General features: G+C 39.0%; 20 protein-coding genes, 3 long non-coding RNA genes and 2 pseudogenes across 40 annotated transcripts; 11 read left to right on the forward strand and 14 right to left on the reverse strand.

Moving 5' to 3' along the window:
- Positions 1 to 238: 238 nt before the first annotated feature.
- On the reverse strand, positions 239 to 2,277 carry LOC148725720 (uncharacterized). Its single transcript, XR_015990682.1, has 2 exons — positions 1,958 to 2,277; positions 239 to 1,136 (listed from the first exon to the last, which is right to left on the reverse strand). It is a non-coding gene; the product is annotated as an uncharacterized LOC148725720 (long non-coding RNA).
- Positions 2,278 to 2,350: 73 nt separating this feature from the next.
- LOC111323788 (D(1)-like dopamine receptor) lies at positions 2,351 to 14,981 on the forward strand. Of its 6 annotated transcripts, XM_022927220.2 has the most exons (3): positions 2,351 to 2,547; positions 4,805 to 5,050; positions 13,861 to 14,981. In XM_022927220.2, exons 2-3 carry the CDS (start codon positions 5,044 to 5,046, stop codon positions 14,919 to 14,921), a joined length of 1,068 nt encoding a protein of 355 aa, XP_022782955.1. In that variant the 5' UTR covers positions 2,351 to 2,547; positions 4,805 to 5,043; the 3' UTR covers positions 14,922 to 14,981. The 6 variants fall into 6 exon arrangements, with proteins under 6 accessions (XP_022782955.1, XP_088585946.1, XP_088585944.1 ...); XM_088729820.1 differs by lacking the exon at positions 4,805 to 5,050; XM_088729818.1 differs by lacking the exons at positions 2,351 to 2,547; positions 4,805 to 5,050 and adding an exon at positions 3,858 to 4,179.
- On the reverse strand, positions 10,680 to 13,865 carry LOC148725721 (uncharacterized). The gene is made up of 2 exons (XR_015990474.1): positions 13,030 to 13,865; positions 10,680 to 11,375 (listed from the first exon to the last, which is right to left on the reverse strand). It is a non-coding gene; the product is annotated as an uncharacterized LOC148725721 (long non-coding RNA).
- Positions 14,982 to 15,718: 737 nt separating the features above from the next.
- Positions 15,719 to 20,103, reverse strand: LOC111322327 (PEST proteolytic signal-containing nuclear protein). Of its 2 annotated transcripts, none has more exons than XM_088729824.1 (5): positions 19,998 to 20,103; positions 19,764 to 19,912; positions 19,223 to 19,303; positions 17,428 to 17,524; positions 15,719 to 16,181 (listed from the first exon to the last, which is right to left on the reverse strand). In XM_088729824.1, the coding sequence occupies exons 1-5, from the start codon at positions 20,059 to 20,061 to the stop codon at positions 16,087 to 16,089; spliced, it is 486 nt and encodes a 161-aa protein (XP_088585950.1). In that variant the 5' UTR covers positions 20,062 to 20,103; the 3' UTR covers positions 15,719 to 16,086. The 2 variants fall into 2 exon arrangements, with proteins under 2 accessions (XP_088585950.1, XP_022781144.1); XM_022925409.2 differs by having other exon boundaries at positions 17,463 to 17,524; positions 19,998 to 20,102.
- Positions 20,104 to 20,170: 67 nt separating this feature from the next.
- Positions 20,171 to 34,805, forward strand: LOC111322319 (uncharacterized). Its single transcript, XM_022925401.2, has 14 exons — positions 20,171 to 20,668; positions 21,946 to 22,092; positions 22,843 to 22,998; positions 24,335 to 24,464; positions 24,866 to 25,139; positions 25,522 to 25,564; positions 26,428 to 26,645; positions 28,222 to 28,273; positions 29,363 to 29,504; positions 29,895 to 30,037; positions 31,277 to 31,442; positions 31,739 to 32,778; positions 33,438 to 33,569; positions 34,128 to 34,805. Exons 1-14 carry the CDS (start codon positions 20,315 to 20,317, stop codon positions 34,365 to 34,367), a joined length of 3,237 nt encoding a protein of 1,078 aa, XP_022781136.1. The 5' UTR covers positions 20,171 to 20,314; the 3' UTR covers positions 34,368 to 34,805.
- A 782-nt stretch (positions 34,806 to 35,587) lies between these two features.
- Positions 35,588 to 37,773, forward strand: LOC111322706 (uncharacterized). Of its 3 annotated transcripts, none has more exons than XR_015990473.1 (3): positions 35,588 to 36,427; positions 36,664 to 36,733; positions 37,412 to 37,773. It is a non-coding gene; the product is annotated as an uncharacterized LOC111322706 (long non-coding RNA). The 3 variants fall into 3 exon arrangements; XR_015990472.1 differs by having other exon boundaries at positions 35,589 to 36,506; XR_015990471.1 differs by having other exon boundaries at positions 36,323 to 36,506; positions 36,596 to 36,733.
- Positions 37,566 to 57,076, reverse strand: LOC111322309 (uncharacterized). Of its 2 annotated transcripts, none has more exons than XM_088729817.1 (18): positions 56,844 to 57,076; positions 54,152 to 54,355; positions 52,783 to 52,906; positions 51,870 to 51,924; positions 51,564 to 51,604; positions 51,247 to 51,457; positions 50,558 to 50,622; positions 49,185 to 49,342; positions 48,409 to 48,448; positions 47,626 to 47,733; positions 46,163 to 46,324; positions 44,480 to 45,477; positions 43,573 to 44,082; positions 42,861 to 43,029; positions 41,859 to 42,125; positions 41,038 to 41,306; positions 39,780 to 40,793; positions 37,566 to 38,884 (listed from the first exon to the last, which is right to left on the reverse strand). In XM_088729817.1, exons 1-18 carry the CDS (start codon positions 56,928 to 56,930, stop codon positions 38,525 to 38,527), a joined length of 4,842 nt encoding a protein of 1,613 aa, XP_088585943.1. In that variant the 5' UTR covers positions 56,931 to 57,076; the 3' UTR covers positions 37,566 to 38,524. The 2 variants fall into 2 exon arrangements, with proteins under 2 accessions (XP_088585943.1, XP_088585942.1); XM_088729816.1 differs by having other exon boundaries at positions 51,870 to 51,927.
- Positions 57,077 to 60,901: 3,825 nt separating this feature from the next.
- Positions 60,902 to 62,630, forward strand: LOC111322713 (melatonin receptor type 1A). Its single transcript, XM_022925874.2, has one exon. The coding sequence runs from the start codon at positions 61,167 to 61,169 to the stop codon at positions 62,247 to 62,249; it is 1,083 nt and encodes a 360-aa protein (XP_022781609.2). The 5' UTR covers positions 60,902 to 61,166; the 3' UTR covers positions 62,250 to 62,630.
- A 3,652-nt stretch (positions 62,631 to 66,282) lies between these two features.
- On the forward strand, positions 66,283 to 75,431 carry LOC111323877 (QRFP-like peptide receptor). The gene is made up of 2 exons (XM_022927321.2): positions 66,283 to 66,600; positions 72,885 to 75,431. Exon 2 carries the CDS (start codon positions 72,977 to 72,979, stop codon positions 73,997 to 73,999), a length of 1,023 nt encoding a protein of 340 aa, XP_022783056.2. The 5' UTR covers positions 66,283 to 66,600; positions 72,885 to 72,976; the 3' UTR covers positions 74,000 to 75,431.
- An 8,638-nt stretch (positions 75,432 to 84,069) lies between these two features.
- LOC111322722 (uncharacterized) lies at positions 84,070 to 85,647 on the forward strand. Its single transcript, XM_022925885.2, has one exon. The coding sequence runs from the start codon at positions 84,070 to 84,072 to the stop codon at positions 85,645 to 85,647; it is 1,578 nt and encodes a 525-aa protein (XP_022781620.2).
- Positions 85,648 to 96,419: 10,772 nt separating this feature from the next.
- On the reverse strand, positions 96,420 to 108,684 carry LOC111323085 (uncharacterized). Its single transcript, XM_022926375.2, has 13 exons — positions 108,606 to 108,684; positions 108,354 to 108,470; positions 108,046 to 108,138; positions 106,482 to 106,544; positions 105,677 to 105,741; positions 104,422 to 104,512; positions 101,819 to 101,977; positions 101,061 to 101,719; positions 99,836 to 99,998; positions 99,651 to 99,712; positions 98,690 to 99,470; positions 98,017 to 98,153; positions 96,420 to 97,212 (listed from the first exon to the last, which is right to left on the reverse strand). The coding sequence occupies exons 1-13, from the start codon at positions 108,631 to 108,633 to the stop codon at positions 97,012 to 97,014; spliced, it is 2,619 nt and encodes an 872-aa protein (XP_022782110.2). The 5' UTR covers positions 108,634 to 108,684; the 3' UTR covers positions 96,420 to 97,011.
- Positions 108,685 to 108,731: 47 nt separating this feature from the next.
- LOC111323095 (ornithine transcarbamylase, mitochondrial) lies at positions 108,732 to 117,017 on the forward strand. 2 transcript variants are annotated; one of them, XM_022926387.2, is made up of 11 exons: positions 108,733 to 108,911; positions 109,620 to 109,743; positions 110,124 to 110,205; positions 110,296 to 110,383; positions 111,072 to 111,167; positions 112,673 to 112,730; positions 112,947 to 113,069; positions 113,866 to 113,919; positions 114,433 to 114,582; positions 114,724 to 114,861; positions 115,997 to 117,017. In XM_022926387.2, the coding sequence occupies exons 1-11, from the start codon at positions 108,775 to 108,777 to the stop codon at positions 116,075 to 116,077; spliced, it is 1,131 nt and encodes a 376-aa protein (XP_022782122.2). In that variant the 5' UTR covers positions 108,733 to 108,774; the 3' UTR covers positions 116,078 to 117,017. The 2 variants fall into 2 exon arrangements, with proteins under 2 accessions (XP_088585664.1, XP_022782122.2); XM_088729538.1 differs by lacking the exon at positions 113,866 to 113,919 and having other exon boundaries at positions 108,732 to 108,911.
- A 627-nt stretch (positions 117,018 to 117,644) lies between these two features.
- LOC111322427 (palmitoyltransferase ZDHHC14) lies at positions 117,645 to 131,819 on the reverse strand. Its single transcript, XM_022925519.2, has 10 exons — positions 131,443 to 131,819; positions 128,670 to 128,830; positions 128,030 to 128,185; positions 123,787 to 123,812; positions 123,242 to 123,353; positions 122,148 to 122,202; positions 121,136 to 121,238; positions 120,742 to 120,851; positions 119,740 to 119,827; positions 117,645 to 118,877 (listed from the first exon to the last, which is right to left on the reverse strand). The coding sequence occupies exons 1-10, from the start codon at positions 131,610 to 131,612 to the stop codon at positions 118,728 to 118,730; spliced, it is 1,131 nt and encodes a 376-aa protein (XP_022781254.1). The 5' UTR covers positions 131,613 to 131,819; the 3' UTR covers positions 117,645 to 118,727.
- Positions 131,820 to 131,847: 28 nt separating this feature from the next.
- LOC111322435 (transmembrane protein 242) lies at positions 131,848 to 135,201 on the forward strand. Its single transcript, XM_022925534.2, has 2 exons — positions 131,848 to 132,154; positions 133,845 to 135,201. Exons 1-2 carry the CDS (start codon positions 131,861 to 131,863, stop codon positions 134,004 to 134,006), a joined length of 456 nt encoding a protein of 151 aa, XP_022781269.1. The 5' UTR covers positions 131,848 to 131,860; the 3' UTR covers positions 134,007 to 135,201.
- On the reverse strand, positions 134,991 to 142,123 carry LOC111322442 (mitochondrial pyruvate carrier 2). The gene is made up of 5 exons (XM_022925544.2): positions 141,970 to 142,123; positions 140,481 to 140,521; positions 138,329 to 138,413; positions 136,345 to 136,456; positions 134,991 to 135,776 (listed from the first exon to the last, which is right to left on the reverse strand). Exons 1-5 carry the CDS (start codon positions 142,070 to 142,072, stop codon positions 135,704 to 135,706), a joined length of 414 nt encoding a protein of 137 aa, XP_022781279.1. The 5' UTR covers positions 142,073 to 142,123; the 3' UTR covers positions 134,991 to 135,703.
- On the reverse strand, positions 137,156 to 138,309 carry LOC148725722 (uncharacterized). The gene has a single exon (XM_088729539.1). The coding sequence runs from the start codon at positions 137,742 to 137,744 to the stop codon at positions 137,313 to 137,315; it is 432 nt and encodes a 143-aa protein (XP_088585665.1). The 5' UTR covers positions 137,745 to 138,309; the 3' UTR covers positions 137,156 to 137,312.
- A 12,088-nt stretch (positions 142,124 to 154,211) lies between the features above and the next one.
- On the forward strand, positions 154,212 to 179,535 carry LOC111323124 (sperm-associated antigen 17). 3 transcript variants are annotated; one of them, XM_088731892.1, is made up of 27 exons: positions 154,212 to 154,400; positions 154,563 to 154,703; positions 154,855 to 155,067; positions 155,180 to 155,372; positions 156,743 to 156,930; positions 157,554 to 157,778; positions 158,199 to 158,397; positions 159,030 to 159,151; positions 160,532 to 160,666; positions 161,121 to 161,681; positions 162,059 to 162,271; positions 162,649 to 162,898; positions 163,205 to 164,020; positions 164,100 to 164,335; positions 165,164 to 165,505; positions 166,547 to 166,886; positions 168,324 to 168,788; positions 169,161 to 169,295; positions 169,422 to 169,672; positions 169,851 to 169,902; positions 172,003 to 172,200; positions 172,292 to 172,456; positions 172,646 to 173,056; positions 177,685 to 177,809; positions 178,108 to 178,359; positions 178,805 to 178,949; positions 179,184 to 179,535. In XM_088731892.1, the coding sequence occupies exons 1-27, from the start codon at positions 154,314 to 154,316 to the stop codon at positions 179,336 to 179,338; spliced, it is 6,615 nt and encodes a 2,204-aa protein (XP_088588018.1). In that variant the 5' UTR covers positions 154,212 to 154,313; the 3' UTR covers positions 179,339 to 179,535. The 3 variants fall into 3 exon arrangements, with proteins under 3 accessions (XP_088588018.1, XP_088588017.1, XP_088588019.1); XM_088731891.1 differs by having other exon boundaries at positions 154,220 to 154,400; positions 159,024 to 159,151; XM_088731893.1 differs by lacking the exons at positions 172,292 to 172,456; positions 172,646 to 173,056 and having other exon boundaries at positions 154,220 to 154,400; positions 159,024 to 159,151.
- Positions 179,536 to 180,412: 877 nt separating this feature from the next.
- Positions 180,413 to 197,378, reverse strand: LOC111322980 (KH domain-containing RNA-binding protein QKI). 4 transcript variants are annotated; one of them, XM_022926232.2, is made up of 9 exons: positions 197,151 to 197,378; positions 193,955 to 194,103; positions 190,556 to 190,672; positions 189,930 to 190,073; positions 189,768 to 189,846; positions 186,179 to 186,298; positions 185,642 to 185,743; positions 185,317 to 185,367; positions 180,413 to 181,654 (listed from the first exon to the last, which is right to left on the reverse strand). In XM_022926232.2, exons 1-8 carry the CDS (start codon positions 197,260 to 197,262, stop codon positions 185,318 to 185,320), a joined length of 873 nt encoding a protein of 290 aa, XP_022781967.1. In that variant the 5' UTR covers positions 197,263 to 197,378; the 3' UTR covers positions 180,413 to 181,654; position 185,317. The 4 variants fall into 4 exon arrangements, with proteins under 4 accessions (XP_022781967.1, XP_022781983.1, XP_022781975.1 ...); XM_022926248.2 differs by having other exon boundaries at positions 186,179 to 186,262; positions 197,151 to 197,377; XM_022926240.2 differs by lacking the exon at positions 180,413 to 181,654 and adding an exon at positions 182,851 to 184,804.
- Positions 197,379 to 197,423: 45 nt separating this feature from the next.
- LOC111322524 (dnaJ homolog subfamily C member 8) lies at positions 197,424 to 205,358 on the forward strand. The gene is made up of 9 exons (XM_022925636.2): positions 197,424 to 197,553; positions 198,213 to 198,314; positions 198,724 to 198,780; positions 199,129 to 199,195; positions 201,183 to 201,277; positions 201,839 to 201,910; positions 203,849 to 203,940; positions 204,151 to 204,226; positions 205,073 to 205,358. Exons 1-9 carry the CDS (start codon positions 197,455 to 197,457, stop codon positions 205,190 to 205,192), a joined length of 780 nt encoding a protein of 259 aa, XP_022781371.2. The 5' UTR covers positions 197,424 to 197,454; the 3' UTR covers positions 205,193 to 205,358.
- Positions 205,359 to 209,612: 4,254 nt separating this feature from the next.
- Positions 209,613 to 219,814, forward strand: LOC111322491 (WD and tetratricopeptide repeats protein 1). 2 transcript variants are annotated; one of them, XM_088731894.1, is made up of 9 exons: positions 209,613 to 209,770; positions 209,916 to 209,985; positions 210,079 to 210,162; positions 210,846 to 210,892; positions 211,101 to 211,212; positions 211,810 to 211,997; positions 215,631 to 216,479; positions 217,526 to 217,758; positions 218,177 to 219,814. In XM_088731894.1, coding segments are annotated over exons 1-9 (2,145 nt in total). In that variant the 5' UTR covers positions 209,613 to 209,768; the 3' UTR covers positions 218,737 to 219,814. The 2 variants fall into 2 exon arrangements, with proteins under 2 accessions (XP_088588020.1, XP_088588021.1); XM_088731895.1 differs by having other exon boundaries at positions 209,619 to 209,985.
- On the reverse strand, positions 213,026 to 214,074 carry LOC148725723 (uncharacterized; annotated as a pseudogene).
- Positions 219,815 to 220,321: 507 nt separating the features above from the next.
- Positions 220,322 to 226,957, reverse strand: LOC111322504 (2-oxoisovalerate dehydrogenase subunit beta, mitochondrial). Its single transcript, XM_088731896.1, has 9 exons — positions 226,770 to 226,957; positions 225,138 to 225,215; positions 224,763 to 224,831; positions 224,435 to 224,568; positions 223,849 to 224,004; positions 223,506 to 223,677; positions 223,285 to 223,430; positions 222,003 to 222,089; positions 220,322 to 220,980 (listed from the first exon to the last, which is right to left on the reverse strand). Exons 1-9 carry the CDS (start codon positions 226,942 to 226,944, stop codon positions 220,840 to 220,842), a joined length of 1,158 nt encoding a protein of 385 aa, XP_088588022.1. The 5' UTR covers positions 226,945 to 226,957; the 3' UTR covers positions 220,322 to 220,839.
- A 529-nt stretch (positions 226,958 to 227,486) lies between these two features.
- LOC148725724 (uncharacterized) lies at positions 227,487 to 235,505 on the reverse strand (annotated as a pseudogene). The gene is made up of 2 exons (XR_015990881.1): positions 234,740 to 235,505; positions 227,487 to 231,663 (listed from the first exon to the last, which is right to left on the reverse strand). The product of XR_015990881.1 is annotated as an uncharacterized LOC148725724 (transcript).
- A 136-nt stretch (positions 235,506 to 235,641) lies between these two features.
- LOC111323074 (terminal nucleotidyltransferase 5C) lies at positions 235,642 to 237,504 on the reverse strand. Its single transcript, XM_022926366.2, has one exon. The coding sequence runs from the start codon at positions 237,346 to 237,348 to the stop codon at positions 236,197 to 236,199; it is 1,152 nt and encodes a 383-aa protein (XP_022782101.2). The 5' UTR covers positions 237,349 to 237,504; the 3' UTR covers positions 235,642 to 236,196.
- Positions 237,505 to 238,779: 1,275 nt separating this feature from the next.
- On the reverse strand, positions 238,780 to 249,926 carry LOC111323068 (protein GDAP2 homolog). Its single transcript, XM_022926354.2, has 14 exons — positions 249,418 to 249,926; positions 246,646 to 246,788; positions 246,346 to 246,397; positions 245,718 to 245,819; positions 243,298 to 243,386; positions 242,900 to 242,973; positions 242,733 to 242,820; positions 242,404 to 242,487; positions 242,075 to 242,246; positions 241,729 to 241,805; positions 241,165 to 241,241; positions 240,371 to 240,510; positions 239,984 to 240,182; positions 238,780 to 239,827 (listed from the first exon to the last, which is right to left on the reverse strand). The coding sequence occupies exons 1-14, from the start codon at positions 249,582 to 249,584 to the stop codon at positions 239,771 to 239,773; spliced, it is 1,521 nt and encodes a 506-aa protein (XP_022782089.1). The 5' UTR covers positions 249,585 to 249,926; the 3' UTR covers positions 238,780 to 239,770.
- Positions 249,927 to 253,023: the final 3,097 nt, after the last annotated feature.

Genomic DNA, 253,023 nt, shown 5'->3' on the forward strand with positions numbered 1-253,023 from the left:
ATCAAACCACGCAGTACTAAGAGTGCAGTTGCTGTTGCACGTGATATCGATGAGAACCAATCAGGTTCATATCTTTAGGATTTCTCCGTACTGAAAACCATCTGGTTTAACTAAACCTAGTTGGCAAAAAAGCTACTACGCCGAACTTTAATGGCTGAGCTCGGTGAGATAAAAGCATGGGATGAGGTAGAGCAGTTTGGTGTTTCTTTGTGTCTCAAAGGGAATGAGGTGGATTAAAGAATTTATAGAAAGGATTTATTTAAACTGCACTTCTCCGCAAGGAGTGACGGGAGTAAAAGGCGAACTAGTTACGCAAACTTGAACGCGGCTTGACATTTACAGAATTATTTGATGATGAAGCAGGTTTCTAACTTCCTTGCGCGCTTATTTGAGAGTTTGTTGATTGCGTTCCTTCGAGTTGTTGAGCAATTTTGTCAGATCTTGGTTTGGAAAGCTCCGTTTTTGTGACACATCAAGAACACTTGCAGGAGACAAGCTGTTGATAGCGTTTTCCTGGTTTTTGATCGAGGGGATCCGATTTACCTTCGAGATTGAGTGACGCTGAAAAAATGTTCATCTGCTTAAGCGTGTTTGATACAGGTTGGACTTAACTGTTTTTCTCTTTAGAAGGAACTATGATCCTTCCCATAAACATTTTTATTCTCCTTGCATGAATGTTCTAATCGCAAGTCAAAAGGAATTGACTGCAAAACTTTAAGAGTGCACTGCTTCTGCAATATTGGTGTTTGGAAAGTACTGGTAGCTGAGTTTGGGGACGAGTCAGTCAAGGTCCTCTCTTCTGACGGTACAGGATTGGTACAAACCTTCAAAGCATCAGACTGGTATACGGGCCTGAGAAAGGTATGTTGTTTATCACGAAGACAAGTTTTTTTGTGTGTCATATGCCTTGGATAACTATGTGAAAGTATTCAACAAACGAGGAGAACCTCAGTATAATATTGGTAGGGAGGGATCTGGTGACAGACAGCTAAAATGTCCTCCAGGACTCGCCACTGACAGGTTTAATAACTTGATCGTGTGTGACTCTGATAACAGCAGACTTCAAGCATTTTCTTTAGACAGAAAGTTTATGAACTCGTTTACTGGTGGGATGAAATGTCCGTGGTTTGCGGTTGCTGTTATTAAAGACAAAAAGATGCTGGTTTCTTATACTGATTACTATGTTATCCATATCATTCCCCAAAATGTGAACATTACTCAGTAGTTAAGGTGTACTGAAGCTCACTGAATCTGAACCGGGTTGCTTCCTTGCTGCAATTGTTAATACACGTATTTTCAACCATGAAATACCTCATCCCATGTTTTCATCTGCAACGGCTTCGAAACAAAAATGGAAGAGATTGGCAAGAAAATACAATTTTTTTTAACCCTAACCCTAAGACAGGTGTTTGGTGGTCTTTTATGTTCATATGCATTACTATTACTTGTATTCTATCATCATTCCAAAAATGTGTAGTAAGTTTCACTGAATATTCTTATACATCAACAAGTCTAATCAACGTTTAGCCATCAAAATAAACAGAAGAATGAATAAAAATTTTTTTCTAGAACTTACTATGGGTAAACTTACTATGGGTAAACATTGTGCAGTAGGTTATTTTCATATAAATCGTTTTGCTTCTTGAGTTTTTTGCGGGTTCAGCTATTTATAAATTAATGTCGCTATTATGTAGTTCATTATTGCCTCTATTTCAAAGTCGTTTAGATTTTTCTCTGAGGTTTGAGTCTATAAGGGTACGTCTAAGGATTCTCATAAAGAGAGAAAACATGGAAATCAAAAATAGCGCCAGATCCCTTCTGAAAGTATTTCTACACATTATACTTATCATTGTCGATCAAACCAGGGATGCTTAAAAGGGGGAATTCTCTAGTTTTCCGACAAAGGTAGCCGATGACAAGAGGATATAAACTTCCAGATACTCTCCTGATTACTTACCAATGGGTGGCACAATTCCTGTTCGTATTACTCGGAATTTTTCGGCTAATCTTTGCAACATTTACGGGGTCCTGTCAATTTTCCTATCCAACAAAATGGTCTTAGTCATCTTTCTTTGCTTAACACCACGAGATATGGGTAAATTACATGCTTATTTTCGTGGTTGGGGAAAAAGAAATATTCGTGATCCGTGATGGTTTTCCCTTGTCGGCGTGAATCGTGCTTGTACGTAACCCCTGCACGACCCTCTAAGATATACCTAGGATAGGCTTTTGAAAAAGCGGAAGACATCTTTCCTTGCACTCGAGCGATTTTCCACAGTTTTATTGGCCAGTGAAAAAAACTTCCATATTCCCTGATGGGTTTTCATCACAACATTTTGAGGATGTCACTCACATTTTCATTAATGGTTCTTTGCGGTTAAGGTTTCAAGCTGTTCACAAACAACTTAAACAGTGTGTACTCCCGCACGTGAAGAAAAGCACCAGAAAACTTCGAATAGTGTAAGGAATGCACGTAATGATCATGTTTTCTGTGGATAAATGAATGGAAGACTGCTTATGGAACCGATTCGTGTACAATTAAGAAAGGTGAGAATAAGCTTTTTGTATCTTCTAATGAAATAAGCTCAGCCAAACTCGCTAAGCTAGCGGTTGGAAGTTTTGAACTGCGTTTGTGCGGCAAAAATGGCACCAGATCAAACTTATGTACTTCCTTCATTCTCTGTTCCAGCGCTTCTTTGATAAACGATTCCCTTCGTCGCAGTTGCTAGCATTTAATAATATTTTTTTTTTTTGTTTGGTGCTACCTCCTTCGCCAATCGTTCCAAGAACCGGTTGAGAAAACAGGCTCAATTGTTGAGAGCAAATAGCGAGCCTAATAAAGGAACAACATTATTTCAGTTAGATCGGTAGTTTTGAGATAAAGCTATGGAAGAAATCGAATTCAATGTATCATTAAAAAAAAAACCACTCAATCGAAGCGATTCACGGGAAACAATTTATGCTCTTGCGACTCTCAACTCAATATTTTGCAATGCCTATTTGCAATTTGTAAAAGTCAGGCCGTTGGTAGTCATGGTTATAATTATTTCAGTTTAAATCAGCTTTCCTGTTCGGAAAAGCTCTACCGGTTTTAAGGGCTAAATCAAGAACGTGGCTGTTGGTCTCAAGAAAATTATTGTAATAATAAATTCTGTCATAAGGTCTTTATTTGTTTTCTTCCATTATTAACGTTAAGCCACATTTTGAAGGAAATAACTCAACTTACAAAGAACTTCCATCTCTCAGTTCAATTGGATGGCCGATAATTTTCGTGCACCCAGCACATTGAAAATTACAATTTTTTAAACATGTTATCTTGATGATATCTATCCTTCCGTTTAGTGTTTGTCCCCTGACCGGTAGTAATTTCCTCGAAAAGTCTTTTCTTCAGAATGGCAATATAATATTATGCAAATTCTACTTTAAATGCTGTGTGCGGCATATGATGGCATTGTATTCATTTGTACAGGATGTTATTTTCAACCTCCAACAGTTCTCCTTTTTGTTAAACGCGTACCGAAGACCCGATTGGCTAATAAAACTGGTGTGAAAGAGATAAGAAACCTCATTTGAGTGACGAAATCATAAGACCCTTGGTGGTATCTTAAGGAAACTTAGTCAAAACCACTCACAAAGGATTGTTAACTAAGGAATATTTAGCATCTAAGTATATTTTGTCTTCCCATTTGGAGATTTCAGTCGCTGAAAAGTTGTTAACGCAAACTGAAGAATACACTCATTATGATGAACATTTGGGTTTAGGTTGCATACGGAAGTAATATCGTTTTTTCGAGGGATATTTCGGGTACGGCCATATCCAGGATCTCAATTTAGCGGATTGGAAGGCTTCTTTACGGGCAGAAAATGGCGAAACTGTCTGTTTGGTATAGCCAAAACATTTTCTCTCGTCTTAGAAGAAATTTATTACTTTAAGAGCCTATTACATTCGGTGAGAGGTTAATACAAAACAAACATTTCCTCATCGTTGAAAGACCATGATAACTCCATTGACTTTTACTCACAAATTGAATAAGGGGGCTTAATCAGCCTTGTGTGGAATTTGCGCATGGAAATAAAAAGCAACAACTTCTAAAACAATGCTGAAATCAAGGAAATCACCAGCAACGATCCTACGACAATACACACAAAATATAAACAGTGATCAACATGTCAAGCAAGGTAAGACTCAATCATGGAAATTAGCAGAAACAAAAAGAATATTTCGATTGGGGAGTGTTATTTTTTTTTCCTTAAGTTTTTATCGTGACGCAAATGAAATGATTTCACACTTTATGTCTCTTGGATAATGTTTCAGTTATCGTTTCACAGTATTCCGTTGAAGTGAGCTGTAGTGTAGCGCACGAGAGAAGTACTTCCTTTAACTTCACACAAGGAAGTTATCAGGAACAATGAGTAGATTTCCAAATAATTTTTCCTTCGCGCGGTGGTGACATTGACTCAAATAAAATGATTTCACATCCTTCATTAAAATTTCAGTTTTTGCTACAAAATGCTTTGTTGAAGTAAGCTGTATTTCAGCGCATTACAAGAGCAAAAACTGAAATTTCTTTTTTCAGCTACATTCATTAGGGGTATCGAATGGTCTTTGCGAGCATTTGCAAGCATGCGAGCAATGTGTTTATTTTTGCGAGCACGAGCAGTTGTCAAATCTTTCTTGCGAGCAGCGAGCCCTTTAGGAAACACAGATAGCGAGCACTTTAGAGAAAAATACAGATGGCGAGCAGCGAGCACGTCGAGTACTTCGTAAATTTTCCGCTAGCCGGAATCTCTCTCTTATCAATAGGATACGTCGTTTTGCGCCAAGTAATAGCTAATAGTCTGGCTGACACCTCCAAAACAGAGCTAGGGCGGTTCAACCAGTCCCAGCATCTTACAGCCAATTGTGCCCTGCTTGATGCCAAATCACGTCACGAAGCTTCACGTGAGTCAGACGCTCAATAACTTCCAGAGTTCTCAAGGAGATGTACTAGATCCAAAGCTCACTATCTAAAGTTTTCCATCTCTTTCTAACCCGACACTAAAATGGAAGGTATGTTTTTTCGGTTACCTTACATAGTTCTTATGAAATGTAGATAACGTCACATTCGGTCTAACAAACATTTCGAGCTTCGATTTCGATGATCGGCAAACTGGTTTCTCACTGATTGACTGAAAAAGATTCAACGCAATGAAGTTTTATCTATTTGGAGGCTTCTAGAATCTAACCAATTACAGCCGTACAGATCTGACAAGCTCTAGTAGTAGCTCTGAAGGTCAAATGAGGGCCCGCAGAGCGGATTTTCAAGTGGGGGGGCTAATGCGAACGCGTTAGCGTGAGCCAACTAGGGGGGTCCGGGGCATTGCTCCGCCGGGAAATGTTTCAAATTAAAGTCTTCTGAATGGCTAGAAATGGGTCTAAAACGGCCAGAAGTGAAGTTAATTTTTCATTCTTGTAAAAAAAGACTAACAAACTGGCCTTCACGTTTGACCAAATTTAAATGAATAGACTAACTTCTAAGTAAAAAAAAATATTGATTAAATCAGCCAAAAAAGTGGGGGGGCTAAGGCCTCCCTTGCCCCACCCCCTGCGCGGTCCCTGCAAATAGTACTGGTAATAATAGTATTTCTCTAGATTACTTTCTACCTTTGCGGGTGCCGTCAAAAAAAAAAAAACAGAAAATTTAAAACCGCAACCGGAAAGCAAAACTCGCGTCAAACTGAGTAAGGTCGCACTGGGGTAGAAAAGTGCCAGCGAGGACAACTGAAGTAGACCAGATACGTGTTTATTCACGTGTTTTCAGAAGACTGGAGCTCGGCTTTAAAAAAGAAAACCTCCAAGGAAAAACTCAACAAGAATGCGACCCGCTGTAGCATTGCTGATAACTACCTATTGAAAGTGAAACTTCTACTTTTCATTCATTTAAATCAGCAGTGAATTCAGCAACGAATAATTCTGCAAAGCGCTCACCGCCCTCACCTGGGTTTCAATCGTTGCCTTCCTGGGAGGATATAGATATTGGGAACATTTGACGCTTCCAACGAAAAAGCAGGGAACTGCGACAGATTGTATCCCAAGAGCAATCGCGCGCTGCCTATACGTCATAAGACGGATTGCCAGTAATGGTTGTAAAATCCACGTCCACCCAAGGCAAATAGAGAACGCGAGCTGAGCAATATCGCGGTTTTTTTTTTTTTTTTTTAATTTTGTCACAATTTTTCGGTAGTTTGGAAAAGAAGGAATGCCAGAATTCGGAACTGGAACCGGAATACTTGGAATACCCGGAATAATCGGAATTCAAGGAATTCCCGGAGTGACCGAAAAATAATAAATTTTAAAAAGATAAAAGTAAATTAATAAATAAATAAGAATATTGATGATTAAAAATTAATGGTAAATTCACAACTTAATATAAATAATTTAATACGAAATTTTTCTCTGAGGATCCCCCCCAAAAACACTTACCGGCACTGTTCATGGAGATACACGTATTAGAATTTAAAAAAGTCTGCGTCAGGCCAGTAGCCCATACAGCCTAAGCGACGAAATATTTCTACTCTCCCTTCCCCCTGGATGGGATGCTAATCCATCACATGGTTTCTCCCTGTTTTAAATTCGCCTCCACACATTTACACACCTGTAGGATGTCTAGGGCGCCATGACCATTGGGCCGCCACGCTTTTCCAGCCGGAACCATTGCAGAAGATTAAACAAATGCAATATTTCCAATTAGTTTAATAGTTCAATTGTAAAAAGCTCCGAGCTATTACAAATTAATACTCTACCTTAAATAATTATTAACCACACATTGGGAGCTATCAAAGCAGTTACCATTAAGACCAGCCGTCTACAGTTAGAATTGAGAGATCGTCAGTTACTGGACACCTTTTCGCGTTTATTATATATACCTTGAATTATATACCTTTGAATATAAACCTTGTACTGATGGATTCTTCTAAACAGAAGTTATCATTAGTCGGTTTTCTAACTTTCCCTTACAAATGCCGAAAACTGAAAGCGCCCATCATAAGGCAGGCAGTATTCATGGTATATATTAACATTTAAAACTTATCATTCGACACGTTTTACAAGTATGTAGTAAAAGTCATGTCAGAGGATTGTATTTAAGTATCAGATGGGTCAAATTCTTATTATATGTTGCATTTTAGGTCAGTTAGAGTTTTTCAAAGTTTTAATGATTTCACGGGGAGTTACCAATTAGTAGAGGGATTTGCCGTAAGGTTTGAGATACTTCGATGAAACTTTTTTTCTATCATTATTCTTTTATTATTAAAATATCTGTTGTAATAGACATGCGACGGAGCAATTAGCCAGTGGCAATGGGGAGCCGGTGATACAATGGTTCGCTAATCAATGGATTGCGAATTCATAGCTTCGAAAAGTAATGAAGATCACCGAACAGTCGAAAGTTTCTGGCCCGTCTTTACTCTGGTTTTGTCGCTTGACCTTCGAAGTGCACATTGCATCTTTTGTCTTTCGGTCGGCCTTAATTGATGTTCTATTTAGTATTTGCAGATTTGGGCATTGGTAAGGGAAAGTTAGAAAGCATTTTGTGACTTCTACACTCTAATGGTTTGACAAGGTACCTCTTCCTACCCCTTGGTAGAGTTGAAAAGCTGCAACTGCAAACCAGCTTACTATATCGAGCAGAATAAATTAAAGGAGCTCTACAAACTGACACTGCTTCCATGAACACGATTGATTATTGCAGTTATACACACCACTTATTAAGTAGTTATGAAATTACAGCCTGAAAAAAAATTCAGGCCTGAACGGGATCAGAACCCATGGACTCTGCGATACCGCTGCAGTACTCTACTAACTAAGCTATCAAGCCAACTGGGGCTGGTCACGTCGTGAGTTCGTAATATACCCGTAGATGGTGAAAAAACAAGTGGATAGATGAAGGATCACATATTTGAACTGCGGAACTGTACCCCTCTCAAGCAGAAAGCTTGCAACGATGACTAATGATAACTTCTTAATATTAAAATGTCTAACGAATAACGCAAAAAAGCGAAATTGCAAAGAAAGCACTCACTACATCCGACTTTGCTTAATGAGATCGCTGAATAATATGTTAGCTTTCAACCAATCAAGTGTCCGGCAGCACTATCATCCATGACTTTGTTCCTTGTACATATGAGAGTTGGTTTCCATAGGCAGGGTAATCAACAGTATATATTTAATAACTTTCACCAGAGCGTGGTGAGGGTCGCACAACAGAGCGAGGCTCCAAATTAAGTGCGCTCAATATCCCACCCATCCCACCCCAGGGGAGGACATCCATCACACAGTAATCTCGTGTGTGGGAAATTAATGTCTCCTACCCCTAACCCTGCAGGAGCTGGGACCTCCATTTATTCGTCCCTATCCAAGACTAGAATATCTAACCATTTCTTGATGTTATAGCAAGGTAGCAAATTCTTCTCAATCATTTTAAGACCCGAGTGTTGGTCCGGCCGGGGCTCGAACCCTCGACCTCCCGCACAACAGTCCAGCGCTCTATCCATTGAGCTAACCGGGAGGCGGTTAACTCAATGTGTCATTTCCTTCGGAGTATGCCTGTGCGTCTCGACTGAAAAACTTCATCTCAAAATTCAGTAATCATGGCTGATTTATGGCGCGGATTGTTAGGGTTTATTTGTATTTGAAGTATTGGGTACTAGCACAGAGTAGCACCGCCATAAAACTCTCGTCGGAGCAGAACATCTATCGTAACTCGTTGATCAGAAGATGAACTATTCAAAAGACTTAAAATTCCAGGTGAGAAATCACAATTGAAGCGAGGAGGGTCTATTCTTGTGCTCGAAAAGGTTAAAAGCTTCCTTGGACTTTGCTGCAAATAGGCCGGCTGAAGTAATTTTTCGCGGCTTAAAAGGCGTCCTCAAAAGTCTTATATGCAATTTCGAAGTCGCCCTAACTGTAATTAGTTAAAGCTATAAAGTATGTTTTTCAGTAGAAGTGTAAAAAGCTGTGCTATACAGCCACGCGACTGCGGTCGATACAAGCTTCAGCTTACGAAAGGATATTTTTTGCGACGGCTGGTTCTGAGTTTTTATGGCCATGATCAGTTTCTTAGCTTGGAAACGAGCTACTTTCCCAAGGTAAGTTTATTTCGTGCGCGAGATATTCAGTCAGGCTTCAGATCGAGTGCGTCAAATGAAGACACCTTTGCTTGGTGACAGAAAAACATTTCATCGTACCATCAAGAAATTATTGCGGGCCATTAAAGCAAAGACGGAAAGAGGTTCGAGGATCCATTGAAAAGTATTGCAAAGTCTCATTTGTTTTTCAATGGGTCTTTGCTGCTACGTAAGCGACCGAGTTTGATACGCTTGACTTGGACACCAGCTGTCGCGCTATTCTCCTGGTGAATTTAAAAACTTTTATTTTTCCCATGCCTTTAACTTCCCGAGAGGCTTTTCTGACTGTTTTTCCGTCCAACGTCAAAGCCAGCTAAAAAGTCTTTGACGATTGCAATGTTATTCAGTGAGGCATTGCAGGGTTCGAAATCGTATCTAGCGAAAGGTATAAACCTTAGAATTGACGCAGTCTTACCTACTTTCACTTTGTTATAGAGGTGATCACATTCAAAACAGGTAAGCACAGAAATGATCAAAAATTTTCTCGGTTTTTTCCCCGTTGTTAAAAATGTTACTGTAAGTTATTCTTTTTAATTATGTAATCATTTTGCTTAGCTGACTAAGTTTTGAACGGCGCTTTTAACCTTCACAGTAAATTGGAAAAATTTCCAACGCCGTATCAACTTCTTCTTCGGCGCGGAAATTCGAAAAATATTTCTTCAATTTTGTATTATGCTATTGAATTTCTAAATCCTGAATTCTCCAAAATTGGTCACGTTGTGGAATGAGTTGAGTTGATAAATATTCAGTTTACTTTTCAATCGGTTCATGTTTCGTCTTTGTACTAAACTGCAATCTCGCAAATCTTCAGACAGACGTTCGTGTTTATCGAGCCATCAAAAGCTACGCACTGTAATTCAAAATCACAATTCAAATCAGTTTTTACTCAAAGCTGTGTCCCGCCTGTGCAGAACACATTTTCAGCTGCGCCGTTTTGATACAGATCTGCTCAAGAAATCCGGCGCCAATTTTTTTACTTCATATTCTTAAATTTATATTTTTCCATTGTCCTTCCGATAAAATTTTGATTAGTCAAAGGCTAAAATCAATGTTCCGGTAGTCAATCGCTCAAACCGCAAATGTATATATGTCATGTTTTGTACTTGAACAACACGACATGGCCCATTTCACGGACGATTTACGCAGTTTGCACACGTAATTGCCGTATCTTTTTTCAGGGGCGGAATATTTTGAACAGTACAAACCAACGCGGAATCACTGTAAATTAAAGAGAATTTAGCCCGTAAATATACGGCATTTAGAAAGTTAAATGCTGTGGTGTAATCAGTGTACAGATGGCAACAAAAGAAATCTGAAAACCAGTAACCGTATTCGAAGATAGGTAAACACACGAACAGTGGGTTCCAGAAAGCAATTATGACAATAAAATACTTTATGTTTGCTTTAACTACGTCTTGTGCTGGCTTGCCTACAATGTTGGCGTCGCTGAGATTCGCTTGCGTTTTCGAGGACATAGTTCTCAAAGATACACATCGTTTATCATGACAATGACAGACAGGAATTATGAACCAGTTTATTAAATCACGCATTTCAAAGTCCCATTTTCCAGAATACAGTTTGGGAAAATCAAAAAACTAATTCGTTACCTTAAGTACTTCTCAAGAAGATAAATTTTAATTTTTGGCGTTAACCAGCTTCTAATTACAAATTTCGAGATCAAAGCCACGGCGGTTAGATAAATATCAATAGTTGGACTAGTAGCCGCCTTTTCTGGACGTCAACTTCAAGTCATTATTATCGCTACTTTACAAAATTATTATTATTGAATACAAAGATGAATTGTGAAGCCGGATCTAAAGAATATGAATGCGCACCTTTCCTCTCAGCGAAATAAGAGCGTTTGATTCAGAATCGTTCCAACAAAATTGTTGCAGAGGAAAAAACTTAGAAGAAGGTCGAGATTGTATCTAAGACACGTCGATCGCTTGTCCAATTCGATTAACCGATACACGCAAGGTTCACGATCGTCAAAATAACTTTAAATTGGAGATAATTCATGGTTGGAACTTTCTGGCGTGATAATGAACCATGCACCTCGGCCATATTGATTTACTGCGATTTTTCAGAAACGCTCTCGTCATTAGCGACTCGGAACCGGTGATTCCTTCTTTCATTCTCCTCTCGCGCTTAACACCTGTCTTCTTCAACGCGGCACTGTTTTTCTTGCAAATGAAAATTTGCATCTCTCACTGCGTGATTAAACAAAACATGTAACATTACGAGTGAGAAAAAAAGAAGAAATAAAATAATTTGCGGGTTAATTTTAGCTCTCCTAGCAATATTCGAATGAGTAGGCGCGCCGATCGTTTCATTCCTCTTCCGGTCAGTTGTAGAGCTAAGCACGCCAAACAAAAAAATATGCATTCTGCTTTACACTTTGCCTCTGCAGGTGAGTTTTTTGTTTTTCGCCGTGAAGGATCCATTAAGCTGGGTTGATGAAACGTGGATGATTGTCCAGCGGGAAACAAAAACATTCTAGGGTATCATTAGCGTGATAACCTAGTCTTACGTTATCTCGAAATAGTTTGGATATATCAACAAAGTTGAAATGGTAAATTCGCCACCGTAACGATTTCAAAAGCTGACGTTTCGAGCGTTAGCCCTTCGTCGGAGCGAATGAACGAATTATCTCGTTATCACTACGTGTTGGTTTTTGCAGATTGCGCTTTCATTGCCGTCCCCGGTTTAATGCTTTCTCTTAATAATCAACAACTATCCAATGAAATCAAATTCTCGCCTTTTGCTGAAATGTTAGTGGAGAGCTTGATTCAGCTTTAGTTTCAACCGTTAGTTTTTGATACCCAGTTTCTTTTTCTTGCCATTACACCAGTTAGGTAAGACCAAATAAACATCACCGCTGACCGAGACAATTATTTAGAAAGTCAGTGGCTGATTGTGAAAGGAACTGTCAGTAAAATTCTATAGGTTTCGTAGCGAGTTATGGGTAATTATGCGGCACTGTTGTGCAAGGCAATTACATTACTCTTTCAGTGCCTCTTCGGCTTTCCTCGGACACTAGGTGCGCAGTGAAGATATGCGCAATACTTCTCAAATTCCGGGGGAGGGGGTTCTAATGTCGACTATCGTTTCATATTCTCGGTAGTTACTGGCTACAGAAACTGAAATTTAATTTGTGATTATTCAGTTAACACTAACCTGACTAAGCCATGATTATCATTATTGATGTTTGTTTTTAATTTCACAGCTTGTATGTAAAATCAGTGTCACATATTCTGCTTTTCTTCTAAGACTTCTTCCCTGTTAAGTTAATCTCTTTCCTCTTTTAAATAATTTTCAGAGACGTAAGGTTTTAGGGGTTTTGTTTAAATTTTGGCACCTGTAAATGTGTACGGATTTGTGATCCTCGAATGACGGCCGCCCGAGTTAAGTTTTTAAATCCTTTCTTTGTTTTAGATTATTATGACGTATTCTATTTTGACGAAAGAAGACAAAAAGACCATCTTTATTAATTTTCTTTTATGGAATTGGTTCCCTTTTTCATCTTTTTTTTTTTTTAATAAAGTAACCTCTCTTGAAACTTGTTTTAATTTTCTGATCACATTTTAGACGACATCTAATTTTCATGTGTATGCCGTTACGTTTCAAAATGAAAAGGAGAGTGTTTGTAGGAAAAATGAGTAACTTGTAAATGAAATCCCGAGAGATTTGCGGCCGATTTGTTAATCAGTCTGTCTTAAGACCAGCAAACAAATGGTTTTTATCTTGTTGCACTAATCGACGCTTTCATATCTGGAAAAGGAATTTTAAACGTTTCTCGGACATCTTAAGAGAGGGTGAGTTTCTTTTAGGCTAAGACAAAAACTGTTAAGACAGCAGGCGTACCTCGTGCTAAATATCTTTCTCCAGGTTTCAAAACTTGACGGTAGAGCTGAGAAAAGCCTTGGTTTGACTTCTTAGTGTCACTTAGGTCCTGACAAAGAAAGAAATTGTTAAATGAGGCTTACTGCTTGATGAGGCTTTTTTTTTCTGCGCGTAGTTCATAGTTCTAAACTTTCACATCGATTGGACGAAATTCGCTTGCGATTCCGTTCCACAAACACCAACAGAAAACGAAAGGTCGCAAATCTAGCTACAAGTGCAGAGTCCTCGACTTAACCATAGCACTTAAAGGTCACGCAAGTCGTTCGAGCGAAAAAATTGTGTCGTACATTTTTTATAACTGCATAAAAGTTTGAATTTTTTTATATACGATTAACCTTTTCGGCGATAGCTGAGCTGCTTCAGCACATTTCGCCGTCTGCTTAGTTTTAATTAGGATTACGCTTTTGTGCGAGGTTACCACAACAGACAGGAAGGTGTTAAGAACCTGCTCAAAATAATATAATTCGTACAGTTTGTCCCATGAGGTTTTTTTTTAAGTATTAGTTCACAATAGGAGTTATGAAAAATAACTCTGCAACCGAGCACAAAGGCTGAGAAAAGAAGAAGGCATTGGTAAGCGGGTTAAAAATAGGTGCCGAGAGCAATAACCTGTTTTTATTTTTGAAGGTTTCCTTAGTTGTTATACTCTATCGTCGGAATCAGCTTTTCGGATTCACTCGCACGTTTTTCTTCATCAACTGGATCCGATTTTGCTCATGTGAAGTCTCTGCTTTCGAAAGAAATTGGTTGGGTATCTTATAGCCAAACTGACACCTACGTTTCTCTTTTCAGGAATGAGGAGACTCAATTCTTCATTCACTTTGAACTATTCAACAACACAGCCGAATTCGTCAGATTGGAACCCAAATGAGCAGAACATCTCATCAGGGATCATTACTCAGTCGGTCTTCCTTGCCCTGGTGATATTTGTTGGTGTGGTCGCTAACTCCTTGGTTTGTCTTGTGATTTACAAGCGAAGAAATCTTCACACGGTCCTCTACAGTTTCCTGGTGAGTCTTTCCATCTCTGATCTTCTTCACGCTGCACTCAAGATGCCAACAACCTTGCTATCCACGCTACACGTCCGCTGGTATCCTCATCCGTCTTTCTGTTACATCACCACTCCATTTGGCGTCCTTTTTGGTGCCGCCACGGTCTTCAACTTGTGCGCAGTCGCATTAAATCAGTATTTCATCATCGTCAAACCCCTTCACTACCCCATGGTCATGACCGCTGCGCATGCGCGTTACGTCATTGCCGGCTTGTGGGCGGGAAGCATTGTGATCTCTCTTCCGCCAATATTCTGGCGCACAGCTAACACCATTTGCAAAAGCGGGGCAGTCTCCAGTGACAACTATCTTTCTGAAGTGCTTTATCTATCGGCCTTGTGGACATTTGTGGTCATTATCCCAACCGTCGTCATGGGTACAAGCTACACCAAGATTTTTCTGGAGGCGCGTCGCCAAATTTTCAAAATGAGAGAAGGCAATCAACTCAACGGCGAGTTACGAGCGTCGCACACGCGTAGAAGGGAATTTCGTGCGGCAGCGCTGCTTGCTTTAGTCGGCGGAATTTTCATCTTATGCTGGCTACCGTTTTTCGTTGTTCAAACTGTACACAAATTCTCGGCTGCGAACATTTCGCCATTTTATTTTCGCTTTTTCCTTTGTGTCATGTTCTCTAAGTCGGCAATCAATCCGCTGCTGTATACTGCTCTGAACAAAGAATTAAGGAAAGCGTTAACTCAGTTCTTAGGTCTTCAGAAGAAAACCTCTCAGGACAGTAAAGTTCGGGTACCGAGTGCTCGAATGAACAATCTGAAAAATGGTTCAAATCGCGAAAGCTTGTTGTAAATAGGTGGCGATGTAAATAGCACAGGAATTTTAAACTTACAATAAACGTATTTCGTATAAGTCAGTGTTCTCTGGGAAGAAAATGTAAGTGTTAACGAAGTGGAAAAAAGGGAAAGTCCAAACACCCCGTGAGGACTGAGTTGATGGATGGGCCTTCTTTCCGCCTTAGGCTGTTACGCGAGTCGAAGTACCATCGAAAATACATCGTCACTGCGAAAGCGATTGTCGCTCGCGTTGAAAACGCACCAAGAGAGAAGAAGTTTATGCAAGTGTGAAGCGCGATCCGAAGTTTTCAGAAACTCGGCCTGCGCTCATCTAGCACGTAGATAGAGTTCGCTTTGCGACGAACAAGTTTTTGAGCCAATAACTTTTGACTTGCGCAAAGCAATCAGCTGGAAAATAATTCTTATGCTGGGCTATCCCTTCAGATGCAGAAAAGCTAAAATAACAAACGGCACTCAAATGTAGTACCTGCTGTCCGCTTGAAATTTCACACACTTTTTAGAGCAGTTTTCCTCTCTTTTAAGATAAACAAAAGCGTCCATTATTACGGATTTTTGGGAAACCAACATATTTTTCATATTTTCCCTTGAAATAACAGTGGCCTGAGACCCTATCTTCAACGTTAAGGCATGGTTAATTACACGACTTCTGAAGGGGAAAGTTTCTGATTTGTTAGTTGATCGAATGACGATTTATAATGGCAAATAATAACCAATCTGTCAACAACAATTTTTTCGGGGGGGGGGGAGTAGTACTTTAAGATGAGTAAGCATATCACCAACGTCTATAAAACGTTTCTTTTTCAACTTTTTAATTACAAACTGTTTCTGTTGTTGTGTTTTTCTTTCCAACAAACATAGTTGAGTGTTAAGTCTTGTCTCATTTTAAGACGTGATACAGTCAAAGCATTATCCCTCAGCTCTAACGACGAAAGTTATTCTACATGCCCATGTTTTCTGCTTAAAAAAAAAAAAATGAACAATTGGATGAACCCAACCTTGCACCAGCAACTGAAGGTGGTTCACTAGTGAAAGTAAACTGTCACAAGAAAGAAATACAAAGGCAAACCTCCTATTGGCCAATGCAAGTTGTATGGAAAGAAGTTCAAAGTAGTATATCATTGCCTTTCACTCTTTTGCATCCCTTGACCTTGATGGGTGTTCTAGTTTAAAACTCTTTTCGCCTGCTTTCCGATGATCTGTAAATCCTTTATTTCCTTTGTTATAAGAATTAGGCCCTGCTGATGTGGGAGTGTTTCTGAAAAATACAGAGAAAAAATTAATTGATATTATTTCCAGGTGCAATCTCTATATTTTTGGAGAGAACAACAACCTTTCAGCTGGAAAATAAGGATAATGTCTGTACGTGAGAGCTTATTCTGTCTCCATAACACAGCAGCCAGAAGTATTACAGTACTCCCCCCCCCCCCCTGGATGGAATGCCAGTCCATTGTACAGTAACCTTCCAGCATTTCATCTGGCTGTCTTGACAATTTTCTGGCACCCAGGTGGAGAGAGTCACTGTGAAGGTAACATGTTTTATCCAAGAACACAAAATTATGACTTAACCAGGTTTTGAACCCGAATCTCTCAACCCAGAGCTCAGCACATTGATGATTAGAACACCCCATCTCCCACAGTGGGAAATAAGGCTAAGTATTATCTTACCTCCTTGAACAGAATTAGGTGAGCCAGTCACACAAGCCTCCAAACAGAGGTAAGTTGTGTGATGCAATAAATGGACATCTACAGAGTATGCTGAGGACCCATTTTACCATGATTACTCTGTATTTGAGAGCTACAAGTGCACTTGACCTATGCATTGGATTACCTTAATGTATTTCAAACATAAATAAAGTTTGCTGCAAAGTTAGGGTTGTGCTGCATTATAAGTTAAGTTAGTAACATCAGGGTTGTCTTTCAACTGGGATGAAAGGCAAAACATCAGTCACATAACCAGTCACTCCACCTTTCACTTACAGAGGTAAAATCTGTTGAGCACCTGTAAGCAGGGAACATGCCGGTACAAATGAAGAAATTTCTTGCTTGTTTTTATTTGCATAATTTGGCCCTTATTGTCACATAACAAGATGACAACTGTTCACAGCACCAGATGCGATTCCCTTTGTTTTTTCGTTTTTTCGTTTTTCCTAATGATTGGTAAGATCAGCCAGCCTACCCAAGTAGATCAGTGTCTTGGATGTTTTCCTCAAGTTTTGATCTTTTTGAAAAATGTGATAGTTGAGTCACAATGGAAGAGACGTGTGTGGACAGATTTGAATCCCGAGAGTAAACAGTTCTTAACAGAATTGGTAGCACACTGTACCCTGGAGGCAATCCCGCTTTTACTTTGAACTAAGTTTAAAATGAACAAAACCAACAAAAAAATGGATGAAAGTCTAAAGCTGATGGTGCTCTTGAAAATTAAGATAACTAAGTCACTAGAAGGGACTTATTTGTGGACAAAAGCCCAAGAAAAATTTAAACTCAAGTAACAAGTCTACCCTCAGTTTCACAAGATGTGACTCTGATTCTGTACCTCCCTATATTTCTCATTCTCATCTTGGCTTCCGCTGGCATCTCTTCTTCTTCATCATCACTCTGTAAAACAATAAAATCCAAGTAGTATCACATTACAAAATAAAAAGTGCTTCATCCAACAAGGACTTTTCAGCTCTTAATAGCATGAATCAGGTAACAAAGGCAGGGGTTTGAATAAAAGCCAGTTATTGGCAGTCTACCATCTATAGTACATTTATCTTATTAACCAAGCGCAAGGGCCATACTGGGAAAATATCGACCTAAGGTCTTGACAGTGCGGACCAAGCGCAGCAAGGTCTGTACAAAAAAGACAGAGGGCTGATATTCTTCCAGTACGGTCCTGAGCAAGATTGGTTAAAAAGAGATTTATTATACCACTGAAGTTCAAAGGGACACAAGTGCGGTATTATTTGAGACCATTCGGGACAGTGCCCGGCTCAATACTGAGGGAATGTTGACTGGCAATAGAACATTTTAACTGGTTGATTTTAGTTATTGGCCCTCTGACTGCCCCGAGTCGTGTAACAAGCCCTCTTAATACCAGCTGCCTTCCAGCACTGGCTCTAGTGCTTGGGTTTTGCCTTACAGCCCCTTCTCTAGTCACAACCACTTATCATACCATTGGCAGCTTCTTATGAAAAGGTGTGTAGATAAGTTTAGAAGCCCGCCAAAGTTTATTCTAGGTTTACAACCTCTGTAACATTAATTCTAGAGTTTGACCCAGTTTTACTAATGGTCTGTTGGGATCCATTTATACTTCATGAATTGAAATAATCACTGTGAGAGCACGAAAGGTATTGCAGCTAGACAACACGAGATACATGTAGACCTTTTCACCATGATAATCTAAGACCAACAACAATACTTTGAAAATTTCAAACCAAAAAAATATTTGAACCACAACATCTGTTTCATCTTTTACCAAATTTCAAGGGCTTGAACAAAGTCCTAAGAAATCAAAATACTTGCGAATAACCTTAAGATTGAGAACAACTATGAAATAATAAACAGGATGAAAATATCTGTGGAATTCGAAGGTAATTTCATAATTTCCATGTTGTAAAATTAACCATTAATAATTGAAAATACAGTAACTGCAAGACTCCGTGGAAAAATCCACCTTACTTTTAGTTAAACTGAACCCCTATTGGCCCTTTGAGGTTTCATGTTATGTCTATTCTTTAACCATTTAACTCCCTAGGTGACCAAGACAAATTTCTCCCCATTATACCAAAACATTACAGGGTTCAACACTAACGGTAGACCACTAGCCACAGACTAGTAGAAATTCAGTTTTGGCTAGTGGTTTTCAATTTCCACTAGCCAGTTTGGCTAGTAAACAGACTGAAATTGTCGTAACATCTAAAAACATCTAAGATGTCACTAGCCACTTGGCTAGTAAGTTGAAAAGTTAGTGTCGAGCCCTGCAATAGCAGGCAAGTGATGAGAGTAAAGAAAAAATATCAATTAGTTGATTATCAATTAGTTGATTATTAATACCAATTAGTTGATTAATACCAAATTTAGAAATGAATAAATTATCAAATTTTCCAAAATAACATCATAAGAACTGTATGGCAGACACTAAAAAGAATTGCAAATGAGATCTTGGAAGTAAAAAGGTTAATGAATTTACAGGATCAAACTAGGGCTATCCTAGGTGACATTTGGTCAAAAAAAATATTAATATGCCAGTTAATCAGGTTTACTGCTAAGTTAAACCTGTTAAGGTCAATCCAATCCATAAATTAGAAATACCTCTTCATCAAATGCAGATGCAACAGACCCTTTCTTTTCGACCAGTGTTGGTTCTGTCTTTTGTTTTTTTGGATCGGCTCCCTGAAGATCAAAGCATAATACAGGTTGACCAAGGGTAATAGAATACTGATGAGAAATAATTATAAATTGTCTCCACTGATTGCAAGTGTTTTATTTCCAGCCAGAAACGCGTAAAGCTACGTTAGAAGTTGGTAGACTGACTGATAAATTAAAAACAAAACAAAAAAAAGACTCGCAAAACGCAATTTCTTAAATTTTGTTGATATATAAAGTCAAGCTCCTGAAACAAACAGATTTAACCGTAAGCAGACAATAACAATTAAGTATCGCCTCGTAGTTCCTAAAACATAACATTTAAACCGATTATGGAATATTCCTTTTTTTACCACTTCGCGTGGCGTGCCCTCTTTCATAATCCTGGAGGATATGAGATTGTTGCTATTTTTTGACAAAAATACCCATTGTTGTAAGTGTCAGACAAACTTCCGAGTAAAATATTTTCATAAAAGCATACACTTACCAGTTTTAAGCTGACTCCAATTGTCTTCTTCTGCTGAGATCCGGAAATATTCATCGAGATTTTTGGTTTAATGGTGAATTTGGGTGTTGCACAAGTCTCAGAAAGTTTTCTTTTCTCGCCCGCAGAAGGGACCTTTAGCGTGGTGTTGCCTGCACATTAGACACAGATACTGTACAATTTCAGTAAAACTGAATAATTTAATCATCTCTCCAAGACTAAATTTGAGATTTGGACCTTCACTTTCATCCTTCTTTCCCAAATGCTTGGAATCACCAGTCTTCACGACTTCTTCCTCCATCTTGCTTGGTGGCCTCGCAGTTGTGTATGCCAGGCTGCTAAGCTATTGTCCGCTGACAAGGAGCCAAAATGACGCTGGGCTCGAGATTGGCATCGGAAGTTCTGAGTTGTTTTCACAGCGACGCAAAAGCTGACGATTTGGGAAATGCCGCCTTTGTGATCGATTTCTGTGGTCTTCCGTGTGTCACTTAAAACCCTCGGATTATCCAATTCGTGTTCCTCGAGATGTTCATAACTTTCAAGCGGGATAAGAGATGAGTAGCTCCGTAGAAGACTGGCTTCGATCGCTCGGCTTCATCCACTACACACAAGCATTTCTGGATAATGGCTACGATGAACTCGAAATTTGTAAAGAGATTGGAAAGGAGGATTTGGATGCGATTGGTGTTAGGAACTTCAAGGACAGGACAGATATTCTGAATGCTGTTGAACGCTTAAAACAGAGTGGTACCGCTGTGTACTTCGTCCTTGAAGGAGGTACTGACAGCGAGCCCTTACAAGCGCAGCCTGAACGTGATACATACCTCCCCGTTTCGTTGAAGATGATGTTGCACGATAAACTTGAAGAAGACAAAATCGATTTAACCACACATCCGTACTCTAAACAGGTTAGTACTTTTAATAATTAGTCTTGAGTGTCGAAAATGAAATTTTTGTTTAATGGTAGGGTTTTATCTCGATGTGTTGGAAGAATGTTTTGTTCAAGCAAACTGACAACTGAAGACTCTCTGCCATCTATGTGTAACACCCACGTTTAAAAAGATTGAACATCATATTGGCTAATATACACGGTAGATGTCGATCAAACTCGCACGCAATCGGCTTTATAACAAAAAAAAATAAACACTACAATTTCTCAGAATCATGAAAAGTATCCTTGTTTTCTGATTGATTCGCATGTGACGAAATTTCAAATCTTCGCTATTTGCGTGTCAGACTCGAAACTGTACGTTTAGACAGCTTCATCGGGAAAATAACCTCTAATTTTCCACAGGAAACCACAAATCAGGTCTCGATAATTGTTCTTCGTCGTATGAAATTTGTTTTTCTTTTCTTATTACTAGAAAATTGCTTGAATGATCAGTAATGATTTTTTAGGTCGCAAAATGATTTATTTTGAACAATTACTTTTTCCTTGTTGTGAGATTAAGGCATGGCTCAATAATCGGATAAAAAGTGTCAATTTGCCGCTAGCTGTCAACACAAACATAAATTTACAACCTCGGGTTATCGTTATTGATGCCAAGAACACTTCGTAGAGGGCGACAGTAATTAGAATCAACTTGACTTTCCTCGTTCGAAAATAAACATGCTGTGCCTCTCTCAGTGACGATAAACCATGATAAGTGTTTGCTGTAAAAACTCCTTTAATTATTGTTGTTAAAAATTATTTTGATCTTAAGTTTATTGTTTAAATGCTTTTTTATGATCTTGATATTCTTGTTATTTTAAGGATTTTCATTTCCTCACAAAGACCTTAAATAATTACTGGCGATATTGTGTCGTAGATATTTTAACTTAATGATTTTGATATGGTAGTATGACTTTTGGCATTATTGATATTTATTTGAGATCAAGTGCTGAAAATATCTCAGATATCTGCTTTTGTCTTTTGTAGTTTAAATTAATAGTAACATATTGACAAGTTAATCTGAAACCTTGATTCATAAAGAGTTTACAAAATAGAATTCTGTGAAACAGAAAGGCAAATAAACTGCACTCCACTCAGCTCAATTACCTTTGATTCTCATAATCAAACTGCCAAAGATGGTATTGGTATGGTAGGGAGAAACTACTCCTCTGTCATTCCTTGGAATGAAAGTGTTTTTAAGCATCCCTTGAAATTCAGATCATGAATAATTATGAATACATATTTTTCTCATAGGATGGCTCTGAGGGATGTCTAGATACACTGGTAACCCTGTATGCTGATAAGTTTTACACATATGAGGAACACGTGCTGAGAGCTTTAAGAATTCTACGACAGAACAAAGTAGAAAAGGAAGGAGCTTATGATAGTTCCTCTTCACAGGTGTGTATGCAATATTGTTTTTCTTACGTATGATGCACGATCCTCGCAGTAGAGCGTGCTATTTATGCAATAGCGAAAATCAGGCCTGTACGGGATTCGAACCCCTGACCTCTGCGATACTAGTGCAGCGTTTTACCAATTGAGCTAAGTACAGTACAGGCCCGTACAGGCCTGATTTTTTTCAGGTCTGATTTTCGCTATTTCATAAATAGCGTGCTCTACTGTGAGGATCGTGCATCATACGTATCTAATACCCCAGTTCAAATATATGAACTTCATATATTCATTATAATTGTTTTTCTTGTTGTTGAAGCAAAATTAATGACACAACTTGGACACTACTTTGATATAGAAATCGTGTTGCCCAATTTACTCAGGAATTTAATTACATAAAAATTCAAATTTTGTGTCTCTACAAAGCAATTTCCATTACATTGTTCATTTACACCTCAGATTATTCTCTTATAATATCTCTCAGTGAATATTTTTAAGAAGTACAGTTTTGATAGAGCTGAACAGTGTAAATAATTTAGAAAATCTGAAAATCATGTGCTGTCACTCATCATTAGTTTGCATGAGAAAATTGGGAGGGAACTTGTCAATTTTTTATAACCCTAAAATTTTTACTAGTGTTACTTATTTAACAAAATGCTATTATAAAACTACGTATCAGCTCTGAACATTTTAATTATCAGCATTTTCACATATTATTAATATTGTTTGAAATTAACCAACCTTGTGTATTACTAGTTTTCAGCTCCTCCTCATTCTCATGAAAGACACAGTTCAACAAGGCATTCTTCAAAATCCAGGTATTCAGATGATCACAATGAAGAACCCACATCTGAGGATGATGTTCATCATAGATCTGTCTCTTCTGAAGACCCAAGTAGTCCAGCTGGGAGAGTGAGTACCCTTCCAATAACCTTAGGATTTTGTTTTATCATACAACAGCTTTACATTGAGTTTCCAAAGAGAGAATTTTCAGTTTACATGACTGACAGCTGCACATATGTTTTCTCATGTTACAAAAGAGAGCTTCACTTGGTGTAAACTTCAGTAAAATGTAAACAAAGATCATGTAGCATGTTGTTATTGAGAGGCCAGTTTGCAGTTATAATGAGAAAGACTTGTACACTGTAAGTTTTGTTGACCCATTTCAGGTCTAAAGAGAATTCCCAGATTTATCTTTTGTAAAGTATGCATATATGTGGATGGGAATAAGAGGAAATTTGGAAGAACAGTTCTCTAGAGTATTGTAATGGTTAAACAAAACATACAAGCTAAAGAGGTCTATTGTGTGGTGTGATCGTCCAGTTGAAGTTGAAAGCACATGTAGTCTTGACAAGGACTGTTATTTGAAAGGGTAACTCAGGTTTTAACAACCGGAGTAGATGTTATCATCACGGTGAAGTGAAGAGTTGTTTGTGAGTCAAGTACTGTACATGTACATTTAGGTTTCGTATGGGAATAGTGATTGGTTGGCTTTGGTTAGTTGTTATGGCTGTGAGAACCCAGTCTTGTAAATCAGCTGTGATTGGTTAGTTTTGGTCCACTGGTGGTTGTAGGCATTAGTGCAACAAGTCTGATCATTGGTAGAGAGTAGTGAATGTTATGCCTGCTAGAGGTAATTGTTGTTTTGGTGATGGTGAAGCTCTCAGTTTCGATTCTGTTTTTGAGTAAGCACTAATAAGTGTTTTTCAGAATTCGAAATGTCTTGTGCATTAAAATTGGAACAAAAAGATGCAATTTCTCTTCTTGCTTCTGGAAAGGATTTGCTGGCCTTGTTGCCAACAGGTTTAAGAAAAGCCTAATTTTCCAGCTGTCTGTTTTCAAGTGTAGTTGTCCTTTGTCAGCTTCAAAGTATTGTTTATGATCAAATGAGAAAAGCATCTTTGATGGGATTAACAGCAGTTAAGCTCACAGCTTGCCACAGCCTCACTGTTTCACTCATCTGCTCTACCTGAGTGTGTCAGGGGGTGTTTTGCTTTTCAACGGCCTCTTCAAGCAGGGGTCCTTTTGCCTTTCCCCACCCCCCTCCCCCCACCATCGTCCCCATCTCCAAATCAAACAAGGCCAGTTGAGTGAATGATCACAAGTTTATTATTATTACCTCACCCTAATAAGATGCCTGCACTGCAGGCAAAAATTTTGCCAGTATTACATGGCTTTCCCAGTTATTTCAAAGTTTGCTATCAACTGTACATTGCACTATTATTAGCTGCTGTGTTTTGTGTTTTAGGGTTGGATCCCAGCTGACTACTTGGATGTTGACAGCCCAGCCCAGCGTGGTAAGAAGGAAAAGAAACGAAGGAAGGTAGAAAGAAATACTAAGCTTTCAAGGAGTTTAGACTCTTTGAAAGAGTTACATGGTAAGAAACTGGTACAGTGTAGCTGCAAATTGACTCACAGTATCTCCAACTCATTTAATTGCAATGATTAATTATGTTTGTAAATGAAAACTGGAGTACTGAGAAATTAAGGAACACTTTGCTCCCAGAGGGAAGTGAGATGCAACTTTCTTCATCTCTTAGGTGAGATTGTTTTGTTACCAGTTCACCAAAACTGGTGGGTAGATTGAGAAGCAATTTTTTTAGTTTGTGTTTGACTCAGGAACACATGGGAATAATCCTGGACCTTAAGATCTTGAATTTGGCTGGCTTGTTATGTGTTCAGGTCCCTAAACTACTAACCTTTCTGTGGTGGCAATCATTTGTTGGTCATGTTTGACCTTTACGGCTTGTACATGGCATCTTTGTGTCTTACTTTCCAGTCAATGTGGAGCCAAAACCAAGGGACAGAGAAGCATCCTCTTTAAAATCAAAACCATTTAGATTCAGACTGTTTCATGGTGGCAGCAAGAAGAAGAACCATGGAAATGAGATAAAGAAGCAGCCTTTGGAGAAAAAGCTGTCAAATCAAAAGAAAGAGGATTATAATGTGCTGGCATCAGCCATTAAAATGGGAGAGGAAGATCGCATGGCACTCATGATCATGGTCAAACAAGGGGAACTCACAGTAGAAGAAGCTGTAGAACAGTTGAAGAGGTAAGGTCAAATGAAAAATATTTAAAGTTTTCTCTTGACCTGCCAGGCTTTAACTGAGGAAATTTGGTGAAGAGAAAACTTACTGAACCTTTGCACCTTAATATCAGTATGCATATTCTCCATACTGTTCTCTATACATTTTCTTAGACGCTGACAAAAAAAAGTTTGTTTAACAATCAAGCGCTTCTTTTGTTGGTGATCATTTCCTTTATTCTCATGACTTTAATATTTGATTCAGAACTGATATTGTGAGGAGAAATTAGGTGCTGGTCACTCTCAGAAGTCAAAGGGTTTACACAACCATTACCATGACAGTTATAAATTAAATGACTTTCCCTTTTCCTCCGAAGAAAAAACCTGAATGCAATGTATGCTCTTACAGATATGAAGAAGACAGCAGAAATGATGATTATTTAAAACCTAAGGTTTGTGTCTTCCTGTTTTGTTGTTGTTGTTGTGGTTGTTGTTCACTTGTTTTTTTTGTTTTTTTTTCTTGCTTCTTGCTAAATAAGGAGGTTAATGCAATTCTATTTTACCTTACACAATGTTGTTTTGAGGGGTTAGTGTAAAAACTAGAACACTCCTTGGCATAGATGACTTTCTGGATCGGATACCAACATTCATCACCCACTATGGTGATTCCTCAGAGCAAAAAGTGTATTTACTGACTTCATCACATAGCCATGAAGAAACTTAGTGCAAAAAACCAAAAGCTGCCCCCCTTTCCCTGATTCAGTGTTGTCAATAAAAGCTTTGTGCATGGCGCTGCTTACAGTTTAGCCATTAACATTGCAAAGGGGAGAGTGGGGGAACACAATATGTTGGAACACAGGACACAGGGGAGAGTAGGGGAACACAACATGTTGGAACACAGGACACAGGGGAGAGTGGGGGAACACAACATGTTGGAACACAGGACAAACAATTATCTCTTGTCATGGTAAATGTCTCAACTACTTCAAATGGCAAATGGATGTACTGTAGAAGCAAGTTTTTAAAGTAAAAAATGTCCAAAACACTAGTTAGATAGAAAGTCTTGAGCATCTGGAACAATGCAATACATAATTTATAGAAAAACTACTAAGTAATATTATTTTAAACAACATTATGTGATATTATGCACAGTAAATAATGGTGTGTAGTGCAATACGGGAGGTACCTCCTCAATAGTAGGCTGACTTTCAGTTGCTAAATTGATCATTCATTGAGTTTCATGGCAATTTTGTTTTGTTTTGTTGTTGTTTTTTTTTTATTTAAGCTTTACATTGTTTTCTTTTGTTTCCTCCAGAATGACTTTTCTTGTGAAGATGAAAAGATGGGCAATAAACCCAAATTAAAACGTGGTATTTTCGGAAAGAGCACAAAGAGAAAATCAAGTAGCAGACCCTCATCTGAGTTTATTGCAAGTGAAATGACGACCATGAGTGAGGAAGATAGAATTAACTTGATGAGGAGTGTCAAGAATGGAGAGATGAGTGTTGAGCAGGCACTCAAACGATTCGTCAGGTACAGAGCAATTTTTTTTTTTTTTTTTTTAAGAACATTAAGAGGCTCAATTCACTTGATATCTTTGAAAGGGGCTTGAGAGTTTTTACCCTACAGTATTCACTGTGCGTAACTATCTATTTTCATGAAATATCACATGTGGACTAAGCATTAAGAGTGGCTTTTTTATGCAAACTGATGTGAACATGGAAAATACTGGCCGACAGTTTAAAAATTAACCAAATATGTCAGACCTTTTTTTAACCCTCTGCACCCTGGCATTAGTATGCGAATTTCCACACTGTTCTTTGTACATGCAGTTGTATCCAATGGCACTGACAAGGAGAAATTGTGTAACAATATAGAGCTTCATTATTTTGGGGCTTATTTCCTTACATGTGTATGATTTAGCAGTGATGCTGAAGGAAGATTTTAGATGTAGTCGTCCTCAGGGTTTAAAAGGCTAATATTTTCCCTTTTGTCCTGTCTGTACCTTGACTTACATGTAGCTCTTGTTTCTCATAAGCTGTTTGAAAATTAACAAATGGTAAACACCACAGCGTACACTATTGAGTTATGGATGCACGCGGGAGGTTGCTAAGCACGAAAGAAGCGTAAGAGTCGCTCGAGGCGATAGCCGAGAGCGACTCTAGCTTCTTGAGTGCTTAGCAAACCTCCCAAGTGCATCCATAACTCAATAGTGTACGCTGTGGTGTTTACCATTTGTTTTATAACATAACATTGATACATTGTAGCTAAAGAGTTCTCTTTTAATTAACAAATCTTACGCGACCAGAAAAAACAAGCGCGCGCGGAAAAATAGTTTTTGCATTTGCTCACGTCAGCAGCGTACACCCATGGGCAAATGGGGGACGCTAAATTGACCAATCAGAGCGCGCGCTTTACTTTGGTTATGTTATAATTTTGGTTAGTACTCTCAAACCTTGATTCTGCAGACTTGTTGGGACTATACAAAGTAATCTGCATGATTGAGGGTCCGAATATCAAGAATATGATTATTGAGGGACAAAAACTGATTAATTGAAGAAAGCGACATTCAAATAATAAAACATTTAATATTAATATACAAATTGTGAAATCTCACTAAGGAACAAAGCAACTCTAAGCCAGTCAGACCTCTCTTTATAATGTTCTCCTTTAGTTATGACATGTGCAAGCACTGCTTTTGCTTTTTGAAAGGGAAACAAACTTGCCTTTACTTCACTTTTCAACACTGTAGTTTTAAAAGAATATGGCTACGCATCTTGATCATGACTAATAAATATTCATGACAAAATTGGGACCAGAGAAAAAGTCAGGATTGAGAAATCTGGATAATCAAGGTTTGACTGTGTGGAGATTTTAAGCAGATTAGTCAGCTGTAGCACTGAAAGTGCCTGTAATGCATTCCCCTTCCCTCTTTAGTGTCCAAATTTACAGCCATATAATTTGGAACTCATAATTATTAGCTGTAAAATATAGAAGGATTTTTGAACATTTGTTTTGTGTGAGGTTGTATTTTATACATTTTGTTACAATTTATTCAGTGTACAACTGGTGTCTGTTAAAAAATTCTAATGTGTTTTTATTTCCTTAGCTATGAAGAGAAACATAAAAGATGTGATTCAGATGATGCTTCTTCTTCGAGGGTGATCAGATTTTTTTTTTTAATAAGAAATATTTATATTAATACACCACTGTAAGTTGCTGTCTGTGTGCTGTTGCTGAGGCTCTACCTGTACCACAGCTGTCATTGTTGTTTTGTAAACTGAATGTATGTCTCTTCAAACAGACATTACAGCTGTAGCTACATTTTAGATGTTATTGATTTTGTTGGATGTCTATTTGGGCTATAGTATCAGGTACATCTCTACCAGGATTGTGACAGAATCATTGTAAAAATGAAAAGTATTGAGGAATGTAAAATAATTAATGTAGCAATGAGTAGAAAGAAGATTAAAACACATAAAGAGAGTAAAAACGTTTGGGGGAATGAAACTCACTCAAGGAGAATTAAAGAATATAATTTTGGACTTACTGTGTTCCTCCTGAAAGCAAATTTCTTTAGGTCCAACATCTGTGATATGTTTGTTATAATTTTGCGAGACCGAATGGAATGATTTATCAAGATGACACCTCTAAGCTGTTAAGTGCATAAAATCTCATTAGCTCTTTGCTGGATATCAAATTGAAATGTAAAGACAAGTTGCATGTTTTATCTTCTATGAGAACTCAAGAGAAGGGATACTAATTTTTGCTCCTGGATTCTTTACCTCTTACTAACTGAGATTGAAGTCTGTACTGTAAGTTAGATTTATGACCCAAAGCGTGTGAGCCATATCTCCAAGCGGAAAAAACAAGGTTCCATAACTTACAGTATGGACCGAGGAAATTCAGGAGATAAGATACTCATTTTTGCTCCTGGATTTCTTTACCTCTTACTAACCGATTTCGAGGTTTGTACTGTAAGTCAGATTTATTTATGGCCCAAGGCGTGTGAGCCATAAATGTGAGCAGTATGGACCGAGAAACGTGATAAGAAAGATTTTTATTACATCTCTGGGTTCAAGTAGAGGAAAAAGATTTCAATTCAAATAAACTTTTGAATTTAGTGGGCCGCAAAGTGAACTACGGCGCGCTAAAAAAAGAAAAATATTGACCAATCATGCGCGCGTATTAACTGAGAGATTTCATGATTGTCCTTACCGTTATTTATTATTATTTTTTTACATAACCAGCCCGCTAGGGAATCGCCCAGATTACCTAAAAGTTCTGGATTTTCACGGATCAGTATCAAGAGAGTGTCTGGTGCCCTGTCGTCAGCTTCATTTAGATTGTCTGGTAATCCTGCTCTAGAACCAAATAGTGTATTTTACACTGGTATGTCTGCAGTGGGTTTTGTTTGCTTTACTTTTATGTACCTTCTTGTAATACATGTATCTTTGTCACTCTGCACACTACATGTACATTCAGTGTGAGACCCATTCTTACTCTATATAGACTGAATATTTTTGTTTGTGGATTGTCCTTTCGCTAGTTGGAAAGGTCCTGAATGTCAACCATGCAACATTGAACAACAACAGATGTTACATGTATATACGGTTAAAGTAAATGATTCTAGAATGATACTTTTGATATCGCTACTTACGCTTGAGGAACTGTCTAATTTAAACCCATCCTTTTCATGCGTGCATTGTAAATTGAAAAGCAAACGCTCAATGCGCAAAAGGAATAGAAAAGTTACCATGCATTATTTTATGCCATTAACAGGAGTGGAGGGTGCAAACGCAGGGGGAGACGGTGGTAGTGTCGACAGCAGTATGAGCTCAGGAGATGAGGTCCTGGGAACTAACGACTCCTCCCCAGCCCCATCTCCAAAAAGGTTGCTGGCGAACGTTCAGGGCGTAAATAAGGTAAACACTAAGATAGCTCATAGCTTTCCACAAACCAAACACGCTCTCTCCCTATTTCTTCGTGAGCATCATTTTCAACCCTCTGGTTCCTGCACCGAAACTCACTTCCGTCAAACATTATGATCAGACATGTTGAGCTCAGAGGGGTGTCTTCTACACCCCTCTGAGTACCCTCTTGAGTACCCCTACATGGTACTCAAGAGGAAGAGATCTTTCAAATTATTTTCAGACAAAACCAATCAGTTCAATTGAGCTGAATGAAATATCACTGATGAAAAAAGAAAGGTCGAAGACCAAAATAAATATCGGTTACAAAAAAACTTCCATCTCAATTGTTTACCACTCCTTGTCAAATTTCCCACTGAGGTTTTAAGGACCATGTAAGGTGGAAGGCTAGCTAACGTCAGAGGAAAGAGATGGAAATACGCCGAGAGGGCAAAAGCGAAAATTGAAAAAAGAGACTTGGGTGGATGCCTGTTCTAAACCAGCGTGTCTTCTTTCAAGTCATTCCTGACGAAAGAATCGAATATCAAAAAGCTTTCCATATCTTATAGAGGTTCAATTTTGTGGAATTACCTGCCAATCGAGTGCCGTAACGCGCATAGTGTCAAAAGTTTCTCCAGGATAATTAAGAAGCTTCCTTTGGTCAGGGACATTGACTTCTCTAATTTATTCTGTAAAAGATAGCTCCTCCCAAAAGGAAGTATTTTTAGGTCTATAATTTTATTGGTTAGGTAATACTAGCAATTATTAATATAAACACTATCTTATCTTTATACGTGAATCTTATTTTATACTATATTACAACTATTGTTTATGTATCTTTTTATTTTATACACGACCCCACAAGCTGCACAGCTTCAATACTTATCGTGTCTAAATAAAGGTTTTACTTACTTACTTACTTACTTAAAGATAGTCCTCGATCCCTGTTATTTAAAAGAAAAATTTTAACGTCAACGTAGTAGAATCGTGCCGAGCAAAATGTGAAAGGATTTGTCGCTTGACTTATTTAATTTAGTGTGAAGAACTACATGTAAACTGGTGCGACAACCTCTCGGTTAAGTGGCGCGCAAACATAATGCTAACGAAGTTACTACCACGGAATCCCTCATACATTTCTCAAATTTTCAACTTACACTGCAGTCAGTGCCTTTACCTTCAATGTTTTATCGAAATTCAGTGGAATTTCAGCTTTGTATACTGTTTTAATGCTTTAGTAACGGATGTTCATTTCAGTCACCGCACAGCTCATCCAGCAGTGTGGAGAGCATGGGGAGAGCGGATGAGAAACCGGTCACTTGCGCCTCTCCACACAGGCAGCCCAACTTCTTGTCTGAGATGAAAGCGGTGCTGGGAAAGCAAGCTCAGTCTGTTGACAATATTGCTACAGAGGGAGTAGATGGTACGCACGTACAATAGAAACATTTATCTTCCTTGTAGAAGTACCAATGTAAACAGTTAGAGAATAGATTTGAGAAAAAGAACATTTTCTTTTGGGTTTTGATGATACACTCTGGCTCAGCAAAGAAGCAAAATAGTGGTCTCCAATTTGCGATGGGCAAGTTGGTTAAGCTAATTCTTGTACTCGTGGAGATTCAGAGTTTTGATAGAGACCTCAGTCTTATTCACGATAATTATTACCCTTTTCATGGCATGGGTTTCATATTAATTTTTCTGTTTTGTTTTTTTTTTATTTAGTTAAATTACAGCAAGAGCAGAAGTCTCGACAACCTCTCCCTGGCAGGCAAGCATCGCTTCCTGTGAAAGAGACTCAAAGGATCACTCCTTTATCTAATCCTACGGATTCCCTGAAAATGGAACCTGATGTGCCAGCCAGACCAGGGTCCACAGTGTCGGTACCTCATAGGGCACCTCCTCCCGTACCTACACGGCCAAGTTCCAAGAATTTTGAGGACCGAAGGAAGTCCGGTGATGCTCAAACAGATGAAACGCCCCTATCAAATGATTTAGGGAAGGAGATCAAATCGAATGACCCTTTACTAGAAACGAAAACTCTTGAATCTGCAAAGCTTAAAAATAATCAAAATCGGAAACCAGTATTAGGAAAAACGAAAGGAGACGAGCTATCGGAGGGTCAGGGTTACCTTAAACCTGTCTCAGTGGAACAAAAAGGCGACGGCATTATTGGCGAAGGGGTGAAAAAGCCTAGACACAGACCCCCTCCCCTGCCACCTCGACCCAAGAACTCAACAACTGCTCGGGAAGACACGGTGGCTCGCAGTGTGGAGACTCAAACCAGTCCTCCGCCTGCTAATGCGTCACAGCGCCATAAGGACTCAAAATTAGCTGCTTCAACTGAGGAGGTTTATAAAGTGCCTGTCGTTCACAACGCCAGCGAGAAACCACAGCTTAAACCCAAACCCAAACCAAAGCCAAGACCGCGCGCAAAAATGACTGAAACACAGGACACAGAAGATGAGCTGTATACAGCAGTACCCCCACCACGCCCTGTGGAGGGGGCGACATCAGAAGTTATGCGAACCCATGGGGAATCTAGTAGCAGCAGTATGGAAACAAACATGGATAGAGCAGAAAGTAAACCGTCAATTACGAAAAGAACTGAGTTAGGGGTTTCGAAAAACGAAGCAGGGGATGACTCTTCTCCGCCAGTCCCGGCGCCACGAGTTAAACGACCCTCGCACTCATTAGGGGAGATGATTGAAAGAAAACTGCATATAGAACGCATCGATCTAACTCAGAAACCCTACACAGATGCGGTAAGTATTATCTAACGTGCACTATGCGTCTGTTTTGTTTTAATCATTGATCCTTTCACTCTCAGATCTCGTTAGGATGTCTTTTTACTGCTAAACATACAATTCTTATCATGCTGGCCGGGAGAATTTGGTATTGGATCAACTGTTGATCCCTAATTCATATTTTTCTGCATTCTCAATAGTTGTCTTTTTGATATCGCATCGATATTAGAAGGAGAAATTCTGTCTTGGTCAGTCATGGGAGATGAATTGGCAGGGTCCTTAGAAGCTCAAATTTTGTTAAAATCTTTTTAGTTTGAATGGCCTCATACTTAAATTCGGGAAAGTGCGCTGTTCTGGCTCATAAAAACCTTCGTAACCAAAACTAAATCTTGAAATTTCACTTTCCGAGATTTTCAAAATGTTCGTTTCCAGTCCGTTCTCTATTAATGGCCGTCCCTTGTACTTTTATTCCTATACGATGGTATGTTAATCTATCCTAGAAAATTGATTTTTTTTCTTGGTTTCCCGCACGAGAAATCGACTCACAATTTTGTGAAGTATTACTTTTAACACCAGACTAATGTTTTCGTTGTTTATAAACCTCACACTCTGCAATTCATTAGGGTAAGTGTAATCTATTGTATAATTAACCGATTATATATATATTTTTATTCCAGAATGGTTGTTGGGGTGTACCAGTGAACCTTGTGGACCGATACGCTGAAGAACTCCGCCGATCACACGAAGAACTCGCTAATATTTTGGAGAGATTGAGGATCCGGAAGCTAAAGAAAGCTGGTAGAACAGCTGTACGTACACGGATTGAATCTTGCCCTTTTATATGGTCGATTTTGTCCTGAAACGTATAGAAGTCGATATGAGTTAAAAAATAAAAAGGGTGACGCATCTACTTACAAGTGATGCTTAGAAATAAAGTTTGCGATAAGATTCTCAAGGATCTACTTTTATACATTAAGTGGTCTTTACACTGATGACCAATTTCCAGGGAATCGGTAGACTACATCGTACTAGCAGTCCAGCCTTTTCGGCGAAATCCCACGAGCGAGGAAAAAAAACAGCAAAAAATAAAAGAAAAGAATCTTGATGTTAGTGCACCGCGCGGAAATCTGCGCGGAAATTCGCGCGGAATTTCTTCGCCAAAAAGGAGTGACTGCTCGTACTCTAAGGAATCAAATAGTGAAAGATAAAAAAAAATCTGTCGTTAATTGGCTATTTTTTTTGTTTCCGGTATTCATGTAGGGAAAAAATGTATCTAAACACGGGATAAGCCGTTGTTATTGAAAAAGAATGGTGTTTCTTTTTTTCTTTTTTTTTCGTTGAACATTCGTTTGTTTCGATTCCTACAGGTTCCTTGTAACGTATCGGAATTAGAATTTACAAGAGATCCTCTCGGAAGCCTGGAAAGTATGGAAGAGTGGCTGATTTCATTAGGCCTGCCCATGTACATCACAAGTCTTGCTGAAGTGGAATATGACGACATGGCGGCCATGCCTGGTATGGAGGAGAGACATTTCCAATTTGCGGGTATATCGGACCCCAGGCACATGAGTCGGCTATTGACCTCAGTGGCAGAGATGTCTAGTTGACAAGAAATAAGGGACCCCAAAAATGAGCTTCACCATAGAGTTCCCTGAAAGGCCTGAGATATTTGGAGCCTTTTCGAACCAAGTATGTCAAAGGAATCATCGTCAGCCTTGACAAAATAGTTACTTGTCACCCAAAGAAGTTAAATTGACAAAATTGTTGTGAAGAGTGCGTTTCAAGGACGTTACAATTGAGAAATATGAAACATTAAGATATCAACGAATAACCAGAAATTCTAATAAATTCATACATAGGTGAATTGTAAATTACATTGCAGGAAGGATCTGCTTGTGGAGTTAACAAAATGAGCGAAACCGGCTTTATTAAGAGTCGAGCAAGCGAAACGTAATACTAATTGTCCGTTGTGCAATTGTAAACCGGCTGCACTGTACGTACGGTGCTTCTGTGTATTATTTGAAATAAATCAACGTGGAAAAAGCCCTCTGCCTGATCAAAAGCTATGTTTTTATTCGTTCCTTGGCTAGAAAATTCGGTCCCAATTATAAGGACAAGTTTCTGCTTTAATCCGTGAGTTGTCATGGAAATTGTAGGCTCGCGAACACATTTTAAAAAGCCTTGGTATACTTTGAATAAAGGCTGATAGTTTCGAAAGAAACTGTTTGGGGCTGCGTCGGTAGGGGTAACGAAGTAATTTCGATATATCAACAAAGTTGAAATGGTAAATTGGCCACCGTAACGATTACAAAAGCTGACGTTTCGGGCGTTAGCCCTTCATTCTAAGCAACATAGCAATCTGCGGTCTTTCCTTACACTTAGGTAGCACGGAAGGCCGTAAAAATCTTGAACGAAAGCTCATCTTTCAAACCGGCAGTCTAAATCCCACAGGGATCAACGAACGCATTTCATTCCACTAATTTACTCTTGTTTTTCTCGTTGCCATGTTCCCACCAATAACGTAGCTCCATTTTCTGTCTTTAAAAGCGCACACAACCCACAATTCCTCTATTCGCTCCAAGGAAGAGCGAACGCTCGAAACGTCAGCTTTTGTAATCGTTACGGTGGCCAGTTTACCATTTCAACTTTGTTGATATATACAAATTATTTTGTACACTTTGAATCGCCTGGGCGATTCCCACACAGCCCCACACAGCCCCACACTTCATTATGTATACAAAGAAAACAAGAGATTGCCTTCGGTTGTTTTAGAATAGCACGGGGCTATTGAGAAATCCTACCTTCTTGGTAAACAAGATAGAAATACTTCCACTGTGAATTTAAAATCCTATAAATTTCATGAAGCTACTAGGCTACAAAGACGCGCAAACAAAACATTCATTCTCATTTTTGGTGAGTTATCAGTCCATGTCCAGTTATAAAAGTACAAACAACCCCTTCCATGCTTTTGCCAAGCTTCGGAACTGGACTAGTTGGTTTAATTGTTTTTCGGTTGTTTATGGTTTTCGTCGGACGGAAATAGGCGAGAGACCGAAATGGCAAATTAATTCTAAGATTTGCACGTGCTAAGTGAGCCTCGACTCCCTTGAGGATAAAAGACGTGGGGACGAGGTTGATGCTGAGTTTAGATTGAGTTTTATGTTTTTATAGAAAATAGTTGTTTTTAGCAACAACGAAAAGCTGGTTTCCATGAAGGCGAGAGACGGAGAAAATACTTTTTGAAAAAGGCAATCGCTTATATTCATAGACAGAACTGAGAAATCTAAAATGAGAGAGAAAATATTCTAAAGGTCTTAGAGCGGCTTCACGATGCTAAGCGGTTTCATCGTATCAGTGTTGAGAGAGGAGTAAGCGAAGAGTTTTGGCTTACTAAGCTCAAAGTTAATGTACGTAGTGGTGCTCATGAATGACTGAAGAAAAAAAAAACAAAATAAATGTGTCATTGAGAGACATGATAATATAAATTTTCAGTGCTTATGCAAATGATGGAGTTGAAGCATGGGCGTTAATCATTGCGCTCGCTCTTCAGCGCGCGCTCCTTGTTTCAAATTCGTTTGTAACGTCAGATTTTTCGTTGAAAGACAAAGACAAGAGTGACGCTCCTTTCAACTCTGCCGTGCGGTCAGTTTCTGAAAAACTTGCCAAGGTAGCTGTTTTTGGAATTTTCTTTCTTTATCAGTGGACTCCACAAGATACTATTTCGTTGTTCTTGCTCTTCGTTTCACGTAAGTACGCTCTCAGTTCGTGCGAGTAAATTCATGCATTCAGGATTCAGGGCACAAAAGTTATAGTCACAGTCTTATTCAATTTTCAGGTGAAATTACCTGCTAACAGCACCTCTGGACATGATGGATTTGTTTTCCTTTTTCTTTTGCTCCTTAGCTGTCTATGTTTGCTCGTATTCAATCTGTGGGGCTTACCGTTTAATCATGGCTTACTTACAACGAAAAAGGTAAGCTGTAAGGTAAAAAAGAAAAGAAAGGGCTTTAAGCAAGGAAATTTGAGAAGTGCCCATGATCAGAGCGAGAGCTTTCCATTTTTATCAAATTTGAGAACTAACGGACCCTTCTTTACGAAAATTTACACCGGAAATCTCTGTCTTGTGGGAATGAGAAAGATGGTGATCGCTGGGAACGGCGATGTTACCAATATATTTCGGTCTTTGCAATATCACACTGTCAGAATTTGGCATACTTCTCAAGAAAGGGATAACTTAACATATCCCTAATACGATGGCGAGAGGAGCGGAACGGTAATCTACTACCAGGTAATCGACTTATTAGAAAGAATGTTTGATTCCCTCCAGATTTGAGACTTGTCTATTGTGTCCCCCACCCCACCCCCCCTGCTTCTATCAGTATTTACTTAGGCTTACTTTAGAACCATCCACACGCCCCTAAGGTGAGAGGTTGAGTGACAGAGTGAGGAGTACAAAACATAAGTAACCCAGCCACGGACCTTTCGATTCATCACAACATTGTGTCTCCTCGATGGGAAACCGCAAATGGACGAATTTCATTTCCTTTGAGGGAGCCATGTATTACCAACACTTTTTCATGAGTGCTTTGTCCTAAGCATGAAAAACCACAATAAAATCACTTAGAGGCTCATGTGTTTGTTTCTCAAAAAGAAAACCCTTAGAAGTTCCCAAAGAACCATCAACAGATGTAGAACAAGATGAAATGAGACCAGCGGACGAGACCAAACCCGAGGAAGGTGACGATCTTATTGAACCAGCCTGGAGACCAAAACTTAAGAAAAAGCGCAAGCGAAAGGCACAGGGATGGTAAAGAACTACCGGGCTTGAAATACAAAAACAAACCTTAAATTTTGTAACTTTAAATAGAACTGGAAATTTGCTTATCCTTATTTTCATTCTTTTCTTCATGATTCAATCTAAAATATACATTAATTTAGTCTTGGAATGAACACAAAACGAAGTACACTATTTCGTTTACCAATTCAAAATATCGTCCTTTTTTGTTGCAGTGATTTGCTTGTTTTTTGTTGTTGTTGTTTTTTTTTGAGGGAAGCACTGGTAATTTGTAGTGCAAGCACATGGTCTTTTTGATAGACTAACGGCGCGAAGTTACAACATGGTGTTGAAAAGGAAAGTTCCATACAATAGCCGTTTCCATCTGGATAAATCTCTATCAGGATAAATAATTCTCTAACTGGATAAATCCCTATCTACACTTTGTTGCTTCCTTAAACTTCTCCTTAACTTCGTATAAGTCGACAGAGAAGATCGAGTTCTTCCGTACAAAGGGAGATGTATCCATGAACATGGAAGGGCAACGGCCGCTGTATTGTTGCTTACACATCCATCTGGGCCCAGTATTATAAAGGGCGGATAACTCTTAGCCAACGTATAAATCGCTATTCAGCGGATAGGTGATAGAAAAATACACTGCGTTGTCCACCTGATGGAGATTTATCCAGTGGCTGGTGTTATCTAACCTCCGAACAACCACGGCCTCTACAAAAAGGCGCGCTAAGGTGCTAGTCAGCCACACAAGCATCCTGCCTTTCGCCCGTACTAGTAAGTGACGAAATGAACCCGCATTCCTTCCTTGTTCCGCCGCAAAGCTGTTAAAAAGCTTTACAAACACTTAGTGTTCTTCAGCTTGTGCCGTACAGTGGAACTACAACTACACTGGCGGATGTTTCGTATGAATAGCTTGCACCATGGCCCAGAGAGGCCCAGACTACCCCGGCGTCTTGGAAACAGGCAAGCCTTCCTTCAAGGCGCAAACCCTTCTCCATTTCTGAACGGTATGACCACTCCCTGGCGTTTCAGTTCACTAAGCACTTCTAGAATACCGTCAAGTTCAAATCTAAATTTCTCGATTTCCCGATTTTTCTGTCGCACAACCTGTCTCCATTTCGCCTCCGTTTCTTCTTTCTCGATCTTTGCCGTAAGGTGGGTTTTTTCTATAACCCTCTGTAAGTCCACTTCTCTTTGAGAATGCTTTTGTTCAAGAGCAGCAATTTTAGCCTCTAGTGAGTCGAAGTGGTTCATTTCCGGTGTAAACATCTGCTTAGCACGCTTCAGATCTGTCTGAAGTTGAGTAACCTGCTTTTGAAGAGATTCCTCACGAACCTAACATAAAGAAGAAATCTATTACGCTTTACGGTAAGGTTTTCCTTGGAAAAAAATGTAAATATTACGGATAACTGTCAGTATCTGCAAACACACCCTTCCCTAACCCAGCATTAACCCTAACTTGTTATAAATTGATCGTTGTTGGTTTAGGGAGGAGAGGGGTAGGTGCGCAGTTGCTCACTCATCGACATTGATCCGATATTACTCAATGAGACAAAAAAAGTTCGAAGGAAAGACAGTGTGAGGTTGAAATATCGTCGAGCTGGCTTCGAAATTTACACCAGCAACCAACGACCAACCATACGAAATTCCAGCCATTCACCTTTCCGTTACAGTTAGAAACACTACAAAAGCTGAGCCATGAACATCACGTTTGGGAAGCTAGTATAATGAGTTGATACTTAATTCAAGCTTTCTTGCAAGGATCACCAAGTCAAAGAATGGATAAGAATGGATGGGAATGGATGAGAAATCGGGAAGATAGCTGTTTAGAGTGTATTTATCTAACCCTAAATTCTTAAATAACGCTTTTGCACGGATTCTACACAGGCATGTTTCTTTCCAGATAAAGGACGATGAACGACCAAATGATTCCTCCCCCCACTTTAATATCCTTCACCACCCATCCAGTCATTGACCAGACACCTTCATAAAACCTTGTTAATGCACCCCTCTCCTCCCCCTACCAGTAACTTCTGGAAAGGTTTGAGTGCAGGTAGGATCTACCCCAAGGATATACGAGTAAATCGGCTCAAATAAACATCCACTGCAAGTTAACCAACCTAGGAAGAGAGGGAAAGGTTGTATCTTCCAGTCTAATAGTAATTCACAAAGGAATTATGCACGTGGAATGCATTTATCTTCAATACTCTACACATTATTTTATCCTCACCCTTGCTGCCGCTATTGTCTCAGTGTTGACAGTCGTATCAGTCATCTTCGCCTTGAGTCGCTGAATAACAACCTCCTGACCTGCTAGCTGACTTTTGAGCTCGGCTATTTTAGAAGACCCGTGTTCTGCAGCAAAACTAGCTTTTAACTGATCTATCTCACGCTTGTGTTGAGCCTGCACACTTGCCAGCTGGTCAGTTGTCTCTTCGCGAGCTAGCCGGGTACTTCGCTCGCTCTCCGCTAGAGAAGCCTGGTAACGAACCCGTTGTTGATCCATATCCAGAGACAAGTGCGAGACCTGCTCTTTAAGTCGCTTATTCTCAAGTGTCAAGTCATCAACAAGAGGGTCTGGTTTAGGGCTCGTATACCTGTCCACTAAGTGACCTTCTGTGGCGAGCATCTGTTCTCTCTCTCGCTGCAATCTATTACATGTTTGCCTCAAATCCTCCAACTCCGCCTCCTTCTTTTCGAGTTTTTCCTGAAGAGGCTGATTCACGAGACTTGCATCATCAGTCGCTCGCTTCTCGAACTCCAATCTCTTCTTACGACTGCCTTTTGCACCCTCAGCCGCTGATGCTTTAGACAGAGCGTCCTGAAGGACTTCGATTTCAGTCTGAAGCAGCTTAACTTTCTCGTCATTCGCCTCACGCGCTCTTTGAAGTTCCTCTTCGAGAATTTTAGTGCGCGTTTTTGATCTAAAACTTTTTTCATTGTCTTCATTTGCGCGTAGTAAATCTTTTTCCAGGTCGTTAACTCTCTCTTCATACTCTAATCTCAGCGCATTGTACTTTTGTTCGACGCATCGAATTCTTTTACTTGCTTCCTCATCTTTATCCTCCAGTTCAGCCTCAAGCTTTTTCACTCGACTCTCGAGGAACGCATAAGTCGGTGAATGTTTGCGAGGTGACTCGGTCGTCACAGCTTGCGCTTGGCCTGGTGCTGAGGCAGCGGCGTAAATAAGAGCCGGAAGTGAGTTTGGATATCGGCGTTTGATGATCTCTTCCATCTCACGGACCTTAAAAAAAAGTTTATAACAGATAGCTACGTGTTAGTAAACTGCTAAAAATTTTCTATGAAACACACCCACCTCTATAATTTTTTTTAGTAAAACTCGTTACTTCAAACATTGCCATTGTTACTCAGTGCTCCAGAAATAGAGAAAAACCCTCATTTCAATCTCAATTTCATATAATCTCAATCTATAAGTTAGAAACTGAGAAATTGCGTAATCAGTTAGTGCGACGTCACCACTACTTCACCTGCCGCTCAAGATCTTGTATCCTCTTTGCATCATTAATCCTCTCCACTCCCCTCTGTTTCTTCTCTGCCACTGTTTGGCCGTGTTGGGCCTGCAACCGGACAACTGTTTCTTTAAGCTCGCTGATTTCTTCGTCTTTCTTCTTCAGCGTGATAGCATCACGGTCGAGAAGGGCCTGGGTCTCTGCATACCATTTGAGCTTGGTGCGCAAGCGTTCAACCTCCGCCGCGTGTCGACTTTCAAGTTCGGCGACTTCTCTGGTGTTTGAGCCTGCAAACGATTTAAGGCATCATTTAAATTGTAAGTTTTTAAACTGGTTTTTGAAAAGAATTTGACCAGCAATGGCTAACTTCAGTGACATGATAAATTGAAATTTCTGCAACTACGCTTGAAGCAAAATAAGGATAAAAAGGTTCTGAAAGTTTTTGAGATTTTAAATCACTATTTCTCAAGCGAAAATGACAAGCCTTTGTCTTTGATCAACAACTTATAGATTTCTTGTAAATACTTCCGCACTGTTTGTTCGTGGATTAATTCATTAATGACTGTTCCTCGACAAAGAAGGACACTGGGCTATTCAGCGTGCACTAGTTCGAAAAATACTAGCATGTCGTTTTCCACCATTCCTATGAAGACTGGTTTATCTGTCATGAAAAATAACGCTACTCTATGTCATCTTTTCTCGTTTCCAATTAGCAACATCTCACTCACACAATGAAGCATGCCGAGAAAAATATTGTTTTAAAAATTACCAACTTACTTAGACAAAGAGGGGGATCACACCCCTCCTAAGACCTCCCTAGCCTTGCCCTTGATACAAACCTAAAACTTGACTGCTCTGCTTCACTGCAGCATCCCTCTCAATTTCAATCCCTCTAATTCGTGTTTCTAGGTCTTGCTTGGCTCGTCTCAGCTCATCTGCCTCGTCCTGTACCTCACTCACTCGCCTCCTTAATGACCTCACCTCCACTGTCAATTGGGAGATTTTATCCGCGCCTAATGTGGCGGAGCCTGGAGCTGGAAAGTCTGAACCAGGTTCCCCACTTTCACGTCGTTCTACTTTCTCTTTCAGGATGGCGAGTTCCGATGCTACAACGAAAAAAAACATATAGTACTACTATCGAGACCAGTGGTTGAAGTTATCAAGGAATATTTTTTTTTTTCGGTCAATACTCAACTGTCTGGCAGTTGATCTAAGTGTATGTCCGTCTATAGTAGGTCCGTCTGCAGCTTAGTACGATTTTGTCAATAACGGGGGTAAGTTTCTAAAGAAACTGTGATGCTGCGTCGGTGGAGGGTTTTATCAACTGTGTGTTAATAATGTAAATTTGCCATCGTAAAGAGTTTTTAAAGCTGACGTTTCGCGCGTTAGCCCTTCGTCGGAGCGAACAGAGGGCTTAAGCTCGAAACCTCGAGTTAAGGAGCTCTTTGCAGTGGCCAAATCATGTAATCAACTCAGCTGATAAAGCAAAATAAACTTTCTCGTCTCTCCATGTTTCCATTCAGTTTATTAGTTCAGGCAAGGGTGTAGTCAAAGTACCTACACCTAGTTGCCCAATTTGGATGCCCCGCTTGTCAGTCTGTCTGTCCGACCATCCCTCCCCCCTCGACCCCCCCTTCCCTCCTTCCCCCCACAACCCACAAACTCGAATGCAAGACCTAGATGCCCCGCTTGTCAGTCTGTCTGTCTGTCCGACCGTCTGTCCCCCCCCTCCCCCCTCCTTCCCCCCACAACCCACAAACTCGAATGCAAGACAGAAGAAACAAACCTTTAACAACTCAACTAAAAAAGCAGGCGCATCGACAATCTTAAATTCTTCATACCCAGCTTTTGGTTTTCACTGAACATCCTAGCCTCGCTTGCCTTCTCTTTGGCCTGTATTTGTTTGAGTTCTTTATAAAGCCGTTCATTTTCTTGTTGATATCCTGTTAAAAGTTGATCTTGTTCCCTAACCTCCTTCTCCAACCTTTTCATATCCTCCTCGGAAGCAACCTGGTGAGATAGAATAAGACAGACGCGGTCTTCTTAACCTAACATTACATTAATGGGGAGACAAAAAATAAGAAAAATGAGAACGTATCAACTTCAAGGTGCGAAACAGTACTGCTAAGGACAAGGACTCTAACGCGCAAACGAGCAGCGTCTTTTTTCGGCAGGAAAATTCATGCGATCTTCGTCCTAGAAAGCATAAGTTTTTCTATAAAAGGAGCGTTGGAAAGTAATTTCATGACGCTTTTCAAACATTAACGATTGGGTGTCGTAAAGCCCACTTCAGACTTACCAGACAAATATCAGGAAAAGCCTTTAAGGAATGAAGTACGCTAAAGGAATCGAACGCGTATAACTAAGTTATAAACGGGATAGGATTAGCATCTGATTGGTTGAGTTAGTAAGTGGCGTGGGTTTCGCCTGACCAATCAAGGAGGGTATTTAGAAGCTAACCAAAGCAAATTTTTCCTTTGTAAGAACGGCAAACTTCAAGCAGTTAAAATCAATAATGCATGGTACTTTGTGAAGAAGTTCTGCATAACTAACCTCGAGCTTCCCCCCAGCCGCTACTCTTTTCCTCACGTTAGCTTCTTTCTCGGTCTCGTTAAGCTTTGACTGCATAACGAACAGCTCTTGTTTGAGCTCGTGAATCTGACTTTCATATTCAAGACGACACCTTTCCTCTGTTCGTGACCACTCCTTCTCACGCGAAGCCATATCCGCAATCAGTTTGTCGTTTCTCTTCTTCTCGTCCTTCCATGCAAGTTGCCAATTCTCCACCTCCGCATGCAATGCCCTTTCGCGGGACAGTCGGTGTTCGTCGGACAGTCTCCGGAAGGATGTTCGCGAGACCGATTTGGCGGGCTCGTCGTCCGACCACCTTGCCGGTGGTGCCTGAGTGTCGTCATTTCCGGGTCGGACAATATGTTTCAAGTAGTTTGCAAATGATTCGACGGAAGCAGCCAGTTGTTTGGCGGAAGGACTTGTGTTAGTCGGTTTGGAAGCAGCAGGGCTTTCAACAGGCAGCTTTTTACTCGCATCATACGATTTCTTGGTCTGGAGAATATAACGAAAGAGAGTGACGCACAAGTAATGCAAGCCAATTTAAAGAGTTTTTTGTGGGAAATCTGATTTAGAGCATTTTAGTGAAAAACGAAGATCTGCTTGTGTCAAGTGCGACATTATACAATAAGACAGCGAAATATTTATATGATCGAGATCTGTAACAGCAAAATGTCAGAGCTCCCGGTTCGGAGTAAGTTTACAGTAACGATATATATCACGATACCTTACAAACCTTTTAATTAATCAGTCTTCGATGCATAGGGGGTCCTATTAAGTCAATGCTTTGTGAAACAACGCTTGTATCGCGGAAGACGCGTTTATACGATCAAAATTTACACTACAATTTTCGTTGTAAGTTTAGTATCTTTAGTACCTTTGCAAGACTCACCTTCGTTTTAGTGCTTCTCATGGTGGGCGTAGGCGACCAGGATGGACCAGACGAAGGCGAGGGCTTAAAAAGATTGCTCTTGTCTGCATGACCGCCGGACGCCTTTCCCTTTTCCTTCTTCTGCTGGGATTTTTCAACAGGTGTTGTTTTCTTGCCTGGCTTCTTTTTAGCGGTCTTTGACGCTTTTTTATCCGAGACACTCATCTCTGCGCTCTTCTTGAGACTATTCCCTCCTGCGCTTTTCCTAGCTCGTGCTATACTCTTAATACTCTGTAAGCTTTCCGGGGGAGGAGTGTCATCATCATCATCGTCGTCCTCCTGTGTTTCCTTTTCCGCTTGCATTAAGTTCACGACAGGCTGTAAGCTGAAGCCACTCCTTTCATCTGCCGGTTGCAGGTCATATCCACGCCCATCCTGAGTAATTCCGTACGAGTTGCTGACCGCAGGGCTAAGGTCTAGACCCCTTGACTCTGATGCTGGCTGTACATCATACTCTTGACCCCCTACCATTACCCCGGGCGAAGCAGCAACTGCAGATAATAAGTCGAAGCCTCTCACCTGGGGTGATGGCTGCAGACTGAAGCCAGCTGCCTCGCCAACGGGCTGTAAATCAAATCCCCGCCCTTCTTCGGTATACCCGCCAAGCGCTGGAGCCAAATCCAGACTACGTTGATCCACTGTGCCTGACACAGTGCCTGCCACAGTTCCTGCATCGGATGACTCGAAACTAGACTCAAAGCTTGCTTTACGATCGCCTTCTGCCCGCACGGGCTTCAATCCAAAACTTCTTTCTTCGTTTATAGAACTGAGTTTTTCTTGGCTAGGTATGATTCCATTGTATTTGGCAGAAACCCAGTCATCTGTCACCACAACCGGTTGTAGGTCGAAACCCCGAGAACGTGTTGCCCCTTGTTCGTTTTTTTCGATGATGATCTGCCGTTCATCCGGCTGGTCCACACTCTGTGTCGCTGCACCAGAGGGTGGAAGATCGAAATTACCTGTAAATGGTTTGATAGTTACGCTGTTTAACACGTATCACCCGATTCTGTTGCAACCCAAGTGGATAAAACAAAGAAACAAGTACTACAACTAAAGCGTCATACGGGGGAAAAATGCGCCACTTTAGTCAGCTTATTCCAGGCAGTAAGTTTGCGGGAACGAGCGAAAGAAAATCGCTTCACCTCGGCCAATTTTTTCCAGACCCCCGCCGGAATTCACTTACTGCTATTTCGTTCGTCTCTAATGATCGAAAGCCTGGAAACAGCTAGACTCGCATAAGTTAAAATGACAATTTCTCAAAATAAATCTACAGAATACTTGGCACTGTTAGGGCGAAAGAAACCCGATAAAACGTTGTGTTCAAGCCTTCAAAGGTTCATAACTGATAAAATACACTCAATAACACATTTAAAAATGGACATTCTCGGAGATAAAAGTTAACAGCATTATTAATACACACATTGACGAACTACGCAAAAGCTTTTAATTGCAAAATGTTTTTGTGCATAGACATCCGGGGCTCTTCCACAAAAGGAAGAAAAGTGCAAAGAAAAACCAAAGTAAAGGCGAGAGATATGTACTCCCGAGACTACTACACCAGAAACAACACAAGCTTGTAATCTAGGTGGTATGCTCTGTCCCAGTCTGTTAAGTAGGCTTCTATTTGACTATCTTGCTGAGTACCTGAGTATTTGGAGCCTGTACCAGTCGCAGTTAGCTGGGCAGCTTGTAGCGCAGCTTGCAATTCATGAATGTCTGTTGTGCTTCCACTCGCCTCGTAATCAGGTCCGGTCTTCAACAAAGATGTTTGTCTATCATTTTTAGATGTCGGGCTCTGCTTAAATCCTGAAGAAAAAAAGCAAATCGAATCAAATTTTAAATTTAATTTCCAGGCCTGCAGAAGCCTCTACATATGAAATTAAAGGTGAGTTGTGAAGAAGTCCATCATCAATTTAAAACGATTAAGGATATTGCTACTGTCACGGTTATTGCTACGATATTGCTACGATTGTTATTGCTACGATATTGCTACGACATCCCGGTTAGCTCAATTGGTTAGAGCGCCGGATTGTGTTGTGCGGGAGGTCGAGGGTTCGAGCCCCGGCCGGACCGATACTCATGGTCTTAAAATAAGTGAGGAGAATTTGCTACCTTTCTATAATCAAGAAATGGATAGATATTCTAGTCTTCTCGGATAAGGACGAATAAACCGTAGGCCCCGTCTCCTGCAGGGTTAGGGGTAGGAGACGTTAATTTCCCACGCACGAGAATACTGTGTTGTGGATGTCCTCCCTTGGGGTGGGATGGGTGGGAATTGGCCCTGAAAAGCCCCCATGGGGAGTGTCTCATCTACGGAGGAAGCCAAACAAGGAAAAGGGAAATCAAACGAAAGTTGCTGATAAATGACTGGCTGACATCAGTATCCATATTCCACGCTGTTTTCTTTACATTTCCTATGGTAATGTCAAGGAGAATTTGTTTGACAATCACAAACTTCTTTAGTTTGTGATCATCTTCGTTATTCTCGTGACCTTAATGCTTGACGCGGCAGTGATGCTGTAAGGAGAAACTCTTACGGCATAGAGGGTTAAATGCGATGGCGCGCTATAAAAGGAGCCTTAGGTCCCACTGGACCATTTGTCAATCAACCGTCGTGTGACGTAGAACTCTTAGAGTCAAGTCAGCTTGAGCTACAGCAACTCCAAAGCAGTGAACAGCGGGCGCATTCCTCAAAATTGTTTTATGTCTTCATCACAATACAAGAATTTTTGAGATTTGTATTTCCTTTCTCCAATGGAAACTGTCTTTATTTGTGGCGGTAAATTTGAGATCGAAGTCGGTGGTTCGCACGTTATCTCATAGCCACCATGCTGGTGGAAGTAAACAATAGATATCTCAGTAGCTCCTTTTGTTTGTCAACCAGCATTTGAATTTGACCCGCACACGTCAACGCTGAGTGACAAATGAGCCAAGGTCTTCCCAGGGAAGACTTCCTTATATAGCGCGCCTTCGTGTTTAAGCGTTTCATTGGTTCAGAGGGTAACAGGAAGTTTCCAGACCAAGCACAAAGCCAAGTAAAGCAAACCAATACAATCCTGAATGACCTTAGAAATTCAATTCAAGATTTCTCAGTATCTTATACGAACCTTCAGAAGAGAAGCCAACTTGACGTTGTTTTTGTTGTGATAGAAGATTAAGCGCTGCAGCGGGTCTCTTGGTTTCCAACGTAGAATCTAAAGATTCCATCAACGACACTAAGCAAAAAAAAAAAACTTTTTTATAAGAGTGTGGTGAATAATTTCGGCAGGGGTCAATAGGTGATATTTTTCAAATTCAAAACTCACAAGGGGAATATGAAATGATCAAATGATAAATTATTATTAATATCGACAGACATGCTAGGAATTCAATAACTGATCATATCCTTAACCTTCGTTATTACACCATTACTCGACCAAATTTATTCCAGCAGCCAATCAAAACAAAGGAAAAGAACACAAGCAGCCAATCAGAACTTGAAGTAAATCAACCACACTGCTTAAATCGCGGGGAAAACGCGAGTGACCAAGTAGCCATTGGTTTTAGTCTTGCATCTGATTGGGCGAGATGGTGGCACGAATTCTCCTATCCAATCAAAAAACGCAGTGAGCATTAACCAGTAAGATCCTAGATCACATTAGATAACCCACCGAAAACTGCTTTTCGCTTCAGATTTGTTTTAAAACAAAATGTTGATTATATTAAATGACGAACGTCTCGGCTTGTACAAGTTAAAAATGTTGTCCAAAAATCGTCTTTTTGGTGTTTACCCAGACTAACAAATGATTTCTTCATGGTTTTAGTCTGTTTAACAGCTGTCCTCTCCAACCCTGACAATGACTCGCAAAATCGAAAGGACTAGTTTGTTTGAATTTTGAAAGTGCACAAACCTTTAGACAGCATACTCGGTTTCGCTTCTTCGGCAGGCTCCTTAAAGGTAAGGAAAAACAAAAATAATAAATCATGTTCACTATCAATCATGTTCATGTTGCATATCAATAAAATTGTAAGAGTTAACGAAAAGAATTCCTCGTCCATGCAGCCATGAAAGCAAACCTATTCTCGAAGAAAAAAATAGCCTAGCTTTTTCAAGTTCATAATTTGCAATCCAGATCAATCTTTTTCATCCTTCACCATCCCCGTTCGTTTTTTAGTCTCTATGCCTTTTAAATATTTGATTGCACTGACAAACTATTATTTAGGGTTTTCCTTACGATTAAAGCACTTTTCTACTGACTTTCGTAAAACTAAAACCAAAGTAATCACAACGGCCAATCAGAGAAGAGAAAAATAATCTTAAGAGCCAATAAGAACTTACAGTAAAACCGACCAAACTACCCAAAGCGCGGGAAAACGCGGCCGATCAGTTTTAGTTCTGCCGCTTCTGATTGGCCGAGATGAGTGCGTGAGTTTTCTGAACCAATCAAAGAGCGAAGTAAAGCAAAGCCAATGCAATCTACGATTACTTTCGACAATCCACTGAATATTGTTCGGAAGACACTTAATATTCAACCACCTTAAAAAGGAAGTTAAAATATTACGCATGTTTAACGATTGAGGATCTTCTGTCCTTAGGGCACCACTGCTAATGCAGCAAACGCTACACCTTCCCGAACAAGCTCTTCATTCATTGAATGGAAATTTTATATTTTACTTTGCATCATACCAGGGCTGAAGGCCTAGCTGGTTGTTCAGTATTTTCATCATCAGGATGTTCATCGTCTACTTCTTCGTGTCCTTCTTCAAAGTTATCACTGTAATCTCCGCCATTCTCTTCATCCTTCTCTTCCTCTTCAACAGCTTTGTCTCTTTTGTCAGCAGTTCCTAGGGGAATGGATGAAAAATTGTCTTTCTTACAGACCGTTTGACTCTACAGACAAAACCGCTTCTTCATTAAGTTACGGTCATTATCAAATCCAAAGAACTTTTTTCATATTCTCAATAATATCATTACAATTTTCTTTTAAGAAGAAACTACACAGCAGTCGTTTTGAAAATTAAAGCTTGAGAATTAAAACCACAAAGAGTGAGGCGATTATGCAGTGATCATGCCTTATTTGACCAGTCAGAGTGTGCACCTCCCCACAATGTAATTGTTAAGTAATGAAATCACATAGGTTGTTAAGTGTCAGGCGTTGCGCGAAAAGGCCTGGTTACCGAGAGGGAGTGATTTTGTGAGGTGCGAAAAAGAAGTTACGTAGGTTTTGTGAACCGAGCGAGAAAATCGTTGAAAGAATAATACACGTGGAAAACCAAGAACCGTCTGCATTTTCTGTGTAACATAATCACATGAGCAATGATTTTCACACTATTAAAACTATCAAAAAACCTTTCAAATGGGATTGGTCATTGAAAGCCTGTTTTGAACACTGATTGGACAGTGAATGTATCTTCTTTGTAACTTGATAGTGCAATAGGACAGTTAACAAATCATTTGTCATTGGATGGTAATAGTGATTCTTAAACGCTGTTATCTAGACTATTACATTCAACCTCTTGTTTTAATTCATTAAATTAGTCTAACCAACGGGAGCTTTGTTTCTCAAATTTTTAAAGTTTGATAAATTGGCCACAGCACTACCTACGTATTGTCCAATTCTGGTAAGAGCGCCAGATTGTGATGTGCGGGAGGTCGAGGGTTCGAGCCCCGGCCAGACCAATACTCATGGTCTTAAAATAAGTGAGGAGAATTTGCTACCTTTCTATAATCAAGAAATGGATAGATATTCTAGTCTTCTCGGATAGGGACGAATAAACCGTAGGCCCTGTCTCCTGGCAGGGTTGGGGTAGGAGACGTTAATTTCCCACGCACGAGATTACTGTGTGGTGGATGTCCTCCCCTGGGTGGGATGGGTGGGTGTTGGCCCTGAAAAGCCCCTATGGGGAGTGTTCAATTAACCTATGTATGGATGTATGTAATCATACTTATCTCTCACAAAGCAGTCTCATTTTTGTTTACCACTTATAAGATTAAGAACCAAATTGGAATCCACTCAATCCTATACCATTATTAGTGCACACAGTAAGTGGTATTCCAACCTGTTATATTGAATATAGAGTCACCAAGTTCAGCTCCTGTTGCTTGCAGATGTTCGTTGTCCAATCTTGAGATTCAAAAAATAAAATTGAAAAACTCTCATGAAAAAAAAAATGCACCTTTCCTTTTTGTTTTCTCATTTGAATCAGTTATAAATAACTCCTCCTTTGGAGAGCTTAAACCTTGTAATAATGGTCTTTGACAATCCTAGAGGATCAAGTGACCCTCTTTGATAAGTGTATGGAATTCAAGTCTTTAACAGCAGCGCTAAGTGGCAATTTTTTTTTTGTTTTTGATTTTTAATCCCCAGATAGCACAATTTGGTCACCAAAAAGTCCAAAACAAACAAAAAATATATTTCACATCTTGTGTCTTGAGGACTGGTCTACATAAAGAATGTTACCAAGACTTATATTTAGTTGCCTTCTTATAACAAGCATTTAAAATAAACTCTGGTTGCCAAACAGTCACATTTCCCTAGCTTTGGAAATCAGCTGGTTATAATGTCAGGTCTTGTTGATGTGATGTCTTTGGACAGAGACTTTGTGGCAGCAATTGGACAAGCAAAAGCCCAGGACTAAAACGGAACCCAATTGTTGTGTTCTTAAGGTGAGGGGATATGTAGAAGCGACCTTGCAAATCAGTAATGCTGAGATCTAAATAATCTCAATGATGAGTTAAAATTACTTACTGATTCTGTGTATCAACTGACTCAGAAGTTGATATCTCTTTGAGTTTCTTGTTGTAGTCTACAGAAGATGTACCACCTTCTATACCTTCAAAGAATCTTTCCTTATCAGCTAACTCATTCATGGTGTCCAGTCCCATGCTGGTAGGTTTAGCAGAAAATGATTGGGGAACTGGAGAGGATGGACCAACAGTTACTCCTGTTTTTGGTTCACCTACAAAAGACAAAATCACATGAAAGTTATGAATAAATATGAAAAATTACCATGAAGTATTGACACGAGTTTTAGATGAGTGTATCAAAAGTATTTATAAACATACCACTGTTAGTTAAAGTATCCTCAACGTCTCCTGATCCAAGCCTACAACAGTTCAAAATGTTAGAAGATACTTTTTCAGTAAATTGATGAAATATATAAACAGAAATATCCCCTCTCCCCTTCCCCCACCAATTTAGAAGCTATTCCATTACCTTTTGTTCCTCAGCAGTTCACTTATAGTTTATGACTTTAAGTACAGTGCCAAAGAACACAGCATTCAGAATAAGGAGCAGGGGATTGCAACAAAGCTTTAAATAAATATCTGACATCATGAGAAGAAATAGAAGATCAGACAATAACAACAAACCTCTCGAGTATTTCCTCGTGTGAAGGCTTTCTCTTTTCCATGGACTTTGCTAGACCTGCTATCAGAGACAAGAATGCTTAAAATTAATTATGAGTCAGACAATGCACTCATACATCACACCTTTCTTGGTAAGAGCTCTCCACCTTTGAGGGAGCTTATGGATGGATTTACTGTTCATAGCATAAGGGTGGTTATCAGTATTTAAATTTAACAGTTTTGTACTGTAAGAGGGGTAAGTTATTAATTTAAAAGAAACTGTGGTAGTATGTGGTAGTGCAAGATCACTCAGTTTCATCAAATGAGTTGTCTACAGCTTCAGAAACTCTTCACAGTAGCCAGTTTACACCATAAACTCAGAACTGTGCTGTGACAATGGGCAAAGGAAGACTTAATTGATTTAACAAATGGTAAACACCACAGCGTACACTATTGAGTTATGGATGCACGCGGGAGGTTGCTAAGCACGAAAGAAGCGTAAGAGTCGCTCGAGGCGATAGCCGAGAGCGACTCTAGCTTCTTGAGTGCTTAGCAAACCTCCCAAGTGCATCCATAACTCAATAGTGTACGCTGTGGTGTTTACCATTTGTTTTATAACATAACATTAACAAATTGTAGCTAAAGAGTTCCCTTTTGTTTGACAAATCTTACGTGACCAGAAAAAAACAAGCGCGCGCGGAAAAATAGTCTTTGCATTTGCTCACGTCAGCAGCATACACCCATGGGCAAATGGGGGACGCTAAATTGACCAATCAGAGCGCGCGCTTTACTTTGGTTATGTTATAACATCAATTAAAAGTTAATAAGGATAAATAAATCACTTAGAAAGCACGCACTTCAAGTGTGAGCCTCCTCTAAGCAAAGCATTTTTCCTGAACTACAATATATGTACTTGACTGTATAATAATATTACAACCTTCTTCTAAGCTGTCTTTACTCATGGACAGAGCAGAGCTTTCAACATGACTTCCAAAAGACATTGCTGTAACACCACTTCTGTCAGGATGTGCTTGAGGTATAGCAACCGTGGTATTTGTATCCTGAAAGTATATGATAAATATGATCCATGATATAAAACTACTAATGAAGTTTGTTTAGTCTAAAAATATCAATTACTATTGCTGCTCACATTTTGCCTTGATTACAATCAAATGAAATTTAATATCTTGTGGCTAAAAATGTGGTACATTTGTTTACTGTGCAAAATTTTCAGAGACAAATTTATAAATCAGGTTTTAAGGAAATGAACATGAGATAGTTTAAGTGGCTGGTGGATTGAGCATTTTTTTAATGCTCCTGGAAACATTCAAAATCTTTTTTGAGATGTCTCTGATAATCATTCTTATAATACTCGATCCTTTGCCTCTACTAATTTTTACGTACAAAGTTCCAGACTCTCAATTCAAGTTAATTCATATTCTAGAATCGAAACAAAAATATGGAATGAAATGCCTCTATCTTTTAGAAAACTTTCAAAAAATGCCTTCAAGAGGAAAATAAAACAAACACTTTTTGAGATCCTAGCTTCAGAAGAATGTTATATTGATCTTCCAGAAATCATTCAAAAAGTTAAGTTGAATTTATCTTCCTCTTGATCAGTTGATATGTATTCAATTATATCATTTAATGTATCAGTAATCTCCCGTCAAGACTGTTGTCATTTATTATTAGTAATATCATTAGTTTATCAGCACTCTCTAATCATTGTTGTCAATTCTAGCTTTTTAAGTTCTGTTACTTTTAGCTGTATTTAGTTGTATCTATTTCCTGTAAACATGACCCGCCTAGATTAGCTTAGCTACCCCGCGGGCATGTTACTGTACTTTTATCCCAAAACACAATAAAAAGTATGTATGTATGTATGTATGTATGTTTTAAACAACAACAACAAAAAACAGCCCAAAACAGGATGTTTCACTCTCATCCTCAGTTGGTAGAGTTAGGGCTTGACAGTAACAGTAGCCCACTAGCCACAGACTAGTAGAAATTCAGTTTTGGCTAGTGGTTTTCAATTTCCACCAGCCAGTTTGGCAAGTAAACAAACTGAAATTGTCATAACATCTAAATACATCAAAGATGTCACTAGCCACTTGGCTAGTAAGTTGAAAAGTTAGTGTAGAGCCCTGAGAGTATTGCACCAGTATTGCAGAAGTAATGGGTTCAAGCCTTAATGAACCTAAATTTTTTTCAAGCTTTATTTTCACTACTGCTTCAGTGGAGTTGACTACTGCAAAGATCACTGGTATCTTGAGATATGATATTCATATTTTCACTGCCATTCATACATTATTTGTTGCCTCTAGTTCAGGCTTTCTTCCCTCCAATTTGGAAGTTTTAGGCTTGAGCCAACTTTGTCGAGCAGCTTCAGTCTTTTTCCTGTCATCTTCATCTTCTTCCTCTGCCCACCATGGCATCTGTCCACGAGGTTTAGCCTTCAAATCAGGAGTCTTCATGCGAGGAGAGCCAAGAGAGGATTCATCAGACAGGGACTGAAAAAAACAAAAACAAAAACAAAAACAAAATTGTGAACATTTTGCTGTTCTTCATTGGGTTGAAGAATGTTGACTTCTTATTAACTAAGTATGAAGGGACATCAAGGGAATATTGGCCCAAGGTTGTGGCAATACAGATATGACAGCACAGCATGATCCATATTAAAATGACCAAGGGCCAATATTCCCCATTATTATATGGCTGTGTCTCACAAGGACTGGGAACTACCGAATTCACGAATTTGATTGGCTGAAATCAATATTGAAAGCGGTCTAGATTTTCCCATCTAGACTGGCATCTAGACTGGTCTAGAAAAAAAAGTTACAAAGAATATAATCAGATACAATGAATATAATGAAGTTCATTTACTTTGAACTGCGGTTGTAGATACGTATGATGCACGATCCTTGCAGTAGAGAGCGCTATTTATGCAAAAGTGAAAATCAGACCTGAAAAAAATCAGGCCTGTACGGGATTCAAACTACTGACCTCTGCGATACTAGTGCAGTGCTCTACCAATTGAGCTAACAAGCCAACTAGGAGCAGGCCGTTAAGTTGATTCGTAATAAACCGGTGATGATAAATCAGATACGATGAATATATGAAGTTCATATATTTTGAACTGCGGTTGTAGAGAGATATGATGCACGATCCTCGCAGCAGAGAATGCTATTTATGCAATAGCGAAAATCAGACCTGAAAAAATCAGGCCTGTACGGGATTCGAACCACTGACCTCTGTGATACTAATGCAGCACTCTGCCAGTTGAGCTAACAAGCCAACTAGGAGCAGGCTGTTAAGTTGAATCGTGCATCATATGTATCTACAACCGCAGTTCAAAATATATGAACTTCATATATTCATTGTATCTGATTTATCATCACGGGCTTATTACGAATCAACTTAACGGCCTGCTCCTAGTTGGCTTGTTAGCTCAATTGGTAGAGCACTGCACTAGTATCGCAGAGGTCAGTGGTTTGAATCCTGTACAGGCCTGATTTTCTTCAGGTCTGATTTTCGCTATTGCATAAATAGCGCTCTCTACTGTGAGGATTGTGCATCATACGTAAAGAATATAATGTTCTGTTGCTTTCTACACACAGCCATATAATAAACAGACTTATTAACCAAGCTAGGTCAGTCTGTATGGGAGAATCTTGACCTCGGTTGCTGGTACAGACCTCACTGCATTCAGTCTGCACTGGCGACCTCGGTCAAGATTCTCCCATACAGACCTCCCCCTTGGTTAAAAAGAACTAATTATTATCCAACTACACTCCATAGAGTAGAAATAACACCCAAGATGAGTACAAATATCACGTGCTGAAATAGCAATTTGATATGCTGGATAATAAATAACTTATTAGACATTTTGGTGTGTAGTATATATTGCTGAGTATTTTTACTTGTTATTTGTATTTTGACTCGCCTTTACAAGCTCGTCAAAATACTCGCCTTTACTCGTCAAAATACTCGCCTTTACAGGCTCATCAAAATACAGCACAACTCATAAAAAATACTCAGCAACACTACACAACAAAAGTGTCTAATAAGTTATATTTATTACACAACTCGGGCAGTCAGAGGGCCAATAACTAAAATCAACCAATCAAAATGCTCCATGGAGGTCCATTGTTCTCTAAGTATTGGACAGGGCACTGTCCTGAATGGTCCCAAATGATACCACACTTGTCCCTTTGAACTTCAGTCGTATAATAAATCTCTTATTAACCAAGCTTGCTTGGGACCGTACTGGAAGAATATCGGCCCTCGGTCTTTTTTGTACAGACCTCACTGCGCTCGGTCCATACTGTCAAGACCCCGGGCCGATATTTTCCCAGTACGGCCCTCACGCTTGGTTATTAAGATATATGTACCACTCAAGCAAGCAAAATAAGTGAACAGTTTATTATTGGCACTTGGACCAAACTTGTTAATTTTGATTTGTCAGCTTTTCGAACAAAGGTACGTGGCTGATGACCGTATCCATGGAAGCGGTTCTTATGGCAAAATACCAACCATGGCAAGCCAGAAACAAATAGAATGCTCATACTAACCTCAGGACTGCCTTGGCACATGATAATATTGTGATAATAAAACGTTAATCACCCATCTACGATAAGCAAACAAAATGTTTTTCCCAGACAGAGAGTTCGTCTTCAGAGCACATTACACAGTGAATATCACTCTCATAATATCACCAGATTTGTCCTCATAGAGTGAGCAAGTACTTTTAGAAGATTAAAAACGACCAAGTACTAGCAAGTGGTAAGCTTGCATGAGAAATTAGTTTGTAAGAGTACTTATCATCAATGAGTCGAAAAATCATGATTAGTTCCTCTTATTTAGATTTACTTTCACACGGCGCTTGTGGAGAAATAGATCACCACGCACTGGTAATGCTGCTTTCTGAAAACACATATCCCATTAAGAATCTCTCAATGTCACTCTTATGAGGCTTAAATACAAATTTGTTTAGCTTACCTCATTTAAGAACTTCTCAAACTCGGCGTCTAAATCAATATTCTTTGTCTTGAATTGATCTCGCAATTTATTCCAGCGGTCTGACATCTTTCCTTACTATATTTATTTGTCTTTCCGTTGTCTGATGTGGAAGTGTATTAGATAAGATTTGGCTCTAAAAGATAGGAAAAGCCAGGAGTTGAAAGGCAAAAGATTCTGCCGCCATATTTTTAAAGTTTCAAGTCAACACAGCTTTGTAACCGAGCTTAAGTGGCCGTGGAAAGACTAGGTGTACGTGTTGTGGTGATTCAAAAGAGCCTGGCAGTAGGCCTTGTAAGAGCTGGGAGGAGCTCAAGTGCAAACATTTGGGCAATTTTACTTCTGTGGTTTGGGAGAACCTCTGGGCCTCGCGGAGTCAGCATATCTCCTTCCTGTAAAAACTAACCTCTTTCTTTCAGGACAGAACCTACCGTAAACTGTTGCTTATATGCCTTTTCATTACCTTGGAAGTTAAGAAATAGAAAACCTTAACTAAGGAGGAGAAAAAGAAAAAAAGAAACTCATGCCTTTACAAAATTGACCAAATCATAAAAAAGGCTAAAGTTTATGTTGTTATGCAGTAATGTCCATTACCGGCAAACAAAAGATGCAGATATTCGTCAATTTACCTTGTTTAATGTCTGTCACATGAAAGTCGTTTAAACTCAAAATAATCCTGTGTGATGACATCCCCAAATTGTCCTTCCCATAGCTCTTTCTGTTGATCACGAAGCCACACATGTATAGAAAATTGCTTTCGTAACTTATATAGCAGATGAATAAATGAAATTCTGTCAACGAGAAAGAAGACGAAAATTATATTTTTCACTTATTTAAAGAAATAAATAAAAAAACCAATCCACTGGACATGTACCAAAACCATATCAGAAAAATACAAGAGTAGCCAAAAAGGATAAATGCTCAGAAAAAAAGAAAGGAAAAGGAAAAAAGAAAATAAAAATTACGATAATGAGGGGACAGCAAAAAAAGACAGCAAAAAACAAAATTTTATTGGGAGGAAGTACTCAGTGCGCAACCATTGACTACCAAACAGACCCTAGGAATTTATGCTTTCATGGCGAATAAAAGACGAAGTGCTTTTTTTTTATTTGTTTGTTTTATTTTCAAGGACAAATGTGGTTCACCTGAACGTCTTTTAAAGTCAAACTAAGCCTGACGCACAATAGAGTTTCTATAATGAAGGAACCATACTTCAGTCACAGAATTTTGTTAAACTTGAGTTTTACGTTTTTATCTTGTACTGAAATATCAGTGACTTGATGACCATCTAGCATAATCCACCATGGACAGACCAGAACCAAAATAAACCTTGCGATCATCGTGCTATCAGTCTACAAAGTATTCAACAAATTGAAGATAACTGAACCCCCACTTTCACCAACACTGGGGTGAATAATTGCTTTCACATATACCACAGCAACCAAAATATTAGTTTATTTAAGCCAGTGTATCGATTAACTGAGAAGCACGATTTTGTCTCTCCCGTTGCTCGGAGGTTATCCGAATTAGTCAATCAGCGCGAGCGAAAAGCACTATTCACCGGTGTCAGGCTAAGAGAAAATAAACTACAGCCGTTTATAATCTCTTACCTGTGTGGCACATACTAAGAAGCGATATTCGGTAGAAAGTTGCTCTAATCTACTTCCGTGGTCTCTATGGCTCAGTGTATGTGCCTAGCGAAGCTTACCGTGTGCACCTGTGACCCATTAAAGACATTGAATAGAAATGCTGAATTGTGCATGAAAACTAAGTAATGTCGCAAACAGTCCATTAGTTTCAGAGGGATTATTAGTTGAAAGGTACCGGTAATTTCAGCTTTTTTTTCATTTCTGACGCAATTAATGGCGGTTGGGTCCAAATGGAGAAATTTTTGATTGCAGTTCAAAATTTAGTTAATCCCTGTTTAAAGTCGTGTTGATTTACATTAGTCTGTGACTGGTCTAGTTAATCCGAACAACTTAAGACAAGAAAACAACATAAAAACAATCGTGTCTTTGCTTTTCTTCGCTTTGACTTCTGAAAAGCTCCTTTGCTAATAGTTTTCTTTCTTCGATTGGAGCACTGAGAATATTTTCATTAAATTTTTGAGAGACTAATAGAGATGTGCTCTTTTAATAAATTCGAAATCGGAAATCATTAAAAGTATTGTTATAGATATTCCTTAAAGTCGCAAGCTTTAGAAATAACATATTAGAATATTAGTCACATTTCTGTCGCATAGTCTTATCAACTGCTCTTCAGAAAAATTTTGATATACAAGACACTTCTTGCTGGACGATCAATCTTTCAGATATGTCGTAGTCAGATTGGCGATAAAAGCCTAGTTTGTCTCCGATTTCCACTGAATCGTTTATGGCCAGAAAAAGCCATGACGTTTCGGTTGGTGATTTCTTGTTTAATCAAATGTTAGTAATGTCACCATGAACGATATTCAGCCTTTTCTTTCACTGAAAATTTTCTTAAAAAACAGGATGCAACAAATCCCTTACAAATTAGAAGTTATGAATTTCGTGCAACCTCTTTACATAACGATAATGGCGATTTTAAAACCAGCCGGCTCCCAACTGCGTTCATATGTTCGTTGTGAGGTTCACAGAGGTGTAGACACAAACGAATAACAAAAGGAAAAAATGATTCTATAAAATTGCGTTTTATTTTCCTCGGAAAAATTTCATTTAATCTTTCCAATGAATCGTCGAAAGGTTTTATTCAATTATGCAGAGTTTTTCAAAACTATGTGAAAATTTTGCAAATGCAAAGGTACATATAGAGAACTTTATTAAAAACAAGAATTAGTGCAGTCCTTCAGATAGTACTGCATTTAGTGCATTGTTGAATATTAAAGATTAGCACAAACTATTGAATCACTTGTTAATTGCTACATCGAAAAAACAAAGGATTGCTCTTTCTGGTTTCACAAATCAGAGCGGCGAATCAAAGCACAGTTGCTTTCCAAATCTGGCCTTGTATACAGTAAAAACGGCAAGTGAAAAACCATACCACTGCACTTGCGGGTTAGAACTCATCCAATGTCGTGAAACTTTGGTGAGCAACATTGCTGGTGAGTGCAAAATGAAGAAAGCCGGAGCAACTGTCGGTTCAAAATTCAGGGAGTATTTACCATAACTGGTGGGGAGGTTTTAAGTCAGCAGTGGTAAAATAAAATAACAACTAAACAAGTTAAGTTGATTTAAAATATTTATAGCTTAGAGAATGATATTGCCAAGTAAAAAGTGGTAGTATATTGATCTCAGTTTCTGGTAAATGATTTAACGAAAAGTAGAGCATCGTTTTGTTATTGACTCTTGGGCCAGTTCATTTTAGATTTCAAATTTCTCATAGTCAGTCAAGTTTAAACAATTCCATTACGCTTCATATCTTTGTCGCTAAAAATCCAAGAGTTATTCCAGCAAAGTGTAGATTACAGTAACATATTGATTCGAGAAGAAACTAGCTACAGACATGTTATTCAGTGAAATATTTCGAAAAATTCAAAGATTAATGCTATCAATAATAAAATTGGAGCCAACATTTGAAATTAACGTTAACTTTTCCTCTAATTTTCAAAAGCACTTTATTATCACACTGTGAACTTGAATACAACGAGATTAATTTCCAGTTTGGGAGGAGATTTGGCTATTTCTTTGCTTTGTAGAACTCTCGAAGAAGAGCGAAATCTCCTGCATACTTTTAAAAAAATCTTTTAAAAAGTAAGATCTAAAGATATCTATTTCACTCAGGAAATTGGGGCAGTTAGCTAAAATATAACAACTTAATTATGGCCTAAGTTTAGTTGTCCCTTGCTAGCAACCCGATCCTAGTCTTTTGGCTCTTTTTTTGTCCGGAATTTTCCGCCATTTTCGATTCAGAATGTCGCACCTTCGTCAGGTAACACGTATATGGAGTCTTTTCATCGTGATGTGTGTATTTTCGTTCTGTCTTCAATTATAATCCCCGTAATCATTATTAAAAAATTCCTTCTTTCCATCTTTTCAATGTTGATAACGGAAAATTTGGACCCCCTAAATATAAGTCCACAGGGCAGAGAACAGGAGTGTTTCGATAAAACTTGAAGTGGTTTGCAATATCTTAAGCTTCTCTAGCGCTGAACGACTGGGCCTGTTGCAGTTGGCAACTTTGGACAGGTGCGAAGTGAACGCTGGCATTAATGCTTTCATATTTATTCCTACACAGGTTTTCGGAATACTCCACGTTAGCATCCGAGAACAGTTAAATTGAAGAAATCAGCTACTGAAAATACATCATCCACGCGCTGATATCCACATGAAAATTATGAACGTCTCCAACGAATCAACACCTTCATTTAGCCCTCAACCCCCACCTGGAATAACCACGTTCACACGGACAACATACTCTATTTTGTCTGTCGTCGCTATGATAGGAAACATCTTGGTTATTCTCGTCTTTGTCGGGAACAAGGATCTACTCAAAAAATCGTACAACATATTAATTCTGTCCTTAGCCATATCTGATATTCTCACCGCTCTGCTGCTTATCACAAACCCAGCTTTTGTCCTTGGTGACGCGTTTCCTTATCCAACTAATCACGTCATTGGCGACATCTTCTGCCGTGTACTGTGGAGTCGTGCGATTCTGTTCCAGCTGGTAGTCTTCTCCGCGTACATATGTTTGGCTTTGGCGACAGAGCGGTGGTATGCAGTGGTCAAGCCCTACAAGTACAACGAGGTCTTTAGCAAGAAGCGAACGCTCGTTTACATCTCTCTTGTGTGGCTCTGGTCATTTCTCCTCTGTGGCACATCTCTGTTCGAAGTTGCGTACGTTCCCACAGAGCCACTGAATCGCCGCTGCAAATGGGAATTGTTCTTGGGTGAACAGCCAGTACGCACTATTGGTGCAATCATTCAAGTCCTGTTCAAAATGGTGCTTCCAAGCCTGACTATGTTGTGCTTGTTTTTCCACATGGTTTACAAGGCAGGCAGGTCTTCGGTCGTCTCAGCTGAGAGCAAGGCTCAATTGCGCGGAAAAATGACGCGAATGGTCGGCGCCGCCTGCCTGATGCTCATTATTTGTTACGCGCCAAACCAGATCAACTACGCTCTGGCAATGGCGGGAAAAACGCGACTTGATAGCGAGCTGCACCATGGTCTGTCTATTTTGGTATTTGTCAACAGCTGTGTGAACCCATTCATTTATGGGTTTAGCAACAGGAATTACCGCAACGGCTACCTCAGAATCGTGTTCTCAGCCTGCTTTAAAATCAGTGGTAGAAGAATCAGTAACAGAGTAACAGATGGAAGCGACTGTGTTGTCATCACAGTAGAGTCTGTGGTGGAAAGTGCTCGGGAAAATTCAGCTCAAAGAGAAGAACACTCATCTAGAGAGTAAAGTCAAATAAATTCAAGTTATCAAATTGAGAATCAAATTCCTCGCATGCGTAGCGACCGGTATCGTTTTTCAAGCTTAGTTGTCTTCTATCAAAGTCTGAACGCGGGGTCTGCTCATGATTATTCCCAGTGGTAACTGGTTTGAACCAAAATTGTTAGGAAAGTGTTCTATAGGGACACTTAAAGCGCTTTAAATAAATGACCGGTTGTGGTTGAGACAGTTGATCCCAGTAGATCACGACCTTGATTACGTTACCGCCATGTTTTTCAAGCTTTACCGTTCCTACGTGAGAGCAAGCCGTTTCACGTTTGCCATATACGTAATTGCATGGCTTGGTTTAGTCTAATGAAGACTTAACCATAAAAACTTGCTTGAGGGAAATAAAATGAAAATTATCAAATATGTGTAGTCGTGATTTCTAAAGAAACATGTTTCCTTTGAACTTTTCTTGGACCAATGAAAGAGCGGGAATCAGTTTTCTGCCCCGCCATCCCTGCTTAAACCTATCTTATCATTCAAAACGTTTCTACATCCCGCCAGAGAAAATTTCTTCAGTTTGGTGGAACAAATTTCAAGCGATTATTTTCTTGCTGCACTGTATTGTAGTCACGGCGCCTCACCTTCGTTTGCCTTCACGCCTTTTGTACATTGTTTTCCGTTTTCAGTTGTTCCGTGTATATTTGTTATTTTTGGTTACGTCACATTTCATATTTTCGTGTTCATTTTTTATACATTGTTTCTATTGTTCGGTATTGCTTCTTATGCCGTAGTTTTCTTGTCGCCGTCGTAGTCGCCACATAATCTTGTAAGTTTCGCTATTTTGTCTGTTATTTTGCTTGTTTTATTTGTATTTCGTTTTGCTTTCCTGTTCTGTATATTTAGCTCGTTTATGTACATTTACCTATAGCGAATCGTTAGTAAAAGTGCGAATCTCTTTGGTTTGTGGATTTCGACTACATGTATCTCGGCTGTGATGAATACCGTTGCAAAAAGTTAAGTTGATAACTGAGGCATTATTTCCAATGATGTTTACTTTAAAGGAATGCAAAACGCAGTTATTTTCTGCAGCATTTGCGCGAGCTGAGCTCGCTGTACAGCTTCCAGGTTTTTATGTACATTATTTTGTTTAATTCTGAGTTATGTAAAAGATGTTATCGTTTGGCTGATTTGATGGCATTATTTACTTTATTCCGCGCCTGCTTCTATTGTTCCCACGCAGCAATATTATTCATTTTCGCCGACAGCTTTCTTTTTCAAATAATTTCGTATGTGAATTTTACGCATCAGCTCTTGTGTAATCCATGGGGAGGGTCTTTTTGAAATCTGCTTTGTTTTAAGTGGGGCGTGTTTATCAACAGCTTCCATGAACAAGATCTTCCATGCATCCCACATAGCAGTTGGACCTTACTCTAAGCCAATTAAATTGGTCCAATGTTAAATTCTTAAAACTGCAAGTGTCAATAGAGCAATGCGAATCAACACGTCCATAGTGTATTTTTATCGTCATAGACACAAGTGAATGATCGCTGAAGCTAAGATGTGAACGACACCAGAATTATAGTTTTTTTCGGGAGAATTAATATACAATAATCAATCAATGTTAGCGATATCAGTGTAATCCTGGTTGGTTCAGAAATCATTTGACTCCATCCCTAAACATCAAATATATTCATTAAATGCGACGATGTATGGTTGTTTGACCGATCATGGAACATGTCACAATTTAGGTCTCCGAGTAGAGTTCTGTATCGATTTTATCTACCAAGCTTTTAAATCAATTAAAAATTTCTTGTTGGGTACTTGGCGGTCCATACCATGTACTTATTAAAAAAGGCTTGGAATGCGGTCTGGTGATTTCGATAACAAGACATTCAAGTTAGTCATCACTGAAGTCCTCCCTGACATGGTAATTTATGTTGTTTCGTAAATAAATACTTATACCGCCACCGCATCTTCCAGTCACGCTACGATCGCTTCTGACGACGTCAAGTCCCGGTAGGTATATTTCTGAATCATCGATAGAACTATCAAGCTTGGTCTCGTTGATCGCTTAGACAGTGGAACCTTGATTTTACTGACGAGGTGCCGAGGGACTAGGGAAATTGTTTCGTTATATCGAAAGCGTCGATTTAACGAATTTGCGGAAAAACAACCAAAATGTCTGTTAAATCGAGGTATGGTTAATAATTGTTGTTATTGTTTTTGTGTTTCAAATGTTTTGAAATTGTGCCGACAAACACAAAAATTGTGATGTCACAATTGTTTTTACATACCCTCATCTGAACTCGCCAGTAGACTAATGAAACCGTACCTACAATTCTAAGCAGTGTCCATGCGAAAGGATAAATTTTTGCTTAGAAGTATAGCGACCTGGACGGCGAAGAAGTCCACAAAATTTTATGTTCCTCTTGAGAAAGACAAGGATGACTGATCAAAATATATAGAAATGAGCTTGAAGGCGCCTTTGATATGGTTTTTAACTCCCTTTTCTTCTAGTCTTCCTCCTGTCTCACCAGTTATAACTTGTTTTGCAAGGTGCAAGCATGGTGAGTTATGTAGTGAAGGTAAAAGAAACGAGATCAGTGGTTTTAATTAAGCGTTTATTACTTGAAACTTTTACAGCCTTTTCACTGAATGGAAAAGGTGTCATAATCATCCACGCAAGCCCTTAAAAGAAACGTCTGGTTGTAGGTTAATCATTTTCAGGATGACTTTTGACAGAAAAATAACCAATATCCTTGTTTCGTTTGAAGGTAACAATTGGTAGTTTTAAAACAAACTATAGCATAATGAGATGTAATTTGCACGACGAAAATTGGTTTCAGGACTTCCCTGGCGAAAATGAAACTTGCAATGACTAAGTTCGAGAAACCACAAGCAAAAGCTATGAGGAGGTCTGGAAAGTTGGCTTTTCAATTGCCTCACTCATGGGACTCCATGGACTGAATTGTTTCCCAGCATTGGTAATTTCCATGTTTGAAATGAAGTTTACTGTGCGTAGGTTGAAAATTAGGCGTTTAAATAGACGTTGCTAAAGTATTGCAGAAAATTTTCTCTTGATGAATTTGATCCAGCTTAACAGTTCCATGTATATGAGAACGATCCTTCGCAGTAAAGCACTATTTGAGCAATAGTGAAAATCAGAGTCCCGTACAGGCCTGAAATTTTTTTCAGGTCTGATTTTCACTATTGCTCAAATAGTGCTTTACTGCGAAGGATCGTTCTCATATACGTCTCATAACCGCAGTTCACACATATGTTTCATATGTTTGTTGTTGTTTGATTTATCATCTACGGGTTTATATCGAATTAATTTGATGGCCTGCTCCCAGTTGGCTTGTTAGCTCAATTGGTAGAGCGCTGCACTAGTATCGCAGAGGTCAGTGGTTCGAGTCCCGTACAGGCCTGAAATTTTTTTCAGGTCTGATTTTCACTATTGCTCAAATAGTGCTTTACTGCGAAGGATCGTTCTCATATACGTCTCATAACCGCAGTTCACACATATGTTTCATATGTTTGTTGTTGTTTAACAGTTCCATTCACCCATGTTTTGAACGCTTCAGCCGCACATTGTAGCCTGCGGTAATGACATATGGCAATCTGCGGTCTTTCCTTGCGCTTAGGTGGCACGGAAAGCCGTAAAAATCTTGAACAAAAGCTCATCTTTCAAACCGGCAGTCTAAATCCAACAGGGATCAACGAAGGCTTTTCATTCCACTAATTTATTCATGTTTTTCTCGTTGCCATGCTCCCACCAATAACGTAGCTCCATTTTCTGCCTTTAAAAGCACACACAACCCACAATTCCTCTATTCGCTCCGACGAAGGGCTAACGCTCGAAACGTCAGCTTTTGTAATCATTACGGTGGTCAATTTACCATTTCAACTTTGTTGATATATCCAAATTATGCGTTAATGATAGGCGCTGCAAACACACTTTCATTTCGCTATTAGTTGACACGCTTCGTACAAAAGAAGACAAATAAAATGATATGATTGGCTATGAGAGACCTTTGATCGTTTGCCTGAGAATTTTTTTCATAAAGACACATGCTGATCTACAGGACTAATAATACTACGGAAACCCAATACCACGGCTTATATGCAATACCACAACGTATATAATCAGCGGCTCATAATGAACCTTCAAACATGCATACTGATCTTTTTACCGTAGAAGCCAAGAGAGGAAAAGGAATGAAGAATTCGCTCTAACGAAGGGCTAACGCTCGGAACGTCATGCTTTGAAACTCTTTGCGGTGGCCAATTTACATCTCATCAACTCAGTTGATAAAAACAAAATTACCTTGAAGAATTTTTTGGCTTTGGGAAGAGCTGCTTCGGGATTAAGGTCAGATTTGAATGTATTTTAGATGCTTGAACTACCCCTTTAGGGAGCAAAATTTGAATTCAATATGAAAAAAATATGTCAAGTTCACGCTCTTTCTTTCTTAAATAATAAAGAGCAAAAGCACATTTTACGCGGAAATGAGCCAGGGCAATCTTGCGAAGAAAAGTCTTGAAATCTTTATAAAATGTTGTTGTGGAAAGAGACCGCTGCTTCGGGGTAAGGCGAGATTTGTATTTATTTTTGATGCTTGAACCACACCTTCAAGGAGCAAAATCTAAATTTAATATGAAAAAATATGTCAAGTTTATGCTTCTTCTCTCCTAAATATTAAGGGCAAAGGCACACTTCACTCGGAAATGAGGGCGATCTCGCGCGGAGACAAAGCCTTGAAATCTTTTTAAAATATTGTACAAATGTTTTACTCCCATTCGTTAACTGAATTTACGTTATGATCAAAGTGTTAGCGGTGATCATCATTATGGGATCTAAATTGATGATTAATTCTGACAAGGTCTTGTCCTGTCACATTGGCAGACATAAGGAGTTGAAAAAAGATTATTATTTGATCTTACGCTTTGTTCAATTATGGCGAGAGTTATGTCATACTAAATGTAAACATCGTTTGTTAAAAAAAAAAAAAAATAGAAGGCCTCTTCTAAACTATCATGTTGGGATCTAAATTGATGATTAATTCTGACAAGGTCTTGTCCTGTCACATTGGCCGACATAAGGAGTTAAAAGAAAATTATTATTTGATCTTAATATCCGCTTCGTTGAATTATGGTGACAAAAAAAAAAAATAGAAGGCCTCTTCTAAACAGGCATCTAATTGTAATGAAATCTCTAACTATCATGTTTTCCCCTGAAATCAAATATTTTCTCCAATTTCCCATGATATACTTTCGAAATTAATTCTTCTCTTTGCGTTCTCAAACTGCTGATTTTTGCCTTTTATGATTTGCGTTCAAGCAAAAACTGCTATTTAATTGGAATAGAAAATTAACACACATCAAACATTAAGCAAATGAATAAAGGCTGAAAGTTTTTAAGCGCCCTTGTTGAATCCTTCAAAACTAGAGGATATATTACATGGCCGCGCGGGGATACGAATTGCAATCTTCGAGAGTTGTAAGTATCTCTCACGAGTGAACGAAGCGAACGAGTTATAGATACTTTCAGCTAATGATCAGAAATAACTGGTTTAGATCATACCTTGAAAACCGTCGTCAATCAATAATTATTAGAGATCAAGTGTCCACTCCTCGCACTCTTTGTGATTGCGTCCCACAAGGTTCCATACTTGAATCCCTACTTTTCACCCTGTATATTGCCCCTCTGCAAGATGTCATTGCTCGCTACAATCTCGACTTTTTGTTTTACGCCGACGACACTCAATTGTATATAACTATCGATCCCACAAATCAGGCCCCGTCTATGACTGCCCTCCAAACCTGTATTGAGGACGTAATGCGATGGAATACCCAAAATATGCTAAGAAGTAATGCTGAAAAGACTGAAGTTACTTTATTTACCTCCCGATTTACCAAGACACCTAACATTGAGAAGCTTTTTTTTTTGACAGTACCGTCATTGAACTAACTGAGAAAGTCCGTGATCTTGGTGTTATTTTCGATAAAAATCTAACACTAACATACCATATTGATGAGACATGCAGGAAGGCAACTAATGCCATCAGATTCATAGGGCGCATTCGTAAATACCTCACTAATGAAAACCTTAAACTATTAGTCAATCCTCTCGTTATATCACGACCGGAATACTGTAACAGTATCCTCTATACTTCAGAGAGTTCAAAACACTGCAGCACGTCTTATTACTGTATCTAAACAACATGATCACATCAAACCTGCTCTTTAAAAACTAAACTGGCTGCCAGTTGAATCACGAATAATGTTTAAAGTTATTCTTATTACTTTTAAGATTCTTCATGGACTTTCTCCGGTCTATTTTCATCCACCACGTACTCTACGTTCATCTTCCAAATCACTTCTTAATGTCCTCACCCACTATGAATACCCTGACATACGGTGAACGTGCGTTCTCCTTCTGTGCACCTACATTATGGAATATTCTTCCTGATTATCTTGAATCTTCAGCTTCTCTTTCGTCTTTTAGATCTGCCCTTAAAAATTCCTATTCCGGAAATTTTATTTTTAGTATTGTGAAACACTACATAGGTTTTTATCCCATTTAACTTTATTTTTTCTTAGTAAAGGTACGACCGACTGTTAGTATCATTGTTGTATTTTATGTGCTATGTAAGCGCATTAAGATTCTTAAATGCGCTCATAAAAACCTTAATACTATTATTATTATTATTATATTTATAAACTATGTATTTTTTGAAAATATATTTACTGAAAAGTAAATTCCCTAGTCATAGTGCATGAATTATTTCCCTGTAAACAGAACGCTAGGTCTAAGTTATGCTATTGCCTTCATATTCCACGTCACCACCGACATGAAGTGATTTTTCTAGAATACTGTCTAACTGTAGTCAAATATTTATGATTTAGTCTGCTTTCCCACTGCCAAGAAAATTAAATGAAGTAACTTAATTTGAATTTATCAGGAGGAAACTTACTCCTGACAGTTTCTGAATTGATAGAACGTTTAGCTATTCAATTAATCTAGCATTATAGTATATTGTGTGTTTTCAATTTGGTATTTAGGGGGTCATTAAGGGTGACTATATAGTCTTTGGCTGTAACTTTGCCCCCATTCAAATGAAGTATACTACACCTGTGGCCGAGTTGATGTTTTGTAACAGTATTCATAAATGAATGATGCATTTGTACCGGATCCATCTGATTTTCCGGCGATCAAAACAGAAAATTTTTTTTCCAGTTGCTGCGTTTATTTGTTCGGTTGAGGATTGGTGACTAATTAAACTTTAATTGACGAGAACTGATGATAAATAAGAACGACAATCAAGAAAAAGAAATCTACCCTTTGTAGTAAATACGATCTGCGTTGTGGCATTAGAGGCTTTCAGTAATTAGAATTAAAATTTATGTGTCATTAGCTCTTTAAAACAACTTTTTTTCGTTATTCAGGCCAAAAGGAAATTTCAGCAATTCCGTTTTCAGTTCTCACTGATAAGGTGCATGGTTACCTATCTGGTTATTTGGTTGTTAGTACTTTCCCCTGTATCCAGGCGTTGTTCATATTTGATTGTTTGTTTCGCTGATGCACGTGCCAAATGTTCACTGATTGGTTGATTTCACTGACGAATAATGGTTCGCTTTTCTCTTATTGAAACCACGTTTCAGTTCGGCCAAATAGTTTCATTGTATATCAAACCCGCTACAAGTACTTGACAAAGTAAAAAATCATGAAGAAAAAATCAATTGTATCTCAACGACAAAAGCAGACAGCATTTGGTTGGAGACGAGTCGCGTATTTTTTTAGTAAAAAAGAAAGATTGCAAGTTTTCAAACACCAGAAAAGCAGGAATTTAAAAGTCGAGATTGAGGGCAATGGAAAATCGCTATGTTCGGTTAAAAAGAACCGTTTCTATCTGGCTTTTTAAAACAGTGTTTATTAGTCTCTTTTTGAAACTTTTTGTGTCCTTAGAGTTTCTGAGCGTTTTCTCTAAATTATTCCAGTCTTTGATGGATCTATCCACATCATTTTCTGGCCCAATTCGTCTTTTACCCGATATCATGGTGGTTCAATTTCGGATCCGAGTTACTTTAAGGCTTTTCGTGGGGTAAATTTACAGCAAGTGATTGAATATGTGTTTTTTTTCTTCTCTATTTAATCCGACCAGGGAACGCTTTTGATGTTAGAGTCAAAAACTGTACTCAACCATCAATTCAAGGTCTTTTGGTCACGAATCAACCAAAGGGTATCATAGCTAGAGTAGGGGAGACCACTGGCATATAATAGGTTAAATCATAGTGGTAGTTACGATTGTCTCTAAGTGTGTAGACCTCTACATATAGAACGTCTCTTGATTGGGTGTTGTAAAACCTAAGCCACAGTAAACACAACGCCTTATTTAAAGAATGGAAAAGACCAATAAGAACTCAAAGGGAAAAAAAATCTGCTTAAAGCGCAGGAAAACGCGGGAGACCAAGTCGTCTGTGATTTGTTTTAGTTTTGCATCTGATTGGTTGAAAGAGTGGCACGAGTTTTGTGGACCAATCACAGGGCGAAGTAAATCAAAACCAATGCAATCCTGCATTACTTTCGACTCTCAATAGAAAATCGCTCTGAAGTAAAGATGATTTAGCACCAGAAAATTTGAATTCGGTTCGAAATGATTTAAGATTTTTTGTCCCCCCTGTCAAATAAGCAGCGATGGAGAGATTTTGTACTTGCGTATCCTTTAAATACAAAAATGGAAAGTAGTGACTTTCAAGTCGTTATTCGTTTATGTCCTATCGGGGATCATATTCTACATCAGGTTATTAGTTCAATTCAACACAGTAATATCGCAGAAAATAAACTGATACTGAAGAAGAATATTGATAAAAATTCCTGCTTTTGCAGATTTGAGCCATTACGGTAATCCGTAATATAATTTTCGTATATAATTTTCAAGACCCCATTTAAAAAATATATTTAAAATTCATCTGGTTAGTCGCTTTGTGAAACTATATTAAAACCCTAAATCGTATAAAAAATTCTAAGAAACGTTAACTCTTCTTACAGACTACAAATAGTTCGCACTAGATTGGACAGAATCTCTGACTTGGAGGACGGAATTCTTCTAGGCCTCTGCAAATAACGACAGTGACACTTGAATAGTGATTGAAATGTGTCTTTCCACTCTGGTAAAAAATTTTGAAGAGCTTTATGATTTCGTGTTGAAGATCGGTTGTTGAAAGCAACAATCATCGTGCAAGCTTTCCTTAATCGTCGCGAATTCAAAAGTGCAACGACTAACACTTTTCAAAAATTGGTGCTAAAGCTTCTATGAATTATGTTGAGATTTTCATGACGTATTCAGAATTAACAAATTTCCATTAAGATCATTATCAAGAATATCAAAATTGCAGCGTGAAGATTTTATGTCGATAGATTTTCGAAGTACTCTTGTACTCAGCGAAGAAAAACAATGTAGGCATTTACAGAAATGTAAAAGATATGAAATCCATTAAGAACTAACAAACTACTCAGAAATTGCTTCTGAACACAGATTTATTTTTCTTTTTTCGCCAACATCAATGTCACTTAGTATTTTAAATTGCCAACGCAAATCAGCGGCTTTAGATCTGTTCTGGTCAGCAATAAAAGTCGTGTGAAAAATAGCGACAAAATAGCAATTGATAGACTTCTGCTATCGGGATATCATGCCAAAACCCAGAGTTAATTGAAGAAATTTTCAAACAGCATTTCCAGTGAGTATAAACGAGTTGTCTATAGGGAAAGAAAGGCAGTTTCAGCTTACCTCGTTGGTTTAACTTACCAATTTTTGATGGCTCCAGATGGGGTTCATCCGGCTCCCTTTCCGAGCGTGCCTCTTTCGAGTATAACATTGCTTACAGGTCCTTTATTTGTATTTTCTGATCCTGGCCTGCGTCGTCCCGCTTCGTCACGGAGGTCAGTGTAATCGAGCGTTCTTTACCCTCTGTCACTCGTTGACCAGTTCTCGAACGATTTGTATTTAAGGGCAATTAAAAGTTCGATGGGAACCGAGCCAAAAGATGTCCTGGTGAGGATAGAAACATAATCATTCGAGAATAAACGAAACATGTTGCTTGAATGCAAGCAGACGATAAGTAATACTTTCTTGCTTCATCGAGATCCCGAAGCAGTTTGGAATTAATTGCATGTAGAAGAGATATTTAAATTAATGTTAGTATGGATATATACACCTAACGAAGCTTAGCTTGAAGTATCCAAGCGGAACATTTGAATAGGCCACTGAACGCACCCCGCAAGCGAGCACGATCTTATGTTTTTCCTTGTACCGCTTTTGGGGACTTAAAAAAGGAAATTATTTTCGAACACGATTGTTCCAAGGCATTTTTCCTTCCTTGTGAGTAACAGGTTAAACCTAGATCTGTGTGGATGTTGGTCGTAGCTTGTCTCATGGCACAATGTACACCCACAACCAAAGGCCCTTTGCTTTGGCGCATCCCCTGACTTTTTAGATTCATCTTACCACAGGGCCTGAATTCCTTTTTGCGTCCACCCCTAGCATCCCAAATTATCTCTGAAAACTACCCCTGTTGCAACAGACCAGCAAATGCCAACGACTTATGTTGTAATTGATCGAATTAAGACCTTCTTATGTTCCTTTTTATCCTCAGATTATCCAAACACTTTGAACTTGAAGTACGACTGGATTGAACTTGCCAAAACTAAAATAGAGGAGTGGGGTACCCTCATTCAGAAGTCAAACATGAGTACCTCTAACTCATCAACGGCATCATCAAGCCAGCCTTTCCCTGGAATAACCAACTTCACACGTATAACATACTCCATTCTCTCTATCGTCGCTATGATAGGAAACACTCTGGTTATTTTCGTCTTTGTCGAGAACAAGGAACTGCTCAGAAAATCGTACAACATATTGATTCTGTCCCTGGCCATATCCGACGTTATGACCGCCTTACTTCTCATCTCTAACCCAGCTTTTGTCCTTGGTAACGCGTTTCCTTATCCAACCAATCACGTCATTGGCGACATCTTCTGTCGATTTATATGGAGTCGTGTGATTCTATTCCAGTTGGTGGTTTTCTCCGCGTACATCTGTATGGCTTTGGCGACAGAGCGCTGGTATGCAGTAGTCAGGCCTTTGAGATACAACGAGGCTTTCAGTAAGAAGCGGACCCTCGTTTACATCTTCCTGGTGTGGCTATGGTCGCTTCTCCTGCTAAGTACAACCCCATTCGAAATCGCTTACGTTCCTTCGAATCCACCCAACCGCCGATGCAAATGGGAGTTTCTCTGGGGCCAAAACACAGCCCGTGTTGTTGTTGGAATAATCCAAATCCTGTTTAAAATGGTGCTTCCAAGTATGTCCATGTCGTGCCTGTTTATTCACATGGTTTACAAGGCAAGCAGGTCCAAAGTCGCCTCAGCTGAGAGCAAGGCCAAATTACGCGGGAAAATAACGCGCATGGTAGGCGCCGCCTGCTTCATGCTAATCATTTGTTTCGCGCCAAGTCAAACCAACTACGCTTTGGCAATAATTGGAAAAGTACGAATGGATACCAAATTACATCATTTCCTTTCGCTTCTGGTATTTGTCAGCAGCTGTGTGAATCCGTTCATTTATGGGATAAGCAACAAGAATTATCGCAGAGGCTACCTCAAAATCCTGTTCTCAGTGTGTCCCAAAGCGATTGCCAAGAAAAGGTTTCAAAACGGCATAGAAGATGAAAGAGGCGCTTCACGACAAACTTTCGAGTCCAGACTTTAAAGCTTCAGAAAGAAATATAACTCTATTGAGGAAAGACTAAAACAATGAAGAGTAAGCTGTAAGAGAATAATGTTAAGGAAATTCCAGCTATATATCGAAGACCGAAAAAAGAAGTCATGCCTTAACAAATTTGACTGTTTTTTTTTCTGACTATCTACTGAATGCCTATGCTGCCGGCGGAAAATTTGACTGCGATCGAGTTAGTTTTAGGTTACATCAAGGTTTCTTAGAAGCACGTAAACATCTATAAAAACTGATTTTTTTATTCATGTCATTTTCGTACTTTTAAATAATTTAGTATTAGTCAGTCAGTCAGTCAGTATGTCAGTCAACAAGTCATTAGTTGGCCAGTTAGTTAGTCGGCTAGGATTGAGGCTAAGCTACGTGGGAAATGACGTGGATTTTCAATGCAGCTCTCTCTTTGGTCACTGGGTGCTTCGCGTCAAATCAGATCGACCAAGAGATTCGCCATAAGCAGCTTACGGTCTTTGGGATCAACTTAGTATCGGCCAGGCTGGGAAACACGACTGAAAAGCGAGCTGCACCATAGATTCTCTACTTCTGAGTTTGCTCACAGCTTCTGTCAAACTTGTTTATGGGCTGAGAAACAGGATGCGCAGAAACAGTTTGCTTCGAACCCTGATTTAAACCTACTGCAAAGTCAGTGGAATTATTTGAATTAAAATGATCGAAAATAGTTGAAAAATTCCTCCAAAGTCTATCATTGTTTATCACAGGCTATAGTATGCATGGACAGTTTGAAAAGGTTACACCTACCAATGTACAAGAATTAACTTGAATAAGGGTGCACTTCGTAATTTACGGGCAACTTTTGGGTGAAAATTTAAGTGTTTCGGTCGTTTGACCAGCAGAAATAGGTGCAGTTTAGAAATCTGCCAAAACATTACGAATAACTATAATAAAATAATCCACGAGCAGTTCCTGGGGTTGTGTATTCTCAAAGAAACCACGTAACGCTTCTTTGTGTGTCTATGGTGCAGATTCCTTAAAACACTTTTTCCAAAGTATTGGAAAAAGTTCTTGTCCCCTTTTAATCATTCATTTGAATACAATTATCGTGGCAGACTGATTTCGTGAGAATGTGAAATACAGGAATCAAGTATTTGGCGTATTTATACATTTGTCACTGTCCAATCAGGAGCGAAAAAAAATTGTTGAGTTTATGATAAATACGAAAGCAATGAATTTTTTAAGGATTGCTAAATATGGTAATGAAAGTTAAAGCTGAACAGTTCGACGACAAGTGTGGGATATCTTATGTAATTTAATGGGTACAACTTAATGTGATGGTCAAGTTCTTCCGCATTGTCATCTGTTTGAGTTGTTTTTCTTCTTCAATAAAGTTGTTGTAAATAGATAAGTAAAAGAACAGATAAATGACTGTTTAAATAAATAAGAAATATGACGATCATGCTATGACAAATTTCTGTTTACAAAGTTAGTTCAGCTTCCACATACCCTATCTGACCACTATCCCTCCAATTGTTGCCGAAACTGTCGAGAAACCGCCTTAATTTTCCAAAGACCTCTCCCTTTCCATTCTTACTCTTCCCCTACCTTCCCTAATCAAAACTACTTTCTCTCTTCTACCGTAAAAGCCCTGCAAATCGATCTCGAAGCTACGAAATGGGACGCTCTCCGCTACTTTAAAAACGTTGTTCCATATAAGGAATATTCATCCCAGGCCATTTGAGACGCTGTTGTTGAATGCATACTAAACATGTGACTTGAGTTAACAGAAAAAAGATATTTGCCGGTCTTAAAAAACAAACCTGGACGTCATGTACAAATTCTACGTTTTACAGAGGTATGAACCTGGTCAGGGCGTTATGTTTAGGCAAACCTGGGTTTTGCAAGGTTCCCGAAGTTTTCAGTAAATTCTAAAACGAAATTTCCAACAAACCTGGGTCGTGTCCTAGTTTATATCAAACTTTTGTAAACATTTTAAAAGTCCTTTGTTAAGAGTTAAAGAGACGATTTTTTGTTTACAATTGAAGTAATTAACATACCTAAATATGAAAGAGGATCATTTATACGTTCAATCGTCTCTCTTCAAATATTAATGATCGTCAGCTGCAGATGATCATTAAGTTTTCTGGGCCGATATAAATTTTTATTGAGTATACTAGTCGTTTGCGTCGATCGGAAACGTTTGTGTTGGAACTGGAAAATTTTACATTGGTAATAACGAATGTGGCTGTAGAACATTCAACTGCCCTGTAAAGACAGATGAAAGATGAACGTACCTATCGCTATAGGATTAACGGTTGTTTCAATCTTTCTCCTTGCTGCTTCGTGTTTGTACTGTTTTAAAATATGGCGTGTGGCGCCGCTTCACACCTTACAAAACGAAGAGGAACTCTAAAGGAACAAATTCAATGAAATATCAAAACAAGTCTTGCAGACGTCTTCAAACGTACGGATGGCGATGGCTATATGTATTTCAATGAAACATATTAAACGACGGACTGAGTTTTTCGTGTACTTAGAAAGACCAGCCAAGGTACGATGATTGGAACTTAGCAACCTTGTGTTTTATATGGTATTCAAGCAAGATTGTTCTTTTATTTTCAATGCTGCTCAAAAATCCATGAAAGCAACGTTGAAACCATGGCTACATCATCTCACATGTTCCCCGTAGAACTCGCATCATTAGGGACCTTAAGCAACCACGAGGGCGACGGCAACGAGGACGTGGAAAAACGAGAGATCTAATTGGCAGAAAAATAGTTCAGCACGTGCGTTTTGAAAGTTTGTACATTTCTTAGCCGTCCTATACAAAAGAACAACGTAAAATCGCCAAAATTTGTGTCGTCTGCGAACCGAAACCGCGACGGCAAATTATTTTAATTTTCATTTGGAACTCAACGCTACTTTTATACGTCATGCTGAAGTTGAGCTGTGGCGCCATATGAGACAGTAAGCTCCTGCAGCCATGTTTGAAATTCTAACTAAGAGTAGAGATTCATTTTTTAATCGGAGTCTTCCTTAGCGTTGCCCGTCCTGACTGCTTAAGGTCCCTAATAGGGACTTTAAGCAGTCAGGACGGCAACGCCACGGAAGATGTCGATTAAAAAACGAGTTTCTACTTTTAGTTAGAATTTCGAAAATGGCTGCATGTGTTTACCGTCTCATAGGGCGCCAGACCTCAAACTCAACATAACGCGTAAAAGTAGCGTTGAGTTCCAAATGTAAATTAAAATAATTTGCCGCCGCGGCTTCGCTTCGGAGACGACGTAAATTTTGGTGATTTCACGTTGTTGTTTTGTAAAGGACGGCTAAGAAATGTACAAAGTTTTAAAACGCACGTGCTGGGCTATTGTTCTGCCAATTAGATCTATTGTTTTTCTACGTTCTCGTTGCCGTCGCCGTCGCCGTCGTGGTTTGCTTAAAGTCCCTATAAAGGTTAAGTGGGGGATTTGGCAATGACGTGATTCCCTGTGCAAGTGCAATTGTTTACGCTGGTACCTCTTGCTCGTGTCTGAAAGTTTGTTATTGAAAGAGAGTCTCGAATAGTAACAGAATATGAGTATTTATATTTGAGTGTGTGATAAATATGCGAAAGAGGGCCATCTACATAGATTTCTATTTTTTAATCATATAAAACGTTGTAATTGAGCAGACAGCATGTCTGGCTGCGTTTATTGGCAGATGCTTATATTAATTCTCGACGCGAATATGTGTTTTTTTTTTTTTTTTCATCGTTAAGCCTGAATTCTGGTATAGGAACTGTTCTCATAATAAGGCTTGAGTCCGGAGAAAAATTCTACTATTGTATTGTATACTTCCGAGGCAGGACAAAGCCTTGTTCCTTGAAATTGAGGGCACAAGGCTCCGGTTCCACTGCAGATCCCCATCAGACCAACCAGTGGTTGGATGGGGGTGAAGCTTACTTAGAAGCTTATATGGGTTCCATGCTAAAGCCATTGTAACCAGAACTTTTACCTCAGATCAAGCAAGGCTACCCGCTGAATTTTGGAGGGGAGAAGGGGAAACATGGGGCTCCCAGATCCGAATAGACATACATACATACATACATACATACATACATACATACATACATACATACATACCTACCTACATACATACATACATACATACGTTAATTAACCACTCCCCACCGGGGCTTTTCAGGGCCAATTTCCATCCATCCCACCCCAGGGGAGGACATCCACTACACAGTAATCTCGTGCGTGGGAAATTAACGTATACTACCCCTAACCCTGCAAAAGACGGGGCCTACGGTTTTTTCGTCCTTATCCGAGAAGACTAGAATAACTATCCATTTATTGATTATAGAAAGGTAGCAACCTCAATATGTCCATCAGACCACGGTCTCGTGCGCACTGCCCACCGCTTTCGCACTTTCCTTCCTTTTGACCGGATTCTTTGAATATGGCCGATCTCCCTGTAGATCGTCTGACCCCTTGCAATCCACTCTTCACATCCTTTGTTACTGATTCCTTTTGTCCCTTTTAAGTGCGCCGTGGACGACATCTTGTAATAGTAATGGTAATAGTAATCAAAGTTTAATGTCTTTACGTGGGGCATGGTTACCCATATTGCCCGAGCCAGAGGCTCACGTATGAAACGCAAGACAACAACCCACCCATCCCACCCCAGGGTAGGACATCCATCACACACTAATATCGTGCGTGGGAAATAAACGTCTCCTACTCCTAACCCTGCAGGAGACGGGACCTCCATTTATTCGTCCCTATCCGAGAAGACTAGAATATCTAAACCATTTCTTGATGTTAGAGAAAGGCAGCATATTCTTCTCAATTATTTTAAGACCTTGAGTGTTGGTCCGGCCGGGGCTCGAACCCTCGACCTCCCGCACATCAGTCCAGCGCTCTATCCATTGAGCTAACCGGGAGGCGCTATTTTTACGTATATGACCATCCACGATGGACATATTGAGGTTGCACAAAGCGCGTTGAGAAAAACAGCCGTACCTTGAGAGCGTGGACCCCATTCTGGTCGATAGTATTTCACGTGTTGGCAAGAGATAGTTTTCGGGTCTTCTTGAGTCAAAACATCAGATAACTCTGCTTAAATGTCATCACTTGACCGATTTCTCTCTCTCTCTCTTTCTCTCTCTCTCTCTCTCTCTCTCTCTCTCTCTTTCTCTCTCTCTCTCTCTCTCTTCTTCTCTCTGTCTCATATGCCTTTTTTCCTTTCAAACGCCACCCGTTACTTACAATATCAACATTCGTTATTTTTTATGTATGCTATTACATCTTTTCTCATAAATAAATGCACCCTCGGCACAAACAAAAAGACTGTTTTCCGTCGAGGGGGGAAGCCAATAAGTAGTAACATTTCAGGAAGTGATAAATTTCTAAACTGTTAATATTGAAACGATTGAAACAAAACAACAAAGAACACATAGTGAATCGACTCCAATACAAAAGAAGGATGTATAAAAAAAAGTGAATAAATATGCGTTTCTTTTAAATATTAATGTAATAATGAATTTAAAAAACTCAAGTTATAAATCTAGATAAGAGGGCTTCACTATTTTTTCTTTCAATTAACACCCATCACTTAAAACACTTATATTTGTTTTTTAAAATTCTTTTATCATTCGTCTTAAAGAAGACTACCATTCGTTCAAATCCAATTACTCCACCCCCGAACGAGTTAACTCTTTGGTGGACACCTTTGATGATATCATTAGTAATTGAAAGCTAATTTCAAAGCCGTTCATACATGTATTGTAACGTTTGGCAAACAGGAGTACATTCAAATGAGGTAATGAAAGTACTAGATCATCTGCTACCAAAGTTTTTTTTTAGGTTTACAACCAACTTTGGATTTGTCTTCAAAATAAACAAAGGGAAATAAAAAGGAATGATGCCGACAGATTTGAGAAGATGATCCGTTCTGGGCCTTTCTAAAGGGTTTTTGCGGACAAAGGCTATTTCTTTTTTTTTTTCTTCAGTTTATACTGACGAACCGGACTTAGAACATTCGACCGACAACAACTATTCACTTGATTCTGATGACAACTTCCGCTCAGGTTGTCGAAACGTCAGTCACCATTACTGATAACAGGACCACACTCACCCGGACGATCAGACTACACTATCACATGTGACACACGGGTTCAAGCTATTTCCTGAAAGACCATTGACCAGGTAACTCTAGCACAAAAGGGAGCTTTAAGATTATTGCTATGTCTCGTCCTGCAGTTGTGAAAATACACATAACTTAACTTTCCTTGCAATATCTAGAGCGCAAGCTAAATGAACTGTTAAGTAATAATAGTACAACAAGTAATATTTGCGCAATATCAGCTCGTCTCGCTCTTCAAGTGGATACTACCAAAGTTTGATTGGAGGGATTTTTTAAATCAAAATCTCGATTGTCAGAAAATTTCTCAAAGTCCACCACCTGCGCGGGTTAAAAGGCGAGAATACTTATAAGAGGACACGATCCCTTTTGAAAATATTTTGGGTAAGCAATCCGGTCGTGTTCTGGTGAGTGTGGGGAAAATTCTATCCAGTGGAGGAGAAAGAAAGTGATGGACTGTTTTGCGGGATGGGCTTTGGCCAGAAATAAAAGACCAATATTTAGAAGTCGAGAATTCTTTCGCTAACGTGATTTCTTGCATCCCGTGGACTTTCAAGTTCGAATAGTACACTTGAAGTCGACCAGATTAGCAGAAAGAAGTTATCAACCATCTTTTTTGAGAGAGGCATGCTCTCCGCCAGACTCCTTCGGCCGTGCTCATGCCACGAAAATGGCGTATCTAATCCCTACTCCCCGCTCGTTCCTATGCTTTGCATATCTACGAGTAAAAATTGTGTCGTGTTCTAACGAAGTATTTTGAAGGACAGAGAAAGGAATTTATCCACTCGGCAGATTTTGATATTATGCATCGTTGATATGATACCATGCACATACTCAAAACATCTTGGATTCTTTCGTTCCCTTTCCACGTTAGCTTCCTCTTACCGATGCCTCCTCGATGACGTATTATTCTTTTTAAGGCAAAAGAGGCGGAAGACGAAAAAGGGACGAAATCAGTCACGAACATAGGTATGGCGCCACACTTTGGTTTAAATGCCTACGAGAAAGAAAGAGACATTCAATTTTTCTTGCCAGGATTTATCGCAATTGTGATCAAACTTGCTTCCATGGTTGCCATTCCATGACAGTGATCCACAGTAAGTAATTATTCAGGGAAATCTCGCGCTCACGTTTCCAATCGCACATGTTTTCCCAACCACGTTCTCTTAAGTCATGTGTTAATTAAGTGTTGAAACGGCACTTACCACGTAATAGCTTAGAAGCTGATGTAAAATATGACGAAAGTAACCTGGCCGGAATACTTGCATAAAAAGCAAGTCTGCCGATCACGAAACATCGCGATCCCTTCGGTGAATCAAACTTGAGGAAAGTACAGAGCTACACCATGGTAAAAGATCAGATGAGACGGAAAAGCGGTGATAACTTCTTGGTAAAGGCACTTTTCTCATCCGCGAGCGAAAGAAAATTGGAAATGAGAGTCTGTAAGGTGACAGAATTGCGTTTTGCTGAAGAAGTAAATTACTTTCTGCTACCATCCAAGTTCGGAGCAACCAGACGGATGGCGATTTGTTCTGCTATTGAAGAGGAAGACAGAAGCAATGGGAGAACTCTTGCAGAGCTGCGAAGAAATTTAATTGTATGTCACACTTTGGAAAAAGTAGGTCTGTTGTAAAGGATATTTATTGAAAATTAACTGAATTCGGTCTGAATTTTCTTCCCACCTGCTTGTCGTCCCATGGTCTTGCTTTTAATACTTCAACTACCATGATCGGTTTTTTAGTAATTCTGTCTGCTAGCTGTTACAGATTCCCTTGTAAATAGTCAAGATGATTTCATGCTTCATAAAAAAGATCCCAACTGATATTTTTTATCACTATTTCCCGCCACGTTTTTGTTGAATAATAAACTGAAAATGTGCTAAGAATTAAATGTTTCTTTGCAACCGAAGATCAGCCCTCAGAAGTGTATAAATATGATATAACCAGCGTCAAAAGCTGTTCGGATCCTGTTTTCCCCAAACAATTCGTATCTTGATCAGAATTTATACCTTTCATCTTTCGGAAATTATTGCCATATAAGTCTGTCGTATTCCCTTGAGCAAAAGGTCACCCTTCCCCATCCTTTCTTCACTTCGCCAGCAGTTACAAACTACAGGAGCATATCTTCAGCTCACCAGTTCGTAGAACTTTTTGGATAGGTTTTTAAAGGTGACGGAATGAATATCATCGCGGATTCTCGACGTGACCCCAGAGAACACATCATTCTTTTTACGCTCCGAAGCTATAGATGGAACGAGGCAGTTTTGTTTTGTTTTGTTTTTTTCGGCTAAGCGAATTTCAGACCGATTAGAACAAAAATTATCTTTTTTGAATTTACTTTTTCATCATGTAATCAAAGTATGGCCCTGAAAAGCGAAGTTCTCCTCAAAAGGAAACCTTTGGAGTTAAGAAGGTACCGCCAAGAACTTGCCACCGGCCACTTCGATTTCAATTCCACAGACATCTCCCGTTAATTTTTCTGCTAAGGGAATCTCAGCACAGAAAAAAAAAACACTTTTTCTTGAAGACTTGTTATTAACATATATTTTTAAAAGTTCATATACATGCAATTTGGCCAGAATGAACAGTTCTATTTATCAAGACCCTCATCATGTTAGACTGTAATTACCGCCACCTGGCGTAACGTCCAAAAGAATTCGGTCCCAGTCTCAGAAAGAAGAGGGGCAGTCTTGTCCATCCCTTCAATTGCAATCAATTGACTACCGAGACTGCAATAGAATATAGTTCCTGGGAACGAGCGAGCAGCAGGCCCGAGTCATCTCCAGTCCCTACAAGTCATGCAACTCGTCTAAATTTTCGTTCAGGGAAAATAACAATGTTCTTTGAAATTCTTTACGCCGGACTTTGGTACTATAACACTAAATGTTGTAATGATTTAAACGCGGGGAGAAGGTGCCTCAAACGTGGCAATAATCTCCGAATGTGTCTTCCCGGCCTTCCTCCCCTCCCCTCCCCCACTTATCAATATTGTCACCATCGTCTGCTTCCATTTTGGGAGTATTGTTGCGCACGTAAGGTAGAGAATGATGCGGATGAGTGTGGATTAAGTCGGTAAGAGATAATAGGAAATTCAGAGTGCCATAAAAGGTTTTATCCGCAGTTAGGGTTCAAAATTACCTCAAATGATATAAAATTGTGGTTTAAATGCTGTCAAGTTACTCACATCACGACGTTATTTCATGAGAATTCCGTGTTCACGCTTTTCCGCTGCTCGTGGTTTTATGACCACGTTTTATAAGGTCATGTTTTGCATGAAGAACCGGTGCGGTTGTTGCGTAATCTCTTATTCACCGGATTACAGATGCTTGTTTCCCTTGCACAGTTCGTGTCTTTTCCTCAAACCGAAGCGAAGAAACCTACAGAGCCGCAGTAGGGAGAAAAACCAAACGAAAAGGTATAGCATCGAAATCTGTCCGTTAAAGGAGTTCAGTTTGCCTTCAAGGCAGAAAGTGGAGTCAGTAAGGTTGCAGATTCGCATTCAGATGAAGGAGAAAGTTGCAGTCACCCACCAGAATCTAATGTTAGAGTAACGAGACGGATGGGGATTTGTTCTGTGATTGAGGAAGAAGACAGACACTGTGGGATGGCACTTGCAGAATTAAGAAGTAAACTTATCTTGTGTCACACTTTAGAAAAATTCGGACTATTCTAAATGGACTCAACTTGGAAGATCTCAAATGTACTTTGATTGAATTAAATGCTTGTAGCGAGATATGTATAGCTGTATGTTGTACTTAGAAGAATTTCAAACCATCAGATGGTCGATGCGAGCTCCGATGGCAGCAAACTTGACTTATTAATGTGGGACCCTATGCATTAAGAGAAGTACTGGGCCGAATTTAACATTAAAACGAGGTCCTTATTAAAGGCCAGCGTCTCACCTGGTGAACTCTTTGTCACCAACTTCTATTCGATTCTGTCCAAAAAATATCCGAGTTTTTATAATTTTCCATGCCGACACATTGCTGTGTCCCTCTTTGTCATCAGAGAGGCTATTTGTCGACCTCTGGAGAGAAGATTTCATATTTCACTTTCCCCAAAGACAAAGTTTTGAAGCGTCAGTGGATTCACGCCATCCGTCGTGAAGAAGGACCAGAGTTCAAAATATTGTCGTCAACAAAAGTTTGCTCGCTACATTTTAAGACTACTGATTTAAAGAAGTCCTTGAATGGTATAATAACTCTAAAATCTAAGGGTGTAGTGCCTTCCAAGTTCTCCTGGACTTCCGAAAAGAGTAAAAGAAAGTCACCAAGAAAAATACAGACGACTGAATCAACAAAGCCGGCTACAAATATTTTGCAACCTGAAGCTACCACTTCTGACTGTGCAGATGATATCACTGAAACGATTTTGGAGAATTCGGAAGAAGATATTAATAGTCTCAAAGAAAAGATCTTGTCTCTGGAGAGAAATCTAAATACTGCTCAAGAACGTGTGAATGATCTCGAGAAGGAAAACAAGGCCCTGCGAGCAGAAGTGAAACGTTTAGAAGGACAAAAGAAATCTTCCGAGTCTAGAGTCTTTACAGTGGAACATTTTAAATCCAAAGAAGATATTTGTTACTATACTGGCTTTCCAAGCTATGAGACATTTCTTGCTGTTTATTCGTTCTTGGACCCAGGAGAAAATGGTGAAAACATCCGATACTGTACCGCTTCGACCCGGGATAGAAGTGTGCCTGATAATTTCTCTTATGTTGATGACAGTGCAAGCGGAAGCAGTGAAACTACATACAGTGAAGATGAGCCAGAGGAAAATCGTCGCCTAAGGGGAAGGCCTCGAGCACTGAAGGCGATTGAGGAATTTTTTCTTGTTTTATGCAGACTAAGATTGGGCTTTGGAGAGAAACATTTAGGCCATTTGTATGGTGTCTCTGAATCAACTGTGAGTAGAATCCTAATCCCTTGGATTAACTTTATGTACTTAAAATTTGGTCAGATCTGTATTTGGCCTTCAAGAGAAAAGGTTGATGAATGCATGCCAGAGAGCTTCCGCCAGAAATACAAAAGTACTCGTGTAATTATTGATTGCAAAGAAGTTAGGTGCCAGATACCTAGCAGTCTGCTTTTAAACAATGAGCTTTCTAGTTCATATAAGAACCATGTAACCCTTAAAGGCCTAATAGGCATCGCACCAAGTGGAACTGTGACATTCATTAGCCAACTTTATACAGGAAATATCTCAGACAGAGAAATTGTCACCAGGAGTGGACTGTTATCGCTTGATTTTACTAGTGGTGACTCTGTTATGGCAGACAAGGACTTTACAATTGAGGACATATTGCCTTTGGGAGTTTCTCTTAATATTCCTCCATTCCTGGGAGGAGACTCTCAGATGTCTCCAGACAAAGTAGTGGAAACACAACAGATTGCAAGTATGCGCATTCATGTGGAGCAGGCCATTAATAAAATAAAAGACTTTCATGTTTGGGATGCTGTTGTGCCACTAAGTTTGTTTGGTGTGGTGAACCAGATGTGGTGTATCTGTGCATTTCTATGTAATGTGCAGGACCCTATCATTTCTGACTGAGGAAATGAATCTTGGCAAATAATTTCTTTTAACAATTTATAAAATTATTACATAAAAATACTTAACAATGATTGACTTGGCAATTGATTAAACATGGCAGGGTATTCCTTTTGCATGAGAATGTACATTGTTACATTTACCTTTCCACATCACCTGCATAGTCAAACTCATAGAAAACAAGATGAGAAATGTCTTAGAAAAATTAAAATTAAAGATTTGTTAATGTATTATTCATGATGAAAGAGTGCAAACACTCTAACAGTGAAACAGCACCATAAAAATAAAACTAATAGACCTCTTTACATTCATATGCAAATTGCCCACTTCAGATCACATGTCATTTTCACAAGAAAGAATCGACTCCCAAGAGTACCATCACATGGTCTGAAATGGGCACAACAAACAATGAAGGTAAAAAGGTCTATTTGAAGTAAATAGCACTAATGAAACAGTAGAAGTCAATAGACATTCATTGATTTAGTGCTATTCAGTAGCACTATGTAATTAGTTTAGTTGTTTCATGCTTTTAGTATTTGTATTCTAAAATATACATCTTACTTACTCTTACTCTGTATATTTTGAGTTGGTGATATTGTTTCGCCTGTGAAAACATTGGCAAGCTACTAGGTAGTAGTAGTAGTAGTAGGCTCAGGCCACCATTTCTCTTGTTTTTTTGTTCTGAACAAGTACTAAATTCATAACTGTAAGATGGTGTAGTGTGTATACTGCATAAGGGTCCACTAGCAGGGATTGGCAAAACCTGCTTTATGGGCATTTTAGTTTTACTTCACTCTAAGCTGGTTAAGCTTAATGAAATATACTGTATCTATTATGTAGATATATGAAGATTAAAATAAAAATGATCAAAATTCCAGCAACTTAGTTCAAACAGTTTGTCTAATCTTGCCTAATTGATGAAAATTGAACTGAAGCAGGACCAATGTAGTGTTCAAAGTACCCCTCTAGACTTGGAGAACTCGTTATCCTTAAGAATGTTAATCAGACTTCCTTTTTCATTCAAGAAGCGTTGAAAACTTTGCTGGAAGCCACTTAAAGAACCCGGCTCGTACTCAGTGCCATTTTGTTTACGAACGGAGATGAAAAATTTTGACAAAAGAAGGTTGAGCTCATTGGCAGGTATGTTTTCCATTACTCTAGACTCTTTTAGTGACTCACAAAATTTCTTTCATGCGTTCAAATCGCTCTTAGTCTTGTATTGAGTGTTTTTCTATTTCTGCTCTTGTAAAAATATCTCAATTTCGACTTCATCTTTGCTCGTAGATGCTTACTCTTTCCCTTTTCCTGCTTCCTCTTGAAGGTCTAATAAATCTTCCATTGCCGAGTATTACGAGCAGGAACAAGCAAATTTTTCTATTCTTTGTAACTTTTTTTCTAGACCGGTCTAGATGCCGGTCTAGATGGGAAAATCTAGACCGCTTTCAATATTGATTTCAGCCAATCAAATTCGTGAATTCGGTAGTTCCCAGTCTTTGTGAGACACAGCCATATAATTAACAATTATTCCACGAGCGCGCGTTGGATATGAGATGATAGATAGCCAACGAGGCGCGTAGCGCCGAGTTGGCTATAATCATCTCATATCCAACAAGCGAGAGTGGAATAATTGTTTTATTAAAAAAAACGCCCCCAAGATATTAGACAAATCTTCTCGACTTTATTTTGTGAAAAGAAACCGGATTTAACAATGTACAGAAATTGGATTATGGTATATTGGCTGATATACCATAATCTACAAATATGGTAAGCGTACGCATCAGCTTAAAATCAAAAGGGAGCTAAAAAATCCAGTTTCTTCTTACAAAATAATAATTTCTTGGGGGCGTTTTTAATAAAACAATTATTCCACGAGCGCGCGTTGGATATGAGATGATTATAGCCAACTCGGCGCTACGCGCCTCGTTGGCTATCTATCATCTCATATCCAACGCGCGCTCGTGGAATAATTGTTAAATAATACTAAGCTTTTTCAATCCATCAAGTGGAATTTCTGGTAAACATTGGTCGCAGCACAATGACTTACTGCCTTCCCCAAAAAGGGACCGTCCAAATTAAGTTGTACAAGTGATTTATCCATTTAGTGCCTTTTGCCTCTCTTCATTAATTGAGTCGGTGTACGAATAAAAGAATAAAGCGAGTCAGTTCAATTGTAGTCATTGTATTTGTTTTCGAATATTGAGACTTTAGCTTGCTTCAAACGGCTGGATCAGACTAAGACCAAGGCAACATATTTTTACCGCTCGCCTTTGAATTCATGTCCTGGTCTGGGTTAGAATACTTGGACTCCCAACATCTGTTGAGTAGAAATTGTCCATGCTTGGAATCGCTTCAGATTCCCTTGTTGTTAGTCAAGATAATTTAAACCTATATCAAAAACCCACCCTCTAATTATAATGTTGGACGATTCCCACCGTATACGTGGCTTTTTCGACAGATATCATACTCAGATTGTGAGGAAAAGTTACTTGAACTGCTAGGATAAACCATTAGAGATAAACTGAGCAGACAGACCGATAGAACCAGCGGGCGTCAAAAATCATTTGGACGAATTTCCGCCAAACAGTTCAAAGTCCAATTTAATTTTTCCCATCAATTTTAGTCAGTAGTTTGTTTTGAGTTTTGTTATATTTCCTTGACGAAAAAAAATGCACGTGTTACTGCAAACAAGAGGTGACCTTATAGAGACTTCCCGCCCTCATTTTTCAATGAGGCGTGTTTGAAACTGTACAACACTTAGGCCTAATCAATTACGTTGACCGATGACAGATTACATCTTAAGCAAGGCACGTACTGGGACTTTGGTCCGCTTTGAAGTATGTTTTATTTCTTTGACGACAAACGTTCAATTGTAACCACAAACAAGAGGCAGGAGGTCACCTTCTCCCCCCCTCCCCCCCCCCCCACCATTTTTAAACCTAAGCGCTGACACTGCCGTCCGTAAAATGTGGGAAGGCTGTGTATCTTATTTATGTATCAATTAGATGTATTAATTAGATCATAGTATAGTGTTAATCAATCTCTTGCCCTTTTCCTATTCATTTACCACCTCTGCAATCTATTGTTTGCTTATAAATAAAAAAAAAATGAGTCAATAAAAAAAGGGGAAGTTGCTTGTTTAGTCACTACGCAGAATTTCTTTTTCAAAGTTTCCTCGATCCGTGGATCCGAGGAGTTTGCCAAGGAAAAGCCCTGGAAGCGAGCTTAGCAGTTCAGTTATTTCGCAGGACGTCGTACAGGGCTTGTCCTAACCTCCTGTAGAAGCCTATCTCATCAAAATCTTTGTATACTCATTAACTTTTAAAAAACTGTTTGCTTATCCATTTCTTTATTAACTGGTTGGTGCCATTTATTACTAGGGAGTGGAGATAAGAAAGACACGGGCTCCCATCAACTCGGATAGTGATAAGGAAGAGCTCGATGGTCGTTGGATACTTCTGTTTTAGGTTCGAAATTCGCTATGTACATTCTATTATTTAATGTTAAAAAAAAGATCAGGCCTCTCATCTTGTCTCGTGCGCGGTACAAATCTAAGAATCACATTCGGTTACTGATGAAATGAACGCAGACTTGCGCACTAAACGCTCTGATCTTCTACCCCTGAGCCACAGAGTGAGATAAAACCTTTATCAAACTTTACCATCTTTCTCATTGGTTGGATTGCAAGTCGAAACGTCATCAAATAGGGATTTCTCTTCGCGGATGAGTACCTCCTCGGAATCACAAAGGAAGATACACCTCTGGGTATCTAATAATATGACGCACCTTGATTGTTATAACCCTATTTCAACAATTAGCGTAGGAAAGATTTCCTCAAAAGTGACCAACACTGTTCAAACAACCGCCTGAAATTCCTATTTTTCCTCCCTCTTCCTCTCCCCTGTCCGTCCCCGCTACTTGCCACTCGCATTTACTTTCTTTTCAGGAGAAAAGCAACCTCTTTGAATAAAGGAGAGAAAAAGGTGAAAATAATGAAATTAGTCATCAAGATAGCATGGACGTCACCGCCGCCATTGAGTAGAGAAGTTACTGCGCAATTTTTAATTCTTCACCCATTTCATCGGGTTTCAGGTGTTTGCAATTGTTTAAAAGGCAAGTTCGCTGAGCAAACCAAAGGGAACTCGAGGAACCACTGATAATTACATCATGGAGAAAGGTCAGATGGTAAGGACTAATGTACAATTATGTAAATCAAAAAGCGAAAGAAAGGCGGAAAGTGGAGTCAATAAGGTTATACAATTGAGTTCTGCTGAAGATGGAAACAACATCAAACTACCTTCCATGGCCAGTACAACCCCAACCAGAAGGGTGGCGATTTGTTCTGTGTTTGAAGAGGAAGACAGACGTTGGGGAATGGCTCTTGCAGACTATAGAAGAGATCTTGCCTTGAGAGATATTAGACTTATGTAATGCGCCTATAAAGTCGGATTCGTGCTTTTTTTTTAATGCAGGGCTTAATTCAATGAGCTCTTTAAGTTTATACTCTTGTGCACCACTCAGCTTTCTTCTTTCTTCTCTGAACTATCTTTTCCGGCAAACATTGGAACTGAACATATAACTAGCGTCAAACGCTATCGGGATTCGATCTCGTTTTTTCCAAACAAGACGCATTTTGACCTGAATTTACCCAACACCGTTTGACAACTATTTCCGTGAAAGTCTGTCGTGTTCCCTTTAACAAAAGATCACCCTTCCCCCGTCCTTTCTTCTAAATCATTGGTGATTTTCGAGGTCCTAAGAGCACAAAATTTTTTCGCTCTTCGAAACTATAAATGGCACGAAGCAGTTTTGTTTTGTTTTGCTTTTTTATTAGCGAAGCAACTTTCAGACCGGTTAAAACCAAAAAAATTTCTCTTTTGAATTTGCTTCTTTTACTTTGCCGCCAGTAAGAAGTGAAAGTAGCATATTTTAGCTCACCAAGCAGTAGACGTTTTTGTAAAGATTTTTTTAAAGGCAGCAATGGTTAAAGAGATAACCTCCGGTCTAAATCATCGGTGATTTTCGAACCTCAGGGAGCACAAGGTTTTTTAACTTTTCGAAACTAGGAATGGTAGGAGGTGAGTTTTTTTTTTCGGCAAAGTGACTTTGAGACCGGTTAGAACCCAATTTTTTTTTTTTTTAATTTACTTTTTCAATATGTAATCAAAGTATGGCCCTGAAAAAGCGAAGCTCTCTTCAATGGAAAACCTTTGGAGTAAAACGGTACCGCCAATAACTTACCGCCAGCCCATTAAGCTATTCAGTTTTACAGACATCTTCGGATTTGTTTATGTGTTTTTCTAAGCGAACTTCAGCACAGAAAAAAGAAACACCCTTTCTTGAAGGCTTGATAAAGAAATACATTTCTAAAACTTCATAAACACGTAATTTGGCCAAAACGTAAAGTCCTCTTTAATAAGATCGTGTGAAACAAGGATTTGCAGTCGTCCAGCGAAACTCCCTAAATAATGGAACATTGAATTGTCAAAAAAAAAACCTCTGTTCGGTCCCAGTCTCAGAACGAGGAGGGGAGACTTTACAACAGAAAAGTCCTAGGAACGAACAAAGCAGTTCAGTCAGTCTAGGCCCCAATCCATACAAGTCGAGTAACTCGTCTAAGACTTACTGGCAAAGGAGGGAAAGGCGCAAATCTAATCACTGAATCTTTTCGTCCAGGGAAAATAACAATGCTCTTTGAAATTCTTTACGCTAAACTCTGATAATAGAAAACTGTGAGTGTCGTAATGATTCAAACGCGGGGAGAAGGCGCCTCAAACGTGGTAAACACTATTGAGTCAAAACAAGAGTCATAATTGGGACAGTCAAAACGTGTCTGCCCCTCTCTCCCCTCCCCACTTATCAGTAGTCATTATCGCTTGCTTTTTTGGGGGGGAGTATTTCGCGTGGAAATTAGAGAACGATGAGGAAATTAGAATGGATCAAGTTCTGTCGGTCAGGACAGCGACTACGCTATATGAGTTCTGTAACCGGTTTTACCCATAGATAGGGTTCAAAATTACCTCAAATAATCTAAAAGTCTTGTTTAAATGTTGGCAAGTTACCCACATCAGGATGTTATTTATGGGGATTCTCTGTTCACGGTTTTCCATTGCTTCTGTTTTTTCTGATCACGTTTTGTAAGGTCATGTTTTGCAAGCAGAACTGGAACAGTTGGGCCCACTGCAATTGGCTATGCTGTTGCGATGTCCCTGCCATTTTTTATTTTGATTGTTGTTGCATGGCGAAGTTAATAAATAAATAAATAAATAAATAAATAATCTCTTATTCACCGGATTACAGATGCTCGCTTTAAAAGCCAGTTTGCCCGGCACAGTTCGTGTCTTTTCCCCAAATCGAACCGAAGGAACCTACAGAGCCACAGTATGGAGAAAAATCAAATGAAAAGGAATAGCATAAAAATCTTTCTGTCAAAGCAGTTTTTTGCCTTTAAAAGAAACAGAGAGACAGAAAGTGGAGTCAGTAAGGTCGCAGATTCGCATTCAGATGAAGAAGGAAGTTCAGTCACCCACCAGCATTTAATTTTAGAGCAACGAGACGGATGGATGGGGATTTGTTCTGTGATGGAGGAAGAAGACAGACGCTATGGGATGGCCCTTGCAGAGTTTAGAAGTGAACTGATTCTGTGTCTCGCTCTAGAAAAATTCGGATTGTTGTAAATGGACTCAATTTGGAAGATCTCGGTCAAATGTACTTTGATCAAATTCAACGCTTAGAGTGGGATCTACAGTAGGGCGTTTCTGACTTTAATTGTTGAGGCGAGCTCTGATGGAAACGGACTCGACTTAAAGACCTCAATTTTCCTTTTTCTCAAATGCATAGGCTCATAAGCCGTTTGTATGCCAGCACAAAATTTGTAATATAATATAATTATTAGCTTAACTAATGACTTACTGCTTACCCAAACCAGGAACCGTTCTAAAGAGTTGTACAAGTGTTTACCCGTTCATTTTTTACATGCCTTATCTTTTTCTTCATTAATTGAGTTTATGTATTAATAAAATTGTATTTGTTGTCGAATATATACTGAGACTTGCTGCTTACAACTGGATAAGAATAGGACCAAGGAGAAATACCCAAACTGAGTAATCCCTAACCCAGTATCGCTTAACTTTCACCGCTCGTCTTTGAATTCATGTCCTGGTCATGATTATACCCTTCACTTCCCAAGATCTTTTAATTAGTAATTCTCCTTGCTTAGCATTGCTTCGGATTCCCTCATGATTTGTCAAGATAATTTAATGCTATATCAAAGAAAACCGCCGTTCGATAACTACAATGCTTGACGGTTCCCATCATGTACTGTATGCAGCTTTTTGGACGCATATCATACTGAGATTGTGAAGTTGCATTTTAACTACCAAAGATAAATCATCAGAGATAAATTAGCAAACAGACGAAGAACCAGCGAGCTTAAAAAAACTCTGACATTTTCTACAGTTCAACGTTATTTTTCACATCAAATTTTAATCGATTGTCTGTTTTGAAGTTTGCTTTATTTCCTTGACGACAAACGTTCTATTATTACCACAAACAAGAGGTCACCTTGTAGAGCCTTCCCACCCTCATTTTTCATTGAGCCGTGTTGGAAACTATACGACACTTTAATTAGGCCTAATCATTTACGTTGATCAATGCCTGATTACATTTTAAACACAGCACGTTTTGGAACGAGTCCGCAGAACTCATATGGCATGGACTTTTAATAGCGAGTAGGAGTTCATCGTAAAATCAAGTGAATAAGCCGTGATGAGGAAATGTGGTAGGGCGTTTTCACGTTTTCGACAGCCGCACTGACTCCAACATAAGACACTGCCGACCGCAATTTCGTATTCACATCACGATCTCGAAAACACAGGAAGACTGTGCGTCTTATTTATGTTAATTTTGTTTTTCATCCTATTTTTTAAAATTATCATCATATATGTACTCCCAACTACTTTCATATTTATCATACATAGAATGTATCGGTCATGGCATGGTATAATGTTATCGATCTCTTGCCCATTTCCTATTCACCTATCAGTTCTTCAAATGTGCTCCTATTGTTTACATATGTAATAAAGGAACTAAAGTAAAAGCAGAAATTGCTGTTTGGTGACCACGTGTAACCTCTTTTTTAAGAGTTTTCTCGCTCAGGAGGGAGTTTGCCGACCGGGGAAAATCCATTTAACGAGCTTAGCAATTTAGGTTCAAACGCTTTTTTAGGGCTAGCATTACTAGGAAAAGAACCCTGTCCTGACCTGTTGTGAAAGCTCATCATATCAAATACTTGTTTAATCACTTTATTTTAAAAATATTTGTTTACTCATTGATAATTTTTTTTTTACACCACTTTTTACTATGAGAAGGTTGGGATAGAGATGTGTTCCTATCGTTTGGGATATCAATTAGGAAACTTTAGCGAAGTGAAAAAGAAAAAAACCCCTCAGTGTTGATTGCATTCTTCTGCTTCAGGTTAGAAATTTGCTCTACACATCCTATGATCTAATAGTGAAATAAAAAACGAGTCATTCATCTTGTCTCAAGCGTGAGAAAATTTAGGAACAAATTGAACCCACTTTTGCGCACTCGGCACCCCCATCCTCTGCCATTGGGACAGAGACGAGTGAAACTTTTATTCATGCCGGTGCTCAAAATTCGCCATCGATCTCATTTTCTTTTTAGTCGAGTTTCAAGTCGAAAATTTAGAAATTTCTAACGTCATTAACTGGGGAATTCTCTTTACGGATATTTACCTCCCCGAAAACAAAAAGAAAAATAAACATACGGTTATCTAATGATGTAATGCTCCTTCGCTATGTTAACACACATTTCAACAATTAGCATAACATGGATTTCCTCAAACGAGACTAACACTGTTCAAACAACCACCTTAAATTTCTATTGATCCTCTCCTTCCTCTCCCCAGGCCCCCCACAACTTATCACTCACATTTACTTTCTTTTCAGGAAAATTTAATTTACTCCATTTTCACTGCATTAATTTTTGCAGTGGGGAAGGACTAGAAAGGAACATAGAAAGCATTCGTGCTAGTCCACCCTCCCACCCATCCCACCCCAGGGGAGGACATCCATCACACAGTAATCTCGTGTGTGGGAAATTAGCGTCTCCTACCCCAACCCTGCAGGAGACGGGATCTCCATTTATTCGTCCCTATCCGAGAATACTAGAATATCTAATCATTTCTTGATGTTATAGAAAGGTAGCAAATTCTTCTCAATTAGCAACCAATGAGAATAAAGTACAGAAGGAAGTTAAATTAATGGAATTGGTCATGAAGATAGCATGGACGCCGACGCTGCCGTTGAGTTGAGAAGGAAATCAAGTTTGTTGGGTAATGAATGGTTGGAGGTTAGAATTGGGTCTACAGCCTGATGTAAACGTTTTACATTATTTCCTGAGAATCATAGTAACCCATACCGTAATATGAGAATTCAACGTGCACGTTTTCTCGTTCCTCGTGTTTTTCTAAACACGTTTTGCAAGGTCATGTTATGGATACAGAACCGGAACAGGCGCGAGGCAATTTCTTACTTTTTACTACTGAAGCCATGAAGTTATTGCGCAATATTTCGCCCTTTAGCAGGTTAAAAGTGTTTGAGGTTCGCTGAGCAAATCAGTTCTTTTCGCCGAACCGAAGAGAACTCGAGGAACCATTGAGAAATACATCATGGAGAAAGGTCTGATGGCAAGAACTAACGTTCTGATTTTTTTGGTTTAAGGCTTTATGTAGATCAAAAAGCAAAGAGAGGCGGAAGGCGAAGTCAGTAACGTTACAGAATTGCGTTCAGCTGAAGAAGGAAACAACATCATGATCAACCCACCATCCAGTACAACTCCAACCAGAAGGATGGTAATTTGTTCTGTGTTTGAAGAGGAAGATGGACGTTGTGAAGAGGCTCTTGCGGAGTGTAGAAGAGATCTTATTGTGTGGCACACTTTGAGAGATGTTGGGCTGATGTAATACGACCATTAATTTGACGTTAAATTCCGATTGTTGCTATCTTTAACCGAACGTGGGTAGCTGTTCAGTGATAAATTGCCGCCTTAAAACGGGTCATCTTGTGTTAAGAGAGAGTTAAATATGCAGTGTACAATTTCTTCTCCCAATTTAGTATTTTTTTTTTTTCAATTCTTCGCTGAGGCATTTACTGTCAATTAAAGCATGGCGAGTTAGTTCCAATGCATTCAGTTTATGCCTCCTAGGTTACAGCAGTAGATGCTACCCTGACAAACCTCGCTCATTCTAAGGGAGAGCGGGAAATGTTCAGGCATCTTAAGCCTCTAAAAACGCTGTATCGTTTTCATCACTATTTTCTTAAACTCTCTGTTTGCGCATATCCGTTTCTTGCCTCTAACATATTCAGCCCACAACATCTGCGCTATTGTTGAACTCTCAACTAGCCTCTCAGAGTTCTGAATCTAATTATCAGTTAACAGAGGCACCTCTTCTCCGTACCCGTTTTTATCCGTTATCCTAATTACATTTGCGATTCAAATACCTTTCGTCACAGCATAATTAGTTCGTTAAATTATTCGAATCACGTTCGTTTCGTAGCTGAACACAACATCGCGTTCAGGCTTTTCTCGTCCCAGCGAGGACGAGAGGAAAAGTCCTGGGAACAAGTCCAAAAAGGAAAGAAGCAATATTCGTTAATTCCAGCCGCTATGGAGACGTTTATGTAATAGAACTAGGTCTGCATGAATCAGGAGTTATGTCATCAATTTCTGCATCAGATGAGGACTAGGCATAACAGTAAGACAGAAAAATAATTTATTTACCGAACTCTTCATTTCATTACTCTAACTAAAGTCGAGATCCGAAAAAAAAAAAAAAAAAAAAGAAAGTAAAGAAAAAAGAAAGAAAAAAGTATCAAGTACTTTTTACAATTAAGGAGTCTTCTTCACTTTGACATCGTTTGGTCGCATAACATAATCGGCATTAGAGACAATTTCAGAACACTTACTGGCAATAAGAGAAAGCTTGCGAAGCAATTGCAAACATTTAATAGTCCGAATATGCTTTAAAACAAGACTAAAGACGACAGGTTTTACCTCGCCTCTCATGAATCACCTAATAAAAACGTCTAAAAATAATATAGCGTCTCAATAATATGCACTCGTAGATCCCTAATTTGAGAAATTGCACATTTACTTAAAGGACCATTCAAAACCGAGGGCTTTTCTTTTTAATTTCATAATTTAGAACTTGTCGCGTGTGTCACGACGTTAAAAGCATTTTAATCCAGGACAAAAGGTTTACCATGGAAATGGTTTGGTAAATGCGAATACCAAGAAAGCTAGATTACAAATTGGAGAGTTAATAAATTAGTCTTTTTCCTTCTTCCTTCACAAAAGAATACAAATGCCAGACTTTTTCTCCTTCTTTCCTGCCTCGGCTTTGTTGGCTCTATTTTCTTTCTTGTGCTTCTTATCTTTAGCATTTTTCTCATCTATATCCTTTTCATCCTTGCCTTCTTCTTCGTCTTCTTCATTTTCATTTTCTTCATCCTGGTCTTCATCTTCACCTTCGTCATCTTTATCTTTACCCTAAAAGTATGGACAATGATAGGGTTATCAGTGCTCGTGCCGTTGAAAACAAAAATAAGCAACAGCTAGTTTCATCTTAAAAATTGATGGATTAAACATTTTTTGACCACCAAACTAATTGTCTCTGATCCATTACGACCTACCCCTTCCTAAAGGACCTACGTGAATGTTTCTATATCCTAAAAAGTTCAATTCTTCAGGTTCATCATCTGCTGCATTTCATTTGATCGCCGCCATTTTTATCGCAACTTTATCGTTCTCAGTTCATTATTGCCTCAAGATTTGTCCCTCTCAGATTGACGGTAGCTTTTCGTTTCGTTGTTGTTGTTGTTATTGTTGTTGTTTATCTCACTAAGATTTTATGACGGCTTTTGAATGGATAGTTTTCCCGTTGACAAAACTGACTCGAACTTCGTGAAATAGCCACCTCATACGCTTAATGAAAAAACTAAAAGCAATTAGAAGTCAAAACCCAATTGGGCTCGAAAATTCTGTGATAGATAAGTTTGCAATTTGCTCAAAAGACAATCGTGTTTAAACGCTATTATCCTCTCAAACTTCACTCTACATAGGAAGATGTTGAGTAGCTTAGCATCTGACTGTTCTTCGTCTTTGTCGCGTGAAATGACGCAATCCATTCAACTTTACGCCACTCGTGATTCAGACTTCTTGTTGTTCCCAAGGTAACTAAATACTATCATCAGAAAGCCACTCAATTAATCCCTTCTACCGGACTAGATTAGACATAGCAAATACTACTCTTGAGAAAAAAAAGCCAAAGAAAGGCGAAACCAGCGGCCTTACCTTTGCTTTTTTCTCCTTTTTTTTCTTGTCTTTCTTATCTTCGGGTTTCTTTTTATCAGCGTCATCTTCACCTCCTTTCTTTCCTTCTTTACCTTTTTTTTTCTTCTTGTCATCCGTTTTTTCCTTTACTGTTTTATCTGGTAAACGCAAAACAAAACAGCGAGTTTTGTGGTCTATTGGACTGAGGTTGGAAAAAAACTTCAAAAAATACCTCATTTTTCAAAGGAGAGCCGACTTGAAAGGGTGAGACAATATCTAAGTCTACGAATATTCTTCAGCATATATTTAATAAGGCGCACAAGACAGCAATAGCGCCAAGACTGAAAAGATACGAAGAACATATAGACAAGATAACTTTCCCATAATCCCCTTCACCTGGCTGTTTTCAAGTGGGAGACGATAGTTTTTAAACATTCCTTGCTCTAAACATGTACATCACGAAGACTTGCGTTTTTTTTTTCAAAATTTGTCATTAGCAATCTTCTCTATCTCCACCCTCGTTTCGTTTTGGATTTTTCTTTCTGTTTTGGTGTTTTCTATGTCGACGAATATTTTGTGGTTTCCCTCATATAAAAGGAAACTTCAAACATAGCAAAAGCTGACGTTTTTTAAAATCGTGACGAAGTTCCAGTAAGAGTATTATAGCACACCATGACCAAGACAATATTCTTACCTTTCTTAGTAACTTTATCTTCATCCTGCTCCGTTTCTTCCTCACCTCCTCCTTCCTCATCATCCTCATCTTCTTCTTCATCATCCTCATCTTCTTCTTCATCATCCTCTTCTTCACTTTCCTCGTCAGTCTCTGTTTTTTTCTTATAATCGGCCTTCTTCTTTTTCTCTTTAGAGTCTACTTTCTGGTCAGACTCTTTCTCGTGTTTCTTATTTTTACTCGGTCCCTCTTGCTCGTCGTCCTTCTCATCATCATCGTCATCTTCATCGTCATCCTCTTCTTCATCGCTTTCGTCTTCTTCTTCGTCTTCTTCTTCCTCCTCCTCTTCTTCTTCTTCATCGTCTTCCTTCTTCTTTTCAACTATTCCAACTTCAACTTTCTTTCCAACAACTTTAAGTTGTTCACTCTTATCGGGCTTTTTAGCCTCATCTGTCCTCTCCTCGCCTTCTTCGTCACTCTCTTCGTCTTCTTCATCTGATTCCTCGTCTTCATCATCTTCCTTGGAAGAAGGTACTTTCTCTTTTTTGTCATCGTTAGCAGCCGTTTCTACTTGCGTCTTTGTTTCTGTCGCTTTCTTTCTGTCGGAGGAGTCTTCCTCCTCGCTGTCGCTCTCTTCTTCCTCTAGGTCCTCAGATTTCTTTTTATCGTCCCCTTTCTTTTCCTGCTTATGACTCGTAGTTTTGTTAGCCTTTTTCTTATTTTGTTGTTCATCTTCATCTTCGCTTCCAGAAATACCAGACGAGCTTTCTGCGTCCCTTGTCTTTTTAGCTGCTTTACTCGCCTGCATCCAAGAAACACCATTAATTAACTGCCTACAATAAATTCATCCTTCTGAAAATATTTACTTCCGCAAGAAACAATTACACATGTATAATAATATCAATAGGGAAAAATGAAAAAATAAATAAATAAATAAAGGAAACCGTAATATCCTTCCGTACTGATAAGAATAACCAAATACCTTTGACTCCTTGTTTCCAGATATCCCTTGAATTTTGTCTTCATCTTTTCTCTTCTTTTTTACTGTTAACGGTTGAAAGAAAGTCCACGTGATCAGGTTTGATTTAAACAACGACATCTCATGGCAAAGCATGATGACTTAAAGCTTTTGATGTTCAGTTACGTTTCTGATAAACAAAAACCCACCTTCGTTTGATATTTGAGGTAACATTGACATATCAAGAGGGTTGACAGGCATTTTTTCATCTTTAGAAACCTCCTTCTTTAAAGCTGGTAACGTCCGAGAGAGAGGAGGTAGCGCGGACTTGTTAATTGGAGGCAAAGAGCCTCCCATTGAGTTACCAAGGCTCTAAACATTTAAAAAAAGGTTAGTAAGGCCTGTACAACACACAACAATGGATGCGTAAGATCATGATCTTACATTAATATTAACTGCTAACCTTGAGCCTGTGCGAGACTCTCGATCAGTGGGATGGAAAAAAAAAGCGTGCAAGAAACTCAACCGTTTCCTGGCAACCACAACTGCGGATTGTCGTTCGCCCCACTCTTCAGCTGACCCTCTGAATCAAAATTATATGCTAAAAAGATTAGCGCTGGTTAAAGATTTATGGTGGTATTACATTTGCGTTAAGAATGGATTTCTTCATCCCTTTCAATGAAAAACGTTCTACAGTAACAACGTTCAACAAAGTATTCGTATGTCGGAAATATTTTGATCACATACATGTATTAATAAAAACGATAACAAAATCATCGAACTTGATTGGTCGAAAGAAGCCCGATTTAAACTCTAATAGAACACTGTGGACGTCATATTTGTATTTAAATTTTAGCAATAGACCACATTTTCCGTGCTATATGACGTGATAAAGCCACACAGGACGTTGTGAGAACACGAGGAAAGCTTATAAATCACGAGCCGATGGCGAGCGATTCATAAGCTCTCCGAGATATACTAGTTACATGCGGGCTCCGTAACCCGATAAAGAATCCGCTTGGAAACTGAGTTGACCGGTCAGACGATGTGTACCACGTTCATTATGTCATAAAGTGTAATAGAGCAGATCACGTTTCGTCAGCCTCAGAAACTGGACAGCACGCGTCATTTGCGCGCCCTATTATGGACTATTTGGTTCCTTTTCTTGTGTAAAAGTCAACTGTTTTAATTCTATTAACAGCACGTTCAAGTATAACGTCCTAACATTTTGCTGGAGTTTTGACAAATTGAATACAAAACTTCATGCCGTCCAGTTATTTCTGTAATCGCACTCTCGCTTTGCAATCGTCCGAATCAGTTTGCTACTCACTCGTATGACTACGGTCCGAATCAGCTTTCTCAAGTCCCTGTTACCATAATGTACATAGATCTGATGTTACCGCAGCTTCTCCAATTACATGAAACACACTTTACCTCTAAGTTCTTCTGCCGACGCTTATTTCTCGCTGTACCTCCTGCAGGGAAAGTGGCAGCCAGTGACGGTCCATCCACAACATCTTGAAGACTTTTGGTTAGAGAAACTGAAGATGCAAGAATGTCCTTCTCAGCCTCTGCCTCACTGTCTGTACCATCACTGTTTTCAGTTGTTTTCACTGCCGCAACAAGAGTATGACATCCTCCACACGCAACAGTTTTAACCGTAAATTTATCAAATCTAGTTACTTTTTCAAGTTTGAACTGATTGGAGAATGATTCCTCCCCCATGCCAAGTTTTCCATGTCGTCCATCTCCACAAGTGTAGAGGTTTCCGTGTTTAGTGACGATTGCCGTATGCGATTCACCACAGGAAACAAATCGTACATATATATTTCTAAGAGAAGTCACTTGTTTAGGAGTACTGCATTCTAACAGTGAAGATCCATGACCAAGTTGACCATGGTCTCCTTGTCCAAAGGAATATAATTTTCCACTTTTTGTGACTGCAACAGTGTGGTTTCCACCACATGCCACAGAGACAACCTCTTCATTTATACTAAAAAGTTTTTGTACTTTTGATGTATCGCCGGTTTGTGACTCATCCAGTCCAAGCTTACCACTTTCATTTTCCCCACAAGTGAACAAAGAACCATCATCTGCAGTTGGAGTAAATCAAATGTTGCAGTTATGCATGAGACAGGGTGATCTGTAGTGACATGTAGATCAATGCTTTACAACTGCTTTGAATAACTGACCTGTCACAACAGCCATGTGATAATAGCCACAGGCCACTGACACCACTTTTCCTCTTAGCTTCACTTTTCTGGGTATTATACAACTGTCATCATCAATCTCATCACGGTGCCCTATTTGTCCTTCACTGTTAGACCCCCAAGTGTACAGTTGCCCTTCTTCTGTGAGAAGAAAACAGTTTAATATGTACAGTATATACAAAATAGAAGGTATTTCCTCTATTTCTTAGTCATATCAGGCAAATTGTATCACAAGTTAAAAGACTACACATGTCTGAAAACACATGCCAGCAATTAAAAATCCAAGAGTCATATACAGAAATTTATCATGTGACCCAGCTGGCCCCGTGCCAAAGTGAAAGCTGACATGTGTAGGGCTGGATGGGTTGATGTGAGCCAATCCAGAAAAAGCTGTCAAGCCCTGTTTCAATCTCACAGCTTTTCTGCAAAAACTCAAAGGAAAAGAGCAATGAGGAAAAAGTCCTGTTTTTTTCTGAATTGTGACTTTCTTGTTCTAATTAAAAAAAAAAAAAAAAAGGAAATAGCATTGTTTTTATGGATGTTCCAAGTGCACCATCTATCACTTCCCATCCGGGTTGAAACAAAGTGTTTGAGAAATTTTCAACACTAATTATATAATTAGTCATATGTATGGTGGCCGAGAACTGCCATTAAAAATATTCAAATCTATAGGAACTATTTTTGTTATTTTTTTTAATTTCGATTTATTTCTCATTTTTCTTTTTAAAATAAAAGCAAGTGAAAGTAAAATGTAAAGTAGAAATAAAATGAAACCAAAGATAAATTAAATCAAATCAAAATTAAATACAACCCGGCCGAGCACTGCCACTAGTTTCCCTTTTTTTTTTTTTTTTTCGAGGTCAGAAAAAAAAATTTGTTTGTGGCCGAATGCTGCCACATGGCTGAGGGCTGCCAAACAAACCCAGAATTCTTTGCAGGATAACTTTCAAGATTCTAGTATGGTGGATGCCACGTGGATAAAGTTAAAAGAGAAAGTGACTGCGAAAAGAGGGAAGAAGAGTGATGCAGGAGATACAACGCATAAATTAATTAAAGGAAAAGAGCTGTATAATAATAACTGTTGAATTCAATGAAGAAAAAGAGCCGTTTGCTCATGGTGGGTTTCACAATGCATACAAAGCAACCACAAAGCACCCACAGTACAAGGGGACTACCTGGGTCATTAAAAGATACCTTCCTGATGCTGTGAAGGGAATAAATGACATTGGGCAAACTGTCCAACAACACACCCAAAAGGCGGTTCAGATGCATCTTCTTGCAAGGAATTTTGCTCACCAGTTGGAACAAAAAATCATTGAAAAACATGCTATTGATGCATTCGGGAGAGGTCCTAACTGCCTCCCGGTTAGCTCAATGGATAGAGTGCTGGACTGTAGTGTGGGAGGTCAAGGGTTCGAGCCCCGGACCAACACTCAAGGTCTTAAAATAATTGAGAAGAATTTGCCACCTTTCTATAACATCAAGAAATGGTTAGATATTCTAGTCTTCTCGGATAGGGACGAATAAATGGAGGTCCCGTCTCCTGCAGGGTTGGGGCAGGAGACGTTAATTTCCCACACACGAGATTACTGTGTGATGGATGTCCTCCCCTGGGGTGGGATGGGTGGGTTAGGAAAGCAGGTCCACATCAGCTATTACAGCTGCCAAATAAATCAACCTGCTTAAACAAATAAATGAACTTCAACTAGAAAGATCTACTACGGTGAAGACGATAAAGGAGAATTTGTGACTGTGGAGGAGTTTATTGATGGACAGTTTACCAAGTACTTAAACAATACTGGTGATTGTTGTGTCGAGGAAACAGATGTTATGGATCAGAAGGCTCAATGTCCAACCCATTTTTCTTATGAAAAGTCAGACAAAAACTCATGCTGCTAGACATATAAGGACATGGGTATGAATTATTCAGCCCAGAAATTGCTTCTAGCTCATGAACTTTTTGATGGTAGTGCATTCTGGGTTTGTTTGGCAGCCCTCGGCCATGTGGCAGTGTTCAGCCACGAACAAATTTTTTTTTCCCAACCGGGAAAAAAAAAAAAAATAGTGGCAGCGCTTGGCCGGGTAGTATTTAATTTTGATTTGATTTCATCTATCTTTGGTTTCATTTTATTTCTATTTTACATTTTACTTTCGCTTGCTTTTATTTTAAAAAGAAAAATGAGAAATAAATCGAAATTAAAAAAAAATTACAAAAATAATTCCTATAAATTTGAATATTTTTTATGGCAGTTCTCGGCCACCATACATATGGTAAAAAGCTCATTGATTGAGTTTAGTTGGGCCCAACAGGAAGATAATTGGCTCTCATCCATGGCACGTGGACCTAATGCCAGCCAAATATTTGTGTCTGCCCCTCCATCTCAGACAATAAGCACACATTAATGAAGAATTTTATTACAAAATAATTTTTTCCTTTCTATGGCAGTCAATGATATTAATCTTTATTTGGGTCACTTTGAAATAATGGCATGACAAATGAATTCTTTCTTTATGACTGAGTTACAGAAAGACTTTTACAATGACTTAGTGGGTGGTGTAGTGAGGAATTTAGAAAAAAATCTTACCAGTAACAGCTGCAGTAAAATCTGACCCACAGGAAAGCAATGCATACTGCTGGTCAGGTAAAGACTCAATGGCTTTAGGAACTAGAGAACTCTACAAAACAAATGAAACAAACCCCAAATGGTGAATTTGCCTTTCCTAATAACATCTATCTCTGAAAATAATGATGTACCTGTATTTCACAATTGTGCTTCATGGTGCAATTTTATCGTTGATAACAGGTTTGAAAGTAGCTTTGTTTTTGTTTTGATGTTTCAGGTTACAAGAAAAACTAGTTAAAAATAATGCACCAACCAAAAGGCACAAAATTATAAAAAGTGTGCAAAATTTTCCTTCTAATAACAGTTACTGTAATTGCCCCTCTAATCAAGTAATGATCGTGGTAACTTTTGATCCCATCACAAGTTTATTTCTATTGCCTTGACTAACATTGAATGGTCATTTGATATGAAAAGGTACTCTTACCCATAAAATTATGAAAAATCCCTCAAGCATAATTTATTCAAAGCTGACATTGTCAAATCAAGAATTTTCAGGAAAACAATGTCAGTGATATAAGCTCAAATATTTTCCTACATATTGTGCACTAATAATCAGTAGCCAGTCATATGTGGAGCTTTTGCTACACCTCCAGGCCATAACTGCCATCTTGACTTAATGTTTCCCTTTTATGGCAATCTTTTGAGAATGTGGATGCCTCTCTAACAATGGTTTAGTCCTTTCTTTGAGCCAGTTTTAGAAAACCTATCTAATTATAAAGTGATCAATTATGGCATAAAATGGCCAGTTTATCCAATGTCAACTCCATTCTATGCAAACTGTTTTAACTCTTTCACCCCTAAGAGTCAGACTACCATCAAATTTCTGCTTACAGCACCTCTATTGAATTATACATTATGGTCATGAGGATAACAGAAATCATTGCCAAACAAAGAAGCTATTGATTCTCCTCATCAATGCCATAAGAAAAATATAGGAAACAGTATGGAGAATAAGGATGTTTGGGGTTTAAAGGGTAAAGAAACAACAACAGCCAGAAACAAGTATGTGCTACATTCAGGTTCTCCTATACAGGGCTTGACACCAATCTCAACTTACTAACCAAGTGGTTGGTGACGACTTAGATGTTACAACAATTTCAGTTTGTTTATTAGCCAAACTGGCTTGTGGAAATAAAAAAGCACTAGCCAAAACTGAATTTTTACTAGCCTGTGCTAGTTGGCCACCGTTAATGTCAAGCCCTGGCTGTAAATTTACCTCACAGTTCCCATGACCAAGTTGTCCATCACTACCACAACCAAAACTGTAAAGTTTTCCAGATTCTGTGTGAAAAAGGACATTATTTTAAGGTTAAATGAATATTACTCGCCCTTTACAAGGGAATATGCAGCAACTAGAAAAGAGAATTAAAGTCAGATTATAAGAGTTGAGAGGAAGAATTTATGAATCCAAACATCTATTTCAATTATGTCACTCAAATATTACTTCTGTTTTACATGTAACTGTTTGACAGACACAGACTGTCCTTAGATATGTCATAGTTAATAATGAATCCCAGATCAAAATGGTCTCAAACTAGTTTTATTTGTAATCCCCTTTACTCCAGGTAATTGACCACTTTGCTTAAAGAAAAACCACATCCACAGCTGCAATAACTATATTTACAACAAAGAAACATACCAATCAACTAGTTTTAATTCATTTACACTTGAAATCACTTTTAAGTACAGCAGGATTCAGTTGTTGAAAGGATTAAAAATACGTACTGTCTAGTGGATAAATTGCTATCCAACAGACAAATGTACAAAACAAAACATACTGCACTGTCCACCAGATATTTCTCACGTGGATAACCTTATCCAGCCTTCGAACATGCATATTTGACCTACACTAATACAAACCAGGAAAATTTGCATTTGATTAGCAAGTGCATATTTAGAGGGCTCTAAGAAGGAGAACACTCCTGGAATGAAGCAGTTAAAGATCAAGAAAAATAAGGTTAACACCCATAGAGAAATAAAAAATTTGCACTGCACATTACAAGGAAAATGTCTCTTCTTACCAGTCGATACAATTGTGTGATTCCTTCCAGCAGCAACAAGCCTAACTTTTTCTGGTTTCAAGCCTGTAGAAGAAACAAAAAAGGTGGATGGTTATGATAATACTGCAGCTTCACAATTTGTTTTAGTTTCCATAAGGAAGATGAGCTAGGTTATAAGAGTGACCGTTTATGTAAGGATAGATACCCGTTGGAGCCTTGTCAGGGTTTCTTCTTATCAGTTTCATTACAGTTATTCAGAAGAACACTTAAACAACACTGTGGATCTCAAATCAAAGAAGTTTAAGTAGATAACTACAAACTTTCAGAGAACTGAGAAATTACTAAGGGGCTGGCTATGGTCAACCAACATCTCATCCTAGTGGGATTGCAATACTCCTGATCCCTTCGAATTATTAAAGGCAGTGTTGCGCCAATTACTGCTTGCCCAGTAAACCCACCCACCCCCCCCCCTATGGGAGCCCATCCACCACACAGTAATCTCCAGCGTGGGAAATTAACGTCTCCTACCCCTAGCCCTGCAGGAGACGGGGCCTATGGTTTATTCGTCCTTATCCAAGAGGACTAGAATATTTATCCATTTCTTGATATTATATTCTCCTCAGTTATTTTAAGAACCTGATTGTTGGTCTGGTCGGGGTTTGAACCCTTGACCTCCCACACAACAGTCCGGCGCTCTACCAATTGAGCTAACCAGGAGGCGGTTAGCTCAGTTGGTATATACAACCTACCTAGAGCTGCAGTTTAATTCTGCTATACCAATAGCACAGCAATCTCTCTTTTTATCTTATCTCCACATCCAGTACACAGCAAAAATGAATGAAAAATGGCCACAATAAAAATGAACGAGACAAACAAATCCAGCCCCCAATTTTCAAAGCCACTTTTCCCTCTCTAGATTCTTTATTTAGCTTTGCTCTAGACCGACTATATTCTAATGGCAACTGCAAAAATATTATCTTTGATGCCAGAATCATAAAAAGAAGTGTACAGATGAAACATGATGATATTGATAGGTGAGGATTAGATAATACAAAATTAAAAGTATGAAACACAAAAGTACAAGATTTGGCAATTTTTTCCCTTAGGATACTGAAATAAGGGGATGATCTTACAAGCATAATTCATCAAATATAAGAAAATATTAAAAATAAAAATAATGGCTCGTAAGTTCAGACAATTATTCTATTATCAGTATAAAAAATAACAAGAAAAAAAGAATATTGAATTTGTTGCTGATCAAGGATATTACCTTCATCATAAATGGAAGAAAAACGTTAATTATTCATGTCAGAAGTAACAGTAATTAGTTTAACCCTAATTAAGACTAGTTACTTTTAAGAGGCACAATACACAAAGATACAAATTTAAATAAAAATTGCACGCCACCCTTCAATAACCCGCATCTCTGACGAGAGTCGGGTGGTTTTCTCAATAAAAATTTCAAGTGTAAAATCTAATAATCCCTCCTTGACTTCCGCAATGAGATCAACTTGATTACTTCGACTGTTCTGCAACTGACTCACTTCAGAATTTATCATTCTTAGTGTAATATAATGTTACTTACGTTTGACAAGCTTTGGATTCGGAAACTGCACTGTGCTGCCATGACCCAGCTGTCCCCAATCATTACTTCCAAACGTGTAGAGTTTTCCATTTTCTGTGCAATAAAAGACATTGTTACCTTGAAATCTGTGTTTTCCAGTGTTTTCAATGTAAGATTTCTACAGTGATTAAATTAAAGTACATTTACTTTTATCACACAGATTGATTTTAAAGCTTGTCCAGCTTTAAAAACAAAAAAAATTAATCCATTTTAAAAAGGGAAAGGAGATAAGGAAGCTTAAAAAAGAAAAATACTTTGGTTAAGGCTACCTGTAACTACGGCGGAATGCTCGTCTCCACAAGCGAGGTGGACTACTGCATCATCGCGAATCCAAAATTTGTTGTCCAAGAAACGGCTTTTGCCAAACGTAAACACCGCGCCAGAATCTGCAGCAGAGCAAAGCAAAATCAGAAATTAAAAAAAATATATGACACCCACTTACAGAATTCTTTCTCTGCTGTGGGACAGTTAAGGAAAAGTTTTAAAATAACAACAAAAAGAAACTAACAAGATAAACAAACCTGGCACATCCTCGTCGTCCGACGCCATCTTGGTTTCTACGAAAGAGAATTATTGACCAATCAATGCGTTTCATGCGTTTCATGCGTTACTCCCGCCAAAAAAAATTCGTGTAGTTCGTGAATTATCGTGAATTTTCGTGACACGTCGGTTCTGAACAGTTTAATCAAAATGGCTTCCAATCGTTTGCTTCGAAGCTGCTTTCGAATTTGTTCTTCTATTTCGGGAGCTATCAGTGGAAAAGAATCTTTTAATGGTCATTCCAGAATAACAGGAGCTCTTTCTTCAAAGAGACATTGTGGCACAAGGTATTTAAAAGATCAATCAAGGATATTTCTATTGCCCTGCCGGCCCTCTCGTGGTCGATAATTTGTTCTGAGCACACCTTGATAGGGTTGAAGACATTAATAAATTACAATATCAAGAATTGTCGGTTTTCGTGGTCGATGAAAAAGAACATGATTTCCCAGCACCTGAAGTTCCTATTCTTTTACACTTTCAATCTCTTAGTGTATAAAATTGTGCTTTACAAGTTCTTTTCAATTAATTAATTAATTAATTATATTAGCTTCTTATAGTTCATTGATATATTTGCCCTCCTCATTAATTGAAAAAACTGATTTTAGAATCTCTTTTTAAAAAAAAATTCATCAAAAAAACTGGTTAGTTTTAGAGAACTTTTTCCATTCTTTTTTTTTCGATAATGGCTGAAATAAGATAAAGCAAAAATTTTTTGGAGATTTCAGGAATTAATAACCCTTTGACTCTCAGGATCTCATTTGTAATTCTCCTTAGTGTCTGCCATATAATTCTTGTGACTTAAGTGTGGAGAATTTGATACTTGATCAACATTAAATCCCCCTATTGTTATTTTTCTATATTCTCATCACATGTCTGCTTGATATTGTATTGATAATTATTGTAAGGAGAAATTCTGTCTTGGTCACTTATGGGAGTTTAAGGGTAAATAAAATGAATTGTCAAAGAAAAACATTGAAGCTTTCAACTCTCCATAGTCATGGATTTCCATCTGTTGTGGGGAAGGATCTCCTTACTCTGAGAGACTTCACTAGTGATGAGATTGGATATCTACTCTGGACTGCAGCTGATCTAAAGCAAAGAATTAAATATGGGAATGAGGTAGGTTTTACTTAGATTCAATTAAGATTGAATTAGATGTACTTAAATAGATTCTGTAAAATAGATTCTGGATAATTTGTGGAATCAGAGTCCACTTGATTTTTCTTTTTAAATGTTGTTGTATTTTTATAGTTTTCCTTCATAACATTCCCGACATATTTGTTTTTAACCTTTTCCAAACATGGTGAATCTTGACGAACTGATGCATTTCAACAATGGTCGATAATTGGGTTACAGTGTACGCTTATATATGACCAAAATCAAGATGCTTTGGTGTTTCTTTAGTAAACTTTACATTTGACAAGCAGCAATGAAAACATGTAGAGCACAAATAATTTCGGTTCATAGTAAGCTCTTCTTTTTTCATTTTTTTTTTTCAGACAGTGCGTCTGTTAGAAGGCAAATCAGCTGCTCTTATTTTCCAGAAGCGTAGCACAAGGACAAGAGTTTCGACAGAAACTGGTAAGGTATTGATGGATTTTTCAGCAAAGGCTGAAATATAGGTTGCAAAAATCTTCAGTTCGCCTTATTTTACTTTTCCAAAAATTTCAGGTCTTGCCCTTCTTGGAGGACATTCTGTTGTTCTCACAGAGAGTGATATTCATCTTGGAGTCAATGAATCAACAATAGACACAGCCAAGTATGTGTACAAAATCTCTGAAGGTCATGTTTAAATTTAATTAACTTATATTTCTGAAGTCCATTGATAAAGCTGTTTTTTGGTCATCTATAAATAACACACTCAGATTTTCACAATATACCATTCCTCTTCTAACTCTTTCACTCATGGAGTGACCAGAAATGAAATTCTCCTAACATTGTAGCTATATTTTCAAATAGACAAGTAAGAAGAAGATAGAAAAATATCAACTAAAATTCTCAAAGTTAAAATTATAAGAAATGTATGGGAGACAGTGCAAATAATTGATTTGATTTCTATTTGAATGGATGTTGGAAATAAGAAACCAGCCTTGGAATGAATACCTCAGTACATTAATACCATTCCTTTTCTTATGAAACATAGTCATTGTGATACTGGTTGTCTGTAAGGAAAAACATGCGAGGGTATCAAATTCTTCAGGATTTGCACCAGCTATGGAAATCTTTGAAGGCTGTGGAAAACTAATCTCATAATTTCTCATTTTCAACTACAATCCTGGAAAGTTATGGAAGTTGAGTGAGGGTGAAGGGAGCCATGGAAAATGGCTGAACATGATTTTCAAATAAGTTTGTTATCTCATCATTATTAAATTAATATAATCATTATTTTTATTATGTTTTGTTATCAATATTCTATTTCTTACTTTTTTATCATTGGTCTTTTACAGGGTTCTTTCAGGATTCTGTGATTTTATCTTGGCAAGGGTATATGAACAAAATGATCTTGAAGTAATGGCAGAACATGCCACTATTCCAGTCATCAGGTACCTTGATTCAGGGTCTAATGCCAATGAACATGGTACATTTGGCTTAGAATTGCATCTTTGAATAAAATCTTGCTTTCTGATTGGTTAACGAAGCAAGGTATTTAGCAAGGAATTGCGAGTTGAAAACAAGGCTAAGTAATAATGTTTGACATCTATGTATACATGTATAACAACTATAAGTAATGTTGTTTTGTTTATTTTCTTATTTCTATTCAATTATGCAATTCAAGGAAAATCCATACTTGACTTGTGAATTCAGCGTTAAATTGCATTTGAAAACTAATATCGCACTTATCGCTTTGTGATTCGTGCGATATCAATTTCGCATACTATCTAATGTGGAATTCCCTCGTCAAGTAATAAATTTTCCTATAAAAGTCATTCTCCTAACCCTTTAACTCTTTATACCCAAACATCAGTATACATATATTCTCCATACTATTGTCCAAACATTTCCTAAGGTGCTGACAAGGAGAATTTGTTTAACAATCAATAGCTTGTTTAGTTGGTGATCATTTCCTTAATTCTCATGACATTAATGTTTGATTCAGCGGTGATAATATTTTTAAGGAGAAATTAGTCAATCTTAGTGCCTGTTCAAAGGGTCAACTTCCACAAGTGACCAAGCTAGAATTTCTCATTACAATACAAGAATAACATCAAGCTGGAAAGTGATGAGTCAGAATAATGTTAAAATATCAATTAGGGGATTATTAGCTGATCCTATATAAAATTCTCAGAACTAGCTTCACAAGAATTGTATGGCAGACAGTAAGGAGAATTACTGAAAAAATGATATTTTTAGAGCAAAAGGGTTCATTCAATAATGTACCCAATATATTTCTTTTTCTGAGGCATCTCATTGGGTGGTAGTCTCCTTCGCAGCCGCTTGGGCCGGAGTCACGCAACGCTCCCCGGGAGCATTGCGTGACTCTGGCCCGAGCGGCTGCGAAGGAGACTAATTGGGTGGGGAACTTAAATTCTCAAATCTGATTGGCTAGCTATTTAACAATTATTCCACGAGCGCGCGTTGGATATGAGATGATAGATAGCCAACGAGGTGCGTAGTGCCGAGTTGGTTATAATCATCTCATATCCATCAAGCGCGAGTGGAATAATTCTTTTGTTAAAAAAAATGCCCCCAAGAGATTAGTAAAATCTTCTCTACTTTATTTTGTAAGAAGAAACCGGATGTTACAATGTGCAGATATTAGATTATGGTATATTGGCTCATATACCATAATGGCTAAGCCAATAAAAAGTCTTGAATTGCATTATCCAATGCTCCAGTTTTTAATAATTAAGATATAGACCACAGTCTGGAATTTTTTTCCATACCAATACTATGTGGTTTCTCTGCTCATCGTGTATGATACCTCCTAGCTCTTGCCTTCTCGTTTCCCACACAACTTTTTACTGTTAATTGTCCTGTTTTTTCCTCCTTAAATTACCTCTGTCTGTGATTCTAGGTATGTAAATTTGTTTTTTGTTTTTTTTTGCAGTGGTTTATCAGACATGTTCCACCCTATACAGATACTTGCAGACCTTTTGACCCTACAGGTAACTTTTAGTAATGAACTGCTATATTTTTATGATGACTCTTTCTCAGAGACACACTCCCATCTTACAACACCTGTGATTGATTAACTTAATGTTTCAGGTTCATCAAACCAAAATAGGCTGTTCACATTTGGTGGAAACAGTCATGTTTATTGATTTTTTTTTTCTTTGAAGAGATTACTGTATTGTCTATATCCCATTCTTTTAATGTTCCAGGAACATTTTGATAGCCTACAGGGCCGCACCATTGCCTGGGTTGGAGATGGAAACAACATCATTCATTCATTTATGATGGCAGCCCCCAAATTTGGAATGCACCTGAATATTGCAACTCCAAAGGTCTGGTCAGCCTCTATAGAGATGTTTATTTAATCAATAATTTTCCAGCAGTAAATCAATCCTTGCCATTCTGCTGGGAGCAATGGGCCACTTACAAACATAATCCTTAGCAAGTTGGAGTGAATCCTTCGATCTCTGAGAGGGACTAATAACTGATTTCTCCTCACAATAACACCCCTGATACACATCAAGGTCACAATAAAGGAAATACTGAAAGAAGCTCTTGTTTATTAAACATACTTATATTACCATTAACTTAGGAAATCTATAGAGAAAGGTATGGAGAATATGGAAACTGATGTTAGAATTTAGAAAACTGTAATAGTAAAAGCCTCAGAAATACTCTCTTAATGGTTATTTGAAGTATGAACTACAATATTCTAGGAGAAGTGCTAAATATTTGAAAGTTTTTTAGAGGAGATTACAAAACTTAATCAGAAATTTTGGTTGAGGTGGACAGGATTGAAGATGCTTCACCCTTCCCTTTCCTCCCAGTAGAACAAAACCAGAAGAACTTCCCGGCAATGTTGGGCACTGAGAACAAAAGAACTGTGCAGCCTGGTTTCATGGAGCCTTCTACGCAGACGTTCTTTGGGCTTGTCACGCAATCTTCCTCCCCCACGAATGGGGAGGAAGATTGCGTGACGAGCCCAAAGAACATCTGCGTAGGAGGCTAGGTTTCATGTCAAGATCAGAATAATGAGCAGCATCATTGTTTCGCACAGTCAAGAGATATCTAAGATGCCTAGTTTACCATATCGATATTGAATAGATACTGTTTTCTTTTGTGTATTAGGGTTATGAGCCAGACAATGAAATCTCAAAAGTTTCCCAAGGCTTTGCCCAGGAGGTAGGGTTCTGAGGTCTCTCCACGCTTGTTGACTATAAAAAATAGGCAGTAATCTGTGAGGCATGAGTATTCCAGTGGTCAGTGCGCTGGACTCTGGGTCAGACAGCCTGGGTTCAAGTCCTGGCTGGGGCTTGACGTTGTGTCCTTAAGCAAGACACTTCACTCACATTGCTTTGTCTTCTTGGATAGGACGTAAAGCCGGAGGTCCTGTCTCCTGCATCTGTCAATTAGTTAATTTGGTTAGGCAGGGGACGTTAAAGAACCCACATCATGAGATTACTGTGAGGTGGTCTGGCCTGCTTACTGGGAATTAGGGGAGGGGGCATCTGTAAAATTTCCTCCTCATGAATTGTAAACTGCTGCTGGCAGTCTGGAAAAGTCCCCCACACAGTGTTGTAAAGCACATTAGAACACTACATGGAAATGCGCTATAGAAATTGATATTATTATTTTATTATTACTGTTATTATTATTATTAATCTCTAATGATGTAGTGCCAATCCTTCTTCTTAGCATAAGACAACTGTGAACCTCACGACAGATCCCAGGGAGGCATGTTCCAAAGCAGATGTGATTGTCACCGACACATGGATCAGTATGGGCCAGGAAGAAGAGAAAGCTGCCAGATTAAAATCTTTTGCAGGCTTCCAAGTTGATGCCAAGGTGGGATCTTGTTGTAGTAAATTAGGTCAATGTGAAAATCTTCCATAAGTCCTATTTCACACTCAAGGAATTGTATTTTTGGGAAATAATTTTTACAGCTTAAGATAACTTATTCCTTATTTAATATCATTCTTTGGTCAGTTGATGTCTCTTGCCAAAGAAGAAGCTGTTTTTCTCCATTGCCTGCCACGGAAACCTGAAGAGGTGAGCGATGAAGTGTTTCTTTCTGACAAGTCCTTGGTTTGGCTGGAGGCAGAAAACAGGAAATGGACTATAATGGTAAGTTGTATCCGTAACATGGGCCCTTGCTATAATACACCTTCAAAGTCATTCTCCATTGTGAATGATGAAGTGAAAGATGGCCTATATTGAACATAATATATGGCCACATGTGACATTCCCACATGTGACATACCCAAAGCCTCTGATTTGAAGCAGGGGTTAGTGCAGAGCCTTTTGTGCAACACTGTTTTTAATATTCCCACATAAATGGACAGTGGGTGATACAGTAGTCTAGTGGTTAGTGCACTGGACTCTGCAGGAGGAGCTTGGGGTTCAAGACTTGAATGGGTCAATGTGTTGTGTTCTTGGGCAAAGTACACTATCCTGCTAGTGCCTCTCTCCTCCCTGAAATGTAAATGAATGCTGGCAAATTATCAGGGAATCCTGATGAAATCTCAGGGGTAACCTTGCAAAGGACTACCTTCCTGTCCAGAGTGGGGGGGGGGGGGGGTAGTGATACATTTCATGCTTAGGAAACTGGGATAAGCTTGGGCTGGGTGGGCCACTTGGCTTGAGTTTAGACTTAACCCTTTCACTCACATGCGTGACCAAGACAGAATTTCTCCTTACAATTAACAAATGGTAAACAACACAGCGTACACTATTGAGTTATGCATGCACGCGGGAGGTTGCTAAGCATGAAAGAAGCGTAAGAGTCGCGTGAGGCGATAGCCGAGAGTGACTCTAGCTTCTTGAGTGCTTAGCAAACCTCCCAAGTGCATCCAAAACTCAATAGTGTACGCTGTGGTGTTTACCATTTGTTTTATAACACAACACTGATACATTGTAGCAAAAGAGTTCCCTTTTATCTAACGAATCTTACGTGACCAGAAAAAACAAGGGTGCGCGGAAAAATAGTCTTAGCATTTGCTCACGTCAGCAGCGTACACTCATGGGAAAATGGAGGATGCTGAATTGACCAATCAGATTGTGCAGTTTGCTTTGGTTATGTTATAATATCAATTTAATATCAATTCAATATCAAGAAGACAAGTGATGAGAATAAAGAAAAATATCAACTAGGGAATTACGAGTTGATCTGATACCAAATTCTCCAAAGTTACATCATGAGAATGGTATGATAGACAGCAGGGATCGTGAATTAATGACTCTTTTTGTATCTCTTCTGTAGGCTGTGATGACATGTTTGATGAATGATTACACCCCTATTTCTCCAATGCCAACTTTTGGAGGCAGTGATGGTGGCATCTAAGGAATATTTATCTGTGATGATAATTAATACCACTGTTAGGGATAATGAGAGTAATGTTTTTATTATTATTATTTTTAGTCCCTGTTGGAGTGTTTTAGATATTTGCCTTCAGTTTTCCTAACCTCCAACAACTATCAGTAAAAGGAATTCATATAATAAGTTAACCCTTTAACTCCCATAAGTGACCAAGACATAATTTCTCCTTGCAATTTACCAATACAACATCAAACACACTAGTGATGAGAATAAAGAAATAAATCAATTTTGAGATTGTCAGTTGATCCAATACCAAATTCTCAGAATTAACATCATAAGAGCTGTAGGGCAGACAGTAAGGAGAATTAGTTATGAGTTCTTTGAAGTGAAATTGATTATTAATATAATTGTGAGCTAAATGGTAAAAAGTACTTCAAACTGGGTACACTGTAGTGGCCTGTAAAAGTAGGATGTTTTGGTAGTGCTGGTAAACATTTCCATTTGTGTCAAAGGAATATTAACATATTGAATGTACTCCAATCAGGTGAATGGAAATGCTATTAAATTATTGGTTATAACTTGCATCTCAAGTTATGATTAGTTTGGATATTTTGGATGATACTCAGTTTGTCAGTAAATAAATCCCTTGTATGTGAATTTTGAGTGAATACACGGAATGAGGATATGCCATTCCAAAAATTGTCTCAGTTCCTTTTAAGTGCAGTAATATGCGAGTTTGACAATGCACCTCAATTGATTTTTGGGGAAAGAATCTCTTATTTTCATTTTCTCGCAGTGTGAAGAGGAAGTGTGAATAATTAAAAAAATGTTGTGAGATAGACATGTGACAACTATTTGTAGTTGAAATAGATTTAAGACCAACACTAGTATTTGTGTTAAACAAAAATGTGACTTGTAATTAATACAAGTGTTTAAATAAATAAAACATGAGTTGTGAGGTAAACATCTGTATTTATGTGGCATAATTTTGATTTTTATCTGATATCAATTTATGACCAGTATAAATAATTCAATACTATAAAACAATACAAGTGGCCATGGTGCTTTGTAAATTTGTACTCCCCATTCCATGCTTCATAATGGTTTTAAGGATCACATACAAACTTGTCCCCTTCCATCACTACATTTCTCTCCTAGGTTGCGAGCATGTTTAAAGACCTGCAAATGGCATAGCCAGTAACCCAACAAAGGATTGTACATGTCAAATGACCTCTGGACTGGACAAAAAAAAAAGCCAGTTCAAATTAAAGTTGACGATTAAAAGATAATCTGCACCCTACAGTGCCCAGTAAGGGACATCAGATGAAAAACACTTTTTTGTAACAAGCAGTGCTACTTATTTATCTAGCACTGCCACTCACTTATCTGGCACTGCTGTTTTTCATCTGATGTCCCTTACTGGGCACCGTAGCACCCAATTATTAGAATTTGAGCTGAAAATTTTTTTTTATGAACTTCAATTGAAGAGAGTCTCAAAAACAGTTCAGATTGAGGTATTCAAGTAACTATTTTAATCAGGAACTTACAATAACACACTACTTTAATTTAAAAAATTAGAAAACTTTGACTGTTGAGTACATTTTCAAATTTATTTGTCACTTCTTACAATAACTGGAGACCTCTATAAATCAACAGGCCACAATGACACTAAAAAAGGTCACAATTTCCCACAAATGTGCAACAACCTCTGAGGATGTATTTCCTTAAGACGGATGTCCTAATGACATTCCTACTGATTTGAAAATCCTAAAATAATTGTCAATGATTGCCTGAAATATTCTCAAGTGAACATAAACCACAGCTGTTCAGAGCATAAACTTCTCTGTGAACCAAGATGTTCTTCACTGGCACTTGAAGTAGTGTGACATTTACTACTCAAGACCAGTATTGCATTTCAGTTTCCCCAACAATAAAATGCTCAAGATGAAATTCAGAGAAATCGCACTCCCTGCTGTAAAACAACATAAAAATAATTAGGGTTGGGTAAAATTATTATAAATAGACCACTGTCAATACATGTTATTGTCAGTGTTGATACTCTTCAGTTTTGACTTACATATTGAGATGTTGATGTCAGACTCTATGTTTGATAATCTGGGACTAAAACATAAAGCAGGGTTGCATATGAGGGCCAGAGGCAGATGAGCACTGCCAATTTCTACATGCATTGCTTTGCTGGCTACTCCAGATGTCCCTTTTCATTCTGACTTGAGGATGTTATGAATCAGTTACTACTAATCTTCACTACTGTCTACTTGTCAGCAACAATAGTTCACCTCAGAGATCAGAAGAAAAACCCTGACTTAGCTCTTGTCATACATGTAGGGTATCATGGCTTCATACATGCAAAGGACTCTTACATGAACAACTGGAGCTAATGATTTAGCTGATCATTGCTTGAAGTTCATAACAGGTGTATTGCTTTAACTGAATGTAGTGTCCATTCCTCTTCCTTTGCATAAATGCCCCGTCTTGTACTGTCCCCTTATAGCTACAAAATGATACATTATATGGGACCCACAAACAACACCCTCCACTTTCAGACAGAAGCAGATGGAGCTCTCAATACTGAAACTTCATTCCATGTTTTAACAGTTGTTCCACTGAACAAACAATAAAACAGTACTGTAGATCCATAGGTACAGGTAATTGTTCACACACTGCTAAGTTTGACAAGTCCCTTTTCACTATCAGCTTGGAGACTGTCTTGTTCTTGTGCCCTGGGCAATAACTTGTTTTGTTCATCCTCTCCTCTACTGGCATCATGTCTGACACCATTTGTTGAGCCTAACTGTGTGGGGGACTAAAAAAAAAAGAAACAGATATATCACAGATTATATAATGTATGTACTTGAACACCATGCACTTAGGTATTTGGATGGAATAGACAACTTTTTTGAGAGACATGTTTCGGCATGCTTATGCCATCTTCAATCAAGGAGTAACTGAGTGTGAGTAACAACGTGACTTGCGTATTTGTAAGCATTTCAACTCATCTCCTTCTTGTAAGAATAAATATTCCCTTTCTTGCTTTAGTATTCTGGATTCTGCTAACAACTCAGTTGATTTAAAACTCAAAGAAGCTTTTGATATAAATAAGATCAAACCTGAACTTAACAAACAATTACAGCATTATAACACTTTTCTAGCATTTTAGTTCACACCTTCGATGTTTGGTGTCGCGTTGTAATTACTACCCGCTCTTGTATTACATCATACTGTAAGTATTTTATTCATCTACTTGTATGTTATATAATTACTCACGTTCAGTTACTCATTGATTGAAGACGGCATAAGCATGCCAAAACATGTCTCTCAAAAAAGTTGTCTATTTCTTACAATAATTATTTATCATACTTGCTACTACTACGACCATATTTGGATGGTATATAACCCTGTTCAGTTGGCCAAAAGGTAGGGCAATTCTAGCAGATAAGTAAAAACTGAAAAAAATTATGTAAACAAAAAGAAAAGTTAAAGTATCCTTCTGCACAAATTGAAGATCAACTCTTTGAAGTTAGTTAGGCCTTGCCATGGTAAAGAAGATTAAGCTACTTAGAAATGCACCACGAAGTGACCCTTGATAATCCAACTAATTAAGTGTATTAAAGCATCTCCCATCTCGGTCACAAAGAGGTAAAATAAACTTTATCAATATCACTCACCATGGGTGCTGTGGTTGTTGTCCTTACTGCCCCATACTTGTCTGATTCAGGAGGTTCAGGGATAATAACACCTCTTCTGTTGATTAAACTAACAAACAAAAGCAGCTGGGAGACAATAACAACAACAATAATCCCAACAAAGATGTACAATTACCATTTCAGTAAATGGTTTGAACCCGGGGGTAACATGTGAAGGTGTAGTCTGATCGTCCGGGTGAGTGTAGTCCTGAGAAGGACTGTTGTCGGTGGTAGTGACTGACGTTTCGACAACCTGTGCGGAAGTCATCATCAGAGTCAACTCACAACTACACTCACCCGAACGATCAGACTACACCTTCACAATTACCATTTCACTAAAAGAGAAAACAATCAACTAGCTCCTATAATACTAATTAAGCATAAGTGTATACTGTTAGATGCATCTAGTTTGTCTAATCAGACCACTCTGGGTATTGGCTGATAGTTTCTAAAGAAACTGTTTCGGGCTGTGTTGTTGCCATGTTCCCACCAATAACGTAGCTCCATTTTCTGCCTTTAAAAGCACACACAACCCACAATTCCCCTATTTGCTCCAACGAAGGGCTAATGCTCAAAACGTCAGCTTTTGTAATCGTTACAGTGGTCAATTTACCATTTCAACTTTGTTGATATAAATTATCCACTCTCGGTATTGTCAAAGACTAGTCTTACAGTCTAGTTTTGGGACATATTTTGGTCCCTTTATCTTTGAGCTGCACTGTAAATGATGGCATTTTGCCTGCAAACTACTACTATGTGACGTTTTGCTGAGATTTGGTGGTTTGGAACAGTTGCCCCCTGGCAGTGAGGATAAAAATACCATTTGAAAACCAGCCCATCACAACAGACATCATGCTCATCATCATCATCATCATCATCATCATCATCATCATCATCATCGTCATTAAGAATTTCATTATCAGAATCACAATTATTACCAATATTATTGCTGTGTGAAAGTTGCTACAATGTAAATGAATGTACCTGGGCTGAAGTGGTCCGCAAAGAACTTCTGCACAGTTTTTCAATACTGAGCCCCGACTATAAGGATTGACATTTCCTTGGCCACTTCGTGAGGAAAATGATCCTTTAATCTGCCAAATCAAGGAGCTAAATATCATTACCAACATAACACAAGAAAAATTAAAAATTTCAATGTAGGATCTCGATTGTGCCCTAGCAGAGCCTGAATGCCACAGGCAACACTCTTTTGTATTTTTTTAATAAATAGGCAACCTGTCACTATTTTGCTACAAGAAACTTTTAAAAACTGGGCAACTAAGAGTTTTAAGACAAAAGCCTTCAGGTATTCAGTGATAGTTCTAAAAGGACAGGGTTTAACTTTCCTGACATTTGATAATACTAAGGGAGAACTTACATCCTCATTTGTAGTTTGATTTGAGCCAACTAAATATGAGTGAAAACCAGTCAATCCAACTATTGACCAGATTGAAAAAAAACAAATAATGGCTTCTAGGATAGTACAAAAAGTTAAGGACATCATCAGAAATCATGAAAAATGAAATCATGCAAGTACTGTGTGTCAAGATCAAATTACATCCTCAGTCATTTTTATCTTTTCCTACTCCTTCTTCAAAGGTATTGCTTGCTTGAACACTTTCCCCCTTCACCTTAAAATTGAGTTTCCTGAAAATTTGCTTCAACCCTCTCTTGTCAAGTGTGCAGGTTAGGAAGTCATTTGAATTCAATTGCGCTGACAAGTTTACTTGCTTGATGGGCAACTAGATACATAACAGACTTTCAAGGAAAAATCAGTTAGCAGCCAGTCTTCAGCAAGCATGAAGAGACAAGAGTTAGAAGAATTGTCAAAACTCCTCCTTCAGGGCCCAGTTGTTCGAAGACCGATTAGCGCTAACCCAGGGTTAAATTTTAATCCAGGTTTCTATATTTCTCTGTTCAAAAGCCATTTTAAGATAATTTTCCCAATTCTTCTTAGAGCATTCAATCACCAAATTGTAAACAAATGGAATTAAAGTGAAATTAATTTAAAAGCTTTCAGATCTTCAATTAAATTTCACGGTAACCCTGGGTTATCTTAACCCACCTTTGAACAACCCGGCCCAGGTTTTCTTGACAGGTCACATTCATTGCAATCCATTAAAACTCTTTGGTGCAGAAAGGGACAATGAAACAGTCACACAGTTGTCACTTTACACTACACAAAATAAATACAATTCACTAAAACTACCCTTCCCCAACATAGTGACTCGGCTAGCTATAAGGCCACCCCTTTTTCCTCTAATCCACAATGTCAATAACAAAGCAAATACATTTCACGTATAGTTTACATAACTTAAAAATCATTCGTGAAGATAGTTTCACTTCACTAGGACACAGTCTGTGTGTCTGATATTGTATTCAAAGGATATCTAGCAGGTGACTGTTTCATTGCAGAAATAAATGAATTGTCCTCCCCTTGGGATACTGTAAAAGAGATACAAATATTATTTGAATATGATTCCAATGGATTTACTGGTCTATAACAACTGTCACTAATAACTTTTGCTGTTAACCAGCAGCTCCCTAAAAAAGATCATTGGGATTTCTGGATTCTTCTACACAGTGGGAGCCTTAGGAAGACTACAACTGCTTTGGCAAAGAGAAGCTGGCATTAAAAAGGGTTTCTGAGTTACATCATAGCTCTGCATTTTGAATACTGTAAAAGCCCGCATATAAGCCCCACTTTTTTTTCCAAAAACTGTCCCCAGAAATTGGGGGTGCAACTTATCTGCAGGAACATTTGAAAAAGGTGCTGTGAATATTGACGCCTGTGTCTAGTTTTTCATTTTTGCCTCCGATCTAATGGCTGGTTACTAAGCTTTGAATGTTCTGCTCATGTTCTTGTTGTAATGCAAAATCTATGGAAAAACTGTGTTGAATGAAAAAATTCCTGTCAACAAATACCAGAAAAAGACCAATCATATGTCAAAGTTGGTAGAAACGATGTTCATTATATTACAGTGCAAAAATTGTGGGTAAGACTTTGAAGTATTTTACATTGCAGTGTTAATATTGAGTTTATGTTCGATGAAAAGTGGATGAAGAAGACTTCTCAAGACTCAACTTTGGATTTCTTTTGATTTCTTTTAAAAAACGTTTTTTTTCCAAAATTTGAGCTGCTTAATTCAGGGTGCAGCTTATCTGTGGGTGCGGCTTATCTCCAGGCTTTTACAGTAATACATTTCCTATCAGTCCCATTCAAACTCACAAAATGAAATCACTCTATTTTGCCTAGCCTAGAGAAAGGAACATCCCTGGCAATTATTACGATCCTTTTTTTTTTGTAATCAAGACAGTCCTCACATGTTATGCTGAAACAAAGGTCTGGTGCCATTAGAGACCTAAAATGCATTTGATCCTTTCATGAAAATCTAGAAAACATTGACCTGTCTACTGGGACAATCAAATATAATACTATTTGAAGAATAGGAACAAGGGTGTAAATGACAACATTTCAACTTACACATTACAAGATGAGTTACAACAAAAGCAAAGAGATAGCAACAGTATATAGAGAGAGAAACTAGAAACATGAAGAAAAACTTGTAGTTCCTCTTCCCTACACAGTTCCCAACCTAGAAGAAAATAGTGAAAAGTAATCTAATCAAAACCTACTAGTGGTTAAATTATAACAAGGTCTAAAAGTTTCCTAATCATAAAATTAATGTGATTTAAAAGCTTTCAATCGGTATTTCCACAGGAAATTGGATGCACATCCATAGCTTGAAACCCCCCATCCCACGCCCTCAATAACTTGCTGGTACCCAATTCTTCCACCTAGTGAAGAGAGCCTCTATCAGCCAATTATAGTATGCAGAAGGCCATAACATACATTCCACAGCCACAAAAACCATGCAAACAAACATGCAAACACAATCTCTCTCCAAATAATTCTGGAAAATGGGTTTTCATGCTTAGAAGGTTAGTGGCCAAACTGTGGAATAAAAAAAAAGGCAGAAAAATAACTTTGTATTAATGTAATATGTAAAATCACATCAAACTACTCACCCATGGACAGTGGTGGTCAAATCTCTCTAAAAATAAGAAAACATAGAATTTTGAGTTAGGCAGCTTAAAAATGCCTATGAATCTGAGAAATAGTCAACCAAAGCTTTGGTGTATTTATTGACCCATAGAAATTTCAGAAAACTTAATAGCTGGATATTAGTTGCATATAATATGTTAAAAAATACCTTCCTGGCTCCGGTTGTTCAAAGGGCGGATAATGCTATCCTACGGATAAATCACTATCCAGCGGATAAGTCTTACCAAAACGTACTGCGCTATCCACCGGATAGAGATTTATCTAGTGGATAGCGTTATCCACCCTTCGAACAACCAGGGCCTGGTGGATAAGTGCTAGTAAAACGTATAGCATTATCCACCGGATAGAGTGTTATCCAGTGGATAGTAGAGAGCTTAAGCACCAGATGTTCTTGAGGTCACGAACGCCTACCAGAAGTCATTAGATGAACTATGTACATACTGCGCATGTCATGACATTCGCGTGGTCACGTCGCAGACGCCAGAATGCCACTTTTCAGGTTGAAGGTAGGACGCCACAAAAATATGCTGTTATTTTGTTTATAGGAGATAAATTATTTACTCAAAACCATAAAAAGCTCTTCTGCTTTTATTAAGTGATTAAAAAACGTTTTCATAGCCCGTAAAGTGGTTTTTGCTTAATTGATAGATTAAACGAGATTCGACAATGGCAGACAATTTTCTCGCCAAGTCTGGGTGAGTTAAGTCAGTTGATTTCATGTCCATTTGAATCATCAAATGCAGAACTAAGATTTTTTTAAACCGGTTTTAAGCTTATCACAAATTACTTTGAGTGATAATTTAGAATTAAGACACTTAAGCAACATTTAGATACAATAACAAAGTGCAAAATGAGATAGATGATTGTCTTTCTGCATCGGTTGTATTTTGTAACTGCACATTGTATATCATATGCATCTATGCTAGGTTTTGAGCAACCGACTACAATCATAAGAATAACAAATCTCGCTGTGGTTGACGAATTTAGAAAAAGAGAAATGGTCCTCTAGGCATCCAGATCATGCACTGAAAACTTCATGCTCACTCGTTTGTTCGCTTTGTTTACACAGCTATGAAGTGGTAAATTTCAAGTCGCCTAATAAATTGACGGATTATTCATTCTGTCAAGAGAGTGGGGTAAAGAAACTTATTTCGTTGCTCATTAAGGTCATATCTCAAGCATCTTTTAGCAAAGACATGTTAACACGGGTAGAAGTCTGTGTCTGAAAAACGTTGACTGCTTAACCTTCCTATTTCGCACCAAGAACGAAGGCCTCAATCCAGTCTTACGCGGCTTCTCTGCCGTTCGTGTTGTCAAGAACGTCTTAAGCTCTCTAGTGTTATCCATCCTTTGAACAACCGGGGCCAGGACGGCACACTTCTACATAATGATGCAAGAGAATATTCTCCACATCTGCAATACAAACATCTTACTGGACAATCCCAAAATTTCCATAATATTCCTCCTTGTTAGCTCAATGGATAGAGTGCTGGACTGTTGTGTGGGAGGTCGAGGGTTCAAGCCCCAGCCGGACCAACAGTCAGGGTCTTAAAATAATTGAGAAGAATATACTACCTTTCTATAACAACAAGAAATGGTTAGATATTCCAGTCTTCCAGATAGGGACAAACAAATGGAGGTCCCGTCTCCTGCAGGGTTAGGGGCAGGAGACGTTAATTTCCCACGTACGAGATTATTGTGTTATGGATGTCCTCCCCTGGGTGGGATGGGTGGGTAACAGGACCCTGTTGATACCAGTGTTTATTACACTGAAGGGGCTATCCTGTATAAATAAAGATGTCTGTCTGTCTGTCTAAAGGCTGATAGTTTCGAAAGAAACTGTTTGGGGCTGCGTCGGTGGGAGTAACGAAATAATTAGGATATATCAACAAAGTTGAAATGGTAAATTGGCCACCGTAACGATTACAAAAGCTGACATTTCGAGCGTTAGCCCTTCATCGGAGCGAATAGAGGAATTGTGGGTTGTGTGTGCTTTTAAAGGCAGAAAATGGAGCTACGTTATTGGTGGGAACATGGCAACGAGAAAAACACGAATAAATTAGTGGAATGAAAAGTGTTCGTTGATCCCTGTGGGATTTAGACTGCTGGTTTGAAAGATGAGCTTTTGTTCGAGAGTTTTATGGCTTTCCGTGCTACCTAAGTGTAAGGAAAGACCGCAGATTGCCATATGTTGCTTAGAATGATTAGGTAAATTAAAATGTCTAGCGACTGGTTTCGATGTGTCCTTGTCATTCTTTTCCACGTCTCGAAGGTGTTCTCGGGATCGGTCACCTAGTCTTCTACCTGTTTCGCTGATGTATATCTTTTTGCAATAAGTACAAGTTATGCAATAGATTACATTGGTGGAGGTGCACGTAAAGTGATCGGTGACCTTAATGGATCGTTTAGGTCCCGATATTTTATCAGTGTTGTGAATGAAAGGACACATTTTGCATCGTGCACGAGCGCATTTAAAAGTGCCTGGTTGGTCATTAGTCTGAAAAGAACTTCTAACCAAAAAATTGCCTATGTTTTTGTCGCATTTGAATGAAACGAGCGGAGGCTGCAAAAAGATAGTGCTTGTCTCTGGATCATTTTGAAGTAATTTAAAGTTTTTAAGAATGATGGATTTAACTGAGTGGTTGTGAGGGTGAAACGTGAGAGTAAATGGAAGGCGGTTGGAATCTTCCTTATGCGACGTTTGTAGTGCTGAATGTCGATCAATAAGTTGGACGCGGTGGTAACCCGCTTGAACAACAAAAACAGGGTAACCACGTTTATCGAAAAACTGGCACATTGACTCTGATTTGTGGTGGAAATCAGAGTCATCACTACATAAACAACAAAGGCTTAGAAACTGAGAAAAAGGAATGGAATTCTTAACGTGAGATGGATGCGAAGACCAATATAACAAGTAATTATGCGAGTCTGTAGGTTTGTAATACACACTAGTGCATAAACCGTTACCTTCAATTGAAACTTTGATGTCTAAAAAGGATAAAGAATTGTCAGAAATTTCCCAGGTATATTTCAGGGCCAGGTGAGAAGAATTGACTGTGGTTATGAATTGAGTGAGCTCCTCTCTGGTAGAGGAGGTAGCGCTGATACAGTCGTCGATGTAGCAACCGTAGAGTTCAGGTTTGGACCCATTGTATTGGCTGAAAAATTGATGTTCGACAAAACCTACAAAAAGATTGGCATAGCTAGGTCCCATTTTGGTGCCCATGGCTACACCATTGGTTTATTTGAAGAAGTTGTTTCCGAATGAAAAACAATTGAGTGTGAGCACTAGTTCGGCTAAGCGTAGTAGTGTTTCAGATTTAGGTTCCTTATCAGTACATTGATCTAAAAAATGTTTAAGGGCCAGAAGGCCTTCACTATTAGGAATGACAGTGTAAAGAGACGTAATATCCATGGTGAAAAGAAGTTTGTTTTGGCCAAGGAAATTAAAGTCTCGAAAAATTTGAAGAGCGTGTTGGCTGTCTTTAATATATGATGGTAAAGTTTTGATGATGGGAGCCATAATTTTGTCTAGATAGCTGGAGATAAGTTCGGTAGGGCAACTGCAAGCTGAAACAATTAATGGGCCGACCCGGGTTGTTAGGTTTGTGAATTTTAGGTAAAAAGTAAATACGAGAAGTTCTAGGAGTGGTTATGATGAGATTTTTTGCTGTGGCCAGCAATTCTTGTCTAGTTATGAGTTGGTTGATCAAATTCTTGACGGAGTTTTGATTGCTGGCAGTGAGGTCTTTGTCGACCTTTTGATAAAAAGAGGTGTCAGAAAGTTGCTGCAAAGCTTTGTCTCTGTCTGTCTGTCTGTCTGTCTTGTACATGTACCAAAAGAATTCCTCAATTTCTGAAGCCAAATGAAAACCCTGGAGACCACATGAAGATTATAACAACCAAACTACTAATGAAACCAATGAATAAAGGCTGATAGTTTCTAAAGAAACTGTTTGGGGCTGCCTCGGTGGGGGTAACGAAATAACTTGAATATATCAACAAAGTTGAAATGGTAAATTGGCCACCGTTACAATTATAAAAGCTGACATTTTGAGCGTTAGCCCTTCGTCGGAGCAAATGACGAAGGGCTAACGCTCGAAATGTCAGCTTTTATAATCGTAACGGTAGCCAGTTTACCATTTCAACTTCTGTTGATATATTCAAATTACTAATAAAACCTCCACTCGTTTTTTGTCTACTCACCCACACAGTTGTCACACATACTGCAATGAGAAGCTCGAGGAGGTCTGAATATCTTGCAGGTAAAACAAAATTTAAGTTTAACAGTTTGTCCATTTATTGAGATCTCCTTTACTCTGGGAGGAGGTCTATATGTTTGTGAATCTTGATTAGGAGTTTCTGGAGGAAGAAAGGACAGGGAAAACTAAGTCAGACTGGTTGCAATAAGATTCCAGCCATGTTAAGCCAAAATGACTTGAAATCATCCCAAATCTGAGATGTTACATACTTTTCTGAACAAGATCTCAGTACCGGATCTGGATTTTTTTCTTTAAAAGCATCCTAGTCTTGTAACTCAAATGAAAAAGGAAAGACTGAGTCTTTATCTGGGTACATGTAACTGAGCTGAAGTTTCTGATAACAACACCCAGGTGGAAATCTCATCAACACAGCATGACAAAAGATTCCAAAATGATTCCAAGATAGCAAAATTTGTTCTACTAACCAGGAAAACTAGGTTACCCAGCACACAAGATGAAAAACTAAACAAGAGTAAATGGAAGTATCCTGATACCTTTCTCTTTCTCAAAACTTTGGCTAATTGTGACTCATGCTGACTCTACTCAGTATAATAGTACTATAGTGACTATGCTTCTTTTCTCACCTAATGTTTTTTCAATATAAGCTGCCTCTTCAGCTGACGCTCGAGGTACTATACCAGGATCACTGAAAGCTGTGCGAAGTAATGTTGACATGACAAATATAAATAACCATGCTCCAATTAATGGGACTGCTGGGGAAACTTTCTCATACAAGTAGGGAGAACTGCAAAAGAAAACAAGAGAGGAAGATTCATAAAAATTAATTCAATTCTATTCAACTCTACAGACTGACTTCTGTAAATTGAACTGACAAACCATGCTGCCAACTATTGACAGAAAACATTATTTTACTAACCCTTACAATCCCAGAAGTGACCAAGACATAATTTCTCATAACATTATTGATAGAGTATCAAGTAGATAGTTGATGAGAAGAAAGAAAAATATCAGCAGAGGAATGTTATTTCATTTAACACCCCTGATATCATACTGCAGAAAATATGTGACTGACAGTAAAAGAGTTGCCATAAGATCTGGGAAGTGAAAAACTTTGAGTCCTAAGTAATTAGCATTATTAAGTGTTGAAATAAACTGTTGTGAAAATAGCTGAACTGGCAAGGTGACAAAAAGCAGGAAAGAGCAGAATTCACAGACCCTAAAATAATTTTCTGACATAAAACTTACTCAGATAAGACAGTATTTACAATGAGAAAGGGAACTGTTACTCCTAAAGAAACTATGCAGGCCTACATGTATATACCTGAAACTGCTTTAAGTTAATAGTTTCTTTCCAAAAACAAAGTACCAAATCTGGACTTAAAATTGAAATAAGTTTGAGATCCAAACATCTGTAAAATGTATTGAATCATTGTATAGACCACTTTCATAAATGGCTGCCGGATTAATATTCTTTTGTTTAAATTTAAATTAGCCCTTCTGGCCTCGCTTGAGAAAATGTATTCTAGCTTTTGAATTTTGTACTGGAGAACGAGGCCAGATGGGCTAATTTAAATTTAAACAAAAGAATATTAATTCAGCAGCCATTTATGAAAGTGGTCTATATAGAAATTAAATGAAAATATTACAAAAAAAACATTTTTAAATATTTAACATATTCAGATCTATCTGTACATTACACATTACACAGAAAAAATACTTCATTCATCTGTGTAAATGAGAATTACAAAAGTAAGCAAGAGCTGCCCTTATTTCTTCGTAATTGTATTATTTTTTAACAAATCTTACTCACTAGGAGAAAAAAACTGGTTCAAAACTTCTGTAGCCACAAATATAGCAATAGTGCTAAACATAGTGTAGATGAATGTATTTACCGGTACTTTTGACAAATCCAAGTAAATCTTTATCCAAACAATCACTTGATTAACAAAATCACCTTTTTGGAATGTGTTCTCTTACAAAATCCTTATGAGCTATTCCCATTTTGATCTTAAAAGGAGTGCATCTGTAATATTTAAATTGTTTCAATTACAAATTAAAGCGCGCACACGCACACACACACACACACACACACACACACACACACACACACAAAAAAATTACCATTCTCTAATACACACAAGCACAACTCTGACTTCCACCTCAGAGTACTACTGGATAGAAGAAGTCCCATGTGGAATACCTCCCCACCAATAAAGCCCCCTTCAACAAAGTCTATGCACTACATAAGCTGCAGGCATTCCCCTTTCATGTGTTGTGTGGCATAGAAAATTGGCGATTTTTCTATTCTTTGCAGTTTTACCAAAATGTATTTTGAACATCACAAGATTAACAAACAAGGAAATGCAATTTCCTCCACTCTCAAAATTGTTTAGTAACAGTGTACTTAACCTCTTAAGGACATTTCACAGAATTTGAATAAATCCTAGAGGATACACATGATAAGGTCTGACACAAAAAGACCAATATCAGACAGCACCCATACCTCTCCATGTTTCCCATGAGTTTTTAATGGACCAAAGGTCAGAACAAACATGTGATAAATTTGCCCTTCATTTATTTTAAAAGGCTTTTTACCCTATGCAAATATGTTTCTGTGGACTAATTCATCAAAAACCACAAAATGTTCAAATGCCATTCAATGCTACCATAAGTATGAGCAGATTGCAAAAGGTTCTATTAAAATTAATTGTTGCCAGCAAATTTTGGCTGTAACAATGTTAGCCCTCTGTCAATGTAGAAATTTAAGTATTTCATAAATCCATCGCCTGATAAAAAATTATTTCTACACAAATTGATGTGACCATAAGTTATCTTTTTCAAATAAACTATGGCAGCCACAAAGTAACTCAGTGGACCTTTGTTTGGTCACAGGGTAATCAGTATGATTTATTTATTGTTCTAAAAATTATGCTCAGAAAATCGCATGCATGTCATGAAGATGATCAGGCTTACGTCCGGAATAGTCTATAACTTTCAAGTACGCATCACAACTCAAACGAGAAAACAATTTGATACGGGAAATCCTTAACGGAAGAAGGAATAAAATCTTAAGCGATACTTGAACAAAAACAAAGCTAAGAAGTAGGCAGGGATGCGTTATTTACTTTAAAAAGCAAATTACAAAACAAGTTTAATAACTTGAATTCGGGAAATATTTTGCAAAATAGCTGAGAAAATTAAATTTGTTTGTATACTATTTTAATACGCAGGTGGAAAAAATTGTATACAACTGAAACAACGATCGCTGACTTGGTTAAGCCGCTGTCTTGCGAGAAGATTAATCGTTGTGTTTATATAATTTCCAACTTTTCGTTACATATGTACAAGTTATGATCTCATGATCAAAGTGAAGGAACGACTGGGCTCAATACTTACTCGAATGCAAAGAAAAGTCCACTTGTTACTACAATGAGCACCACTGTAAAATAAAATACGCCATTATTTCTCGCCATTATGATCCTTCCATCGCAGTAAAACTTGTTTCTCCCTGGAAACACTTCCCAATTCCGATTTGACATAATGGGTGTGTATTGCTTTACAGTCATGGAGGTTTTTGTCGTTCAGAACCGGCGAGGACAAAAGCAACTTCTCCGCAGGGCAAAATCAGTCATTACCAGCACTGGTTCCCGTGTGCCGAAGTAAAAGAAGGAGCTCAACTGGTAAAATTCCACCAGAAACAACCCATTATTTGCTTGTCTTCATATCCAAGCGGAACGAAGTGTCTTCGAGCATCAGGCGCCACACCGAGGATTTGGAGCGCATGCTTACGTGAGCCCGCGATGTAACATTCAAAATGGCGGACGAATATGCCGAGAAAATTCATGAGAACGATGCATCTCAAAACGTGAAATCAACTGATGTTTTGGCAGGAGCTTTGTTGTTAAGTGGTGTAACTTTTGCGTCAATGGCTGGTGGTTTTGGATATGCTATCGGACAAGCGCGAAGGAGAAGTCCAAGTTCTTTTGATCAACGTCAACAAGAAGGGGCGAAACTAGCCATGAGGGCTCTTGGATGGGGCACTGTTATTGCCGTTAGTGGGGTTGGTCTTCTGATATTTGGAGTGAAGACTGCTCTTGGAGTCAAAGATGTAAGAAAACGTGTAACTACCTCGTTTGCGCTTTTGTGAAGTAGGTTTTTAGTGGCGAGCGTGTGGTATATGTCCTTAGCTAGCTACGGGTAAACGAGAAAATTACCAATTGAAAATATAATCATCACTTTATTTTCTGTTTTCAACCCTTCCTTTGAGTCATTGTTTCGTGTCATGTTTTATTATATCGTAATTTTTGTCAGGTGCGGTGATTCGGTGGGCAACGACTGACCTTTCTCGTGACTCATTAAAGAAAATTTCACTTGTTTATAACGTATCATCACACATGCATGTGATTTTGGTGTATGTCGTTGACAACATGAAGAGGAAGCGGGGTTACTTAGGAAAGGATTTCACTGAAGAGACTGACTGGAAAGTGAATTATTTTGAATACTAACATTTTATTCTTCAAAATATTTAAAGCTTTTTTTCAAGATTCACCCTATATCTAGATTAAGAGAAAAATTTCGGCCTAACCACCCTCAGGCATTAAAATTATTATTTTGAGGTGGTATATTTGATTACCCTTGGTTGGTTGAAGGCAAGTCATTAAACGAAAACATACCATGGCCCCGCATAGGCAAGAAAACAGCAGATATTTTATTTTGATGTGACTATTAGCCAGGAGTCAGCTGTGGTTAAAAACCCTTTTTTAGGGTTCCCACGCTCCTTGAGAGTCCTTAAAAGTCCTTGAATTTAATTTTTTGTTTTCAAGAACTTGAAAACCCTTGAATTTAGACTCAGGTCCTTGAAAAATTCTGAAAAGTCCTTGAAAATAAGTACAGATGAATCAAAGTCAAAGGTTTCTTTTGTTTTCAGTGTTGAAAGTGTAAGTTTCTAGCACAAATCGCAAAAACGAGTTTTCCTTTGACATGTGATTTTTTATGTATTTTGTACCTGATTGGTGCATTGAAAATAACCTTTGTCACCTAGCAGGTGATCACTCTGATGTGCACGCTTGAAGTCACGCTCGTTGGACTTTTCAGCCGGTCCTGCACGCACTTTCATGTTATTGAAATTTATCAAATGAATAAAGAGCAATTTTTTTTTATTTCTATTAGCTCCTATTTAATGCAAAAGGTCCTTGAATTTGAGAGCCAAGGTCCTTGAAAATGACCTAAAAGTCCTTGAAAGTCATTGAATTGGGTTCCTGAAAAAGTGCAAGAACCCTGCTTTTTGTCTCCTGTTGATTTTCATCCATAATCTCCTGTAAATGTCACCATTGCATTTCAGTTTTTGTGTGTGGGTTGTTTATTAAATAAAGGCATAGCTAGGGAGGGTGATTCCTGAGGATCATGTAACCCACCTCTTTGTAAAAGAAAAAGTGATGAAAGTTCTCCTACATTTGCTAAAAATTCACTGGTATGCCTTGTTTCCAATACATCAGTGTCCAATTTTTGCCACTTTTCATTGTTTTCATGTGGATATAGTTAGTTTCTGACCCTTTTCCACTACTACGATGATAATTCTTTTTCCCTCAGTGTTTTGAGAATACCTTCAAACTAAATTTCACCAATCCAGTAGACCTTGATAAGGAAGCTTGGGTGAGGTGATAATTGGGTGTTCCCTAATGAACATGTGTGCCCTTTGTGCTAGTGAGATACTGGTGTAAAACTTTCCCCTGTTGAAAAATTCCCCTAACCTCTTGTAAAAGAATCTCTCTCAAACTTTAATGTGATTTGTGTTATAGACAAAAGAATTTGGTCTCAAAATGAAGAGCATCTTTCCCACTAAGGATGGAAAGTTGGTTTCATACTTTGAGCCCTGGAGAATTCCAAGAAACAAGGGTAAAGGGAACAGTGAGGAGTGGTGGTCTTCAGAGACCCATAATGCTACAGAAGAAAGAAGATAATTACGCTTGTTATACATTGTACCCTCTGAAATGAACAACATACCCCTTTAGAAGGATGACAGGCTGGCACAGCAATTTTGTTATTTGGGCAAAAAAGAATATGACCAGAAATGACCCTAGAAGAAACCAAAACACTCCCTAGAGAAAAAATGATGCCCAAAACAAGTACAAAATTACAGTATTTGTATTCAGGAGAACCGGTTGGTCAGGTTTTCTTGCATCACACAAGCAATGAATGGGATTGAAGTGGCAAACAGTTTAAATCATTTTTCTGACAACGAAGAGTCAGAATGGCTGGCAAATGTTGATCCAAGTTTATTTGATAAATTGAGTGAAGAAAAGTACTTAGGCAACAATGAAATTTCATAATTTATTAAAAGAAATAGAAACAGCAACACGACAACAGGGCAATTCCATTCCTCTTCGCATACTCCTGTCACACTCAGTAAATATCTGCGAAATTCACCTGCACTGAAATAACAGTTTGGCATGTTGAATAATAAATAACTTAGTAGACATTTTGGTGTGTTGTATTGCTGAGTATTTTTACTCATTATTTGTATTTTGACTTGCCCCACAGGCTTGTTAAAATACAACACAACTCATCAATATACTCAGCGATACTAAACAACAAAACATCCAACAAGATATATGTAATTCCAGTCAGAAGTTAACAATGAAGTTTTTCTGGTTTAATTGGCCTAGTTCATTCTAGGTTTGCATAATGAAAGAACTTGGAGTACTGAAATACAGGAAAATAATTCTGACTGGATTCCCTGGTAAAAAGAGTCAATTGAATCTTGAATGTTTAAAACTACAAATACTGTGCCTGGATATTTATTCACATGATCTATGAAAATAGCTTATACTCTATAAACTAAGATAATATAATTATAGTAAGCACAGTAAAACAATGCTCACAAGCACATTGTATCTTAGATTTGTCCCACTTTCCAAGCTGTGCAAGTCATCAAAACACAGAAATGTATAAACAAAACCTTTATTTTTATACACAATTTACTTTTAATTCATGATCATGACTCCTGCTTGTAATCTTCTATGACTTGTATGATACTAAGACTATATGAATAAATATGCCCTTCTTAAAAAAATACATGCTAATTTAAATACTAATAATACCAATGAGAAGCATTATTATTTCAAAACCTATTACTTGTCTAAAGGCTGATAGTTTCGCAAAAAAACTGTTTGGGGCTGCGTCGGTGGGAGTAATGAAATAATTTGGATATATCAACAAAGTTGAAATGATAAATTGGCCACCGTAACGATTACAAAAGCTGACGTTTCGAGCATTAGCCCCCTATTACTTGTCTCACTAGGATGAATTCACAGTTGCTGGCCAATTCTCTGTTTCTGTCATTCAAACACAGCAACTCCATTGTAACTACTCTGACCTACACAAAATTTGAATTATGAAAAATGCTAAATATTTTAATTGAATAGTTTAATTACAGGTTACTCTAGCATAGCACCTCTTGAAACATAATTATACTAGATAACACCTGATTTTCCCCACCAGTTAATACCAGTTGGATTAAAAATAACTTACACAAAAAATCAATGATTGAAAAAGTGTTCTGATGCATAGACTGACAATAATATTCACCAATCAACTTTACTCCCACAAAAAGACTCATTATTCATTATTTATAATGTCCTTCCAATTTCCCATGACCTCAGTTTGCTGTCTGTTCTATTTTTGCTTGGTTTTCATTTGATTCTTTTGATTTCTCAAGGGTATACCTGTAACTGAAGATATAAGTGAAATTTTAATGATTACTGTCATGCATTCTACTTGATGATTTGGCCTCTTGAGCCGGACATGAGGTTTTGCTACTAAACAGGGCTCTAGTAATGCAAAATTCATTCAGTGTAACATAAATACTCATGGCCAGCTATTTCCCCAAGATCTAACCCAAACCACTGTTTTATACAAACAGTGGGCCTTAGGGATTCTCTAAAATAGGGTTGACATAATTCAATACAAGTCACGTCCTAAACCTAATGTTTAGGTTTGGCTACATTGAAGATGGCTTAGAACATGGTTTTGTTAATCCACAGCTTAACTTTGTTTAAATAACTGGCCCTCAGGTTTGGGAAAAATTAAAGCACTTTATGTGGCAAAGGTTTGAAAAAAAACTTGAAACAGTTGTCCCAGCTGGCCAATTTTTCAGGTGAAGCTGTGAAAACTTGAGTCTTCTCTTGCTTTTGGACTACTTCTCAAAATGCACCTTAAGTCAAAAATGTCACATCTGTGTTTTCACACCATAAGAAAACAGAAAAGACTGATGGAAATGCACAATAATGCTTCACATACTATGCTATTCTGCAGAGTTGATTTATTCCCGTAATTCCAAGACCAATGTTGACACTAAAGAGCAACCAGTTTTTGGGGATGATTACCAATGAATACCGTGCCCATATCAATCCTACAGTAATGTAATAATAACAATAACATTAGTAGCATTAGAAAAAATTTACAGACAATTTAAAATAAAGTACTACAAAACAGAGCTGTACAGTTGCCTGATTATCTCCCTGCTCTACAGAAATTAGAACTACAGTTTGATGCCCAAGTAACTGTGATCAAGCAAGATGACTGAACAACTGACTTACTGAAAAACTAAAAACCTATTAATTTGTTTTTAATGTTTGTGCCTACACTCCCAGACATAATCTCAAGGACTTTTCCAGGACTCAGACTGATTTTTTCCAGGACTCCAAATTTCACCTTAAACCCAAGATTTCCCGAGATTTCAAATTCATTTCTCCTTACAATCTACATACATTTCCCGGACTTTCCAGTCGTCAAAAATGTCAAATTAAAATTCCAGGACTTTCCAGACTTTTTCAGGACCTGCACAAACCCTGTAATGTTTGCACCTAGCTTGTAAAGTTCAAGAAGACTTATAAACTTCTCTGACTGGTGAACAACACTCTATTTGGACAGCTGTATTCCACTAAATATGCTATAACTGACAAAATGCACTTGAACCAAAGGAGACCAAGTACAGTCGAACCTCGATTATCTAGACTCGTCGGGACCTCGGTAAATAGTCCGAATAATCAAGAGTCCGGATAATTGAAAATATGAATATTTATGACATAGAAATGTAAACAAAAGTACACAGAGTGAAGAAATCATTTTATTTGTTACATCTACACAGCCTTTATGTATTTACAAATAAAAACATTCAGTTCAGGTATTTACAAAGGTCTAAACTTTTCAAGCATGTTTGTTTGCTTCAAAGACTTATGGTTTGATCACATTGCAAAGTCCATTGTTCATCTTAGCTGCATTAACTGCACAGGGTCAATATTGTTCTGTGATTCCATCCACGATGAGTATTTTTGGAAACATTGCACTGCCTCTTTAATCGATACTAGTTTCTCGTCCTCGCCCTCATCTTCCTCATCACTACATAGACTTTCGTTTTCTGTCAAATCTCTGACAATGGTGGCTAATGTCTTTTCATCAGACATTTGTGGTGAATTCGAGAGCTCATTTTCCAGATTAAGCCAGTCTTCCACATCGCGATTATTAGGCATTTCCTCATTGTCAAGTTGCTGCACATGTTCCAACATTTGGACCATGGACTCAGCGATATTATCCTCTCTGAATTCGGGCTGTGAATTTGACTTGCTGTTGTCCGAATTTTGAAAAGTGCACAGGATAATACGCTGTTTCAACAGTCTTTTGATATGATTTTTGGGCATTTTGCGATTTTGAGTTTTCACGATCACAACTAATTAGTATTCATGAAAAAATTGGGACCAGAGAAAAAAGTCCGGATAATCGAGGTTCGACTGTACCCGCTCTCTGGAACCTTTAGTTAACTCCTAAGATCTTCATATTAATTTTCTCCTCTTACAGTAGCATACACTTATTTCCTCGTGAATTAGTAATGAGAATTTGGTGTTAGATAAAGATAAAAACTTCTACTGGACAAGTTTGAGCATTCTCATTACCTGGTTTATGGATAATATATTATGTATTTCATAGGGAGATTTGGGAGAAGTTACTTGTTAATCACTTAGGGTAGTTAAACGGTTACTGTTAGCACTGATCCCATTTAGTGACCATGAAGCTTATTTACTTAGGTAACTCAAGGGAGGGCATTTATTCAAAACAGGGTGATTATTCAGAACAGTGTTATTCAGGAAGCACACTCTGCTCTGTTATGACCCTAAGTGTTGTCTGCTCTGGGAATTGAGTGCTCTACCTCCCACACGGCAGTCCGGCACTGAACAACTTCAGCTAACCAAACTGGGTTAAATGAGAATGGAACACATGAACTCACCAGTAGCTGCCAAGGCTGTTGACTGTGATGGACTGAGTTTATCAGCTGGTCTTGCAAGATCAGCAATACCAGCAAATACAAGACCCTTCAACAAAAACAGTACAAAATCTTCAATAGGTGCAGCAATCATGTCACTCATTTTCCTCACAGTACATGTATATATGTGACCTCTCGCGCGAAAAAGTTCCTTAGGAATGAACGCACGGCCAGTGAATGCACGGCAAGGGAACAGATGAGAAACGGATAGCCAAGCCGTTTGAAACGGAACCGCCAAACAGATGCATGGATGAAGAAAATATTGGCATGGATGAAGTCAAACGGAAACACAGTTGAAAAAACTATTCGCACCGATGAAATCACATGGATACACAGATGAAGAAAATTCTTGCACGGATAAAGTGAAACGGACACACGGCTGACAAAAATTTTTCAACGGGTGTAGTCAAACGGATACACGGCTGACAAAATATAATTGCACGGATGCAGTCGAGCGGATGAACTCAAAAATTTTTGAACGGATGTGGTTGAACGAATGGACGAATGAATAAAAATTTAATAATTAATTTTGAACCGCTGTGGTCGATCGGCCAGACGACCGAAGATAATAATCGTAACCGTAATACTCTTTTATTCTGGAACAAGCAACTTTGCAGCTTTATAAGAACAAACAGCTTGATCATTTTCTAATAAAGGACAACTGATTGATTCAAAAATCCTGATCTCCATTGTAATTCATAGTTTCAAGAATTTTTTTATTGCCTTTGCTGCGGAGAAACGACAGCCGTCTATGCGCTAGTATCTCAGAACATCTAACCACAAAACAACAATAAGCCCAAAAGCAAAAGACGCCATATTAAGATACATAAAATGTCAAAATTATATACTAATCCACGCTCGAGATGTAACTCCTAATTCCACGTTTACAGTCAAGACAACAAGTGCACCCTCAGGTCGTTCCAGCAACTAGTGTCAAAATCACATCGACATCCCTGTACGGGTAATAAGCAATGAATATGCAACGAGAACTTCTCTGTATTTGGTCAGATTGAAAATCTTAGAGTAGGTTATATTTCTTAGAAGACATTTCCATCAAATTCAGGGAAACTGAGCTGGTAGAAATTTTGTATTATTTTGCCTTGCGTGTGAATTCACGGATCATTACGCATGCAAGAATGCAAAGAGTGTCTCCTGCTGTCTGTGTCAAAGTAAACAACATTTTTCAAGATTTCACTGAATTTTTAATTTTGTCATACTTAGTTTACAGAATTTACAAAAAAGTTTACAAAAAGTGACTCCTGCTCGAGCGATCAAGTTGCGAACGGCTAGAGTGAATTAATCAAGACTTTTTTGAACGGATAATGCGACCATTTGAATGGAAGCAAATTTTTTTCGCACGGATAGCCCGAGCTGTTCGAACAGAAGCAAATTTTTCGCGTGGATAGCCCGACCTGTTTGAACGGATGCAAACTTTTTTCGCACGGATAGCCCGAGTCGTTTGAATGGATGCAATTTTTTTTCGCATGGATAGCCTGAGCCGTTCGAACGGATGCCAATCCGTTCGCACGGCTAGTGCACGGCATACACACAGCATCCGTGCGTAAACAGCAAACCGTTCCGAACGTTTTCGCGTGAGAGGTCACGTATTCCCTACACTTCCAACAAGAAGAATTTGCTAAACAATAGAGAGTTTCTTTGGTTGGTCATTATTTCCCTTTTTCTTGTGACCTTAAAAACCCTTTAACTCTCATAAGTGACCACAACAAAATTTCTCCTCACTATATCAATAAAATATCAGGCAGACAAGTAATGAGAATAAGGAAAAAAGAAAATCAGGGGATTATCAGGTGATCCAATACCAAATTCTCCAAACTAACATTACAAGAATTGTATGGCAGACAATGAGGGGTATCACTAATGAGATTTTGGGAGGGAAAGTGTTTTAATATTTAAGGCGATACATTTGGAAGAAATGCGATGCTTATCACCCTTGGGGGTTCAACATGCTTTTGAACTCTGAGTGAACCAGTCTTATCAGATCATGAGAAAGACACCACTGATCACAAATATGGCGTTAATACTTACATCACAAGTTGTCAAACTACCACTGTGAAAATTTGTATATAACATTATGGGCATTTTTTAAGGTTCTTACCCATTTGAAGGCTGGTGCCCAGAAAAAGATAGTTTGAGGCCCTTAAAAAAGTAAATAAATAAATATACAAATTACAGAAGCAATCACAAGCCTCCTAAAAAAAAAAATAAAGTACATATGATGCACGATCCTGCAGTAGATAGCGCTATTTAAGCAACAGCTAAAATCAGACCTGAAAAAAATCCGGCCTGTACGGGATTCGAACCACTGACCTCTGCGATACTAGTGCAGCACTCTACCAATTGAGCTAACAAGCCAACTGGGAGCAGGCCATTAAGTTGATTTGTAATAAACCCGTGAAAGTGATAAATGAGATACGATGAAATATATGAAATTGATATATTTTGTACTGCGGTATTAGATACATATGATGCACGATCCTCGCAGTAGATAGCGCTATTTAAGCAATAGCGAAAATCAGACCTGAAAAAAATCCGGCCTGTACGGGATTCAAACCACTGCTCCCAGTTGGCTTGTTAGCTCAATTGGCAGAGTGCTGCACTAGTATCGCAGAGGTCAGTGGTTCGAATCCCGTACAGGCCTGATTTTTTTCAGGTCTGATTTTCGCTATTGCTTCAATCGCCCTATCTACTGCGAGGGTCGTGCATCATAATATCGCAGTATCTAATACCGCAGTACAAAATATATGAACTTCATATATTTCATCGTATCTCAAAAAATAAAGTATTAACTAGAAATTGTATGTAATGCCAGAGTTATTAAAACTTTCTGAAGGGATGTGACTGTTGCAAATGGCTGTCTAGAACAATTTAGGTGTAACACATATCTTACCACAAAAATCGGGAAAGAACTGTAAAATACTTCAAACAAAATTTGTAAGGGTCATGAAACAATTTAGAGAAAGACTATAAATTGAAATAACATGAAAAGACCTTTGGTTTTCAGTACCCTGGCATTCATACCACCTCACTTAACACACGTATCAGTTTGGACTGACATGTATTTCAAAAAGGTACGTAGTGCATGCGACACCTTCGTGCAAGGATGTTCCATAAAAAACACTCCGGAAGATATGAATGCAGTTCCAATTGTCTGCCTTCCCGAGTCTCGCTTTCAGCCACTCAATTGGCGTAAAATTTTAGAATCCTTAGCATTTGGCTTATCATGGAATTCTTTTGGCCTTAAATGACAAAATTAACGTACCCTTCGTACGAAGGATAGAATCCTACCATGCTCTGGCGTGTCATGTGCCGGTTATGTTGCAGTCGGCAAAGGCTAACATGTTATCCATTCCATGTTTGTAAATGAAGTAATGGACATTCAAAAACAAATGAAAACTTGAATTTTTGAGGCCAACCAATGCAACCAAGTTAAATAAACAGGGATTCTATTCTGTTTAAAAATTATGCCGGTAAAATCGACGCCATTTCCAAATCCGTTAACGAAGTGCTAAGTGCAGACATGCATGTTTACGTCGCCGAAATCAAACACTATGTAAAATAGCGCAAAATCAAGAGAAAATACTCACCAGCAGGAGCTTTCCAAAACGGAACAAGTCTACGAGGTAATACTGCCTCGATCTGTCCAAGAAAACGAACCCAAACAAGTTTAGCTGCACTCATTCTGCCCATGTAAGACACTTCAACTTTGACTGGGTGGTTTCCGCACAGAAAAGAATGGGAATAGGTAGCTTCTAAAACGATATTTCATTGGTTTCTAGTCGAGAGAATTGACTAATTAGAATACTTGTAATAAAATACCCAATCCGCTTGCAAAATTAGCGCCCACGTGAAGTATTAGAGGTATTCAGCGGACACGCATCTAGCATAGATATAATTATGTAAGTGTCACAGAAAAATACAGCTTGATCACTCACGTATGATAAAACCCAGTGTCAGCCTGATTTATCCAGAACTGAGATTTCGGTGAATCATTTTGCAGAAAGATCCACCCGCTGTGATGTATTTAATCTTATCTTAATTATTGAAAACAAAACAGAAAAAAGTAGATAAAAAGCACGGTACGATTTTGCCAATTGTTGCTCAGAAAACCAAAAGAAAAAAACCGGAAAAGAAGAAACACAAAAAGCCAATTTCCTGTTTCCAGTCTCGGTGAAGCCTCTATCTTTATAGTGTTATAATGTATATCTATGCTGCTTCGAGAGGAATTTAGATTTTGTGCCCAAGTAAATGTACTTCGGATTGTTTGTTAGTCTGTTTATTATTATTTTATAGAACATTACAAGCAAATTTACACAACCCGCATATAGCATTAGCTAGTCTTGCCGGGTATTAGTAATAAATAAATAAGTAAATAGTACACATTGCAAGCTAAGGGAGTTTCATTATCACAAAAAACTAAAGAGATTTTACAATACACTAAAGAGAATTCATTGCTACAATATTATTGGGCAACAACAAACATATGAAACATATGTGTGAACTGCGGTTATGAGACGTATATGAGCACGATCCTTCGCAGTAAAGCACTATTTGAGCAATAGTGAAAATCAGACCTGAAAAAAATTTCAGGCCTGTACGGGATTCGAACCACTGACCTCTGCGATACTAGTGCAGCGCTCTACCAATTGAGCTAACAAGCCAACTGGGAGCAGGCCATCAAATTAATTCGACATAAACCCGTAGATGATAAATCAAACAACAACAAACATATGAAACATATGTGTGAACTGTGGTTATGAGACGTATATGAGCACGATCCTTCGCAGTAAAGCACTATTTGAGCAATAGTGAAAATCAGGCCTGCTCCCAGTTGGCTTGTTAGCTCAATTGGTAGAGCGCTGCACTAGTATCGCAGAGGTCAGTGGTTCGAATCCCGTACAGGCCTGAAATTTTTTTCAGGTCTGATTTTCACTATTGCTCAAATAGTGCTTTACTGCGAAGGATCGTGCTCATATAAATATTATTGGGGTTATAAGATATGCATTAGTTTGGTACATTATAAGCTAAAAGATACGTAGAGTTGTCATACAAATTAAATACAATAAAATTACTAATGAGTTAAAACAAGACAAAATAATCAAATACAGGTAGAGCAGACTGGAAAGTAGAGAGGAGAGAATTGTGATATACGGATGTGAGCGAAGTACTACAGTTATAATTTTCGATAATCATTGGTATTGAATTTCAATATTAGTGGATGGGCGTCAACATAATAGCATATTCACGTCTATGGGAATCACCCTAAAATTATCTCAATGGTGCCCAAATTTGGCATGTAGCTTGTGAAGTGCATTCTCTTTAATGGGGCAGCATATCGTTTCAAAGCATGCATTTTTCAACGAAGCAAAAATGTCTAGTATAGGTATAATACCTACACAAGACATTAACTTGTAACTCAACCTTGAAATTAGGACTTGAAGTGAAACCTGCTTAAAGCTTGTTTCTTCAGAGATGAGATGTAAAATTTTCAGAGGATGTTTATGGCATACTCTCCATCATGTGGACCAACTGTAACGTTATTACGTTTAATATTTTTTTTATTTTAGACGCCTTTTGTCTTGTAACGTACAGGTCTGTCTGCAAGGTTAGGGTCACGGTTAGAAGGGTTTTAAAGTTTTTTACGCACCATTCTATTCCATCACAACATTTGACACACCGTTAGAAAGGTCTTGACAAGAACAACAACTGTACGTATTCCAATCTACTGAAATCGTCAATAGGTCTGCGCTGAAGACCGAAAAACGGTCGGAAAAAGGGGTGTTTTGACACTTCTATTTCTAAGGCTACAAAAACCATCAAAACCTCACGAAATTGAAACAAAATGATATTGATATGTTTGTCCATCCTCTTAAAAATCGTTTGGTGTAAAGGGTGTACTATGCCTGCGTCGTCAGTACGCTGCTATACGGTAGCGAGACATGGACGACATATGTCAGACAAGGAAGACGCCTCAACATCTTCCACATGAGAAGCCTCCACCGCATCCTGGGAATTTCGTGGCAAGACAAATTCCCAAACACAGAGGTCTTGTCTTCAAGATTCGCATGTCTATTCCCGAGTTCCCTTGGGTCTAGTAAACCTGGGATTCCGTTTAGGGCGCGTTGGTATTCGTTACGTAGAAGTGGCATGCGTGAGTACAAGCCTCCACCCTTAGTTTGCACAGGTGCCTCAGAGTGCATGGGGGCTCAGTCGAACGCATGCCACTCCGGCGCCCGTGATTTCTCGGAGTTGCGCGTCTATTCCCGAGGTGTCTTGGGTCTAGTGAACCTGGGATTCCGTTTTGGGTGTGTTGGCATGCGTTAAGTAGAAGTGGCATGCGTGAGTATAAGCATCCATCCTTGGTTTGCACAGGTGCCTCAGAGTGCATGGGGGCTCACTCGCACGCATGCTAATCCGTCGCCCGTGATTTCCCGGAGTTGCACGTTTATTCCCGAGTTCCCTTGGGTCTAGTGAACCTGGGATTCCGTTTTGGGCGCGTTCGCATGCGTTAAGTAGAAGTCGCATGCGTGAGTACAAGCCTCCACCGTTGGTTTGCACAGGTGCCTCTGAGTGTATGGTGGCTCAGTCGAACGCATGCCACTCTGGAGCCCGTGATTTCCCGGAGTTGCGCGTCTATTTCCGAGGTCCCTTGGCTCTAGTAAACCTGGGATTCTGTTTGGTGCTCGTTGGCATGCGTTACGTAGAAGTGGCATGCGTGAGTAGAAGCCTCCACCCTTGGTTTGCACAGGTGCCTCAGAGTGCATGGGGGCTCAGTCGCACGCATGCCACTAACTCGCCCGTAATTTCCCGGAATTCCGCGTCAATTCCCGAGGTCCCTTGGGTCTAGTGAACCAGGGATTTCGTTGTGGGCGCGTTGGCATGCGTTACATAGAAATTGCATGCGTGAGTACAAGCCTCCACTCTTGGATTCCACAAGTGCCTCAGAGTGCATGTGGGCTTAGTCGCACGCATGCCACTCCGTCGCTTGTGATTTCCCGGAGTTGCGCGTCTATTCCCGAGGTTATTTGGGTCTAGTGAACCTGGGATTTTGTTTTAGGCGCGTTAGCATGCGTTACGTAGAAGTGGCATGCGTGAGTACAAGCCTCCACCCTTTGTTTGTACAGGTGCCTCAAAGTGCATGGGGGCTCAGTCGAACGCATGCCACTCCGGCGCCCGTAATATCTCAGAGTTGTGCGTCTATTCCCGAGGTCCCTTGGGTCTAGTGAACCTGGGATTCCGTTTTGGGCGCGTTGGCATGCGTTAAGTAGAGTTGGCATGCGTGAGTACAAGCCTCCATCCTTGGTTTGCACAGGTGCCTCAGAGTGCATAGGGGCTCAGTCAAACGAATGCCACTCCGACGCCCGTGATTTAACGGAGTTCCGCGTCTATTGCCGAGGTCTCTTGGGTCTAGTAAACCTGGGATTTACTTTTGGGCGCGTTGGCATGGGTTGCGTAGAAGTGACATGCGTGAGTACAATCCTCCACTCTTGGTTTGTACAGGTGCCTCAGAGTGCATGGGGGCTCAGTCGAACGAATGCCACTCCGTATCCCGTGATTTTCCGGAGTTGCGTGTCTATTCCCGACGTCCCTTGGATATAGTGAACCTGGGATTTCGTTTTGGGCGCGTTGGTATGCGTTACGTAGAAGTGGCATGTGTGAGTACAAGCGTCCACCCGTGCTTTGCACAGGTGCCTAAGAGTGCATGGGGGCTCAGTCGAACGAATGCCACTCCGTATCCCGTGATTTTCCGGAGTTGCGCGTCTATTCCTGACGTTCCTTGTGTCTAGTGAACCTGGGATTCCGTTTTGGGCGCGTTGGCATGCGTTATGTAGAAGTGGCATGCGTGAGTACAATCCTTAACTCTTGGGTTTCACAGGTGCCTCAGACTGCATGGGGGCTCTGTCGCACGCATGCGACTCCGGCGCCCGTGGTTTCAAGGAGTTGCGAGTCTATTCCTGACGTCCCTTGTGTCTAGTAAACCTGGGATTCCGTTTTGGGCGCGTTGGCATGCGTTACGTACAAGTGCTATGCGTGAGTACAAGTCTCCACCCTTGGTTTTTACAGTTGCGTCAGACTGCATGGGGGCTCAGTCGATCGCATGCCACTCCGGCGCCTGTGATTACTTGAAGATGCGCGTCTATTCATGAGCTCCCTTGGGTCTAGTGAACGTGGGGTTCCCTTTTGGGCGCGTTGGAATGCGTTGCGTAGAAGTGGCATGCGTGAGTACAAGCCTCCACCATTGGTTTGCACGGGTGCCTCAGAGTGCATGGGGGCTTATTCGAACGCATGGCACTCCGGCGCCCGTGATTTCCCGGAGTTGCGCGTCTATTCCCCAGGTGTCTTGGGCTTACTGAACCTGAGATTCCGTTTTGGGCGCGTTGCCATGCGTTACGTAGAAGTAGCATGCGTGAGTACAAGCCTCCACCCTTGGTCTGCACAGGTGCCTCAGAGGGTATGGGGGCTTAGTCGCACGCATGCCACTCCGTCGCCCGTGATTTCCAGGAGTTGTGCGTCTATTCCTGAGGTCTGTTGGGTCTAGTGAACCTGGGATTCCGTTTTGGGATCGTTGGGATGCGTTACGTAAAAGTGCCATGCTTGACTACAAGCCTCTACCCTTGGTTTGCACAGGTACCTCAGAGTGCATGGGGGCTCAGTCGAACGCATGCCACTCCAGCGCCCGTTATTTCCGGGAATTGCGTGTCTATTCCCCACGTCCCTTGGGTCTAGCAAACCTGGGATTCCGTTTTGGGCGCGTTCGCATGCGTTACGTTAAAGTGGCATGCGTGAGTACAACCATCCACCCTTGGTTTGCACAGGTGCCTCAAAGTGCATAAGGGAACAGACGAACGCATGCCACTCCGGCTCCCGTGATTATACGGAGTTGCCCGTCTATTCCCGAAGTCCCATGGGTCTAGTGAACCTGGGATTCCGTTTTCGGCGCGTTGTAATGCGTTACGTAGAAGTGGCATGCGTGAGTACAAGCCTCCACCCTTGGTTTGCACAGGTGCCTCAGAGTGCATGGGAGCTTAGTCGAAAGCCTGCCAATCCTAAGCCCGTGATTTACCGGAGTTACGCGTCTATTCCCAAAATTCGTTAGATGCAGTGAACACGGCATTCCATTTGGGGCGCGTTGGCATGCGTTTCGTAGAAGCATGCGTAAGTGCAAGCCATACCCCTCGCTTTTTACTTATGCGTCATAGTGTAATGGCACCCTATCTAACAAACGCCGCTCCGGCGCCCTTAATTTTCCGTAGCTCTGCGTCTATTCCCGAACTCCCCTGGGTCTAGTGAACCTAGGATTCCATTTTGGCCGCGTTGCCATGCGTTTCCCAGAAGTGGCATGCGTGCGTGCAAGGCTAACCCCTTGCTTTGCCAGTGTGCCTCAAAGTGCGGTGGGACTGACTCTCACGCATGCCACTCTGGCGTCCGCTATTTGCCGGAGTTGCGCGTCTATTCCCGAACTCCCCTGGGTCTAGTAAACCTGGGATTCCATTTTGACCGCGTTGTCATGCGTTTCCTAGAGGTGGCACGCGTGCGTGCAAGGCTCACCCCTTGCTTTGCCCGTGTCCCTAAAAGTGCGTTGGGACTGACTCTCACGCATGCCACTCTGGCGTCCGCGATTTCCCGGTGTTGCGCGTATATTCCCCAACTCCCCTGGGACTAGTGCACCTAAGATTTCATTTTGGCCGCGTTGTCATGCGTTTCGTGGAAGTGGCATGCGTGACTAGAAGGCTCACCCCCTTCTTTCGCACATGTGCCTCACTCTCGCGCATGCCAATCCGGCGCCCATGATTTCCCGGAGTTGCGCGTGTAATCCCCAACTCCCCTGGGTCTAGTGCACCTGGGATTCCATTTTGACCGCGTTGTCATGCGTTTCGTGGAAGTGGCATGCGTGACTACAAGGCTAACCCCCTTTTTTCGCACATGTGCCTCATAGTGCACAGCCTGTCACACATGCCACTCTGGAGTCCGTGATTTTCCGGAGTTGCGCGTCTATTCCCCAACTAACTCCCCTGGGTCTAGTGCACATGGGATTCCATTTTGGCCGCGTTGTCATGCGCTTCGTGGAAGTGGCATGTGTGAGTACAAGGCTCATCCCCTTCATTCGCACATGTGCCTCATAGTGGACAGCCTCTCTCTCTCACGCATGCCACTCCGCTGCCCCTGATTTCCCGGAGTTTCGCGTCTATTCCCCAACTAACTCCCCTGGGTCTAGTCAACCTGGGATTCCATTTTTTCCGCGTTGTCATGCGTTTCGTTGACGTAGCATGCGTAAGTACAAGGCTCACACCCTTCTTTCGCATATGTGCCTCACTCTCACGGATGCCACTCCGGCGCCAGTGATTTCCCGGAGTTGCGCATCTATTCCCCAACTCCCCTGGGTCTAGTGCACTTGGGATTCCATTTTGGCCGCGTTGTCATGCGTTTCGGGGAAGTGCCATGCGTGAGTACAAGTCTCACCCCCTTCTTTCGCACATGTGCCTCATAGTTCACAGCCTCTCACTCTCACGCATGGCACTCCGGCGGCCGTGATTTCCCGGAGTTGCGTGTCTATTCCCCAACTAACTTCCCTGGGTCTAGCGCACCTGGGATTCCATTTTGGTCGCGTTGTCATGCGTTTCGTGGAAGTGGCATGCGTGAGTACAAGGCTCATCCCCTTCTTTCGCACATGTGCCTGATAGTGGACAGCCTCTCTCTCTCACACATGCCACTCCACTGCCCCTGATTTCCCGTATTAGCGCGTCTATTCCTTACCTAACTCCCCTGGGTCTAGTGAACCTTGGATTCCATTTTGGCCGCGTTGTCATGCGTTTCGCGGAAGTGGCATGCCTGAGTACAAGGCTCACCCCCTTCTTTCGCACATGTGCCTGACTCTCACGCATACCACTCCGGCGCCCGTAATTTCCCGGAGTTGCGCGTCTATTCCTTAACTCCCCTGGGTCTAGTGCACCTGGGATTCCATTTTGGCCGCGTTTTAATGCGTTTCGTGGAAGTGGCATGCGTGAGTAGAAGGCTCACCCCTTTCTTTCGCACATGTGCCTCATATTGCACAGCTTCTCACTCTCACGCATGCAACTCCGGTGGCCCTTATTTCCCGGAGTTGTGCGTCTACTCCCCAACTAACTCCCCTGCGTCTAGTGAACCTGGGATTCCATTTGGGCCGCGTTGTCATGCGTTTCGTGGAAGTGGCATGCGTGACTACAAGGCTCACCCCCTTCTTTCGCACCTGTACCTCATAGTTCACAGCCTCTCATTCTCACGCATGCCAATCCGGCGGCCGTGATTTCCCGGAGTTAAACGCCTATTCCCCAACTAACTCCCCTGGGTCTAGTGCACCTGGGATTCTATTTTGGCCGCGTTTTCATGCGTTTCGTGGAAGTGGCATGCGTAACTACAAAGCTCACTTCCTTCTTTCGCACATGTGCCTCACTCTCACGAATGCCACTCCAGCGCCCGTGATTTCCCAGAGTTGCGCGTCTATTACCCAACTCCCCTGGGTCTAGTTCACCTGGGATTCCATTTTGGCCCCGTTGTCATGCGTTTCGTGGAAGTGGCATGCCAGAGTACAAGTCTCACCCCCTCCTTTCGCACATGTGCCTCATAGTACACAGCTTCTCACTCTCACGCATGCCACTCCGCTGCCCCTAACTTACCGGAGTTGCGCTTTTATTACCCAACTCCACTGGGTCTAGTGGACCTGGGATTCCATTTTGGTTGCGTTGTCATGCGTTTCGTGGAAGTGGCATGCGTGACTACAAGGCTCACCCTCTTCTTTCGCATATGTGCCTCATAGTGCACAGCCTCTTCCTCTCACGCATGCCACTCCGCTTTTTCTGTTTTCCCGGAATTGCGCGTCTATTCCCCAACTAACTCCCCTTGGTCTAGTGCACCTAGGTTCCATTGTAACCGCGTTGTCATTCGTTTCGTGGAAGTGGCATGCGTGACTACAAGGCTCACCCCCTTCTTTCGCACATGTGCCTCACTCTCACACATGCCACTCCAGCTCCAGTGATTTTCCAGAGTTGCGCGTCTACTACCCAACTCCCCTGGGTCTAGTGCACCTGGGATTCCATTTTGGCCGCGTTGTCATGCGTTTTGTGGAAGTAGCATGCCTGAGTACAAGTCTCATCCCCTTCTTTTGCACATGTGCCTAATAGAGCACAGCCTCTCACCCTCACGCATGCCACTCCGCTGCCCCTGATTTCCCGGAGTTGCACGTCTATTCCCCAACTAACTCCCCTGGGTCTAGTGCACCTACGATTCCATTGTGGCCGCGTTGTCATGCATTTCGTGAAAGTGGCAAGCGTGAGTACTATCGCAGAGGTCAGTGGTTCGAGTCCCGTACAGGCCTAATTTTTTCAGGTCTGATTTTCGCTATTGCTTAAATTCCGCTATCTACTGCGAGGATCGTGTATCATATGTATCTAATACCGCAGTTCAAACTATATGAACTTCATATATTTCATTGTATCTGAATGGTCTCGTAACGAAATCCCTTGTTAAAGTAATGTTCTATAGCCAATCTTTCGTCTCCCGAGCTGGACAACACACTTTCCTCTTCACGCCATTTTAGTGTTCCACAACAACGGCAGAATTTTTCATTGTTCCCACATTCTCTTCCACATTTATGACAGAACATGTTCTTTCCTCGTCATCAGTCACTACCACCGACAACAGTTCTTCTCAGGACTACACTCACCCGGACGATCAGTCTACACCTTCACATGTTACCCCCGGGTTCAAGCCACTTACTGCAATAAGTTATTTATTATCGAACACGCCAAACTGTTATTTCAGTGCGGGCGAATTTCGCGGATGTTTATTTACGGGGAGTGCGTGACAGAAGTATGCGAAGCGGAACGGAACGGAATTGGCGCGTTGTTGTGCTGCTGTTTCTATTGTCTTCATTAAATGAAGAAATTTTCTGGTCGTCAAGCTGTTTTTCTTCGCTCGATTCATCTAATGAACTTAGATCTATATTGCCAGCCATTCTGACTCTTTGTCGTCGGAAATATGATTCAAATTGTCCGCCATTTGTTTTTTTTTCGTAACTACAATCCAATTCTTCGCTTGCGCGATGCGAGAAAACCAGTTTAACCGATACTACAATAGACGAGTACAAATACCGCGTGATATTTGTACTCGTCTCTGGCGTTATTTGTACTCGTCTAGCTGTAGTTGGATAATAAGGGCTGATAGTTTCGAAAGAAACTGTTTGGGACTGCGTCGGTGGGAGTAACGAAATAATTTGGATATATCAACAAAGTTGAAATGGTAAATTGGCCACCGTAACGATTACAAAAGCTGACATTTCGAGCGTTAGCCCTTCGTCGGAGCTTAGCGTTAGCTTTAGCCCTTCGCTCCGACGAAGGGCTAACGCTCGAAACGTCAGCTTTTGTAATCGTTACGGTGGCCAATTTACCATTTCAAATTTGTACATATAACGAACGGATTATACGAATTCACTCTATTCTGGAACCACATTTAGTTATAGTAAACACAAGGAGCAAAATTAACCACTGATTTCTCTCATTTTTCTTCCAAGACTAGAAACAGTTGAGCCCTCGCAATAAGTGCAAAAGTTTGACCCAGATGCAGAAACGAAAAGGGAAGTAACAAAACTTCAATTTTTGCCGAAGTCTTCCGTGTCAAAAGGTTTCCAAATGCTCCCAAATGCAAAATATGATGTGAAATAAGCCATAGCTATTATTATTTACGGGTTCTTTATATTTTTGTTATTTGTCTGTTTAGTTACGGCTGAAATGATAAGAAAGTAATCAAAAAAATTTTAAGAAAAATAAAACTTGTGCCATCCACCAGGTCTGGGTTGTCCAAAGACTAGATTGTGCTATCCGCCGGAATAATCGCTATCCGGCGGTTAAGTGTCGTCAAAACATACCACGCTTTATTAAGCGATTTATTTGCATGAAACTTTTGAACTCTCAGTTAGGGTAAAGTTCACATCTGTGAGTAGTCTCTGCCCTTGAGGTTATCTCTAAATTAGCCGTTAGTGCTTCACATTGTTTACAACAGGCGATGATGTGTGCCTCTATCTTGCATGGAGCTCAAGCGTGATCTCAACTTCCACGGTTAAGAAGACACAACCCTGAATATATAAGCATTAAGCTATTCTAATAACATTAGCGCTAAAAATGCTTGTTTATTTGTCCTTGGACTTTATTGGTTCCTCACAGCTCACAATTTACCTCGAGCTTCGCTCTCGGAAAACTGTTCGTATCTTGGAACATAATGTTCGCAGACAAATATCTGTGCATAAATGTTTGTGCCAAATAGCGGATATTGTTTATTAAACGCCATTTTTTGAGGTTTTAAAGATATCATTTGATTTGACCCTTTTAGCCATTACTGTTTTTACTTCGTATCTGGCTCCTGCAGATTGAGTCTTTTGGCGGGAAAAAGTCGCACTTCTAGCGAGCGATTTTCTCCCACTAAAAGTCAAGTTTAGATTTTGTTTACTGCAAGGACTAGTCTCTGCTCGAGTCCGCAGAGTTTGTTTTCCTGTTGGCAATCTTCCATACGCGAAAAAGAAAAAGAGATAGCCTACTTTTTGACTTGCTGCCAGGCCCTTTTAAACGACCCTCTTTTTTCATTGATTCGTATGTTTATTTTCGTTAAATCGTATGAAATCGCATGAGAGACAATGGGGGAAATAGAATTATTTATTGGAACTTTTATGACTTCATTTCTTTATTAATACGTTTACAGCAGTTGATAAGCATAGGCAAGCATTGTAAAAACACTAAAATTATACAAACCTAAATATCACATGGTTCGGAAGACTGACTTGCTTACTGATGAACAAATTGTATGTAACTACACATGAGTTTAAAAACTTTTGCTTGTTCCTACAAGACAAAACTGAATATGGACCGAAAATCGCTGAGGTAGGGCTGTTACTTTTTAACGCGAACCAATAGATTATAAACTACGAACTGATTCCGATTGTACTTTCTTGAATTTAACTAAGTTTTCTTCAGTTCGATTTCGTCCTTAGTATATCTCTTTTTCTCTCTCCCTACTCCCCGCCCCCTCCCCCCCTCCCCCCCCTCTGTCTCTCTGCTTGTGGTCCAAATCTACATGGAGAACTGCAAGAAAACATCAAAGAACATGTTAAACTTCGGCCACCTAACTTACATAACATACATCAAGAGAATATAACTTGCAGTTTATAATCTCTTGCATACATACATAACCTTTGTGACGCTTACAAAACAAATCTTGACTAATTATATGGAAGTGAGGGAAAGGGATAGAGGGGTTGTCAGGAAAATGCTTGTTGAGAACAGAGGGAAAAGGAAAGAAGTTATTTTTGTTTTTTTGGAAGAGTAGCAAGCCACGATTAATTTCGCGGAGGTTTTATGCACAGGCTTTACAACTAAACTGATAAAGGAAAATGTTTAATGAGCGAAAGTGCGGTGATATCTGTTTTTTGGCCGCTTGCAACCTAAGTGAATGCGCAGATGAAACATAGCTGTAATTATTTGTCCACATAGTTCAACTTTCCAAGGGCTACATTTGCGCAGCGAGTGTTTACGGTACTCATTTCAAAAATTGTGATTCGATTTAAACTGAATAGTATTTGCTTGTAACGTGTAAAAACAAAGTCAACGGTACAACACGTTTAACTGATAATGGTGTTGCAATTTCATTTTCCCCTAGACAATTTTCTGTGGCCCTGGTTTTGCTAGTCTCCTTCGCCAATCTACAGGCCGTCATGGATGACGATACCAAACAAAGGGTGCGCAGAAGACCAACCCTGTCGGTGACCGGGAAGGCATGAAACCTAATTATCGCTCTCCTGCTTAGCAACCACAACAAACTACAAAATGGCGGGTAAGGTTGACCTAAACTGGGTATTTACTTCTGTGGTCGAAAACGTCGTTCTTTTCCTACAGTTAACGTAGAGAATATGGCAAAGTCGCGTAGAGGAAAAAGTGCATCGGCTAACGAGCTGAGCCGATGGGAGACAGAACTGATTCAAGCGCCTTTCAGTGAGGTGAGGACAAATCAAGTACAGCAGTTAATTTGGATTATTAACAACGGCAATCTTTTGGCTCTAGCAATAATTTCTGTCCTTCCCTATTTTTGAAAACTCTTTCGACAATTTATATATTTTTACCTTTAATTATAACCTGTCTATCGCTGAATTTTTCTTTAGGAAACTTGGAGTTCCCGTGTGTTCTTCGTCATACCAAATAAGGCTGATGATAATGTTTTCATCGAAACTATGTCCGAAGTTGTCGCGACAGGACTGAGGAAGTTGTTTAGCATCATAACCTACGAAAGTCTTATTAAGGACGTGAGTTAATATTTTTGTTTAGTACAGCTAACTCCACGTAGAAGTTTAGATTTGAACACCAAACATTCATCGGTTTGTTCATAATGATTCTGTTGATCGATGGGCAGATATAATAGTCCAGTCAACATTTTGTCTCATTTTCTGTATTAAGGTAAAAGAATTTGGAAAAGGACCTGTTACAGGAGGTAAGGGAAAGGGTGCTGCTTCAGCTAAGCCACCTCAGTTTCATGAAGTATGCGAGCAAGTGAAACCATTGGTTGATCAAGGTGAAATTGTACCTCCTTCACTAATGGCTAAACTCCTCAAGTTCAAGCTGTTACATATCAAGCAGAAAGATTTGGACAGGAGAGAGGAGGAAAAAAAGGTACCTTATTCTTATTCTGCCAATTGATATTAGAACCCTAGAGAGTATCAACACTTTGGCTGTGATAGTGAAAAGTGTGCTTCTTAATTCTTCTATGCTCTACCAATTTAAGGCTGCAAAGGCTGCTGAAGCTGCTAAGAAAGATGAAAAGGGAAAGAAATCTGGAAGAACCTCTTCTGCTGGCAAACGATCAAAATCACCAGGGAAAAAGAAAGGTAAAAAAGAGGCAGACATTCCTCCATCACCAAAAAAGGATACAAAACTGAAGAGGAGAGGAGATGTGGAAGATACATTTAAGACTATTGGTAAGCTATACCTCCACTTTACTTAAGTAATTAGTTTTTGAAAAATTGTGAAATAAGTATGATTAAAGGTGTAAAAGAATGTTCTTTGATTAAACTTCCTAAAGCATGTTACACTCCATGATTTTATTAGGTTTTCTAATTCAGAATTGTAGTTTTGTCTTCAGATGCATGAAATTTGCTTTTTAGTGATAGAGTGGTATTAAAAGATATTGAAACTTAAGGTGGCTCGTACCAGTTTCCTCGCACGGGGAACAGGTCACTCTTGCGTGACGCGCGGGAGAGAAACATGCAAAAGAAGCGCAAGATCAAAAGATGAAAATTCAAAACAAAGATGGCGCGTGGAATTTTTTTCTACTTTTGTGAGAAGTTTACCTAAGAGCTTGTATTTGATGTGTTGAGTGGCCACAGTGAATGCAGGAGATAGAAACTAAGATAATGAAGACGATTTTCGGAGAAGTAAAGGTTGCTTCACTTCACATTTAAAAGAAATATTCAACCGATATTAAATCTTGCGACGGCGAAAAAAGAACTCAAGTGAAGGATAATCTACCTGAAGTGGAAGAAGACTTTGAAACTTCAAGGAAAATGATATGATATAGCCAGAATTCATGTGTAGAATTTTTAAGATGAGCTCAGGAGGCTGTCTTTGACGGCTGTTTAATGATTTTCTTAGCAGTAAACGTCTGTAAACATCAGATCGTAGGTGCTCGCGCGAGCACACGCAATTGTCAGCGGTGGCTAAAACAGATCATGAGCAAATGTCGATCTTATAGAATCCAGATTTTTAAATGCACGAGAATGCACATGGAAATTGCTAAACTCACGAAAGCTATTGCATAAAAACAAGTCCGGTGACCCCTTCTTTTTATTGTTCCAATATGATAATAATGTTGAAAGGAATCATCAAAAAAAAAACTAGAAAATTCTACAGAAGGAAATTTGTGATGTGTGAAAATTACCCTTTTTGTAGATTTTCTGAAATTCTGCTCCGTAGAATTTTTTAAAAATCTTTGTGCATTTTCCTTTTCAAGTGCCAAAAGCAATCACTGAAAAAAATCAGGGGGTCACCAGGTTAGTTTTCGAATTATTTAAGCCACAAGCTAAAAAATGCGTCTGAATAAGCCTATGAAAGCGTTGCCATGGAAACTGCTAGTAACAAAAGGACACTTATTTTTGGATAACCAATGATTATGTAATTCAACCCTGTAAAAGGTTCAACTGGCCTTGGTCAGTCTTTCTGTTGTATTCTTTCAAAGTTACAAACCATCAAAAAGATGAAAACCGGTACGAGCCACCCTAAAGCTTTATTTTGTACAAAGAAATATATTGTCAACAGTAGTGTTTCTGCTATCATTTAATTTCTCTTGTAGATGACGAGCCTGATGATGAGGGAAGCCCCCACCATTATGTCTTAGTCCAAGGTATCCTCACAGCTTCAGTTATTTCCAATTTGATCGAAGTAGGTGTCAGTGTTGATGCAGTCATCTGCCTCAAAGCAGAGAATTATGGTAGGCTCACACCAGCTACACAGCAACAGGAAGAGAGCACAGCTACTAAGGTGAATTAACTTAACAGTTGAATTACTTACACCACTTTGTGTTAGCAAGTTCAAAAGGTCAGTTATTTGAATAAAGATTCAATGATCAAGCTATCCTTCATTTCATATTTAAAATTGTACAAATATGAATTGATATTTTCTGCTATCTAGGTCATTAAATTTATCTCCAAACACTATAACCATTATCTGTTCAAGCCATATTTGGATATTACCCATATTCAAGAGTTACTATGTATATTCATGTTTTCCTTTCAATATGAATGTATTTTTTTTTTTAAAGAGACAAAAATTATTTAACTGCTCACTGTATTAAGCAGCTTTGGTCTTCCTCCTCACTATACACCATTCCCTTAGCTCCTTTACCTTAACATGAAACCCTTGTCAAGTTTTGTAAAAACACTATGCTCCCCTCTCAATGTTGAATATTTTCTTTTCTCCAGCAGTCCAATTTTCTCCTTACTAACCTTAACAGGTATGACAAGGAGGAAGTGTTTCAACAGCTGTGTAAAGGATTGGAACTGGGCTCTAATTTCTAGATATACCATAAACTTAAATTGTTTTTAAACATGAAACGTGCTGTAAATTAAGGTAATTTTAATGCAGGATTCTCTGGTAAATGTTAGGAAGATGATCCAGAGTTGTTGGAAAGGGAATTAGCTGTGTCAGAAGAAGTAGGTCAAAGGCTGGAACAAGAAGCTTTGATCGAAGCATTTTGGGCGGAATCACAAAACATTGTTGTGAAAGCTCCATCTGGTCACAAGCTCAAAGACATAGCCAAATATGAAGTTATGATTAAAGACAGCATTGTACCAGAAGGGGATCTTCAGGAATTAGAGGCAGAGAAAAAGGCAATTTATTATAGATTGCTAATTTGTAAATAAATTTTATGGAATAAATATTAAATCTGGACTTTTTAAAATACAATGTGTGTCTATCTCGCTTAAAACAATTTTTTGCAATTGTTGGTTTTTCTTGTTCAACTTGTGTCTTTTAGCAAACATAATTATGTTTAAGTCAAGTTGCACTGTTTGAGTTGGATTGAGGGAGCAAAACATCTCCTACCAAACCAAAGTTTTGAAAAAATCTGCTGCCTTGCTCTCACAGATCACCAACTTCACAAGTCATTCTGAAACCCTAGGAATTGACTCAATGTAACATAATCGTATTTTCCTTTTTCTACTTTTAATTCTTATTTTAATTTTCATCACACAGTAAAATAGCTGTTCATAGTTCAACAAAGATTTGTTGTTTGAATATCTTCACAACAGGTTGAATTTGGAACAGCAATATTTGAGGATGTGGCTGATGTTTGCTACAACATGTTGGATCACTGGGAGCAGTACAAACATTACCTTAACTTGATGAAGTTGATTCATGTTCCTGTACATTTAAAAGCATCAGCAAGTGCTTCAGCCATGCCACCTGCTGCTGACCCCTTGGGGTCACAATCTATAACAGCTAATCAGGGTGAGGACTTCTTTCAAAGTTTTCCTGTTCTTTAGTTTCCTTTGAATATTTAAGGATAACAAAATATTAGCATGTTTAAAACTTTATGCCGTGAATTCTTCAAGCCTTTATTGCAAAAAAAAAAAAAAAATAGAATGCCTTTAAGTGTACTCAAGAAATTTTATAATTATAATAGTTTTTTATTCACTGGCATAGGAAGTGTTGATGCTTTCCAACTTCTTTTAAAAACTGGTTTGTATCTTATAACAGGGTCCCTTGCAACCTTAAAAGAAGAATGAATTTTGAATTTATTTTGGTGAATGAGTTCTGTCTTATAATCTAAAAACCTCTGAATAATTTTGGTAGGGTAGGGTAGGGTAGGGTAGGGCCTAAACAAGAGGGATTTTTCAACTGAATTATGATCATAGTTCTTTTTTGTTTTTCATGCCATCAAAGTAGAAGATACAATCTTGCATTTCTGGTCAAGAAAATGAACTGAATGGGTTTAAAGGACATGGTCAAAAATCTGTAAAATTTAAAAGCTCCAAGATTTCTTTTTTTTAAAAAAAATCTAACAGTGTTTGAACTTCTTCATGTGGCCATCAAATTGCTTCCACTTGTTGATTCAGTAACTGTTTGTGCTGTAGTTTTAGATGGTGGCAGTACCTCAGTTGTGACTCCAGATGCTGACAAACGCTACTATGATCACTTGATAAGCAGTGTGCCACCTGAGAGCCACAGTGTTCCACTTATTCTACACTGCCTGTTGGAGCAGGTTAGAGAGAAATACTTGAGTTAACAACTATTTTAAGACATGCTAAGCCAAACTCCATGCAACATTGATAGGAAGTAATCATCCATGCAAATGCAAAACTTTGTGCTGAGTGATTAATTCTACAGTTGACAATTAATTTTTCTCTCTACCTCCGGCTCTAAGAAGTGCGGAAACACTAGAGGAACGTCATGCAAATTGTTGTAGCTAAACAAAGTCATTATGCCCACCCTGTGGACTGCAAAAGTCTGGTTATATATGGACAGAAACAGAACAAATAATTAATGGAAAAGAGGGACTCAAAGGCTGCCTTGGAGAATTTAATGCTCAAATTATACCAGTTGAAACAAAAATATGTCTTTGATTAGAACAAAAACCCCAAACAACACCTAGTACATAATGATTGGTTTTCTTACAAACATTACAAAAAGATAACATGGTAAAAAGAATGTGATATTAGTAAGAAAGTGAGTAAGTAAATAATTTTTGTGAACCTACATCTTCCACATAACAAGCCAAAAACAATTTGTTACCTGAATCAACAACAAAATATAGGTTGCAATCTATCAAGGGATATAGAAGGGTTAAACTTGATATTCATAAAACAGGGCTCGATACATGTAGTAGAGCGAGTATAACGAGTGATAGGCAGAAAAAATCAATCAACTACAGTTCATCCCTACAGACCTGTTTCATGGTTGTCCACTTTTCAGGGGATTTTAATGACAGAATAATGCAGTACCATTGCTTATATACTATACCAATTAACATAATTGATTTGGTGTGAAAAGTGTCAAGTCAGCTGTCGCAAAGGAGGGCTTTGTTTCTGTGTTGGCAGGAAGTGATGAGTTCATTACACTTGTTGAGTGTAGATAGGTCGGGTCGGCATATGATCAGGAATTTCTCTGTTGTAAGGCATAGGTTGCATCGTTTGCTTGAGCTGTTGTAGGGCAGGTGTGAAGATAGAATGCGCCAGGTGAAAGATGATGTTGTTGTTTTCAAGTGTCCAGATGTGTTTGCTGAGTTTGGTAGAGTTGTGCTGCTTTGTGTGTTGGAAGGATGAGGCGTGGTTGCTGTAGTGGGTCTTGAAGTCATTTGCAGTGAGTCTGATGTATGAATCCATCAAGTTGTTGTCTCTATGTGTGATGGTAGCTTGGTAGATAACAGGGATATATGTGTAATTGTAACTGTTGGTTACTCAACCAACATTTTCAGTGTGAGTATCATGCCTGTTGATACAGATGGATCATGACAAACTAAATTCACAGCGTCTCCTCTCTGAATGAAAAATAGTGTCATAATAATGCTTGAGGATATGTTTACTGTTGGAATGTTATTTTTGAGGAATATTGTTAATGTTAGGGTCTTTTACTATCTAATCAGGTTGTTGTAACAGTTGATGAAACAAATCCAGTGGATCAGATTGTTCCCCCAAGACAAGATGGTCTCAGCCATGACCTGGCAGCATATATTTCTTGTAAAACATCTAAATTAGCTCTGCCGAATGGTGGTAAACAGGTAAGGTGTTTAGCGACTGGTTTTGATGTGTACTTGTCATTCCTTTGTACATCACGAAGGTGTTCTCGCAATCGGTCTCCTAGTCGTCTTCCTGTTAACTGTTGACTAGGTGACCGATTCCGATTACCAAATTACCTCGTTACCCCCACCGATGCAGGACCACAATTTCTTTAGAAACTTACCCCCTTTATTCATAATTTTGGTTGTTGACCATCTTACAACACTCAGTAATCAAATCATGTATTCCTTAAGGGCTCCAATACTTGTTTGTTGGTTTAGTTCATGGTCTATTGCATATCCTGCTTGGGGTTGTTGTAAATGCAAAACCTTTACCACCATAACCTCTCTAGGCTTTCCCTTTTTAATCTCTTTGAGGATCTTAAGCATGTATTGTTTTGGTTTGATTTATGTGTGTGCAAAATGATAGAACCAGTTTGTTTGTTTAATCCTTTAGGTTGTTACTGAGCCTTTGGACACTACCAGACCTCAAAGACCTCGTGAATCTCCTGTAATCCTTCAGTATCGTGATGGAATGACATCCCGCCTCCATGATCTCAAGCCAGCAAATGGTCTACACCCTGAAGAGGCAGAAAGGCACATGCTAGATCTGTTTCCTCAGACCCGTCTTAAAGAGCTGCCACAACTAGATAGGCAAGACGTTGTGGAGCGTGAAGCAAGAGCCAGTGAGCTGTATCATTTTTGTAAGTCTAGGATGAGTTCCTCTGACTTCCTGGAGCATGCACTGAAGCAGTTTGCTTTTGAAGGAATGCTTCTGAAGGTTGCAGATCACAATGGGGATGTTGTGGATCTTGGGGAAATAGATGAATCATTTCAGTTTTATTCAAACCTGTGGGACCATCCTTACAGCAAGCTAAGTGACTTCCAAGCTTTAAGATTACCTAATCAGGACACACAGGAAAAGAAACCTGTCAATGATTCTTTTCCACTGACGTTTTTCCGTAATCTTGATGAGTGGTGTTTCGTGGAACATTTTGATCAGAAAACCATGATTCAGGCGAGTACAGGATATGATCAATACTAACTCTTGCTCATACCATGTTTAACAATATTAAGTAAGCATTACAGTGTATCTCATAGCATTGCAGTGTATGCCTTGGCTGTTATTAGGCCCATTTCTTTGTTTGTGGCTATCCTGTGTTTCTTGTAGGGCAAGGTGAGCGCCTTATAAGCATGACGATGGAAAGTAGAAGGAACTACCGTGAAGGTTATTCTTATCCAAGGGGAGAAGCTCAATTTTGACTTTAGTAAAAGTGTAAATTAGTACAAGTAATGATAAGTTCAATAAATATGAATGGTAGTTATAATGATAATGCTTACAACACCAATTGTGATAGTGAAAAAGCAAATAAGTAGTCTCCTCTCGTGTCTCAGGTGTTGGAAGCTGCACGGCTTCGTTATCCATATATGGACACATACTATTACAAGCGTGACCACTCCCTGTTACTTGCGTTACACAATCCTGTGGGAGCCAGCTATGACAGCAGGAGCAAGTTTTCCTGGAACACTAAGCTTCACTCTAATGTTGGCTTCAAAAACTACCTTGAACATGTGGTCAGTTCTCTTGGGGACTGGATTCAAGAACAGGTAAATATACAATATGTAGATAAAAAATGTTTTTGGTTTCATGGTGCAACGTTTGTAGACATCGTATTTTGTACAGTGCCTATGCTCGCAAGTATGGTTTGACATTTTGGTCTAATTCAAAGCAAAACCATTGACAGAAGTGGCTGTGTTGTTGCTTAACATGGTTTAATTGTGACTTACCCTTGAGCAGATCTTCGTTTGCATTGCATCACTTTGTGGTGTCTTCTAATTTGAGGAGTCCTTCAAGAAAAAATAAAGTTCAACGCGTTAATTGTGAAGAATAATGCGACCCAAAAAATAGAAAGGCTAAACTATAGAAATTGAAATAAAAAGTTCGTGGTTTTAGTTTAAAAAAATTTACATAAACAACACAACAGGAAAGAATTCGGGAAGAAGCTGCCAGAACACCTACCCCTCCCCCACTGGCTCCAGAACAACCGAGCGTTCCCCTGAAGATTGGCAGTCGGTATGGTCTAATGACCAGACAGGAAGTGGCTATTATAAAGGCAGAAGAAGAAGAGAAGAACAAAAAGAAAGGGAAAAAGAGCGCGCGGGGGTCCCGGAATTCAAAAAGAAGTTCAAAGACTCGTGAGAAGAGTGCTTCGCCTGACAAGAAGGACGACAAAGGTTAACTGTCTTACCAACATTTTATAATTGGGTTATTCTTTATACAATCGCATTCCAAACTAAAGCTAATTGTAATCTAAGCTGCAAGCATTTTTGTTTTGATTTTTCAGATGTATTAGACTTCAACTGTGAGTATAACACATAAAACAAACACCTAATTTACCAAGGTGCATACAGCGTTAACTCCGACAGGAGTGAGCCAGTTTTTTCTCTTTTTTCTAGTTTTGGATCCAGAGAATAGCTGAGTGTTATCGCTCTGGACGTTACATTTTTGAATTGCTTGTTTGCGTCTGGGTTTGCTTGCAGATAAGAAGAGAGAAGGGTCAGCGTCCAGTCGGCAGAAATCGGCAACGGGTCGGAGTCCTTCGGCGAAAGGCCCTCGTTCTATCAAAAGCGCCACGAGTAAAAGAGGGCTTCAAAGCCGGTCACGCTCAGGAGAGTTGGAGGAGCCTGAGGTACAACCCATGGATGAACCTGTCGAGAAGCCTTATAGTTTCATTGGTTATGACACAGGAGATAATTTGATCCATGCGTCCGGGTCCTTAGTGACAGTGTTTCCGGCTGACGGTGGTCAAATCCAGGTTAACAAGAGCCAGTATGTCCAGGGAGCCAGAAGCGTTTCCACGTCTGTGTTCAAAGATGGTAACATGTTTGTGCTTCATTTCTTAGAACCTATCGATGAGACTCTGACAAGAGAAGAGCTAGAAGGTTTAAAAGAACACGATGATGTGCAGATAGACAAGAACGAAAAAGAAGAATGTAAGTACGGTGAGCTAGAAAAAAGCGAAGTTGAAGCTTCTGAGAAAGAACAACAAAAAATCCCCAAGGGTCCAAAACCGTTCTGTGATTTTAGCTCCTTTGTGGCCGAACTTAGTGACGGTATGGTTTTAGCTCTTAGTGGTTATGGGCCGTCAGGTTCTCTTAAAGAGAAAGAGTCAAAGGAAGAGGAAACAGTGACAGGATATTTAAAGACAGATACAGTTATGCCTCCCCAGCCCACGCCCAGTCCGCAACCTAAGGCAGGATCTCCCAAAGTGCGGAAGAGACAAGAAGAAGAGGCTAAAAGAATGGAAGAAATACAACAACAGCAGGAAGAAGAAAGACTCCAGTTGGAGGAAGAAGGTAGACAAGTCTCCTTAAAATGTTAAATGCTGTAAAATTGCCTTCGCCAGCTAATTCTGATGTTTGCCTATTATTTCAGCGCGACGGAAGGCGGAGGAAGAGAAGCTAAGAAAGCCATTTCAACACGTGTTTATCACCTGTCCAGATGGTCAGCATGTACAGTACTTGAATGATGACTGTTATCAGAGTTCAGGTTGTAAGGGAGGAGTGGTTGTGAGACAGAGCTATCCCATTAAGCCTCTTCGGTCTGTCAAAGAAAAACCAGCAACAGAAGAAACCTCTCGCACCATCATGACTGATGGCACAGTTATAAGAGTAAGTCTGAGATTGGTTCTTCACAATCTTCCTCGTATACTCGAGGCTTTTTGTTTGTGTTGATCTCATTTTGAATTTTTTTTTTTTAATATCCAAGTCAATATGAGGACAATAATTGGGAAAGAGTTGAGGTATATTCTGATAGCCCTTCCGAGAAATTGTTTAAGGAGGTGGAGTTTTCCATTATTAGTGCACTCACGGGACATTTTAAAATCGGTCAACTGTGCTTCTCGACGTAAAATTTAGGGTGGCCAGATGTTGCTTCGAAAAAGTTATGTTTTAATAGTACTTCTAGGCTTCGTGCAGCAGAGAACATTTTCATGAGCCCTCGTGAAACATAGGAGTAACTTTTCCATATACTAATTGTGAAGGTCCGAGAATACTTCATCGGATTTTTCAACCCGAAGAGCATCTGAATTTGCCATTTTTCAAAGCAGTCTCGATAATGGTTATGGAAACCACAGAAAATAAACTTAAATATAGTATAAACTTGTTCATTAAACCGTTTTCTACAAAATCCATATGCTGGCAAATAGCTAAGGCAACTAGTAGTTTATCAAGTGAAAAACGTAGGCGCAAGTGGGTGATTTCTATCCATTTTCTCTATTGTTTCGCTCTCTTTTCTTGGAGGGCTGTTCAAATTTACCGCCGATGGACTTAAAAGTGCCCGGATGTGTCCCGGCATTCTCCTTAGCTTAGATTTAGCTTGGTAAATTGATTAAGTCCAGTCTAGTCCAGTCCATGGTCTTGCATTTAACATTATAAAAAGAATAATCTTTCTCGGAACGTCTAATGAACGCTGACTCTTTTGTTTAATTAAATGTGTAGCTACTTACCGATGGGAGCGTTCAAGTGCTTTTTCCAGATGGTGCAGTAAGCAAATGTCAATCATACCCTATCAAAAGGGCCCCTTCTTATAGCAAGCCAGGCAGTGCTGTAGCCAGACAGGACCCATCGATCACAGCAACTAAGAAAAGCGTTCGTGGGCCAGGAACAAATCCAAAACCATCGGAGGAGCCTTTGGTGCCAGCGATTTCACTCCCTGATAAGGTTCCTGAATGGTCGAGTACAGGTGTGGATGGGAGTAGAGTGTTAAGTCTGCCTGAAGGAGGCTATAAGACTGTTACTGGACTACACTGTTCTGTAGCCACGTGTCCTCAAAGCGGACAGGTTAGTGCATATGATTGAGAGAGTTTGAGGGCTACTGAGGAATGAAGTATGTTACTTTTTTGTGAAAGTGCATTATGATCGTCCGGGTGAGTGTAGTCCTGAGAAGGGCTGTTGTTGGCGGTGGTGACTGACGTTTCGACAACCTGTGCGGAAGTCATCATCAGAGTCAAGTGAAAAGTTGTTGTCAGTAGAATGTTCTTACTCTAGTTCGTGTAAAATGATTGGTCAGTTTTGCCGTGATGTTATTGGCTGTAAGACTCAAGTGGCGAAAGTCGGTCGTGATTGGTCTGTTTCGATCCGTCGGTAAAGTTAGGTCGTTTTGTTCGATTCGTTTGTAATGTTAACGTCCTGAATGAGACGTTTGTATGGAGCCTGTAGTAGTTGTTACTTTTAATTGTTTACATACACTAAATCTCATTCGGCAAATTTTTATCTTTCAATATGTTGTTTATCGATGGAATAATGATATTGTGCATTTGTTTATATATTTAAATGATATAATAGTAATAATACTAATAATAACACCTTTATTTAGACACGATAATGTTTAAAGCTGAACAGCTTATGGGGTCGTGTGTAAATGCAAATAAACTCTAAATTAAATAAATTCAAGTGATGATGGTTTTTGAAGAGAGAGGAAAACCGGAGTACCCGGAGAAAAACCTCTCGGAGCAGAGTAGAGAACCAACAAACTCAATCTACTTATGACGCCGGGTCCGGGAATCGAACCCAGGACACATTGGTGGAAGGGGAGCACTCTCACCACTACGTCAACCCTGTCTAAAGAAAACCCAATCAAAAGAACCAGTTAATGTTTAGCATTAGCTGGCGTCAACCTCTTGCTCCTCTTTAACTATTCCAATCATCCTGTTGTAACAAATCTTTCAAATATTTTGTCCGGGTAGATAATTATGGTGATAATACTAGCATAACGTTAATAGGTTCGTTGATCAATTTCCCTTTAGCTATGTGCTTAACACTCACTACTGGAGAGAATGGTGATACAAACACATTTATTTGGAAAAAAATTGTATTTATTAGGTCCTGAAAACGCGCGAGGATAATGTTGTCACAGTTGAGCGTCTGGATGGGACAAGAATTGTGGAGCACGCGGACGGAACGCGTCTGACGACATTCTATAAAAAGGTTGAAGAAGATGTTCACGTCCCTGATAATGAGACGGGAGAACAGGCTGTCTGCACTGACGTCAGCAAAATGTTCGTAAAGGTGGAATGCATAGGATTCCCTGCGCTAGTTTTCGATCAAGATGTGGGTTCGTGCGAAACTATATTTGGGAATGGCACAAAAGTCGACACACAAGCAGATGGCGTGTGTGTTATGTACAGACCAGATGGGACTAAGTTGCACGTAGAGGCTAAAGGTAAGACACTAAGAGTATATTAAGTGGCAGCGCCAGGCTTCGAATTTTATTACTGTTTTTTTGAATAAGGAAAAAACAAGCTGTAGCAATTACGACAAATGGATTACCATGGTACGGTGGCCCACAAGTGCACACCGAATTCTAAATCTCCACAGCGAATTCTAAATCTCCAAACCGAATTCTAAATCTCCACACCGAATTCTAAATCTCCACACCAAATTCTAAATCTCCACACCGAATTCTAAATCTCGACGCCGAATTCAAATTGCTCACACCGAATCCTAAATCTCTACACCGAATTCTAAATCTCAACGCCGAATTCAAATTGCTCACACCGAATTCCAAAGATCTGGGAGACTGGACCGAGTATTGTTTCATCGAATTGAATTATGGGGAAAATAAAATGGCGACTAGAACAGTAGCGTTAAAATGTGATGACTGTGGCGCAACAATATCTATTAACCGATTTTGTTCCAACTGCGGTATCGAGCTTCATCCAAAAAAGCTACCGATAAAGTATTACTTTAATTAGGGGTATGAGTATGAAGTTATTTTGTGTTTTTTTTCCAAAAAAAAACCACAAAATTCATGGAATCCACATGAATGAATAACATTGAGCAATAAACTACAAAAACATCAATTTCACTTGAAACTAAGCAATATATTGCCCCGAAAACGGAGTAATCATTGAAGAACAACACTGAACCAATGCAGGGAACTCTCTCCCTGCAAAAACATTGCAGTATCTGCTCAAAATATTGCATCTTAGCCTATACGAAAAACACAACTCATGCCCCAACGGAAAGGATCATGGGTACGTACACACAATTGGCCAAAAGTAAGAGTCAATAGAAACAAAGCATTTTCGATCTTTTTACTGAGTACGAAATGGTTGTGAAACACCTCATGTGTGACTGATACCGAGAACGAATATCTACCAGTCTATTTAGTTAATCGGCAACTGACGAGATCCACAAGATTAGGATCAAAACCGCGGTCTTGCCTGACCACCTACGGAAAATGTCGAAAGACATTCTAGCGGCAGATGGGCTACTAAACGCCCCGGGCCAAAGCAATGCCAATTTGATGAAACGATACTCGGTCCAGTCTCCCAGATCTTTGGAATTCGGTGTGAGCAATTTGAATTCGGCGTTGAGATTTAGAATTCGGTGTGGAGATTTAGAATTCGGTGTGGAGATTTAGAATTCGGTGTGGAGATTTAAAATTCGGTGTGCACTTGGGGGCCACCGTACCATGGTCTTGATATTTCATCATGTGAAACATAAGAAGTATTTTCATCACGAGCATGGAAGATACTACTATTGATATTTCACCAATACCTACATTAGAATACATAGACTGGCAACTTTGATTTAGAACGTGCTCATAAATGAATTGCTCCAGGGTAATTTTTTGGTTCGCATGTACCTTTTTCAGGTATTGTGTCGTACTATGGCCATGACACGCGAAATTTGAACAAAGATTATGAGAATGGCAAGGCACCGGTGGGGGTTTATGTGATGCGCACTGCAAATCATCTCTGTTTTGAAATGACGGATGGGAGAGGGTCACACTTCACTGTTATGTCAAACGGCCACATTACAGTTGACAAGGAGGAAACTGGATCCCTATACCAAGATATGGTTGCCAAGCCAGATTATGCGACAAATGAAAAGAGAACGCCTGCAGAACAAGGGCCCTTAGAGCCAGCACCTGTGAGCCCCATAGTACCTCGCTTTTTTGTAATTCATGCTGATGGGTCCGGCTCTGAGCTCTTGCGCAGTGTTGACGTGCAGGACTTCCTGAAACAAGCCGAGGATGATCCATTAACAGCTGTTTTAAGGAGCCCCTTGGAAGGACATGCCGACGTAACAGGGCTCACTATCGTGAAGCCTTATTCCGGTAAGCGACTGCCTCGTTACTTAAGCCTGATTTATTATACTACTGGTATTGAAAACCAACAGAACGGGCATTACGGAATGTCGTTAAAGCTCAGCAAAAGAAAAAGATAACCATCGCACTGCGAGTAAAGTGTAAAAGCAATAGTTGGGGTAAACATTTTGGTTGAAAGAATTACAATGCACTGCGAGGAAAGTGTAAAAGCAATAGTTGGGTAAACATTTTCGTTGAAAGAATTACAATGTCAACTGCTGTGTGTCATGAAATCAATGAATAATATAATAGCAGCTGTAGTTGGCTTTAGCCCCTTTATTTGATAACACTCGACGTGATCAGTTTGTATGTCCTCTAAGCAGTGTTTTGATTGAAATGCAGGTGGAACTGGGAAGACCTGGTTAAAAGAAAAAGATGAGGAGCTCATCATTCCATACGGGCTTAGAGAGAGAGACTTCAAAATGATGTCTTCGAGAGAAGTTGAAAAGCCTGGACCTGTTTTCGGCACTAACGCTGGTGGGAACTAAGTCTGAAGGCGTTTGATTTGGGGACTTCATTCGGTTTTTCTGATCATATTTTATTCTGTTACTAGGTGTTTCACCGAATTGAATGTTTTTTTTTTCGTTGTTTATATACTCTTAGGTAGCGGTCTTAACATTGGTTCCCTTGTAAAACTCATTCCCCTTCCTAATGTCACGTGTCCGGGGGCTCTAGAGTTCCGTCAACTTATTCAGTACAAGCCGCTGACTCTGGATCAAAGACAGCAGATGATGAAGGCCATACAAGCTTATAGCGATTATCTGGAAAAGAGACAAACAGGATTGGACTACTTACTGCCAAGAGACCCGAGAGATGAAAGTGAGAAGATGGCTGCTGAGGAACTTGAAGATAAAGTGAGGGAATATCTTAAGTGTTGTGGTTACTTTCATGTGGTTTCTTTCAAAATAATAGGACGGATTTTCTTCTAATTTATTAAAAGAAAAGAAAAATGCAGTTTATGTTTGGCGATAGGAACTCTTTCCAATTCTGGCTTTTTACAATATTATATAAAGATCGACGTTTTGATTTTAGGTGAGGCTCCATGCAAGCACAGATTATAAAGCAAAGACTCATGGCAAACAAGGTACATTAGCAAGTGTTGGGCAGTCATACTAATGAAGTGTAAAGTAGATTAGAGAGTATTGGAAGACAACATCGCAATCCCTCAGCTGAATTACGTTGAATTTACAGTGAATAGAATAATATATAAAATTTACATCTAAAAAAGAAATGTGTATTTATTTATATCTATATGTTGTATCTTTTTAACTTAACATAGATCTATTTATCGAGCACTGTAACACCGAATAATCGAAACGCAGACTTCCTATAGATATATATATCTTATTAGACGTTTTGTTGTGTAGTATCGCTGAGTATTTTTACGAGTTGTGCCGTATTTTGACGAGCCCGTAGGGCTCGTCAAAATACAAATAACGAGTCATACAAATACCAGTCACATGACTTATATGGATAAGTAGCGTTGTTTTTATATCTCCAGTGGCAACCGTATTCCAGCTTTTATAGCCAGTAATTGTAAGTTAACGGTCAATCGTTGAAATTACCTGATGAGTGTGGTCATTTTCGACCATACGAAACAGAGCTGTCGTAATAAAACGATGAACTACCTCTGAAGTCTTGAACCAGTTCGTTATAATTATCAGTGCTCTTCTAAGAGTTGAGCGCTCTTCGAAATACATTCAAATCAAGTCCAAGAATATATATATATATATATAATTTGGATATATATCAACAAAGTTGAAATGGTAAATTGGCCACCGTAATGATTACGAAACCTAGAACGCTCCGACGAAGGGCTAACGATTAATGATTACAAAAGAGTAATGAGGACTAATGATTACAAAAGTACTAAGGTGATGATTACAAAATGATTACAAAAGTACTAAGGTCTAATGATTACAAAAGCTAGAACGCTCCGACGAAGGGCTAACGCTCGAAACGTCAGCTTTTGTAATCATTACGGTGGCCAATTTACCATTTCAACTTTGTTGATATATCCAAATTATTTCGTTACTCCCACCGACGCAGCCCCAAACAGTTTCTTTCGAAACTATCAGCCTTTATTCCTATGTGGGTCTCATCAGTGCAGTGCAGACACTGGGCCAAGCTCTGGAATAAACCATTGCCTGGGCGCTACACTTGTGGGACCAAGTGCAGGCATGTTGCCATGCGAGAGTGCTCAAATCACAACTAAGGTGATGAGCTTCGCCCCAAGGCTAAGTGCATGGCAACCCCAGTGTAGAGTGCTCAATCGCAAGGTAGCCAAAAGGCAAAGCCAAGCGAGAGCTATCTAACTGCAGACAGTGCACACTGTTTCGACCTATGTGGGTCTCATCAGTGCAGTGCAGACACTGGGCCAAGCTCTGGAATAAACCATTGCCTGGGCGCTACACTTGTGGGACCAAGTGCAGGCATGTTGCCATGCGAGAGTGCTCAAATCACAACTAAGGTGATGAGCTTTCTGATGGTTTCACCTCCCATCTATTTGGTGACTACGCAGACATTAATTTGTGAAAATCATTGTGTGTACACCCTTGAACGTTAAAAATATATGAAGTCGAAAGAACAGTTTTGGTCTAAGTCCACATTTTTGTCAACAAACTCCTAACGGTTTAAAAGGTGAAGAGTTCGTAACACATACAAAAGCTGTCTTTTTTTTTTAATATACGATGGCTTGAAATTCTATTTGAGAACGATTGTGGCCGCTTTTTTAAAAACAGAATTCAGTGGCCAATTTGTTAAAAACAAAGTATGCGAACAAACGGGCAAGGAATATTCCGAAATAGTGCGAATGATCATGAAAGTGATTGCTAAAAGGCGATTGCGTGACACTCGGTAAGTTGTAAGATGACACATGTTATCATGTATCAGACGAAATAACAGTTTTCAAAATTTCCACTCTGCATTCTGTACCCAATCTGCAGTCTGCATTTTCTACTTAGTCTGCATTTCGTACCCGGTTTGTAGTCTGTATTTTATACTGACCGATTGCTAAAATGTGAACTCTGACCATTCACCCAACATCACCCCAGTTGTTCAAAGTAATACTAAGTAGTTTCAACTTTATCTGGGAGTCACCCATTGGAATTTGATTATCTTCAAAACTCATTCAAACGCAATGTACCCACGACTCATTCACAGTTTCATTTGATTTTTAATGTAGATAAGACGAGGAATCGAGATATCAGCCGTACATATGTCGATGAAGTAACTCCAGATCCAGTCCCACCTCCTCCACCCCCAAAATGGAAAAGATCAGTGTCAGAGTGGGAGCGGGACCGAATAGAACTGGCCGAGCTGGATTATGGGAAACATGCCTTGAGATACAAAGAAGTACCTCCCTATTTCGAAACAACATCAGGTATGAAGCTGTTAATAAGTTAGTAAATGTATAGAAAATGAACTTTAACCGTAGCGTTTTTTTTTTTAAGTAGCATCTCTCTTTATGTCAGGGCAAGAGTTTCTGAAAGGTATTCACAGCCAAAAGGTCCCAAATGTTGAAGTTTTAACTTCAGACTTAGCAAATCAAACACGTCATCCACCCCCTGGAGAAAGTAGCCCTGCTAACACACCAGAAGTTGTTATACACGAGGGAAGCGCTGCGTCTGACTGCACAGGTATGGTGTACTCGACTCGTTGTTCACCATTGTAGTTTACTTGCTTTTCTTTGGATTATTGTACGAGTCTGTACTTTTCAAATTTGCTTTGAATTGTCGCTGATGTATTTCTCTGTGGATTGTTTTATGTTTTGTGCTGTCAATAACATAAAATTAATAACCCGTTATTATCCGTAATTCTTACAACAGGTGAAGGAAGCAAAATTGCTCCAAGCCCTGATGTTGTTCTTCCTGCAACAAATGGAGAGCTTTCCTCGCATCCAGCCGGAGAACTTAGTGCCACGCCAAACGGCATAAGACCCACAAACCCCACTCCTGCACACGCTGCTGGTAACGGTACCCCCACCCCTGTCCGTCCAACTAATCCTACCCCTTCACAGGCATTCACGACTGCTAATCCTCGTCCCAGTAATCCAACATCTCGACAGGATTTAGAGCTTCTTTCTCAAGATTCTCCTCTCCAGGGGGACTCCCCACCGTGGAGAAACAATTTAGAGTCAGTTCAGGAGGTGGATGTTCCGTCGTCGCAGGGGGAGAGATTGGAAGGACCCATCGAACCAGAGGACCCAGATGGCTATGAAAACGGTCCAGTGTTTTCAGGTGAAGCGATACTGAAACGCTTTATCATGTTATGCTTTGCTGTTCATTACTGTGAACTGCTGTGTTTTCTTAACTAAGTGATGTGATGTCTGTTAGTTATGTTATGTGAAGCAAGCGAAAAGCCACCTAAAGTTGTGCGGCAATCCCGCTTTAAAGGCTAGCGTAACCGGCGCCAGTTATCGCTCGTCACACTGTTTGAAAGTTCAACCGAACATGCATTTTAAACGTTCTATCGCCGAGACTGCGCTCGACAGTTCGTGCCCAGTCCCCCTACAGTTCATCTGTTACACTCTTCCCCCCCTCTAATGCTGGACTACAGTTTCTCTTTAAAAAAGTATGTGATCAATAATATTCAAAGTCAGGACATTGTCGCATTCGCGACTGCCTACCCCTCCGCGTTATCCGTTGGACGCGACTTCCGGTGGTACCATTTCCATCTGCAGTCTCCGGGAGTCGTCCAACAGAGTCCGAACTTGCCGCCTCCTCTGTCTCGTCCTCTGTGCCTGGATTTTCCGAAGACATTTTGTTGTTCTCTGCTTCTAGACTAACATGATCCTCCATCTCCGGCTCCCCCCACTGTACCTGCGAACGGTCCAGCCGTTGTATCTGCGTCCAGGCTCTCTGTATCATCTCCTATAGCCACCTCCCTACTATTCCCATGAGATTCATCAACAACAACTGCATTTGGCATCACCAGACTCGGATCTTGATTTCCTTGTGAATTCTTCTTATTGCACCTCCCTTCTACATTGGCCAGTGGAATTGTGCACAGTATAATTTGGTTGTGATGTACTACACTTCTTCGGGTTCTTACAGCTTCTGCTCCGCAGTACTGATCCTCTACACAACATCTCCCACTTGCTTCACGATTTTCTAAGGCGCCACCCACGGAAAGTTCAATTTTTGGCATCGCCCCTTTCTTGTCGAGCGATCATACCACTACACCAGGTCGCCAACACGTTATTCTTTATCTCAAGTCCATCGGTCATAGCCCACTTTCTGTCTTCGGTGAGCAGTACTCAAACTCTCACGAGCCGCTTGAAATGCATTTTCCAATGTCGTTCTCAACTTTTTCCCAAACGCGGTCTGCGAGTATCCAGGTTCCGGAACTGGTGTTGCTACAAGATCAACTGGGAGTCTCATTTCTCGTCCATGCTCGAGAAAATATGGGGTAAATTCGGTGCTCCCGTGGACTGCCGAGTTGACGCCAGGAAGTTTCTCGTCCCAGTCTTTCTGATTGTCACTCACCACTTTAGAGAGCATCACGTTAACCGTTCTAATTACTCGCTCAGTCGCTCCGTCCGACTGCGGGTGGAATGGTGTCGTCCGTGTTTTACACGTTTGAAGAATATCACACACATCAATCACTATTTTGGCATTCAGATTTTTCCCCTGATCACTATAAAGGGGAATATACTCGTGTGCCAGCCTGTCCGTAATAGCCGATGCAGTTCCTTCGTTAAGCGCAAACAGTTCCAGGTATTTTGTAAAGTTGTCAATCACCACTAGGGCATACCTGTTCCCATCGTTTGACACTGGGTATTCTACCAAGTCTCTAGTGACGAGCTCACGTGGTGTAGTCGTGATAATAGGTTGAAGTGGGGCTCTCAGATTCGGCACTGCATCGCGTTTCCGTTGACACTTCGCACATTTCGTGCACCAATCTTTCACCTCTGTGGACATTCCTGGCCAGAAATATCGATCTTTCACCCTGTTCAGAGTTTTCGTCTCACAAAAGTGACCAGGCTCATGTAACGAGTAAATGGCATTTTCACGCATCTTCTTTGGAAGGACTACTTGCCACTGCCATTCAACTTTGTTTGTAGGCTTCCATCTCCGGTAAACTACCCCATCCCTCAAACTGCAACGGCCATACTGATCATACAATTTGCGCAATTCACGTCCTCCGCTCGAGAGAAGATGCTCGGGGTTTCCTTCCCTGTTCAATCCACCCCCTCAGCTGAGAAATGTCAACGTCAGCCTGCTGTTCGATCCTTAGGTCCTCCATCGCGTCATCTCGGACGTTGTTCACTGTTTCTGCTGGTACACGGCTCAATGCATCAGCGTTCATATACTCCGAACCATCACGGTGCACAATGACAAAGTCATAAGTAGGCAATTCAATAGCCCATCTCGCTCTCCGACCGGTGGGGTTACTTCCTGGATCAATGTTTCTGCTGCCAACTAAGGGCTTGTGATCAGTCACCACTGTGAAATGTCTACCCGCCAAATAAGGACGAAAATGGCATATACTCCAAATGATTGCCCACCACTCTCTGTCATAGATCACCCAGTTTCGCTGGCATAGTTCGATGCATCACAGTCGAGTCTGAAGGAGTCGTCAAATTTCGGGTACGCTAACAATGGAGAGGTTGTTAACCGTTCACGCAACTGCTTGAATGCTGCGGCACACTGTTGAGTACACTGGAATTTGGATTTTGACTCAGTTAAACGTTGCAGTGGCTCAGCAATAGTAGCAAAGTTGGGACAGAATTTCCGATAATACGACGCAAGATCAAGGAAACTGCGCAGTTCACTCACGTTCTGGGGTGTCTTCCACAGAGCCACCTTCTCAGTGTTGGCTGGATCAGGTCTCACCCCACTGGCCGACACTTCATGTCCCAGGAATACTACACTTGCTTGAAAAAGTTGACATTTACTAGGCTTCAATTTCAAGTTTGCGGCTCTAAGTTTGGTGAGGACCTCACGCAACAGTGCCAAATGATGCTCAAAAGTAGTAGAAAAGAGACAAATATCATCAATATATATATATATATATCTTATTAACCAAGCGCGAGGGCTGTACTGGGAGAATATCGGCCTGAGGTCCGTACAAGAAAGACCGACGGCCGAGATTCTTCCAGTACGGTCCCGAGCAAGCTTGGTTAATAAGAGATTTATTATACGACTGAAGTTCAAAGGGACACAAGTGCGGTATCATTCGGGACCATTCGGGACCATTCGGGACAGTGTCTAGTCCAATGCTTAGAGAACATTGGACCGGCAATAGAACATTTTGATTGGTTGATTTTAGTTTGGCCCTCTGACTGCCCAACTCGTGTAATAAACACAAGTACATGCTGCCAGTCCACTCCATTTAAAAGTAATTCTATCAAACCCTGGAGCGTTGGAGGCGCATTCTTCAATCCCATAGCCATGACTTTATATTGCAGTCTTTTTTCAATCTTGTGGGTCGATTTCCTCTTGCCAATACCCTGAAGATAAATCCAAGCAACTGAAGAACGTAGATCCTGACAACTGATCTATTGCAGCATCCACCCGGGGCAAAGGAGGGGCATCTGTAACAGTTATAGAGTTCAGACCGCGAACATCTGTTCAGAACCTCAACGAACCATCTCTCTTACGGGCCCTAACAATTGGCGCACGCCATGGACTTATGGTAGGTTCAATTAAATCATCTTCCGCTATTTCCTTAAAGTGCTCCTCCGCAGCCTGCAGGTACGACTGGGGTAGTCTGTAGGGTGTCTTCTTAATAGGAGCGGCCCCGTCAGTGTTTATGGAATGAGTTAGCAAACTGGTCCTGCCATAATCCCTACTATATACATCACTGAACTCCGAGAGTAATTCTTGAACTTGACCCACCTGCTCCGTTGTTAACTCTGATTCGAACAAATCAATATCCGGCAACTTCCGATTACTTGCTTCACCAGGAAGTACAGTAATCTCAACCTCCATAAATTTCGGCTCCACTTGTAACTCTTCGGTAGCTTCTGCAATGGTCTTTGTAAGAAACCTTGCTTGTTCCTTCTCCAGAACTAGTTTACCCAGTTGCTCTAAAGTAAGTGTATCCCTACGAGCGATCACTTTTGCAGTGAGCTTTGCGTCAGAAACATTTAACGCAAAAGCGTCAATAACATGCCTGCCAACTTCTTCAGCACTCGCACCTGGAAAGGCTTTGTTTGCTTTTGCCACAAGTCCAACAAAATATTCGTTGGCTGTCTTTACGCTTAAACTGCCGAAACTTATGTAAATGTTCTAGCACTGATTCTGGATCGTCGAACGTTTCCTCGAGTGACTTCCAAAATAACATCAAGACGACGATGACCCACGGTTTCATCGACAGGAATCATTTCGTACACATCATCTGCGTTACTTTCTAGGAGACATTCTATCCATTGCACTTTCTTTTCTGAAACCATCTTTGACACTTCTTCCATTGGGGAAGTTTTCTCGTCCTTCCTTTTATCGACATAAAAAACGCCAGGCGCTGGTATCTTCCCGGTCGCCATTCTCACGGCTATTTAGCTTCTAACTCAGCGTTCACGTGAACCGAAGCGAATCCCACCGCTGCCACCAGTGTAGCAAGTGAATAGCCACCTTAAGTCGTGCGGCAATCCCGCTCTAAAGGGTAGCGTAACCGCTGCCAGTTATCGCACATCACACTGATTGAAAGTTCAACCGAACATGCATTTTAAACGTTTCATCGCCAATACTCCGCTCGACCAGTTCGTGTCCAGTCCCACTACAGTGCATCTGTTACGTATGTTGTGTATAATGTCACGCCTTGTTATGAATCAAGTAACTTGCTTAGTTGAATTTTTTTTTTTATTCAACTACTTTTTTTTAGATTATGACCGTTATCTAAAATAATCAATTTTCTCTTACAGCTGAAATGCCGCACGTTGGTCCTAGAAGTTTGTACTTCGATGTTACTGGAGAAACCAGGAAAGATAAAGTTAAACTTCCCAGCTGCATAAAGAGTTCTAAACCCGGAGCTCTTCCAAACAGCCAGGTGTGACAACTGTTGCACAAACTTGGGTGAATCAACTCGTGGCAGAAACGATCTCTCCTCTGTCAAACCATAGCGTTATTTAAACCATACCTTAGCGATGCGAGGGCGGTGCGTCGTTGGAATGTTCTGTTTGTTGTAACTGTCTAGCTCCAGAGAGAGAAAGGTTCTCTTCACATATCTGTATACCAAAGAAATATTTGTGTGGCGAAATACCGGGTACTGTAAGTTTATGTAGACTCCATTACTCAAACCAATACGTTATAATCATCATCTGTTATTTATTCGATCAAAATTTTAGTTTTACGAAATTGAGGACCCCGTGCGCCGTCGTGTACACACAGTGTCTGTGGCGGGTTGTGATCAGCAGAATGTCGAGAATCTTCGAGGCTTTGAGCTGCTGCCGCCGCGGGTGTCTTTTGGAGTGATAAAGGAAGGCTGCACTTACGTTCATAGTGTACTACTGAAAAATGTCGGCATTGATAGCTGCCGGTACAAAATAAAGCAACCACCACCGTCGACTGGCTTGCGTATTCTCTATCGACCTGGTCCAGTAAGTCTTGTTTCTGTTATCACTTCATTAGAGAGATTTAGCCCCGCGTTTACGTGAAACGCGAACGGCAAGAGTGACCACGTGACCTTGTTTTCCCGCTTTTTTGTCACGTTTGCCGGTTGCGCTTTGCCGTTTCTACGTGAATGCAACCTGTTTCACGTTTGCCGTTTTCGTAAGACTTTCTTCAGTTTTTCTCTCACAGAGTAGACGTTGATTGCCAGAAAAAGGGCACCAAAACTATTCCTTGTAAGTCATACAAGGGCGCCTCCAAATCCACCAGGACGTGAGCTCATGCGTAGCTAAAGCAGCAAGGTTCACGCTATTTTACGTGAAACGTGAAAGGACAAGTTGACGTCTGCTGTTTCACATAAACGTGGTGCTAAGTCTCTTCGTTAATTTAGTGTCAGTAACCTAACGCATGGGATCATGTCCCGCTTTTTTAAAGGTGGCGGCGGGTATGAACACCGTCCTGGATGTAGAGATATTTGCCGTGGCAGTAGGCGTGGTCGGAGAAAGTGGTTTAGGTCACGTGGGACATCATGTGGAGATAGCTACTGAGACTGACATACTTTACCTTCCTGTTACAGCAAATATCCTTTTGAATCTAACCTGTGTTTACTGAGAAATTAGTTCAGTTGAGGTGAAAGTGTAAGACAAAGAAGGCTTGGTGTATTTCTTATTTTGGGAAAACAAAACTGGAATGAATATAAGAGGAATGCAGCTCTCAGTAAAATTCACGCTCCTTTCTTTTAATCAAATCGACTTTTTTTTAAATCTTAATTTGTTGATAGTCACGGTTTAAGTCTTTCCTTGACTTGTGCTATCCATCATGACAGTGTACGAGTACGAAAACCGCTATGGTGACAACGAGGATGGCCTGACGCAAGGAACGCATCGCGTACCAAACAGGCCGCCAACTAGAGACCCCACACGGCCCCGTAAAGAAGGAGACTACGCCGTGATAAATACGCCTATTTGATACACAGTTAACGCGTCTAAATCACGAATGCTTTTGGAGTGTTCTACCCTTGTTTTCTTGGTTGTGTTTTGGAAAGGATTTCTTTGCTTGTAGAGTGTTCTACCCTTGTTTCTTTGTTGTTTTTTGGAAAGGATTTCTTAACTTATGCAGTGTTTCCTGCACGTACAAATGTAATAAATTTGCATCATATATTTAAATGGATTTGTATGCTTTTTTCGTCGTTTGTTTCGGCGTCGTAGTTACTGGTCAGTCAACGGGGCCTAGTTGTATAAAGGGCGGATAACACTATCCAACAGATGAATCGCTAATTAGTGGATGAGCGTTGGCAAAACGTACTACGTTGTCCACCGTATAGATTTATCTGGTGGATGGTGATTTCCAGCCTTCGAACCGGGCCAGGTGTAAAATAAGTGTTTCATCAGCAAATAATTTCTGCATACTTCAGTATTCAGTGCGTATTCCTCATCTGGCTGTATTATGTTTGATGCTATAAGCGAGTCTAGAGTGTCAATCCCCTCCCGGCGTCCCTCATCTCCTCAGGCAACTAGGTGCGAGTGGACCGCTGACACTTCAGGCAAACCGGGAAGGTGCTCTCAGTTCTCTTCCAGGAATTGATTTGTTCTAGGGACTTTGTTCTTGAATTTAACCAGATCTTGAATGGTTGAATTGTTTTTTTTTTTTTTTTGTTTTATGATTCCTGCCATTTTCGATGGATGAGGAGAGAAAATGCCAACCTGAGGGTTAGAAAATAATCCTTGCGGAAGTTGAATAAGTTGGTGGGTGTTGCCATCAACGTAAGAACGAGCGAGTTAATTTTGATACGGTGACATCATTACAATTTATTCACCATGAGTGTTTCTTGTATGCAGGAAAAATGTCGACAGAAGCAGAGTATGTGGCACAATGGGGACAGGGCAGCAATAGGCATTTTGCCGAATTTTCTTCCAAATTTTATACACCACTTCTTCGATTAACTCTCAAGTGCCTGTTGGAGCAACCGCTAATATTGTTTATAAAATATCACCTGGAAGCTTTCGTTTTAGAAGTTGATGTTACTAAAAGTCAAAGCAGTGGGACAGGTCAAAATATTTTATTACGATTCTTTTGGAATGTATATATTATTTTTTTCTGTAAAAATATCTCTCCGTGATCAATATGATAAACTATCAGTGTGTTAATGAATGATAAAATCACAAGCGTATGTAGTTATTTACGTTTTGGTAAAGTGCATCATGAAAATACAAGTTATTTTGCCGGTGTTATTCGCAAATCTAAAGAAGTTTTAAGTAAGTTAAAATAAGACAAAATATTGATTTCAATCACAAGATCATTTGTTTAAACGTGACTGTTCTACCAGTCAGAATATGACATTCGTGACCATCACCACACTACAAGTTGCTCAAAGAATCCAAGACTTCCAGAAATTCTCTAAAGATAGCTCCAGACCAGTTGGGATCACCTCCCGAGGGGTTCTTAAAGGAGACACGTCACGCCTAAAAAAATTTCAAGTTCTTACTCATCACTATTCTATCTTTTTCCTATTTGCTGTTTTCGGCAATCAAACCAATTTCCTTAATCATGGCCTTTGCTACCCTTGACGACACTTTCTTACGTCAAAACAAACGAATAAAAACATTGTGACATAACTCCTTTGAGAACCCTTTGAGCTCATGTGGAATAAAATATCAAAGGAAAGTTTAAACTCTTCAGTTAGGTTGTTTGAGTTTCTGACTATCAGCCCGAAAGTGCCACAGTGAAATTTAAACTTTCTAAAAATCGGCAGAACAGACATAAGATCTGCAGCCGGTTTACATGCGGCGCACAGCTAACTCGTGTAATGTTGAATCACAACTTACCGCAATTCAAAGCTTGACTTTGAGCAGTATTTGGAGTGGTTGCAACCTATCAGAAGACAACCGCCCGTTCACCCTTTTATTTTAAATCAAAAAATATATTTTCATTCAGAACATAAAGTAAATTCGTCTGCGTTTGATGGTAAAGGGTGGCACTTTTTCCTTACCTCTGAACAGGGGAGCAAAGAATGAGAAAAGAGATGTGATTCACATCAGCAAGTTGCACTGCCAATCTAATAATCTTAATCAACCTCTAAACACATTATTGCCAATACTTCGCTATATTTCTTTGACCGTTAAAACGTTAATAAGTATCCAGAGGCCTAAACCAGTAGAATTCTGCGGTCGTTGAATAAAGCTATTGAATTAATCAATAAACTATACAAATAGTTCATTTCAATTTCAGGAAATGTAAAAACTTCCTCTTCACAGCGGATGATTGCAACAATTTTCCATTTTGAACCTGAAGAACAGTAACAAATAATCCAGTTAAAAATGAAGTTCCCGCCAAAATATAATAATTACGTTCACATCTGAACATATACATTTCACGGAGCGAAAAAAAACAAACAATAACACCAAACAGTGTTTAATGTGCTCAATCCTTGCTGAGAAACTCTTACGAAATAATTTAAGGAGCAAAGGAAAATAAATGCCACTGAAATTATTCTCCACTAAAATTATTCCACACTGAAATTGCCAAATATTTCACTTGTGACCTATCTTCACTAAAAAAAATCACCCTTCAGTTTTTTCTAGTTTTTGTACATTTTTTGTGAAGAAAAGAAAAGAGGAGAGAATAGCAGGAAACACTGCAAAGCAGAATGAATGTGGTGGCCTAAGCCTCAATTTAAAGGACAAGACAAAAGTAAGACAGCTGCAAGTCTTCAGGAATTCTTTAACAAGACCTATGAAAGATAGTAGAAGGCAGATGCGAGAATCAGACAACAAGAGTGGAGCCAGGCTAATGCTCGACCGCAGGACTGATGCAAGACAGAAGCAAAAGCTAACCATAAGCAAGAAAGATACAAGACTACAATAAGTCTAAAGCCAGAAGGCAACAACACAGTAACACAGCAGCAAAATAGGAACAAGAATGCAACCTGTCTAAAGCTAGAGTGAAAAAACACCAGAGTAAGACTGCAACAGGACTACGCAACCACTGCAAGACAGTAGCAAAAGAGAAGCCAGACTGCAACAAGGCTATTGCCACACCATAGCCAAGCTGCTACACGACAGAGGAGGGACTTCTGACAGCCTGAAGCAAAACTAAAGAAGGATTGGTCAAAACATACTGTGAGCGGTTTGTGTCACCCACCATCTTTTAAGACATGAAAAAGAATAACAGGATGTCATCGCTGTGAAGAAAGGTGACCCACCAGAGAAAGAATACACGTCAAGAAAACAGCTACAGAATGTGTCATTACAACTAAATGAGGAACATAGATACTGCTTAAGTAGATATTCTTACTGGAATAAGAGGCTCAATAATTACAGCAACCACTTTGAAAAAGACAATGAAGAGGAAGGGGAGAAGAAATAGGGAGGGTTCCAGCCATGATGATGGCAAATGAGTGGCAGTTCAATGAAATCTACTGTTTCAGTTATCTATTAGAACCACTTATAAAAGTTAAAAGAATGTTACAACAATGAAACAAGTTTAGTCTCAAAATTAGATCTTTATTGTTATAATCAATGACCACATGACTCCACACAAAGAAAAATAGACAGAATTTCAGACATGCACTTAACATGAACAAAAGACAAATATCAACTATGTCATGGAATTTCCCTGTAAATCATACAGCAATGTACAAATGATTGATGCTATGAATTAACATGCATATTTCACTTCCTCTTAATTCACTAAATTGTTACCCTATCCAGTTCTATTATAATTACAATTATCATCATCATTTACAACAAATCAACACTAGAACAAATTTCACTCCACTTGCAACAACACCACATATGAAGGTGTAGTCTGATCGTCCGGGTGAGTGTAGTCCTGAGAAGGACTGTTGTCGGTGGCAGTGACTGACGTTTCGACAACCTGTGCGGAAGTCATCATCAGATCAATTGTTCCGACTGCCAAGCCTCCTACATCGGTGAGACTGGCAGAAACCTCACAACAAGACTGACTGAACACAGACGGGCGACGAGGAAAGGTGATGTCAGCAATCACATTGCTGAACACCATCGACTTACCAACCACAACATTGACTGGGACTCTGCGCAATGCCTAACCTACAGCACTGACTATTTTCAACGACTGACTCTGGAAAGCTGGTTTACTAACTTAGAACAGACTCCCCTAAACAGATGTCAACAACTACCCGCCCCATACAAACGACTCATTCACGACATAAACATCACAAACGACCGAAAAAGAACAACCTAGCTTTACCGACAGACCGAAACAGACCAATCACGAACGACTTACGTCACTTGAGTCTTACAGCCAATAACATCACGGCAAAACCAACCGATCATTTCACACGAACTGGAATAAGAACATTCTACTGACAACAATCACTCACTTGACTCTGATGATGACTTCCGCACAGGTTGTCGAAACGTCAGTCACTGCCACCGACAACAGTCCTTCTCAGGACTACACTCACCCGGACGATCAGACTACACCTTCACATGTTACCCCCGGGTTCAAACCATTTACTGCAACACCACATATCACACCAGTAACAAAACAATGACACTACCTATGACTTTTCATGTTAATATTGTAACTATAACTTGAGTGTTAAATAAAGTAAAGTTGTAAAGATGTAGTTTAACAACTTTGCCTTTCACAGACACCATGCATAACCCTTTCAGCAACACCAGATATTATTACAATCATATGCAAAACACAATATTTTGACTATTTCAACAGGTGCCACTAGTTATACAGGTTGTAAACAACATATCCTGCACATATTTTCTGTCAATTCAATCATCTACAAGTACACTTAAACAGTTTCATCCAATTTTATAGATGTTTAGAAAATTAAAAAAAGAAGTCTCTCTTCAAGAGACTGAAGAGACAAACAGCAATTTATGGAATCTATCTGTTGAATAAAACTTTGCTTGAATGAGGGTTAGTAGTAAGAAATGTTCAGCACATGGAAAAACTAAGAGAAGACAACTGAACTGTAGAATATGAGTCTGAATACTTAAATGATAAAGATCTTTCACTTATTAAAGCTCAAATTAGTTTTCCAGGTAGAACCAATAAGTGACTTTGATGTATGGATAGAATAATGCAATTTGCTTTGCTCCTACAGACTTTCATTTGTCTAAGTCTTCTCAGCTTTTTATGCATGTGCAGTTAATAGGAAAACTGCCAGTGTAGCTGAAAGGGTTGTTTAGTGATACAGACAAAATAACACATAAACTTCAGTATATATTACATTATTAAATCTGATAATTTCTCTTCAAACATACAGAAATATATTAAGATCATTTGTTACAAAACTCATTTTTTTTTTGCAATAGACACTAATCAATTGGTCCATAGTCAATAGCAGACTGCAGGTACAACACAAAGAACTTTAGTAGTTTCTCCAGGCTTTACATTTAGCCTGGTAATTGGTTGGTCTTCTGCAGAATTAGTCTAGTAAGAAAGAGTAGTTATGTGTTAGTATAGATTACTTTACATTATTTAGCAATGATGGAAAGAGTGCTTAATTCCCCACATTTTCTCTCATATGGTCATTAATGCAAGCTTGTTAGACGAGAGACGAAAAATTCTGTACCACAGTTACAGATATATTATTCTTTTAGCTGTCTTCCATACAACGTTTCCAGAATGGAATGACAATGTCAAGGAACATTTTGTTTCATGATATAAGTCAATGACCTTAGGATAGAAGAGTTAGCAATAACTGCAATATAAAATTACTATCAATTTACAAATAGTGTACCTTAACACATTTAAATATCAAGGAAAAAAAATCTGTGAATGTTTGGAAGGCATAAGGAGCAATAAATTCATTGTAGCTGTCACAAGACACTACTAGAAAGATAATGACATAGTTCATCATACAATACTATAATCTTGTAAACAATTTTATTTTAAATTAGCTCTACCTGTGGAAAGAAAGAGTCTATCAAGATGTAATTTACCTTATCTTTGGTAAGGATGTTCCCGTATTGGTCTCCGTGGTTTAACTGCACCTAAACATAAACAAATTCCCTACTAACATGACAACAAACTTCTCTTTCATTCATGTTGATAATTTGTTCTCTGTGTCACAAGTTATATAATGAACCATGAGTAATATTATTAGAGAGGAGTTAATGAAACTGGGTCTAGCAATTGTTTGCTTTTTCTATTTATGATACACTTTAGGTTTATACTCTTGATCCACTTTTTCTTGCTCACCTCCAAACAAACTCTTTTGTGGGTCTTCTGACAGACTTATTTGCAAACTTGTTGAGTCAGACTTACCAAGGATGGAAGTTTCCAATCCATAGTCAAATATAGTTCCTGGTCTGGTTGTATATGAAGCAAGTTCCAGTCCTGAAAGGCTTGCGGGGTATGCACTTGGAACTAGGAAAAATAAACAAATTGCTACAGATGGTATTTTACCACAACTCTTGTTTTAGCTCAAGCTGTGATAATAAATCAACTGCAGGCAATAACTTCAAACTTCACCCCATCCAAGTGAAAGAAACTAAGAAACCTTCACAGCTGATATTCAATGAAAAGCAACTCCTGTCTGAGCTGATATACCCAATGAAATATTTTATTATCAGGGCTGTGGTCTAATAGCGCCCAGTGGCCCCTGGCAGGTTACTTTTGCTCTTCGGCAACTCAGGAATCTTAGTCTTTTAATAAAAGCATATGCTGGGCACCCTGAATTTCACAGTTTCAGAGCACTGGACTGGGCTTCCTTCAATTTTTCTTAGAGCACAGCCTTGATTAATCCTTGGATAAAATTAAAAACTAAACAAGGAATGAAGCATTATTGACAACACCACATACCAGGAGGTCTTGCAAATCCATATCCGGCTAAGGCAGGTGGAAGAGGCATACCAAGAAGACCATTGTGTATAACCGGAGTATTGCCTACACAAATAGTATCTTCCGGTGAAAAAAAGCATCCTACATGTAAAAGTCATAAGCAGGCTATAAACAAACCATGCAGATTTGTTTTCTATGCACCACGCTTAATTTTCTCAAAGTTGCTATTTGACAACCTAAAATCATTACCTAAATAGTCAACAAAACAAAAGTTTGGTTGCCAAAAAATAGTGCCGTTTGTTCCATATTACCACAATTTCTGGCCGTTTATCTGCTGGTAATCTGTTGATTTTTCCCTAAACACACACCACTACAGGTAATAGAGAGGTGCAGGTTAGTGACAATTTCGAAATCTACTGGAAGTTGAATTGAAAAAAATTTCACCTACCTGCGTTTCCACCACTCAAATGAATTTTATTGTATTATGAGTGCCACAAAGGGGCACGAAAACACGATGGCGACTCGAGTTTATTTCACACAATATGCAACTTTGCTAATACTGGGGTCAGAATGAATGCCAGGATTGGCCAAGCCAGCCCCAGGTAGCTCATGGGGCATGTTGCTTCACGCGGTCTATATCTTTGTTGTTGTTGTTGTATGAGATGCAGAATCCAAAAGCTTCAAAAATTCCTTTAGATTTGTCTCTTTGCAAACCTTTTTGCTTTTTATGATAGGTCAAGGTGATCATTTAACTATGTGGGAATGTGGAAATGACTGTGGATATCCCAAAAGGTACAAAATTTTAACGAAAACCTTTTGCTTCCATTGCATAGGTTCGTGCTGAAGTCCGTAATACATTCTTACACCTTCCATTCCATTCCGTTTCACACAGCCTCGATCCTTTATGTTGAAGAGTCTCAAAAAGTTTAAAAAAATTTGTTTGCAACCTTCTCTCGCTCTATGATGGGCCGAGTAGAACATGCTAACCAAAGATATCCTGTAAGTTACGTAAATTGAAATCTGTTATTTACATTTCGTGGCAACATTTCGTTCATGATGTCTTCAGTTTCCATTAGTTGCGGTATACAATCAATAATAATAATATATTTATTACTTATAGAGTGCTATTTACAATGACAGATCAACAGCACTTTACAATCAATCCTAACCCACCCATCCCAGGGGAGGACATCCATCACACAGTAATCTCGTGCATGGGAAATTAACGTCTCCTACCCCTAACCCTGTAGGAGACGGGATCTCCATTTATTTGTCCCTATCCGAGAAGACTAGAATATCTAACCATTTCTTGATGTTATAGAAAGGTAGCATATTCTTCTCAATTATTTTAAGACCTTGAGTGTTGTCCGGCCGGGGCTTGAACCCTCGACCTCCCGCACAACAGTCCAGCGCTCTATCCATAGAGCTAACGGTGAGGCGGTTAGCATGTTCCCCTCAGCCCATCATAGAGCGAGAGAAGGTTGCAAACAAATTTTTTTAAACATTTTTGAAGCTTTTTGAGAATATACAACATAAAGGATCCAGCCTGTTCTTTTTCCTTTGTCCAATTTTCAATGGAAGTCGATTGATAACTTTACTCCCTTGGTTTTCCCCAGGAATAAACATTTAAGATGTCAATATGCCAATTTGTCAGGACTACCAGACAATTGCACACTACCAAAGCGAGGGAATATAAACTCACGGGAGTACAAACTGTACAATATACCCTCTAGATCAAAATTATAAAATGCAAGGAAAAATAACCAAGAAATATCCCTTTATTCAAAAAGTGCGAAAACAGACCGATCAGAAGCAAAAATGAATGCATTTCTTGTATTTACAAGACCCGGGCAATATATTCACCATCGTTGCTTACATACAGAGTCCGTACACTTTTTTGTGGACAGAATTCAAGACTTTTTCTCATCGCATTTGACTTTGAAATGAGAGTTACTTTCCCAGTGGACTCTGCCTCTTCTGCAAATTGGTCAGCAGACTTCAACAGGGCCTCAATGTTAGCTTTAATTCTTATCTTTACTTCTCTTAAGTTATCCAGTTCTTCAAGGGTAGCTTTCCTTTTCGTTAAATCTAGCTGGACCAGCTTAGCTGTTGATATCACTTCAGCCAAGGCTTCTACTTTCACAAATCTTTCCAACAGGTTGAAGATGAGTTGAAACATATCTGTTTCCAGGAATGGCAACATTGGCATGTTTGTCTGATATCGGTTAAGAAAATGGGCCATTTCATTAGCAATTGACAGGAAAATGTTGGCTTTAACTTCAAACAAGGCATCCCCACAACTTGCATGTGTTTTGTGTAGATAACGTACGTAATTTGTCCATACCGGCCACGGCAGTTTCTTATGTTTCTTGCTGATCAAGTGGCTTTGCAAAGCAGCTTCTCCCATGCTTGAAATATCAATTGCCTCATGCACCTATCAATGGTTTGCCCCAGGATGGGGGGGCCCGGGCGACCCATGGGAAATGTGACATTTTCAGGTTTCCAAATGTCAATTTCTCCACCCTTGGGTCTCCACTGTGAGTCAAATTCCCACCCCTGGGGACCTCAGACCTTCATGGACAGACTATACACAGACCTTTGTGGATGTCAAAATCCCCACCCACATGCAAATGGTCTCAGCATCACACACAACAACAACAGATATATGGGCCACGCAAAGCAACAAGCCCCTTGGGCGACCTGGTACTGGCTTGGCCAATCCCAAAGTTCATTCTGACCCCAGTACTAAAAGTCACTTTAGTTGCACAATGAAAAAATTTTTATCTGCACACATGTAAACAAAACCTTGATGGTGACAAAAATAATCTAAGGGTATCCGGCGCATCAGTAACTGGCGTTGAACGATCACTCGGACAAAATGTGGCCACAAATTCACATTATGTCGAGTATGAAACGTTGTAAGCTTTTTTGTACAAATTTTCTTTGCTTTTAAGGTGCAGGTTATCTACCAGTGCGGGTAATCTGTTGACTTTTTTTTTCACAGCATGCAATAATCGGCCAGTGCGGGTAATTGGCCGTGTGGGTAAACAGCCAGAAATTATGGTACATGGTGCCAGTCTGCTACATGTGTCTAAACAACTTATGCAGTTAATTAAGAACCATGCAATAGTATAGAGAAAACCCTGTAAGAAAATGTTTTGCAAAAATTGCTCAAACGATTAGAAAAGCTGAGACTTTGATCAAAAGTAAAATAGAGAGCTCATATTTGTATCGGTACTAACATGATTTTGAGTGCAACTTGGTGTTAAATAAGCATGAGTAAAGTTATCAAAGACAACAAAATTGCACAAGCCCTTAAGGCGAGTGAAATTGCAAGTCTTTCAAAAATTTACAACATCTTATTGTACCAAATTATGTAAGAAGTAATGTTACTTGTTAATAATTAACATAAAAAAGTACAACAGAGTCAAGACATACAAAATTTTGATAGCACACACTCTATTTGTAATTTGCTCTCGTGTTTCAATGATGCACTTGTGTTACATGAAAATTTATCTTTTTCAGCCAATCAGAGGTGCATAATTCTTTCATGTATATAAGGAAACTATGAATATTTTGAAGTTGGTCTTTTTTAATTTTGTTGACAAACCTGCTTGTTCTCTCAAAGTGCCATTCATTAATGCCAGGTCTTTCAACTGTTTCTTTTTTAATTCATCTTCTCCCTCATCCTATAGAAAAACAAATGTCATGTAGAAGGTTGCCATTTACAAATTGCCCTCTACTGGCAAGAAAACACAAATTCAAGCCATACCACAGGTTGAAGAAGATCTTTGGCTCTTTCAACAGCTTTTGCAAGTCTTAACTTTGCTCTCTCCTCTGTATCTTCCACTGATATAAGCACATGCAGATCCTCCTCTAAATGTTCATAGTTTGGTTGGCCACGTTTCTCTTCTTCCTACATGTATAATTATAACATAACCAAAGTAAGGCGCGCGCTCTGATTGGTCAATTGAGCGTCCCCCATTTGCCCATGGGTGTACGCTGCTGACGTGAGCAAATGCAAAGACTATTTTTCCGCGCGCGCTTGTTTTTTCTGGTCACGTAAGATTTGTTAAATAAAAGGGAACTCTTTAGCTACAATGTGTTAATGTTATGTTATAAAACAAATGGTAAACACCACAGCGTACACTATTGAGTTATGGATGCACTTGGGAGGTTTGCTAAGCACTCAAGAAGCTAGAGTCGCTCTCGGCTATCGCCTCGAGCGACTCTTACGCTTCTTTCGTGCTTAGCAACCTCCCGCGTGCATCCATAACTCAATAGTGTACGCTGTGGTGTTTACCATTTGTTAAAGATAAAATCACAGACATCATCCTTGAGGTCACAACCTATTTTGCCTATTATTTGAAACTCCTTTTGAAATATGACAAAACTAACCAATTTTTTATCTTTCATGGAACCTTTTCCTCTGACTAACAGTTTGCATCCAGTTGAAGACTCCACTTCTCTTAAAGTCATTCCCCGTGGGCCAATTACCCTACCAACAAAATTAAACTGCAACAAGAGATCAAAACGTATTAAAATCTTAAAGGCATGGAACTAGGTGTGCAATATTAGATTCAAAATACTGTATTTACCCGTGTATAAATCGACCCTTTATGACAGAAAAATCGGCCCAAAAAATCACCCTCAACTTATACACAGATCATAGACAAAGACCTGACCCAAGCAATCCAAAAAATTAGCCTAACAATTGCCTGAAGTCCATTAAGAAAAGCGAGTTTACAAAACCAGTTCCAGTTTCATCAGTTTTCAGCGCGTTCTTCGTCGATGAAAAAGTTTGAAATAATAAATTTAGTGTGGCTTAAACAGAAACCTAGAGGGGCTGATTTCTATTGTATCTTCTGATCTATAGAACAGACATTTTTCCTTACAGCTTTGCTGCTGTCAAGGCTGTGCTCTAAGAAAATTTTCAGGGAGCCCTTTAGGCTCCCAACCATTCCAGCTAGGGTGCCCAGCCCTCCAAGTTGGTCGCCCAAAAATTAATTAAATTCTTAATTAATTAAGCAATTACAGTGTAGTAATATATAATTAATTTATTTCATGTTTTAATCAATTAATACTTCATCAAACCATAAATTTCAATAATTCAAGCTGTTTAGAAAGCATTTAACTTTTGGTGTTTCTGTTTACCATATATAATACACTGTCAGATAACTTCTGGCTCCTTTTCAGCACAAACAAGTTTGACTCCCAGTTAAAGCTATCTTTGCTATAAGATCCATTGGACGCATCCGTCGATACCTTCCCAACGATGCATTGAAGATGCTAGTCAACTCCCTTGTAATTTCTAGACTAGACTATTGAAATAGCATTCTATATGGGATACCAAAGTATCAAAGGGACAAACTACAGAGGATCCAGAATATCGCTGCTCATATGATAACCGGAACACGAAACACTGACCAAATCACACCTATTTTAAAGAATCTACATTGGCCGCCAATCGAAGCAAGAGTTAATATTAAGATATTATTTAACTTATAAGATCTTAAATGAGCAATCTACTAGTTATTTAGAACCTATTATACAAGAATACCACCCATCAAGAACACTGAGATCATCAACTCACTTACAGTTATGCATCCCACCTATTAACTCCAATTCCTATGGTGGACGCGCTTTTTCAGAATCTGCACCGAAACTACGGAACTCAATTTCCAAATATATTAAAAGAGCGGAAACAGTAGAAACATTCAAAACTAGGCTTAAGACATTTTTGCTTAACAAACATTACTGTTAATTGATTACTTATTCTTATGTCTTAATAATCTGTTGTTAGGCACATTGAGATTAGAAATGCACCCTATAAGCATCTATTTATTATTATCATTATTATTATTAATGGATCCATCTCCTTCATATTTTTTCACAGCATCAGCAATCTTTAAGATCACCATTCTACAGCTTGAGTCATCTGTGAAGCACGCCGATTTTATGTAAAGCAAAAGGCCAAATGACCGAAGTAAAAACCCCCCGCATCAAGAGATTTTCCGTAAAAATTTCCTTGTTCATCCATTCTTCGTAAAAGAAGTGAGGGGCAAAATGAAAAAGCCATACATATTGCAACTGACTATCTGTGGAGAGCTGAAATTTTCAGAAATTCGACAAAAAATTGACTAGATATTTTACTGGTACAATTAAAAATAGTGTTGCTAGTCTGGCCACGAGAACCATTGGGGAAGGTAATCTGACAAAATCGTGGCGCTCTGGAAGTGAAACGTTTTAATTTTTGAGTGTGTTGCTATTTTTAGCAGTGAGCTTGTGTTATTTTTCAGTTGAAATGGCAATTGTGTTTCTTTGGATATTTTCAAACCACTTAGAACTTTCACTCGAAAGCACCACGGTAAACAAGTCTAAATATGAAATTGTTATAAGCTTAGTTCTCGCTAAATCTTCCTGAAGTAATTGCAAGTCACTTATCACAGCGATTGAAAAACACCCACAAACAAAGCTGGCTTGCCAGAAATTTGCATATAGAAAGAATCTTTGTTTGAAATAAAGATGAACGCACTACACTTTCCAAATCCATCGAAACACTGAAATAAATCAGACATTGATCATCTCAAGGAAAATCGCAGTGTTCAAGGCATATTTTTGCAATATCCCTGCGGTTTATCACATGTGAAGTGACAGGAACTATTGTTTCAATAATTATTATTTGGGTTCGTATGAAATTATGTGGAATGAAATGTAGCAGTTCCTTTGAAATCTTGGAACGCAAACAATTTGACAACGTGTTGCGCAAAAGAATATTTTTTCTGCTAGTAACGCTTATAAATCAACCAAATAAAAATGTAGCAGTCAATCGCCAGATTTACCATAGAGGCGAATGCTGCACAAGAGACCGAGTGCCCGGCTGGGCGACTGCAATATTTTTCAGTCGCCCGGGACCAAATATTAGTCGCCTGAGAGCAAATGTTAGTCGCCGCTAGAGCACAGCCTTGGCTGTTTTCGGTGCTCAATTCTCCTTTTCATCGAACGATTACAGTAGCTTAGTGACTTGGAAAATGCTGTTTTCTCGCGTGGTCTTGTTTGTTACGAGCATGGACCATTATGCTATTGTGTAGTTTCCAAGATGGCCGTGTTTTCATCAAGCGATCCTTCAAAGCTCTTCAGTGTTCCTTTGGTCTACTAAATCTCCTTTCAAAAGGTTATTTAAATGCATGAAGATTTCAATTTCAAAGTGATTTACAAAATATGGTAAATTACTTCTCTAGTAAATTGAAGTGCTTGTATATGCTAAAATCATGAATCATGGTGATGTGCTACTAAACTTCACAGAACACAGTTACATTTTGCTCTGCAGTTTTTTTTTAATTCACCATGTTTTCAATACATTTTCAGAAATAAGAGATCTACCATTTGGGAAATTTCTAACGGTCTGAATTTTTCTTTACTAGAAATTACAAAAAATCCGATTTTTGACCTTGAAAATGGGGGGTCGACTTATACACGGATAAATACAGTACATGCATTTCAAAGTTTGATTAATTATCTACATGTAGATGGAAACCAAAAAATTTTTTTCAGCCCTACAGACCTCAGTTTGGTCCAAAAATAAGGGGGGGAGGGCCAAGGTCCCTGTGCCCCTCCCCTGGATCTGCCACTGACGTAACATGGTTGCAATTTTCTAAAATTTAGCAAGCTAATCTAAAATACTACATAGTGAAATTGACATGAATGTCGTCACATGGTTTATTTAGATGGTGTATTTTTATTATACTGAAGGTAATGTACGACTAGAGATTTAAGAGAGTACAGAATTAACTTTACCTTTGGATATTCTTTGACTGGTGCATAAACCTTTTCTGACAATTTCACTCTTGGCCCTGATGAAGCTGGAAGTTGAAGTTCCCCAAACACTCCATCTGCTTCATTCTTGATCACTCCATGAAAGAGCTCATTTCTAACTCTGCTTATTTCTGTTCAGAGAAGAAAGTGTTTTTTTTTTTTTTTTCAACCACACGGCACAATTAAATGTCTAAAAGATACCTAAATAGTTTTAATACTTAATATGGGAGGAAAACCAAACTAGAGGAAAGCTGACAGGGAAGTAAACAGCAAATAACATGCTAACACCACTCTGCTTTCCCCATTAAAAATGGCTGTCTCTATTCTTATTTGAACCATCCATGTCACTTGAAAGGTAAAAAAAAAAAAATGATCACTGAAATCACTGTCTGGCTGCATTTCCATGCCATCAAAGTTAAATATTAGACACAAACATCAAAATTACAATTGTCCTGCCTACAACCTCCACTGACATTTACAATGATTATGACAAGATAAAACTGATAACAGTGCCACTGTTAAAAGAGTTCTTGTTGAGAACAAAATTCAGTGGGGGTATCATTGCATTTTTAAAAGGCTAATACCTATGATGCATTTCCCCTTTAATACTACCAATGAAAGCTTTGAAATACTTTGCCTTTTCTTTGGATAAAAACCTAGAGAAAATTTTTAGTTTGTTTTAAGAAAGTAAGGTGTACAAATCACATGATCTCCAACTTCCTGAAAGTCACACCTTGAAGGCATTTTCATTTAATAAAGAAGCTGTCATTATTACGAAGAAATCCAGAGATTTTATTTACTTTTGATTAGCAGAATATTATAATTTCATTTAAGATATCTAATTTAATTAACTATCATATTTGTAAATTTTTATTATCAATGTTTGTACCTGTGTGTGTGTGTGTATCTGTGTGTCTGTGTCTCTGTGTGTGTGCGTGTGTATTGAACCCTTTTATTCCCAGAAGTGATTAATGCCTTCTCCTTGACCCACCAAGAAAAAACGGCCAATTCCTAAGAAGGATGTCCATGACAACTAATTTATTAAATACTCAGTGAATCCAAGTTATCATTCGCACAAAGTGAGAAGAAAGTAGTCTTGAAAACAAAAAGAGCATTTGTTAGTTTTGGATAGCTGTATAATTGATAAAAAGAAGAGCATGTGCCTTTAAAAACATGCATGAATTATTTCCCTAACTTTATTCCATTCTGAAACAAATTCACTCACAGAAAATAGTTACTTCAGACCAAAAGCAATTATGGTGGTTCACAAGACATCACTGTCTTGTACCTATTAACAATGCCAACTACAGAAAAATATTAGTAAGAACAGTCAAAGTTTGATAAATAACAAGTTCCTTACAATTAATTTTTTTGGTAAACAAGTTCAACATTGCATTCAAAAAATGACGAAACAGAATCTCCAGGTTTCATTTAAAAATGATATATTTACAAAGCCTAAATTAAATTTAGGACAGTGGTCAATGGGTATTGGGAGAACATAAAAACTATTTCATAATCGTTGACAGAAAATATAAAGACAGGAAAAGAGCTGACAATTGATGCTTTCAATTTATTTGCTTTCCTACAAAAATATCCTAACAGGCACAACAAGGATTTTAGTTTCTCCAGGCTATAAAATACAGCACGAGATGTGACCAAATGGTTCATGTCCATTCTCAATTCAATTTCAAGAAAATTGCACTCAGCTAAGAGAAACCACACTAGAAATAAAATGCACAAAACCACATATATCCTACTTTTTATCTGAAAAGCTCCTCTTAATTTGTGGCTGCATGTGCCTGATTACTAAGTTATAATTGCAATTATTTAGATTTGCTCTGTTTGGTCAGATACGTGTCATGGAAAGCATCTGTCCTTAATCAAGATAAAGAACATTACTACACAAATTCCACAAAGTATGTTCCTAAGAGTGAATTCCTCGAGAGCCACAAAACGAAACGATTAAACTGGCTTCAGCAAATGCTACGAACAATTCTAGGCACACCCTGAATACAACCGTTTATTTCCATTCCTTCGCGCTGCCCGACCAAGCACTCGCTGATAAATAAATCTCAGCTAAATCAGAACAAGCCATCATGTTTTCACAGTTATTTGACCCCGTCAAATTAGAAACTAGACGAATTCCAAGCGTGACGATTTTCCTTCAAAGATAACATGTAATTTCATGGACCGTCAAGCGTTTCAAATGTTGAAACTGCTTCACAAAAGACTTTTCCAAGTAAAAGCTAATGTTAAAGTTTGTTTACATACAAGAATAAAAACAAAACACGGCCCCAGCGAACTAACAAAAGTAACCAGTATGGCAAAGCGTGCACGATTGGTCTCCTGACGGCCTCGTGAATATACACCCTACGCCGTATTTCCCTTTCAGATGTGAGTTTGTTCAGTTTCAATTTATGCAACATCGTGTGCCAATACATAATAAAACAAAGACAAGTGAGTCGTCAAAGAATTGTGGCTTTCACATAACCAGATAAAATATTCATACATCCCACTGGGTGGAAAGAAATCTAGTTGAATGTAATAGAATACGAGTTAATGAAACAGAAAATCATCACAAGCTTATTCACAATACTACAACCGAGATTCTAATGTGCAAGTGTTGAGGGGGGAAATAAACATAGTTTTAACGAAGAAATCCTTCCAAAGCCCTGCAGATAACAGAGAGCGCGCGGACCAACAAAGAGGCTTACTACAGATTAGTTTTGAAGGCAACTGTAAAGAGCGCGTCGACCGACCCAATGTTCATTTTTCAATTTCAACCTAACTAAATCTTTCCTAGATACTAAGCAAAATGTCATATGTCCAACAAACCTGAGGTTGATCTCTTGTATTCCCTGGTGTGTGAGTGATGCTAACCTAAAACACGATCGCTGTTCGGTAAACACTGGAAATGGTGTCCGGATGTCGGGCAAACAAATGGAAGATCTATGCTCCGTGTTCGCTGGCCGCGATCGATTACGTTTTTCGTCGCGGCATTTTTCGCTTAAAATCGCGTTAGAACAAACTCTACCTCTGAAATGAATTAGATATTACCTTGCGAAGTTACGTTCTCTTTTTTTCTTCTGGGGATTATTTATGTTCATTTACCGATTATTTATAATAACTGCAGTTATTATTATATTAAATTTGAAGTTAACTTGGCGCAACACTGTACCTTGATCCAGCAATCTTTCGGCGTGAAGAAATATCTTGGGCATTTTCGATACCGTTGTTTTGTCGCTGAGAAGTTCATTAAGATATTCAGGAGAAGCGACAGAACAAGACATTGTTGCTGTTATGGGTTAGTAGAACGTAAAAGGAAAACACATAAAAAAGCAATAGCGGTTGTTCTACGCCTGAGCAAGTCTTGCGAACCTCGACATGTGCAACCAATGATTACTCGGCCAAGGAACTGGGCTATGTTACTCGACCCAAGCTCTTCAGCCAGTGTCTGAGGTTACATATGGTTGTTGTCTTATATGAAGAGGTTATATGTCTTCAACATGGCAGCAGCGGCAGTTCAGACAAACTCAGAAAGTGATGAAGTTGATAAATTATTTTCACGGTTTATGTGCGAGGTACTGGCTACTTTATTCCTTGTACCAACTTTACTGTTTATTTCCCCGTTAAAATTTGTATATTTACCTAAACTTAGACCTAAGGTTTTTCATTTGATTTAGTTACAAGGTTAGCATCTGTATTTGCACCAAAGATGAATTTTATTTTCAGTGAATTTGCTAAGACGATAATCAGATAAACTGCCCCATTTCTCTCATTTCAATTATTTCTTCCTCGGAAACATGAAGAAATTTCTTGGCTGACAAGCGGCTATTTTGGAAATTGACTATTAATTTCACTGGGTGATCATTATGAAGGTAACATATGACGTAATCAACTACCAATCAAAATTATACTAACACTGGTCCCTGATAATTTGATTAATGTTAGACTCATTTACAGTTCTCTATGAATTGCAGAAAAAGTCATGTTTACATTTCTTTTACTTCAATCAATGATTGTTCTGCATAAAAGAACCAAAGGTACAGCATATTAGCCGGGATCAACCATTTGTAGATGTTTGACTGTGTTTGTGTGCGTGTGTGTGTCTGTGTGTGCATGTGTGTGTAGAAGGGGGATATTTATGAAAAGTTTATATTTTCATTCAAATATCTCCCACCCACTTGTTGTCAATGAAGTGTTCATTTGAGCCCATTTTTTGTCTTTCATCAACCTCCAGGTCAAAGAGATTGAGAAGAGAGATTCTGTTTTAACTGGACCACAGCAGATAGAAAGGCTGACACGGCCTGGATCTAGTTACTTTAATCTGAATCCTTATGAGGTAAACTGTAAATGAAGTTTTGGATTGCAATGAAGATTGGTCAATCATTCCTGCATAGAAATAAAAGGTTCATGGTTATCATTCATAAATTGCCGCGTCATTACTTTCAATACTTACAGGCTGTTTAGGTTATTATGGTAAGGTTATTTATTTCCTTATTTTGTTTTGGTTGTATGCTATTCTATCAATGAATCAAACTGATTTGAATTAGGACCTTATGCTTTTATGTATAGGTGTGAAAACAGTTTGATTTTTCTAAGTATTTGGAGATTTAGTGTACATTCACAAAAGATCAAATGTAAAACAAAAGGTACATGTAAACAAACTCATTTTTTTTCTTTGAATTCAGCACCCAGTGCACTGACCCTTAAAAATTGAAAACACCTGCATCAATTATTTCAATTTCCAGGTTCTTCAGATACCTACTGATGCTAAAGAAGAAGTAATAAGAAAACAATACAGAAAGGTTAGTTCTCAGAAAGCAGCTTACTTAGTATTAAGGTCAACGTAAGTTTCATATTTAATGCTGAATGTTCTCAAAAAGGCTGAATTTAGAAGAGGACATGGTTTTTTACAAGATGCTGCATTGCAACTCTTTTTACACACTTATTTTTTTAATTGAAAATGCATATGGATAACTGCAAAGATAATATTATAGAAGAGGTCTTCTGGAAGTTTTCGACCCGTATCTATGACTTGAGGATAGTGTATTTGTCTCCTTTGATTTTTTCTTTATAACATTTATTATTGTATTAATATTGCCCATGAACAAGCTCAATTTATTTGCCACAATCTTATCTTGTTTGAAATATAGCTGTCATTCCTGGTCCATCCTGATAAGAACAGAGAGGACTCAGACAGAGCCCAAAAAGCATTTGAAGGTACAGTACACTGATGGGGTTGCAAATTGGAAAATGACACTTTGTTCTCAGTTAATGCAGATGTTTGTTCTGCCATTAGTGTTTTGCATGATGTCACAATTGCTGTTTGGGTTTTCCAAAACAATAGAATTACAGCCATGTCTATTATATACCAAAAAATCAAATTGTAGCCATCTTTGTGTGGTAGATCAATCATGAGGGATTTAAACTCTTGCCATCTTAAAACCTTCATTTACTCTACGGATTCTGTGAACAATCCAAGGACAGTGTGTTCTCTTTGCACTGACATCTACAAATGTCCTTCTTGTGTGAAGATGATGTTAACTCTTGGCTCTTTCTCCTAAATTTATCATGTCATGGTTAGTATAGGGGTGTTAGAAGAGCCCAAAACTGCAGGTTTTCCATTAAGGGCTGAACAACAAGTAGAAATTGACTGGCTATGATAATGAATTTCCTGACATCCTTCGAAATCTCAACTGAAATAAAAAGAGTCCCTGAAAGGACATGAGTACTGGTTAACCTGTTGTTTGAATATGTAAAACCAAAGTATGAGTTGATATATTCTTGTTTGATTTGATTTTGTCCCTGAAATGTGTTATTAATGAACTGTTTCAACTATTTTTTATCAAAATAAGCACAGTAAACTGAAAGAATTTTAGAAAACTTCAAAGTGTTTTTGGTCTCACATCTTGAGATTGCCAGAGAGCTTCTGTAAAGTTGTGGAGAAATTCAAAATGACAGTTGCCATCTAACAGGCTAGAATAAAAAGTACTTTCCAATGGCAGTCTACTTAAACAATGGAAAATAATATCTGGCTAATATTTACATAACATAATGGCATTAAATCAATGAGGCCAATGAAATGCTAAATATAAACTGTATAAAGCAGGGTTTTTTTTTATTATAAAAATTTGTGTTTCAAAGGTGGAAATTGATCAAAGGAACTGGAGTGAATCACAACATGTTTGCAATCTCACTCTGTGTGAGATTGCTCTGAAAGCTACAAAAAAGTCACAGACTTACTAGTGCTTACTGACTGACTTACTCATTTACCACACAATACCATATGCCAATAAGTTGAGCCAAAACTCCCAACAAGAGAAGACGTTTATTGACCAAAGAGAAGAGACATACATTAAAGGAATGAACAAGGAAAAAGGAGCTGCGCTAAATATATGTACCAACCGTGTGACAACAAGGTGAACTAAACAACAGCGTGCATGCAAAGCGGAACAATGAAGCAGACTAAACGACAGCGTGCACAATGTGTCACGCCGTAAAAGTTAATGGTGGGAACTAAACAACAATGCGAACTATGGCAATAACTGTTATTTGACAGTTTGAAACATACCTTGTTTGAAAGCCAGTAACCACTCCATCATATTACTTACTATCCCACATTATTCTCATGTGTCTTCTTCAAAAAAAATGTATTTAATAACTAATAAAATTTAGAGATTTGATAAATAGAAGATTATTTATTTGGACTAAGTAATCTTTGATTGTTGAATCAAGTCATGATTTTGCTATTTAAAGAGATTATGACTTTTTGGCAACTGAAGAATATTAGTTTCTGCTCCGAAATGCAGGAAAATGCATCTGTAACTGACAAATTTCAAACTCTGTCCTGGCAAGCTCACATGCAGAGCACCTAGCTGGGGCAAGGACTTTCAATTCTTGTGTTAGGTATAATGTTCATGGGCCAAATCCAGATGCCTCTCTTACCCAAACCTCAATGAAATTCCCACAAACTTTTATCATAAACGGTAGTGGACAACTTCTGATGTCTAACCAAATCATTTTGTAAGCTTTAAAACTGACAGTCCACCAGCTGATGGAGCTGCTATATGAACAAGCTGTTGGACTGTTTAAGTCTGACGTATGGTGTTTGTATCAGAACACATGTCAATATATATGTCAAATATATGTCAACATTTGTACTCAATATTTATTCATCTATTTTTCTACCCACATTTAATCATTCCAGCTGTTAGTAATGCTCATCAGTTGCTTCTGGATAATGACAAAATGAAAAAGGTTCATGAAATTCTTGAAGAAGCACAAGCAATGGTCAAGGCTAATGTAAGTGATCTCTGTTGAGAACATGGGAATGGGAAGGCTGCTACACAAATGATCACTGATAACACAAACCCTAAAACTAAATTGTGGGGAAATAAATTATCATTGCTGGTACTAAATTAATCATTGACAGCACACAGAAAAATGAGATACACATGTATGGACATCTCTGGGAGAAATCTTAGGTAGTTATTCTAATGTATGTGAAGACTGCATTATTAGATGCTAACTCCTGGATACTTTAATTGCCTGATGGTATACAAACCTGGTGAATGTTATTAACTAATGGTACATTCACATAGTTATTGAGCAAAATGAATTGTTCTTATTACAAATCATTATTCATATATTTGGCTTGGACAGGGTGCTTCAATCTTTTCTATGGCTAAAATTTATATGTAGGGGCCATATTATAATTGGTATGTTTTTGAATGTTTTTTCAGCAAACCATTTTCTCCAAATCTAATTTTTCATGAATCAGTGGAGGTTGTATTTGATGTAAGGGCATACTTTGTTAGGATACATTTCTATAAACTGGAAACCTAAACCAGTGTCCTATTTTAGCTTAAAGAAAAGAAAAAGCAAGCAAGGAAAGAGGGCAAAGAGAAAATCGAAGAAGAGGAAGATCCAGATAAGGTAAGGAACTGACATTGCCCAGTTCAGAGCGAGTGTTACATGTGATCCTTTTGTGTGGAGCAAGTTTGTGTCATAATAATAACAGTGCAATGTATAAGAAACACGTGTACATGGCTTGTTTCAGTCATGATTGGTGGAAGATTCTACAATTATAGCAACATAGTGTGTTTCAAATTAACACTGGAATACATCTCTGAGGCACTATTTCAAGTGTGATATTTGTGATTATTTTGATTAGCATAATAAATCATTTTCAGAAGTAATTCTCTCACTTAGCGTTTGACCTTATGCTCCTATGCACACCAATAATCTCTATGAATAAAGAATGCCCTAATGAAATCAAAGGGACATTGTAAAACTGAAGTGAGAATGAAGAAAATCCAAACTTGAATAGTTACAGCAAACAACTATTTTATCGGCTTGACACTGAAAACAAAACATATTGTATGAATGAATACAATGAAAATTCCTAAGACTCAGAGAACAAGAACAGGGAAAAAAACAGTCTAAACAATCACATAGGCGTGCAACCGGGCCAAAAGACATTTTACTTTGCACAATACACCAGTATGCCGGCTGTGACTAAAAGTCGGACTGGGACTTGGACTCGGGGACGTGGGACTCGGGGACAGCGGGACTCGAGGACGTGGGACGTGAGGAAGTCGGGACTCAGCGACACGTGGGGACTCGGAGACGTGATAAAAAAAATTTTCGGTAGTCTCGAGAAAGGTATTATACTACCGAAACAGGTAGACTTTTTTTTCTGGAGACGTGCGTAACAGTTGTCGTTTGCAACAACGGACGTAACTGAGGTGTCTACCTTCGATGATCTGATGCGAATCGTAAGGAATAAGTTAGAGTGTCCACAATTTATTCCTGATGAAGAATTAATAAATTGAGTGTTTATAATTTATTTTACTTTCTTTTCTGGAAGATTGATGCGAACTAACTACAACGGACGCAAGTTACGATTACTTCATGATGGAAGTATCCTCATCGTCCTTGTACTGAATCCGCAATTCTTCTGTAGGAATAAATTGTCAACACTCTCATTTATTCCTTACGATTCGCATCAGATCATCGAGGATAGACACCTCAGTTTCGTCTGTTGTAATTAGTTCGCATCGATTTTCCAGAAAAGAAATATTACAGAATACTTTTAGCTGGATGATGTTGTATTACTAAGCGAAAGCGGATAAACTACAACAGACAACAAAAGCGTGGGCAAAGAATGAGAAAAGAAATGTTGTCACATGCGTTTGCCTTTTGTGTTAACATCGTTCTTTACTCCCGTGACCAAAAACGGTCACTTTTGTCGCTTCGGTAGTAGAATACCTTTCTCGAGGCCACCGAAAATTATACTTTACAGATTAAACGCAAAAATCAGGTGTTGTTTGTTTATCACGTCCCTGAGTCCCAGCTCGTCACCGAGTCTCAACTTCCTTGCGTCCCACATCCCCGAGTCCCACGTCTTCGAGTTCCATGTGCCCGAGTCCCATGTGCCCGAGTCCCATGTCCCCTAGTCCCATGTCTCGAGTCCCACGTGCCCGAGTCCCACGTGCCCGAGTCCCACGTGCCCGAGTCCCACGTGCCCGAGTCCCACGTGCCCGAGTCCCACGTGCCCGAGTCCCACGTGCCCGACTCGCACGTTCCTGAGTCCCACGTCCCCGCGTCTGTGTGTCCCGCGTCCCCGTGCCCCGCGTCTCCGTGTCCCGTGTCCCACGTCCTGCGTCCCCGTCCCACTTTTAGTCACAGCCCAGTATGCCTGACAAAGTGACAATAATGTACTGGGTCACTACACAGAGATTTGATAATGATGATGATAATCTAATGTAAAACTATGATGACAAGTAATTCCACATCTTTTCCCGCAAAGTGAGAATGATTGAATTAAACTACAATTTTTTTTACCTGCTTTTGTTTGTATTCTGTCCATAGTTATCAAAACTAGTCCACTCTACAACGGTCAAACTGTTTGCTGATTATGAAATTAAAAGGAGGGCGCAAGAGGAAAAAGATACTGAGCTGAGGTAAAACCACTACAGAAAAAAAAAAAGGAGGAAGCAAAGTGACTAATAACTCTTTGAGTTTTAGCAGTCCTGTCGTTTGACTGCCTTCCTGTTGATGTAGTCCAATGCTTTTATTAGAATATCACTAAGCAGCCATAGCGTTGATCCACTTTAATCGCGATTTTAGCGAAATGTTTTGTACATAAGCAAATGTGTTTGACCTTTGCACAGGAAGCGGCAACGTGAGCAGGAGATAGCTGAAGAAGAAGCAACAAAGAAGAAGAAAGAGTGGGAAAAACAGTGGGAGGTAAGTGCACTTGGACAGAAGGGATATTCGAAAGTACACCAAAAGCTTCTGCTTTGAAATGAATTTCCCTTTAGTGAAAATAACTTGAGAGACAAGCACTTTAGTTCTAAGCCGTTTGATATAAGTTTTCCAAGTTAGTTAAGCAACCCATATTAAACAACAACAAACATATGAAACATATGTATGAACTGCGGTTATGAAACGTACATGTGCACGATCCTTCGCAGTAAAGCACTATTTGAGCAATAGTGAAAATCAGACCTGGAAAAAAAAAAAAAAAAAAAAAATTTTAGGCCTGTACGGGATTCGAACCACTGACCTCTGCGATACTAGTGCAGCGCTCTACCAATTGAGCTAACAAGCCAACTGGGAGCAGGCCATCAAATTAATTCGACATAAACCCGTAGATGATAAATCAAACAACAACAAACATATGAAACATATGTATGAACTGCGGTTATGAAACGTATATGCTCAAATAGTGCTTTACTGCGAAGGATCGTGCACATATACGTTTCATAACCGCAGTTCATACATATGTTTCATATATTTGTTGTTGTTTGATTTATCATCTACGGGTTTATGTCGAATTAATTTGATGGCCTGCTCCCAGTTGGCTTGTTAGCTCAATTGGTAGAGCGCTGCACTAGTATCGCAGAGGTCAGTGGTTCGAATCCCGTACAGGCCTGAAATTTTTTTCAGGTCTGATTTTCACTATTGCTCAAATAGTGCTTTACTGCGAAGGATCGTGCACATATACGCAACCCATATTGTGTTATCATGTCGATTTAGCTTTGTTTTGTTTAGTGGCAGTTGTTTATTGTAACTTTCATTTCCCTTTGAAAGGAAAGTCGCACAAACCGCGTAGATAGCTGGAGAACGTTTCAAGCTGGAGGGAAAAAGAAGAAAGAAAAGAAAGGCCGCACTGCTTTCAAACCACCTGCTCTTAGACCTGAGAAACGCTAAGCTTCAGCTATGGCTTCAGAGAGTGATCCAAGTCCTAAATCGCTAAAAGTTCTCTGTATCTCAGTACTGCTTGACTATTCTTTCAATTGTAAATATTTTTGTTGTTTTTTACTTAATAAGCGGACCGTAATAAATTCTGACCTCATTCTGTTGCATAGCTACATGATACACGGGTTCTATGTATGGTTATTACTCTTTTGTTGTCTTTCCCATTCTGTCCAGCAGGACTCCTCCCTTCCTAACGGGATAACTACGTTAAACCAGTTCTCCAACCAGTTATGTCGGACAAAAGCCCTGCTTATTTGGGAGACCCTAAAAGCCGGAATGGTTGAATGGTGGAATGGCGGAAAATGACCCCAAATCCTAAAACACGGAACGGCGGAAAATAACCCCAAATTCTTAAACACGGAAAAAAAAAAACACGGAACGGATGTCGGGGCATGTTGCACGAATTTCGTACAAAGACACTCTAGCGCTTGGCTCACTCATCCCCACGACGATGACACGCGTGGCTAAAATTAAGTGTTATTCATTTTTTTCTTTTACTTAGAGGTATAAATAATAATGAACCATTCTACATGAAAGATAGCTGCGTTTTCGCGTTGTAAACCTGTTAACATACCAACTATCCAAGTACCTGACGACAATACTACAACCGCTAACCGACAAATCCAGACATAAACTACAATCCACTGAAGACTTCATTAACGCTACCAAGACTGTTCAGATACCTGACGACTACAAACTAGTGTCATTTGATGTGAAATCACTGTTCACAAGTATTCCACTTCAATTAGCATTACAATGCACTGAAACTGCAATCCGAAAATCTACCGAACCACTACCGCTACCGACAGACGACATCATGGACTTGCTAAACATTTGCCTAACGTCTACTTACTTTCAGTACAACGGTAAACACTACAAACAGTTACACGGCACTGCCATGGGGTCTCCAGTTTCTGTTGTTATAGCAGAAATTGTGATGCAGAACATCGAGGAACGCGCCCTTTCGACTTGCCGACAAACGATACCGCTTTGGTTACGTTACGTTGACGACACATTCACCGCCGTTCGACACGACGAAATTGACGCATTCCACAACCACCTTAACGAACAAAACACTGACATACAGTTTACCAGAGAAGTCGAAGAAAATGGCAAACTTCCTTTTCTAGACTGCCTGGTAAGCCACAACGACAACTCATTACGAACAACAGTTTACAGGAAACCGACACACACCGACAGATTACTAGACGAGTCATCCTACAACCCTACATCACACAAAGGCACAACTATCAGAACTCTAACACGACGCGCACAACTAGTATGTGACTCGACAGACAGCTTATCCGACGAGAACAAATACCTTCACCGTGTTTTTACGAAGAACAACTACAACAACGACTTCATCCGACGAAACACTCACCGACCCACTACCACTACCGAAACAAACGACACCGCAACCCCTACGACTACAGCAACCATACCGTACATAAAAGGTATGTCTGAAAACATCTCGCGCATCTTACTACCCTTCAATATCCGCGTCGCCCACAGACCCATCACCACACTACGTCAGTTACTAACCAACGTTAAAGACAAAGACGAACCGAGGAACAGACAGGGAACGATTTATAAGATCAATTGTTCCGACTGCCAAGCCTCCTACATCGGTGAGACTGGCAGAAACCTCACAACAAGACTGACTGAACACAGACGGGCGACGAGGAAAGGTGATGTCAGCAATCACATTGCTGAACACCATCGACTTACCAACCACAACATTGACTGGGACTCTGCGCAATGCCTAATCTACAGCACTGACTATTTTCAACGACTGACTCTGGAAAGCTGGTTTACTAACTTAGAACAGACTCCCCTAAACAGATGTCAACAACTACCCGCCCCATACAAACGACTCATTCACGACATAAACATCACAAACGACCGAAAAAGAACAACCTAGCTTTACCGACAAACCGAAACAGACCAATCACGAACGACTTACGTCACTTGAGTCTTACAGCCAATAACATCACGGCAAAACCAACCGATCATTTCACACGAACTGGAATAAGAACATTCTACTGACAACAATCACTCACTTGACTCTGATGATGACTTCCGCACAGGTTGTCGAAACGTCAGTCACTGCCACCGACAACAGTCCTTCTCAGGACTACACTCACCCGGACGATCAGACTACACCTTCTTAAGTTACCTTTTGTTATGCTAAATGTGCCGTGAGTTTTAGTCGCAGCAGCATGTGAAAACTAACTTGCACAGCATGTGAAAACTAACTTGACATACCGCATTGCAATAAACAATTGTAACGTATGTTTCCTGGTCACATCTGCATTGATTTCTCATGGCGTGAAAGACAGAAGGAAGCCATCAAGAAGAATTTAAAGAATTTCTTCGCGACCAGGTGTCCAAAACACCACCATCCTACTATGAAATTTACGGCTTACATATCAGCGGAAGAAATAGACTTTCTGGACAAAAAAGAGGTTATTTCACCTGTTCTTTTAGCGGATTTCTTCTGTTCCTCGACAAATTGCAAATCGTCAACTCTATGGCGTTTAAATTGTCGTTCCTGAAAGGGAAGTGTAATTCTTTGTCTTTTCACGCCATTAGAAATTCCCACGCGCGTGAACCCCTGCAAACCTCTCTTCACCTAGTGTTACTCAAGGTCTAAAACTTATTCATGGACGAAGAAACGCTCGTATTAAAGGGCTCGTAACGAAGGCTTGCTCTCACGCTAGTCTAAGTTTGTTTATTGTAATGTGCTATGTCAAGTTAGATTTCACATGCTATGCAACTTTTTATGCCGCGACTAAAACTCATGGCACATTATAGCATAACAAAAGGTAACTTGACAGGTTTACAATGCGAAATTGCAGCTATCTTTCATGTATAATGGTTCATTATTATTCATAGCTCTCAGTAAAAGAAGTCACGCGCGTTATCATTGTGGGGATGAATGAGACAAGCGCTAGAGTGTCTGTACAAAATTCGTGCAACATGCCCTGACATCCGTTCCGTGTTTTAGAATTTGGGGTTATTTTCTGCCATTCCATGTTTTAGGATTTGGGGTCATTTTCCGCCATTCCACCGTTCCTGCTTTTAGGGTCGCCCCTGCTTATTTTGCTGAGCAGAGAGATATTGAAGAGCCTTTTTGAACCTTTTACAGGAACAGCTGTTAATATAACAGAGTACCTGAACTCTCTCACCACCATGAGAGACAAAAAAGTAATTTCTAAGCAGAGTATAGACGAGAAGAAAGAAAGTATCAACCGAAAGGATGATCCTTTGGTCTTGCACCAAATTCTCGGAGTTTTAATTGAAGATAAGTGCCAAAGATGTTTATTTAGATTTTAGGGGCAAAAGGGTCAAAGCAATGCTCACGCGTCCTTATTCCACATTACCAGTCTTCTTCTGTATAATCTCTCTGTTCTACCAGATGTTCATCTGCCGGTAACTATTACAAGGCTAAATCAACATGAAAACTCATTCTTAAGGATTGGTCGTAAAATTTGGAATACCATCCCAGGAAACTTAAGGAATCTTCCAAAACATATTTTCAAGAAAAAGATAACAACAATATTCTTTCAAAAATCTTCCAAGTTCAGGATAGTTATGTTGACGTAGAACGAATAATCAATGATGTGTCGAAAGTTAAATCCAGTTAATAGTATTGTATAACTTAGGTATTCTTCTATTTATTGTCATGTGTTTCTGTTTCTGTATTTTTATCTCATACTGTCATTTCTGCTTTTAATTACTGATTTAATATCTGTTTCTTGTATATTTATTTTTGAGCCGAAAGTTATTTAAGATGTTTTAGCGTCCACACACTGCCCGCCGAGACTAGCTCTGCTATTTGTGGGTAGTGCGTCATTATGTTAAGTGTCATGTCATGTCTGGTTACAATAAAGTTGAAAGTTGAAAGTTGAAAGTTGAAAGTTGAAGTAACCTTTAATAGAGACCTGCTTATCTACAAGCAAAGCAATGCCCACGCCTTTTTTCCATATTACCAGCCTTCCTTTGTATACTCTTACTGCGAAAAAGCAAGATAATTGGATACCTCTGTTCTCTGTTCTATCCTTACCCTAATCTTAAGACCTACTCATCTGTAAGTAATGGTAAACAGCTGTTATTATCAACTCTTCGTTTGGAGAAAGAAATCCGAAGAATGACTGTTAGTTGACTGGGGTTTGTGGACAGGAATTTCTATGTTGACCTTGTCGCTGTCTAAGATGAAATCGAATTGCTTTGTTCCATATGGTGTGGAGTTTTTGTGTGGTTCTACGAAGCCCGTTCAGTTTAATCGTCTTATATGTGCATCATACTGAAAATGAATCGATCTTGGCTTTTGGGCCGTGGTGGGACTGCACCCTCCCTCCACCTACATCAAGGCTTGGTGACTCAGCTATCAGATTGGTAGAACATAATTACGGAAACATTTACCTCTGTAGTTTTTTTTATTTTCAATGTATTTACTGATGTCGAGGGTAAATAATGTCACAGTCTTGGCTTTCGTACAACTTTGAAGTTCTAAATACCAAGTCTAATGTAAGTGAACAAGCTGGGTTTTGTGAGAAAGAATTTGTAAATTTTAAGTCGCTTGTCAATCAAGTACGCACTTCTAATACGAACACGAAAGTGGAAATGTTTTGAGAACGGCAAACTACTGATGAAATTAGTTTGATTTTACAAGGGAAGAACGCCAAAAAAGAGTTATGGACACAGATAACATTGCAACGTTTATTAGGGATCGTGAAGTTAAGGTAAGGATTTTGTTCTGAAGTTGAATAATACACAGCGTTGGGCCGCATTTAACCCTACATATTTTCTTCATTTGTGAATTGTCCTCTCTGTAGTCGTCCATCACGCGAGCTTTTCAGAGGAGATTTCAACTTCATCAACCCTTTGTTGAAAGACTAGGACTCGAAACAGAGCTCGAGGTAATGTAAAGTTTTGCCGAATTAAAAATCTGCGTCAATATTATCACACAAATGCTTCCTTGCTACAATTCAACTTAAAAGTCTTTTAAATGTTTATTTTTAGTACGCCAGATTTTTTGTCGGATTCACTTAACTTTTTCTTGTCCTATACACAACTGAGGCCAAGCAACTGAGTTTTCCAGATTGCATGGTTCGCGGAAGTGTGAAACTTGACCAGCGTTTAGCCTAATTTGTTGCAGAAATCGTAAATCAGCTTTGTCAAGAAAGCGCTTTGAAATCAACAGGAATGTTGAACAACTTAACACTAGTATTTTGTAAACTTTGACGTCTTACAACATAGAACCAGTTGACCTTGAAATTTAGCTGGGGGCCGCGGAATTTAAATTTCTGAGGGTTTTTTTGAAAATATTTTGTGACTTGAATATTGGTTGAAGGATATTGCTTTTTCGTATGTTGTGTATTAAAGAAGGGATCCGAGCTTGTCAGTAGCAATAACGTGTCATCAAATTATGTTTCTGAGGAAATGGGATTAATCATGTTTTCTGGATTTATACATGATTAGAATATTTGGAAACGTGTTTAAAAGATACTATGTGTTTTAAACTAAAGAAGGGTTCCCATATTATACCAAGGCTTAGTAGCCTGTTTTTGTTACTTACTATTTTATCATGTTTTTCAACCAGGGTCATACTGGATGTGTTAATTGTTTAGAGTGGAATGAAAGTGGAAAGTAAGTGACAGAGTGTGACTGAAATTCCTCTACTTCCAACAGCAAACAACACCAAGTGGTTTAAGTTATCGAATAATTACAAAATATTGATTATAATTATTTAAATGTACAGTAAATTGTAAGGATTCACTGTTTTTGTACTTTAATCTGTTTACCTTGTGAAATGTGAAGTTGAAAAGTTTTATAGCAGTCTGCTCTCTTTCTGCAGCCTTCTTGTGTCTGGTTCAGATGATCAGAATGCTATATTATGGGATCCTCTGAGACGTCACAAAAAGTGCTGCATTCAAACTGGCCACACAGGAAACATTTTCTCTGTCAAGGTATTTAATTTCAAGAATATGCTTGCCATATAGATCAAAAAAAAAAAAAAAAACAGAAAGAATAATATATTCACATTCCATGTCATTAGGTGTTGAGAAGGAAAATTTGTAGGACTAGTAGTATTTACTAAATACTAATAGGGAGCCTTAGAACCTTTGAGGTTGGAGCAAGGAGTGATAATTAAGGCATGGGGTTGTAATTATGCTGAGGAATAAGCTTGGAATGAGACTGCAGAATTGGTTGGATGAAGTCACTATGCTGACTTGTAATAGAGGTTGTGTCTGCTCTGGTTTGAGAATGTGGTGAGACTGGTTTTATGCTAGGACTGGGACTCTCTTAAGGCTGTTAGTGTTCTTTACTCAACAATCCTTTTGTTATCTGCTGCAATTGATAGTGAAGGTGATTGTGAGACTTAATTTAGTGTCGAGGTTGAGACTATCATGGGACATTGGCATATCTTGTTCTGGCTCTGTGGACCAAATACGTAGGTTACAAATGAAACGACTTAAAAATCTTAAAGGAACAATGATTAAGCTCTATTGTGGCCTTCCTCTATTTAACTACTAAAAAATAATTATCCATATTTTGCTTTCTAGTTCTTGCCACAGATTGGAGGTCGGATAATTGCAACAGCTGCTGCTGATACTAAAGTTCAGATTCATACAGTGGAAACACAAGAAACATCACAGGTATATAAATGTCATATCGGACGTGTCAAGAGACTGGCTACAGCTCCAGATACTCCATATATGTTGTGGAGTGCATCTGAAGATGGTACCATAAGGTAATCTATTTTCTCAAATATTGATGAAAGAGTTAACTGTTGAAACTTAAAGGTCATGTAATATTGCAAAAGAAGTCTCTTTATTTCTGTTAACACAAATTTTTATTCTGGATTCCATGTTATGATTTTAGGTTACTTATTAACCATTTTGGAAAAAGTTGAAGTTCGAGCACTGATTAATACAGTTAGTGGGAATTATCAAGTTTTTGATAAGAGTCAATGGTATCCAATATGAAAAACTTTAATCTCTAACTCTTGCAGTCCCAAGAATGATTAATTATTCATGGTATTCCGGTATGAAGTTATTTGGTGCAGAGCATACTGCTAAATTCCTTCCCTGCAAAGCCAAAGGTGAATTTAATTCCAGGGATTTCAAGCACGAATGAAAAAGTTGTGTTCAGCCCATGGGAAGTTAAGAGGCTGGCTTTCAATTGAATTTTTGTTCTGCTTTTGTGTCCTGGTGTTTGTTTTTATTGTATAGAGAGTCTGCAAAGTAAATGGCTCTAAACTATTCAAAGGTTATGGGTTTCACATTTCCTAACTTACTCTTAATCAGGTAAAAGTGAACAGTAGCTCCCATGTTTGGCTGTCGGTAACCTGTTGGCCAACTGTCGGCTGACATGATACCGACACATTACCGACAGTCGGCCGATAGTGTTAACCAGACCGTTACATACCAATATTTGTCTTCACCTACTTCCTAACTTGTATTTTTTCCCTAAAATAGGCTTGTTTGCTCGACAGCAAAAAGGAAGCTTGTCAATCACCCTAGAATGCATTGCAAAACCACTATAGTTTACAATACTTCATGTATGTCTGATTAATCTTTCTTTCCTTGTGACAGGTTGGGATCATCGCCCTTTTTGGCATATTGTGACAGTTAAAATTTTAAAGTATACCTTTTTTGGGCGTTTTATTAGACTTTATTTTATTTTATTTATAAAAGACATCAACATGTTGGTCATTGACTTTTATTTTATTTGGTGGCTATTAGAAGAGCCATTTGTTTAGACTTGAACTAGGTGAACTTAGTTCGGTGGAACAATCTCTCCCTGGTTCACCTCTGGATGAAGTTTACTCCAGATAAACTCATCAAGGTAACCTGGTAGTTTGGCTCTCATGGTCCCATTCATTGCCTTCAACTTCCTTTTTGCTTGACTCCAGAGTCCCTCTATGGTGTTGCTGTGTGCTCCAGTATAAGGGCCAATGAAGTTTTCTGAATGGTTGACCATCAGGTGGATGTAACCCACATCGTTTAGGTTGAAGTATGGCGAGAACTTATCAGAAATGATCACGGTGCCAGGTTAAATGAACTCGCGCACTAGTCTGGTTACCAAGGTCTCTCGTTCACCCAGTATCTCGCTCTACTATTCCAAATACCCACTGGCCCTCAGAAATGCGTCCACAGTTGTACTTTTGTTTGTTGCCAAACATTGACTTGACAACTTCCACTGTTTTCCCTTGGCCACCTGGCATGAAGTTACTGCTTAAGATCTTCATGGAGCAGATATTGCAGATTTTGTTTAGTACAGTCACAATGGTTCGAAGTGATAATCCGGTTAGCAGAGAGAGTCTTTTGTTGGATTTGCCAATGGACCACAGGTAGATGACATACAACCATTGTGCGAGTGGAATCTTGGAGTCTTCAAAGAAAGATCTGGCCTTGACTGATCTACGCTTTCTGCAGTTGTCTGCTGGACATTCCCAGACCAACCCATCGGGAATGTTTTGCCTTTCTTTCTGCGTGCTATATGCACATTCCGCAATCAGCCAGGAATGTGAAAACGCTTTGAAAACTCTGGATAAGAGCAAGTAACTCAAAATGATTCATGATCGAAATGAGCGGTTTGTTTAATGCTGCTTGTTTTAAAACTTCGGTCAGATGTAAATCATCCAATCAGAATGTTTGTTAGTAAGCTGTTGTAAGAATCCTTATGACTATTAATGCTATTTACACCTTATTGGTCCAAAACATCTCTATTGTTTCCTAAAGAATCTATCAAAACATTACTTTTCTTTTAATTAATGCAATTTTTGATCCTGGCTGTGGGTATAAATTGTAATGCTCTTATTGTTGATAAATCGCTTCTTGCAATTGTGCAAATCCAACATGAGTTCACAATGAGTTCTTAAATGTACTGTATGTGGAGGTGACCACTCTAGACTGCACTGTTTAGTTCTTTGCAACAGCTGCAGTGGGGATAAAAGAAAGTGCAATTGCCAATCTCAGCCTGCTCCGCAAAAGAAACGGACCATTCAGAAATCCCACAACACACCATCACAGAGCAACAAGCCAGAGCCAGACTAGGAGAAGCTGTATTGTAAGCTTGTGCTACGCCATGAACAAGTTGGAAAGGCTTTTCAGGCACTCCAAACACAGCATGAGGAACTGGTAGCAGATATTGAAGAAAAAAATCGAGAATTCGAAGAGTTGAACAACGATGCCCAGGAAGTAGCTGACCTCGTCAAACTAAGGAGAAAGTCATTGAAGAGCTCAAAAACTCCCTGGTTGAGGCAAGAAACCGCGTTCCAGCAGTGGAAGAGGAAATCCGTAGCTTACAGGTAAATAGGGCTGAAGCAGAAGACGAGGAACGTGGGCACCAGACAACCCATTGCATCAGCACTCACAACCTTGACAACATTCATGAACGGTACACCAAAGTATTTGGCATCTTTATTGCAGAGCAGTGTAGTATGGCCAATGCCCTCCAGCGAGCAAGATGCCCTCGCAGCACTATCTGTGATTTTGTCGCAATTGCAGAGTTAAAGATCGTCGATGCTAGGGAGCATGAGCATGTCACCCATAAACACACTGGTTCAGTCAAGCAGTTGGAGTTGGCGTGTTGCAGATGTCTGCAACAGTATTTACCATTGTTGACTACCATGCAGAGGGAGGGCAGATTACTTCCACTGACCTTTGATCCAAGGTTCTATGAGTAGGGATGTAATCCAGCTCAAAAATTAAAAAAACCGCTCCTTTAGGAGCCACCAACTTTAGAAAAGTGAATGAACTAACACAGTAAACTTCTAAACAAATAAAAACTTTATTAACGGGGTTTCATTGATGAAAATTCAAAATAAATAAATAAATAAACAAATTATTAACAGGGTTTCGCAGGCAGGATGTCAAAATCTCATTTAGGGGATTAGGAACTAGGAAATATTTCGATATGGCTGACTAATGAAATTGAACCAATATAGGCATGTTTCGCTGGCTAATGCAAGCAAGGTAGGCAATAGCCAGTTACTATCTCTGCAATTTTTCCCGTTGCAACGTAGTTGTTGAAGCGATAAATAAGAGTTTGTGATCATTTCAGCACACAACTTACCGACACATTGCCAACAGGTTACCAACAGAAAGCCGAAGGTTGGCCGTCTGTCGGCTGACACTTTAGTCTGCAACATAATGAAAACTGTTGGCTGACTGTTGTCCGTCTGTCGGCCAATGGACGACCAACAGTTGGCTGTCTGTCGGCCAACAGGCGGCCGACAGTTGGTCGACAGTCAGCCAACAGTCGGCCAACTGTTGGCCAACAGACGGCTGACAGTGTCTTTTGGGAACTGTTCTTCACTTTTACCCTTAATTAATCCTGCTTTGAAAGTAATTGCTGGATAATTTGTTGTTTTCAACAGGCAATTTGATCTGCGGCAGCCACACAACTGTAATACAAGCAGTAAGAACTGCAAGAATGTGCTCATAAATCTCAATATTTATGTTGGTGCCATGGCAGAGGCAAAGTGTTTAGCAATAAATCCTTTACAACCTGAACTTCTGGCTGTTGGCTGCAATGATCCTTTTGTGCGATTATATGACCACAGAATGTTAGCATCTCATAGTTTGTCTGCTGAGATTAAAAGACCCTCAAGTAGTAATAGCAGCTGTGCGAAGGATATAAAGCTTCCCCCTGGATGTGTTCAGTACTTTGCTCCTGGCCATTTGCCGCCACAGCTCAGCAAAGATTCACAAAGACGATTTCGAGCCTATGTTGCCACCTATGTTAATTTTTCACCAAATGGATGTGAACTTATTGCAAATTTAGGTGGTGAACAAATATATTTGTTTGATATTAAACACCATCGCAAAGTCATGAGGTATCAAGGAGTTAATGGTCTTAGTTCATCACCTACATCGAATGGTGTGGTCAAAAGTGTTTTAGATAATTTTGGTATTCCTTCAGGGAAAAATGGATTCTTAAATTCTGAAAATGGAGCTACAAATGGTTACAAGGTCCCAACTTTAAATGGGAAGAATACTGTTTCAGAAAAAAGATCTTCAAAGCCCATAAGTGGCTGGAGTTCTTCAACTAGCACCTCCCAGCAATTGCCCCCCAAAGCTCTTCAACTTAAGGAGAAAGGGAATGATGCCTTCTGCCAACAACAGTTTTGGACAGCAGTTAACTTGTATAATGAAGCAATAGTCCATGCCTCTGGTTCTGCTCTCCTATATGCAAACAGAGCTGCTGCCTATATTAAGAGGGCTTGGTATGTAATGACCTAACTTAGCTATGTTTCACATGATGTGTGGGAAAGTGACTGTTGTATTACAAACAGACTTCGCACTTATTAGTACATACTTTACATATGATGCACGATCCTTCGCAGTAGATAGCGCTATTTATACAATAGCAAAAATCAGACCTAAAAAAATCAGGCCTGTACGGGATTCGAATCACTGACTTCTGCGATACTAGTGCAACGCTCTACCTCTGGCTTGTTAGCTCAATTGGTAGAGCGCTGCACTAGTATTGCAGAGGTCAGTGGTTCGAATCCCATACAGGCCAGATTTTTTTCAGGTCTGATTTTCGCTATTGCATAAATAGCGCTATCTACTGTGAAGGATCGTGCATCATATGTATTTAATGCCACAGTTCAAAATATATGAACTTCATATATTCCTTGTATCTGATTTGTCATCACGTGTTTATTACGAATCAACTTAATGGCCTGCTCCCAGTTGGCTTGTTAGCTCAATTGGTAGAGCACTGCACTAGTATGGCAGAGGTCAGTGGTTCGAATCCCGTACAGGCCTGATTTTTTTTCAGGTCTGATTTTTGCTATTGCATAAATAGTGCTATCTACTGCAAAGGATCGTGCATCATACGTATTTAATACCGCAGTTCAAAATATATGAACTTCATGTATTCATTGTATCTGATTTCTCATCACGGGTTTATTACGAATCAACTTAACGGCCTGCTCCCAGTTGGCTTGTTAGCTCAATTGGTAGAGTGCTGCACTAGTATCGCAGAGGTCAGTGGTTCGAATCCCGTACAGGCCTGATTTTTTTCAGGTCTGATTTTCGCTATTGCATAAATAGTGCTATCTACTGCGAAGGATCGTGCATCATACGTATTTAATACCGCAGTTCAAAATATATGAACTTCATATATTCATAGTACATACTTTGTTACCATGGGCCATTTTCCTCAAGTGAAGACTATCTATTGACTCAAAGCAAGAGAAAACTATTTCTATTAATTTTGATTTAAAAAGCTTGTTTCAGAAAAGTTGTTATTATCTCTTAATAGGGATGGGGACATCTATGCTGCTTTGCGTGACTGCCACAGAGCTCTAAGACTAGACCCAAATCACACCAAGGCCCATTTTCGTCAAGCTCGGTGTTTGTATGAACTACACTGGTTCCAGGAGGCCCTCTCCTGCCTCAATCATTTCAAGTTGAAATTTCCAGAGCAAGCAGAAGGAAGTGCAGCAAAAACTTTAGAGAGAGATATCAGAGCTGCTGCATTTGCTGAGACTTGTGGTAGGTGTACTTGGACTGTAATAGGTTCAATGTAATTGCTGGGTCTGCATTTTTGAAAACCTTGATAAATGCTATTTCACTATGAAATAGGTAAACCAGCAGTATCATTCCTTTAACCAACAAGTTCAGTTTCCTTAAGGAAAATTGTTAAAAATTGCAAAAACCATCTAAGATCCAGGATCAAATTTTGTTCAACCCACTGGCTGGAGTAATTCTCTAATCTGCTAATAGAATCAGTCTGTGTCTACCTACTTCCACTTTTGGGGTAGCTAGAGGAAAAGAGTTGTGTGTCTTTTAATAGAAACTCTGATGAAAAGAAACAACAACAAAAAAATTTATTTATTACATTTTGTGGGTTTTTGTGACTAGCATAAGTCAATGTTATTCTTGGTGACTTAAAATACTCTTATATGTTTAGAAAACAGTGAAGAAGAGGCAAATGCTCAGTCTGAACCACTTCCAAATCGGCGCAGGAGGAGGCCTAGCATTGTGTCTGATCAAGAGAAAGACTTCCGCGCTGGAGCACTTGATTATGATCAGCGGTTCTGTGGACATTGTAACACAACTACAGATATAAAAGAAGCAAACTTTTTTGGCAACAATGGGCAGTATATTGTGGCAGGCAGTGATGATGGTTCATTTTTCATGTGGGACAAAGAGACAACAAATTTAGTGAGAGTTCTTAAGGGAGACGATTCTATTGTGAATTGTTTGCAACCACATCCAAGTATGTGTCTTCTGGCTACAAGTGGAATTGATCCTGTTATCAGACTATGGAGTCCATGTCCAAGGAGTGGAGATATACAAGATAGAACTATAGATGAGGTTGAAGCTGCAGCAAGGGCAAATCAGCGGAGAATGAATGCTGATCCTTTGGAAGTGATGCTTATGAACATGGGATACAGATCAAGATTTACCATGGGAGAAGGCAGTGATGAAGATGACACTGAAACCCCAATACAGTGTCGCACTAGTTAGACACTAAATTGCCCTTGCCATTTAATAAAAACTAAAACTCAAGTAAATAGGAAACATATGGACTTAAGATAATTACGAGTTGAAAAAGCTGTCCAGTTTTGTACATTTGTTGCAAGCCTCCCACATGCTCATTTTTCAGTTGATTGGGTATCAGTGGTAGTGACTCCCTGGTGATAGACAAGAAGGAAATGTTGGCCTTTGGAAAAGGTGGCATTCTTTTGAAAGGGGTAATGTCTTGTAAGGGCTTTAGAGAATGTCTCCATGGATGGGTATTTTTTTAAATCAGACATGAATGGTTTAGTTATTGAGATGCTCATGCTTTCCAAGGCCATATTGAGTAATAAATTTAAAGCCTTCTTTTGTGCAAGAAATGACTCAATGTTTTTGCTCCCACTTAGCCTTCTACTCCTTTGCTTAAAGTTCGCTAATTTATCGAAGGACAGGTGTCCAATATCAGGTCATCATACATTTGAACTCTTCAGGACAAGTTGCTGACCAGCTGTCTGAAGACTTCTCTGTCAGGTCTATTAAATCCCCCTTAATGTTGGTTGGGAGAGTTTTCATGTAATTTTGTTTGTTACATGTTTATTGAATTGAGCTTGGAAATAAATGTCACTGAGCGGTAGTATCTTGGTAAAGCTCAGAAGGCCCTGGTGGTTTTGAAATATTTATAAAGTGGATCTTTTAAATGACATCAGTGAGGTTGCCTTTGTTTTCAACGTTTATTTTGTCATTTGTTTTGCTGGTAAAACTGGGTAGATCGATTGTAGAAAGAGCTAACAAATAATGGTATTGCAGAAATTAACAACAACAAAAGCTGAATTTTACTTCTTTGATGTGTGGTAGCACATAATAGGTAGTTGAAAATGGAGGAAATGATTTACAATAAATTCAATTCTCAAATCTGACCAGTAGTTAGGGTATATTTGTAAACATTTGCAACCACATTATTGATGGCTCCAAGTGAAATTTAAATGTCTCTCCTGTACAATTCTGGGCATTTGTCCCCTATGTACATTTCTTTTTGTAATTTCAAGTTTTAGGGGTGAAAAAAATAAATATAATAGCATGTCTTAAAGCCATCTTCACTTCTGTTATAGACACACTTAATTCACAATTAATTGCCGAGGAAATGGCAGTGAATGACCTGTGCTCCTTTGTTTGTATACTTCATTGCTTCTTGCTACATACCAATACAGTCTGAATTCACATTCTTTTTTTTTAGCCCCATTATTTTTGTGGAATGCTTTATGCTGCTTTTGCAATATCTGTCAGTCCTTTAGAAACCTCTACTCCAAATGGCTCTCAAATGGTTCTCAATTTAATTTTATCCCTGAGATAAGGGACCCAGTTAAGTAAATATAATACTATTGATGTATCACTTTCAGTGATGACAATGATGAAACCTTAGTCACAAAGGTATGTCTGCACTATCCATACTTTTATTGTAATATTTTTATTTTTGGACCTACTGGAGGTGGTGGTTGGTGATGTGCACATACCTATGCCATGACCAGAAAATAAAAGCTTGAAAAGAGCTCTCTTCTGCAGATCTGTTTATCTATTCAATCATTAGAACTTTAGAGACATTTAAAATTCCTTTTATTTCTTGTCTGTCACTGATTGTCAAAAAATATAAAATTTTCAAGTTTGTACTAAATAGTTTGGTTATTCTGGATATAATATTTTTCATCTAGTTTGCCCTCTTAAGCTTTGAGTTATGAGCTGAAATTTTCGAGAAATCCCTGCTACTATCATCAACTATCTATTCCATCAGAAGCACATTTTCTAGGTGTATACTTTAGTAAAAATTATAAAACAATTTCCTACATTTAAATATCTTAACAAAATTTAAATACTACTTTTAGGGAATAACTAGACAAAGATGTTTGATCAATTCCTCAAAACCAACCTGTACATGAAATACATGTGCTGTAAGTGAGAAAGTGTCCTTCATTTTGAAGCAAATTTGAAATTCAAGTCATAAAAGTGCAATACAGAGATCTGTGTGTGATAACTTTCAACAAGATTATTTGTAATAATTTACGAATCAACAAAATATCTTTTGTTGAGCTTTCATAATATATGAAAACAAGCTAATTCCTAATAGCTGGTGATTTTTTTTAGGGCCTCCAAACATCTCCACTTGTCTGGAAGGTAAAATGGCTCAAATATGTGAGGGAAGGGTGTGTCCCAGCCACACACTCGCTGGATGGGAGCCTCAAGTGACAAGAAGCACTGTTCCTACAACAAAGAAAAAACAACATCTTAAAACAACATTCATTTTTATATCTGATAATTCACAGAGCACAGCTGACACCAGTATGTACAGGTCCTGTAAGTAAGCCAGGAGATATACTGCATAGCATGACAAATCTACATCTCTAAGCAACATCCTCAAATTTAAGCTTTTATATGCCAGTAACAAAGAACTGAGCTTGGTAACCCATTCCTTATACCTGGAATGCACCAGCATATCAAGATTTACCTTTTCTAAAATTCTCAAATTATCTGTACCTACTATTTTGGTGATTTAAGGTGGCTCTGAACCATATTACACATTTTCCCAAAACATTTTCAGTGATGAAAAATAGTGGTTGACAAACCTGATTTTAACTTACAGGCATGTGATACTTCAACTAAGGGTGTTTCAACAAGATGTAGAGTTGATATTACAGAATTATTATACGACTGTGTCTCACAAGGACTGGGAACTACCAAATTCATGAATTTGATTGGCTGAAATCAATATTGAAAGCGGTCTAGATTTTCCTATCTAGATCGGCATATAGACCGGTCTGGAAAAAAGGTACAAAGAATATAAAAAATTGGCATATAAGACACAGCCATTTAATAAACATCTTATTAACCAAGCTTGGTCATCTGTATGGGAGAATCTTGACTTCAGTCGCTGGTACAGACCTCACTGCATTCGGTCTGTACTGGCGACCTCAGTCAAGATTCTCCCATACAGACTTCCTGCTTAGTTAATAAGAACTAATTAAAGTCAGGAAGGAGATCATTACAAGTTAGGAAATAATTTGGAATTTTTGATACCAATTTCTAACCCAGCACACACAGTGTTGTTACTGATTGTGTTAATAACAATTGTCGTTTAAAAATGAAATCAATTTGAGGTATTTGACTGGGAAGCAAGATAATTGTCACTGTTTACTTATTGATCACAAAGAGAGAATTGACTGTACCATCCACCCTTTGATTGCCCATAAAAAATTAGCTTCATTTCTTCCAAGAGTATCTCTCACCTGTACAGTACTACTTATTTCGGCTCCAAATCCTCCTGTTAAAGTAGCCTCATGCGCTATTAACAACCTCCCAGTCTTCATCACAGACTAATAAAACAGATACACATGTAAACATAATTTGTATATTAATTAACACCTTTTACACAACAGGCTTATTTACCTACAAAGGCTCTAATTTGGATGTTTTTCTGGAGGATGGATACTTGCTATGTTTATTGTCTAAACTTTTAGCAGGTACACATGTAAACTCTGTAAGTAGTTTGGTGCTACAATATTTAAATGACTGTTGCAATTTGTTATTTTTCATATACTCACATTATTTTAATGTCTGATTATATGCCTTTCTTGTGTGCTCTTTTTAATTAAGAAGAGCAGCCAAAGATATTACAACCAAAAGACATGCAAGGTTTCAAATTTAATTTTGTTTGGTTTAATATAGTTCACATAATTAATTTTTCTTTTAAGATAAATTGTTCTTTCGTATTACCATCATTCTCTTGAGACATGCACCCAGTGACACAGTTTATCTAACACCACTTAAAACATTGTTTTGTAGTTACTAACCGCCTCCCGGTTAGCTCAATTGGTTAGAGCGCTGGATTGTTGTGCAGGAAGTCGGGGTTGATGGTTCGAGCCCCGGCCGGACCAACACTCAAGGTCTTAAAATAACTGAGGAGAATGCGCTACCTTTCTATAATATCAAGAAATGGATAGACATTCTAGTCTTCTCGGATAAGGATGAATAAACCGTAGGTCCCGTCTCCTGCATCTATTAATTAGTTAATTTGGTTACGCAGGGGACGTTAAAGAACCCACTCACGAGATCACTGTGATGTGGTCTGGCCTGTTTACTGGGAATTGGGGGGGAGGGGGCATCTTCAAATAAGTTTCCCTTGATTGTTTGTAAACTGCTAATGCAGTCCGGCCAAAGTCCCCCGAAAAGTGTTGTGATGCGCATTTGATCATATCCACATGTTGATTTGCGCAATATAAATATTAAATTATTGTTATATTATTATTATTATTATTATTATTATTATTATTATTACTTTACAACTGTGCCAAGCTTAATTTGTGTCAAATGTTGATTTCTTTTTCACAACACAGCTACAATTTACAGAGACAATGTATGCTGAAATAAAGTCTCCCTTGCTAATTTAATACTCTCATTATAACTTTTATTATAATTACATTCATTTTTAACACTTCCCTCTTTCAACCAGCATGTTACTAAGATCAAACTACACAATAACAGTTATATCATGAAGATAAACAAAATTACCTTAAGGACAGTGTCTTCATCCCAAGGAAGAATTGTCCTGAGATCAATAAGTTCACAACTCACTCCAAGCTGATCTTTTGCCATTTTACAGACATCTCGCAAGACATGGATCTGTGTGCCCCACCCTACTACTGTGACATCCGAACCTACAAACAAAAAAACAACAACCTGTGATGCAACAATATGTCTAAAATCACTTCATTTGTGTAGATTTAACATACCTTCTTCTAGAATTTCTGCCTCAGAGAGTGGGATTTCATAGTCTCCCACAGGCACTTCTTCAACTGCCTGTCTGTATAAGATCTTAGGTTCAAAAAATATGACTGGATTTTTGTCTCTGATAGAAGAGAGAAGGAGTCCTTTTGCTTGGATTGGCCCCCTTGGTACGACAACCTGAAAAAAGGTAAATAGAATATTATTAGTTACTGACTCTTGATACAAGTTACCATTTAGGTTGATGGTTAGGGTTCACCATGTATCGTCTAACTTAAATTTCACAGCATGACCTGTTAACCAGAAATCATCTCATTCATGGCCACTGCTTTTAATTGAAGTTTTGTTCACCTTTAATCCTGGAACATGAGCAAAGAAACTTTCCACAGACTGTGAATGATAATGAGCCCCATGGCCAACTGCTCCACATGGTGCTCGTACAGTTAGGCTTCCACAGTTGAAAAGATTTCCTGATCGATACCTGAACTTTGCAGCTTCATTCACTAGCTAAAATAATTTAAGAACAACTCACTGAAACTTAAGGCAGTACATTTAAATAAATTAGATGTCATTACATATAACATTTTCTAAACTGAATACCAGTGAAGTCAATGATTATTCATTTATCTTGCAATTAAGGATAAAAATATAATTCAGGATAACAATTCATGATCTGTTAGTGGTATAATATGTAAATGGTCTCTCAAAGTCCTTAAAATGTTTCCACCCACAAATGACTTCCAACAGTGTGAAAACTTACTAAACTTGTTCACCAAACTATTTGAAATTGTTTGCTTATTGTTTGTTTCTGGCAACCATTCCTATCACCAGCAAAGAGCACAATTTTGAACAATTTTATAGATTCTGATTTAAATTTCCTAGATGCAGTGTGTGGTAAAAAAGCTTTTGTACATAATTCTACTGAGTTTCCTTTCACCTGATCAAATGCTGGGAAAATATAATCAGCAAACTGAATCTCAGCTATAGCTGTAGCACCTGCTGCAGCCATTCCAATTCCAAAACCAACAATTCCTTGTTCACTGAGTGGTGTATTGAAGACTCTGTCTTTTCCTAGGAAAATATGGAGTGAATAATGAGTGCTTTAGAAAAGTTCAATTGTAAATCTGAACCAGTAGTCTCCTCAATAACACTGATCAGTGAGTAATATTTTAGATGCTCAGATTTAAGAAATTTACCAATCGGATAAAATGTTCAAATGACAAATGACTCAACAGTCAAGGTTCAACCAAAATAAACTTAATCACCATATTTGTCCTTTAGACCAACTGTACATCTAAAAACTCCACCAAATGCCACATCCTCTCCAAATACAACTACAAAAACAAAATTCAATCACAGCTTCTGTAAATTACTGGTATCTATGATATGTTAAATTTCACTATGTGCATCTCTTATAACTTAGTCTTCAAACATATCAAAAACATATATCATTTTGTTTGATGTTATTGAAAGTCTGTTTTCTTTACAATTCTAACTCTAACCCATCTAATTAAGTGGGTGGGTGCAAGGAAAAATATTAGGTAAGAAGTTCTGCTTTTAGGTTTGGCTAAATGTGCATTTTCATCAAAAGCAATATTTGAACCAGATATTTCAAATCATTAAAAAGGAAATTATTTCACCTGAAGTTGGATCTGAATCAAGAATGATATCCATTGCATTTGTTAAAGACTGAAACAAATTCATTTTTTGAGTTTCTCCTAAAAATAGGATGTATAAAAAATAGTGGTAAGGAAATAAGAACCTCCAAATTATCAGCTATTTGTTTAATTCAATATATACTTACAAATATTTATAACAAAGAGTGATTAGATATTTTACTGGGGCGGTGAATCACTCTGTACACATAAATTCAATCAAGAGTTCTAGGATTCAGAACTGTGGTTCAAGGCTCAGGTGTGACAAATGCTCAAGCATATTATCTAATACTATCCTTAGCCTTTGACAATTCGTGGTAGGTCTCACTTCTGTGGTAGAATAATTGTGACCAGGTGTATAAAGGTTGATCAACCACTGCATTAAAGTTATTGATTGTTTCTGCTTATTGTAATGTGCTTGTCTGTTTACTCAGTATCCTTCGTTTCAGCTGGTAAAGTTTCAGTCAACACTAGTGAACACGAACATCTATACAGCAAGACATGAGAGCTGCTGCAAATATATAATGCTTACAAATGTTATATCTCATTTGAATCAAGTCTAAAGAGTTAATTACTCTTTGCAGTTACATCCAAATGCACATAGGCATGAGAGACAATAACAAGCATTGCATTGTGAAACACTTTTTTATTAATGCCTGGTTGAAGTTCTCAGTGTTTCTTCTGTCATGGGCACACCAGTATGGACCCTGAGTCTAGCTGCGAATACAACGGCACCAATGCATGTACATGACAGTTAAATCTTTGCTGATAAGTGCCGATGCTGTATCTCTCAATTTGACACCAAGACATCCACACCTACTAATTTTGTAACAAGGCATCGATGAAGTAAACAGTAAATACATACACCACTACCTCGACAGTTTCTCGCATGTAATTACATCCAATGGGCCATTCCATTTAATATCTGCACCCCCCTATTGAAGGCCTGGGATTTCTTAGGGGGAGGGGGGTTCAATGCTATATTTTTTCTTAGGGGGGGTTGAACCATATTTCTGAGAGGGGTCGCCATAAAGTACCCTTGAGAGAAATTCTCACGAGTAGTTTCTGAAGGGGGTTCAATTGGTTTGCTTGATAGCTACATAAAATTCTGAAGGGGGTAATTTCAGGCAATTCTGAAGGGGGTTAAAAAACTTCTTTTCTGTAGGGGTGTTACAGGAAAGCCTTCAATAGGGGGGGGGGTGCGGATTCTCAATGGAATGGCCCAATCGATCTGAAACGGCTGCATGTAAGACTAATCAACAAACGGCATGTTATCGCCATTATAATAGTGTTACAAGTCCAGGACATCAAATAGGTTGGATTTAACATTTCGTTGTCTAGGAGAGCATTATATATTGCTACCCCTAAAAAGAATGGAAACTTGCAGAAGATCTGTCCGATATAGGGGTGTGTTGGAAGGTGTGTCGCATGTATCGACTAAATTCGACCAACGCTAATTAAGATAGGTATTTCGCTTTCAAGAAATATAGGGTGTTAGTATGAATACATCCAAATTTAAATGTCTGATAGGTTAAAATAACTTAACAAAATAAATCTAGCTGAGCTAAAATCTTGTTCTCCGCTTGATTGATGACTTTGGTTTTGTCTATAGCTTACCATAGAGAGGTGAAGGAAAATCAGGAACAAATGTCAGTGTTGAAGCACATCTACCAAATATTTGAAATGCAGCAGTTCGAGAGGCTCCTAAAGGGTGAGATTTTCTTGGAAAATGCAACAACTGCGATTTTAAAAGCTTCGTCAGCTTGCGAACACCCGCCATGTTGGAAATCATTAGACTCCAGTAATACTCGTTTTTTTTGCCTTTTAGCGCCCATTCTTCTAACTCGGCCAGGAAGTAAGAGGGAGTAAGTTTCTAAAGAAACTGTGGTATGGTACTGCGTGTCTGCGTCGGTGGGGGTAACAAGGTAATTTGGTTATATCAACTAATTTTAATTTGTAAATTGGCCACCATAAAGAGTTAAAAAGCTGACGTTTCGAGCGTTAGCCCTTCGTCAGAGCAAATGGCATTCTGACGAATTGGCTAACGACCGAAACGTGAGCTTTTTAACTCTTTACGGTGGCCAATTTACAAATTAAACTTAGTTAATATAACCAAATTACAGTGAAGTAAGAACTGTGATAAGCCCGCATTTCACCACAAGCAGCCTGAGCGTACTGTGCGTGATTTCAGGATCTAAAAGATCATTAGAGGGAATACCTAACATGTCAAGATGGAATTTTTTAAGCGTATGCATGTCCCGAAAAAAAAAGAAAGAAAAATTATTAAAAAGTTTGAAAAGTAAAAAGGATAATAAAAGCAAGGAGTATTACATGTTAAGTCTCCTTAACTTTATTCCGTAGCCGCTTTATCGCTTACATTTAACGCTATTTTGACGACTTTCTTGAACCACGTGTTGTGCCAATACACACACACACACACACACACATATATATATTATTATTATTTTATACAATTAGATTGGATAAGGATCAATTCAATTTTCAGTGATAACCTAAACTAAGATGAGTACAACTACACTGAAGCAAAAACAGAGTAACTGCAGTATGTGCGATGAACTAAGTTTTATCAGTTTCCTTTTTTTCAGTTTGATCGGAAAATAGGATAAAAAATGTTTCGTTTAAAAAAAAAAGAGTGGTCATGTGGTTAAATCTGAAATTTAATTTAAATAATTTAACTATGATTAAATTTAGATAGTGTACAGTACGGTGCAAATAAAATCAGTCAGATAAAAATTAACAACGATGGCAAGGGCAGTTACGAGAGAGAAACCAGCTGCAGGGCATGCCAATATTATAAGTAGTGTCCAGTAAAGTAGAATAAGTGGCGCGCAGAAATTTTTTAAAAATACTTAGACTCGAAAAATTGTCATGAGAGGCGAGATTACAGATAATGTTCCAGGGTTGAACAATTCTATTAAGAAAGGAGGACTGAAAAGTTGCAGTTTTACCGTAAGCAGGTTTTAGTACGAGAGTAGGGTTCTTAGAGCGAGATCGGCCATGTGTGACAAAAGTAACATACCTACCATTAATATTTAAGTCAGTATGTCCAGAAATGCATTTATAGAGAAAGGTAAGATCTCTGAGTTCCCTGTCATAAGTTAGTGGCAGTAATCGAAGAGACAGCAGTCGTTGTTTATTGGACATCTCGCCAAACCTAGTTCTTAATATCCAGAGAGTTGCGCATGCGCGCCTCTGGACTCTTTCTAAGATCGTTCTCAAACTGACATTAGCAGGAGACCATACCTCTGTCGCATAAGAGAGCTGCGACTTCACGAAAGATAGATAAAGTATTCGCCTGACTTTAATGTCTGTGATAAGTGGGCAAGTTCTCTTTAAAAGACCCAGCATTCTATTAGCTTTGAGTACAATGCGCATAACGTGCGAGTCCCACGATAGAGTGCTAGATATAGTAACACCAAGATCATTTTCTTTCTGAACGCGTTGTAAGATTACATTGCCAAGGTAATATTTCTGGGTCACAGGTGTTTTCTTTCGTGTGACTGTTAATATTTTGCATTTGAGGGCGTTAAACTTCATAATTCATTTTGATTCATGGCTCCGGGTGTTCAAACTTGTCAGATCCTGCTGGAGAATATCACAGTCCTGGGCTGTCAATATAGTACGATACAGCTTGGTATCATTAGCATACAAGGCGGTCCTGGTTTGCTCGTGGATGGCATCGGGAAGATCATTGATAAATATCACAAAGAGGAGTGGGCCGACAAGACTACCCTGGGGTACACTGGAAGTGACCAGCAGGCGCTCAGAGGCCACACAACTCTTTGTGATCTGTCCTTTAAATAGTCGGAAAATCAATCTATCAGTTGACCTGTGACACCGTACCATTTCAACTTTTCGGTAAGAATGACGTGATCAACAGTGTCGAAAGCCTTGGCAAAATCAAAGTGTAAAATATCCGTCTGTTTGTTTTTGTCAAGTGCCTCCCCAATCCCAATTGAATGGAGAACAGGCAAAAGTTGCGAAGAGCATGAACGGGAACGCATGAATCCGTGTTGTAAAGATATAATTGACTGCGAAACATGGGAGTAAAGCCTGCTACAAACGCAGCGTTCCATAACTTTACTCACAATTGGCAGTAGTGAGATTGGCCAATAATTTTCAGCTGGCTCCAAAAGGTCTTTTTAATGAACTGGAGTAACATCAGCTGACTTCCAATCTGACGGAAACCGTCCGACACGTAGAGAATGATTGATAGAGCACAAAGGCTTGGCGCGATCTGCTCGCTGCACTCTTTAAGAATGCGCGCAGGAATTCCATGAGGACCAATGGCTTTTGACGGATCCAGCAATCCCTCACCTCGTTGATGGATAGTGTGATCTCATAAATTTCCATATTCATTCTCATTGCAAACAACGCGCTTTGTCCTGCTTAAATGATGTAAACACAGAGTAGAAATAAGCGTTAAAGAGCTCAGCCTTTTCGGCTGCAGTTTTTGCTTTTTTTTCCGTCAAAGGTGATCTCAGTTGTCGAGCCCAATCGATAGTGTAGAATAGCTTTGTGGTAGCTTCAAAATACTTCAGGATTATCCTTTAAAAAGCCTTCAATTTTAAGAAGATAATCGCGATGTTTTTGTCGGACAAGTTTCTTAATTTCATTGCTTAAAGATCTCAACTTTAACTTCCGTTCCACGGTTCTGAGTCACGATATTTTCTCAGGGCACGGTACTTTCTACGTAAAGCAAGCTTAACTTCCCTGTCTATCCATGGAGGAGAGTTTGTGTTGCTGATGGTCTTTACTGGGACACATTCAGCAACTGCTGCTAGAAATAAATCTTTCCACTAAGACCAGTACATATCAACATCGTCGGAGTGCGATGATCAAAGGGTAATAGCTGTAGACGACTTCGCAAATCGTCAAAATCTGCTCTTTTGTAGTTGTACGTTTTACGTCGCACACGCTTTGATCGTTTGAATTTCAGTCGAATAAAAAAGTCCACCAAATAATGATCAGAGGGAAAATCATTTTGCGAAGGAGTAGTAGTGGAAACATGGTGTATGACTTCAGAGAGGTTACATAAAAGCAGATCAAGTTTGTTCCCGGAAATATGCGTCGGACCTTTGATAAACTGACGGAAAAAATTATCCTCCATAAGGATGGAAAAAGGTTGCTCTTCTGCTGTTCCACCTAGGTTAGTTGGAATAGACTCGTCTAGCGACCATTTAATTGATGGAAGATTAAAATCGCCCATGCAGGCCGTTTCGGGATTTTGTCGAAGAGAGCGGTTCAACAGAGTCAGGTCATCAGGGCAAGGATCTGGATGATAAAAAGTGTAAAAGATAAGTGGTTTACAGCCATCCTTAAACAGCTCAACAGCAACTAGTTCGATTTGATCACTTTCGAGGTCAGAACGGCGGTTAGACTGGATGTCATGTCCAACAGCAGTGAGCACACTCCACCTCCAGTCTTTCCTGATCTGTCTTTACGATAGATACTGTACCCAGTTAGTATTTCAGATGATAGTACTGTATTGTTGAGCCAGGTCTCGCAGATGGACACAATATCGTACGAACAGCGGAAAACCAACTGCTGTAAATTAGTTAATTTGCATATCTTACATGATCGATTACCATCGAGCGGGACGAAAGCTTTGACACTTCTTGCGTTTAAATAAAGGACACTCAAACCAACGCCGGTTTGAATGTTTGGCTTTCTTGGAGGTCCAGGATTGGGACAAATGTCGCCACTGATGGTTAAACAGCTGATTTGGAAAGTAGAGGTAGAGTTTGGATATCGACTGATCCTGAGACCAGAATATTATTTTCTTGACTTTCATCCAGAGGAAGTCAGCTTTGCACGGCAGTGAGCAGTAGTAAGTTGAAATTTGCCTCTGGGATCCATTTCTGAACAGGTTGGAAACTCCAGGAGTGTTAGGAACGCGAATATGTTTCTGCCAGTCGAGAATCCACAAGCTGAGCAGCAAGAAAACGAGAATTGCCTTGGAGCACATGGAACCGTGACCGCCCGCCATGTTGCATGTCACATGGAACTCGAGTCTGGTGCATTCTTACGGAGAAAAGTGAGATTCTTGATGCTCTGTCTCGGCCCGCTGGCGTCAATCCGGAGGGCTTGTCTATACGTCGGTTAGCCGGTTACGTGGACGTTCCTCCCGAGACAATAGTGCGGGTTCTTAACCCGAGCCCTGGCCCTCCTAGCCATGTTTTAAGGTACATCCCAAAGAATCAGTAGCTTAAGTCCTACTATTATTACTAAAACATAAAAGAAAATAAAACGAAAATAAAAAGACAACTAAAAAGTATGACTAGTTGAGTGAGTGTGTTTAATTTTTGGAGCGGGTGTGTTAATTTTTGTTTGAGGAGGGGGGTCGATTCCCCAGCGAAGTTAGCGTCTGGTGACCCTCGTTTGTGGTGGACCCAACCCGTAGGCCTTGCACGGCCCCGCCTCGGGTTGGATCAGACGTGTCGGTCGGCAGGCATTATTTCACCGCCCTTACGGGAGCCTGGCCGTCCACCTAAAATATATATAAAAAAAAAAAACGTCAACCCACGTTTTTAAGGCGTCACATTTACATTTGATCAGATATACAGGGAATAACCTAAATTCATCTTTCCTGAACTTTTGTTCGATGATATAGTATGGCCGAAAAAAAAATGATGAAAATAACAGTTACAATGCTTGGTTATTAGTCACATAGGAACCATACTCAGTAAAGGAAACCAGAATTCGAGCCTTAATTCTTTATTTGGAGAAATAAATAAAACGCGATGGAAAGGAGGAAACATTGATTAATATAGTATCCATCATGATTCTTGCATGAACTTAAGCAATCATTAAGATCTAAAAGAAGCTTGCTACGTCTGAAGCGAAGAGTAGAAAGAGAACTTTCAACTCAATTTGGATCCATGACATTGATGATGATAATCCAATTCCACTGACCAGATACAGAATGAAATTTATCACAAAATAAAACCATTAGAGACTGACCGCGATGGCACTTGGAAATATTCGTCTCGGTAATGCCAGCCTATGTAGGCGGCCTCCTTAGCCAAAAAAAATTCATGCGACACAGGATTAAAAGTGTTTAGAACATAGCTAGCAGAGTCGCGCAATCAAATTCATTATACGTAAGCGTGCTCAAAATCCCGATAGTGCACGCTGATAGCGTCAGCAAATCCGACTTCGCCAGAATTTTTTTTTTTCGCGCGAGCGACCATTGCTAGTGCGGGGAAAAATAATACATTTCGCGACAATAATGGATACAAACAGAAACTCGGCCTGCTAGTCCGAAAACGAAGACAATGTTTCGACCTTTTCCCATGGGCTAGAGTTCTTAAATGAGGCAGAAAAAGAGAAAAACAAAGGAAAAGGAGACTCGGCATCAGCGCCGTCACGATTCGCTTCAACTGATATTGTTGTCCGTTTTTCGCGTCGCATTTGATGCACAATTCCACCGGCTATGTTCTAAAACAATTGGTTCATGCTTTCAGCAGTGCACTATCGAGTTATGGAGCACGTGAGAAGTTTGGAGAGCACTCGAGAAGCTTGAGTTGCCCTCGGCTGTCGCCTCGGGCAACTCTTACGCTTCTTTCGTGCTCTCGAAACTTCCCGCGTGCTCCATAACTCGATAGTGCACGCTAAAGCATGAACCAATTGTTAATTAGAACATAGCTAGCAGAGTCGCGCAATCAAATTCATTATACGTAAGCGTGCTCAAAATCCCGATAGTGCACGCTGATAGCGTCAGCAAATCCGACTTCGCCAAAATTTTTTTTTCGCGCGAGCGGCCATTGCTAGTGCGGGGAAAAATAATACATTTCGCGACAATAATGGATACAAACAGAAACTCGGCCTGCTAGTCCGAAAACGAAGACAATGTTTCGACCTTTTCCCATGGGCTAGAGTTCTTAAATGAGGCAGAAAAAGAGAAAAACAAAGGAAAAGGAGACTCGGCATCAGCGCCGTCACGATTCGCTTCAACTGATATTGTTGTCCGTTTTTCGCGTCGCATTTGATGCACAATTCCACCGACTATGTTCTAAAACAATTGGTTCATGCTTTTAGCTGTGCACTATCGAGTTATGGAGCACGTGGGAAGTTTGGAGAGCACTCAAGAAGCTAGAGTTGCCCTCGGCTATCGCCTCGGGCAACTCTTACGCTTCTTTCGTGCTCTCCAAACTTCCCGCGTGCTCCATAACTCGATAGTGCACGCTAAAGCATGAACCAATTAACAATTGGTTCATGCTTTAGCGTGCACTATCGAGTTATGGAGCACGCGGGAAGTTTGGAGAGCACGAAAGAAGCGCAAGAGTTGCCCGAGGCGATAGCCGAGGGCAACTCTAGCTTCTTGAGTGCTCTCCAAACTTCCCACGTGCTCCATAACTCGATAGTGCACAGCTGAAAGCATGAACCAATTGTTTTAGAACATAGCCGGTGGAATTGTGCATCAAATGCGACGCGAACAACGGACAACAATATCAGTTGAAGCGAATCGTGACGGCGCTTATGCCGAGTCTCCTTTTCCTTTGTTTTTTTCTTTTTCTGCCTCATTTTAGAACTCTAGCCCATGGGAAAAGGTCGAAACATTGTCTTCGTTTTCGGACTAGCAGGCCGAGTTTCTGTTTGTATCCATTATTGTCGCGAAATGTATTATTTTTCCCCGCACTAGCAATGGTCGCTCGCGCGAAAAAAAAAATTCCGGCGAAGTCGGATTTGCTGACGCTATCAGCGTGCACTATCGGGATTTTGAGCACGCTTACGTATAATGAATTTGATTGCGCGACTCTGCTAGCTATGTTCTAATTGTTAAGCGGCAACCAATTTCTATAAAACTCAACATTAGAAGTGTTGTTTTATGGTTGAAATAATTTGCAGTTCCAACGTAGACAACTTGTCTCTATTTACTAAGGAACAATAAAATTATGTCCAGCGTACAAGTAGATTGTAAAAAGGGTTTGGAAGTATTTGTAGGTGAGCACTTCAGCGAGGTTCCAGCCGAGTAAGCACTTGTAATATTGGAGATATATATTTTTTAAGTTTCGTTTAATTACCAACAAATGAGAGTGTTTTTAATTTTTTTTTACCTCAATGCGGGTTATTTAGGTCAACCGACCGAGCAATATCATTGAGGAGAAAGTTATGAAATGTCGCGTGAAAATAACTCTTATTCTGGAACTAATATTCAATAAAACTTTTATAATAACTGACACACTTGTTAGAAAAGTCATTGCTGAGACATGCTGGTTAACTAAGCCCACTTAGTGTTTGTGCAAGATTTTTCCTTGACAATGTTCAACAAAGAATCGCAACTTATGCGATGTAGACCTTCCCCTTCGCCAAGGAACAAGGAGGCAACTGTGTACAATTTTAGGATTAGTTTGCGAGATCCCACCAGCTAGTAACTTTTGTTTTTTTTAGTCCAGTTCGGGGTACCTGCTTGTACTCCTTGGAAGTACTTTAACGAAACATCTGAAATTTTCATGAGATATTTGTTTTCTACAAAATATAGTTTGATAGCATTTCCTCTTCTTTTCCACACCTGCGACTGAAATGATTCAACTCGGTAGGTTTACCGATGTAAGGCTCCTTACCTATCGTCTTTGTTGGAGTGTAGCTGTAAAAACCATCTCTTGGCAATTTCGATTCGGCGACCATCATTCTATTTTTAGATCGGGTATATTGCCCTTCATACATGGATCCGGACTTGCAGTTGCTAGGAAGCAATTCTACGGTCTTGGAATCTCCGAGTAAATTTTTTGAAGCAGATATTTTCAATGTCCACTAACCCTTTTTAGCCGCTTATTAATATTGCCTGGTAGGAGGAGAGAAATATAGCAATTCTCCTGTACATCGTTAATTCTAGGAAAAGGAAACATGGAGCACTTTGTTTTAGACGGAAAAGCAAATCTTCCTTACCGTTCACAGACGCCCACGCAACAATTTAAGCCAGAGTTAAAAATCTGCATTGAAGTGTTTCTTAATATGTAAATCAGGTTTTACCGACACCGTAGTGAATATTGAGTGGTGTTTTCCTGTTTGCTGTTGCTTCATCGGTCAGCGAGTGTTTTAAAGTGATAAGGCAACACCAAAAAATTTCAATTCTTTTTGAAACTTAATATCATACCCGCGGCTAAATTAGTCTAATTTCGTTACCGACTTTGCCTTCGGCGAACTTTTTTTTTTTTTGAAAAGCGATGTGAAGTGCCTATTTTTGCAGCCTCTTCACTTTAGTAAAGTGATATGTGGCCTGTGGTTGGTGTACACGGAATGTAACCGCTTATGATTGGCGTCTGAGGTTAAAGATCATTATAGCCCTTCTTCATACCGGAATTAAGTTTTGAACAGAAGCGGTAGGGCTATAGCTTAAAATTTCGCGACAAGTAAATTTCGTCTTCGAGTAACAATAGTAATAAAGCCAATAAAACCGGATATAATGGTTCCCCACGAGTCAAAACCAAAACACAATCATTCCTCTCGGCCAAAACATCGAACCAACGAAAAATAAACACTTTATTTATTCAGAACAAAACCATAAGTTACTTCCCCTCTCGGAAGATTCTTTCTTATTCTACTCAGTACTTATTTATCATGAGACACTAAGCGTGGCGGCTAATTTTTTTGGTCGCTTTTCAGTCGTTGTTCCCAAAGCAAGTTCACCCCAAATATATGGTGTCAAATTGCGAAATAAGATTAAGCACGAACGTCTCGTTGATAAATTTGGCCCTTCCAAACGGCGTATTTACACAACAATCTTTGGGGATTGTGAGGAGATTCCGACTCCGTTTCTCAAGAAAGAAATTACATTTATAGGCTTGCTTTCTGTCCCCCACACCAATACAGTGATAGACAAGTATGTTCATACTGTACCTAGAAATAACTACGGGTTACAACGTTGAAAATAAACTACACTCTACTCCCTCGTTATAAAAATATAAACTCGCTTTCAAAGTCGAATCAAGTCAGAATCTAGTCGTGAACGAGACGCATGTGTTCATTGCAGGTGCAGTTTCAAAGTTTTCATTGCGGTGACCTTCTTGTGAAACGTTCTTTAAAAACACGGAACTAAACTGTCATAAGAATACGGGCTTAACGTCTGGCTTCTGGTTGATACAGGCACCATGTAACCAGAAGCAGGAACGAAGGAGTAAGGTGCTGTCTTATCGCTGTACACCACCATCGGCACATAACTCACTTCACCGCGGAGCTGTTTCCCGAGAAAGTCTATGAGGCGAAGGGTTTGTTTTCGTTCGTGTCCCATGAGGCAAACAGTGGAAGAAGAAACAATATGATAGAGAACCATCAAATATTCATATTGAGCTCGCTTGTCTCCGATGAAATGATTTGCCAAGTAACTCTCCAACTTCTGTTGCTGCTGATGGATATCGCTGAAGTCGATAAAGAACCGACTACACATGTATCTCTCTAGGATCTTGATCTCTTCATAGTTTTCTGGTATATAACTTCGCACCAAAAGATTGCAGTACTTAAGGAGACCACCACCTCGTATTTCCTCCGGGTTACGGGTAGCTATCAGTTTGTTGTCTAAATGATATAGGGCAAGCTTAATATCGCCGTAAACCGACTCGGCCACAACGGTGGGGAAGAAACTGGGCTTCATCGGCACTGGTGACAGTTTGTAGAAGCCAAGAAGGGAATCGAGGATAATCTGGAACGAATCAACCGAGAATTCAAACTGCCTACGCATCGAGTCGACGAACTTCAGTTCGACGTTTTTTCCTTGATTGTTCCAAAGCGAAATTAACGACCAACGATCGTTGTCAGTCGACACTTTAACCATCTTTTGAACATACGCTTCTTTCAGGATGCAGCTATTCATTCTATCCTTCGGCATTTCACTGGGAAAGAAATTTAGAAGCGAGTTCAACACGACACACTTGATCTGTTGTAAGTGCAAATTAGAGCGAATCTCCACACCAAAGATCAAGTCAATATCATTGTACGAACAGTTGCTCTCGGTACTTAAGATATTGCTGGCAGTACTTCCATTCAATCGGAGGTCTCGAACTTTCAATCCTTCTTCTTTAAGGCCTGCTGTCACAGTCTCTATTAAATCTTTGAGTGGAACTTCAAGAGTAGGAAAATTTCCTCGGCCATGAATGAACACAGTTTGGTTTAATACACTGTGAAGACGAGTGAGCTGGTTGAATGTGAGAACTTGGCAGTTGTTTTTGAGCTCCATATCTGTATCTTTCTACTGTAGTGTCGTCTACTATAGTGAGAAAATGTTCTACCTTGAATGAGTCGCTTTCGACCTTCCAACGGTGTAAATTCTCCGAACGAATGAAAAAAGTTCGCCGACGACAAGAACATATCATGTCGCAGTCATAATTCGCATGATCTGATTGGCTAGGAAGACAATACAACTCAGTCTCTTGGCAACAGCACGAGAGTAAGGGGTGACAGGATATCATTACGGCCAATGACATGATGGGTTTTTATCAGCCCACATCCCGCCCACAATTCGTAAACAGATGAAGTAAAATTTCATATTTCATGAATTGCCTTAGCTTCCTGTGTTTGGGGTTGTATGTATTCCCCGTCAGAAAATAGCCAGGCTTCCGAAAAAATACTTTATGTGGTGACCAAGATTCCCAAAGAGGTTTGATCTATTCCTGGAAAGTTGACGCAGCACTAAGATCATTAGGGAACGTGCGTCAATAATTTAGATCGAAGGCGTAAGATAGCATTATCAGCCCTCGTGCATCGCATTATTCATGAACACAAAGGGCGAAATGAAAGGAGTTTTGAACGTTTAACTGACGTCAGAGATTACAGGAGTTTCATTTGTATTCAGACAAAACTGCTAGAATTGTTCTCGAGTTCTATGAAAATAACCTGCTTCAACCAATGCTCAATAGGAGAGGAAGTTTCACTGGCAAATTAATAACATTGGGATCGATGTCGGAAACTCCTGTTTTTAATTCCGAAATTTCCCATCGGATCGTTCGAAGAACTCGAAATCTCCCTTGTGTACTGAATCGAGGAAAAGGTATTCGTTGGAGTAAAAATGTACAAATGAGAATCAAAAACTCTCCGCTCCCAGAGTAAAAGATAAATTTAAAAGAAATAAAATTTGAATCACATCGGAACTTAACTTCAATCTTTTTTAAGTATATCCTAAAAAACCTTCAAATCATTTGTACATGTACAAAGTACTACGCTAACCTTCAAAATATTCAAATGTAAATCATGGACCCAGAAGTAAAAACTTAATTCAAGATAAAAATCTTCTGCAATAAACAAAATAAATAACCTGGATCAGACGAAAATTTTGTCACGACATTATATCAAGTTCCTTCCTTCTACGTCAAGGATCGTTTTCAATGGCAAACAAGGCTCTAAAATTTACATGTCAGCGACTTAACACTTCCTAGATCAGTTATTTTATTCAATTTTTTCATCAGACTTCTCTGATTCTTTTCGCTAAAATGGATGCGTCAGCGCAATGATAGTACTAAAAAATAATTCATTCCTTAGCTGGATATATTTGTTACTCAATATAGTTGTGGGAACTCATGATTTTGTATCGATTTACACACAAGTTACTTGAGCCATGTGTGAAAGTGAATCTACAGAAATAGACTGTCAGTGGTACGAACACATCCTTGGGGACCTTTCATTGTTCAGTTTATTTTCGTCACAAGTCTATTATTAGTTTCAACTGCCAGAGCGTGTGAAAGATTTCGTTAAAGATTTGTTATCAGGCTGATACGGATAAATTAAGAAACAAATAAGAATTATTTCAACCATCAAAGAAAAACGTTTGAAATACCCGGAGACTCTTCACATTGACTGACTTCCTACAAGTCACAACGCGTTAATTTCCAAAAATAACTTTATTCCTATTCATATATTCATAGGACAGTTTGTTGTTCTTAATTCTTTTTAATAAATTTTTAACGCTTCTAGATTTGATCTAACCGCACTTGTAATTTATTAGTAGTAATTACCATGGATCAATCGTAGAAAAGCCCAAGTTGAAACAATGTCAATCTAAATGAAGAAACTGAAGGTTCACTGACTACGATTTGGTCTCTTTACATATTCGTTCTTCATGTTCGTTCCCTTCCCATGACAAAACAAATCATGTAACTTCGGTAGCCTTTAACACCTCTGTGTTATCAGAAATATCATCTTGTTCATATCTACCTTGTTCTAATCGCTGATATCAAACCCTTTTTCAGGCTCAACGAGGAACAAACTCAGAAAATAGAAATATAATCCTCATTCCCAATCATCTTCATTAAGTCTGTATTAGAAACAGTTCCTTGATGTTCATGCATTTGTAGGGCATATCTAGTTTAATAGAACGCTAATCGACATTTATACTGAATAATTAAAACAACAATTTCTCTTAACTCTAAAACTACCTCTTAAAAGTGGCTAAGTTTAACGAGATATTACAAGCATGATTTGAATATGGTCCGACAACGATGTAGACTGAAGAATAATTGTTGGCCGAATCATTTCACTGCCGGAATAAATATGGTATTTATTGCCCGAGGAGGCAATAACCGCCATGTGCCTTCCAAAAGATCATATGTGTAATTGTCGAAATTTAGTGGCAGAATCGGTTATATCTTTAAACTCAACAAAGACTCTTATAGACTTCCCGTGCGGTACGTACTGGCTGGAGTGTGGTAATTATTTCCATTTTCCTGTGAGGAATAATAATAAATGTGATTAATAACATACGAAACGACTGACAAAAATACTTCCTTCAAGCAAAAACAAAACAAAAAAGCTTCACAAGAGTAAAGTGACGTCTAATCTGCTTTGGACACATATTTTGTGGTAACCACTAAAACTCATACCTTCATGTCGTGCTCCAAGACGAAGGCTGGAATTTCCAGTTGATCAGGATCAATCCAGTCATACAAGTATTGGATTCCGGACAAAAAGTGAACCTTATCTTTGATTGAGGAAGCGGTGAAAGTCGTGAAAAACCACGTAACAATTCTAACCCAAACAGTTGGATGAACTATGTAAAAGGCTTTAAGATTACGCCGATACCTTGGTACAAGGAGAGATAAGTGTTACTCAAAATGTGTCATACTAGTGTACAAATGTTTCTAACGATGTATTTTTTTTGGCTACTCTCCCGTGTTAGCAGATTTAAAATAATTGAAATTAATACAAACTCTCCCCAGCTTTAAGCAAAGTGTGAAATCAAAGTAAAATCAAAGGTGAAGAAGACTAACTTGTTATCCACCAAATGATAAATGTCTTTCAAAAATGACAATGGAGGCTGATTTTCCTCTGAACTCAGTGTATGCAAGTACACAATAACATAATCCCTGTTAACAATCTTGTCCAATACGGAGATAAAGTAAGCCACAGCCTGAAAAACACGAGAGCCAACAAAAATAAAATACTCACAACCTCGACCCTCTAACTGTAACACCCTTAAAACATCTCTTGAAGATATCATAGTAACAAATCTCCCACTAGAAGTATAAAAAGCTAAAAAAAACGAAAAACCTCCCCCTTTCCAAAATCTACTCGATGGTTTAACTGGAAGCAAATATTTCATCTCTACATACGTGTACCAATACTGCTTTTAGAAGTAACGCTGCACGTCGTTATGATTTGGGTTGGGCTTAGGGTTATCTGAACTTGTCTGGTGAAAATTGTTTTTGATTTTCAGTATAAGTGGTTCTCACTTCCCACTCACATACGAATCTCGCTTTTATAGAACACGAGTACTGTTTCACGGCATCATCACCGAAAATTAAGAATTCCCCTAAATACATCATTCAGTGAAAACACTTCTCGAGTAGACCACCAAGAATACCTCTGAGAATCTCGGTTTTCCAGACAAAAAAAAAAAAAAACGTAGAAAAACAATCACCACGTCTGTCTAAAGGTCAATACGATGTGTTTTGATCTGAAACACAAATTCGATCACATGGTTTAGGTGTCACTAATCGGGGGAAGGGTTTTAAGTACCAATTCTGCGGACTTTGTACCCCCGCTAAAGCATACAGGAACAAACCTTATTCAAGTCTACACTTCTTGCTTGAAAATGCCGACCAACAAATACTATGACAGGTCTGCCAAGGAAATCCACACCTACAAAACACAGATTCAATATTGTGTTTACTAAACTAACACCCAGATATCAGCTTCCACATCACGGAGTTTGTAAATAAGTCAGGAAGAACAAGTAAAAATTATTCACATTGAAACTCATAGAAGGAGGATGTTTCGACTGATCCATGGATGAATGTGTTCCATCAATTTTTTATTAAATGAATAAATCTGCATTTTCTGATTGATTTAATGGCGTAATATCAAACGCAGGGTGGTGCCAAAACGCGAGAAAAGTTTTTACATCTCGGCCGTCTTTGTGCACACTTAGAAAAAATAACAGGGCTACCTGGCTCCGCTAGCCTCTATGGTTATTCCAGGCTGCTAGTACTCCAATTTTTTTCTAATAATTTCTTTCAATTTTGTAACTTTTTCGCTTAGAGCAATTATGAATGTGAGTATAAATAAAGATTATCCGTATCCGTATGAGAAATGCCAGCGGAAAAGAAAAATCAACCAAAAGCAAAACCTGATTGGTAGACCATCTTCAACCTGAGGAGACTCGAAAAATCTTCTGTCCTGGCTCGACGCAGCCATCTTTGATAGCTGAAGTAAATAGGATTCAAACATAATTAAAAATTAAAAATAATAATTAAAAATAATTAAAAATCTTCTGTCCTGGCTCGTCGCAGCCATCTTTGATAGCTGAAGTAAATAGCATTCAAACATAATTAATACTCAGTTAACACAATTATTACAGAGCAAGTCATACACTATACCAAAAGATTCAAAATCAACTAAAATTAAAGGCCACAATGCATGACAGCAACGTATGGCAGGGCTGCCCATTGCAGATGTCATAAAATATTCCTTACACTCTCTCATGTTGAATAGCATGTTGTTCACTGGGAGATCTCTGCAGTCGTTGTCTTGTTAGTTGGTCATGGTCTCCTGCCATTGCTGTGAAGGAATGTTTGCCGACAGTAGCTGAATCCAACATGTGAATAGCACCAGCTTCTTCTGCTTCTTCTACATCAGGGTCTGCACCTGTTTTAAACACATTCCAATCACATGTAATTCTATATTTTAGTCTCTTTAATATTCTCGCATAAATGTGTGGATATATCGGCTGACCTTGGATTTTGTGAGAAAGAAGGGTTTTATTTCTCAGAGCTAAATCAATGGAGCACAAATCTTTCCTTACCATCATCAGAGTTTCTTTGACCCAGCGGTTTATCCATTATTCTAATTTGTCTTTCAGCGATCACTGGTTCACCATTTTCATTCCCTACAAATGCAAAGATATCAAAACTGAGTTTACAATAAAGGTTGGACAGTACTCTTTGTGGTGAGTTACAAATGAACTAACTATTTTTCTATGTCTGCATCGGTAACTTTCAAATGGCATTAAGGTTGCAACATTTTAAGATTGAAATTGAAAGAAACTAAACATGCATTAGGAATGTTATTCCTTGCTAGTTAACCATGTCAGATGTAGAATCTTAAGCAAAGAAAAGAAATACCAGAGCTCACCAATATCATCTGGAAGTTTATTCAACACATATTCCTCCTCTTCCTTGCTTCTTGGGAAGTAAAGAGGCATGACATTCTTGTATATGGCCTTCCACAGAAAGCGAAAAAAAAAAAAAAACCTTAGGATGAATGACTCAAAAAAGGGTCTTCAAAATTCACCTTCTTACCTCATCAGCATTTTCAGCAGAAAAAACAACAAGTTCAATATCAGAAAACTTTTCTAGAAATCGTCTGACAGTTCCTGTAACCAAAATATAAAACTATCAAACCCTGCATCTGTGTTTTCTAAGTAATGCTACAAACTTATATGTAGATGTTGACACTAATCAATACATGATATAACTTTTTCAGTCTATCCAAGCTATGTAATTAAACTTTGATGGGGGTACAAAGATGTGAATAAAGAGAAAAATTAAAGAAAGACAAAAACAAAAAATACACCAAAAAAATATAAATTGTTCAACAAGAGATACAGATAAGACAGGTTTACAGAATCCAAAATTTTTTTTCCTTTTACACAAAACAAAATCGAAAAAATAATTCTGATACTCAAATCAGGACTTACGCAAAGCTATGTGGGCACCATCTTCAGGGGGGTAGCCTCTTCTGGATGTGTTTATTACACAAAGACCAACAGAGGTAATTCTGTTCTCTCTAAATCAAACAATATGCAACGTTAGTGACTATATGTATGATGCACGATCCTCGCAGTAGATAGCGCTATTTAAGCAATAGCGAAAATCAGACCTGAAATAAATCAGGCCTGTACGGGATTTGAACCACTGACCTCTGCGATACTAGTGCAGCGCTCTACCAATTGAGCTAACAAGCCAACTGGGAGCAGGCCGTTAAGTTGATTCGTAATAAACACGTGAAAGTGATAAATCAGATACAATGAAATATATGAAGTTCATATATTTTGAATCCCATACAGGCCTGATTTTTTTCAGGTCTGATTTTCGCTATTGCTTAAATAGCGCTATCTACTGTGAGGATCGTGCATCATACGTATCTAATACCGCAGTTCAAAATATATGAACTTCATATATTTCATTGTATCTGATTTATCACTTTCACGGGTTTATTACGAATCAACTTAACGGCCTGCACCCAGTTGGCTTGTTAGCTCAATTGGTAGAGCGCTGCACTAGTATCGCAGAGGTCAGTGGTTCGAATCCCGTACAGGCCCGATTTTCGATATTGCTTAAATAGCGCTATCTACTGCGAGGATCGTGCATCATACGTATCTAACACCGCAGTTCAAAATATATGAACTTCATATATTTCATTGTATCTGGTTAGTGACTATGTCAGCCATTCTTATGGTAACAATAATTTTCCCACCTTGTTTTCCCAGTCACAAGGATTAGGCACCCAATGGGTAAATGAGTCTACGGTGCTCTATGTTTTTAGACTGGGTCTTAGAAGACTCCTATATCTTGTTACAAAGCTCATCTCTCTATAAGTAGGCTTTGTTAAGGGCTGCTTTTCGTTAAAAAGATCCCTTGGATACAAGGCAAACCCACAGAGGACTCATTTTGCAGAGCTAAAGGTGATGTAGCTGGAAGCAATCATGGGTGATGCGACTCATGAAACCAGTGGTGCAGTAATAACATAATAATAATAATAATAATAATAATAATAATAATAAGTTTTATTTCAACTGATAAAACTAATCAGCAATATGCTAGATTGGCTGGTATAAACTAGTGATCAGCATGATAAATAGTATCAATTAAAATCAAAGGAGAGACCCTATAAGGAACTGAAGTCTAAATTAAAAGAACAAAGTTATATATAGAAAAAAGGCTGATAGTTTCGAAAGAAACTGTTTGGGGCTGCATTGGTGGGAGTAATGAAATAATTTGGATATATCGACAAAGTTGAAATGGTAAATTGGCCACCGTAATGATTACAAAAGCTGACGTTTCGAGTGTTAGCCCTTCGTCGGAGCGAAGGGCTAACGCTTGAAACGTCAGCTTTTGTAATCGTTATGGTGGCCAATTTACCATTTCAACTTCGTTGATATATCCAAACTATATATAAAAAAGCTAATACTTATTTTAAACTACATATTAAATGATTACATTTGTCGTATTCTAAAAAATATTTAAAAACTATTGCCTTAAATTTAGATAAAGACTGTATCTCTCGAATCTCCTTAGGTAAAAGATTCCACTCCCTAGTAGCAGTACATTTAAATGACGTTTGACCTATTTTGGTCTTTGTAGCAACAATATTCAATAACGTAGAATCTCTAAGATCTCTAGTATGAAAGGCTGATCTCTTGGGGAGATAGTTCTCTAATTGCTGTGGGCAATTTAAATCATGTACAATCTTAAAAACAAGATTAAGTCTTAAGAATCTATGTCTACTCTCTTAAGACAATAAAGAAAGCTTACTACACATTTCTTGAGAACATGTATTATGACTTGTAGAGAGGATGGTATGCATGGCCTGATTTTGCAACCTTTCTAAACGTTGTGAGTTGTTCTTTCCACAGGTTACAATCAATCAGAAATCAATCATCTATTTAAAACTCTGATTCTGCCAATTTTTCACAGTATAATAACTTCAGAGATACTTTCTCAATGTAAGTCTCGGAACACGCAGGTAGATGAATCACTATCAACAGAATGTGCCACAGCAGGGAGAGTTTTCTACATCTTTTATAATCTTTTATAATTTGTATGCTTCGGATTTTAACTTGTAACATAGGAAATGTATTTTTATGCTATGAACAAATAAAGACATATTATTATTATTACTTACTTTTGAAAAACTGATCTATTACACACCACACAGACAAATACCTCTCACAAGACTCCCTAGTTTGCATTTGGTGTCCTAATAGAATTACAGACTTCAACTCACTCTTAGGTAAGTCAGGTTCAACTTTCTCTAATACACAAGTCATACAGATTGATACTAAGCAATAACTGACAATTTTCCCAAGAAATGTCCAACAATTCTTAAATTACCCACCTCACTATTTTCATTACACTTCTGTAACAAGAGAAAAGAGCACTCTCTGCCGCAGTTTTGTATTTGATGTTGTATCGTGGACCCACGGTGTGAATAACAAATCTACAAGTTGCAAAATGAGGACAGTTTAACTCCTGAATAAAGGTAACGAGCAGTGGGATTACTGCTGCAGTTAGTTTAAGAAATCTACAGACAACACATGATAACATAATATATCATTAAAAGGAGAAAAAAGATAACAGATGATAACATAGTATATCAAGAAAAGGAGAAAACAACTCGCCACCTTTCCATTTTGTTAATGGATAACATTTTGTTTGGGAAATTTTAATTCCAAATTAGCCAATTATATTAAGCTTATTTCAAAGATTTGCATCAACAAATCTGTATAATACTCTTATCTGTATGTTAAAAAATTTGATCTAAAAATATCCTCCCTCATCACAGGATTTTGTTTTTTTACTCCAGTTTCAACTTCCCACATGCATCCATACCTTGATATATCCAAGCTAAACATGAAACAATTGTTAAATCATTCTTAAGCATAGTATCAGTACTGTAAACAGTAAAACTGTGACTGAAATATTTGGTCTTGTATAGTTAGATTGGAGGTTACCATATTACATACCTTGCTGGTAGACAATAGCCCTTTGAAATTTTAGCTTCTCCAGTTCTGCAACCTGATAACAATGAAGATATCAAGCTTCCATTTAAAATTGCAATAAAAAAATACCATCAGTTATACATCAAAATATAACATCACAGCTTGGTTTGATGATGAACCATGGGTAAGGAAATCATAAAGAAAGAAATACATCAACCAACATGAAGCAATAAAAAAGTTAACTATGATTCTGCTCCAGAATAGCTTTAAACACATATTGTTTACTTGATGCTAAAGAACAAGAAAACAATAATCATCTCTTACCAAGTAACTGTGTTTTACACTCCTGCAAGAGTTCTGGACCTGCTGCACGATGGATTCTTTCACTTAACATTCCTTTGCTACTTAAAGATTCATTTGTAGTGTTAACTATTGCAATAGTGTTCAGTTTAGTGATATCACCAGACCTAATAGTTAGAAAAAATAACAAAAATTATTTAAATTAGTCTCTTTTAAATGTAAAAACCCAAAGAAACAGGGAAGCATAGTAATTAGTCCCAAGCAAAAATCACCCTTTTTGGTGGTAACAAAGTAACTAAGTATACAGTAATATACAAGCCTTAGTTGGAGAGTCTGTTGCAGTTCAGTTCTATCCTTAGTTTCTTTAGCTTTAGCCAGTTATCATTAGTGATAAGATACAACCACAAAGCCCATGTAGTTTGGGCTAGCAAGTGCAAGTGTGTGCAAAAGGTCCACAAGGGGTTCTGGTACAAAAATTACAGAGTTCCCGTTAATGCACAGGTGTGCGTCTTATACGTACAAAAAATGAAAATGACACACAGTTTTTGCCAATGTGCGTCCTCGGGATGCAGGAAAATATATTTGATATTTGAAAGAGGAAACCTGAAAGTGATACAGATCTGGGGGATGATACCCAAGTGAAGAAATGCAAATTTTGTCCTAAATGGCCGGAGGAGTTTCAATGGTTAAAATATGATTCGCTGAAAAATAAATGGTTGGTGTTGAGAAACACGAGCACACTTTATTCCAAAATGACAGCTCCATTAATGCGTTAACATCTGGTCTTGGCTTTTGCCTCTCTATAAGTAACTATAAAATCAAATTTTAGTAAAAGGCAGGGGACCCCTAAAAAGCTAAAAGGATCCCCAACTTCTTGGAACTGGGGGTCCCAAGGACCCTTAACTATCAAAACTAGTGGGAACTCTGAATTAGTGCCTGCTTGGATGCTTCCATATGAAGGCATCCATATTTTAACAACTGCATAGTGAAAAGTGTAAAACTTTGCAAGCAGAATTTGAGAGAAATATAACAGCAAATCTCATATGGAGACATTTCAATCAAAGATAGCTCTTATGATCATCAATAGTCACAGAAGAATTGTACACAGAGTGTACCAAAGTTGCTGAGTTTGCAGGTGCTATTTCCGTGTTAAACATTGGACTGGAATATAAGGCTGGGTCTTAACTAAAATCTTATTTGACTTGTGAAATCTCCATGGGAGCCACAAAGAAGTATTACTGGTGATGTTCATAGACGTATGTATTCAAATGGTCTGATTTTTCAAGTCTAGTTGCAATCCATGAACGCAAAATAAAATAGAAACTTTACAAAAGGCAATCCACAGGTGCTTACAACCTGCTCTTCAACTCAAACTAAACATCAACTACCAACCACAGTTTTAACCTTGGAAAGGAACCCTTCAAACAAGAACTTGAACCAAACAAAAAAGCATCCAAGAAACCTTTGTCTCAAAGTCTCTCTTCTTAGAAATTTGGCAGGATTGAAAACTCATCATAAGAAGATAGCAAACTGTTCTCCTTTTGTAATTTATCACATGAAGCTCTATGAGCTCTATCTTTTATTATTTTGTAGACAAAGCATCATAAACCAGAATATACATTATCCCTTCAAGCCCCCCAACTCTTCAGCTTTGCACAGTACAAGAGTAGTTGACAACAATCAATTAGAGCTGTTTAACACCTTTAAATTTCAAATTCTTTATGGTTATTCTGACTTCTATGACTGTCCTGAAAAACATTTCTGCTCCGCCTAATAGTTTTCCCTCCTTTAACTTATCATTCCTTGTGACAGTTAGCATGCAAAATATCTTCAATTGTCTTGCCCAAACCTTCAATGTGGTCCTTGCATCTGCAAACAGTTGGAATGTAAAGCTTTAATTGCATCTTGTTGGCATTTGGGCAAAACATCACCTTTATCCAAGGGATAATTCACTGCTTTTTCCTCCTCCTCCTTTTTTATGATGGTCACATCTCTTACTCTGATCCGAAGTTTTTATATTTTAAGGTTTGGATTACTAGAAACCGTGTTTGCCTTGAATAACGAATAACCCACTAGCATACTATACTGGTAGGAAATGTTATTTCCCACCAATCAAAATGCTGCATTTGTAGACAAACACACCATACTCAGCAAACAATAGCCTCTTCTCACAGACTCATTTTTAAGTACCAGAACCCATACAGACCTCTTGCATGTTAACTTTGCTTGCCAGCTCCTGCAGCAGTACTAATAAGGGCCAGCTTGTAGGCTACAGTTTCATCAGGTTAATCTTAATTACAGTGACACAATACAGAGGTCAAAGACACAAATATAAAATTAAAAAAGAGGGGGGCTGCATCTTGTTCTTTTTAACCTTAACATAACTTTTCACATATTAAAGCTAATTCTTGGTGTGAGTGTAATTACCTACTAACTAATCAATTGTTGTTGTACTTCTGGGCTTCCTGGGCAAATACAGTTTTTAGAAGGTTAACATATGCGTTGTCGTTTAAACTACACCCGTAAGCAAGCCGCGACAGGATAATCTAATATTCCAAAGAGTGTAATGCAGTTGCATATATATTCTCAGATGAAAGAGGGGTGAAGCATTCTACAACGATAATTAATACCACCTACTAACAAGCAAGTCGGACTATTAGATGGAAAATTCCCCTTGAAAACAGATAAAGAATACAACAACACACGGTGTCAAACCATGCATGCTCACTACACACCAGAAACCTAATCAATTCATAAAAAAAAAACGAGTTCAAATGCCTCCTAATACATTCTCACCAGAGTGCTACTTTGCTGTTGATGTCTTGCCGTACAGGAAATGGACTGTGCATCCTTCTGTCATCGGCCGGTGGAGCCGTGTCCTCATAGGCAGGAACTGGAGTTGAGCCCCATCTTGGAATGGAAATAGCGTCCACAAAACCCGCTGTCACTCCAAGGGGATCCATGACACACTAACCCGAAACTTAAACTAAATAATGTTCAGTTCCTAAACAATTTATCGCAAGATAGACTGATTTTCACGCGATTTTCAATCGTATCAGATGTCTCTTTCGAAACACTCGGACATTGTTGGTTCCGTAAGTAAGTAATGGAATCAGCTGTATAGTTAGCCAGCGGTCAAAAAAGATCTGACTCACATAAACCTAAGTGATGTGTATCTAATTTATGCAAAGAGGTAAAGCTCCGATATGGAATGTGACGTTCCTATACCGCATATTGCAAGTCTTCCCAGGTTATCAGTCGAATGGAAACGCATCACCTCACGTACTGTTCTTCGTTACCTTCGCATCATGGAACGAGGGGTCCGGGCATCAAAAATACAAAGTTTCGACTTAAGGAGGCTCGAAAGGGTTTTTTTGACCGCGGGGAGAATGGATTCCAAGATACACGCAAGCTTATTACTCGCGAGAGAGATAAGCGATGGCGCGCGCGAGTTGTAAACAAACATGGCCGCCATGAGCGTTTCAAAATTGCCGGGTACCTCTAGCTCCATTGTTTCCAGCGGAAATGGTTATTAAAAAACAAAAATGGAAAGTTCACTTCTTGAAAGCAGGTAGGAAATGTTCGGATGGCAGGGTTCTTGCCGAAAGTGGTCAATAAAAGTTTATTTAACAAGCTAAAGGAGGATGGTGAAGTCGACACCCCATCAATAAAGTCGTGTCGAGTGCATTCGGTAGGTCTTACTTTGTTCCGCGAGAAATTTAAGTGGATACCTCTGAGTGCTACTATTTGTTTCGCATCGTATTTGACTCCTAATAAAATGAAATGACCGAGAACTTTCCTAAACAACTCACTGGAAGATGAAAAGGAAAATGAAATCATTGTTGGATCCAGCAGGGGCCTGTTTCTCGAAAGTCCCGGTAACTTAACGGGCACGAAGCCATGTTTTAAAAGCAAAATTTAAAGGATAGGAAAGCAGGTTCTGGCACCCAAACCAGTCCTTTTTGTCTCTTTAGCCGATAGTTTTATTGTATCATTTTCAAAACTTTCGAAATCCCCATCTTGAATGAAGACAGAACAGCTTTACGGGCCCGTTAAGTTACCGGGACTTTCGAGAAACAGGCCCCTGCTGCAGGATTGTAAACATTGACAGTTTTATGAACAGAAATGGAGAAGTGTAAATGTTGCTATAAAAATAAACATAATTTTCAGTAAACAAGGGATCGTAAAAATGTAGATGAGACTTTAAATTAATTCTAATTCAACAACAGACGGTAAAATTAAAATAAAATATTCATCTTAAACTTGTGAGAAAGATTGTTGATATTTCCCTCGATAAACTGTAAATTACAACTGCGAAAAGGCAAACTCGCATTTGTTAAGAAAGGATTGCAAAATTTGTTTTGTTTTCCATTTAAAATGGAATAATGAAAGTTCACGGTTATGGCAGTGGCAAAGAGAAAAAAAAGAAAAATGAAGCCAAGTCTTGTTCATACCTCTAGTACCTCGCAAATTATAGAAATTCGCGAAATCTGCGACGACCAACAAATTACTGACGTATACGAAACCCTAATTTCCACTGAGTTTGACGCTCATGACAATCAGGAAGACGTTAAAGCAATTCTTTTCACTATAAATTATTTTCACTCCTCCACTTCAAATTGCACATGAACAATAATTATATCGGTCAATCATGGTAAATGCATGTGCATCGCTGAATGAGGCCTTCGATCAAGCCATCTTCTCGGAACAACGACAAGATACCATCCAGACGTTCGATGGAAAGCTTCATCTTTCGACAAACATGGTCCAGAAGCTGGCAGATGCTGGTTTGTCTCATGTTACACTACAATCTGTGTACGAGAAACTCAACATTACCGGCCTCAATGGAGTACTGGCATTGGCGCCATCTACAAAATCAACTTGTCATCATAATCGAATTCCGCTTCAGAATTCTCTCCGGAGTTCATTTCCAACTGTCGTAACAGTAAGCAGTCTGAGTCTCAAATGATGACTTATTTTTCAGGAAGGTGTAAAATTACAAAACAATGTGAATCCATCTTTAGGATGAACGATTTTTTCCGCTCTGAGGGCATCCATTGATTAATCGCGCGGACACGAACTCGTCCTCGCGAAAATGAGCCTGTGAGTCAGCGGTATAATTAATAACGCGTGACCGGATATAAAAGTGTAAGCTAGAATTGCAAAAACCGGAGATAAACCTTGCTGAGTTGATGAACTGTCTCGAAAATTAGTTCGGTGACCTACCCTTATTTTTTGTATACAAATTACTTACATTATTACGCATTCCTGAAGAAAATTTTAAAAAAATTTATCTTGTGGAAATTTTTTTACATTTTAAAACAGCATTTTCCTAAATAATTCAAGTTCTACTGGGTAGTTTTTTATTATATCACGTCTACAGGTAGAGAATGTGATGACGTTTAAGAAATTTGAAAAAAAAAACTAGGTCACCGACTTGGTTTTTGAGAAATCTTTCAAAAACTGAGTTTTAGAGGGTCTTTTAGCACTACTGTACTGTTGCCATGGCAACAGATAATGCCTGACGAGCCCCTTAAAAGATTGCCCTAACATAGTGTTATGCATATGTCGATTTATTATCCTGATGATAAGTTTGACAGTCCTGATATCTTTTACTGATTGGCGCTTGCTGTTAATTGTTGAAAACCCTTTCGAGCCTCCTTAAATCAAAATGTAACAGAACCCCGAGCATGCGAAGAACAGTGCATTAGATAGAATTCCACACGATCAATCGTCTGTTGCAATTACCTTTATGGTATTTTCTCCATATCTGTGCATGAGAGCAGCATAATCAGTGATCAGATAACCAATTGTTTAATTTACATAAATGTACTTTGAATTTAAGACTAGTTTGTTGGCTCTCCAGTCGATTATCAGAAGTTTTGGCTTCTGATAATCCGTAAGTGAATCATAGTTTGGATATGTTTTTAGCTATTTTTACCTCTATTAACTCTGTTTTTACTTATTGTTCAATGACCGTATCCAACATTCTTTTTCTTCGATCAAACTATGTGTTAAAAACATCCGGTTCCTAAGAAGCGGGTCGAGCTGATTACTATGACGGAAGAGTTTTAAGTGCATTTTAGAGACCGATGAGGGAATGGTTGTTTTATGTAAGGTCAGGGTATACGTAAGGGTAAAGAAAACTTAATTTAGCAAGGGTGACCCATTCAGCTACATGGTTTTTATCTAGAGGGGCCCCTCTAAAAGTTTGTTTCAATTTTTATGTGGGAAAAATTGAAGATCATCTTTTGAACTCTTTCTTTAGCTTCAATGGCTTGGGTGTCTTAAAAAATCACTTCTCATTGAGCTCATGAGAGCAGTATCAGTTTCCTTATTCCAATTAAACTCAAAGGACTTTGGGGGAAAGTAGCTCTTACTTTTCTCACCGATGCAAACAGG

Source organism: Stylophora pistillata, chromosome 8, assembly GCF_964205215.1.
Source record: "Stylophora pistillata chromosome 8, jaStyPist1.2, whole genome shotgun sequence".
NCBI classification, from domain to species: Eukaryota; Metazoa; Cnidaria; class Anthozoa; order Scleractinia; family Pocilloporidae; genus Stylophora; species Stylophora pistillata.

What these genes read in the sequence shown, in the direction of transcription:
- LOC111323788 (XM_088729818.1), top strand. Translation starts at nt 4,098, where the DNA reads ATGCTGAAATCAAGGAAATCACCAGCAACGATCCTACGACAATACACA. An exon ending in TGATCAACATGTCAAGCAAG is followed by an intron (nt 4,180 to 13,860) that starts GTAAGACTCAAT and finishes TTCTCTTTTCAG; the next exon opens with GAATGAGGAGACTCAATTCT.
- LOC111322327 (XM_088729824.1), bottom strand. Translation starts at nt 20,061, where the DNA reads ATGGAGGAAGAAGTCGTGAAGACTGGTGATTCCAAGCATTTGGGAAAG. An exon ending in AAAGAAGGATGAAAGTGAAG is followed by an intron (nt 19,913 to 19,997) that starts GTCCAAATCTCA and finishes TCTAATGTGCAG; the next exon opens with GCAACACCACGCTAAAGGTC. An exon ending in CACATCTTGTGAAACTGAGG is followed by an intron (nt 16,182 to 17,427) that starts GTAGACTTGTTA and finishes TGTATTTTTCAG; the next exon opens with AAACACTCCCACATCAGCAG.
- LOC111322319 (XM_022925401.2), top strand. Translation starts at nt 20,315, where the DNA reads ATGAGTAGCTCCGTAGAAGACTGGCTTCGATCGCTCGGCTTCATCCAC. An exon ending in CAAGTAGTCCAGCTGGGAGA is followed by an intron (nt 22,999 to 24,334) that starts GTGAGTACCCTT and finishes TTTGTGTTTTAG; the next exon opens with GGTTGGATCCCAGCTGACTA. An exon ending in ATGATGCTTCTTCTTCGAGG is followed by an intron (nt 28,274 to 29,362) that starts GTGATCAGATTT and finishes TTACATAACCAG; the next exon opens with CCCGCTAGGGAATCGCCCAG.
- LOC111322309 (XM_088729816.1), bottom strand. Translation starts at nt 56,930, where the DNA reads ATGTCAGACCGCTGGAATAAATTGCGAGATCAATTCAAGACAAAGAAT. An exon ending in CTCTATATTCAATATAACAG is followed by an intron (nt 49,343 to 50,557) that starts GTTGGAATACCA and finishes CCATTCCCCTAG; the next exon opens with GAACTGCTGACAAAAGAGAC. An exon ending in TACAAGATCTTGAGCGGCAG is followed by an intron (nt 40,794 to 41,037) that starts GTGAAGTAGTGG and finishes CTTTTTTTTAAG; the next exon opens with GTCCGTGAGATGGAAGAGAT.
- LOC111322713 (XM_022925874.2), top strand. Translation starts at nt 61,167, where the DNA reads ATGAAAATTATGAACGTCTCCAACGAATCAACACCTTCATTTAGCCCT.
- LOC111323877 (XM_022927321.2), top strand. Translation starts at nt 72,977, where the DNA reads ATGAGTACCTCTAACTCATCAACGGCATCATCAAGCCAGCCTTTCCCT.
- LOC111322722 (XM_022925885.2), top strand. Translation starts at nt 84,070, where the DNA reads ATGCCGACACATTGCTGTGTCCCTCTTTGTCATCAGAGAGGCTATTTG.
- LOC111323085 (XM_022926375.2), bottom strand. Translation starts at nt 108,633, where the DNA reads ATGGCGTCGGACGACGAGGATGTGCCAG. An exon ending in GTCGGCAGAAGAACTTAGAG is followed by an intron (nt 99,999 to 101,060) that starts GTAAAGTGTGTT and finishes TTAAATGTTTAG; the next exon opens with AGCCTTGGTAACTCAATGGG. An exon ending in AAAAGGAGAAAAAAGCAAAG is followed by an intron (nt 97,213 to 98,016) that starts GTAAGGCCGCTG and finishes CCATACTTTTAG; the next exon opens with GGTAAAGATAAAGATGACGA.
- LOC111323095 (XM_022926387.2), top strand. Translation starts at nt 108,775, where the DNA reads ATGGCTTCCAATCGTTTGCTTCGAAGCTGCTTTCGAATTTGTTCTTCT. An exon ending in TCAACAATAGACACAGCCAA is followed by an intron (nt 110,384 to 111,071) that starts GTATGTGTACAA and finishes GGTCTTTTACAG; the next exon opens with GGTTCTTTCAGGATTCTGTG. An exon ending in ACAGGAAATGGACTATAATG is followed by an intron (nt 114,862 to 115,996) that starts GTAAGTTGTATC and finishes TCTCTTCTGTAG; the next exon opens with GCTGTGATGACATGTTTGAT.
- LOC111322427 (XM_022925519.2), bottom strand. Translation starts at nt 131,612, where the DNA reads ATGACTGTAAAGCAATACACACCCATTATGTCAAATCGGAATTGGGAA. An exon ending in TTATATTGAAAAAACATTAG is followed by an intron (nt 128,186 to 128,669) that starts GTGAGAAAAGAA and finishes TTCTTCCTCCAG; the next exon opens with AAACTCCTAATCAAGATTCA. An exon ending in CAACAACCACAGCACCCATG is followed by an intron (nt 118,878 to 119,739) that starts GTGAGTGATATT and finishes TTTTTTTTTTAG; the next exon opens with TCCCCCACACAGTTAGGCTC.
- LOC111322435 (XM_022925534.2), top strand. Translation starts at nt 131,861, where the DNA reads ATGGCGGACGAATATGCCGAGAAAATTCATGAGAACGATGCATCTCAA. An exon ending in CTGCTCTTGGAGTCAAAGAT is followed by an intron (nt 132,155 to 133,844) that starts GTAAGAAAACGT and finishes TTTGTGTTATAG; the next exon opens with ACAAAAGAATTTGGTCTCAA.
- LOC148725722 (XM_088729539.1), bottom strand. Translation starts at nt 137,744, where the DNA reads ATGCCCAAAAATCATATCAAAAGACTGTTGAAACAGCGTATTATCCTG.
- LOC111322442 (XM_022925544.2), bottom strand. Translation starts at nt 142,072, where the DNA reads ATGGGCAGAATGAGTGCAGCTAAACTTGTTTGGGTTCGTTTTCTTGGA. An exon ending in GGGCACCAGCCTTCAAATGG is followed by an intron (nt 138,414 to 140,480) that starts GTAAGAACCTTA and finishes TTTTTGTTGAAG; the next exon opens with GGTCTTGTATTTGCTGGTAT. An exon ending in AACAGCCTTGGCAGCTACTG is followed by an intron (nt 136,457 to 138,328) that starts GTGAGTTCATGT and finishes ACATTACTGTAG; the next exon opens with GATTGATATGGGCACGGTAT.
- LOC111323124 (XM_088731891.1), top strand. Translation starts at nt 154,314, where the DNA reads ATGGCAAAGTCGCGTAGAGGAAAAAGTGCATCGGCTAACGAGCTGAGC. An exon ending in ACGAAAGTCTTATTAAGGAC is followed by an intron (nt 154,704 to 154,854) that starts GTGAGTTAATAT and finishes TTCTGTATTAAG; the next exon opens with GTAAAAGAATTTGGAAAAGG. An exon ending in GAGCTCTTCCAAACAGCCAG is followed by an intron (nt 177,810 to 178,107) that starts GTGTGACAACTG and finishes TCAAAATTTTAG; the next exon opens with TTTTACGAAATTGAGGACCC.
- LOC111322980 (XM_022926232.2), bottom strand. Translation starts at nt 197,262, where the DNA reads ATGTCTTGTTCTGTCGCTTCTCCTGAATATCTTAATGAACTTCTCAGC. An exon ending in AAGATCTTCTTCAACCTGTG is followed by an intron (nt 189,847 to 189,929) that starts GTATGGCTTGAA and finishes GTTTTTCTATAG; the next exon opens with GATGAGGGAGAAGATGAATT. An exon ending in ATTGGAAACTTCCATCCTTG is followed by an intron (nt 185,368 to 185,641) that starts GTAAGTCTGACT and finishes GTTTATGTTTAG; the next exon opens with GTGCAGTTAAACCACGGAGA.
- LOC111322524 (XM_022925636.2), top strand. Translation starts at nt 197,455, where the DNA reads ATGAAGAGGTTATATGTCTTCAACATGGCAGCAGCGGCAGTTCAGACA. An exon ending in AAGCAATGGTCAAGGCTAAT is followed by an intron (nt 201,278 to 201,838) that starts GTAAGTGATCTC and finishes GTCCTATTTTAG; the next exon opens with CTTAAAGAAAAGAAAAAGCA. An exon ending in AAGAGGAAGATCCAGATAAG is followed by an intron (nt 201,911 to 203,848) that starts GTAAGGAACTGA and finishes TTCTGTCCATAG; the next exon opens with TTATCAAAACTAGTCCACTC.
- LOC111322491 (XM_088731894.1), top strand. An exon ending in TTAGGGATCGTGAAGTTAAG is followed by an intron (nt 209,986 to 210,078) that starts GTAAGGATTTTG and finishes TCCTCTCTGTAG; the next exon opens with TCGTCCATCACGCGAGCTTT. An exon ending in TGCATTTGCTGAGACTTGTG is followed by an intron (nt 217,759 to 218,176) that starts GTAGGTGTACTT and finishes TTATATGTTTAG; the next exon opens with AAAACAGTGAAGAAGAGGCA.
- LOC111322504 (XM_088731896.1), bottom strand. Translation starts at nt 226,944, where the DNA reads ATGATTTCCAACATGGCGGGTGTTCGCAAGCTGACGAAGCTTTTAAAA. An exon ending in TGATTCAGATCCAACTTCAG is followed by an intron (nt 224,832 to 225,137) that starts GTGAAATAATTT and finishes TTGTTTTTGTAG; the next exon opens with TTGTATTTGGAGAGGATGTG. An exon ending in CTCATGTTCCAGGATTAAAG is followed by an intron (nt 223,678 to 223,848) that starts GTGAACAAAACT and finishes ACCTTTTTTCAG; the next exon opens with GTTGTCGTACCAAGGGGGCC.
- LOC111323074 (XM_022926366.2), bottom strand. Translation starts at nt 237,348, where the DNA reads ATGGAGCTCAAAAACAACTGCCAAGTTCTCACATTCAACCAGCTCACT.
- LOC111323068 (XM_022926354.2), bottom strand. Translation starts at nt 249,584, where the DNA reads ATGGATCCCCTTGGAGTGACAGCGGGTTTTGTGGACGCTATTTCCATT. An exon ending in GTGTAAAACACAGTTACTTG is followed by an intron (nt 246,398 to 246,645) that starts GTAAGAGATGAT and finishes CATTGTTATCAG; the next exon opens with GTTGCAGAACTGGAGAAGCT. An exon ending in GCTATTCAACATGAGAGAGT is followed by an intron (nt 241,806 to 242,074) that starts GTAAGGAATATT and finishes TATTTACTTCAG; the next exon opens with CTATCAAAGATGGCTGCGTC.